At 37.0% G+C, this 288358-nt stretch overlaps 17 protein-coding genes across 27 annotated transcripts in view; 7 read left to right on the forward strand and 10 right to left on the reverse strand.

The window, feature by feature from the left end:
- The window catches only part of c1ql3a (complement component 1, q subcomponent-like 3a), a 6612-nt gene extending 4609 nt beyond the window's left edge, over positions 1-2003 (reverse strand). The window contains exon 1 of the mRNA XM_046846061.1: positions 780-2003. Within this exon, the coding sequence (XP_046702017.1) occupies positions 780-1370 (591 nt within the window). The 5' untranslated portion in view covers positions 1371-2003. The remainder of the gene's footprint in view (positions 1-779) is intronic.
- A 4869-nt stretch (positions 2004-6872) lies between these two features.
- rsu1 (Ras suppressor protein 1) lies at positions 6873-35947 on the reverse strand. Of its 2 annotated transcripts, none has more exons than XM_046847011.1 (9): positions 35729-35947; positions 33284-33395; positions 32926-32976; positions 27932-28052; positions 24721-24839; positions 23735-23817; positions 23193-23307; positions 18678-18810; positions 6873-8155 (listed from the first exon to the last, which is right to left on the reverse strand). In XM_046847011.1, exons 1-9 carry the CDS (start codon positions 35819-35821, stop codon positions 8053-8055), a joined length of 930 nt encoding a protein of 309 aa, XP_046702967.1. In that variant the 5' UTR covers positions 35822-35947; the 3' UTR covers positions 6873-8052. The 2 variants fall into 2 exon arrangements, with proteins under 2 accessions (XP_046702967.1, XP_046702968.1); XM_046847012.1 differs by lacking the exon at positions 35729-35947 and adding an exon at positions 33554-33716.
- Positions 35948-37992: 2045 nt separating this feature from the next.
- On the reverse strand, positions 37993-68054 carry cubn (cubilin (intrinsic factor-cobalamin receptor)). The gene is made up of 66 exons (XM_046848007.1): positions 67769-68054; positions 67298-67427; positions 66958-67086; positions 66741-66842; positions 66557-66660; positions 66352-66478; positions 64628-64796; positions 64302-64433; positions 64005-64100; positions 63573-63697; positions 63254-63440; positions 63052-63170; positions 62719-62953; positions 61099-61280; positions 60829-60991; positions 60119-60309; positions 59829-59985; positions 59392-59570; positions 59063-59228; positions 58756-58981; positions 58538-58668; positions 58219-58405; positions 57979-58139; positions 57364-57545; positions 57116-57272; positions 56052-56242; positions 55229-55388; positions 53690-53871; positions 52359-52533; positions 52031-52212; positions 51544-51700; positions 51304-51420; positions 51099-51212; positions 50857-50985; positions 50618-50750; positions 50303-50508; positions 50005-50186; positions 49416-49608; positions 49091-49288; positions 48846-48992; positions 48534-48724; positions 48168-48336; positions 47855-48026; positions 47579-47757; positions 47269-47478; positions 47043-47183; positions 46768-46949; positions 46423-46594; positions 46116-46313; positions 45888-46037; positions 45644-45765; positions 45323-45548; positions 45050-45237; positions 44780-44936; positions 44540-44689; positions 44209-44397; positions 43263-43392; positions 42662-42879; positions 41436-41635; positions 41121-41283; positions 40603-40811; positions 40351-40495; positions 40065-40246; positions 39471-39636; positions 38698-38933; positions 37993-38592 (listed from the first exon to the last, which is right to left on the reverse strand). Exons 1-66 carry the CDS (start codon positions 67885-67887, stop codon positions 38485-38487), a joined length of 10875 nt encoding a protein of 3624 aa, XP_046703963.1. The 5' UTR covers positions 67888-68054; the 3' UTR covers positions 37993-38484.
- A 285-nt stretch (positions 68055-68339) lies between these two features.
- On the reverse strand, positions 68340-72149 carry trdmt1 (tRNA aspartic acid methyltransferase 1). The gene is made up of 9 exons (XM_046847458.1): positions 72006-72149; positions 70911-70987; positions 70758-70829; positions 70344-70409; positions 69994-70063; positions 69538-69621; positions 69111-69424; positions 68836-69023; positions 68340-68534 (listed from the first exon to the last, which is right to left on the reverse strand). The coding sequence occupies exons 2-9, from the start codon at positions 70982-70984 to the stop codon at positions 68434-68436; spliced, it is 969 nt and encodes a 322-aa protein (XP_046703414.1). The 5' UTR covers positions 70985-70987; positions 72006-72149; the 3' UTR covers positions 68340-68433.
- A 121-nt stretch (positions 72150-72270) lies between these two features.
- Positions 72271-74512, forward strand: vim (vimentin; the record flags this gene model as incomplete). Its single annotated transcript, XM_046846099.1, has 6 exons — positions 72271-72357; positions 73006-73131; positions 73206-73426; positions 73662-73705; positions 73911-73993; positions 74099-74512. Coding segments are annotated over 6 exons (603 nt in total), but the record flags the coding sequence as incomplete, so codon positions are not given.
- Positions 74513-91039: 16527 nt separating this feature from the next.
- On the forward strand, positions 91040-157976 carry pde1ca (phosphodiesterase 1C, calmodulin-dependent a). The gene is given in 19 exon segments (XM_046847366.1): positions 91040-91371; positions 95553-95603; positions 96362-96527; positions 141080-141193; positions 141652-141834; positions 142029-142095; positions 143653-143769; positions 144004-144144; positions 145432-145532; positions 145626-145754; positions 145876-145977; positions 146061-146181; positions 149861-149942; positions 150036-150092; positions 150095-150155; positions 152757-152929; positions 153067-153462; positions 153754-153807; positions 154242-157976. Coding segments are annotated over 19 exon segments (2289 nt in total). The 5' UTR covers positions 91040-91286; the 3' UTR covers positions 154331-157976.
- A 284-nt stretch (positions 157977-158260) lies between these two features.
- On the reverse strand, positions 158261-160259 carry ppp1r17 (protein phosphatase 1 regulatory subunit 17). Of its 3 annotated transcripts, XM_046847369.1 has the most exons (4): positions 159527-160259; positions 159105-159183; positions 158666-158791; positions 158261-158562 (listed from the first exon to the last, which is right to left on the reverse strand). In XM_046847369.1, exons 2-4 carry the CDS (start codon positions 159172-159174, stop codon positions 158492-158494), a joined length of 267 nt encoding a protein of 88 aa, XP_046703325.1. In that variant the 5' UTR covers positions 159175-159183; positions 159527-160259; the 3' UTR covers positions 158261-158491. The 3 variants fall into 3 exon arrangements, with proteins under 3 accessions (XP_046703325.1, XP_046703324.1, XP_046703323.1); XM_046847368.1 differs by having other exon boundaries at positions 159105-160259; XM_046847367.1 differs by having other exon boundaries at positions 158666-160259.
- Positions 160260-160436: 177 nt separating this feature from the next.
- Positions 160437-165770, reverse strand: LOC124383778. The gene is made up of 9 exons (XM_046846081.1): positions 165292-165770; positions 164792-164852; positions 164432-164550; positions 163224-164300; positions 162634-162761; positions 161614-161725; positions 160908-161138; positions 160779-160821; positions 160437-160632 (listed from the first exon to the last, which is right to left on the reverse strand). Exons 1-8 carry the CDS (start codon positions 165634-165636, stop codon positions 160783-160785), a joined length of 2112 nt encoding a protein of 703 aa, XP_046702037.1. The 5' UTR covers positions 165637-165770; the 3' UTR covers positions 160437-160632; positions 160779-160782.
- On the reverse strand, positions 165638-171901 carry LOC124383779 (protein ITPRID1-like). Of its 2 annotated transcripts, XM_046846082.1 has the most exons (10): positions 171765-171901; positions 170539-170573; positions 170267-170380; positions 169943-169991; positions 169748-169785; positions 169116-169172; positions 167588-167636; positions 166277-166357; positions 165995-166196; positions 165638-165776 (listed from the first exon to the last, which is right to left on the reverse strand). In XM_046846082.1, exons 3-9 carry the CDS (start codon positions 170376-170378, stop codon positions 166019-166021), a joined length of 564 nt encoding a protein of 187 aa, XP_046702038.1. In that variant the 5' UTR covers positions 170379-170380; positions 170539-170573; positions 171765-171901; the 3' UTR covers positions 165638-165776; positions 165995-166018. The 2 variants fall into 2 exon arrangements, with proteins under 2 accessions (XP_046702038.1, XP_046702039.1); XM_046846083.1 differs by lacking the exons at positions 170539-170573; positions 171765-171901 and having other exon boundaries at positions 170263-170345.
- A 7868-nt stretch (positions 171902-179769) lies between these two features.
- On the forward strand, positions 179770-183114 carry neurod6a (neuronal differentiation 6a). Of its 2 annotated transcripts, none has more exons than XM_046846282.1 (2): positions 179770-180083; positions 180567-183114. In XM_046846282.1, the coding sequence occupies exon 2, from the start codon at positions 180574-180576 to the stop codon at positions 181588-181590; it is 1017 nt and encodes a 338-aa protein (XP_046702238.1). In that variant the 5' UTR covers positions 179770-180083; positions 180567-180573; the 3' UTR covers positions 181591-183114. The 2 variants fall into 2 exon arrangements, with proteins under 2 accessions (XP_046702238.1, XP_046702236.1); XM_046846280.1 differs by having other exon boundaries at positions 179771-180083; positions 180564-183114.
- Positions 183115-205364: 22250 nt separating this feature from the next.
- On the reverse strand, positions 205365-213793 carry irgq1 (immunity-related GTPase family, q1). Of its 4 annotated transcripts, none has more exons than XM_046846847.1 (6): positions 213529-213793; positions 211725-212459; positions 209705-211577; positions 206337-206437; positions 205676-205750; positions 205365-205584 (listed from the first exon to the last, which is right to left on the reverse strand). In XM_046846847.1, exons 1-3 carry the CDS (start codon positions 213540-213542, stop codon positions 210836-210838), a joined length of 1491 nt encoding a protein of 496 aa, XP_046702803.1. In that variant the 5' UTR covers positions 213543-213793; the 3' UTR covers positions 205365-205584; positions 205676-205750; positions 206337-206437; positions 209705-210835. The 4 variants fall into 4 exon arrangements, with proteins under 4 accessions (XP_046702803.1, XP_046702802.1, XP_046702805.1 ...); XM_046846846.1 differs by having other exon boundaries at positions 205901-206437; XM_046846849.1 differs by lacking the exon at positions 206337-206437 and having other exon boundaries at positions 209912-211577.
- Positions 213794-219404: 5611 nt separating this feature from the next.
- On the reverse strand, positions 219405-221341 carry LOC124384190 (trypsin-2-like). The gene is made up of 5 exons (XM_046846851.1): positions 221242-221341; positions 220891-221044; positions 220539-220798; positions 219749-219885; positions 219405-219637 (listed from the first exon to the last, which is right to left on the reverse strand). Exons 1-5 carry the CDS (start codon positions 221276-221278, stop codon positions 219488-219490), a joined length of 738 nt encoding a protein of 245 aa, XP_046702807.1. The 5' UTR covers positions 221279-221341; the 3' UTR covers positions 219405-219487.
- Positions 221342-222149: 808 nt separating this feature from the next.
- Positions 222150-224542, forward strand: LOC124384189 (trypsin-like). The gene is made up of 6 exons (XM_046846850.1): positions 222150-222268; positions 222607-222763; positions 223317-223415; positions 223512-223672; positions 223889-224025; positions 224195-224542. Exons 1-6 carry the CDS (start codon positions 222196-222198, stop codon positions 224345-224347), a joined length of 780 nt encoding a protein of 259 aa, XP_046702806.1. The 5' UTR covers positions 222150-222195; the 3' UTR covers positions 224348-224542.
- Positions 224543-226561: 2019 nt separating this feature from the next.
- cblc (Cbl proto-oncogene C, E3 ubiquitin protein ligase) lies at positions 226562-238844 on the reverse strand. 2 transcript variants are annotated; one of them, XM_046848223.1, is made up of 13 exons: positions 238550-238842; positions 237472-237916; positions 234025-234171; positions 233660-233816; positions 232446-232567; positions 231903-232040; positions 231672-231759; positions 230836-230967; positions 230187-230387; positions 229355-229507; positions 227742-227809; positions 227524-227582; positions 226562-227158 (listed from the first exon to the last, which is right to left on the reverse strand). In XM_046848223.1, the coding sequence occupies exons 2-13, from the start codon at positions 237846-237848 to the stop codon at positions 226959-226961; spliced, it is 1842 nt and encodes a 613-aa protein (XP_046704179.1). In that variant the 5' UTR covers positions 237849-237916; positions 238550-238842; the 3' UTR covers positions 226562-226958. The 2 variants fall into 2 exon arrangements, with proteins under 2 accessions (XP_046704179.1, XP_046704180.1); XM_046848224.1 differs by having other exon boundaries at positions 227742-227806; positions 237472-238844.
- A 13999-nt stretch (positions 238845-252843) lies between these two features.
- On the forward strand, positions 252844-274753 carry bcl3 (BCL3 transcription coactivator). The gene is made up of 9 exons (XM_046847870.1): positions 252844-253750; positions 254632-254746; positions 266788-266896; positions 269217-269433; positions 270910-270998; positions 271184-271261; positions 271536-271703; positions 272050-272116; positions 272954-274753. The coding sequence occupies exons 1-9, from the start codon at positions 253225-253227 to the stop codon at positions 273385-273387; spliced, it is 1803 nt and encodes a 600-aa protein (XP_046703826.1). The 5' UTR covers positions 252844-253224; the 3' UTR covers positions 273388-274753.
- A 1823-nt stretch (positions 274754-276576) lies between these two features.
- On the forward strand, positions 276577-283611 carry ddx61 (DEAD (Asp-Glu-Ala-Asp) box helicase 61). The gene is made up of 14 exons (XM_046848256.1): positions 276577-276732; positions 278155-279020; positions 279105-279168; positions 279364-279468; positions 280013-280142; positions 280567-280713; positions 280852-280946; positions 281130-281252; positions 281362-281490; positions 281602-281718; positions 281828-281891; positions 281970-282071; positions 282313-282515; positions 282679-283611. Exons 2-13 carry the CDS (start codon positions 278860-278862, stop codon positions 282510-282512), a joined length of 1437 nt encoding a protein of 478 aa, XP_046704212.1. The 5' UTR covers positions 276577-276732; positions 278155-278859; the 3' UTR covers positions 282513-282515; positions 282679-283611.
- A 1606-nt stretch (positions 283612-285217) lies between these two features.
- rdh12l (retinol dehydrogenase 12, like) overlaps positions 285218-288358 on the forward strand; it is a 3185-nt gene continuing 44 nt past the window's right edge. The window contains exons 1-7 of one of the 2 annotated variants that reach the window (XM_046848513.1): positions 285218-285375; positions 285626-285738; positions 285934-286089; positions 287347-287451; positions 287580-287789; positions 287913-288099; positions 288220-288358. The exon at positions 288220-288358 is cut by the window's right edge and continues 44 nt beyond it. In XM_046848513.1, coding sequence (XP_046704469.1) covers positions 285362-285375; positions 285626-285738; positions 285934-286089; positions 287347-287451; positions 287580-287789; positions 287913-288099; positions 288220-288322 — 888 coding nt within the window. In that variant the 5' untranslated portion in view covers positions 285218-285361 and the 3' untranslated portion in view covers positions 288323-288358. Of the gene's footprint in view, positions 285376-285625; positions 285739-285933; positions 286090-287346; positions 287452-287579; positions 287790-287906; positions 288100-288219 lie in introns of both variants that reach the window. The other variant, XM_046848512.1, reaches the window with a different exon arrangement.

Raw genomic sequence — 288358 nt, forward strand, 5'->3', positions numbered from 1 at the left:
TCTGTATAAATATATTGTTATATCAGTGTATCACTGTATTAATATATCACTATGTAATTGTATCGCTGCATCAGCACCATTCAGATTTTTTTTCACAAACAAGATGCACAATCTATTCTGATGAAAATCAACATACAAAAATGATCCACACCACCCTATAAATCGTATAAATCTTTCTTAATTTAGAAAAACAACCGCATAAATAAATAAAATAAAAAAAATCACACCACTGTCAGTAATTTAAGGGTGTAATTAGCTCTAATAGAAATAGGCCTTTAATTACCCTAAGGAAAATTTGAAAATGCCTCATTATTAATTTATTCGTATAAATTTTCATAGATCAAGGTTTATTTTTTTTTTATTCATCATAGAGGTCCAAGTACCACACTGAAGATGGGAAAAACTGTGTCTTCTACACAACAACAAAAAAAAAAAGCCTAAAGACTTGGTTGATACATTACATAGTGTCTCTATCCCATGTCATGGTGGCATTTTTAATAATAATAATTTACAATAATAATAATAATAATAATAATAATAATAATAATAATTGCAGAAAAAAAGTATGATGGGGGGATTTTAGGTCTGTATGTGGCAATACTTTTGTCACTGTAAGTAAAAAGAAAAGAGGAAAAATAGCAGGAAAGGGCATATGAAAACTGGTAAAAAAAAATACTGACCATTGAAAATCTGATCTTATTATAATAAACATGAATACTTTTAGAACACGGGTTAAACAAATAATAAATTATAAGAAAAAACACAGTTTGAACTCACACCTGGGTATTTTTGCAGAGGTCTGCCCACATGCTGGTACCGTCTCCACCCCGCATCAGCACATGGTAGGTAAAGAAATAGATCCCCGGTATTGAGCAGGTAAACTTCCCTGTGGTCGGGTCATAGTGATTCCCCAGATTAGTGACCACGTCGTCGAACTTAAGCACCTCGTAGCCCTCATGCTGCTTCTTAAGGCCCGCGTAAAAGGCGATTTTTGGCACGGTGCTGTATGTAGCAGCACTGATTGCGCCAGCGCTGTTCGGCCCCGGTGGTCCTGGTAAACCTGGCCGTCCCGGGTCTCCACGCTCTCCAGGCGGGCCTGCGGGTCCTGGTGGACCCGGCTCTCCAGGCGGGCCCCGCGGTCCCGTCTTCCCGGGCCGTCCCGGCTCTCCTTTTGGCCCTTGGATAAAGGTGGGCAATGACTGCACGAGACCGGTGTCGCGCGCCGCCGTGTCTGCCGTGGCCGTGCTGCTCGGGGATTTGGTGCCGTACGGATCGCACACCATCCTGCACGTGCCGAGCATCTCGTAATGTGCCGAAGTGCCGGCCGAGTTCACCAGCACCGGGATGAGCACGACCAGCACGAGCACCATGACCACTCCGAGCACCCCGGCCGCGATCAACCGCTTCCTGCCGACCAGTCTCGTCAGCGCGGGACGCTCCTCCTGTCTGCTTTTGGGCGAAATCTTGCTGGTTGGTGAGGGAGCCCCTTAAGAAAAAAAACAACAACCTATTGGCTTTGTTGTTAATGTTAATGAACCTGCTTGGGCTGGGCCCAAACAGCTCTTTTCCTTCTCCCTCTTAACTTTTTTTGTGCTGATGTTTGCTTATTTAAGTCTCCTTAGAAAGTTTCTCAGGCTTCCCCAGGCCTATCTCTCTCTACCCGGTGTTAGTTTAGAAAATACTTCCTTCACCATCTCAAACAGCCTGTAACGCATGTAAATCTCCACCGCCACGTGGGGGGAAAAGTCACACGATGCTTCTGTATCCTAAAAAACGCGCAGGTATCCTCCTTTTTAAAGTCTTCTCCCGTGCGTAAAGGCAGGATGAGGAGGCATGGGCACGGCGCGGAGCGCACACTTGGCTTTCAGAGCGATGTAGAGATGCTGTGAGCGCGGAGAGCTGAGAGCGCAGCATAAAGATTGAGAGCGAAGGAGGGAGGGAGAACCCGAGAGCACTCTACTAACAAGCTAGAAAAAGAAAACACTGGCCGCCACCCTTCCCATTCTTCCTTGGCTCGAAATACGCAACGAAAGGAACTATAACACATAATTATAACTTATCCTTAATTATATGCACAGCAAGGAAAAAACAACAATAGCTTGAATAAACATATTCATTGGCTCTCTCTCTCTCTCTCTCTCTCTCTCTCTCTCTCTCTCTCCAGTTTATATATATATATATATATATATATATATATATATAATTATTGATGCTAATTCAACACTAACTTTATTTAACTGTCTGTGAATTAATTATTTAATTATTGAATTCATTAATACCTTATTGTATGTTAAAGTTCACTAAGCTAATGTGTATTGCATTACTGTATTATTGTACACTGCTATGTGGGGAAAAAAATGCACAAATCAGGAGTTTGTACTTATGGCTTGTTCTCTGAGCATTCTCTGAGAAGGTAACAGAGCGATCATGAACATGACACCTTTGCCAATAGTGGACTGGCAAGTGATGTATTGCACCTCCAAAACACAAGGAGAAATCATTTCCTGAGGATCGACTCTTACTCACAAACAATCACTTGCTGCAGTAATTTTGTTTCTTCTGATTGTCCTCCAAATTTGTCATCTTGTTTATTTAAAATAACGAGGCAGACATGATAAAAAGTGGTCCAAATACATCACACCATTTACAGCCATCACAAATTTGGTAATTATATTCCGATTGTTTAAATATTATGTGTATGAAACTGTATTGGGTGACATTGCACTAGGTTCTATACAGCTTGGGTTGTATTCTGTAAATGTATTTAGCACCAAATACAAAAGAGATACAAGCACATTATAAACTGTCCTGTACTGTCCAGTGACGTGTGAGGGCAGAGGGTTTGGGGAGGGTGCAGTGCATCATGCCTGTTTGTATACTTTTGGCAATCAGACATGCTGTCCTGAAGTAAATGCCTATTCCTTTGGGTTATAATGCTTGCTGTATAGGGCTTTGCGGATTGCACAGACCTCGCCTGCTTGGTAAGATTGCTCTGTGGACACAAGTTCTGTGGCAATATCCGATTGAGTTGTTCTCAGGAGGTTATGTTCAAGTGTCACTGCCAAAACCACACAGTGACACCTCAGCGTTAATATATATTTTCTAATCTTGGTTAGAAAAAATTGAATGCACACTGGTTCATAAGATTTTACATTTGGCTTTTAATATTTGGATTCACACACTTTACACAGTAAATCTTGAAATGTACACGGATAAAACATTAATTGGCATCTGACTTGACAGTGAAAGCGAGACCCGGCTTTTAAAAGCCCTGGAAAACTTGTCTGTCTCCATGAAACCAGTTCAGTATCATGTAATTGTCAGTCAGTCAGCAATGGTGCTGGATTAAGAATAAAAACATATCTCACACACACACACACACACACCACTGAACCCTGGAGATTAAACAAAAAGTGTAAAAGGACATTTATTTTACTTTTTAACAATAATATCCATACATTTCCATTATTTAGTTATAAAGTTTATCCAATAATAACTGATTATAGATACATGACTGGTTAGACCAAAGTGTGATTAATGCATTTAATGAATTATAAGTGAACTCTTTTGACTCTGACCTTAGATTGTATTCTGAACAGGACCGGTTATTGTCTACTGACCTGCCTTCCTTCGATGGCATGGAGCATATTCTCTAGCAGTACAGCTTTCCCTCACCTCCATAAATCAACGGGTAAAAATCAATGGGTTTGGTTAACCTGGCAGCCACTGTGTCTGTGGGACTGTGGGATGCATAGACAAAAAGTTTGTATCCCTTTATATACGAGGCTGCAAGCGAAACTATACCAAACCATACAAACAGAAAAGTCATCACATCGACCAAAATCTACACGGCTTCTTGCAATAGCTTTGACTTTGGGTGGGGAAAAGTACACAAAATGATTACTTTGAAAGGTCAGTGAGTAATTGGTGTCAGAGTCAGATATGTGGCATGCATAATGATCCATTGCCACCAAGTCATTTTTAAACCTCAATATCCCATTTGCTGTTGACACTGACAGAAGGATTGGACAGACCAAGATAAGAAGCCAGAGAGGCGGGTTTTTTTTTTTTGGGCAGCCAAAGAGATTGATTGTGTGAAGGTCCAGTTTTGTAATGAATAGTCCAGAGTTTGGTGCTACCCTAACTTTCAAATCACAAGTTTATTTCTTCCAACTGCTAAACAAAGAAAGTTAAGCGTGTGTGTGTGTGTGTGTGTGTGAGGGGTGTGATGCGTTTCCAGGATGGTGCCGACAAAGTTTAAAAAAGAAAAGAGATATTTTCTAAGAGCTGAAGAGATGAAGGGTGGTGATAGATGATAGAGCAGTGATAGAAAGTGTGTGCGCGCCATGGACAGATGTGCCTGCTGAGCGCGCGAGTGTACGGAGAGTGTGAATGAGGAGGACAGGAGGACACACACAGCACCTGAGACAGGATAATAATAATGAGAGAGTAATAACAGATAAAGGTGTGTGACAGGACCTCTCTAGAGCCATAGCAAACGCACACACAAACACACACAGCTTTGTTAGGCACACTGCAGTGAAAGGTCAACACTTTCTCCTTATCTCCTGTCATTACAGTGGGCTGGGTTATGACACCCCCCCATTGCGAGATCAGTTTTCAGATGTGTGATGATCCTCAATCGCAGTTTAAAATCACACTGATTTACCCAGAGCTGTATAAACTCATTAGTTTAAAATTTACTTTATCAAACATTTTAGAGGCCCAAAGTACTTCAAGTACTTTTTTACTTGTCAAAAAATTTAAAAAGTTTGTCCTTCTTACTAGAAAGATACATAAAATATCCATTCACTGGACAATAAAATACAAATAATTTAAATGTAATAACTTGTAATGCAGATGCAGGTAAAAAGCTTTAATTACTGTTAGGAGCAAATTTCATAATAGGAAGAAGTAAATTCTCAGTGACTTCAAAAGTTGAATGATTGTTAGTGCCAGATAGGTTGGTTCAATTAATTCAGAAGCTGCTGCTCTCTTGAGATGTTCCTACAGAGCAGTTTGTATAGTTTAATTGATGGGGAAAAAATAAACATCCAGTCATAAATAAAGTACACCATTATATATGTACCCTGCCTAAATATTACTCCAATAAAACTACTTTTACATTTCCACTTAAATAAAAGTACACAATATGGACAAAAATATTGCAACACCCGGGTTCTAACACCCTAGATTCATGAAGTGGAGAGTATTTTTATGATGTAAATGAAGTAAGGTTTTTCTTGAATAATTTCTGTTAAATTATTAAGTGGAGTGTATTTAGTGTTTTTAATAATGTGAGTGAAATAATGTTTCCATGTATGATACTGTATATATTTCATGACCTTTTGTAAATGCAACATCTCTCTAGGGACTGCAGGTGGAAATTAGCATTTTTTTGCTATAACCTGGCACATGACATCTCTACTTTCTTAGACTAATGTTCTCTATGCATTATCCCTGATTAAGTACAAATAAACTCATTCATTCATTCATTCATTCATTCATTCACTCATACATAGTTCTTCCCTAAACAGTTACCAGTAAGTTCGATTCACACAATTGTTTCGAATGTCTTTGGATGCAGTAACATTACATTTCCCTGTCACTTGAACTAGGAGACCCAAACCTGTTCCAGCATGATAATGCCACTGCACACAAAGGGAGCTCCATGAAGATATGGTTTACACAGGATGTTTTTTGCTCAAAATCTTGAGGGGCCTCCTATAGATCCCTGGCTGCAACACTATTGAAAACCTTGGATTCATTGAAATGCTGACTGCACCCCATGCCTTCCCACCCTAAATCAGTACTACATGACTTTTACTAATGCCCTTGTAGGTGAATGAGCACAAATCTCCATAAGCACACAAACATCTAGTGAACAAATCCCTGAAAAAAGTGAAGGGTATTATAACAGCAAATGGGCACTAAATGTGGAATGGGATGCTCAAAAAGCATATATGAGTCTAAGAATCAGGTGTCCACTTCTGTTCATAGAATGTACTTGCTTTTGAAACTATTAATGAGTCTGTGAGAACTTCATCTTTATAATTCATGTATTTCTATGTTCGTCTCTGCTGCACATTATAGCTTTGTGAGAAGAGCATTTTCTTTTGTTGAAATTACACAGTGAGAGAACCCTTACTCCACACAAACCCTAACCAAAACTGTATAGGGCTACTAGTGTAGTCTTTTTACAGGTTCTCAATGATCACAATTTTTTTCTTTTCTTCAAAGTAATAAGAAATGGCATGTTTTACTAAAAGGTAAAGCAGTAAAATCTAGGGTTAGGGTTAGGGTTAACTTTAATAAAATACAGAAATGTAAAAAAATTCATTAAAGTATAGCAACCAATACTTTTTTAATGTCCACAAATGCAAACAGTAAGTCAGTCAGAAACAGGACTGCAATACTGACAAACAGGATACAGTAACTGTGGTGAGCAGAAAAGCATCTAAGAATTTCACACAGGTGTCTACAGTAGCAACCACAGAAAATTGTACTTCTGTAATCCAAAATCTAAGGCTACATTTCATATATATATATATATATATATATATATATATATATATATATATATATATATATATATATATTTTTTTTTTTTTCTTCAGATGAATGGACCATTAGAAAGAAACAAGGAGAAGGTTTAATAATATTTTTCTTGGAGATGCCCTGTCAGCTCCAGCAATCTTCAACACTTTCTCATAAACAAAGCATTGTCAATCAAAAACCTGCCAATCTATGGATTGTGTGTGTGAAAATCCCCAGAGATCATCTTCTGTAGTGGTCAGTGTGTAATAATCATGATCAATGCTTCAAACGTAAGAATTTCTAGTCAAATGAATCAATAAGTGACCCAAACAATCTGACAGTCAAACAGAATATTTTATTCAAAACAGTTCAAAATGAAGAAACATAACTTATGGTGAAATAAAACTGCTCTCTAGTGACAAAAAGAATTAAACACTGACAGATATGTAATAAAACAATGGCGTGACTTGTGACAATACTATTGCATAGATCAACAATAAAGCTCATGGTGTCGATTCATTTAGAGTTACAGTAGGAGTTGAAACAATTTGAAATAGAAGAGACCACTTTTGAATGTACATCCAAACAATGCTGAAAGGAAAACCAATACCATGGATTATATAAGCGTTCTATTGTTTGAAACTGTGGAGTTGTTTTGTAACTAGTCTTATTTGTTAAACATTCGATACTTCGGTTTGTAGACCATTCATACGAGTCATTAAGAGCAAGAGGTGAGGCAGAAGTAGCAGACTGATACATGTCCTCTGAGGCAGGACACAATCCTGCACATACTCGGCTCAGACCACTAAACCCCTCTAAAAATCCCTCACCAGTTATGCAACAGACCCGCTGCCAAGCCCGGCGCTGAGGGTACAAACTGCTGTTGTGGAAAGCTGTGTGCCTTGTTTAGATGTCTCAAATCAGACAGTGGAGTATGATCTTTTTTTTTCCTTCACTGCACCGTATTTGAACAGGAGACTGTATAAACAACATGAGGAAACATAGTAGGTATATGCATATTACAATGCATATTATAGGTCTAATAACTAAAAATGTTTTACTAAAAATAATGTTTTACATGCCTAAGCAGTACTTTCTCAAATATCTTTGCACTATTACATTACTTTGAAAACTGTGTCTTGGTCAAAATTTTTTGACAATATCTTACAAACTTTTCATGATTGTCTACATTTAATGCTGCAGTAACATTTAAGAGACACCATGCAATTATGAGATACAGGCAAAAACTATTATAGCAAATTAATCAAGCCTAGTGTAATGTAGATAATGTAGGGATGGAAAGAGGAAAAAGAGAGAAAACTAATAGCTGTTTTTTTATATCAGTGCAACTGTTACGCCACACAACATGTATGTATAATACAACACTATACAGAAACCATACAAAATGTGTTATTTTTTTTAGTAAATAAATAGAAAAGTGGAGGGAAGGCACATGCAGTGAGGTCCAGCTCGGACAGGCAGAAGGGGGGGGCTCTTCATCCATCCTTCTCATCTTCACTTGTTCTTGGCAGCCAGGGGCTTGCGGCTAATCTTCTTGGATTTGTCGTTGTTCTTTTTCGGTGGCTCGGGATTTGCCTGCATGTGTCGTCCATAAAGACTGAAAAGCACAACACATGTTTTGGGTTATCATGTTGGACTATTCAGAAACCAAAAAAGACTAAATAATACTGGGTTAAAAAAAAAAAAAAAAAAAAAGTAGATTTAATATGGAAAGTAATGACAGGGAGAAGTGGAGCATTTCGGGGGGCTACTATGGTGAAAAAGGGCATAATTGAGAATGGCACACACTGATGAGTCCCCTACCGAGACAGCAGGCTCATTGTGCTGTTTAAGGCTGTCCGGCCACAGCTGTGTGCTGCATAAGAAAACTACACAGAGAGACAATTATCTAAAAGCAGGCTGCTGAAGGAATAGAGATAAGGAAACCGCAACAGAGGAAAAGAGAGTTAGGGGGCGGAGGAGAAAAAAAAAAGAGGGGGAAGAGCCATTTCCAGTCCACTGCCTTTCTCTGTGTAAAAGGCACTCAAAGGCTGAGCCAAGTGACACAAGAAAAGAGAGAAGGAGCAATGGACAGGAGAGAGTGAGAACATATGTGGGTGGTTGCAGGGGCCAGGCTAATTGATGCTGTGCTCAAGTCATTGCCACACTAATAAGAGTCTCTGATTGATTGTTGACAAAGTGGCTGATGATGGTGGTGGTGTCTGAGCCTTGCACTAAACTTCTGAACAGCTTTAGAGTGTAATTAAAGAATGCAACTTGAGAAATACTTCTAATTGCAGAGGAGCAAAATGTCAAGCGAGAGTACCGCTTCAAGGCTAGAGTTCATATTTAATATTTGCTGATGACTACAAACTGCCTCGGAGTACTGTGTGGTTAATCAGGAAAGTCTCGCTCACAAACACACATGCACACAAACACTAAATAAGCACAGGTTTACATATTAATGATGGCATTAATATTATAAAACTTTTGAAGCACAATGCGCCAGCCTATGACTACCGTCTTTGATTACATGACAAAGTGTTCTTAACTACCATCCAAAGCTGGTCACTTTCGCTCTATATCGCTCCCTCTCCTGTTGCAAGTTCCTGTCTCTCGTCTCTCCCCTGAGAATCGGAGGCTTCCGTTCCAACACAGCTGCCCAGTGAGGCGAGTAGGAAAGTGTCCAATGGGAGTGCTCTATTATTGCTCCTATAGAACCATAGCCTGCAAATACCAGTGAATCAGAGAAAGAGACACTACACTAGCATTATGTAGAGAAACACCTAATTATTACAGTCGTAAACTAAGTGCAGAAATGGTATGAAGTAAAGCGTAAGTGTTTTATTAAGGAATACTGGAATGTCCAGGCGTTTTTTTTGGAATTGATGTTTGCATGTATTAAACTTATGTAAATGTGGACAGGGATTGTGAACCGATTGGGTTGGGACAGTCAGAGGGATCAGAGCTGACAGATGCACGTAGATACTGGTGCTGAGGCGCTGGCTAAATTGGTCTGTTTTACATCAGGCTAATATGTGCAGGGTGCGTGGGGATCACTGGAGCGTTCTCTCTCTCTGTCAGCATCCAACACCACTGACAAGCCAACCGGCATGGGAAGGAATACTGAGAAAGCAGACCAAGAGACATGAACGAGACATGAACGAGACCTACAGAACCATCCACAAAGTCCACCCCGGGAGAGTTACAGGACCACATTGGCATTATAAGCGCAGACTCAGAAGTCAGTCACAGAAGACGACATGACAAGCTTCAAGTCAGGACGAAAGAGTCAGCGAGCACGTCGTCTTTTATTCTGTGAAAAGGACGTATTCCCGGAATTGTTTAAACAGTACACAAAGGCACCATAAAACAAAGCTTAAACAGATTTCTATCTTACTTGTCTGCTATTTATCTGGATGCCCAATTTCTGCTCTCTTTCACACTAGAACCATGAATGTTTGTGTGCACAACCGTGGCAACAGTTTTCTTAAAAACAGCCACAGTGTCTCGATCTCTGATCCCAAATCAATGAACAGTGTGCTTATTGCTACAGAAGTGTTGCTCTGCTGCCCTGCCTCAATGCAAACACAAAGATTTCCCATTCAACTGCCCCAGCGAACATTTAGAGCCAATTAAAGCCAAGAGCTGAAGCTGCCCAGTTAACGGAATCTGATTTCTGAGCTTGCTATGTGATTCCTAAAGGCTCCTCAAATCCAGTCAGGTTAATTAATCTCAGTTACTGCCCAATACATACAGCACACTTTATCACAAGTGTGTATTTCTGGGTAATGACTGCTCATTGCATATGCATGTGTTTCTGAAGTGAGTATTGTCTCCACGTGTGGGATTCGGCACACACACTAAATCTGCCTAATCCATTAATAAATGTACTCCAACCTATGTACTCATTGATTAGTAATTGGGACTGGTAGAAATTTCTACAGTTTTGTTCTGCCTCATGTGGAGTTAAACATGCAGGAAAAAAATTCCCTTCTTAAAGATGGGGCTCAGTGGAAAAAATAGTGGCAAAATCACATCAATATTACAAATCCGAAACCCTATTTATTATTTTAAACAACTGAAAGATTTTTGATTTTATAATACTTAAAATCTACACATATATTGTCAATAATGCACAGCATTTAAATAATGTGGCAATATCGGTACAATATTTTTCTTTTTAACCCATTGGTCGGAAACTCTTCATCCATTATTCCAAATTTCAGTGAGACACAAATATCATAGAAATAAAAAGATGAATGAATAAAATTATGAATATTATGGTACACGCAATTTGGATGAGACAAAAGTATGCTGCCCTTCATAAATCAGGCAACGGCACAAGAAACATTTTATTTTATTTATTTATTTATTTATTGAGTCCATGACGAACCTGGCGATTTTAAATTAAATCTGACTGTCTGTTCCAAAAAGCTACAGCTGGCCTGTGTTTGGATTTTCCAGCATGACTATGATCCAAAGACACACGTTCAAATCCACACAAAAGTCCAACAAATCAATTTTCTGACATGATCCCAGATCTCTGCTCTAACCCCACTGAAAACCTGTGTGCTGAGCTGAAAAGGAGAATCCACAGGAGAGAACCTCAGGGATAGGGATTCATAAATTTGTCTCTGATTTTCTGTTCTAAATTCTCTAGTCTCAAACCAGGGATGCCAATCCACACGACACACAGGGTTTTATTTCATTGCTTGGAATAAATGTCATTTTTTATAATTCAAGTTTAAACTGTTTCATGTAGTCATTGATATAGTTAAGTTTAAACTTAAAATAGTTTAAACTTTCTTCTGTAATTTTTTCCGTTCTTTTTTGGGATTTCAAACTGACGTGTGAAAAAGAATCACACTTGAAAATATTTAACGTGCACATGAACATAAACCTTTTGATAGTACTCAAAAATGTAGAATTGTAAAAAGAAACTTCATTAAATACAGTAGCTTAGTGCTGATGTTGCCTCTTTCACTGTATCCTCTAGAACCCCTGTAATTGGTTCATGAGTAGCTGGGTTTAGTATGTTCTAAGGAATATATATTTAGTGTAATAAAGCTATTCATAACATACACACGCACGCAGATAAATGGCATGGCAAAGAGAAGCAAGTACATGTATCCAATGAAAGCGTAAAGTTAAAAACTAAAGAAAGATGTGAAGAAGAAAACTAGAGCACTTCCCATCATTAACAGTGGCAGATTACTTATACTTTCAGTCCCCAGCATCAGACACAATACATCAAATAGTGTATCCAAATAGCAGAGCTGTGACACTCTACTCAGTCTACAGCACAATCTACAGTGACACAGCCAATGGAAATCCATGCTTGAGCTCAATGAGACTAAATGACAATAATGAAGACGCATGACAAACAGCCCAGAGAGCAATTCAGAACTGATAGCTCCCCAGAGACTACCATTATTACCTATAAATCTGTCAGTGATAACGAAATGTGATGTTTTGCTGACCTGTACTATTCGTTGACATGACTTGCCATGAACCTAGAGCAGAAATTAAGATATTTTCTGCCAATAATAACAATAACAAATAACAACAATCGTGCAAGCCAGATTTTTCCGCTGATTTTTTTTCCTCCACCAGCCAACAAAACAAGATGCATCATCAAAATAACCTAAAGACAGTTTGCTGTGAGTTAATGTGTAATGCTATTATGTCGTGTTACATGCTTTGCTATGGGTTTTGTAATGAATAATTAATTCTGTGGTAAAGAACGCCTGGTTTTCTTAGTTTTCCCTGTATAGAGCCATCGCAAGGAGGCATAGGGTTTGTGTTTTAGAAGTAAGGCCTGTTAATGAGGACTGTGACTGATGGCATATAAAACACCATAGAGGTGTAGAAGTAGGCCTGTGAGAGCTGCCTATGAGCCCAAGCTAATGAGAAACAATGAGGTACCCCTCACCTTTCTAACCTCCTCAACCAATACTCAGTAATCATAAAAACAAAGAGGCCTTTACATATAAGTGCATAATTAAAAGCCTTCGATTGAGCTTCTCTATACAACACAGATAGAACCAAGAAACCAAATACTTTTTTTTTTTTAAAGAAACTAAAATCCCATAACTGAGTTATTATATTATCTCGCTTACTATATTCTTATATTTTGTGCTAACCTACATGGATCCAACATTTCAGTCCTGGTATAATCTCCTGTCTGTCTGCAGTTTTAGACAACACACCAGACAGAAATTTTAACCTCTGGACCCAGCAATGTCTGGATGATGGATCTCATGTCTCTGGCCACTCAGGGATTAGAATAAAGTCTCTATTGGGACCATCAAGCTCCAAAAGTTTTGACATGTTTTTTAAAATACTTCTAGACTTCTACAATGAACAGTGAAGATAAAAGTAACAGGTCCATACAAGCTAAACATTCACCAAGTAGCATTTGTGTGGCCAATATACAAACACAGTGTCCCTTCAATTGTGATGGTCTTTCCAACAAAATATTTGGTTGGAACTAGTTTTCAAAACATAAAAAAAAAATGTGACAGAGAGGCAGATGCTGTATGCAGAAGGACAATCTTAATTACAACTTTTTTCCTCCAATCAGCCGGAGAAAACTGTGATGTTTGCTGTACACAGGACATGGCTATGCTGCTTGATATCTACAAGTGCTTAGAGAGGCGGATGAATAAAAGATGGTGTTGAGGCAGGCTTTACCATATGTTAATGCATTACGAGCATGCGGTTGCTCTCTCACACCGTCAGTCAGCCCCAAGATCCCTTTGTCAGGTTAACAAGCCACTGCATGAAATATGCATGCAAGCCCCCCCCTCCCCTCACCCAACACAATCCCTTTACCATGAGACAGACTCCCAAAACCTTCCCAGCTGAGAAAAAGAGAAGAAAAAGAGGCGTAGGAGACAATTCAGTGAAGTGTGTGTTTATTTAATTTATTTTTTTAATTCCTGGATGGATGGCTTTACAAGCCTGCATTCTCGCATGGGTAACCATGACGCAAGTCCAGTAGGATCCCTTATCAAGTATAATTATACAGTGCATTAGCTGTGTACAATGTATCCAGAGCATCGTATTTCAAAACAATCCAGTTAAAATGGACCAAGAATTAAAAACCTAAACCAATGGTCATCCTTCCTTTTATTTTAAAACATAGCACTATTGTTTGAGTGTTGCACCAATATCTGCTTATGCAAAATAGTCAGTGGATGTGAGAAACGGGCAGATTACAGAGTGAGAATGAATATCTAAAAGAGAGCAAAGACAGGCAGAGACAGGAAGAGAGGGAGAGGGAGAAAATAGACCTTGGAAAGGTGAGGGTCCAATGCGATCAGAGTTGAAAGACATTTAGGCAGGTGTGAATGAAACTGCTGAGCCATGGACATATCCAGAGTCTAAACTTTACACCCTGTTAACGCCTGTCTAATGGGATAAACCAACCTCACACGTGCACGTACAATGTTCTCTTACGCCCACACACTTTGTCCCATTCCCACACACATTCACACGCATCTCAACCTCAGACTCTTGGCTCTGTCAGGGCAGAAATAAGCTCCCTTCAGCAGCAATGTTAGGAGACCCTATAGCAGCTGAGTGCAGCGCTACATTAGCACACAGTTAAGCAGAGCAGAACTAAACAGCTAGCATTGGATAAGCCAAATGCCCTCTGAGCTCTTCTGGGGCTCTAACACATAAGGTGAGGACTGAGTTTAAATTATCATTTGAGTAGAAATTGTGTGATGTATCCCAGCAATATATACTATATTCTTAATAAATCTTTTAACTTTGGGCCAACCATGCTGGCATTTTTTTTTAAGTGTAGAAATGTAAATTCCCTCCCTTAGGGAGAGGTTATTTAGCAAATAATAGCACTCTTCTCTTGATTGCTTGCTCCAAAATATAATTGGTTAAATATTTGCACATCTTTGGCAAATATTCTAACACAAGGCCAGTTTTTGGCACCCAACCAAAAATCTCTGTCAACTGTTCATTTCACACTCATCGTACTCAAAGCAAAAATCAAGACTAAGCTGTAAAAGCTGGACAAATAGACATACACTCACAGGCCGTGTGCTTCTTCTCATTCATTTAATTATAACACCAACCATTCATAAGGCAGGCAGTCGTGCAAGTAAAAAGTAATGCAAATGTACATCAAAAACCTTAGAATAGAGAAAGAATGCGTTCTCTGTGACTTTGACTGTGGGACACTTGATGAGCTGAGTATTTTAGAAAATGGTGGTCTCCTAATGGTTTTAAGCACAACACTATTTACAGTTTACATAGAATCTTCTTCTTTTGGCTGCTCCCATTAGGGGTCGCCACAGCGGATCATCCGTCTCCATACCACCCTGTCCTCTACATTTGCCTCTTTTACACCAATTACCTGCATGTCTTCCCTCACCACATCCATAAACCTCCTCCTTAGTCTTCCTCTTTTCCTCCTACCTGGTGGCTCCATCCTCAGCATTCTCCTACCAATATAACTCATGTCCCTCCTCTGCACATGTCCAAACAATCTTAATCTCACCTCCCTCACTTTGTCACCAAAACATCCTACATGGGCTGTCCCTGTAATAAACTCATTTCTAATCTTGTCCATCCTCGTCACTCCCAAAGAAAACCTCAACATCTTCAGCTCTGCTACCTACAGTTCCGCCTCCTGTCTTTTGCTCAATGCCATATCTCTAAACCATAGAACAACAGTTTACATAGAATGCTAGCACTAATGCCTTGTTGAACTGTGAGATCAGATGAGAATGGCCACACTGGTTCAAGCTGACAGGAAAGCTATACAACTCAACAATTTTGGTGAGCGGTAAAGTATCTCAGGATGTACAACACATACTTGAACCTTGAAGTGGAATGGCTACAACAGAATAGGAAGCTGCAGGGACACCTACTTCATAATACTGGGCAGGGGAATGGTGGTCTGGTGATTTTGATTTCTGCTCATTCACACAGAAGACCGGGTAAGAATTTGACTTTGACTTAATGAATCCATGGCCCCTAACTCTGACTACTGTCAATTGATCAAGCTGTTGCTGGTGGTATAGTGGTATATAAGCGATTTGAATGCCTATTTAAGCACTGTTGCTGCTTTATGGCCATAGTTTACCATAGTTTACTTTCATTATGTCACAAAACACAAGAGCACAAAATACATTGATTTCCTTTTGTCAGTATTTCCATTTGCTGGCTCACATCAATCTCATGACACAGAGCACACGGACTATGCAAAAACCTACAACATTATAGGCAGATTTGGGGATTTTTACAATAACACTAAAAAGAAGAAGTCCTGTGTCTAGAGAAAAGATCAGTTCCAGTATGTGAGTTGTGAGGATGAGCTCAGCACACAGCTAAATGATCAAATAGAAGGATTTGTCTTCTCCTGTTATGGGGGATTGAGAAGTTGCAAAGTATTGTCAATGACATGCTGCATAGAATACAGAAGCTTTGTTAGTGTGAGAGAGAAGGGGAAAAAAACATCTCTATTGGCAATTGCACAAACATTGTTTAAAGGTGCTGTTGGTATTTAGGTGTGCCATATTGTTCCTGATGGTGTGTGTGAATGTATGTGTGCAAGAATAAGTATTTTCTATGGAAGGAATGGATGGGATAGCCATTAGACCTGCTTTATACATAGAATTAAGTGATTTATTTGGAATAGTCAAATATATAACATGTTCCAAAACACTTTAGTCCTAATCTGCTGGTGAGACATAGAGAGGTGATGTGGGCAGTTTAACAACACAATAATACGATCCATTACATACCCAAAAAATAAGCTCACCAGTTATTTTAATAGAATCTCTGATCATAATGCAAGTGGCCTACAACAGCCAATGACCACATGACACTGTCTCACGCATACTCACCTGGCCTTTATTACACATCAACTGTACTGTTTAAATGTTTGATGTGAGCTAAAGCTCTGGATTTGTCTCTGCATAATGTTATGCATTGTCGGCTTCCACATGGGATATGCATTGAATTATTGCATGAATAAATGCGTGTCCAAGTTTTACTATTAAAGTGACCAGTGCATGTACATTACATACCTTTATTGTTGCATATTTGTAGGATGGATTTATCTTGACAACTGACATTGGCACAATATAAATGTGTGTATTATGCCAGTATTGCTTTTCACTTCAGAACCACTGGAGGCAAGAGCTGTGTAATATATTAAATAGCCAAAAGGATAAAAGCTAGTCACTGATGTAGATATCACTGAGCCAAGAGATTTACACTGCCACATTTAGAGGAATGCCTCTAGGTCTGACTTTAATTTGTATGGCTCTGTGGTAAATTGACAGAACTCTTAATAAAAATGACTGCTCATTGTGCTTGATCCAGAAATATGTTCAGAAATAAATCTGGCCTGTATAGTGAGTCTATATTTAGAGTGAATATTCAATAAAAGGAAGACATCATCAGAAAGATGTCTTTCACTTAAAGGGCAAAATAAGAAGACAGAGCGATGGTGGAATGAGGGGTACATTTGTAGGAAATGTGTTTTATCTAATCCGATTACACTGTGGGTGCAGTGTATACTGTTAGGCTTTATAAGTTGTATTAGTCAATCCATCATACACGTGTCATAGGGCGAAAAGAAAACACTTGGGCTCATGCAAGGGCGCAAAAAAAGTATTATAGACAGAATGAAAACAAAGAGGCAAAAAAAAAAAAAAAAAAAAAAAGTAGTATTTTAAACAGGGTCAACATTCTGTGTACTATAGCAGTGATTTCAGTCTTCAAATACTTTCAAATTTTACAATACTTTCAATACTGTGCAAAATGAATAAACACTGACATTGTTTTGCCTACACATCTCATTTTGTATTTAGTTGAGAACTTTTGTATCAGATCAATATTTCTATAAATAAATAAATAAGTATTTTTTTTATATTGTATATCTGTATATCAATAAAGATGGTAACTCTACAAAATAGAGCAAACTTCTCAAACTAAGACTACTGGTGCATTTTTAAAAAGCAATGTCTTGCCACACCAAATCTTGACTTTCTTTAGTATTAACATTTTTTTTTATTGTAGATCTTTTTACATAGAAACTTTATTATACTTAAAGGTTTAAGACTTTCTCTCATTACTGTACATATTCAGAGAAACTAACACTGAATTGCATATTCATCTTGTATAAGTCTTTTAAAGTTTTTTTTAGACTCTAAGGGCACATCTAGCTAACAACAGAAAATTAAACCCCTGTGCTTCAGACATGCCACCCAGAGACACACCGGTGAAAGCCAGCCAATTTAATTGTTCTATTCGAATACACAGCTTTTGTTGCGCTACATATGATTAAAGAGTCTGAATGCATCATGAAACACTGTCATTAATAATCAATAATTGGAGTTTTATAATCATTAAAAAATATAAACATTAAATACACTTATTCAAGCAGGTCTTATTTGTGTAATCACACTGAATCATACAGAATTAGATTTTTGTGTGTATTTACACCTCTGTGGAGTACCATATCCAGATGGTTCTCTCTTCCCTTGAAGTTAAGGAGGATTGAAATGGAATGTTATAGAATGCTGAATAAAGTAGACTGCTGAAATATATAACTGTGGTTTAATCAACCCCAGACATCCACCAGGGTTCCTTACCATTTGAAACCCGTACCAACCTGACAAGAACACTGTTTTAGAGCTTTATTTATTGCAAATACTCTACTACTTCATGACTTGCATGCACATGTGCACAAGAGGTTATCCAGGTGATTCTTATCACTCTAGGTGGTTATCTAGGGTTATCAAAAAAATAAAAAAAAACTGCTACAGAAGTATTTTGAATCTCATATGGGAAATGAAAAATGTAGCTAAACATCAGTATAGAGAAAACACTACTTTATGATGCTTCTTTTACCTCCTGTGGTTAATGTGATACTATTACGCAGCATATCTCTGCTGCAATTGCTCACACGTTTTGTAGCGGTCTAATGTTATAAGATACAAAAGACTAACATTGATGTATCTAATTTTCCTTACACTGACGCCATCATTTCTAATGTACTGCCTGCCTTCAGAGTTATGCAAACGCTGGGTCTGATATTCAACAATACATGCACAGAACTCAATTGCTCATTTAGTGTAAAGAATGTTGACAGGGTAACTTACTACTTGTAGGTCTCAGAACGGACATATTCAAAGACATGGGAGACACCCAACTGGAACTGATCTGCTATAGGAGTTACCCATGGGTTGCTCTCTGCCTTAAACACCTGCTTTGGGCCAGTCAGGTCCAGATTACCTACAGGAAAGAGACAATGAAATCAGATAGAATGGGTGTAAACATGTAAAGATGGTAGGGAGCGAGGCAGAGTTTTAAAATAAACAAATAAATAAATAAATAAATAGAGGAAATAACAATACAGGTCACAGTGCTGATGTGACACATAGTAGCACACAAGGGGCCTAATTAAATTGTTTCTGATTAGAAAGTGTTGAAAACGCTGTCAGAGGAGCAGCTAAATTAAACTTGGACCTTGGCGTACAGCGTCATGCCTCATAAAACCAGTCAGACAGCACCATTAGTGTAATTTAGATGTTAATCTGTTGCCTCACTTTCGACTCCATAGTTATCACATTGTCGTGTTAAGATCCTGCTTCAGAGATCAAGCTCTTGCTAACAAGCTTATGCTAAGATGAAACCTCTCTCTAAATGAGAATTGCTTTAAAAAAAATAATTAACATGGATACCAAAAAATAAACCACGTAGGACATAATTAAACCTTATCATAACCTCAACTGAAGTAAACAAATGTTTACAAAAAGTATCTTTACAACTTTTTCCAGCACCTCCTATTATGACTTACTGTTCTTTACTGACAGAGACTGAAGAAGCATCAAAGTGAATACCGTTTGGAGTCCTAAAGTGCTTGTACCATCTTACTCTCCCTTTGTCCCTCCTCTTTCATGGTGTTCTATTCACTCCTGATAGTGTACCCTTTCTGCCTTTCCCTCATCTGTGCGCTTGGCTGCTCCTTGTTAGTTGGGCTCTGCTCTTCATTTCCCATCTTTCTCCCACACACACACACACACACACACACACACACACACACACACACACACACACACACACACACACACAGAGAGGCAGCTCTAACAAGACTGGGCTTTGAGGGGAAAAAAAAAAGATTAAGGAGACATAACATTAGGGTCTTAATAAGCTCCATATGCACAGACTTTCCTACAGGGGTCCAGAAGAGGCAGGGAGGTTTTTGCTTAAAAAAAAAACATCAAACCGGTGACCCATTGAAATCACCAAACCAGTGCATCATTTCACTTGTTTGTTTTGGGGGGGTTTCTACCATCAGGTTTTTTTTTCTTTTCTCGAAGGTGCATTGCATTGACTGGATGGGCCTGTTTATAACCGACCACCTTTTTCCTCTGATGAAGTCCCCTGCTTTGGCTTTGGCTTCGGTGTTTCAGGTTAATTGTTCTGCTGCATGATTTGGTTCCTCCCAATTAAATTCAATACATTTCTCTGTAAACTGAGAGACAGTATGTTTCTTTAAATTTCTATATTTATTCTGCTGATACCACAATGGGTTATATCATCAATAAAAATGAGCAATTGGTTTATTGTTTATGCCCAAAGCTTATGCAACTGCTCTGATTGATTTTCCCTTTTTAATCACAGCTTTAAAAAGGATTGCTTTTCCCGCATAGACGTCTCTCTGGTCTTCAAGTTGGTTTGTCTTTTTAGTTTAACAACAAATACAGTTTTTTACAGGTAAAACCCAAAGCTCAGACCAACAGATAACATCCAGAGTCATTCATTGTTCAAACAATCTATCTAACAGGTACATCTGGGCACCAAGAAAAACCTGTCAGTGACCTGTTCCAATATCTCTGATAATAAAAAAAAGGTGGGTTTAAACAAAATGTGTTTTGCATTGTTTAACACATTTTAATCAAATCTCAGGAAATAAAAGCTTATATTCTGCTCTATTGTCTCATTTACATTTTCGATTGTAAAACAAACATATATAATTTGTACTTTTTAATGGAATTTATTATAATGTTTACTATTCACATAGGGGAAAAGAGTTATTAGCACACAAGCATGCCCTGTCAGGCGTATTCCTTATATTTAAAATATTATATACAGAATTAGTTTTACTGTTAAGTTCGGCCATTTTACACATCAGTTTACACATTTCAAGCCAATTTGTGTGAACAGATTTTGGCCCCTTTACACAATTTTTTTTTCAAGTAATAAGGGACGAACAGAATAAAGTGTCTCTACAGGGGTAAACAACAAGCACCAAAAGTGCTTTACCTAGAAGAATATGAACTGCAATGGTAGCTTTAACATAATAGTATTTACACAGAAAATATAATAAGACGGATGCACTACTGCAGCATTTGTAGCAGAATTTCTTCGACTTTCTGACTGAGCCACATTGGCTAATAATTCTGTTAGACAGAGTGTGGGCGATTTTAGCTGTTTAAGGGCAATTATCACTCAGGCCGGCTCTGTGTGTGTGTGCATGTGCGAGGAAAGAACGGCTACCACAGGGTAGTGGGCATGTGCACCAGCCCACACTCAGAATAGCCGTATCAGACTCGATTTAAAAAGAACCTTTCACCCGGTGTGATTGCATAAGCCCCAAACAAGACTTTGGGAACACAATAACATGGCTCTTGTGATAAATGAAAGAAGCAAACCTTATATCCGTTTGTTGCACATAGTAAGAATGATAGGGGGAAAAAAATGAGTCTATAGTTTGCAGAAAAGACAATTAGTCTGCTTATATGTATATTGTTTGTAATGGTATTCTGAGATATTCCCACAGTTGTGGGCATGACCAAATGCAATTTTAAAATTAACACAAATTAGCAGATTGTGTCATAGGATTATTGTTATACCCATGTATTTAATATGGCTGCAGCTCATTAAGTAGACTGTGCTTTTAACGATTTTGTACTATTAAGTTCAAGTCATGGTTTACAAGCTGTAATAATTTGGTAACAACATAAACCATAATTAAACCAATTAAAGAAAACAAGTTTTCTACAAGAGTTTGTATGGTTTATGTTTAAAGTGAAGACCTGTGGAAGAGCAAGTGAATAGTGTATTAGTATTGCTTCATTTGTTCTCTAATAAAAAAGTTAATTAGTGCTCAGAATGAGCTAGCTCAAAAAATAAATAAAGTAATTAATAAAAATGAGAACAAAATAACCTGTTTGAAACTCCTGTGAGCATCAGACACTAGAGACGGTCTCTCTGCTGAGGGGGGAAACTAAACCGACAGTGTGATAACGATATATTTATTTATTTCTGTCTACACATCATGTCACCTGACAAATAGCTGTTTTGAGAACAGATCAGGCTCTAGATTTAGAGCTAGTGCTGTCTGGATACATGTTATAGACAGAGAGACTGACAGAGAATGTCAGGGTAAAACAATGGTTTAGAGTGAAAGCAAAGCTAGATGTGGATTTGAGACTCTTCAGTGAAAGCTGTTGTCCTGAGCTCTGACTACTCCTTATCATGTCCCTCAACCACTTCATGTTTAGCTTCATATTCATCTACACTGTGATTTCGGTAAAAATCATATTACTTAAAAGATTTACAGATGCTTTTGAATATGTAATGAGTATTTTTTTTTTTTTTCATCGACAGGATGTTTAAGGGAAAGTAGAGCAATACTATGTGTCAAAATCCTTACAAAACCTACATAAACGATTAATCATTTAATACAGACAATAAGCAGGTGTTTACATACTCTTAATTAGTCAAGGGTCCACAAAAAAAAAAATCAAACCCTTCTTCACACAAATAACTCAATTATGCACAACTCTGTTCTAACTATGTAGAAACTGAGAGTTCTGCATTAGACACAGTCAGTTTATTTTCATACAGTTATTTAATCGGTCAGTGATGTTGCAGCAGTAAGATGCAGAAGAATCATGCACATACAGATAAAAAGCTTTAGGTTATGTTCATATTAAATACTAGAACAAAAAAGTTCATGGTAACTGTGACTCTGACTGTAGCATGGAGGCTGTTAACAGAAGGTGTTTGAGTATTTCAGAAACAGCTGAAAGCAAACAAGAGCACACACATAAACAGGGCAATTTAACATGGCCAATCAACCTCCACATTAACAGAAATCAAACCAGGAAGGCAAGTGTTATGTCAAACTTGCATTAACAGTAGATTTCGAAAAAACATGGATTATTTGGGTTAGTATAAATCTTTTTTTTTTGTTTTTTTTACAGGATTTTTAAATAATATTTAAACAGTAGCCAAAGATAAAGTATGCACTATGAATAAACTACTGTGTATGGAATACTTTTGGTATGAATAGAATTAAACATGGTAGCTCTTAGTAAACATACAATCAATGATTTTGGATTGATTTGGAAGGATATATTATACAAGACTTGTCTTGACATAGGATAGTATAGGATACATTTTGGGCTCTTCTAGTTTTTCAAATAGTAATTGTAGATATGTTTAAAAATATATATATTTTTTTTGTGAGAACCAGGTAAGTATGAGAATATTTTTACAATACTCTGTTCTTGTGATAACATTTCTCATCTCATTTTGTATTTTACCCTTTCACCAAACAAGCATGCATGGAGAAAAAAATAAAAATAAAAAAATAAAAATCTCACCAAGTTCGGGAGGTAGCACCGTTAGCCGATTGCCCTGGATATGCAGTTCCTTCAGCTGCACAAGGTCTCCTATCTCTTTTGGTAGAGAGATCAGGTCATTATCCCTCAGACTCAGCTATACAGAGGGAGACAAGTTGAACAATAGGGTTTGAGGCTATTGAGATCATGGCATCATGGTTACTTATGCTCATTTTGCACTTTGTTAACAATAGCAAGCCTGAATATACTGAACAGAAAAAGCGTAAACGTTGTTCTTTATGATACTTTGTTATTATAACAATTTTGCCGTTGGACACAAAAGGTCTAAAAACTGATCTACTCAAAATAAGATGATCCTTTTTAAACTTGAATTTATAAACCTGTTTCATCACTTGTTCATGTAAGCAGTGAGATAGCAGTGGGCATGCAAGACCTCAGAGACAGCACATAAACCATGCATGAGCTTGTGACAAAGGACAACACACATTCTAAAGAATAAATCCAACTAACAGCACGCTAAAAAAGGGGATTGATTTCGAGGTAAATTTAGATAAATTACTCACTATCTGTAGCTTGGCCAGCTTGCCGATGTCTGGGGGCAGGATTTCAAAGTCGTTGTCACTGAGATAGAGTGCGCGCAGCGTGGCTGAAATGAGAGAGAAGGTGAGTGCGAGGCAGGCCGTGGTGCTGCAGGCCCGAGCGTTGTCTGATCAATAGAGATATTCAGAGTTGATTAATACTACATGCCCAGACTCTGTGTCTGTCTGATGAACGACACACACAGACACACACACTGAGCAGAGCGTGATCAAACAGTACACAGGTCTACAGCATGTGCTTTAGAATATATTACACAGACACACAGACTCAAACACGCATATATGCACAATGCTAAACATAAGAGCTGTTCAAAGAGTTAAAAGTTTACATGGAATCCAATTTAATCCACACTATAGACATGAAGCACAGAACTTCAAAGCATGGCTTCTCTATTCTACAAATTTTTCTGTGATTTCAGCAGCTCGGAGCTGTTCTTACTTTCTCCCTCTTCCTCCTCCTCCTCCTGCTCCTCTTCCTCCAGTGTGCACTGGTGTCTCTGATTGTCCTTAATCACCTGAATCTCATTCATTAATCAGATCCATTTTAATTTGCTTGTGGAATCAGAGGTAATATCAGAGGCTGAACATCAGCAGTGATAAATAGAGCAGGGTGGGTGATGTGGAGGGTGAGGAGGGGGATAAAGGACTGATTGCTGTGCGGTGCGTGCTTTCATCATGTCATCAGTATTAAAATAACAGCCCATTAATGAACGTACAGCGCACTAGAGACGGTCAGCGATCATCACTGGGCCGCTAATGTGGTATGGGTTGATTGGAATGATGATGAAGTTTAGTCAGTTAACTGCTATTCTGTTTGCCCTGTGTTAGTGAGATCCACTGTGCATAGTGAAAGGAGAAGCACGCTTAAGGGAAAAGTAAGTAATGTACTGTGAGTGAGAGAGAAAAAAGGAAAAGATAAAAAGAAAAAAAAAAAGGATAGAGAGACTTACTAAGATAGAAGAAATTTCCTGGCAATGAGGTCTCATTCAGGTTGTTGTAAGTCAAATCCAGGACCTCCAGAGCTGGAAGAGAACCAAAGCCTCTGGGCAAGGTACTCAGTCTGTTCATCCTAAACACACACACAAAACAAAACAAAAAAAAACATGCAGTGGTTAAACATTGAGAAATTCTCAACAATACACATAGAAATCAGCCTCCTATTACCTCCTATAAAACTTATATGCATACCTCATATGTACATGATCACACACACACACACACACACACACACACACACACACACACACACACACACACACACACACACACACACCATTTCACATTTATTCTCCACTTGCTGTTATAATCTCCACTCTTCTGAGATGTTTAACTAGATTTTGGAATGTAGTTGTGGAGATTTGTGATCAGTCTGCCACAAGGGTGTTAGTAAATCAGATACTGATGAAGCCTGGGGTGCAGTCAGTGTTCGATTCACTGGGTTAACTTCAGAGCTCCGTACCAGGCCACTCAAGATCTTTCACTCCAACTAATTTAAACCATATCTTCATGGCGCTAATTTTGTGCGCAAGTGCACTGTTATACACGGTTCCAAAATAAACACACACTAAAAAAAAACAACAACATTTCGCTAAATACAAAATGCTCGAGACATCAATTCCTTAAATGTGCTATAGGGGTAATACTTCCAGTCATTTGAAGGACATAAAAAAAAAAAAAAAAAAAAAGTAAGAATACTTTTCCACCACAACACAAACCAAGTTACAGTTGAACTTCAGTAAAGGAGTGCTAGTGTGAGAAGTATTGACGGAGCCTGACAATGTGCTACAGAGAGTTGAGGAGTGCATGTGCATAATACAGTGAGATCAAAGGCTGATTAACTCTGGTCATTTAAGCCTCTCCTCTCCTCTTCACGTCCTCCCCAATTTCATCCTGTGCCCTTTTATCCCACGGCACAGTGACAGCAAGCTGTCGCACAAGATACACACAGCTTTGTGAAAGACTTAAAAGACACAAACAAACTGATACCTCTCGGTGTTTGTGAAGCAATTACAAGAGGTGGGGAATTGTTTTGACAAATGAGCTCGGGTAGGCTGTCACACACACGCTCGGGCCAGGACTTGCCACCACGAATACAGTGCCCCGGCTTATGTCCTTAAGATTATGCTAGGAAATGACGCGTCTGACACCAAATCAATAAAAAAAATGTGGGGCGTCGGATGCAGGGGGAGATTGTGCAACTCCTTAATCCTGCGTGACATTGAAGAGGTCTCTTGCTCTTTCCATCCCACAGGGCAAAAAAAAAAAAAGGACTTGGGTCCCACTGAACTACTATGGGCCAGTATAACATCAGCCCGAAACTCTGTTTTGAAGCCAGATAAAAACCTTTTTTTTAATACTTGTTAGACATTGCTTTGGTTAATGCATTGGTACACTATATGCTCAAAAATATTGGGACGCTTAATTTTTCCAGCCATATGTGTTTCTTTTAAAAAAAAAAAAAGTGGAGGCACATAATTATGTCTTTAGATGCTGTAGCACATTTTTCATTCACTTGAACTAGGAGACTTAAACCTGTTCTAGCATGACAATGCCCCTGTGCACAAAGCAAGCTCAATAAAGATTGCATGGGTTGCAGTGGAAGATGGTGAGTTTCCTGCTGAAGAGCTCTCACCTCAACCCTTTTGAACACCTTTGAGGCCCCTTTACCCTACATCGGTACCTGACTTTATTAACACCCTTGGGCCTGAATTAATATAAATCTCACAATTACACTGGAAAATCTAGTGGAATGTTTTCCTAGAAGAACAGAGGTTACTTTAACAGCAAATGGAGACTGAATATGAAATGGCATGTTCAAAAAGCACTTCTGAATCTTATGGTCAGGTGGCCACAAACTTTTGTCCACATAATATACTTTGAGCTCGTTTTTAAATGAAACTTATTTTTTATTTTTTAAATAAAGTGAATACCTATTTTTTTTATTGTCTTGATATCTTCAAGAAGATAAATGATTTTTTTCTTCACATTCGTTTTGAAATGAACGAAAGCAACTCGGCCCGTTTGTGAATTTTAAAAAAGGTTCTTGAAGATCCCTCAAGAAGCTGCTTGCAAAGATGCAAAAAGTGTGACAAGCTTTTCATTTGATTTGTTTAACACTTTTTTTGGTCACTAACTAAAACAGTAAAATACATGTACTGGCCATTTTGTTATCTGTCCTGGGGTGTGTGTGCAATTTATAAAATACTTGAATGAGCCAATCAGGCACTAATTTAGTCTCATTCTATTTGATATGATAATTAACCAGACCTGTATCTGCAGGATTTTGTGTATTACATTGCAGCAACATAAACTGCTAATTATTCAAATGCAGGAGTGCAGGTGTTCCTATTACTCCTAAATGAGTAAACAAAACTGTTTTTAGTAAAATAAATATATAAATAAATTAAAAATAACTTGTTTGTCCAAGGTGCATCCAAACTTTACTTTGGTAGTTCAGTCTTTTAAAGTGTAATAACATTTTTCTCCAGTTTAAACTTTATAAAAAATCCCTGAGTGGAATTTATATATGAAACAGTAATTGAATTTATAATTGTAGTGTGCTATAAATACATTTATACTCCATTATGGTCCTAAGAAAATATTTAATCTCGCATGGTGATCATGGATATTTTCAGATATGGCTGATGCTTTAACACACATACAATACACAAAAGTACTATTTGAAGACCAGGCTTCTATCCCTCAATAATTAAACAGAGTTATTGCAGTTAATGTGGTTCCCTGGTGGTCTAGTGGTTAGGATGCGGCGCGGGTTCGATTCCTGGTTAGGGAACCAATCCCAGCCATTAGGGTTGCACGAGCCACTCTTAGTGCCGGTCCCAAGCCCGGATAAATGGGGAGGGTTGCGTTAGGAAGGGCATCCAGCGTAAAACACGTGCCAAATTAAACATGCGGATCACAAATACGGATGATCTGTGTGGGGACCCCAATGGGAGAAGCCGAAAGAAAGTTTTTATTGCAGTTAATGTCCTGAATGCAAATCTCTGAAAACATGAGTAATGTTTGAATAAAGAATACCCAATAACATTACTCACAAGGGCTTCATTCATACTTTATTTACACGCCAGCACAATATCTGTGGTAAGAACATTTCTAGCTAAAGAACTAAAACATCAGGAAAGCAGGGAAAACAATTCTTACCCCAGATTTAAGTGCTTGAGTTTCTGAAGGCTGCTGATTTGAGTGGGAAGCTCTTCTATCTGATTGTTGAACATGTTTAGCACTTCCAAGTTCTTAAGTTCGGCAATGTTAGCAGGTACAGCTATCGGAGAGGAAAAAGTGCAGAAATATTAAAAAGTACGTTAAAAACACACCTTTGCTGTTCTGTTATGTGTGCAAAAAAAATACTAATAAAATAAAATAAACAATCCAAATTGTAACATTGTGAGTTTGGAATCACATTCAAAACATTACCATCAGAAATTAACATTTTCAAATCCCAATAAGCTTTTACTAAGAGTTCAAATGTATCAGGGGACAGGTTCTGAAGGCTTGCTAGTGACCTGGCAGAGTTTAACAAGCTAATTATAAGAGCCAGGGCATGGACACTCTGTCTTTGACGACTCAATTACGGGTCACTCGGCCAGCAATAGATTTGACATTTTAATGATGGAGGCGTTTAGCATAGCGCTTCTGTTCTCCTCTGCTTCCATTGCTGGCAGGCGCACTGGTGCTCCTGAGACAAAGATAGATGAGGATAACAGGGCACCTATCTGATTACTGGCTGATCAATTGGCCTTCATTATACTGGTGGGTGGGGATTTACACAAACACACTGACATGAATGCCTTCAGAGGAAACAGTTCCACCGAGTGTACGCAGGGCATGCTGAGAAAATAACTAAGCCATTTCAGGCTTCTGGCATGGACCAACAAACTGACACATGTCATTTATCAATACCTTTGAGCTTCTAAACCTTAAGGGTACCAGCTGATGTCTCTGTGAGCATTAATGCACGACCAAACCTTTCAAATTATAGGGAGTGTGAAGTGAAATATTCTGGAGTTTAAAAAAAAAAAAAAAAAAAAAGAAAATCACAGATTTTATTTCTGCATGTACTGAGAGCAAATGCTGCATAATCACAAATTTCAAACCATGTTACCTACATGACACTTGAACGGCAATGTTTATAATATATTTAAAATATGTAATTAATGTACTTACATTTTTTAAAATGCTGAAAAAAAACTCATTGTGATACACTTCAGATAATTAGTTATTAGATTTTAAGTATGTATCCTCACAGTTTATTACATTTCTTATGTTAATCTCAGTAAAACAAAACGATCTATATTTCCATCTTTCAGACTGAGTGTTTATTTATACATCTTACCACTGCATTCAGGGAGTATTCAAACCACAATATATACTCTATACTGTAATAATGGGATAAAGCAAAAAAAAATAAAAAAATACTAAAAAAAATAACAGTGTTAAACTATTCAGACGCTTTGCTATTAAATGGGTTCTTTAAAAATGAGCTCAGGTGCATCCCAGTTCTCTGAATCTGCTTAGACATGTTTCTACACTGTGGTGAGTGTTCACTTATTGCAAATTCAATAAATTGCACGATTTGTGCAGCCATGTCATTAATTCAAAAGAACTGTTTGAAAAGCTCAGAGACAGGATTGTGTAAAGGCTTGTATCGTGCATTACAGGTTCCCAGGAGCATGGTGGCCTCCATGATTCATGGGAGTCTTAGAAATGGAAGAAGCAAACAAGGAAGAAGGGTCTTGGTAACAGACGTAACCGAAAACCTGATGGTCACTCTGGTTGAGCTCCAGAGATCATGTGTGGAGATGCAAGAAATTTGTAGAAAGTCAACCATCGCTGCAATACGCTACTGATATCTGCTTTATGGCAAAGTGGTCAGATAGAAAACTCTCCTCAGTGCAACACACATAAGGCCGCTTGAGATTTGAAAGAAAAAAGAAATCAAAATTTTTTTATGAGTCTTGAACTGAGGAGGCCCATGAGTCCTAATTCAATCTACAAACTCAACCTGTCCCATTTAATCCTTTTTCTATTTTTTTTTTTTTTTTAATCTTTTGAATCTTTTTTTTTTTTTTTTACAATATTAACAGTGAGTTTGCACAAATAAAAATCCAACTCATTCCCTACTGGGAACGAGGACTAGGAACTTGGATCCATTTATTCATGCATGCATTTATACACACAGACATAAATACAGCCAGGCATGACAGACATGTGAGTATACAGATCGGCCAAAATATAGTCTTGTTAACAGAGGTGAACAGAATAAAGGGCTTTAGGTACCAGATTAATGCTGGATCTGGATCAAGCTGTGAAGCAGCCATGCTACCTACTGTGCCACCAGTCAAAACACCAACTGAGATAAGATCCTGTGCAAGAGTGGTGCTCAAATCTAACCATGCAGAATCTACACCAAAGACTATTAAAGCTTTTCTGAGGGCTTACTTGACACATTGTGTTTTTCCTGTTCATTTGTTCTTTCGTATATTACAAACATAAATGCATAAAGATGTGAGCTCACAAAGTCAAACGCCGTAGCTATATCTCTAAGAAACCACAAAGTCCTTAATGACCCACATGATTGATAGTAATAAGTGAAAGCAATGTAAAGACTGGATGGTGGAGAGACGTTTTAAACATTTGCCCTTACTCTCACTCACTCTCTCTCTCTCATTATACTGCCTGTGTCTCACCCATCCCCTGGACCTCGGGTATTTTACTCACCAGTCTCACTAATGAAAGGGTTTCAAATGTCACTGTAATTTCTGACTACCTTGAAAAGTTCAAAAGATAGCACACTGTACATCTCTGCATTTTATGAAGACAGGATTTGACCATGGAATGAGAAGCACGATTTACTGAAGAGAATTAATGGATCATGCTATTTGAAATTCAGAAGACAGAAAAGCTCGAGCTATATTGAAACTGAGTACATAAATGAGGCCAATACACTGAAATCAGTCTTCCTTTTAAGAAAAAAAAAAAAAGTGTCCTAAAAAAATTTGCCTTAGACGTATTACTTGACAAGAAAGCACACGGAGCATCCTAACCTGCAAATGACTTGAAAATGAATTTGTGAATCTCCCCTTCAGGCAAGGAGACATGTTAAGCTAATTAGGGAGCTTCGCTAAAAATAACCATTGACAAACATGAGCAGTATCAAGTTGGGAGATCTTTGGTTTATGGAGATTACCGGGACTTGTTTATTTGATCTGAATCCTTCTGGCAGGAAACGGGATGTGTGTGTGTCAGCTTCATGGCCAGGCTCGCTGAAAAAAATTGCCAAACGAAAACTGCAGGTATTTCCCTCTGACAGCTCCACGGCCGTGGGTCATGATTGCGGTTATGTCTGTGTGGAGTTTAACATGGTCTCCCGACGTTTACATAGGGTTCCTTAGCGCACCCTCAAATATGCAATTAAGTGTATGGTTATGCTAAATTGCCCCTAGGTGTGAATTTAAGCATGCATAACTGTCTGGAAGAGACTGTTGTGTATTCCCATGTAGGGTGCATTCCAATGTAAGGTGTATTCCCAGCCTGCATCTAGTGTTACTGGTATATAAACTAAATTCAATTCAACCTTAACCAAGATAAAGTGTTTACAGAAGATAATTAAATGTTTCGTGTTTAGTCTTACAGTGTAGACCTTCACACATAAAAACTGAAGAGTTTATTCTTAAATCTACAAATTAAACGTGCATCGATTTTCTTTTTACAATAAACAAAATATATTTGAGGCACAGATCACTGCTATGGAGCTGGAATCTGGTTGCGTGTATAACTCTGTTTAACCTTATTAACTCAGAGCACATATCATCTAAATATTTCTTGTGCATATATATATATATATATATATATATATATATATATATATATATATATATATAAATAAAAAGAGAGAGAGTGAGAGAGAGAGAGAGAGAGAGAGAGAGAGAGAGAGAGAGAGAGAGAGAGAGAGAGAGGGGGTTGTTTTTTTCCCGTCTATATACTCTAGCACGATACTGCCATCTAGTGGCTTCTATGAGTACATCAAAAATAGTTCACGAAAGCACTACTTTTGTCATAGGAAGTTTTTGTTTTCCACTTTCTCCACTTCATAGATTCTCCGCAAACTCAAAATAATAATTATTTTTTTTATTTTGTAAAACGTTTCAAAATAAAATCATTTTTATCTTTTAGGTCTAGGAACTTGGATCCATTAATTCATGCATTTATACACAGACAATTAAATATACAGACATAAATACAGTCAGACATGCAAACAAACAGACAATTATACAAAAATATAGTCTTAATATTGTCAAAACACCAAATGAGATATCCTTTGGGAGAGTGGTGCTGAAATCTAAACATGCAGAATCTACACCAAAGAGCATTAAAGCTATTCTGGTTTACCTGGACATTTCTTTTCATTTTTTTTTTTTTTTTTTTTAGTTAAATGTATATTACAAATGTGAGTGCATGAATAACACCATAGCTATATTTCTTAGACAGTATTTTCAAACCTTTTTTCAGGAGACACCTATTTCAGCTTGAAAGTTTTTAACGATTCCAATTCACAATACACTAGCAGACACAGACAGTCAGTTGTAGACGTTTTTAATAAATGAAAAAAAAAAAAAAAAACAGCAGAATAAATAAAATAGAAAAAAAAATAGTTGCAACTTGCAAATATTCATAAAGATGTTTTTCCCAAAAACAGGTTCCACCCCCCCTAACAAACCTAAAGAACAAATAACAGCAGCACATTTTAATCTGCTAATGCAATTATTAAACAAATTGTCAATTTCACTTAAAATGTAAATTAATAAAAAAAATCTAAGTGCACTTGGGGACTCCTCTAAAATCTTTGGCGACCCCTAGTGGAGGTACACCCGGGTACCACTGATCTAAGAAACCACAAAGTCCATGGCCCTTATAGTCCCACATGATTAATAGTAATATGTGAAAGCAATGTAAAGATTGGATGATGGAGAGAGATTGTAAGCCTTGTGTCCTTACTCTCTCTCTCTCACTCTCATAATAACAAGTCTCACCCTCTGCAGCCCAGGTATTTTACTTAGCAGTTTCACTATAATACAGTATAACAGCACAGTATTTCATTCAATAGTAGTTGCAGTGAAATTAAACTCTGTACTTACTCGTCAACTTGTTGTGGCTCAAGACCAGTTGAGTTATGTTGGACAATGTAACTTTAAGACAAAATAAGAAAAGTATGTGAGATGCATTAAAAGCCATATATATAGTCCACGTACCTTCTTGTATTGCATAAGAGAATAGTGTACAGTGCAGGACATAGAAAGTGTGTTTTACATGTTTTCCACGTAACGTGGTGGGCAAAAAAAACATAAGTGGCTTTTCCTTAATTAACTTTAAAACTTGTATTTATAACATATCTGATTAGCTATAAAATAATTGGCTGTATACATCATATTATAGTGATTTGAGTGAAAAATCTTTCGGTTTTAGTGACACAGAGCTCTGATTAAAGATACTCACATACGCCAATAATGTCCTGCATGCTAGATATCCCTCTATCGCACATGTCCACCTCGACAAGATTTTTATCCTTGGCCTCCTCCACGATCTTCTTTAAAGACTTTGACATTTTCTAGAAAATAACAACAAAAGTACAATGTTAAAGCAAACTGTAAAACTGTTGCTGTGATGTAACAAACTATGAAAGTTCACTTGTTCCTGCATTTACACCAAGACCTCTAACATCATTTACATTATAAAAACACATCCAAGTTAAATGCGTTTTTTTACCTCGCTGATACAAGCACACGTTTGCAAATTTAAAAAACAAAACACTATATTTTATAACTGTATCCTCAGGCACAGTTTCCAGCAGCTGCTTCCCACCCAACCGGAAGTTGACACGAAAAATGCTTTACATTCCTTAAAAGGGAACTTCCTTCATTCAGAAGCGAAAAGGATTTTCTGGGAGCGGTCCGGCCCCTCGTCCAATCAGCGTGCTCAAAGGGTTGGCGTCACCCAATAGAACGCTGATGGACAACGATCCCATCCAATAGAAACGCGAGTGTTGCGTTGTGCGTTTGCTCGGCTAAAACATTAAAGGAAGGTGTAACAGAAAAGTGCTCCGCCGGGGAAAGCAAAGAAAACACTCAAGTGCTGTGAATTCTACATTCACTGTGATATAGACATTTTACAGTGTTTAGATAAAACAAATAAATAAATAATTAGTTTAAAAAAACGATATTTCAGATAGTTACAATTGTTTACATCATATTATTTCTTTTTTTTTGTCACGGTCCGGACTGTAATAAAATGTCCTGTTGTTTAAATGACAGGTTTATATTAATGTGATGGATCTGTTATCATTTCTATAATAACAACCAATGACTAATTTATATACAGTCACTTTTAAAGAAGCATTAACCAGGTCTTGTGACTCGTTGTTTGAGCACATGAGTTACACAGAATAGTATGTTCAAATGATTAACCTTCAGGAGTCTGAAAAGTGGTAGTGGGAGGTGGTACAGTAGCTCAGTGATGTTGGACTGATATGTTGGGTTCCTGACCAGAAGGTCATGAGTTTTAATTTCAGCATTACAAACCTGCCACTGCTTGGCCCTTGAGCAAGGCCCTTAACCCTTAACTGTTCAGTTGAGCTAACTGTAAGTTGCTCTGGATATGGGTATCAGCCAAATGCCATAAATTACACCACTGCTATACACTCTAGCCAAAACCCCTAAATAATTAAATATTAAGCTTTAAATATTAAAGTAATTAGTAAGTATTAAGTCATATTTAAGCTTTAAATATTAAGCAAAGGCATCAAATAATTTGTCAAGAAATTAGCAAAAATTAACAAATACATAAAGTAACTTAGTAGTTAATAGGCCTGTCTGGTTTCTTTGAATGTTGAAGACTTTTATATTTATGACAGATGCCCTTGTACAGAGCAGCTTTTATAACATTTATACAACTGAGAGGTTGAGGGTTAAGGGCCTTGCTCAAGGGCCCAGCAGTGGTAGCTTGGTATTGCAGGGATTTGAACTCACAATATTCTGATGAAACAGTGTTTTACAGAAAGAATTAAGGAGTAAACAAATAAATAAATGTTTAATTCAGCATTGAGCTTCAAACAGATGATAAGTAGTTACATTTTGCATCAAACATTAATTACAATTATTATTGTGGTCAAACTTTTGCTTAAAAGAAGGCTATAATTAAATTTACTGTTTTTAGTTTTCCCCAGGTAGCAGAGGACCTCTCAGGAGTGCAGTTTTTCATGCATAATTCATGCATATTTCCTGACCAGTGATTTTATGTTAAACACATGTCTATGCTTCACTGTAGTTTTTGTCTAATGTTACATAGTCTGTAGTACACAGGGTTTACACAGAATGTCATTTGTTTAATTCTTGCAAATTGTCTGTCTAATATTTTGTTGTTAAGGACATGAAAAGATGTTTCCTGTTTTGTTTTTCCAACTATTTTGGCTAGGAGAGTAATGTATAAATAAGTGCAACACAGATAAATATGAGAGAAATGAATAAAATGCAGTTACTAACATTTATTAGTAACAATGTGAAAAAAAACTAATGGAAAATTCTGCATGCATAAATTTCAGAAATAATAAAAAAAACTTTCTTTTTAAGTATGAGTGTCAAAGTATGCGATACATACAGGTAAAAAAAAAAAGGAGAAACATTAAATGGCCATGTCTTAGTAGACAGCATAATGAAGCTTGCCATTACAAGAAGCTATTATATTTTTAAAATGTGGATTAATTATTTAAAAAGGGATAGGAAATCTGAATTTGCCTATTAGAACATCAATTCAAAAATCTATTATCTTTATTAGGTGTAAAAGCTGACAGTTAAACTCTGTTGGAGTGTATTTTGAAGTCCAGCTCTAAGCAGGTGTCTGTCTGCAGGCATTGTTTACCACTACTCTCTGTATCTTAAAGCTTACCTTGAATGGGAGGCACATTCTTTGGCCAGTGTCCTGGTTTTTGTAATGTGGGCCACGGTGAGCTGAGACTCCTCTCTCTTTTCTTTGAGGCATGGGGCAAAAGTAATTCAATACTCTATGTGTCCTTCGTTTTCTAGAGACCCCGTGTGTGAGAGCAACAGATTTAAGTTTCTTCTACTGATCCAGTGTCCTTGTGTTTTGCTTGTCGAGTTGATCATTACAACAGGGACTGAAAAAACAGTGACCTCTATTTTTAGGCCTGAATATATTTAGTAGGAGGAGGGTAAAGTGGTCAGAGAACCCTACATCATTGGTGAACTTTTCTTTAATAAAAAATACTAAATTATATTGTATAGAGTCATTGCATACACTGTAACCAGTAAATAAAAATGAGTCCATAAAATATGCCATGCCAGTATAGTTTTTGTCTGTAGTACAGAGGCCATTCCCTGGATATATCGTCTGTGTCATTTTGAAAATTCTTGAATTGAAAGGAAATTTTTTATTTCTAATTCCACTCTCTTTTTAGGAATTAGTCATGCTGTCATAGATGCTACTCCATATATTGCACTGGAAAGTCTGTTTTTTGCTTGGGCCCAGGTCATTTTGTTGAATGTCAAATAAACATGTACATCTGACATAGTGTAGTTGTCTAAAATTACAGATTTTAGACAACCACTTGTTTTTTTTTAGACAAGATTCTTGTAATTATTGTCTCTTGCGATGATTTGCTTCACAGTTTTGCATCCCATAAATCCTAACCATTGCTATGAGTGGTTAATAATGGTTTTCACACAGTTCCAAGATTGTATTAATTTGTGTACATGTTGTTATGTGATGGACTGGCATCCCATTAAGGGTGTCTTCCTGTGTTACACACATTGAGTTCCCCAGAATATGATCCAGATCCTTAACAGTTTGAGATTACTGAACATGAATAAGCATTTTTAAAGCTCTTCAAGAAGTAGTATTACTCATTCAAAACTTTTCTTCATGAGCTGTTTTTGAAATTATTTTCAAAATCTGTAATATTGTTGTGCTAATGGACCCATCTAAATAGTATGCATGGTTGTCTTTATTTGTATTCATTTACTTGCTTCTGTTTATATGGTATTTTAAATGTGTCCGCTGTAAGAAATGAGCCAAATTGTGGTATGACCAAGCAAATTTGCTTCAAAAAGCAATTAATCAAACACCCAAAAATTCACATTTTAAGATAGGATAGCATTTTGTTTCTTCTTCTTTTACTGTGTTTGTTGTAGATTTCAGATTTCACATTGAAGCATGAAGATGTTTAGGAGAGATGGCAGTGGAGATTTTAACCAGGATGTTCAACAAGATTTTGGAAGGTGACAGGATGTCTGAGGAATAGAGAAGGAGTGTGCTGGTACAGATTTTTAAGAATAAGGGAAATGTGCAGACCTGCAGTAACTACAGGGGAATTAAGTTGATCAGTCACACCATGAAGTTATGGGAAAGAGTAGTGAAAGCCAAGCTGAGAGAAGAGGTGACCATCTGTGAGCAACAGTAAGGTTTCATGCTGAGGAAGAGCACTACAGACGCCTTATTTGCTTTGAGAATGTTGATGAAGAAGTATATTGAAGGTCAGAAGGAGTTGCATTGTGTGTTTGTGTATTTAGAGTAAGCGTAGGACAGGGTGCCTAGAGAGGAGTTGTGGTATTGTATGAGGAAGTCAGGTGTGGCAGAGAAGTATGTGAGGGTGGTGCAGGACATGTATGAGGGCAGTGTGACAGCTGTGAAGTGTGCAGTAGAAACGACAGACTGGTTTAAGGTGGAGGCTGGACTGCATCAAGGATCGGCTCTGAGCCCTTTTCTGTTTGCAGTGGTGATGGACAAGTTGACGGACGAGGTCAGACAGGAGTCTCCCTGTACACTCTCCATTATTTTGCACTGTTGACCCCATGTACCTGAACTACATGGGGTCAACAGTGCAAAATAATGGAGAGTGTGTTAGAGAAGTGAAGAAAAGAGAGTGGTAGGAGTGATTTGTGATAGAAGGCTATCTGCAAAAGTATAAGGGGAAGTTTATAGGACTGTGGTGAGACCTGCGATGTTGTATGGTTTAAAGACAGTGGCATTGAGTAAAATACAGAAGGTGGAGCTGGAGGTAGCAAAGCTGAAGATGTTGAGATTTTCATTGGGATTGACAATAATAGACAGGATTATAAACAAGTTTATTAGAGGAACAGGGCATGTAGGACATTTTGGAGACAAAGTGAGGGAGGCTCGATTGAGATATTTGGACATGTGCAGAGGAGGGACATGGGATATATTGGTAGGAGAATGCTAAGGATGGAGCCACCAGGAAGGAGAAAAAGAGGAAGGCCAGGGAGGAGGTTTAAGGGAAGTGGTGAGGAAAGACATGCAGGTAGTTGGTTTGAAAGAGGCAGATGTAGAGGACAGGGGGGTATGGAGACGGATGATCCGCTGTGGCGTTGCAGATTTCACTTTGTCAATTCTGCGCTTCCAGCTGATATTAAGGGGCCATAGAGCATTACTACACCAAAACAGACGTTATTTCTCCCAAAACTTTTTTTTTTTACATTTTATATACTGTATATTCCTTATTTTTAAACATGTACAAATATCACAAGATGATTAAACAATTATTAATTACATTAGACAGTGAATATTGCACTAAATTGTTTTTACATTATAGAAAATCTGTTTGTAAACGTGTATCTAAGTATTCATATATGCATTTATTAGTATAAGTATATTCTTCCCACTTCTTTTCAGCTACTCCATGTGAGCCTGAATCCAGAAGGCAAAACAACAGACTGTGCATGAAATACAATGAAGACGTGGTGGGAGCTGGCTGTGAAGGGAGCTATATTTGTCTCCTACACAAAAAAAAAAAATGGTGAAATGCAATACAAGAGCACCATGCAAGATTATAAATGCCATAGAACGGTATACAACAATCTACAAAACAAAATGCCTCATACCGTTCCACAGTACGGCCCAACAGGTGGTGTGCTGGCATCTGGACCATCGTAAAGTTTCAGATAGTTGTTCTGGCAGTCTCCAGGGTCATCAATGCTGATCTGGTTAAATGTAACTGTTACAACCCTTCCACTGGGTGCTCTAATACCCCACTCACAGTGAGTGCCATTTGGATAGGTACCAGGATAATCTGGACTGGTAAAGGAGCCATGGTCTCCATACAACCTACCACCACAACCTTGGAGGAAAATGCAGTATGTTAAAACTGATAGATGGAATATATAGGAATTTCAGCCTCTTGGGTAGCAAAATTCTATTGCAAGCTACTTGTGGAAGAACATTTTAAAGTGTCGGATGTGCTGCACCATAAAGATTAATCTCACTGCTGCAAGGGCCAAGTCAATAAACAATCAATGAGAATTCAAGGCCATGTTCCAATTTGCATACTGTGCACTAAACAGCTTGCACAAAACAGCTTGCACAAAATATTCCAGTACACTTGAATACAGTCTGCTCCTTTTGTGTTTTCTGTCAATGCAATTAGATCGTGTTTATATCTAAAGCAGAGACAATGTGCCTGAACCAGTAATCAGGTTTTTGCATGTAATTTTAAACAAATCCAATTATATAAACTGTCATTCTAAAATTGCATACAGCAATTATACTTTGTGGCCATGTTATGGCCAGTGTTTAAAACACTCAATTTTAATAACTCAATTAAAAAAAATCATTTTGACACACTGTGCATTTCATTACTTTATAAGTATGTGCTTACCATGTGGGGAGGAAGTCCAGGTGATCTCAAAGCCATTTCGGGTGGCAGAGAAATCACTTACAAACTTCAGGAAGAGTTCATTGGCCCTGGGAAAGACAGGATTGGGTAGTGTGCTTCCACAGTACTTGCCTAAAAGAGGAGCTGTAGCTGTGCTGCCATTCCTCACCTAAAACACAAGCAGGGTACATGACTGCACATTTGAACTCTAATAATATATAATATGGTGGTCGTGTAGCAGCAGCAGCAGTCGTAGATATGTAAGTTGAATATTATCAAATCTCAAGTCAAAATCACAAACATCAGGCAGAGATCGATAGAACAGTGCAGGACAATTAAACCAATAAACAAATAAAAGTAACCAAAAACTGTAACAAAGCACAGGAAAACCTTGAAAAGATAATGAGTGAAAATACTGGCTTGATAATCAGTCATCTTTAGACCAGAATTGGATGTAAATTTGCAAAACTCCTACAAAAAATGTAAAACTCCTAGATCGACTAAATAATTCTACATAAGTAACGTCACACAAAAGTTATAACTGATTCAAATAATTTGCTTGGTGATATGATCCATTACTTATCCTCCTGTTCTCACCTCTAGATAGTCATAGCTGCAAGACAGGTGAGACTCCACATCAAAGCTGTCAAAGAACAATGAGATGGAGGTGTTCTGAGGTGAGCGAAGGACAATGTCGCAGTTCATATTATGAGGATACACTGCAGGCCACCCAGGGCTCTTGAGGTAACCATCAGACTGCTCATATACTCTGCTACATCCTTGTTAACAAATATACATACAAACACATTCATTTAGCTACAAAAAAATATATAAACGTTAATAAATGTTGCATTATCTGTAAAAGCAATCAATGCTGCCACACCTGCCACTTGGTAGGTCAGACTAAAGCCATTGCCAGTCATAAAGATGTCAGATTGGAAATTGAGGTGCATGGTCCTATCATAGCTGTAGAAGTCAGGAATGTGTGAGTCTGAACCACAGAATTTATGTGACTGCCCATAGTCTCCCTGAAAAGGAGAATTATATTAAATAAAGAAGAAAAACTCACTGTTGTAATACAGGGACAGAAGCTAAAATATGACCAGAGTGCTCACTAAATACATTTAGAGCCTACCAGAGGCCAGTCTTTCATCTCCAGGAAGTTGCCTAAGCAGCTCTGGCTGGGCTGCAGATGGAACTGCTGGACTGTAATTTTCACTGACTCCTGTGGTGGAGCATCAAGAACCCAGCGGCAGAAGGTGAAAGAAGGGTATGCATTGGGGTAGGATGGAGAAGTGATAGTCTGAGCTGTGGTTGTGACATTATATATTCCACCACATAGTCCTGTGCAGATGCAAAAAAAAATATAATAGAAAAAAAATGAAGAAAGAAAGAAAGAAAGAAAGAAAGAAAGAAAGAAAGAAAGAAAGAAAGAAAGAAAGAAAGAAAGAAAAACGAGTGTAGATCAAATAATTATTTAAGTACGCTAAGTTTAAGACATTAGATTATTTATCACTTGCTTATCTCTAAAATGTATTGCACTGCCCCAGCCATGGTAATCACTGTAAAATCTAAGGATTCATGCAGTTATACCGTAGATGTAATTCAGTAACTATAACGGGACGAATCATATGGAACAGGAGTCTGTCTTACTGTCGATTGCACTGTAGGTGGCGTTAAAGCCTCTGAAAGCCACTGAGCCATCAGTGACAAAGTGCACAGTCAAAAAATTACTCGCTGACACAAAGGCAAGGGGAACAATTGTTCCACAGAATTTTCCAACCAGTGGGGAATTAACTGTATCACCATCATAGACCTAAGGAGGTGGATCAAACAAAAAGTTGAAAAAAAAAAAAGACATGGTATAATAATATAGCAAAACATTTTCATATATCATTGAACTGTAGTAAAATGTAATTTTTAAAGCCCAAACTCAATAACATAGATCAGAACTTGTTTTGTTTGTACCTTGATGTAATCATATGGACATGAAGATCCACCCTCCAGTTCAAAAGTGGTGAAAGAGAGGCTGACAGCTTTATTGGGGTCAACAGCGATGTTCCAGAGACAGTTTAAGTATGACTCGTACTTTCCATTCAGGTCAATGTCAGGAGAACCGAACATTCCAGAGGAGGAGGTCAGGTAGCCTCCACAACCCTGCTGAGGTCCTGAATAATCAAGGCAGGGAGAATATGCAAGCTTAAATGAGTGTGCTTTACTAGTTGGCGAACGTGGCATAAAAACACAGCAGGTGGCAGTAGCTGTCCAGTTACGAGAATTTCAGTATTCGTCAGGATTAACAGCACACCTAATAAAAATCTGTGTACACTGAATAACCTGACTATAATCAGCATGATATGAATTAATGAAAGTTTCCTTATTGTACTAAACAGATACATTGTCCAATGTCCCTCATTCATCTTCTAATTTCAGCTAACACTAAGGGATAAAATAAAACTCCTAAACCTTGTAAAAGAAATCAGTGTATGGGAATGACAGAGTCTTATCAAGTATACAGACAAAACAAGCACAAAAAATACAGATTAAGCCTGCTGCAGCATGTTCTAAGCTGGTTAATAGGTATGCATGCATGCAATGGGCTTCAAAAGAATTTGTTAAAATTGAACAGTAAGGAAATTATTTACAGGAAATATACAAATCATTTATTTTGTTGCTACAAATTTTAAAGGGATACATAATAAAATCACTGTAGTTTTGTTTCTGGCCTCTCACAACAGACACTGATAGTGGAACCTTTGCAATGGCATGAATACACTTGATTGTAACACTAAGTAATGCTGAACATGCCTGGAACTGGAAGACAGAGGGCAAGTATAAAGGCAGCTTGTTTCTATTGTTCACTACGACAGTAAAATTGATCTGTCCAGGCAAACTCAGAGCTCTAAGGCTCAATGTTTAATGTGAACTGATTATTCTAAAAATGCTGGCACATAGAAACAATAGCTGTTTTGAAGCAGCAGATGTTTGCACTGTAAGAAGCCCAGCTTGGCCTCTCCATTCTCTAACCATGTTCTAATGCCTCCAGATGATTCACTCTGCAAATATTCTACTGTTCCCTATCTATTATAGAGCAGTTATGTATCTATGCAATACAATAGCTAATTAAAAGTGAAAATAGGGAATGCAGTTCTGAATAAAGATCAGTATACAGTCAGGGTGTCCAAACACTGTACCTAAAGTTTCTCTGTAGGTTGCCCTCCAACCTGCAGCAGCAACTGATGAATCTGTTTTGAACACAAGAAACATCTGATTCGTTGAAGACCTGAGAGCTGGCGGAAGCACACTGCCACAAAACCGTCCAAGGAGTGTGGACAGAGTGTTTGGTCCATCATAGACAGCCACATAGTCAAAGCTACAAGTAGAAGAGGCTTCAAGGTGGAAAGTGTTGAATCTAGGAAATAGGGCATAATACCATTTTTATTAATAGTAGCACTGCATAATTACCCAGAAATATCCCTACGGATACAAAACATTATGTTTGCATTTAGTGCTAGCACGTAACATGGACATTTGGATACAGAATGTAAAGAAAACGGGAAAGGAAACACTTCCTCTCTAAAACATGAGAAACAGTGTCTCAATGCAGTCACACAAAAGGTGTAGCACCTGCAAAGGAAACAGATGTTACAGCATATATTTCTCACTGCACAACCAGGCACCTCAATGGGGAACTGAAGATGGAGGATGGCACAGAGGACAGCAGAGGATACTAGTGAAACAGTAGATAATGTTTTAATAGAGATTCTGGGTCAAGTATATATAACATAGACTTACTTGAGTTCAACAATGCGATTGTCTTGTAAGGAGATGTGATAGGTGCAGTTTATGTTGTGGTGGTAGTAGATGACTGAGTGTGCAGGACTGCCAATTGTTCCAGAAGTGCCATTAAAAACACCTCCACATGCTGTAAACACAAAAGTCATATCAATGACCACTTACATTTTGAAAAACATTGTTTGGTTAGAAATGCCACCTGTTTTTACAACAAAAGACACTTCAATCATACACTACTTACTGAACTAAGGTATGTATGGGCTGTCTCACAATATGTGGGACTAATATAACACATCATACCCCATTTTATAGTATTCCAGACATCAAATAGTTTCATTAAACAAAGAACATTTTAAAGATTGTGTGCTACAAGACATCAGAAGGCAAAATGTCTGACTAGAAGGAAGCCAAAATTGTTTGAATAAATTACATAACCATCCAATGAATGTGAGTGACTGTCTGTGTGTGTGTTTGGGTGCGCTCTCAAATCTCCTTTTTTGTTTAAAAAGTGCTGAGTCCTTTCAATCCAATCATTCCACATTTTTGCACTCAATGGAAGGCTGTGACATTCCTGACATTGGTAAACAACCTCAACCCACAGCCACACTGCCAAAGCTACAGGCATACCAGTACCTAAATTCATAAATGCCCACAGTATGGGCCCATACTTACTTATGTGTACATTTATGTACACGTTTAAAATCTTACAGTGTACTTTGAACTTTGATGCAATGATTAGCTTTACTATAATGAAAAAGTAGTTTGAAATACTGCAATATACAATATGAATGTCCACACATAGCATCTATCTATCTATCTATCTATCTATCTATCTATCTATCTATCTATCTATCTATCTATCTATCTATCTATCTATCTATCTATCTATCTCTCTATCTGATTACCAACAACATAAAATATATTTATATTTTTAAATAATACTCACGAAAGGCCATATATTCAGCCAGAAAGCCATTATCATTAATGATGGAATCGGAGTAGAAGTTGATGAGCATGGGACCGAAAGTGGAGAATGGTCCAGGGATGGTGTCACCACACAGCGTGGCTACAGGATTTTGGCTCTCTGAAGAGCCCTTGTAGATCTTTATTCCATCATAGGAACATGTTGAGTGAGCTAGAACAGTCACCACAAAAGAGTATAGTTTAAGGGCTTGTCTTCCTTGTCATTTACTTTTTAGGTGACAATATTTAGTTGTATGTATTTAAAATTCAGTGGACTGATCTTTGGAAATTCTGTGACTTTACAGATGACCTACCCTCTATCTGGAATGTTTTAAAGGTGACTATAATGACTGTCTGGTCTCCTGCATCTAAAAGGTAATTACAGTTGGAGTTTTCAGGGTAGTGATCTGGATAGTTAGGGGATACAACACGACCTGCAGGGGCAGAAAAGTTTGCACCACACCCTGGAAGATAGAGAAGACCAGCAGAATATGTAACACAAAAATACAATAGATGAAAATGCCACACCTAAAATAAAGGCCCAGTGTACATACGGGTAAAGAAGGAGGCTGAGAAGCCCTTGCCAGGTGTTTCAGTTGATTGAAAACGGGCAGTTATGGTGTTGGAAGGAGCAATAATGGAAGAAGGAGCTGTGGTGCCACAGCTTGTTGTCAATAGAGCATTATCCTGCTGTTTATCTCCAGCCCATACCTGAAAAAGAAGCATAAGTTATACAAATATATGAAACCCAAATACTCATGGAAGGTTATTAGCATTCATTTATGCGAATGTAATAGTTGTATAAATATCCCAAACTTGATCACCTTAATGTAACTGCTCTGGCAATGCCCACTGGAGTCAGGTATCTGGAACTCACTTGCAAAACCCATTTCCAAGTGATTGCCCGCATGACCAATGATGGTCCATGAACATTCAGTATTAGATGGAAAATTTTGGGGGTAATTGGGGGACTTGATGCTACCCAGGTCAGCATGTATGACCCCACCACATCCTGAGAAAAAAAAAGAATCAGTATCAGAAAGAATGCCAGTTATACCGTAATCATGTGTGAACATAGTTTGTTGGTAACTTCATACCTGAGGAATCCACTGACCAAGTAGCTGCAAACCCTCCCTTGGACACAGTATGGTCAGCCAGGAACACCACTACTAGTTTGTTGGAACCTGATTGGATTGTTCCAGGTGATGTATGACCACAGTACTGTCCAATCATTGGAGCACCTGGAGAACCCCCATTGAAGATGGTCACTGAGTCCCAAGAGCATTGGCTGTGTTCTTCCACTTGGAAGTATGTAAACGTCAGCTGGTCAATTGAACCAAACATAATTAGTACACATTAAAAGGAATGTAAAAAAGGAATGGGTAGGAATCACAATTAGTGTGTGAGCATATATTTACAGTAATGGTATGGCCTTGTGGAGCTTCTAAGAGCCAGGCACAGCGACTAGGGCTTGGGTAGTTTTCTGGAAAACCTGGACTGTTAATGGCCCCTGCCTCACCACTCTGCATGCCTCCACAATCTGAATATCAGGACAGGTTGAAAATAATTACAGTAAAAAATCTTAGGAAAAAAAACTTTTTAGAACTTCTTTCATTGTACTTTCACACAAGAGTCTTTGTGTCAGCAACTGCAGATTGTTACCTGCAAAATAGTATGTAGCTTTGAATCCTAAGTCAACCACTGCTTCATCAGACAGAAAATGAACCCAAAGTTCAGGTGTGGACACCACAATAGGGACTGCCGGAATGCTCTGACCACAAAATCGGGCCAGAAGTTCGCTGTTTACATCACCTGAAAAGGTCACTTTTATTAATTTAGAACAAAAAAACAAATAAACAAGCAGAGATTGTATTATGCAGTGTCACTCACCAAGTCTGAACTCAAGGTAATCCCATTCACAGGTCTGATGGTGCTCAAGATGCAGGTCATCTAAGATCACCACAATGGATGAGTTCACATGATGAGGATTTTGGATCAGCCACTCACAGTTCAGATTGTTGCTGTAGTTACCAACACCATAGTCAGGGGAGGTAAAGTTCCCTGGTGTATTGAGGATTCCTCCACACACTTAAAAAAGTAAACAGAGACCAAACACAAAACAACACAATATGAAAATGACCATATTTAGCATGTTAATATTTGAATCAAAATACACAGAGGCTACGAGTTCACTTACCTGCTGCCTCAGCAGAGGAGTAGTCAGCAGTAAACCCACCATTAGACACAGAAGAATCAGTGACAAAAATAACAGTCATGGTATTGCCAGAGGACTTCACCTGTGTGCCTGCAGGTACAGAGCCACAGAATCGCTGCACCCGAGGGGAATTGGGCAACATGCCATTGATAACCTAAAAGAAATCCCCACAATTTCAGATCACAAGTTTAATGCTAATACCATTAATTACAAATACACCAGGGATTTCTACATCAAACAGAAATATCAAGTTAAAAACTGACTTTATTATCAGCCCATAATAATTTTTCAGACTTAATTCTTATCATAGGGAAAAAAAACACTCACCTCCACATAGTCATATGCACAATTGTTGTGGTCCTCCAGTCTTAGGTCATTAAAAGTGAGGGTGACTCTACGACCCTGAGGCACTGTGATCTTCCAGCGACACACCCGGTTATGAGGGTACAAGTTGGGGTAGTTTGGTGATGAGATGGTGCCAGAGGGTGCATTTAGATCCCCACCACATTCTATAATAAATAAGTGGTTAATGATTGGTTGACCCATGATAGCTACTGGTTGAATAATGAGCTTGTTGTGAATCATAAACCACAGCAACATACCTTCTACACTGGCTTCAAATGAAAGGCTAAATCCTGCTGCATTTACACTACCATCGCTGACAAACTTCACATATGCAAAGCTGTCTCCTGTGTCCATGGGTCCAGGCAGACTGTTTCCACAATGCTTTCCTAGAAGGCGGCCTGAAAAAGAGTATATTTCTCATTAATATTTAAGTCAAGTACCTATAGTTATTGTACATGAAGCCTGCTATTAAATGCAACTCACCAGAAGCATTGTACTCTCGTATTTCTACATAATCATTCGTACAGCCAGCAGAGTCCTGCAGGTTGAAAATTGTAAAGCTCAGGGTCAAGTAGTGTCCAGTGGGGCCTTCCATATACCATTCACAGTTAGAATTGTCTGGGTAATTTGAATGTGGGAATCCTGGACTTTTAATGGTACCACTCTGGCCATTGTATGTGCCACCACATGTAGCTGTTCGGTGCGGGTAGAATAGAAACACACACTTGAATGTATGCACAAACACAGATATCTGAAAGTGGTTACATTCCAACAGATACTGATATCTAGTTACCTATAGAATACTTGGCCTTAAAGCCCTTGTGTGTGATACTTTGATCTGTGCGAAAACGGAGGTACATAGCAGAGGCTGTGGAATGTTGGGTAGAGGGTTTTGTATTGCCACAGAGCTTGGCAATGAGGTCAGCATTTGAAGTGACACCATCACGCACTTCTAAATAGTCATATGCACATCTAAGCGAAGAGAATGAACAGAGAGTGTATGACATTCCGAGTAAATAAAGATTGGTAATTGCAATTAATAATGCTGAATGAGAATTGTGTCCTGTACCCAGTGTTTGGCTCAATGTAGAAATCCTCAAAGTCCAACTGCACAGACTCCCCATTAGGAACCATTATAATCCAGGCACAGTCAATGTTCTGAGGGTAGTCTGATGGATAATTGGGTGATGTAATATAACCTGGTGGATCTCCATCTCTTAACTCAATGGATCCTCCACAAGCTGAACAAACACAGTAGTTATTAATCTTTTATCAAATTCAATAACTACACATTGAAGTTACACACTAAGTAAATACGTCATACTATAAACATTATCCTGCATACAATATCCAAATAAGTCATTATATAGGTTTTGCAATACCTGTACTATGGGCTTCAAATAACAGTTTAAATCCAATGCCTTCATTTGAGTTGTCAGAAACAAAATGCACATAAAGATGGTTGTCAGTGGTCTGTGTCAGAGCAGGGGGGGTGGATCCACATAAACGGCCACCTAAAGATGGTGCATTACCGTCCGGCCCATTCTTCAACTAAAAAATATCACATCAGTTAAAAAAAGAAGCACATCTTTCTATTATTTCTATTTTTTAAATAATACAGAAAATGTACCATCCAGCACAAGCAGCACAAGTTTCTATTTAGAAACTCTATTTCTACAGTATATAGAGATTTAAAATACAGGGTCTGCCTTCCAGAAAAGCTCAAATTTTGAACCTCCAGGCCTTACCTCCAGATAATCTCCAGTGCTGCATGCTGTGCCAAAGCCTTGCACCTGGAATGGATTTAGGAAAGTAACAGACACTCTATAGCCAGGAGTGACCATTACATGCCAGCTACAGTCCAGGTGGGGTTTGTAATTTTGAGGGTAGTGAGGGGAGCTGAGAACTCCTCTGTCTGCATGGAGCAGACCTCCACATCCTAATAAACACACACCATAAATGTTACAACTACAACTCAACAGACATACCATTCACCATTCGTTATTATTTAGACACTGTGATGTCTAAGAAATGTGTATTTATATAGTTTTGTAACTTGCCTTTAGAATAGGATGCATTGAAGCCATGGCCATTAAAGATGGCATCTGATGTGAAACGCAGAAACATGGAGTCACCAGTGGAATGAAGAGAACCAGGCAACTCACGGCCACAAAGCCTTGCTAGCTCTGGTGAAAGGTTTGTCTCACCTAAGTTACAAAACATCAAAAGTCCATTTTAGTCTGTTTATCTCTCATTGTAATTCCAGGAAAAAATGGGCGAATTAAGCATAGATGTAGAGTCTCACCATCTCTTATAACTAAACTGTCATACAAACACATGACTTGATCTTCAACGTCCATATACAGCATATTGAGTTCCACAGTGGAGTCTGGTGAACGGATTACCCATGTGCATTCCAGGTTGGGCTCATACTCATTAGGCCAGCCAGGGGAGAAGAGGAACCTGGGTGTGTCTTCAGGCATAAGAACCCCTCCACAAGCACCTTGAAAAACAAGTTTAACATTGCATGCTCTCCACTGGACTAAAAAGCCATATTCCTCTCATATGCCTTGAAAAAGTAAAGGAATAGCTATATCTTCTCTCTTTCCCTTTTCTGGTCTCTATCTCACCTGGTGTGATAGTGGGCAAAGGTCCAGAGCTTTGAATTGCTGTCCACTCCACAAGAAAGCCTCTTCCTCCGGTAACAAAGTCTGATTTGAACTCCAGGGTCATGGTGCTTCCAGTGCTTCTAACAGGTTGAGGGCGAATCAGACCACAGAAAACTCCCAGTGGATATGCATGGACATTAGGTCCATCAAATATCTGATAAGCAGAAAAGTGTATGAATTTACACATATCTATGACATGGTATATCATCCTTGAGGGTATATGATTATTTTATAGTCAGTGGATATTAGGGTCAAATTAAAAATGGTATAAACACCAATCAAAATAAAATTATGATTGATGTGATTCTCTTTTATACTCCTATTCCCCGAAAAAATTCTTAATTTTTAATTGAAAGTCGTAATACATTCAATACCTATTAAAACATCTGCAACTGCTATAATCATCTTTAAAAAATGATAATTTATGTTCATTTATGTAAACCCTTTAACAACAGGTATATTCACTCTCTCTCTTCTTTAAAAAGTAAATATGAATAAATCTAATCCACTAAAAACTAGATAAATCCTGCATTTCAGTAGTGATACAAACCTTGAGCTGGTCATAGAGGCAGTTATATAAATCCTCTATATCAATATCCAGAAACCGGATCTCAATGTAGGAGTCTCCACTGACTGTGATGGTCCAGCGGTAGTCTGCATTGTTGGGATAAGTACGTGGATATAAAGGAGAAGCAATCTGGCCAGAGCTACCTGTGATCTCATTTCCATACACTAAAAAAAATGTAGAACAGAATATGAGCGCTATTTATTAATGTAATTGTTAGTTGTGCAAGGTCCAAAAATGACCTTAATGATTAGATTGAGTAAGAGCAAGAGAATAAAATTACAGTGAGTAAATGTGGCCCTGAAGCCAGCTCCACTGATAGATGAGTCTGAGACAAACTTTATCCACAGCACATGACCGACGAGTGAGGTGTAATTAGAAGGAAGGGCATTTCCACAGAAACGGCCAACAAGACTGCCAGTAGAGTTTCCCTCGCGAATTTCCAGGTAGTCATTATTGCAGCCCGGACTCTGCTGCAGCTCGAACAGACTACATTACATAAAAGGAAAACATGATATACATAGAAAAGCATATCAGTTTCTCAATCACCATGCTATTGTTATGCATATGATACAGGTAATATCAAGAGAATGCTTACATGAAAGAGAGCTGGAGACGGTTACCAGGGGAACTAACAATAGTCCATACACACTCAATGTTGGGTGGGTAGGTGCCTGGATAGTTGGGACTGTTGAAGGCTCCAGACTCCATGTGAAGGTTACCACCACAGCCTGAGAAAGAATAGAACATGTTACTAACTGACACTCATCTGTTTAGAAACTGAATGCATGAATGCAGGATTTTTCATCCTGAACTGATTATTAATTGCATGCTGACCAGAGGTTGAGGCCATGTACATTGCTCTGAAACCTTTCTTAGTCACAGATGAATCAGAGACAAAGTTCACCACTAGTGCATTGCTGAACGAGGTTACTGGATGGGGTATCTCACTTCCACAATAACGACCTGAAAAAGCACAAGAGTTTCTTAAACCACCAACCTTAAATGATACTTAAATGATAATTAGTTTTTATATTTGAACAATTAAAGGTTGATGTTTAGAACAGAAGCTTTTTTACCAACTGTTGGGGCCTCGTTATTGTTGCCATCCAAGATCTCAACAGCATCATGGGAGCAGTTTGTGTTTACTCTCTCCAGCTCAAAGTCAGTGAAGGAGAGTGTTACATGGTTAACTAAATATGGATGAGATAAATGTATAAATGTTATCTTTCAATGCAAATATTAATATATAAAATTAACAAAGGGTTAATGCTTCTCACGCACATGGCTCTTGTGCCTCAATGATCCAGCTGCAGTGCTGATTGTTGGGATATGAGTATGGGTAATTTGGGGAAGCAATGTAACCTCCGACATCATCAGCCATCAAGGTGGACCCACATGCTGTATAGAAAAGAAATAATAACATGAAAAAATAATAATAATACAATATAACCTTTTTGTAGACAATTGATTAAATCAGCTGCAAAGCAACCTAATATGAAATGCTGAACTGATGTTACTAACCCTCAGAGAACACTGCTCTGAAGCCCTTGTGGTTGCTGCTTAAGTCAGATCTAAATCGGACATAGATGACATTTTTTGTGGAGATGATGAGATCGGGTCTAGAAAACCCACATACTTTAGCAAGCTGAGGGAAATGCTCTCCAGGTCCATCATGTATCTAAAGTGTAAAAGAAGAACAGACTAAGTCTATTTTAAACAGCTGTACATAGTGATCTGTGTTTAAGGAACAGTCGAGATGTTTGCAAATTCTTGAAAATAGTGATTAGTCTAATAGGTAAACGTAACCATAAAATGGTCTATAAATGGGCTATAAATGGTCTACAGCCTGCTCATAAATAAATTACTTCTTTTTTTATATGAAATTAACAGCAAATATCTTTAATTCTGAATCTCTGTGGTGATAAGTAATGAAAATAATTAGTAAACTACATTTGGCCACACAAAAGCCTACAAGTCTACATGAGGGCACCAAACACTAGTTACTCACCGCCACATAATCCCAAGCACATGTATTATGACCCTCAATGTCCATGTCAGTAAAGTTGAAGAGAATTCTGTGGCCTGTGTCCACGGTGATAACCCAGGAGCAGTCAACATTGTTGGGGTAGTTGTTTGGAAACTGAGGAGAATGAATTTCTCCTCTAGGAGCTGTGACAGCTCCGCCACAGCCTAAACATATCAGGAAAATAATAATAATAAAGTAGTGCATTTATTTAAAAATTGGTATCAGGTAAAGAACTATAAAGCCAAAAGGGATTTAGTTAGAATCATACGGTCACCATAATGGGAGATTGGAAGTGAAAATCACTGCCTACCTCCATGTGTCTCCTGCCAGCTAGCATTGAAACCCCTGCCGCTGATGTATTCATCACTTTTGAAACGAACAGTGACGGTATTGCCTGTGCTGGACACCTGTAGAGGGTTGTTGGGGGGACGAGTGGTGCAGAGTTGAGCTAGTCTAGGGGAGCTTAAGTCAGGACCACCGTAAACCTGCCGTGAAAAATGCCAAGGTAAACACATGTCTGGATTATAAATGTTTACAATATCATCTGATGATATATTAAGGCATTATAAACCCCATGGGCCTCTTTTAGAACTGAGTTATTCATAAAAAGTGAAAATTAAATATCAGAATTGCACAAAATATTATTTGGGGCTGAGCTGGACATGTTTCCTCCTAGAGGAAAGCACAGTTCAAAATAGGGAAAAACAATAATGTTCTGTTCTGTGCATACATTTTAATTCCATGGCTTCAGTTTAACAGGCAGGGTATAGATTTATAATATACAAATTATTAAAAAAAAATATATTCTTGTTCAAGTACTATTTTATAAACTGGCAGATTATGAGGATGTAAATAATAAAGCCATATTATTAAATGAAACCAAATTTAACCAAATAATAATAATAATGTGTTTATTACATATTCCAAAGATGAATAGGTATAAATAGTTAAGTGAAATTTGGGTAGCAGAACTAGCAAAAAACTATACAGCACCAATACAATTAGCAAACTGGGGCAAATTTATGCATGTGTGAGGGTTTGCTTTAGAGAGAGTTGCAAATAACGCCTGTGTTCTAATCTTTGATTTTTCCTTTTTTTCTTCCACCCTGCTAACTCCATTCACTGCTATTGTGGTGGTCAGCATTCCAAAGGTCTGAGGTACTCACACACACCCCTAACAGTGCCCACTGATCTTGATGTGTGCCAACATGGCACGCACACACATACATACACACACAGTGTGATCTGATCACTGCTATGCAACACTAGGAAAAGTGTTAAATCCTATAACAAATTCATATTCAGGCTAAATTCTAAGATAATATAACAGTGGTTGTTAGCATAAATATATGTATTTTGTAATAATATAAATATCAATAGTGTTTTGTATTAGGTGTATGAGTTGAAATCACTAGACACTTTAGACACTAGCTAAAACAGCATGTTGTGTTATTACACTTAAAAATAGATCTCAGTTTCGCATTCTTTAACTGAGAAACAATTTTTTTTTCTGTACTAAGCATGTGCATATGCTCTTCATAATTTACACTATCATTCTAAAACTGCAGTGTGATTCAATGAAAGCCATGAAGAAGGTTTCACAATAGCAAAAAGATAGGGATGAACAGAACTATGCTTTACCTCTAGCATGTCATAGTTACAGTCAGGATGGTATTCTATATCAAACTCATGAATGGTAATGGTGATGCTGCTGCCTGGGCTAGTCTGGATGTGCCAGACACACTCCCGATTTTCTGGATATCTGTTAGGATAGCCAGGGCTGTTAAAGGAGCCAGCCGGTCCAAAGAGATCTCCACCACAACCTGCAGGAGGAAATTACACTTCTAAATATGAAGCATATGACCTTCTTGCTTTCATGTGTTTATCATGACATCATATTCTTCACAGCATTAAAAACTATGTTTGCAATTAATGGCCTAAAACAAAAAAAAAAGAAGATATGAGTGTTCACATATGATAACACTAGGTAGTCTGTGTGAAAGCATATTAGAGATGTTCAAAAACACATGATGTGACCTTTGGCATTGTTTTCATATATTCTCTAATCATTACCAGCAAAATAATTATAAGCCTGGCAGTCTTAGCACTAAGGTGATAACAGTGTTTGAACACAAGAAAAAGAGCTGCATCTCTAATCTGTGCCACAATTATTTTTTTTATCTTTAATCAATAAAGTCAATCCACATGGGAAATGAAGAGTGGATTGGAGGTTTTTAAATCTTTTATTATACATATTACAATGTTATCCAACCTGGTCTTCAGGTAGAAAAATGAATGCAATACTACTATCCTCTCATATATAAATGCTACTATACTAGGTATTCTTGCTTCTGTGTGAGGGAGCTATATTTGTTCTAGTGCTTTGTACAGTGAGCTGAATGCTGTGCTGACCCTCAGTGTGCTGTTCCAGTAAAAATAAATGTAACCACACCCAATAGCCCAGTGACTCATTATCTCTGGGCATTAGCTCCACACACCAACACACAGAATGTCACGCTCTGGAATGGCAACCACCACTAAAATACAATACACAAAGTACAACCACTGTACACATTACACTTTCTAGTCCTCGTGATTTAATTCTCCTATCATTACTATTATTTTTTTTAATGTTAGCAAAACAATACTCCTCAATAACAGTGACATGTGACTATGAAGGTCCCGGTCAATTCAAGACTCCATGGTTGGGTTGCAATAGTAGTATGATATGTGGTGTAAAATAACTTTTTCTCCCAACACGTACTCTTTAAAGAAGAATGTTGCCTGTTTTTTAACACTACCATTATGGAAAAAATTATGCATGGCAGCCCCATGTACACATTGGCTTACAATGTGCTAATACATACATTTGCATATATGCAGAGCACCTTTAACTTATGAAAATGTCCAAAGAGTGGTGATTGGGATATGAAATAGCATATAAAATATGCTGTATGTATGTATATATGCATAAAAATGTAGATCCCGCTTTCACAATCAAAATCAAAGTGTGAGCTGTGAGCACTATGCTAAATTTCTCACATCTCCAGTAATGTCCTGAGGATCATTCTGAGGCAGAGTGATAGTCACTAACTCACTTTTTCTAAAGGACCAAGGACCTACATTGCATTACTTTAAGCTCATTTTCCAGTATTTAATATTATTTCATTTTATTCCTACCATTTTGGTACCAGAGCATCCGGAAACCAGCTTTGGAAACACTGAAATCAGAGTGGAACATAACATGCAGGCTGCTCCCTGTGGTAGTGTTTGCTGGAGGAGGTACATTATCACAGAATCTACCAATAAGAGGAGCTTGTGCATTTGGACCATCATAAAGCTAGGAAAACACAGAAAAAGATACAGAGATGTAAAAACAAATGTCCTTTTAAGTCTGTGTAAGGGATCATACAGAAACTCAGGGTGCAAAGGTACACTTTAAACAAACATATTTTGACTCTACTTAGGTAAAGCACATTGTTCTTTTTTTGTTTGAATAACACCACCATAACAACAAAAGCAATGTAAAAGATTCAAAAGATTCAAGATTCAAATTACATTCTAGCACATTTTTTTCTTTGCTGACCTCAAATGGCACTAAATGGTCACTGTTGAAAAAACTGGCTGAGAAACGAACTTTTCAATGAGCCTACATTAGAAAATCCCCTATTTCTCCTGTGGGCCCCATGATGTCATGACTGTTTGGATCACCATGGTGATGAAGGAACCAAGTAAATCTCACTCTCTCTAACTGTGAGCTTTCAAATATTTTGCCAGTGAGTAAGTAAGAATAAATAATGACTGCTCTCAGAGATCCCAACTACAGCTACTTCTTAAAGAGAATTAGACAAAGATAATGCCAATGTATAGAAGATTTTGCAATATTATAATTTGACTTTTTATTTGAGTAAAAATGCAAGAAGGCCGTGAGACCGATTATGAATGTCTTACAGACAGCCTCTTAAGAAAAATTATCTGACATTTACCTCCAATTCAAACTTACCTCCAAGTAGTCATAGGCACAGCTAGGTCGGAAACCCTCAATGTTAAAGGAAGTGAAGGTATAGTTGATAGTGTTGCCCATGGTGACCTGGATTGTCCAACTGCAGCGAGCATTAAACGGGTAGTCGTTGGGAAAATTCTCACTCTCAATCACACCATTTGACTGGTTGGTAATTACAATTCCCTGGCAATCTGTGAAGTACAGGACATATCAATTGAACAATAATGACACCTTATGATATGTAATTATATGTTTGTGTGCCATAAAAAAAATATTGTACACATACAGTATATTGAACTACTTTATATGGTAAAAGGTTTGTTGACACCTGACCATTACAACCATGTGTGCTTTTTAAACATTAGATTTACTCCCAAATCTTTTCTGCTTTCGCTGCAAAAGGCTTTCTATTTGATTTTTGAGTTTGGTGCTGGGCATTTGCTCATTCAGCTACAAGATAATTACTGAGGTCAGACACTGATGTCAGACAAGGAAGGGTTCCAATCAGCATTCCGGTTCATTTCAAATGTTTTCATCGAGGTTGGGGTGAAGGCTATGTGCTGGACACTTTTCCATTTGACAAATTGTGTCTTCATTGACCTTATTTTGAGCACAGAGGCCTTATCATATTTTTAACCTGCAACAGTTTGTGGAAGGAGCATATACAGTATGGGTGTGATGGTCGGGTGTTAACCAAACATACAGTTTATATTACAGAGTGATAATACATTGATCTATTTTCCTTGGTCTGCAAAAAAAGAAAGAATGAAAGAAAAGTGCCAGTCAAGTTGGCTACTATCACTGCAGAGTCATAAATATAGGCAGATTTCATTGCACCTGATCACTCATTGTCTAAGTTTAATTTCCACAACTTAACAGGGGACAGGACATTCTTCAGCATAATGTGCTTGCTCCAGCTACCCACAACCGCTGTTCTGTATTATACTGAACAATGGTTGAGAAAATCACAGATGAACTCTTTATAGCCACACTAATCCATGAAATAGAATAAAAAAAAAAGTAAAACTTGACATTTGTATTATCAAGCAAGTCTGTTCACTTACAAGAAATATAGGAGGCTACAAAGCCCCCTGCATTGATGATGGCGTCTGTGCGCAGTTTGACATACAGATGCTCTTTGGTGGAGTTAATGGGGGCAGGAATCTGGTTCCCACATAGTTTGGCCAACTCACGAGCATTTGTGCTGTTTCCATCATACACCTAAGAACACACATATAAATGGAAATCACAAATCGGCTTACAGAATTTTCTGAATGTTTAAGAGTTCAGTGAAATGAGTGCCTCTTCTTACTGCCAGGTAATCATAAGCACAGCCATTGCTGGATTCGAGATGAAAGTCTCCAAAGCTGAGTTGGATTTGATTTCCTCCACTGGTTTTAATGTGCCAATAGCATTCACTATTAGGGTGGTAGGACAGGGGGTAGTTAGGGGAAGTGAAACTGCCAACACTGGTGGTCAGAGTTCCTCCACAACCTATGGAAAGGAGCATTAAGGTGGCAATACATTGAAAAAATAAAATATACTTTTTAAATATTAAGCTCCTGATTTAAATGAGCACAATTAATTTACAGCTAATTTTGGGAGGCTTTTAGACATTTTTTTTACATTTTTGATATTTTGGTCCCAAACAATCATCTGACAAAATACATGTCTATGTTCTCATTATTTATATGATTTATTATCGAGATTTGGATTAAACATATTTAATTTAAGAGTTCAGACAAATTGGGTAATACATAAATACATTTAATTAAAAAAAAATACTTTGGTATTGGGAGGTTGTAATTCCCTTTGTAGCAACAAAATAAAGATCGAGGGATCATAAATACAGGTTGGGAAAACATTGAAATATCCATTTTTTTCTTCTTCATTTTTTTTTTAAGGAAGAAGAGGAAGTTGCAAATACCTGTTTGTGTGCCATCCCAGTGTGCAGAGAAGCCTTTATAAGTTAGTGATGAGTCTGAGCGGAATTTGATCCACAGTCTGTTACTATGTGATAGCACTAAAGGTGGAGCCTGGCTTGAGCAGTATCGACCGATTAGAGGTGATGTTTCGTAGCCTCCATCTCTGCAAGAAATGAAAGTCTATGTCAGAACAGTATTAAGCAAGAGAGTAGATGCAGAACATTAAAAAAAAAGTTCCTTACCTGATTTCCACATAGTCCAATAAGCAGCTACTGCCAGCTTCCAGGCTAAAATCTGTAAAGTTCAACATGATCTGATTGTTGATCTGGACTATAATTCTGAAGATGCACTCGCGGTTGTTGGGGTAGTTGTTGGGGTAGTTGGGTGAGGTGAACACTCCAGATGGAGTTGTGAACACTGCACTGCAGTCTAGAGGCAATGGCAAATGTCAGTCAGTGTCTGATTATAACATTTGTTAATGCCAAAAAATGTTTTATGGTTTATTGTCTGCTGTATTATTTAAACACATTGTGAAGCATTGTACATTTAGATATTTTCTACCTGTAGTTGCATTGATTGAGACGTAATTGGCAGCAAATCCTTCAGTTGCCAGGCTGACGTCTGTGACAAACAAGACTGTCATGAGGTTGTCAGTGCTGGTAAGGGAGGGTGGAACCGACCGCCCACAATACCTAAGTAAATGGGTGTAAAATGTGTAAAATGGTTATGTTGCATTTTTTGCATCATATCAATTGATTTTAATATACTAATACTTTTACCTGCCCAGAAGGTGCCCAGTCTGAACCGTGCCATTGTCATATACCTCCACATAGTCGAAATCACAGTTAGCATGATACTCCAGGTTGAAGGAGGTAAAAGACAGTCTGATGATGTTTCCAGGCGATACAGCAATGTGCCAGGAGCAGTTGGCACCATGAGGGTAAATGGTAGGGTGACCAGGACTAGTAAAGCTACCTGTAGGAGCTGTGAGAGTGTCTCCACAGCCTGTTTATAAAATACAAAAAATTTACTTTTAACCATTTTACAGCAGAAAATTATCCATATTATATTACTATGATACATTACCTTCCATAACAGATGCATACTCTGCAGTAAAGCCATGATTGCTGATTGAAGCATCAGTTCTAAATGCTATATACATGTTTTTCTGTGTAGACTGCAACATACTGGGAACCTGGTTTCCACAATATCGGCCAATCAAGGGAGAGCTGGATGTAGCACCATCTCTTACCTATGAAAGCACGGAAGTTGATGATATTATTTACGCATTATTGCAATTGCATCTTGCATAATGCTATGAGGGCCAGAAATGTACTATTGTGTGTAATGGATTCAATCAATGAGAAATACATTTTTTTTAACTTTGTAAAGCTACATAGTAAAATGTTTCTTACCTCTACATAGTCAAACAGGCATCCTGAAATGTCCTCAACATCAAAGGTGAGAAAGTTGAGTGTCACAACATAGCCATTGGGCTGATTGATGACCCACTCACACATCTTGTTGTGAGGGTAGGGGTCGGGGTGAAGAGGTGTGCGAATCTGGCCTGAACCTGAGAGAATTCCTCCGCAGTCTGATAAAGAGAAATGTCTTTATTTTTCGAATCAGAATATTTACACTGTGCTTACCGGGCATAAGGACTTTTTTTTTTTTACATTCATTAAAACATCTATCTCCAGTCATAAAACTAATACAGTAGTTATTTCTAGGCCCAGCTTTTAAAACATTAATCATCAAAAGTTATATTTCCTCTACAGTGGTGATTGATGCCATGCATAAAAACCAGCCATGTTTGCCTTTACTGTCTTAATAGCATAAAAACAAGACTTACTGATTTCATATACAGCCCTAAATCCAGCACGGCTGACAGAGTTGTCAGATTTAAAGCGGATCCAAAGTGTATTAGCAGATGATAAGATGGGGGCAGGTAGTGTTGTTCCACAGTACTTTCCAAAGAGTGGGGCTGTTTCCCCTGGGCCATCGCGCACCTGAAACAAGAAATACATTCTTCAGTTAAAGAAACATTATTTATTACTAGTTATTCTTATAGCTTCCAAAACACACACAGTCAATCTCATTTTCTCCACTTTGCTCACACAATCACACACAAGCATGAAATACCTCCACATAATCATATTCACAGCCACTGTGAAGTTCCAGGTCCATATGCGTGAAGTTCAATGCCACTCGTTCACTTCGAGGCAGCCGGATCACATAAATGCACTGTTTATTTTCTGCATAGTTATTAGGCCAATTGGGGGAGATGATAATGCCCTGACTTTCTGTGTATGTTCCACCACATCCAGGGTCAGCTACAACACACAGACAATTAGTGTAGTAAAAGTAAAAATTTTGTTAAGTTAGGTAAAAATCTTTCTGGCATAAGTGTCATAAATAATAATAAAGATTGATATATAGAGTAAGAATGTTAAGAGGAAAACTACAAATATAATGAACAAATGAAGGAATACATGAATCCATGCTCATGCAAACAGTTTTTTATGAACTTTGAAATCTCTTTGGCATATCCTCTCATTTACTAGTCATAAAAAATGTTATAGCTACATTATGAGACCATGACATGCCAATAAAATGCAGGATTTATAGCTTAATTCCTATTTGCTCAAGCATAATTAAACAATAATTGAAGATTTAAATTCCAAGCTGTCATATAATTAACACAGCATTTTTCTATGTCAAAATTACACATCAAATCATACATTTGAAAGAAGATATCATATATCATATGTCATATGTACATAAATATTTAATTGACAATTCCATAAATCATAGTGTTGGCATTTGGATCAACACTTACAACCTATACTCACTTTGAGAGGTGGTGTATGTGATATGGAAGCCCTTGTCAGTGATAACATAATCAGAATGGAAGTGGATCCAGGCAGCAGGGCCCGTAGTTTGCAGTGGTGGTGGAGAAGCGCTGCTACAGTATCGGTTGAGAAGTGGGTCCTCAGGAAGCAGGCCATCTCTTATCTAGAGCAGAAAGTGTGAATCACATGAGGTTGTAATTAAATCTACATTTTAAAGACAAACAATTAAAGCATTTGTACATGGCATCTAATGCTTAAATGTCAACCTACTTCAAGATAATCATAGTTGCAGTCAGGATGATGCTCAAGACTCAGTGTTCCGAAAGCAAAAGTAATGATCAGCCCTGGACCCACATCAATTGTCCAATAGCAGTCACGGCTCGGTGGGTAGTTGCCTGGGTAGCCAGGTGATTTGATGTCACCATAAGGATTGGTCAAATGCCCACCACACACTGGATACAAAATATACAAACAAATATCATCATCATCATCATCATCATTATCATCATCATCAACAACTACACTACTACTACTGCTACTGCTACTATTACTACCACTACTACTACTACTACTACTACTACTACTACAACTACTACAACTACAACTACTACTACTACCACTACTACTACCACTACTACTACTACAACTACTACTACTACCATTACTACTACAAATATTACTACAACCACCACCACTACTACCACTACTACTACTACTACCACCACTACTACCACCACTACTACTACTGCCACCACTACTACCACTACTACTGCTACTACCACTACCACTACTACTGCCACTGCTACTACTGCTACTACTACTGCTACTACTGCTACTGCTACTACTACTGCTACTGCTACTACTACTACTACTGCTACTACCACTACTACTACCACTGCTACTACTACTACAACTACTACAACTACTACAACTACTACCACCACTACCACCACTACTACAACTACTACCACTACAACTACTACTACTGCTACTACTACCACTGCTACTACTACTACTACCACCACCACCACTACCACTACTACTACTACCACTACTGCTACTACCACTACTACCACCACTACCACTACTACTACTACAACTACTACTACTACTACTGCTACTACCACTACCACTACTACTGCTACTACTACCACCACCACTACTACTACTACAACCACCACTACAACTACTACAACTACCACTACTACTGCTGCTACTGCTACTACTACCACCACCACCACTGCTACTACTGCTACTGCTACTACTGCTACTGCTACTACTACTGCTACTGCTACTACTGCTACTACCACTACAACTACCACTACTACTGCTACTGCTACTACTACTGCCACTACTACTACTGCTACTACTGCTACTGCTACTACTGCTACTGCTACTACTGCTACTACTGCTACTACCACTACCACCACTACTACTGCTACTACTACTGCCACTGCTACTACTACCACTACTACTACTGCCACTACTACTACAACTACAACTACTACCACTACTGCTACTACTGCTACTGCTACTACCACTACAACTACTACTACTGCCACTACTACTACTACCACTGCTACTACTGCTACTACTGCTACTGCTACTACTACTGCACTACTACTACTGCCACTGCTACTACTACTACTACTACTGCTACTGCTACTACTACCACCACTACTACAACTACTACTACTACTACCACCACTACTACTACTACTACTACCACTACCACTACTACTACCACTACTACTACCACCACTACTACTACTACTACTACTACCACTACTACTACCACTACTACCACTACTACTACCACCACTACCATTACAACTACTACTACTACTACTCTGCCAGACCTCTAATTATTAAAAGGTGTATGTATTGTACCTGGTATTTGGGCCTGCCATGACACAGTGAATCCACCCTTGTTGATTATGTGATCAGAACGGAACCAGAAGTACAAAGAATTGTGGGAACTGAAAAGCTCAGCTGGAGCATTAGTGCCACAGTATTTTCCAAGCATGTAGTCAGATGCACTCTCTCCATCATGAATCTGTAAGAAGTCAAAGCTGCACGTGGAGCTATGCTCTAGGTCAAAAAAAGGGAATGTGATCCGCAGAATCTGGCAGAGAAAAAACAAAGGTACATTTTATCAGTTTTGGAACAAATTCAAGCTGTTAGATGTAGTTTTATTTAACGTTTATAGAGATTCTCTCTGACCTTGTCTGCATCAGTTCTGACCACCCAGGCACAACTGACCATATGGTCATACTGGTCATGTCCAGGAGTGTTGGGATAACTAAATGTGCCAGCCGGACCCTCTAGGACTCCTCCGCACTCTGAACCACACATTAACACAGGTTTAAAGACTATTAATAGAGTATTGTTTAAGTGAATGCGGACACGCCAATAAAGAACAAACCTTGTTGTGGGGTCTGGCACTGTGGGCCTGTCCACTGTGATGTACAGGTACAAATGTAGCCATTAATTCCATCAGTGCAAGTGCCTCCATTCTGGCAGGGGTTGCTTGCACACTCGTTGACATTCTGGTCACAATTCCGGCCTGTCCAGCCTGGGTCACAGTGGCAGATATAACCACTGGCTATGTTCTACGGCATATAGATTTGTTCATCAGACTTCCAAACAAGCTTAGCAATAGATAACACAGAGAACAAAATGTACTGTATATAAAATAGATATGCATATTAAAAATAGATATCTTCAAAGATTTTGTAAGTTACCTCACACTGCCCATTGACACATGGGTGTGTGGTGCCGCAAGTGTCAGTGATTTGAGTACAGCCAGAAGAACCAAATCCATTCCCCACATAGCCAGGGGGACAAGTACATGTAGGGATATTGCTGCCTGAAAAAAAAGTAGTGTTTATGAATGTAATAACATTAGTATGGTTGTAGGAAAAAAAGTATGTACTGTTTATTTAATTTGAAATGTATTCTAAAACCTACAATTCAGATGTTACAAATCAGGAGGCAGATTCATTGTGAGAACTATTGCATTGTGAGCAGTTTTGTTATCAAGTAACATATAGCAATGGTGCACTTACATTGTAAATCCTAACGACTTAGTCTTTTCATAAGTGTCACTGGTCATGTGCTACTGTGCCGAATGCCTATTGTAAAAAAAAGTGTGTACGTGTAAAAGAGAGAGAAACCTGGAACAGAGGAACAAGTGGCCAGTGGATAACATCCTCCATTGTTAGTTGAGCATATGTCAGCCTGGGTGCAAGTCTTTCCATCTCCTTCATAACCTACACAAAAAGTAATTGAGACCCTGACATTATTTCAGCGCTAAATTATGAAAAACAAAAATAATTTTACAGCTTCCTCTGCTTGTCATGTCTACTTAATACAGTATTATTATTTTATAAAGCATTTGGGAAATAGGAACTAATGAAAAGAATTAAAAAAACAAAAAACAGTATAATCAGGTTTAATGGTGAATTGAATACCTGGAGGACACTGTCCACAGTGAAAAGAGCCCATGGTGTTAAGACAGGGCACCATTGGGGAGGTAGAACATCCTCCATTGTTGGTTTCACACTCATTTACATCCTGACAGCTGTAGCCATTGCCCTGCCAGCCTGGATGGGTGACATAGGATTTGGATGCATTACTTTCCCCAGAATAATAATGCTACTTTGTGATTAAGACTTTGGAATTACAACTCGTTCATTAAGACATAATGCAAATTTTTGTAGATGATCCAATAGCATCTAAGATGAGTACTCATAATATTCCCACACATGACTCCAGAGAAACTTGGCTGATATCTCACCTGCTGGACAAGCACCACAAAAGAAGGAGCCTAAAGTGTTGAAGCACTGTACAGGGGGATTAGTGGAGCAAGGCTTGTTGGGGAGGCTACACTCATCCACATCTGCTGTGCAGGCAGCGCTGCCAGGGGGTGACATCCACCCAGCTTCACATATGCACTTGTATTTGGGCTGTTAGGAGAGAAAGCAAAAAGCAAAAGAAAACGTATACATATCGGTCATTTAAAATAACTGACAAGACAGTACACTTGAAAGAGTTAAAATGCTCAAAATGCTCTCAAGTGCAGCTTATTACCCATTGTTAAGGAACAAATTCTCTAAATACAACACTAAATCAAAAAAGGTATTGTGATTCTAGTATTAAATATGCCTTTAAATGGAAAAGGCACCCTGATTCAACCATGTTTACTTTGGTTAGCAGTTTGCTACGTTAACCATAATGTTAACCACAACTACCCACTGACAACATAACACTAATGGGTGCAGTGGAAATTAGCTCTCAGTTTGTCTCAAACTAAAAAGACATATTTAACAGAGCATTGTTACTTCCACCAAATATTTCAATGAACAATTCCTTAAATATAAAATTGAACATCACTGAAATATGCTGAACAGAAATGAGATAACAGCAAAAACCTGACTGTTATCGTAATTTCCGGACTATAAAGCGCACCCATATATAAGCTTAAATTTGGCAAATTTTTATTTTAAACATAAATAAGCCACAGGTGTCTACACTGAAACTAATGCACTTTACACAGGCTTTTACGAAAGACAGTGTCTGTTACACGGTGTATCGGGTGAAATATTTTGCGGCTCCTTTAAGAGCAAAGCGGCATTTGGGAATAGCCTGCCGCTGCATTTTTCCGGTATTACTGCATGTGTGCAAGACCGAGAAATATGTCCTTATTATTTTCTGATGCTCATTTCTAAGTTTCTTTGACTAACCCGTAACGCTGTTGCCAAGAAAAATAAAAAAGCATGAGTTTTGGAAACCTGTCTGTGCTTATATGATTTCTGGTGCAACTGGAGTTTTAGTGAGCTCTCCCTTCACCCAGACTCAACGCGTTACAACGGCTTGTATCTAAACAGTAGCCTACCAAGAAAGACATTGTTCACAGTCTTCCTCCTTCCTTTCACAACTATTTCTCTCGAGAGTTTTTCTTTTGGCATCGTCGTGAGTTAAAAAAAAACTTTTTTTCTCCCGATGCCGTGCAGCTCAGAACACACTTGAGGTGCGTTTTTTCGTTTCCATTCGGAAATGTCATTGGTCTAATGTTATGGCGCTCAGTTTTTTGGCTTGAAGTTTGTGAAACCGGGAAAAACCCAGGAAAAATTCATAAATAAGCCGCTTCGTTGTTTAAGCCGCGGGGTTCAAAATGTGGGGGAAAAAGTAGCGGCTTATAGTCAGAAAAATACGGTAATCACATATCTGAATTTAATGAGGTTTATCTGCCATTAAATACCATTGTAACTGCTGGAGAAAATGTGGTGAGAATCCTGTGACATAAGAGAAGCACACACTCTCACACACAATACTAATCAACAGATTTCCACAAATTATAAATCATCATGTTTCATGTGTCTCAGGCTGAATTTGTCCATGGGGTTAGGGTTAGGATTATATTTGCCATTAATATTAATTAACCAAGAAATAGAGATAAATCTATCACATAGCTCAGCAACCTTATTCTATTTGTACAAGTACTTAATAACAGATTATTACCTGGTTCGGTGTTACTCTGTCTGAATCAATGCAGATCCCATGGACACACAAGTCCTGATTTCCTCCTGCACAGTCATCATAGCGAGAGGTGCAGTGGGGTCCATACCACTCTGGCAGGCAATTACAACTAACATAAAAAAAAATGTAAATAGTCTAAAACGATCTAAAATGCCACAATATTCAGAGTGATCTGGAAATATTTTACCTGTAGGCTCCAGGAGTGTTAATACATGTGGCTCCATTCTGACAACCCTGAGTGGTTCCAGCATATATCTGACACTCGTTCACATCTACAGCACAGGTGGGACCCTAACATGACAACAAGCTCAGGATCAGTGCAGTGCTGTTACTCAAAACAATGTGTTGGAAGTCATTTAAAGCAGTCGTACCTGCCAGGTCTGTGGGCAGAGGCAGTAAAAGGCATCCAAAAGATTTAGGCAACTCCCAGAGTTCTGACATGGGTTGCTGCTGCATGTCTTTCGCTGGATGGTCTGACAGAATCAGGAATATATTATATAAATATATTGTTTTTTTTTGTTTGTTGTTTCACATTGGGTGGTATTAAATAAAAAAAAAACACTTATTTTTATTATTATTTTTATTTACCTCTTCTACTGTTTGGACTTTAGACTCAAGTCTGGTCACTTTTGTGTTCAACTCATTCAGCTTATTTTGGACCTCTTCAGATGGGCCACTGTTCTTTATTGTTTCTATGTCATCTTTATTGGTTTTTATCTAAAAATTCAAATATAACAACTTTATACATCAGAGATCAGTTTTTTAATATATCCACATAAACATATACAATTGCCCAGGGCAACATAACACAATTCATTACAGCCTGTATTTTCGTTCAGTAAAAGAATGCATTAGCAAACCTATTTGTTGCATGAATTTAATCTGAACCTGGAATCAGAATCTGATTTGAAGCTTTTCATTATCTTACCTGCCTTAATTGCTCAGTGAGGTCCTCATTCCCCACTTTCACATGACCTGTACCTGAGGTATCGAAATGGATGTCTTTATTGTTTCCCGGGATAAAAGTAAGATGACCATCCTTAGATATCATACGAGGCCTACAGATAAAGTCATCATTAGAGTCTTGTGCCACAGGACACCAAATTCTGAATCATGAAAAAGAAATCCTCTTTTCATTAAGCAACATAGGTTCCACTTTTACACAATTGCCTTACTAAATAAAAAAAAATTTAATAAAAATTTAATAAATCCCTTAACTGGTTGGAACAAGGTTGCAGTATCATTTATTTCTGTAAACATAATTTAAACAAAACACTCAGATCTCATTTATTTCATTTAAATAATTTACTCTGCTTCTATACACACAAAAAAGTCTGAGAAGTCTAGTGATCAATGCACAGCTGGAAGTACAGGTACTAAAGTAACCTTGTCTACTTACTGGGCATTGCTGCTGTCTCGCTTGCTCCGGATGTGGACATGGTTACCCTGCTCACACTCTAGTCCACTGAGGTAAAGGAGGGCAATTAAGGGCCAGGACAGCTGAAGTGTCCAAGCCATGCTGAGAGAGAGTATGTCTCAGGATGCTCTTCAGACACCACACTGCAGTTGGAACTAAAAAGTGACTTAAAAAGTGCACTTTGCCCCAAACTGTTGGTCTGAGACCATCACACTGTCCAATAAAATAAACTAAACCATCTGAGGATGGAAGACAGGTTGAGCACATATAGAGTGGCAGTTAATTTATTTTACTGCATCATTACCAACCATCATCATGTGATTTTTAGAGATCAGTAACTACAGTTAAGGTGCTGAACGTCTGCACTTCCACCCCCAAAACACACACACACACACACACACACACACACACACACACAAACTGTTTTTCAACAGTTTTCAGTGCAGTACTTTGAACACCTCTGATCTATTATTAAGTAAAGCTTAGCAGTAATTAAGCAGTGTTATTTAGGAATTTTCCAAGATTTTTGTACAACAATAAAGAAACCCAACAGTACAATATATACAACTTTATTGATATTTTCAAATCCAAAAACTGAACATCATAAAAACTTCAAGGACTCCAAATAAACATAAAAAATGTGTTGCTCATGACACCATGAGACTGATGAGTTTGGCCACTACATGAACATTTAGACTGTTCCCCAGAACCCGGTACTGCTGCTTCATTGAGATATTTGATGGAAAGCCTGAGAAAGTAGAAAAAATATATATAAAAACATTTAAAATATGGTTGATAGAAGTTACCAGAAATAATTTGCACTGGAAGACAAACAGCATGATAAGTTACATATTAAATCCTCTACATGAAGTTGTAATTGGTTTTAAAGGGCAATTCTCAACACATTTCTCAGTCCACATGCAAGAGGAAACCCATTAACACTCTGTTTTCACTCTAACCTATAGATTTATCATGATATAAATGTTAAATATATGTTTTTAATCAAAGTCTGGACCTTCATCTTTCCTCTTTATTTACTCAGTTCTTACTGAAATCTGGTGGGAAGCCCATAAGGTTGGCGATCTCTCTGGGTGTGAAGTATCTTAGCTTTAGCCGGGACAGCTGCTGCAGTTTATCTTCCTCAGATAACATGTCCAGTGACTTAAAGATGCTCTCCAGTTCCACATCTGTACACGACTGCAAAACAGAACCGGTTCCTTCCACATAGTGCCCATATCTACAGAACAAAAAGACAATAAAAATTAGACTTGACAGTCAACACACAAAAAAAAGAATGCCTTGAAGAATAATTTTGAAGGCTTACCCTTTAGTGAAGCACACTGATCTCCTGCAGTTTGGATTCACTATGTCCATTAGCAAAGCGTATCTGAGCAAGATCTTCGGAGGAAGCAAATAACTGTCCATGTCTGTTCCTTGTTCATCCTTCTGCAGGAAACCTTCTAGTCTTTTCACTGTCTGTTCATTGTCCTGAGTCCTCTTCCTCTCCAACTCCTGCGCCGTCTCCATTTTATAGATTATAGCCTCGTCTTCTCTAATGGCACCACTACAATGGCTGTCGGGGATCATGGGATTGTCTGTGGCTGAGCTGGTTTCTGACTTCGGAAAGCCGTCTAGAATCTTGAAGAAATAGCGTTTACACAGTGTACTGTCATGAACTGTAAAAATGCTCATTCTTAGCATGGCAATCTTACAGCATGCCACATTTAGATTAGTAAAATGTGTGTGCTTACCTCTGATGTTTTCGGAAATGAGAAGGAATCTTGGTTATCTTTTGCAATAAGAAAGTAACGCAGCCTTGAGTTTGGTATTCCAAGCTGTAAAAATAAGTTATTTTTATTTCAGCATCTCACATCTTATTATTTATGCTAAGGCAAGTTCTTTATTCTGTGTGCATTCTTTGTGTATTATTACAAATCTTAACATCTGAAGATGTTAAAAATTTGCATATAATGATCTAATTATAATTATTTATAATAATTCTATGATAATTCTCATTGTTTATAATAATTAGAACTATCTATAAATATTATATACATGATATTTATTAAATGTATTATATTATCCATTAATATAATACTTATATGATTTTAATGATCCATTTTAAAATAATTATAATCGTTGTTATTAGCGTCATTAATTCTAAAATGATAACTGGGTTAAAATACATAACAAAGGGTGATGCTCACACAAGTGGGTGATATCATGAATTCCTGAAAGTTGTATCTACAGTCCTGCAAAGTCTTTATCAAAGCATTTCTGGGGAAAAAATATGAGTCAGATCACACTGTTAATCTACACAATTCCAATTTAATTTGGCTCTAGCACATTCTTTGTGTTCTTTCATTTAATCTTCAAAATCAGAATGTCCTGTTGTTTTTCTCCTGTTGGTTCCTTTGTACTAATCTTTCACTAAATACTCTAAAAAAATGGCAGCATAATTGGCTGCATTAACAATGACATGGTGAGAACAAATTGCTTAACCCAGAACAGTGTTGAATGGTAGCAGTCTCAAGATCAAGATACAAAAACTTGCTACCTTGCCGAGGACGTCTCAAAGCCTTTCACATTCTCCAGCAGAATGAATCGAGGCGTCTTGTTTAACCTACGAACAGAGCATGAAGATTTTTTTTTTCCACAAAAGAGAGATTTTTTTCTTTCACAAAACAGAATGATATGAAATATCTAAATGAAGAACAAATAGCAATGTGTATAAGGTATATACACATCTGCCTAGAAGGTGTTGTTGAGTGAATGAGTAGATGAAAAGGCCATTGCTGTAAAGACTAAAGTAGTCATGACTAATGTAGTGATTACAGGAAATCTACTGTCCATTTGAAAGCAACTAGATTAATAAAAAAAACGTTGATCAATAAAATCTGAAAAAAGCAGTACTAAGAACAAACAATATTGTATATAAAGCAAGCGTGCTGAGAGCACAGATTGACCTGACCTTGGCAGAATGTCCAAGATGTAGAGAAAGCTTTTTGTTCTGGGGTCGTTTACATCACCCTGTAATCCAATCCTGTATCAATAGAAAAACACATTAATATGTTCTTTTATTAACAACAGCATGAGTGATAAAGTGATGCAAGGTTGAGATTACCTAGTGAAAGGCTGACAAGGAGGACTCATCAGAATCATATCAAAGTCCAGTTTATTGAAATCACTTAATGTCATTCCCTGGATCAAATAAAACAAATATTAATTTGAATCAAAATGCACAGCTTTTCCCATAAGCTTCCAAAATGTGACATTTATCTATCTATCTATATAATAATTATTATTATATATATACTTTGTCTGAGTCATAATCTTTTGTTACATACATGAGCGAACCTTTTATTGAAACAAACTAAGGACAATAAGCCCAGTAGCTGGTGCATCATTACCCATGCTGACAGTGCACACAACCTTTACCCAACATTAAATCCACTAAGTTACTCTTTCACTTAAAATATTGGAGGAACTGCTGGTCATGGGATGAGGTGTGACTAGGTCTGAGTCTAACAAATGAGTAAAAAAACCAAAGAAACAAAATAAAAATAAATGCTCTTTTGTTCCACCTTTTCCAAAATCATTACAAAGCTATTGTTTATAGACTTAATACACATTGTTTGTTTCATGAAATGCTCTTAAGAAATAAACATATGCTGTCTTGAGTTAATCACTTTATGACTCTGTCACTGTCTCATTTTCTTTAAGATGTGATTTCACATTCCTTACATGTATCAGAGTGTCATATGTTTATTCATATAAAACTGTATCATCTATATTACTATGGACTGCAGCAAAGCAAAGTTTGGGATTTTAGTCAAAGGCATCCTGCCCCTAGAGGTGACATGAGAAACCGGCACAGTCATGCTAAAAGCATTTATCCAGGTATTGCATTATTTAGAAGGCAATTCATGCTGGGTACAAGTTACTTCTATACAGGAAATAAGGAAAAATTAGTTATGAGTTTTTTCCTTAAAATAAGTGCAAAGAATGACCACAACAAAGCAATTCTAGCTTATATCCACTCTCTCAAACAAACAACTATAAAAAAAACACTAAAATTATTAAACTAGAGAGCAGTGACTGATGCATGAAGCTCGGGTTTATGTTTTTCTTTACCTTTTTTTGCCTGCTGTCCAATTTAGCATTAATAAGCATGAATTCATTCGAAAACAAAAAATAAAGCTAATTATCTGCTGCTTACTTCAATGGTTTTGGGTAGCAGTGGAGTATTTTGGAAGTTGTGCCTATAAATTTCGTTTGCTGTCGTGTTCACATCCACTGCGGCTACCACTTCAGCGGGGATGGCGCTTTCTAAACAGGAAAAACAAAAGGAATCAGTTCTGCACCAGAATCTTCCTTAGCTGGTTTTAACTGATTTACACACTGTACACTGTGCACATTAAAACTCCTGTTTTGCACATAACCCTCCAAAACGGTTTGAGTTGCACAGGACTCAAAAACACTGATTCTTTGCACTGCGGGATGTCCGCCTTCAATATGAGAGTCTGGCCAACAAGAACATCCATGAGGCTGAGGAATGGTACAAATCCAAGGTCAGGTTCCAGACCTAAGATTATCAGTCGGACCTTTTTTAGTTGAGATTTTCAATAGTTATTAGAGGCGAGATAATAACCAGGTAAACTATAAGGTAAAACAGCATTAGATGAAAAGAAAAAGTAATTTAATGCAGTAAATACTATGTATAATATCATTTGCATCACATGAGTATGCATTACAAGAGTATTGTTCATGATTTTGTAGCGGTCATGTCAGTCGTTTTTAGTAGAAGTTCTTTTCTACACTGTGTGTGTCTTCTCTAAAGCTGCAGGTTACATGCAGTGCTTGCATTCCCTCTGGGTGTCTGTGCACAGCAGATGGTAATGCCTTGGTTTATTGGAGAGATAATACAGATGGCCAATCACCGAAAGCACACCAAACAATGGATTACTGAACTGTTTTTGTGACTGACAAGCACAGTATTGATGAGCTTAATAGATTAGGCTAAAGTTGACCTAAAACCGTGATTAGACTAAACCCATTAGCAAACACAAAAAAGTAGTAATTTAAGTATTGTGAAGCTAAATATGATGGAAAATAAAGCTTTCTCTATCCATTTAGCTTTCTGTTGTGTTACTTTTAGGGAGTAATTTGTGTAGAAATAAAAATGGGATGTAAAACAAAGGGCCTTTTCCTCTCTCCAGTTTGCAGATTTGTCTGAGGCTGCTGCTCGTAACATGGAGGCCATCCGTCATACTAAGCAGGATGCAAATGAATATCGCCGCCAGGTCCAGGCTTTAACATGTGAGGTGGATTCGCTTAAAGGCACTGTAAGTATACATTCAATAGCAATAGTTGTATAGTGTAAAAATGTCCCTACCCATATCTCTATATTTATGTTTAGAATGAGTCTCTAGAGCGTCAAATGGCGGAACTGGAGGACACCTTTGCCATGGAGTCATCTAATTACCAGGACACCATCACCCATCTGGAAGAAGAAATCCGCAACATGAAGGATGAGATGGCTCGTCACTTGCGTGAGTACCAGGACTTGCTGAATGTCAAAATGGCCCTGGACATTGAGATTGCTACCTACAGGAAGCTTCTGGAGGGAGAGGAGAGCAGGTGGGTCTATTGTACAATTTCACTTATGTTTAAGTTAATTGTAGTCTTTTTTCATTAAATGATTTGGAATCTAAATACTGAGTGTGGCCATTTATAATGCTAAAATGTGTATACATACAAAAAATAATTCTAGAGCAGATTTTTCACCACTTCTGTTTTCCTTACATGAATATTAAGTAAGGCTAAGTCTTCTGTGCTTATGTTACACTGTAAAAATCTCTCTGTCCTTCAACAGGATCACCACACCATTACCTAATTTTTCTACATTTAATCTGAGAGGTATAGTATACTTCACTTTAAATTAAGACCCTATTGCATTTATATTGCTGAAAAGCATCATTGTTGGACCAAGTCACTGTTCAGCTCCTTTTACAGGTCTCATAATAGGTCATAACTCACTTCTGAATGACGACTTCATAAACTTTTCTGATTTTTTCCCCCCTCTCAAATTGGCATAAAGCAAGTCCATTCTGTCTCTATGCAGAATCCATGATAGAAACCAAACCACTCATTGAGAACCTGTCCAAGAAAGTGTTGATTAAAACCATAGAGACAAGAGATGGTCATGTATGTAAAAAAATACAAACCATTAACACTGCAAATACAAATACCGATAACCATTAAAAAAAATGCAAATGATCCTCTCCTTTTCTGCTATGTATTTAATTACAGGTGATTAACGAGTCCACTCAGCCTCATGAAGACCTGGAATGAACTGCATGCAAAACCTTTAAAAGAAATGCTCACTGAGAAGGCGAGCGCTGTAGCGGGAGGAGATATATCAGTGTGATATTTCTGTTTCTGTGACACTAAATCAGCTTTAATGTGCCTTTTTGCCACTCGAGACAGATCTTCAGATAGAGATGTGTCTTAAGTAGAATAGGGTTTGTAGGCCAGTGAAAACCAGCTCTATACAGTATTTCTGTTTTCCTAAACTACTATAGTTTACACTCTGCAAGTTGGACCACAGCAATAATCTTAGCAACATTGATTTTTTTTGTTTTCGGTCAGCTTGCAGCTTGACCAACATGAAATGATGTCTTCAAAATCAAACAAACAAATAAAATCAACACACCTTTATGAAAATTATCTTGTGTGCTTTGAATGAAATTAGCTGTTTATAGAGGGTTTGTTTCATAATCATATGAAAAACTAGATAGATAAAATATGGAGATAATGAGAGTGAATGTGTGCTACTTGTAGACTGAGATGAAATAGAGAGTCAAAAGACTTTTATTGTCATTTCTACTATACACAGTGGTACACAGTACACGGTAAAAATGAGACAACTTTCCTCCAGAACCCTGGTGCTACACTAAACATCACAGAGCTACAACACACAGCATAAAGCTACTTAAAGTGCAGAGAGTGTGTGCAAGAATAAAATCCATCAATGTAAATGTATGGTAGTTTAGAGAATGTTTCATAAAGACACAATCCCAGACATGGTCTGTGCTTTGAATTATTTTAGTTGTTGAGTGAATGCAAATCTACCTTCAGTGATCATGCTGCTGGAAGCGAATGTCTGCAGACTGCTCTGACTCTCAAATCTGTATAACAGCCCCTAGTGCACACAACTTTACAAAGCGCAGCTAAAACGTCTTTAAACTGCACCAACCAGGCTCCAAAGTGACCAATGCGTACAAATAAATGGCCAACAAACTTTGGAACCACGTCTTTTACTTCATCCTCTTACTTCAATTTAATCCTTAATCAAAGCTCTGTTCCTAGTCTCGCCCGCCCCCTAGTGGACAGTGCACAGCACTTTACAGCACTACAGACCACTGATCATTTTTACGAGACACACAAGTTGTTTGAGACTTTTTACAACACATATAACAATATGACATAATATAATTAATAACAAGTTTAATTCAGACAACAAAATATCTGATTGGCCTTATTAGATTATTAAAGGTATCTATAAAGATGATGAGGTTTTCATTGGGAGTGAGGAGGATGGGCAGGATTAGAAATGAGTTTATTAGAGGGACAGGGCATGTAGGACGTTTTGGAGACAAAGTGAGAGATGCCCGATTGAGATGTTTGGACATGTGCAGAGGAGGGACATGGGGTATATAAGTAGGAGAATGCTAAGGATGAAGCCGCGTATCGAATCAGCCGGTTCAGAGGGACTCGAGAGTCCAGGGATTTGATGGATTCTTAGGAGTCAGATAGCCCCCTCTAGTGGAAGGATTATGTTAAAAGCAGGCAAAATCCCTATCACTATTGCCCAAACTGCAGCTTTCACATTTCCAAGAACGGATTTAGTGCTCTATAATCTGCTTTATTTAACATTACACCAAAAATATTTGTCACGAGTTAAACTGTTATGTTGTGTCACGTCAGATATTAAATCAATAAATCATAAACATGAATGCGTTGACTCCTTGTGAGTCGGGTTCAGTAACTTCAGTAACTCTTGTGATGGAGCCTTTGGAGGATATTTGTTACGTTGTTATTATCAGGATATATAACAGTGGTGACGTTGTGGAGTGTATCTTTGTGCCGGGTTAGACAACTGACCCACTGACTAAATAATAAATAAATTTCACCCGTTGTTCAAAGTTGTTGTTGTAACTGTAGCAACAAGTAGCTGACTGGATTGTGCAAGAAACTTCCTGTATGGTCAGAAACCCAGACGGATCTGAGGGACTTGTGAGTGCGATTCGTTGAGTGCCCTCTAGTGGAATTCCATGACAAAAGCAGGCGGAACCCCTACTGATTCAAGTGATGGTGAGATTTGGATTCTAATGATTCAGAAGGATTTCTCATCTCTAGTTGGAGCAAGTAACTTAACGCTAATGACCAACGCAAAACAAGGTGCAGCACTTCAAGAGTTGATACCAAACTACAAGACATAAAGGTTCTCAGAGAACTCAGCGGTGATGTCAGTCTCTCTTAAGACAGCGTCTTTCATCCATCCATAGCCTCTGTCAACATTTAGTTCCTGAATATAATCAAATATATGTAGTATTTCTTACTGTGAGATTTCAGCAAACCATTACATGTATTTCTGCACATTTCTACCCATTTCAACATTGTTTTCACATTTATTTGGCAGATCATTTAGTTTCTTTCTTGAAATAAATGGTCAATGTTACCAACATGAACTGCTGAATTAACCAGCCTGAAAATGAGTACAAATAGCTTGGAATAGTTTTAATAATCTTATATTTAGTTAATCATAATCACAAATTGAAATGCTTAGATTAACTCGTCTATAACTAAGTTATTTCCATTTGCTAGAATGCTTTTGTAGTATATTCAGTAGACTAGAGAAGACCCTGACACAGTAATGTTTTATTTGATTTAATTTTTGTTTATATTTTTCAGACACTCAGAAATAAGCACTCAAAATACACGGAAACGTACACTGAGAAAACGACTCATTGACAGTCATTAACTCAATCAACATTTATAAACCAACAAATCAAGCTACTCGCTAGTGCCAGTCATCAACATTATGCTTCCCAAATTACATCTTATTAACCAGGGTGCACAGGGTTAAGCTAAAATTGGCTTCAGGTTTTTGCAAAAGAAACTAGGTTTAAAAAGCAGCTTAACATTTCCAAACCAGATCCTGGGATATTGGAAAGATTTTGCAGAGTAAATAATTTTATAGGGCAGTGCTTCCTTGTTGGGTGGCTTATTTGTGGCAGGAAACTAGAAGTCCAAGTGTCTTAGCCTCTTAGTGAAAATACTTTTAAAGTAATTTTAAACTAAGTTTAACATTGATATTCATTACAAGTGATCATCAGAAATAACTTAATGAAAAAATAGAATATTAGAAATATTTTTCTAGAGTTTCTAGAATTTTAGAGTTTTTAGTACTTGCTATGTTCTCTTTTTGCTGTAATGACTGTGCATACTCAATTAACTGCACAATTTTGTGTAAAAAGTGAACTAATGACTCATGTTAAATAAAATCCATTAGCATGCGATGTGGTTCATTAGAAAGAACGACTCATGTAAAATCTGACATTTTGTACAAAGGACAACATTATAGACTTATCAAAAAGTGTTAATTAAAATTCTGTTTATTAACATTAAACAAAAATTCCTGAATGTTAATGTGGTCTCAGAATTTTAAAAGCTACTGTAACTAAAGCTGCTTAACAACTTCTTAAATGTCGTACATTTTCAGTTGTGTTAAAATACTATCCACTTCTTTAGATGGGCAACAATATTTAAACAACATTCCAATTATTTGCTTACTTTTCTAGATGTTGCACAGTTGTGGAGCATCATGCTCACTTGATTAAGAAAATATATGGGTGTTTTGGGGTGGGAGTTAATTTCACACAATATACTAAAGTTCCAAAATAATAATAACAATAATATAAGGTAATTTCTTTGAATGACATAAGCAGTGTCGGCACCAGGAGCGGGCCCTGGGGGGCATGCCCCCTACTTCTTAAAATTAAATAATAACTTTATAATTTAAAAAAATGTTTTACAAATTGATTTTATTATACTATGAATACTGGTTAAAGAATGAAGAGTATAAGTAAAAAAAAAAAAAAAAAATTACTAACCCATAATGCAGTAACATAGTCAGCCAATTACATACACGCTTCTTGTCCTCAACGTCTTGTTCTTCAAAAATGTAATTCCTCCTCCTCTCGTCGTCTGAGCTCTTCTAAAGGTAAGATGCCCTTTTGCTTTAGTAGCTACATTTGGTTATATGCTGGTGCTTAATTTGCGTGTGTTTTGCACTTTAGATTTATGATAAATTATGGTTTACTGTGAGTGACGTTTAATATTTTATGTTTGTATAATAATAATGTATAATAATTATAATAATAGTAATAGTATGTGAACGAGATAGGCCCCCCGAGTTTAACATGAGGCCCCCTCATTCAATATTCTCTGGCGCCGACACTGGACATAAGGACAACAAAGTTAGGTTCAGCTTCAAAGTCAGTTTGTATAACCCATAGTTACTTTAGGATTTAAGATTTCACAAAATCATATAATGTAACATACATATAACATGTGGCAAAACATATAACGTATATACAGTATCTGGGCGGTTCTTGTAAAACAAAGTGGTATTTGCCTAATGTTAGTTTTTATTATAATTTTTATTCCTAATGGGAGAACCCGAAAAAAAAATTTTTTTTTGAATTCTTACCGAGATGCACTGCAAACAAATTAAATACACTGTAATAAAAATAAACACCTCAGGCCTGTCATATACAATATACAGTACCGAAATTGTGCGGACTGTGTTTAGATAATCTTTTTAGATGATTTTTTTCTGTGAAAAATTGATTTTCAATTATTGTAATGGAATATAAATAAAGATAAATAAAGCTTAAAATATATATTTATATTGGCATGTTTTTTTCTTATACAGTTATTGTACCATTGTTATACAGGTATGCTATAATATGTCTCCACATTAATATTATTGACTTCAGTTAATGTGTCATGTTTTGAGGAAGTAACATACATCTAAATATGATTTTATTTGTGTAAATTTTATATTTTGTATGTTTAACTTAACATAACATGCTTACAGTGTTTTGAACTGTATTCACACAAGATCTATATCTTATGCACACCGTCTGCATAGCAATGAGTGTGTGATGAGGCAGAGTGTGCACAGAATGGAGGAAAATGTGCTTATATTAACATACAGATGAGAGATGAGTTTTACAGGCCTACTTGAAAAACATCTGTGCTCCAATGTCTCTGCAATCTGCCACTTTGCTGAGACAGAGAGAGGGAGGAAGACACCACTATAATTTGTGCAGCAGTACCATAGCATCTCCTCTACTGGATACTGCATAATGGATTGAACTGAAACTGTAAATATTGATGTTTTTACCATAGCATTGCTGGTGTACATGGACATTTTCAGAGAATATAAGGAAATCTTTTTTTCCCCAGTACATATTCATGTAATGTAATATTCTATGTCCTGTCCATACTGTATCAAGTCACCGTGGACTATTTTGTGATAAACTATTTAGAAATTAGCTTTTTTTTATAATCTGTTTTTGTAATATTTTACTTTCCCCAAATGCTCAAAATACTTGCGTTGTCTATGGAAACACACGTAGCCTTGTTAGTTGATGTTCAGTGTGCATCAGCAGTATTTTACTGATACGTTTGCCACTTAGTGGTGTAAATGTGATGATATTCTATTGCCCCAAACATATCTATTTCCCCTTTTCATTTCATATAATCAGTGGTGGATGAAGTACATAAAACAGAAGGCAGAAGCCGGAGTACAGCTCGCTTGGGTTTTAATGCACGTGTGAGGGAGAGAGAGAGAGAGAGAGAGAGAGAGAGAGAGAGAGAGCGCACACACACAGACGTGCATACACGCGCATACACACACACAAGCACAAGCACATGGCAGTCCTACGGTTGAGAAAGTCCGAGGTGCGCTAGCTGACCCGAGATGCACGAGGAGGTGAAGCGCAGCCGGTATGGGATTGTGGCGTCCGGATGGAACGGACAAGTGGAGTCCTGGATGACAACCGGTACGTGAAGACATGCAGCACGGAAAGTCAAACATAAACAATAACGAACGGGGAGTGAATGTGAGTGAGGGGTTTATATGTAGGAGCGGGGTGGCGTGATGATGAGCTCCAGGTGTGCGTGGTTAAACCTGGAGCTCTATGGAGAGTGGAGGCATAGAGAGCCACCAAAGGGGGCGTGGCAGGTGGATCCCTGACAGTACTTGAGTAAAAGTAGAGATACAGTAGGTAAAATATTACTCCAGTAGAAGTATAAGTCCCTTTAAACTGTTACTTGAGTAAAAGTACAAAAATATTTGCCTTCAAATGTACATATGGTATCCAAGTACTATGATTTATTATGGCTATAATGTCCCTATTATCATCATGAGCCAAAAACCTTATTTTCAACAACTTCAAAAAAGAAATCGCACAATTAAGGCTACAGGTGTTTTGGCAAGTTAGAGTCAGAATTTTCTTCCATCATTTATTCTTCTCAAAATGTTCTTCTTGCTGTTGAACTGACATTGAACTGTATGTGTGTGCTACTGTAAGTAGGTACCACCAATTGCCAATGGTGGTTCTAGTTCGAATGAATAACCAACGTATTTCCAACTGATTAGTTTCAGCTTTAAAAAGCTCCTCTGCTTGAGCTACTGTCACTGGATGAGTAAGAAATATTCTCAGAGCAGTCCACAAAATTGGATACATTTCTGCAAGTTCACTTTCATGTAGAAATATCACCCTAAATGCATTTATTGCACAATTTATCAAGCTCTCAGAACCAAGAACAATACAATTCATTGGCTAATTGTAGCCATAAGATACATACAAAATCTATATCCTTGAAATATATATATGTTTTGAATGAGCCTTTTAAGCCGCACTGGAGATTCCCCCTTACTGAACTCAGTTCAGGAGCTTTTCAGTACAATCACAGAAAACCTTTATGACATTGCCTCAATTCAAGGTAACCAAATCAATAAGTGTTTAACTACAATCAATCTAGATTAGTGAGGTTGTAATTTTTTTTCCTGCTACACACATTATGATAAACTACACACTATAAATTAAAATGTTATGCAAACTAAATATTGTTGCTTTATGCATCAAAGCATAGCAGTCAACACAGCATAACAAGTGATATTACTATTTGACTATTTCAATAATTGCATTAGCTTGTATCCTCATAACCAGGTGAGTGAAAAACTGCATACACACCTTTATCTTTTGCACGTTTCCCCCCTACTTCTTTATTTTTAATTGGGCTCCTGAAGGGGTTTAGACCGTTTTTGTAATCAATAATTTTAATTTGGATTCAGCTCTTTTTACTAACGTGACCGTACATGATATAATAATTGATGCGATCGTGCAAATAAGCGGTTACAGAAGAAAACCCGGGAAGATGCCTACAGGGCGGCTGCACATTTTGCTTAAATCCGCCTCTATCATGCGGCATCCACTCATAAATAAAAAGGAACGACTGATTTTGCGAAATGTAGTTAAGTAAAAAGTAAAATATTTGACATTGAAATGTAGTGAAGTGAATGTAAAAGTCTCCCCAAATGGAAACACGTGAGTAAAGTATAGATACACGAATAAACTACTTTACTTTTACATTTACTTCATTACTGTCCACCACTGCATGTCATACAAGATAAGCTGTAGTTTTGGGGATCACTATCATGTATCAGTTTGAGAATCATCTGGTTCGCTGTCAAAAGTGGAATTCTAGTTTAGCAACTCACAGATAAAAGCTTCTATGGCACCCAGTAGTATCAATGAAAGCAAGTAGAGTGACAGATGACAACAGTGAGAAAATCACTGCATGCGTAAATGTAACAACACTTTGATTATGATATTTAAAATGAAATGCCTACTTAATTATCAAGAGCTTTTATGAATCTTGCACGAGTCAAATTTTCCTATGAAATTGCAGCTTTAGCAAGTCAGTATTTAAAATGTATCTTGTTAAAACACTTGTTAAAACACTTACCAGAGATTTTAATTAGCTCCAAAACATTATTCATCTTGGTGTAATTTCACTATAATGTGACAGTAAAATTTAGTAACAAGTAGTATGGAAAGAAACCACTAGTACATTCACAATAGACTTGTCAGGTTTATGTTTATGAGAGAAAAATGCATTCTTTTCTTATGCGTGGGAAGGTAGAGTAACAATAATTTTATTTATACATCTCATTCTCTAGCCTTTTTTAAATCACAAACATGGCCACCACTTCATCTCTGGTGTGGGAGAGCTAATTATTAGGAATTGAGCTTTAATTAACAGACCTCTTGAAGTGTTCTCTCAAATGATTTCTCCACCCCCATGGCCTATAAATTAAGGTAATTAAAGAACCATTGTAAGCACCATATGAGGGAGTGTTCATGTCAGGCTGCCTAACACAAATGACTGCCCTTCTTCAGATGGACTTTAATGTGCATCATTGTTTAATACATGGCTAATTTCATATATGTAGTTTAAAACTGTCCATCCCACAAAATCGAAACAAAATCATACAACACTTGGATTTTAAGCATTATCTTTGCAGCTCAAAGTTAAATCAACTTCAACCCTGTCAAGCACAATTAATGAAAAAAAGAATGAAATTTGTAGAGGAATGAAGGAGGGAAAATGATTCACACTATTTTACAACAACCTAAATTATTCAACAACCTGTTTAACATTACAGTGCCAGTGGAAATATACTGCAATTTTTTCCCACTACATTGTTTAAGACCAAGGTTTTTTTGGCTGATATGTGTGTGTGTTACTTTAGTTTAAATATCTGGATTTGGATTTAAACCATATGGGTGATGCTTAAACTTTCTGAAAATATATATATTTATTAAATATAAAATATATTTTTATATGTTTTTAATAATCGTGATCAGTCAGCTACTAAGGATGAGTAACTAAACCATGTAAATGCATCTTTGTTTTCACTTTAATTGATGTGATTTTTTATGTTTATTTTTTTTATATCAACAGTGGCTACTTGCTTGCAGAATCTGAGTTCCAGTACACACCTCTAGTCTCAGCTGGCATGTCACATGTCAACATTTATGGCTTTATGGTTTTATAAAAAAAAGAAAAAAAGAAAAAAATTCAGAATACATTATCTCAATATATCTTATTCATTTCTATGTTTGTGTATCTTTAAAAACATGATATGTTAATTCTCAATTATAATATTAATTTTTTTTTTTTTATTAAGTCAATTGATTTGGAAAAAAAATTGTGAATGGTAAATATCACAGGAGTGCATGGTATTTACATTTTCTACTTTGTGGGAGCTTTGTATTTGAAACAATTCAAATTGTTTATTTCCTTCATTCCTGTCTGTGGAATTTACAGGCAGGATATCAAGATGCAACTAAGACAATATGGAGAGCTGGAACTAACAGATAATGCTGTAATTTTAACACCATCCAAAGTGGACCTCCAGCATGCACTTAGATTATTTCCTGCTTGTAAGATAAAACCAGACGAGTCTAATATTGTTGAAATATTCAAGATTCTGCATTCTAGGTCTCTATTTAAATATAAGCAAATGTGTGATGTTGGCCAAGTGTTTTGTAAAAAAAAATAAAGGTCAGATTTTCCTCATGCCCAATCTCTTCTATTGAAGCATGTGTTCAGACAAATCTCCAAAATAAAATTGATTTAAAATAGACGATAAACAGAATAAGAAACTAAAGAGAAGAATATTAGAGAAGAATGCAAAAGTGAAGCATTTTTACTTTTGGTCTCAGACTTTTGAACCCCACTGTATATATACACACAATACTGTATGTAATTATATTTATCTTTTACATAAACATGTTTGTAATCAACCAGTTGCATTACATCAGGGGTTATTAGCTGGTGGTGTTGCATATTTACTGCTAATATTTTGTTCTCGATATGTTGCAAAAGTGCAAAGCAGTTTTGAAGGAAAATGCTGAGGGGGTGACTGTTGTAAATATCTCCCCTAATGCCTTACGGACCACAGGCAATCCCTGACAATGATTTTCACTAATGCACTTATTACGAGAGTCTATATGGGACACACTGTGTGGGTGCTGATCCTGACAATTTGCTGCTCTAGAAAATTGCCTGTGCCAGAGAACACTGCTGGTTAGAGAGCATAAATGTGCCATTGTCAGACGAAGGTAGAAAATGGTGTACAGCAATCTCACCCACAGACAGAAACAAACTACTCAACAAAGTTTATTTCTAAAGGCATGTCAAAGTACAACTTTTGAATATACTGTGAAAGACATAAAGAGACTTTCAACCTTTGAAAACCTTATTCTCTCTTGAACAAATCTCTTGATATTTTATGCATATACTGACCCTTTTCCAAAATCACATATTTCTCTATAATACTTTATATCTGTCTGTTTGTGGGTAGGAGAGCGACCATGCAACTTGTGCCATTTCGCATGGTCAATGGAAATTATGAAAAAGACAGGAACTTTATACTTTCTGACTAGTAGTGGAGAAAAATCCATATGGATATGCTACCACTGATACCTCCCACAATAATGCACTCTGGCATTGGTATAAATGGATAAAATGTAACATTTTTATTACATCTAACCATACGATGCAATTCCGGTATCTTTCCCATTCATTTACCAATCATTCTGTTCCTTATCTATAGTTTTAATGAGTGGAAGTCAAACAAACTGAGAGACACATGGAAACAATAGGCTCAAAATTGCCCCGAATGAGATGTGTATTCATACTTTAAACGAGGTGCCATCTTGTCCTTTCTTGAGTTTGCACCTTTTTTTGGGACTGATTGTGACCCTAGCAACACAATGAACAAAAGTAAATGTTGTTGGAGATTAAAGGATGTCATAATAATGTAGAACATTGCACTCAACCTCTAATAGGTGATACTGGCAATTAAGCCAACCCCTCCAAAGACACCCCCTGCATGAAAGACATGTACATAAGTTACACATGACAGTTCTGTTGGGATAGTGCAGAATAATAAAAAATAAACCATGCTGAATATAAACAAAAATCTAGACGAAGAAAGAATAAACAAAACAGGACCATGTGAGTTGTGGCATTAAGATAAAGTTTGCATTGAAACAAAAAGTATATACTGTATACTCTGTTTAAATATATATAAAGTAATGAGACGGAAAATAAAGTGCACCCATGCTGCATTTGTCCAAAGGTAATAAATTTGTCATTTTTGACCATAGACAAAGACAAACCAAAGAGACAAGACAATTGCAATATTCACCCTCAACTCTAAATTCTTACTCAGAAGCTTGCAATGGTCTTCTCATCACTTTAGCAAGGATTCAGCAAATGAAATAAAAATAACATGGATGGTTACAAAATCAAAAATAAACAAAGTAGAACCATATAATTAAGTTATATTATTAAATACAGAATAATGATATAGCAGGAATTGTCTGTCAGCAGACTTTGGTGTGTCTAAGCAAGCTAAGCTCCTCATACTAGATCAACAAACAGTATACCTACACTGATTGATCTGGTGAAGTTATTTAGAGATTTAACTGATTGGTTGAATAATAAAAATCTGTTTGGGAGGCCACATTTTGTCATTGAGGATAACAAATTTAACCAACAGAATGTCCTAGACCAGGGGTGGCCAACCCGTGGCTCGCGAGCCGCATGTGGCTCTTTGGCTGGTTTCATGCGGCTCTTACGTTCCTTTCGAAGTTTGTGTGTGTTCGCTTTTCTTAAGTTCAATACGGTATTTTTAAGACTTAAATGAGCTTACCCCTACTGGGAAACGTTGCGGTATATCAGACCTTGGCATGAGGCCAATCATAAATTACAGGGATGCACCGAGAATTTTCAGAAATATCTCAATCACCGAAACAACACTGCAGAAACACAATTGTAATGACGCAATAAAAAAAGCGCAGCAGCACACGGATATCTGGATAAGAGCAACATGTCTGCGGTGTGCGGATAGAGATTTGCAAAACATGCAATGCTGAAATTTCAAGAGGGGGTGTATCTGCAAAGAGTTTCTCCAAGTCAGGTTTAATTTATCACCTGAAATCCAAACATCCTGATTGCCTTCTAAATATGAGAAGAACGCGGCGCAGAAAAGTAGTCAATCCGAGCATGCGCACTCCGTCTGTAGTGGACGTTTTTGAAAAGGCAGGAAAGTTTTCCAGTGATGGTGCCAAGGCAAAAGGCATAACACAAAAAATTATGGATTTCATTTCCATTTCCATTTGAATTGAATTTTCATTTCGGTGCATCCCTAAAATATTATCGTTGGTGTGGCCCTCTGACACAATTCAGGTTTCTCATGTGGCCCCTTGTAAAAATTATTTGCCCACTCCTGCATTATATTCATCTCACGCACATGCGCATTTGACGAAAATACCGTATTGAACTCAAGCGAAGTGAACACGCACAAAAAAAACACAAACAAAGTCTGTGTTTTCTACCCTGAAACACGTGAAATCAAAGCATCTGTTCTGACTGACACCCATGTGATAGAATTGCTTCGAGTGGCAACAACGGAATACGAGGCAGATTTTAAGGGGATTGTTTAAGGCAAGGAATGCCAAAAGTCCCACTAAGTAACATGCATAGTAAAAGAAAAACGCTATTGTAAATTATTATATTTTTTTTGTGGATTTGGTTAAACAGAGTTTGTGTGTGTGAGACAGTGCACACAATGTTAAAAATGACCTGCCTGTGGTCTTAGAACTGTAGGAGTCAATTTCTGTCATTATGTTGGTGTGTGACATTTACAATAAATCTGGCTGAGCAGCGGTGTGTGTGTGTGTGTGTGTGTGTGTGTGTGTGTGTGTAAGAGGAAGGGATGGGTGATGTTCATGTGTGCCCATGTGTATGATGTGGCTCTTTGCGGTAACACAGTCAAAAATGTGGATCTCGGTCTCTGACTGGTTGGCCACCCCTGTCCTAGACTCAATAGCTATCTACATTACTAGTCATCTGGCCATGCACAAATGTATTAACAGGCAAAAATGACTTTCTTCCTTCAAGGCGTTTTTGTAGGAAATTGTAGGAAACTGTAGGAACAGAAACATTAGCCAAAGTATGTGGATAAAATAAAAGTTTACACTATCCTTAAGTATAAAGTATTTAAGAGTAAGTAGGAAATAATGTCATATTATGGAACATGGTTGTGCATTGAGTAAAGTTAATTCAACTGAATTCAATTTTGAATAGGCAAAATAAATAGACGCAGCTTACTGTCCTAGTAAATGTTTGAAAAGTACAATTCCCAAGAATTGTACTTTTCAAACATTTACTAGGACAGTAAGCTGCGTCTATTTATTTTGCCTATTCAGAGTTGAATTCAGTTGAATTAACTTTACTTTACTTATTTACTACAGCTCCATTTATTTTAGTGTAGTTCTTATACAAATAATTATTGACAAAGCACTGACAAACTATCTAGATGTAGTTCAGATATCGTTTATGAGTATGTCGATCTGCAGGCTACGGTACCTGTAAGCTCAACAGTTAGTTCCTATGGTAACGTCCCTGCAGCATGCTTGGGCCTGAGTTTGGAGTACCATGGCCTTTTCAGTTAACAAGAGCTCCAATGCTGTAGGAAGGTGAGAAAAAAACAGATCAGGCTTTTGTGCTCCCACTCCCCCTCAAGTGAGCAGACCTTGTACTGTGCTTGAATTGGCTTGTCCTTGATTTTTATGTTCTTTTTAGCTATATCAGCATGTAAGTGGAGATTGTCATTTCAAATGTTTGAACCTTGTTTAGGTAGTGTTATTTAAATGTTTTGCAATAACCAATAAAAAATAGCATGTGATTCACAACCAGCACAGTCTCATGGCATTTCGTAATTTCGTCCCAAAATGTAATCTATTGTTTCTTGTTCATTGACACAAAGTTCCCTCTTTTTTTCCGTATAGTTTTTTCTCTTTTGTTATAACAAAAAAAAATTAATCTTCAAGCACTATTATTCAATATTTAAGGAAGAGATTTTATCCTTGTTTTTATTGCTTTATATTTGGTAATCTACTCGCCATTATAAACCATCGTCAGTGGTTCCCTCCTGTCAAAATACAATTAATATATTCTCCCGGTTAATTAGGTAAACTGCGTTAATTAGAGACACACATTTATCACAGTATAACCCTTTAGTAATTAACACTTACCCTAACCCTATATTTTCTGCCTTATCCTCCTTATTCTAAAAATAGGAAAAATAAGATGGCATTTCTGTCAGCAGTACCCATGATCCTCTGCCTGGGTGACACAAAAAAAAAAGGGAAATTTAAAATGCAGTGAGACTTGTCACAACAGGTAGCCCCAGTCAATAACTTGAAAGCATTTACAGTTTATTTTTGCCATAGATTTTAAAATAATTGTGTAAATGCAATAAATGACCTGGATTTATACAATTATTTAAGGTGAAGGTGGGAATATGTGCATCATCGGTGTTTTTAAAAGTGTAAAAAAAATTGTATTTCAAGAGAACCCTTTAGAGTAGCTTTACTACACATCTCTAACAGGGCTTCTTCAAAACAGATGCTAATGCATAATCATGATGTAGTCAGAGCCAGTCATTTGGGTGTAAATACATGGGAGAAGGCTTTTAGAGCATTGTGGACTTTCAAAAATTAGCTAGGTTGAATAAAATTTCAGTGGGAAAACTAAAGTACACTATATTTATAAACTTCAATAAATCAGAATGATTAGAGACATATGTGGGCAGACACACCTTGTTGATAGCCAGATTGGTTTGCTGATTTAGTATTTCTAACCTTAAGGTGGGCAGCAGTAGAAGGGTACATATAGGGTACAGTGGGTACAAGTTCACCAAAATTATATTGTAAAAGATGAAAAAAAAGACTGAGATTTAACGACTCATAGAATCCTGTTTAATATATAAAATACTTAAAAGAGGTGATTTCTCGAATATTTAATCAAGCCTCTCTGTGCAAAAAATCACTGCGCTCAGTTTTCCCCTCACATTATGATCTTTTCTGTGAACATTAAATGAGGTTTTGTACTACAATACTTAATAACTTGTGTTGCTGTCACTTGATTGACTGATTAGATAATTGTATAAATGGGTAGGTGTAAACCTTTTCTTGCTTATTCAGTCAAAGATTGATAGAGCATGACAGTAGAATAAGAAAAGCACCATGTGTCATTTATGCAACATTGAAAGATAATGGTTGTAATGCACAGCTTTTGTTTCATTTTATGCTGATCATCATTGACTGACATGGCTGACTAGATCATTTGTGGAAGCGTTACTTTATTAATAAGTAGTCATTCGAATAGTCATTTCAACACATTTAAAGAAACATGTACTGGCTAATTAGAACAATACAGGACAAACATTTTTTTTTGGTTGAACATCTTGAGGAGGTTAGGGTCAAAACAAAATGGCATTTAAATGTCCTTCTAATCTACTTTTTGTCCTGTAAAATCAACCATGTAATCCTCGACTCCTACACCTTGATTTTAAACGTGCGCTAAGGGTGCACATGTGGTCTGACACTTTCATTTTAGTTGTGGCCCTTACCCTGAGCTTCATTCAAACTGACCTTCATCTGACACCAATCAGAAAAGATTGTGCAATAAGAGTCTCATTCCCCTTTACCCCTTTATTTGCCAATGCCTTACTTCAGTTTACAGAATTACATGTGGATATGAAAGAAAGAGAAAGGGGTTCCCTAGTGATATGTTTCTAGCAAATCATTTCTGCTGCCAGTAGCTTACAGTGGCCTTGGGATTGAATGGATGTGCTTCACTCCTCCACAGCATCAGAAAATTCACTTTGTGTTTACCTGTTGTCCATGGTAACACGGTGTGAGCAGAAAATGTAAGAATTAATTTCCATCGTCAAGAGAAAAGCATGCTGGCTTTTTGGATAATACAGTACAGGAATAAATAGTCATAATAATAATGTTTTTCATTCTTTTGTCCTCACGTAAACACATTTGTTTTTTATCTAGGTTGACTTAATAGCTTTCATTTTTATAGGTTCCTCCAGTGCATTGCCCAAAGTGTGTGTTTCAAACGATACAATTTTGCGCTCGTTAGAGCTTGTCTTTCATCATTTCACTACCAAATCTCACAACTGTCCTTCTCTGAAGAGTGATTTTAACTCTACCCCCCCTTTTTCAAAGGTAATTGGATGGATACTAAGAATGAAAGAGCACTATTTGGCGTTGAAGATGAGACAAGCCACCGCTCTGAAATTACATGGATTTTACTGTTTTGTTCAAAGAAACCAATTGCTACTGAATATGAGCAGAGATACAGAGAGTTCCAGTTTCCATACCATGCCATACCATGCAGTTTCCAGAAGTACAGTGCTGAAAACCTTATGTGTTTGCTTCATTTGACACACACTGACATTCAAATACCCATTGTTCCTAAAATGGCACTGCTGTAATTATGGCTTTGAGGTGTTATTTGTCACTGATACACTATGTACAATTTAAGTGGCTAATCGCATGGATGAGGGGGCTGTAAGGGAACACTGATGAAGCGTCATCTCTGTAATTATGTGCAATAGACTCACACAATTGTGAAGCTACTTCAGAGAATACCAGCTAGCCTAATATCAACACTGTCCGTTTCCCTTTCATTCTTTTTTTTTTTTTTTTTTGCCGCCACTTAAACCCCCTCAAATCCATTAGCCTAATGTGAGCTGTGAGGACAAGTTAATATTTTGGTGAAACATCAGCTAGGGAATCATATTGTAGTCATGTCATTAAAACACATGCATGGATGCACGATGCTCGCATTAGTTTTACTGTTCGTGCATAAACACACTCGTGCACACCCACTCACAGCCTGTTGAACTCACAGAGACTATGTGTAAGACATAAATGAATTTATAAAACAGCACAACAGAGTTAAGTATTAGGCACCAAAGTCAGAATCACAGGTGCTAATGTGTTAACACTCGAGTCAGTGGGTTAACAAACAAGGTGAGTAGAGTGTTTATCATGTGCTGTGAGAGCTGAAAAGTGGGAAGGATCTCAGAAAGAGAGAAACAGAGAGTCAGTGTGAGAGTGTGTGTGTGCGTGTGTGAGAGAGAGAGAGAGAGAGAGAGAGAGAGAGAGAGGAAGCTCTATGTCATTGATTCTCTGTTCACTAGCAAATGAGCAGGCCTGGCATGCGGTACGGACTTTAGAGCTCTCAGAGGGGTATTGCAGAGGGGGCAGCCCACCTGCACCCCAAAACTTCTAATTCTTTATCCTGAGCAACTTGATGCACACACACACACACACACACACACACAAACACACCCACCACATGTTTCTCTGGATCGAGAGATAAGTTGTTGATACTCTCCAAATGTGCACCACGTCTATGTTCAAGGGACACTTGCAGAAGACTTACAGCAACAACTGAAGAACTTAATTATTAAAGGAAGATGACAGAACCCAGCTCCAAAAAACAAGGATTTAAAAAATGCCGGAGTGCCACATTCAGCATCGACGGATTCAGCTTCACGATTGGTAAGCGTGGAAGAAATACTTTTGGGGTTGTGTGTGTGAAACAACTTTTCCTTTCAATCTCATTACTGGTTGTTTGCATAGCATTGTTATGATTTAAATCTTAAAAAAATAAATATTTTATTTATTTAATGAGGGAGATTCATTGAAGTATTCAAAAAGGTATTTTTCTGCTAATATATTTTAAAATGCTGAATAAAGCATTTTATGGAAACCAAACTATGAAAACTATTACAGTGAATGCTTATGAGAGTAACTAAAAATACTTATTTAATAAGTAATGTTATTATTTTTTTTTATTCCGAGCTACATTCAACAACATACTTACAATTCATTGTAAGATTGTTGGATTTTATTGAAGTTTGTATTTGTGTTATACTTTGATCTTTAGAATGTTAGAGCGTTCTCATTCTCCTGCTGAATGGAATAAGATTACATAATAGTGCTTTTTTTTATGTAAAATGACTCACAGTATCTTGCATTTGTATGAAAGCAAGCACAGAACAATACAGGCAATGTTTCAAAATGGCATGACAGTTGTTTTCAGAGAACATGCAATGGTGGTAATTACAGCTTTACAAAAAGGTCAAGTGGCACCTCTTCTGTTACAGTCGACAATCAGTTTTTATAAAGACAGCCAAAAGGGCTAAAATATTTGCACAATTTTACCAAATTTGACACCCAAATAATGCTGCAGCCATCTGTAAGGTTTGGATAGGGTGCATATGTATTCTTCAGCAGATAAGATATTTCCTCTAAGAACCTTCCTGTGCCATCCAGTTACCTTTGTGATTAATGTCTCCATGGCCACCAAAGGGTTGGTGGGGGGATATGTGGTGATGTCATCATTACACAGTGATTTCTGTCGCTTTATAACAAACAAGTCAGGTTTATCTTGTGCTGTATATTTGTGTGTGTGTTGGGAGGGGGTGTTACCCAGCAGAGAGCTCATTAGAGTACCTGTTGGCTAATCAGAATCATGTACAGGAGGTCACTAGAGAGATAGAAAAAAAAATGAACTGTACTGGGGGAGGAGAGTAAGATGTGTGTCTGTCTCTCCATGGGAGACCCTCATTCGTCATGTTATTACTGGAGTAGTCTCAGTAGCCAGGGGGGAATCATTATCACTAATGAAGTAGCCTCTTCCTACTCCTGAGGACACACACATTGAACACAGTACAGGCTCTACCTACTAACTGAGTTAAAAGAGTCCTCTTCTGAAGGCCGCTGATCCCTCTTTATTATTAATTTATTTGCCACAATGGAGTGCATATCCCTACTTACCCATGTGGTTACTTTCTTTATTCTTATTTTTTCTTTTGGTTTCATTCATCTTTCAGCAGGTTGCATTTTATTCTTGCACTCAGCCAAGATCCAATACAAATACTACATATACAAGTCACTGGCCACTGAAATGGGAAAATCTATACCCCTGCTTATTCATGTAATAATCCTATCATCCAATTATAGAGCAGAGGCTCAATGCTTAAAGCACGCAGATAGAAGTCAATAGCTTCAGTAAATTTTCATATCAACTCAGAATGGGGAAATTGAATCTCAGTTCCTGTGATTATAGCTATGTTGTTGGTGCCAGACAGGTTGCTTTGAATCTATAGAGCTTACACAGAGTGGTACATAAAAAAAACCATGACCGGTTTAATCTAATAGAAATGCTATGATAACTTAAATAACCACTGCTTACAAATGTGGCGAGCAGCAAAGCTTTTCATAATGCAAAACTGAGGGGATGATTGTTTTCCATTCTAGTCAGCCCAGAACACAGCTCAAAGGTTTCAGCAGGCCCAGAAATGACGTTTTTCAACCTTCAACTAAAACATTTCCTAGATTCCTGTTCTTGGCTGAAAAGAGTGGAATGGTCTCCTGCTGTTGTGTCCCTTCTGCCTTAAGGTTCAATGTGTGTTCATTCTGATCACGATGCATAAAAGCAGTGCGCTGGCTCTAGGCATTGCACTGCTGCCACCTGGTTAGTCGATTGGATAATTACATGAATATACAGGTGCTTAACAGTTCTATGTGAAAAGTGAGTGCAAATTAAGAACATTATTGTGGCCACCATCCATCTTTGATTTGATTTGACTGTCACATAATGCCACACCTTTCTTTTAAAGATACATCAATACATATGCATGGAAAGTATTCAGACGTGTGCTATACAGGTGCACATTTCCTGGGTGCCCCGTTCAGATTATTGGAATTACCCATGTGTAGTTCATATGTTGTATTTAGCTTTATAGATTTTAACCATGCAGTTCAAATTTCTCTTCCGAGGCTTTTCTCCCAGAGCACTTTGACTTATTATGTTAATTTACGCTTGATGGGCTACATGTCAAACGGTATTGAGGTGCTATATTTGTGTGCACTGATATTTGCCAAAGCAAATTCTCAGACAATTTAAACTCTGAATATCCGAAAACAGATGAAGCAAAGAAATTTTAACAAATCCTGATTGTTGTATATATTTTTTATATTTGTCACATTTAAATGCAGTTTGTTTCAGCTGCATTTTTTTGACCTGAATGACAATCCACTTTCCTTCTGTTTAAATTGTGTCATCATGACTTTGCTCCTCTGTGCACTATTAGGACTCACCCTGAGCCTCTGCATACTGTTTAATCCAATATTATAGAAGACTTGCTCTGCCCAATGCCATAAACAGAAAGACTTGTGTGCAACCCACAGATAAGGCAGGATCTCGAAGAAAAACACACTTTACACACTCACATAGAGCGCATGTCCACTTAACTGTTGACAGCCTGCAGACCTGTGCAGGCTTAAATGATAACTCATCACCTCATCTCAGTGTTCTCTCTCAGAGACAAGCCAGCTCCCTCATCTTAAAATCCATAGAGGCCACTTACTGATGTTCTCTTATTTTCCATCATGACACCCACCCACACACACATGCCTCCCCAGAGGCTGTCTTCAAACCAACCAAACAATAATCTCTCTTCACCTTTACTTTTTAAAAAAGTCCCAAAAGACATGTCGGAAAAATGAGCAAAATCGTACCTGCATCACAGCACTTTCAGTTTATTCCATTCACTACTAACATCTTAAGTGTGAAGCTACTATTAAAATGACATCATTTGAAAGATTGATGTCCTTCATATATAGTTTTGTTCATCACACAGAGGTTAGAGAGTTGAAAGATATCACCAGCCAAAAGTGCTGATGTTAAATAATTTGTTTGTTTTATTAAAATGTGTTTTCAAATGCTTTAAAATAAATCAAGACCTGATTTAGAATAACTTAAGCTTAAAACTAAAGAGGAAGTTAATGTCCAGTCATTACACAAAAATACCTAATGTTTGTAAACATTAAAAATACCACACAGAGAGTAACACGAGGGTCGGTCTGAGGAGACTGTGTTGTTCCTCTGAGGAAAAGTGTATTTAGTCAGAGTGCCTTTTCAGTTACAGCTGCAAAGGAGTGGAACTCTGTACCTCAGAACATGAGAGAACTCACCACATACACTTTGTTTAAAAAGCATTTAAAAAACTGGTTCTTAGTACATCAGATATGTCAGCATTAATAAGAATAGGTGTTTTTCCCTTAACCCAACTTGCTGTTTTATAGTAAACTTGTATATTGTATTTAGCAATAAGATTTGAAGAATTAAATCTGTTTTACTATTTTTATATATTTGTATTGTTCTCTGTAATTCTTTGTTTTAAGGTTGACAATTTTAAGATCTGTCCAGGGACAACAGATGAAAAATAGCCTTTTGGCTAATTCTGGTGCATTTACAGTAATGTTAATTAATGTACACTGTCCCTGTCAAATAAATAAATAAATAAATAAATAAATTCCTTTCTGCATCATGAATCATGCATGAACTGTGATGTTAAGGTTGTGGTCTCATGACAGGTTATCATTTAATGTAATTATGATTAACATCAAAGTAGCTAGAAATGACATGTTTTTGGCATGTTGCAGAGTAAAAAGTAAGATATTATGCAATAAATTGCATTGAAATAAAGGTAAATGCAAAATCCATAACAAGAATTTGAACCATTAGTAACATTACTCAAATATTTAGTAATACAATTCAAACAGTTTGCTAAAGTAGCTTATTATGTATGAATTTGAATGGTACACATAACAAGCATGTTATGCACATCCTTTAGGAATATGCTTATCTTTCTGTCTCTTTTCAATTTCAGTGGCAAATGAAACAGGAGAAAGTCCTCCCAGGCCCCTGGCCCGCTTTGCACGTAAGTATCTCTATTATAACAGTCTGTATATCATATTATTAGAACATTGTACAAATCTAGTAAAACTTTAAACATAGATATATTGAAACATTAAACACAACACTGTTGCTCAGCTGCAATGCAAAGCAGTAATGATGTTCAAATATGTAATATTAGTAATATGTTATATTATGAGCACTTGTATGGTGGATGCTCCACATAATCTAATGCTAATAATAAATAGATTTAAAAATTGTTAATTAACCAAGTAAAACATGTCTGTGAGGAGGCATTATTAACATTTAGAGAAGAAATCTCCAGTGTGAGAGCTTTGTCAAAGCCTAATGATAAAGCTGTTACATCTTTAGGCTCATGGCAAGTATTTTCTTCTTATTATTTTTATTCCTTTTTTTTTTTTTCCGGTTTTCACCATGTATATGTGTAGCAGGTAAGCTAGATGGCAGCATTACTCAGCTTCATGTTTTAAGAAAAGGAGTTCTTGTGTAGCTGCTTCAATTATTTAGACTAGTGGAGCAGTAGGTCTACCAGCAAATACTGAACAGCAGGTGGAGATAGAAATCTACAACTGTCATTTTAATAAAGGTCTACTTGTTTTTGGTAAACAAATAAACAAATAGAGATTTGTCATTTATGGAGCTTTGCAATACTAACATTTACATATGCAATGCATAAAGGTTTCATCTGTATAAAACTTTATTATTTTTAATTAATTGATCTCTATTTTATCTTCTTGACCCTGTACCCTCTGATGATTGCAGGCTCCAAGTCCCAAAATGCCTTGTGGAATGCGATAACAGCCGGCATCGGGATCAGAGACAAAGACAAGAGAGGGATATTAATTGACCCACGCAGTCCTGAGGAGATCCTCGCTGATGAGTTGCCTGCGGTAGACAGTCCTGATGCCATGGAGAAGACTGCAATCAGGTTAAGAAGATGTTACCAGCTTTTATTATTATTATTATTATTATTATTATTATTATTATTATTATTATTATTATTAATTGAAGATCAAGCTTTGCAGTGAAACACAGCTCAAGGAAAGTGACAATTGATTTAAAGGGACCAATGGTGTAACCCTATGTCTATTCATTGCTTAAAATCTCATCTCATTGTTCACGATGATGTAATGTTTTCATAACCTAACACCTGGTGTTTATGAATGCTGAAAAAATTAGGCTGTCCACTCAATGCTGTTGTGGATCAATGGACATGCTACACTGAACATGCTAAGATTATAGCAATCGAAGTGCACTGTTTGTGAACTCACTAAATGTTTGTGTGTGAATGCCTCTTTGTAGGTGCTTAGAGCTTAGTGGAACAGCTGGCAGGTGTTGATTGGAGGGTATTGACTGAACAGATCAATGCGACTTACCAACTCCATATGAGCATGACCTGATTTCTGTGTATGTTCTATGGAAAAAAAAAGTTTTCTCTTGCAGGCTCATTAGATATTCTATGTTGCGTGTGAAACATTGTGAAAGGTGTGTAGGTGTGAAACATTGGCAGAAATTGCAATTTACTAAAACAAATCTTAATCAGACATATCATACATGCTGTGACCATACCATTGCTCATGGTACACGCCACTCCTAAACACACACTTTCCTTAATGCAATTATGCACTCTACAATTGGTATGCAATCTTCCAATCTACCATTGGCTACCATATTGGTTGCCATAACCACAGCCAGTTGTTATACTCTACTCCACCTCTTTCTACTGCAATTCATACATACTGTATATATATATATATATATATATATATATATATATATATATATATATATATATATATATATATATATATAGGTGCATTTCAATAAATGATAATGTCATGGAAAAGTTAATTTATTTCAGTAAAGTACATTCAATGCACACAGACTGAAGTAGTTTAAGTCTTTTTTCTTTTAATTGTAATGATTTTGGCTTACATTTAACAAAAACCGACTAATTCACTATTTAAAAAAATTAGAATATGGTGACATGCCAATCTGCTAAACTTTCTTTCGGCTTCTCCCATTAGGGGTCGCCACAGCGGATCATCCGCAAGTTTTGATTTGGCACATGTTTTTACGCTGGATGCCCTTCCTAACGCAACACTCCACATTTATCCGGGTTAGGGACCGGCACTAAGAGTGGCTGGGGTTGGTTCCCTGACCGCTAATCAACTCAAAACACCTGCGAAGGTTTCCTAAACCTTCAAAATGGTCTCTCATTTTAGTTCACCAGCCTACACAATCATGGGGAAGACTGCTGATCTCACAGTTGTCCAGAAGACAATCAATGACACCTTTCACAAGGAGAGTAAGCTACAAACATTCATTGCCAAAGAAGATATCGGTTCACAGAGTGCTGTATCCAAGCATGTTAACAGAAAGTTGAGTGGATGGAAAAGTGTGGAAGAAAAAGTTACACATCCAACCGAGAGAACCGCAGCCTTGAGAGGCTTGTCATGCAAAATCGATTCAAGAATTTGGGTGAACTTCACAAGGAATGGACTGAGGCTGGGGTAAAGGCATCAAGAGGCAAGAGCCACCACACACAGATGTGTCAAGGAATTTGGCTACAGTTGTCGTATTCCTCTTGTTAAGCCATTCCTGATTTGTTTTGTATTTCATTTGGAAACCAGGGTCCTAGAATTTGGAGGAAGGGTGGAGAAGGTCATAGCCCAAGTTGCTTGAAGTCCAGTGTTACGTTTCCACAGTCTGTAATGATTTGGGGTGCATTGTCATCTGCTGGTGTTGGTCCACTGTGTTTTTTGAAAACCAAAGTCACTGCACCTGTTTACCAAGAAATTTTATCTTAGATACCACCTCAGCAGTGCCACAGACCATCACCATGATATCATCTTCATGCCATGCCGAATGGAGGCAGTAATTAAAACAAAAGGAGCCCCTACCAAGTACTGAGTACATATACAGTAAATTAACATACTTTACAGAAGGCCAACAATTTACAATTTTTTTTTGTTGAGATAGTTAATTGGTGGGTTAAATCTGAGCCAAAATCATCAAAATTAAAAGACTTAAACTACTTCAGTATGTGTGCATTGAATTTGAGTTTCACAGTTAAATTACTGAAATAAATGTATTATATATATATATATATATATATATATATATATATATATATATATATATATATATATATGTGTGTGTGTGTGTGTGTGTGTGTGTGTGTGGTCTTGCTAAGTGTGTATTTAACCCATAGTGTGTCTACAAGTCACGCTAGACCACACACAGAATGTAGTATTTAAACAATGTAGCTACAATGTAGAACATGTAGCTATTTTCATAGTACATCACACGAGGCAACACAGCCATTCCTTTTAATAAATAAATCCATATAAAATACTGTGTAAAAGTTGTACAAACACCAGTTACAGGTTTCATGTGTATAAATATAATTTACAAGAAATATATTATACATATACCCCAGCTAATATACCTATGTGAACAGGAAAAGTATAAGAGAAAGCTGTTAGAATATGCAAACTGACATGCTAGTTTGCTAATTTTAACCAGTGTCAATTCTAAGAGACTAATAATTAACAAATGAATGCATTTTTACATTTGTTTTAGTCAAATCCTCAGTTAACTATGATTCTCTGCTAGCTAATTTGCTGCTGTTACAGCTAGTTCTTCCATATTCCAAAGCTGTTTTATTGTATTTAGAGCCAGCGACTGATCCGGTGTGGTCTTTTGCTGTTGTAGCCCATCCGCCTTTTAGTTTGATATGTTGTGCATTCAGAATTGCTTTTCTGCCCATCACAGTTGCACAGTTGAAGTGATTATATGTTTTTTGCATTTACAGTCATAGTACATGAAAATCTATGTACATAATATGCACCATTAAAAGCCATGCTATTGCGTTAATTCTTATGACAGATGTTGTCTGATAGTGTCTGTGTTTTTAATCTTTGTTTTTTATATATATCTTTTATTTTGGCAAACATTATTACTCTGGCTAATGCATGCAGCAAGCAATTTGGGTGTGTATAGAGTGATGAGAAAGAAACATTTATGAGCAATAACCACTGTTAATGACTGTCTAGATCCAAACTGCTTCATGAAGCAACCTAGAGAACAAGCTGGTTTTCCTCACCATAGGAATGATGTATACAATCATCTGTATGTCCAACCAAGCAAAGATGTTCCATTGTTTCATTATTACAGCCTCTGTAAATGTTTGTAGATGTTATCTCGATCCATTTCTGAGTGCTCAGACCTCAAAGGTATTTGTCTGTATTCCAAACTGTGTCATCATTCCAACTTCAACCCCACATTCTAGTAAGCCAGACAACATTTAATAATTCTCCCTTTGAATATTACTGCCAAAACACCTTCCCTTAGGTAATATTTAACAGGATCTCTGATAGATGGCAGCCAGTGCCTTGACTTATCTTAATGGTCCCAGTTTGCAGAGCTAGTCTGCTATGGTTGAATATATTTTGTTGCCTGTATCAGTCTTTTGATTTCCTTTATTCAGTATCTTTAGTTTATACGTTCTATGAAAAACATTTACATCATACATCGTGTTTCCACTCTGAGAGTTAACTGTAGCACCTGTTTAATGTGTATATGTAAAATCCTGGTCAAGTAATAGAATAGTAAAATGAAAAATACATTTGTTTTAAGTAGAGAGTAATGAAGAGTAGGGCAGTCTCAAAGAGTATGTTTACTAAACAATTTATAGAATCAGACCAAGCAAATGTTTGCTGGCCAAGCAAATGTTAATTTTCCAAGCAGAGGAGCAAAAGGATCTGTGAGCAGGAGCAGTATATTTATTTGATCTGAATAAAAATGAATTGTATTTTTAAAACATTAGACATGGTCACAAAGCAGCTTTTAGAGGTTCATGTTCCCATTTTATGCTAGACAATATAGCCGTGTGTGTGTGTGTGTGTGTGTGTGTGTGTGTGTGTGTGTGCGTGTGTGTGTGTGTGTTGATATTTAAATGTTGCAGATAAAATGGCATTCGGTATTTCTGTGACTAGACATTTTGAAAGCTTAATTATTTTCCATGACCTTTCTGGTGATTAGAAAACACTTTCTGACAAGAAAAAAAAGTCTTCATATACATATGCTCGTGTAGGTGTTGTGTGCACTTGACTATATGTGTAACTTTCTGGCTCTTCTGATTATACATGAATTCATGAATAACAACATACTATACTTACCATAACAGGAATGAGAACAATTGTGCACACCTTTCACAATTTTAGGTTAAGCTTATGTTATCTCAGTTTTTTGATTGGCAGGGATTGCACAATAAAAAGCCTGGAGAGGCTGAATAATGGATGGCACTAAGTGTATAATTCTCTTTGTCATCCATGCTAAAGTGATAGAGAGACAGTAAGAATTATGGCAAGATGTATCATGCACACAGATCATTTTTGTTAAGTGGAAATGTTCTAAGGTCACAGTAATAAAGACTCAAAATGCTGTTTTTTATTATTTTTTATTATTTTTACTTAGTTATTGTACACATTTTAATTTCGGTAGCTATTTACTAAGCAATCCCTTTGTGATAAAACTTACATTTGTCTCCATCATGCATAAAGTATCTGTCGCTCTCTGGAATCTGTTTGCAGTTCAGTCTGCCTAATGCAGTTATTTTTCAGCTGACAGTAGTGGATGATTCAGGGGGTAAGATCATCATCAATCAGTCTAAGTTAGACAGTAAAGGGGTACACACGTGAGACAGGTTTCTGCCTGTCTGCAACACAATGGCACTAGTTCTGACGTCAATGTGCCACTCGGCTTGCTATAAATACCCGGCCATAAACAGCGCTCCAGTGAACTCTATAATGTTCTATTAGCACTTCATTGTGTGTGTGGAGGCACTTGTGAAGGAACGCTGGGGAGCAGGCTTGCCTTACTAAAAAGCAGTACAGTGAACAGGAAAAGAAGAAAAGCAGTTATTTTATATCTGATATGTTTAAGCCATGTAAGCCTGTGGTCATTACCACACTCTCCAATTCAAAGAGAATAATAAACATTGTGATAGATATTCTCTTTTTCATTCCCTGCCCTTTTTTGCATAACCCTGTGGCTCTAAACATGGTTGTAACACTGCTATCCAACCTTAGTCTCGCAGGTTGTAACTTAAGTGCACACATCATTTACACAGTAAAAGCATCTCAGTGAGAACATACACAAATGTCACGTCAACAGGGACCAAACGCTTGTCTTTCAGCAGAATGAAGATGAAGGAAGCCATTGGGGGCTTTGGGATTTTACCCCAACACTTTTGTAAGACTTTAGAGATAGGCAGTTGTAAAGATGAGGACCATATCAGGGGAATGCATTCATGAAGACATTGTCAGGAAGCCAGGCGACCTTTCTCAGAGTATTGGTATAGAAACAGTGATGTCAAACCAAAGACACTGCTATTCAATACAAAAGTGGGAGACACATTATTTCCAAAAATAATGCAAAGGTAAACCTTCAAAAGGGAAAACAGAAACATTTCACTTTAATGCAGATATTCTCTTAATGTTTAATTCAAGTCAACCTTCAAAGACTTGGCATTTACTTTCCACACATGCATACATGCTCTTTCATGTTATGTGTGTGTTGAAACTTAAGACAATATACCTTAGCTTTCAAAAATGTATTACAATGAAATTGCTTCTCTTGCTTCTCTTCTACCGATAGAGGAGGCATTTTTTTTTTGTTCTGAAATGCCAAAATATTAAGATGAGATATTAAGACATTATTGAAATATTCTAAACAGTGTACCCATTATGACCTTTAATAATTGGGTTACTCATCACGTATAATGTAACAATTTGGTGACATTAATGCTGACTGCATAGATAATCTCAACCTTTGAGAAATTACCTCTGATTATACATTGTGCAATGAAGAATTTGATTTCTTCAAAAATCTAATTATTATTAGTTGTAACCTATTCAATCTTTATAATTTCAAATACAATAGAATTCTTTTCTTACCTAGAATTCTTTACTCAGAATGAAACCCCACGTCCTTTTCTCTCAACTTGTGTTGCAGTGGAACTGCGGTTTCTGTATGTAAATTCAGATGTGATGCATTTGGCAGTCTGTGGCTTTTGAATGCTCATCAGAAACAGCACTGTTTGAAGCCGTCTCTCTTACTGTGGATGTATGGCTTATTGCCTTAAGGTTTCGATGGCATGCTTCTTTTGGCGTTTGCACGTCATCTACACCAGAGGGTGTAGCACATCCTGTGACTATTGCAATGTATTGCAATTCATGAAATATGGAAAAAAAAACAATAAATGTAATACACAATATACAACTCTAGCTCTCATATATATAAAAATAATCACAAACGCATTGTGCCAGAATGGAGCCAGAATAGTCTTTCAATACGTTCTGTCAATAATAGGCAGCTAGCTTTCGTTTAGATGGAGATCGCTCTCTTTGCTAACTCGTGGATGATTTGACCTTTGCTTTTACTCCCTATTTCACAATCTGAAAACACTCAAATCTTCAATAGGAGCACATAAACATTCACACAGGTAGGCATTGCATTCTCATTTCACCCAAATGGTTTGCCGTTAATGTGCTTGCTCTCTGCGGCATTTCTCTTGATTATTATCTCTCTCTTAGCGGAACCTTTTGCCAGCTCACTGATAGGACTGTGGCAGGCCAGTCTTATTTTAGTGGAGAAACCTAATTTTCCAGTTGACTGGCACCACCCTGGGGAAAATGAGCAGAGGGAAAGCGGAGTTTTGGATTGAGTGAGCATGTAAAGGCCAGGCCTTCACACAGGGACAGCGCATACATCCAGACTGCGCCACTGTATAGATTAAGCAATATAGTGGACTGGCTAGGCTTTGGGTGTGAATTTGAGCACACTCCAGGCAGATTACAGGGGATTATACTAATAGACCGTCAGTGCTCTTCAGAGTCTGGGAATTGTGATAGAAATTACATAAATCAATGATGTAATACTGGTACCTTAGTACACTGTGCATTTAACACTTCTCTGAAAGTGACACTGCATGATATTTACGCTGTGTTTTGAAACACACTTTGTGCTTCTTTTTGATTGTCAGTTAAGTATTTCATGATCCCAGTGATTGGATTCTGCTAATACTATAATACTGTTTGCTGAGAATGCTAATACAACGTAGGAACTGAGTAATCTTCAGTGCCTTGTTTATGTTTTATTAATTGAAATTAATTATTTTCTATTTCTTATTTAAGTAAATACTTAGTATTGAATATACTCTACTGTATAGCTATTATTTTTTACATTTTTATATATGGTGGGTGATGAAAACATTAGTCATGCCAGACCTAATGTTATTCAGCTCTAATTTGTGACACAATGTCCTTAGATAAACCTTTGTGAGTTGTAACCTGTGAAATTGCACCACTAATGGTCACTGTGTATCCTCTAGTCTCACCAATGACCTTAATTAAAGATTGCTCTGATACTCCTTTTAACTCTAGATCCAGCCACTTTAAGTCTACAATGAGACTAAAATCATTCAGCTGTGTGTGCAAGTGTGTGTGTGTGTGTGTGTGTGTGTGTGTGTGTGTGTGTGTGCATGCACGTGTGTGTGTGTGTGTGTGTGTGTGTGTGTGTGTGTGTGTGTGTGTATGTAAGAACATTCTTTATCCATGATTTAGACAATTGAGCATTCAAAGCTTGTTTATTTACTCACCAGTGGTTGAAAATCAAAAAATCAATTGACTGGGTTTTTGGGGATGTACTCAGAATTGAGTGCATTAAACGATCCACTTGATGCATTAATGATGGTCAATGAAGCATCGTTTATATGCATGATACCTACTTAAATGCAAAGCCCCCATGCATGTGATGAGGACTGGAGTAAATCTCTCCAGGTTAAACGCACACACACACACACACACACACACACACACACACACACACACACACACACACAAATACACACACACACACACATTATAAACATTTCCTCTGACCTGGCACTCAATTACTTTGTTGATACGGTAGATTCCCTGTGAAAACACGGTCTCATTAGCATGACTGCCAAGGTCTTTCAGTTGTGGAGAAAGCTAATTCATGATTAAAATGATCAAGGATAAGGTGTCCTTGTCAACATACACCTCATTTTATTGGACAAACATACTAGCGGGGGGTTATCACAGATCACATTATCTATTGACAGGCACGAGACAGGCAAGGACATTCACATAGCAGCAGCATGAAAGAAACAGCATGGTGGTGAGTGCTACATGTAATGCTGAAGCAGCATGCAATCATTGTGGAGATGAAACTAGAGAGAGTCCATGAGGTCATGCAGAGAGCAAATGGTGGTATACTACAGAAACCACTCTTAGTCTCTGTAAATCACAGGGAATGAGATACATTGTGTTTAGTGTTTGTTGTGATCTAGTCAAATCTGCACAATACATTATAATATGGACCATCATCAGTTAGCAGGTTGACCATTAGATGTGGTATAAGTGGAATAACACATGCCAGGCTGTGTGGATGCAACATTTCATCCCATCCCTGAAAGAATTTTTGTTCCTCTGCCTCTGAGTGGTGGAATATTTAATATTCATTGTGTACAACAGCTCAACTGACATACTTTATGGTATTGATCCAAACAGGGTCAAGGTCTTAGCAAGGTCTAATGTCTGAAACTGTTTTTCTTCACAAGCTTTAAAGCAGACTGTATTGAAGGGTATTTCTGATTTACAAATTAGACCATGGACAAAAGACTACAACTGGTGCTGGCAAAATCATTTACACTGGCCTCGACAAACTTTAATATGTACCACTGTGTGTTTGCTCTTTCATCTGTTCTCCTTCAGTATGCCTGTACTCATCATTGTGGATCCATAAGTTATCCTGAGAACACAGGAGCCAAGGTGGGAAAACACCCTGCATAGTGCAGCAGTCTTTGCCAGGGTAGCATGAATTATTTTTTTTTTTGTGTGCTTAGTGTAGCTTATTGTATCCAATCAACCAACATGCATAAATGTGAACCAGAAAACAAGGAGGTAGCAATACTGTACCAGCATGTCCAGATTGTTTTAATCTCTAAATAGTTTATAACTACAATTACTTGTTAGCAAGTGCTTAAATAAACCGTTTGATACAGTCTGTGTAAAGTTGAGGATAAAACTATATGATATATGAACATTAGTCCTACTGATAACTGGCAGATAATTTTATTGAGAGAGACTTACAATTACAGTATCTCATTTATACAACTGAGCAGTTAAAGGTCTTGCTCAAGGGCCCAGCAGTGGCAGCTTGGTGATGCTAAGATTTGAACTCATGACCTTCTGGTCAGAGGATAGCGAGATACTACTTTTCCTGTGAGCCCTCTAATGAGTGTGAAGCACTTTGTCATTTACTGTAATATGCTTGTGCCTTTTAAACTATATGCAGTGATGGCTGGTTGTGATATCAGATGTAAGAACTGAAATTTAATATATGTCAATAGCTTGACAGGAAACTTAGCAGGACTGTGCAATTAATTATCTTAACAGCTCGTGTTAATGGCATAATATTAATGATGTGACGCAAAACAAACACACACACATAGAGCTGTATTCATGGGATTTATTTTTAAGTGATTTTAAGTAAATTTTTCAATACCCTAAAGAGTTTCCTTTATAAACTGAAAAGTGGCAACCCTCTGTTGAAACAACTTCCAGTATTGTAATGTGTCTATTTGTGAACTTTTATGTTATTTAATAAAACGATGGGTGCTTACTCAATCTCCTTTAATTTTCTTCTCCGAACAGGTTTGATGGAGATACATTACCAGTAGCTGAAAATCAAAAAATCAATTGACTGGATTTTTGGGGTTGTACTCAGTATTGATTGCATTTAAGGATCCACTTGATGCATTTATGATGGTTAAACAAGCATTGTTTATATGCACGATATCTACTTAAATGCAATACCCCATGTTAGTAATGCATGTGATGTAGACTGGAGGAAATCTCTCCCTCTTAAATTTTAATGATCTTATTGGCTCTTATTAATGGAATAGTAATAATGATGTAGAGCCTAAAACACACACACACACACACACACACACACACACACACACACACACACACACACACACACCATAAAAGTTCACAAATAGACAGATGACAATACTGAAAGTGGTTTGAACAAAGGGTTTTACGTAGGGGTGTAATGGTACACAAAATGTATGTTTCGGTTCAATTTTGATACGGTTAGGGGGAAGAAATACAAAACAATAGAATTGCTTATCATTATTTATTAATGCAGTTTATTATTATTAACATTAACATTTATATATGTTATATATGTTGGTTAAATAATAAATAAAAGAATATTTTATAATATTTTCAAAAAATAAAATAGAATTAATCTAATTAATTACAATTGTAATACAATTAATACACCTTTTATTATATTTATTAAATTGAGTAATCAATCGAATTGGCACAAATTAAATTGATTAAATAAAATGAAATTAATGGAAGAACTTTATTAAATAGGTTCCATTTGTTAGACCCTATTTGGGTGTATGTACCTGTGTGTGCGTGTGTATGTGTGTGTGTGTGTGTGTGTGTGTGTGTGTGTGTGTGTGTGTGTGTGTGTATTTTAACGTTAAAGATATGTAATACTTATCCCAGCTTTCCTTCATTCATTCACTTCCTCGATATGTGGGAGTGAATTGTCAGGATTTTCTCTTTTTAAGATAAATTCTTACATTTTTAAAGCTTAAAACATTTTATACCTCTGGCATTGTTGTGTATGTTTTCAAGTTTAATAATAATAAAAATTAATGTGCGAGGCAGAGACTAAACCAACTTGCGGTCCCCCACACCTGTGGGAACTCAGATTGTAATTATGTTCCGCACATAAAAAAGATTGTGTTGGGCACATGTGTGTATGGAATCGAAAGCCCTGTACTGAAACTGTACTGTACTGATTTCGGTACGATTATGTTTACAGTTACAACGCTAGTATTTCACAATCACTACTGATGGCATGTGTCAATGACATGGACTGGACATTATTGCTGCATGAATCTTTTTTTTCCAGGATCCAAGGTATTAAACCAGCATCACTTCTTTTCACAAAATTCTAAAATAATTTATATGTCTAAGATATTTGTTAAGAGCAAATAATTTGATGCTAAAACTGAAACGCTATACTGATGGCTTTTTATTATTGAGAAACAGTAATGCCTCTCCAGTCCATTATAGCAGCCTCCCCTGACTATTTGCATTTGTGTTTTGTTTGGTCTAGCAGGTTGTGGATAAGTCTGATGATTAGCACACACATAACATGACATGACAACTGCATTATCTCATAGACTGCCAGTGGAGTGGAACATTGTTCCAAAAGTGTAATGTTTCTCAAATAACTTTTATTGAATGACTATATTCCATAATTTAGAGAAATGCATATTTATAGCAGGGCCATTAAAACAAATATATGAATCTATTATTTTCCTGTGTTTGCTTTTTAAAGCATTTGCTATAGCCTTATTTATCTCCAGTTAACCTAAATGAGTTTGGCTACGCTCTGCTAAATCTGTCAACAGGGATGTCAGTCATCCATGAAAATTCAAACTCCTGAAAGGCATACAGTGAAATGAGGGCAATTAATCACTTAATCACTTGTTTCATACAGGGGAACCCAGAGAGTATTCAGTTCCCCTGACCTGCACACACAACATTTGTTGGGTTTGTGAACGAGAGAGGGAGTTTGTCACTCAATATGCCCCTGCTCTTTTTTATACATCCAAACTATGCAGCTCTGAGCAGTCTGCTGCTATTTGGATAGGATTAAAAATTCAATAATACATGAGCCTACTGGACGGTAATTAGCTTGTCCAGTTGGGTTTTTACTCTTACCTTCAGATTCTATCATTTCCTCAGGGTGGCATTGGTCAGAGGGAGCAGACCAGGTTTTTGTCAGTATTCAAAATATTAGTACCACATAATATAATCAGCCACTAGTTCCAGGGTCTGGTATCAGGCAGAAAGATTGTTTGTTCCCTTTTAAAATTTCTGTTGACCTTTACAAAATAGAAAAGTCATACTTCGGTAACATTGTTTTTTATTCTTGTTGTTTGTATTTTCTCTAGATCTTTTTACATGTATAGCCTACAGTCATTGTGATCATTTATTCAATGGTTTGAAAGTTTGATATATTCTGTTATGCTGTGCTGTTTTTTTTTTTGCTTGCACTGATAGCATAACAGTTTTGAATTTCCTTACATTATGTTTTGATTGCAGTTAGTGAGTGAAATTAATTATTTTTTAATGATTTCAGAATAGGCATACTGCTAGATTTAATATGCCATTGCTGTTAATTAATAATGCACAAAGGCTGTATTTCTTTTGTCCCCACCCCAGCATATCTATGTGTGTACATCAGTCACCCTTTTTAAAGAGCACAGGGCTAAACATAGATGTGGAGATATCATAGGGCAGCATTCAGCTGAAATTGCCTCTTCAGACTGGATTGATAAGACTATTGGACTGGTCAGCATCTGGCATCCTCTCAGAGGAAGTGCTAGTGCTGATGAGCTTGTATATGTGTTGTGTGTATATGTGTGCGCATATATGTGTTTGCGTGCAGTTAGGTATGTGAACAATTTGAGTGTGTCCCCAGCAGGCCATGAAGAAAGCCACCAGAACATTACTGGTCAAAAGAAATAGGACCACATGCATCCAAATGTTTTTTTTTTCTATTTAATTGATTATATTCTTTATAAAACAGAAATTTAATCAATGCAATAACTGTGTGTTAATGTCCAATAGTCTTAAACGTAAGGCTGTATGATTATTTTACTCTAATAGAGTAAATAGAACTGCACTTTAATGCTCTGAAACGGTTCAAGGTGTAAATTACTTGTAGGAAAAGACATGTAATGACCCTGTGAGGAGGATGAAGGAGCAAAGAACCCATCTCTGAAATGTTTCTCAGTAAGAAGGAAGCAGTATATTTGTCAGATTAACTACAACCCATTTTTAAAATATACCTACTGTTTAGACATGACAGTGGCTTTCCAGTGACAACAAGACATTGACTACATACATTGTGTGTGTTGATCTGATCATGCAAAGATCCTAAATAAAGCACCCAAAGTTAAATAATTAAAACAGCATTATTTTAGCAATACATGTAGTGAGCAGTTTAGAACAAAGGATCTGTTTGCCAATAAATTTAAAAGCTGGTTTATTAATTGAACAGTCAGATGCAGAAGAAGACGGTGAATTTAAATAAAATAAATCCTTACAGAATCCCAGATATACTGATACATTTTAAACACTTCTAGATTTCACTCCAGTTGTCATGTCACAACTGACTTCGGCTGCAAACCTTTGTTCCTATAGTGCATGCTGCAAACCAGCATGGCTGAAAAACAGTCACGTGACACTTTCACCCACTCAGCTTCCCTCGACTTCTGATTGCATTCACTTGTGGCTCACAACACTTACTCCATAAAAAAACACACCATTTCAAAGTCTTGTCCTAGCATTCCTAGTGTGAGTGCCAAGCTCTCTGTCCTGGTCTCGGGTTGTGATCTTAAATTCTGCTAAATCTGTTTCAAGTTAGACATTTGTAGTATATTGTATGCATTCAGTATGCTTTTTATGTACATTTACAGAACTAGTGCACAGCATTATACAGAAAGACTGTTTTCCTGAACAAAAATGTATTTTCATTCTAGTTCAGGATGTCATGGTGTGGGAATAGCACCCAGCCAGTTAAAGAGAAGGTCAGGTGAAGGTCAGAGTAAAGGCATAGCATCTATGCAGTTAAATGGAATTTAGAGGTTAGTACATCATAAAGAGAAATAAAAGGAAGTCAGTGGATTTCTTAATAGATCAGAAATCCACAAGATATAATAATAAATCAGATATTTCACCTGGTTTGTATTTAATGTGATAAGACCTTGATCTGATATTTATGATCATAATTAAGTTGCATTATCTAACATTTGTTTAAATCCAGGCATCCTCAGCTGGACCACCATGTTAATGGATCAGCATGGCCTATTAATGGACCATCCTATTATTGCCTTTGAAACTTACTTGGCTCTCCTATAAAAAAAAGTGCTATATGCAAATCTGTGTGGCATCAAAGGCTGTTGTTGGCTGAGGGTTTCCACTGTACAGATCTACTTCTGAAAAGTGTGTTGGGAACATGGTGAATGCCTTCTGTTGTTAATTGAATTGCTCACAGCTCAAGCCCTCAATCTGAATCTTATTTCAATTGATTTTCCTCAGTCACTTCTTTTACCCCTCAGATAAGCCACAAGGACTACACAGACAAAGAGCATGCACTTATACACACACACACACACACACACACACACACACACACACACACACACACACATTCTCCTTCAGAGATGACAGGGTTTGTGGTGATCTACTGAATAAAAGGGAGGAGGAAATTACATTAGAGGAATTACACATTTTCCATTCGACAGTTAGAAACAGAAAATTACTGTGTAATTAAGATATTTTCCAAAATGTGCTCTCCTGTCCTCTTAAGACATTCCTTCGCCATCATGCTGATCTCTCACGCAGCTCTCTGTACTGGAGATAGATGGAAGGGAAAAGAATGGCTGGGGGAGTAAGGCTAGAGTGGAATGGAGAGAATGATAAAGGAGAAAGAAGTGAGTTGTCTGATGGAAGAGTACTGAGCTCCTGTGACACTTGAAAGAGAATTGCTCTATTTGTTCTTGCTTCATGGTTCTATCTCCCACTTTGCATCTGCTAATTGAAAAGGGACAGGCTGAGTCACTCTGAAAAAGAAAGAAAAAGTAATGGTAATGTGTGTCTGCTTGCAGGAAGGAAGTGGCTGTTTTTTCATGACATGTGACTTTCAGTTCTGATTCTAACTACTGTATATTCAGTTCCCTACTAGAGCCATGGACATAGAGTTCGGGTTTTTATGCTAGACGGTGCAGCAAAAGTGCACTGATTAAGCTGATTTACTAAAAGGGTCTGTGGATGAATAGATCTTTCCCAAGAGCAAGGTTTACAATGAGCAAAATTGCATATATTGTGCCTTATGTGTGTTTGTCTTAACAAATATTAGAAAAAAAATACAGGGCAGCATCAATACAAATTGTTTTAACATTGACAACTTAATTAAATAGATTAGTGCTTTTGGTGTAATATATATATATATATATATATATATATATATATATATATATATATATATATATATATATATATATATAAATAACATGTTAAACCAATTATTTTACTTTCCTTTTTTTATTTTATATAAACCCTGTAGGCTTAGTGTTAATGGGGGCATGAAAGGTGCAGTGATGTCAGCTGGCAGTAGGCAATGGTCAGAGAGGCAGGGTGGCAGGTTAAAAAGCAGGGTGGTAAAGCTACCCAGAGGATTTGGAAGCCAATGGGTCAAAAATAGTGGCAGAAGGGCCAAGTAACCCAGAGGCCATCTGAACAGCAAAGCCAGCTGGAGGCTCAGGTAATGTATACTAAAACAGTGGAACCCGGTTATGTCGATGTCCTAGGGGGGTGCCAAAAAGCATCGAGGTAACTGATGATCGAGATAAACGAAAATCAAAATGGCGGCAATATATTAACGTGCTTGATTTCTTACATAAATTTCTTTATGTACATGATGTGCGGTAATAAATGAGAATGTGCATGCACGTGTTTTTGAAGGGTTTTTTTACACAACAGCGTTGCCGCGATTTGTTTGATGAAGGCATGCTATAAAAATACATACAGTACATGTTTATCTGTCATTAATCCACCTGCCCTCCCTTTGGCTCCCTTCAGCGTGTCAGGTGCTTTCTCGGCCGCTTTCTCTGAAGCTCCCGGCTTCATCGCGCACATATGGTGCTCGTTTAGCATCATCACCAGCTCTATTTAAACTTCCACACTCTCACTGTCCGTTATTGTTGGTATATGTTGGTTCACGGCGGTCGTTGTTATCGCTCATGTGTATCCCGGTACGTGCCTTCCCACCGGCACTCTCTCAACGGCTGCTTTTTTCTTCCCAAAGCCGCGCCGCGCCCCTAATAACACTACGAACACTAGCACTAACTAACAGCAGAGATTCACCAGTATACAATACAACACCTGTAGCAGCTGTAAGACTTGATTTTTCCGACACTTTCGCGAGTTCTTCTGCGGCTGCACCAAGATAACCGACGTTAAATGGCAAATTTTTTTCCCCCCTTGTGCTCGAGATATCAGGGTTCGGCGTCATAAAAAAAGTCGACATAACCGATAAAAAATGCTTAGAAAAAGAGAATTTGGCGGTTCCACTTCAAAAACGTTGACTTAATAGGGTTGTCGAGGTAACTGAGGTCGAGATAAGCGGATTCCACTGTACATATTTCTGCCAATGAATAGAAGCAGATCGTCTGGGATTAGCTCAAACTCTGTAGGAAAATAAGAGTGATGGGAAAAAGTACAGCACCTAGGAAAATAAAAGAAAACATCTTCAACATCTTCATCCTTTAACTCCAAAGTAAACAAGGCACAAAAATAATAATACAAAAATGATGCTATTTCTATTAATATACAAGCACCTTCTTTAAGGGTACAAAGTTACAAACCTGTTGCTTTTTTCGCCATAATTTAGCAATTAATGCTAATAGTTTGTGCAGTCTATTACAAAGACTGCACAAAAAAGTCAAGTTGTCCATTTTCATGCATTTCAAATAAGGACAGTATGGCATTGTGCCCCTGATAAATGGGAAGGTTGCCTGCAATCTGTGCAATAAAAACGATCCGTCTTCATGACTTGCCAATTAATGCTTACTGACCTGTATACATGAAAAAATTCACAAGGCAATTCAGCCTAGATGTGCAAATGACAGCTTAAAGGAATGTTCCACCATTTAAACCATTTTGTTATCCACTGCATCAGTAGCTTATGTGTGATTGCTGAGTATTTTGACCCAAAAATCATTCAAATGGATGTCTAACAGCAGCTGGTGCACTCTGTCCATCGCTATGTACTGTACAATGGTCACCAGAATCAGTGTTACAGAAACCCAAGTGAAAAAACAATTCTGGTTTCTCAAGCCTTCTCTTAAGAGGTTCTGATATTCATGTACCACCAGGAGTCAAAGGCACTTTCATGTTTCCTTTTTAAGCTACCCTGGTAACACATCATCCCAGATTCTTCCCTGTTTCCCTAATAATTATCTTTATAAGGGAAAAATATACAAATATAAAGCTTAAACTGCTAGAACTTACTGATGAATTCATTAAAAAAAAAACATTGTACAAAATAAATTGTACATGAATGTTTATCAGCTTCTCCATCAACTGATTCCATCATCAGTAACTGTAGAGTAAACAGATTTGGTCTTTAAGAGCATTTAAAAAAAGCCTTGCTCTTAGTTGGTTCACTGACCCTACAGATCCAGTTAATAAAGATTAAGTTTAAAAAAACAGCTTGGGTATTCCTTTAAGCATATGATCTCAGCATCCTCCTCTTGTTCCATGGAGTCACTGAGTCAGACAGGTTGCTTTGAAGAGTGCCTTAGTCCAGAGTTGCAAAGATAAACACTCTTGAACCTGGCGACTTGGTAGATTCAAACAGTGCCAGCCTCTTCTTTTAATTGTCTCTTTTAAGGGAAAACAAATTCTTGCTGAGCATTCACTTGGTGGAATGTAATGTGTTTTGATTCCCACCATTAAGATAAAGATATAAGGGTTTTCCGACAGAAGTAAACCGTAACAAAGCGTGCCTCAGAAGTGGGACCTAACACACAACACTAATGGCAGGTCTTTATTTCTGCTAATAATCTTTGTCATCACTTCAATATGTAAGGGGGCTCTATTTGCTGCAATTATTGAGCTCTGTAGAACTGCTCTTCTTGTCTCAACCACTAAGCTGAAAGAGCTGGCTCCCCTATGTAACCGTGTACACTCTTAATAGCATATGTGCTTATGTCTCATGAATATTTTCTTGTTATTGCATTATACCTTTTTTCTCAGTTACACTAAATGAACTATAACCTGACCATGCTTGTTTTGAAGTGTTTCATTTAATCTCTATTAGTCAAGGTTTTATTATTTTATCAAGGTGATGAATAGTTTCATCTTCTTGGGTTATCTATCATTGTTAATAAAGATAATGCAGTAGGTGATGTTACTTGCTCCTGGGGGGAAAAAACAGATTTGTGTTTTAGTCTCACACATCTAAACACATTCACACAATGGCTTCTGCAATTCACACATCTCAACAGAATGATATACTTTTTCACTTCCTCATTTCAACACTCACACTTTCTCTCATTGGCTGACTTGTTTTGCTCATATTGGGTATATATAGAGGAACCTCTCTCTCTCTCTCTCTCTCTCTTTGTCTCTTTCCCATTCTGCCAGGCCAAACAGTATGCTCTGTGGTCAGAATTCATTGATTGCATCCCTGCTCTGACAGAAGGAAGGCTGTGGCACAGGCATGCACTGGTAACTCTTTGATGCCTAGATCGTCAGCATTGCTCTAATCCCCTCCGTATACACATCCCCCCTCCTTCTCTCTCTCTCTCTCTCTCTCTCTCTCTCTCTCTCTCTCTCTCTCTTCCTCTCTCTACATATTTGTTAGAGTTAGTAGTAAGCATGACCCTTCACAGCTCTTTCACTTTCTCACTACAAACCTGACCACAGAGCTGGTGACAAACACTCTCTTCGAGTAGTCTACTGAGAGAGAGAGAGAGAGAGAGAGAGAGAAAGAGAGAGAGAGAATGAGGGACAGGCTCCAGCTGTCACTCTGACAGACTCCGGGCTGTAGCCCGCTCACACTCCCACTTTGGAACAACACTTCAGCTGCTGGCTCTGTTCTGGCCAAAGGATAATCCACTTTCATGTCGTTTTGCCTGGTTGACATTTTTGACATGGAATCACCTACCAAGGAGATTGAGGATTTTGAGAACAATTCGCTGAAGTATCTACAGCCGGAGCAGATAGAGAAGATCTGGCTGAGACTGAGAGGACTGTGAGTAAAGCTTTTGTACTCTTTTCCTATATAAATCTAAATGTGTGTCTGTGTTTGCTCTTTATATGTGATGTTTTTTTTTTTTTTTTAATTGATGGCTTTTTAACTTCAGGCAAAATCATAGTCATCACTTGCAATTTTTCAGAATTTCCTTTGTTTTTCCCAGTCTTGCAGATGTTTTATTTCGTAACATTTTTAAGGGTTCTGGGAATTGATTTTGGCAAGCATCCTCTCAAAAGTATTTATGCTGTTTGAAACACAGTAAATCTGATATCAATTCCATTTAACACTGTACATAGATAATGTGTGTATTCAGTACACTGTAGTACTAAGTTGAGCTAAACAAAAGTGAACTCAAGGCTACCCCAATTTAAACAGGCATATTTTGTTCTTATTCACATAGTCAGAACTACACTGATCGTGATTTAATTCATTATGAATTAGCTACTACAGTACAATAATGCAGTTTAATGTAGTAATGTAGTAGAAAAATGCGAGAGAGAGAGAGAGAGAGAGAGAGAGAGAGAGAGAGAGAGAGAGAGAGACTTGGGTTGGATGCATCATTGGAAGCATAATGTAAAGCATAGAATCTGTAGCTGTCCAAATTACGCCTGCATACTTACCTATATACAAAAGGAATCACAATTTAGCAGATATCAATGAAGAAATTAGAGGAAATGAGTGGGCAGTGATTCACCTTGAAACATAATTTATTTTATATTCATTTATACAGATAAAAGTGCAAATCAAAATTTTTGCAGTGCAAATCCAGTTTCTATGTGATTTTCTATTTTTGTAAAAGTATGTGTGTCTATGTTCTTATGAGAGCTGGCTGTGTTGGTGTATTTGTGTGTCTCTGTGTGTGCATGTGCGCGTATGCGTGCTTCTGTGTCGTGACAGCCTCAAGACTGATCCAAGTGTGTTTCCACATGCTTTTATGGCCACTGGTCTATTTGTAACATTAATAAAAAAAAATAAATACAAGGGCAATGTGTATAGTGGGTTAGTTATCTAGTTAGCATATCTATAAAAACATGTAAAGTAATGCTATCTATCTATCTATCTATCTATCTATCTATCTATCTATCTATCTATCTATCTATCTATCTATCTATCTATCTATCTATCTATCTATCTATCTATCTATCTATTTTTATATTTCCAATGCTGCTTTTAATACCCATTTTTCCTCTTTAAATAATCATTTATATCTAGATAGTGTTTGCTTTGCTTGCTGCATCAATAAACATTGTGATTAAAAGCATGCATGCAGGATGGAAAGCAATTGATTTAATTGTTTTTGGGAATAATTATTTTTATTTTATGATAAATAGTTGAGTAAAGCTTTAACCTGGCTAAAATATGAGGTGGTTTGTAGTCAAGGGAAGGTTTTTTGTTTAATGTTAATGCCTGATCTGCATAGGGGCTTCAAAAAAATAGATAGATAGATAGATAGATAGATAGATAGATAGATAGATAGATAGATAGATAGATAGATAGATAGATAGATAGATAGATAGATGGATGGATGGATGGATGGATGGATGGATGGATGGATGGATGGATGGATGGATGGAGCCCTGGTTATTACTTAAAGCACTCCATTGCCATAGACACAGACAACTGCAAGGCTTACCCCAGCAATTAGTTTGCAGGACCACAGTCTGAATATACAGGTTCTCCAGAGAGCTATCGTTTGTCTGCTCACTATCTTGCCCATCAGCAGTACCATACAGCCAGGCTAATACTGATGGAGTGGCAAAATGTAAGCCATCATCTACTGCTGCACCAAATTGCATTTCTCTCCTTGCATTTGTTGAGGCCAGACATCCGACAACAGATAAGAGTATTAAAAGAAGGCAAAGTCATGTTCTGGCTGCCTTTATTTTATTCCTAAATGCTTTTAGTGGGCTTGTTGGTAATTTATTGCCCCTCTGGTACCTCTGGGAGAATTGGGTTTTCTGACGAACACAGGGTCACAGGCAAAGCCAGACTGTCATAAATGTTTTGGACTTATGATTGTAGTAATGTGAGCGAACAGGAGCAGGAATGCCTATTGGGGTCAATTTAAAAGCTGAGATGTGTTTGTGTATGTGTTTGTGTGTGCTTGTCTTTGTCTTTGTGTGTTTTTCATTTGTATGATAGAGATTAGAAGAGATAAAGAGCTTAGATGGTGGAAAATGTAAAACTGCTTTAAAAGCCATCCTTTCGAAGAAATGACAATGTGATAATGATAGTTTATCACATAGAGGTCATATTTTAGGTTCGCCCTCATTTTAGAGAATTGTGGTACTGGTTGTAGCTAAACAATCCTAATCAGATGCACAGATTAAATGGAGTGTAGCCTTAGCATAAAACCTAATAGTGAAAGATCATGAAGTAGGTAGTTTACTATGAGGCAGACACGGTGTAGCTTCACTTATATTGTTACTGGAAAAGAAAAGAAAAATGTTGAAATTGATTCATTTTTATATATTTTAATACTTATCTGTTTTTTACTGAAAAGTATCTTAAGTATTTACATTTACATCTGTAAACAAAAACACTTAATAACAAGGATTGGACAAACACTCTCTTGTATCTAGGTTATAGTACCATATTTAGACCATATAGTACCATAATTAGAGTACCATATTTAAGCAAATGCACTCCCCACTGTAGTGTTCCAGATATTGGAGTCTAGTTTGGTGAATCTAATGCTTAAAACATATGATCCAACCACCCCAGTTCATTGCCAGTTCTGTTTTTTTATAAGAGAGGAGTAAAGATCACCAAACCAAGCAAAACATGCCCATTTTGGTTTGAAATTGGCCTAAGAATGCTATAAGAGAACATTTTGCAGTATTTCTTTTATAAATCTTTGCATGTTCTTTACTCAAGATGCCTAAACAATCACAGCTAATATTCATGGAACTGGCTATTGATAATTAGCAAATCTATTATTTCAGTCTGAAACCATTAAGTCTGAGAATCCAGGTTTTTATGTGAGCAGTCTTAGTGTGGACTAATTAGAAGTTTTAGTGGGGTCCCAGCAGTAGAACTTGCCTGACCAGTAAAATCCTGTCACCTCATTTCAGCTTATCAGTCCATACAGCTAAGTGAAATATGAATTGTTTCATGATTCTTTTCTCATTATTTTTCAGGAGAAAATATAAGAAGACTTCACAGAGGTAAGTTCTATGTCACTTAGGAAGCGGTGATAATGGCATCACTGAATACCATGCTTACTGTAATAAAACAAACATACAAAATAAACAAAAAACACTGTTGCTTATACTTGCTAAATACAGTTCTTCACAACATATCAATATTTTTGTATTTGTATTTCATTCAAATGCCATTGAAATATGTAATAGGAAAATAATATGTAATCAAAATATTTGGGAAATATTTGTCTTTTTTAATTAATTCTTGTAGTGTTTGTATTTTATTTTAATTGTGTATTTGTTAGAGCAGACAGACCGTTGTTTAATTTATGTTTGTCACCTTAGTGTAAACCTGTTTCATAAGAACTCTTATGTATGTTGATGTACATAAATATATAATATAATAATAATATATTTGTTTGTGTGTGCACTGTATGCTTGTACTAGTGTCTGTGCATTTTATACACTCTGATTTATATACGTTTGTGTGTGTGTGTGTGTGTGTGTGTGTGTGTCTGTGTGTGTCTGTGTGTGTCTGTGGTTTGGGGGGGTCAGCATTAAGTTATGTCACACATTTAGGGGGTGAGGGGCTAATGGTGCCAGCAGGCATACTAGCCTACTTGATATTACTGCTGTGTCATCTCTGACCTTGGTGGAGGCCTGTCATTCTTTTTACAAACAATATACATGTGTACATACATAGCCCTAAACTGAGGTAAACCAAAAATCCTCTTGACATTACCCAGAAACAAAACCAAGGAAGTGTTCGGCCACAGCTGAATGCAGTTCAGTCAGCAACCTGACACGCAGACATAAACAGCCAGCAATAGCTCCTGTGTTTCCAGCCCTTCTTTATGTGTCATGGGTTTTTATGGCTGTGTATGTGTGTCCAGTGATAAGTGTTTGATGAGCTGGCAGGATGTGTAAAAAGAATGTGATGGTGTCTGTCAGTGTGTATGTGTGTGGACCAACAGCAGTGTAGATGCTGATATCTGTAGCCATCAGATTTAAGGACAGAACATCAAACAAATTGAACTATACATGTAAAAACTAAAAATCAGCAAATAGTAATGTCTATAAAATATATTTGCTTTTATAATGTGCATCAAAAAAAAAAATCAACCAAGAACCTAAACGCTTTTTAATCATTTATTTTTTCCCATATGTGCACCAGTACAGAACAGCACTCTACCAAGAGAATAAGTCAGATGAAACACTATCTCCTGCAGGGTGTGTTTGTATGTGACTTTGGTCTCAGAAGGACTGTTTTATTGCACATAATTATCTCTATCGGACAGGTTTGTTTGCATTTCTGTTGTGTTCACACTCAGATATTACCCACCACACCCCCCGTTCAAATCCCAACCTGACCTCTTCCCTCATCAGATTCACATACTCACAAACCCATTGATCTCCTGCCCTGTAAGCTAATAGTCTTGACCAGTGTTGACTGTGCAAGTCCTGGCTAGGTCACTCTAATGCAGTTACACTGATCCAAATGAGATGCTCCATGAACTACAGCAGTGCTCTACTTTATGATGACTCATACTTCCCGATGAATATTATACATTATGGTCCCAGGTTTATATGCAATCGGTATGCTTTGAGAAGGTGAGGATGCTCGGAGACGGAGAGACAGATTCATTTAAATCCCAATCATACAGAAAATGGAATCATGACATCTGTAGCTAAAATGCAGAGCAGAGCTGTCAGGCTCCTACCGCATCTAAAGTAATCAAGTTCTCAGATGTGCATATAAATTCTCATAAATCTCATTTTCAGTTTTTATCAGTAGATGCTTCATTGGATTTTTGCACTCTATAGTCCCATACATGAACTAAACAAGGGAAGTCACTTTTCTAGGTACTGCATTTTAATCATATTTTACTGTTAGTACAGGAATAGTACATGCATCTTAATGACATCCTTAGTGACACACAGCTTTCTGAATAATTGCATTATTCAATGCATAGATAAAGCCTATTCATAGCTAAAATCTATTTTGAAAAACAAAAAAAACAAGCAAATTGTTAAAAAAAGATTTCCATTCGAGAGTGTCTCTCTATGGCTTCTTACTGATTATTTGGCATTGCTTTAAGACCAGACAGATTCATAATAACTGATTGACTGCATGCAAAGGCAGCCTTTTCCCCTGAGGACTTGGCTGAAGTCCTCAAAGCCAGGACCTCCTCATATCCACCCTGCTAATATGATCTTATGCATGCCTGTTTTCATGTTCCAGTCACATTGCTGTCTGGCTGCAACTCTTGTTGTTGAGCTTCTTTTTTGAATATTTGTGAGTATTTTACCAGAACAATTTTTAGCAGGCATTTTAACTCCCATTTGAATATGTTTTCTCTACTAATCAAACAGTAAGCAAACTAATTTATTACATTAAGTGATTTAACATCCCAAAGTATTGGATGTTCTGGTAGTGCTTCAGGTTGGAGTCTCTCAAGACCTATTTGACTTTTTCTGCTTTTCATTCTTATTAGTTCCTTATTCTAAACAATGCTTTGACAAAGCTCTATTGCTCTATTGGGACCTATCTTTACCACATAGATGATATTATTTGATATCCCTAATTTAATCAAGTACTATTTTATGTCTTGGTTTATATATTGCTAAGTATTTATCATTTATAGTTGATTATCAAGTAATTTATCAACTATACCTATTTACATTTAAAACTTCGTTGGCTACCATAGTTTAACTGGCATTGTACAGTTTTTATTTGAACTAGCTATAGTCAGAGTTTCAGCTTTCAGCTCTTTAGCATGGATATTTTTCACCACTTGTCTCTTGACCCAAACTCATTTTCAAGCTATTGAGAAACGGCTCACAGAGTGCACGGTAGATTTAATGGCCATCAGCATGGTCTTTTCTGATAATCTAATTAGGGTTGGCTGCCCAGTTGGAGGCAGCTCATATTCACACAACCATAGCAGACCCTCGAACCCTGTCGTCGGCTCAATCTGTTTTTCACACATGGTGCAATAAATGTGATGCTCGAACAGAATTCCCCCCAGATGGGTTTTGTTTACATGCCCTTGTCGGCTTTTAATTATATTTTTCCCGCCTTTCTTTTTAACCTTTTGCCTCTGCATTTCGGGTTCTCCTAATCCAGAATTAACAGCAGTGATGAATATGTGTTCCACCAATTTGCAGTGATGGTTCTCAATGTTAAGAAGATAAATATTTAATCATTGCTCTGAAAGTGCAAATTTCTTTTACAAATCTGAATGGATTGCAGTGTCTTACCTTTAGACTGTAACATCACAAACATGAGTTAGTCATTGACCTGGCACCTGATATGGTATCATAAGTGCTATTTTCTGTGCTTTAAAAATGCATTCCTTTGAGACTTCTTGCCTTGTCTTGCCTCTCTGCTGTCTGATTTTCACTTCTTAATTGATTACTTCACACCTAGTGAATCACAGACTACACTTCTGATAATTAAATAAAATAATTAGTGAGGCAAACCTGATGTATTTACCCACTGATTTCATCTCTTGACCTTTTCTTTCTAGTGCACCCATGGTTCTGTTGTTTTGTGTGAGATCAACGTAAAGAAGCAGCAAAGAATAGTTTCCTCTCCCTGAAACTATCATTCATGCATTGTTTCTTCCGTTTCCTCATACACCCTAAATTAATGCTTCTGATCTGTTCCACCATCTCCATAGTTTATAGATCATGTGCCCTGCATGCAACCTGTAATTGCCAGGGGCTAGAGGGAATTAAAAATTGTGTCGTTTGTGAAAACAGTTCTTTCTGATCTCTTTCTCCCCTCTCTTTCTGTGCCTGCAGTAACAGCAAGATCATAAATTAAGTTTATCTCATAGTGCAGGAAGCACCCTCAGATTAGCCAAGGCCTCATCATCGTCCCTAGGTGGATTTCATGCTTTAAGCACAAAAACACTAAGTTTACTATTTGTTAAGGTTTTTGTTTACATGGCCACCTGTCTAGTGCATACACTAAACTAAATTTACATAATGTCAAATGACAGAGGTCATATTTGTGGTTCACATAAATAACATACGCAGTTTAAGCTTGACAATACACAACACATAAAACATACAAAAGTAGCACGGATGGTCCCTGAGTACGATGGTTCAACAATACATTTTTGAATCTCACGATTATGATAACTATATAAAAAAAGGTTACAAATATTTTAAGATCCGCGCAGCAGGCAAATGTAGCAACATATGCTCTGTCCTTCATTTGCGATCTGGCAGGAGTCATCAATGTGCCCGTGCCAGCACTCATCCTCGCACCTGCTGCCACATACATATATACTGTACTGTTTGAACAGCATGGTACTATAAATTGCTTGCTAAAGTGCTAAATTATGTACTGTAATTTGTTAAATTTTTAACAAATTACAGTATACTACCCCATACTGATCACTATTTTTTAGGACTACTGTGAAGGCAAAGCCAAGTCTCGAAGATGTGTTGTGGTCATTGGACTACCTGTATATATAATATATTATTTATATATATATATATATATATATATATATATATATATATATATATATATATATATATATATATATATATATATATATATATATATATATATATATATATATATATATATATATATATATATATATATATATATATATATATATATATATATATATATATATATATATATATATATATATATATATATATATGCATGTATCCTTATGTATATATGCATGTATCCTTATATCTAAAGTTAGATTTAGCTTTAATTTAAGAAATGTAAACCATATAACCCATACATTTCTTATTTGCAATAAAATAAAAATAGCTAGACCTTCTTTATAGCTAGGCTTCTTTTTTTGTCCCAAACAGTGCTTTCAAAAGACCTATTGTCTAGGTGTTTCCAACATTTTGACAAGCACTATTGTCTGTATTGTTTTTGAGACAGACTTATTTAAAAGCAAAACAAACCAGGTAAAAAAAAAAACCATACAAAAATTGGAAAGTGACTAACTGGAAGAAAGTTTTATGGACAGATGTGTCCAAATCTTACACTTTTGCTCTAAAAGAAGAACTTATAAAAGACAGAGAACAGGAGAGAAGATCTTACTGTTCTGAGACTGTCTCACACCCAGAGTCAAATATTGAGGTGGAAGCTTAATGGTTTCAGGTTGTTTTGGAGTAGGGAATGTTGGAGACTTCCAATATTCTTGGTGAAAGGAATACTCAACTGCCATACTTCTTCTTCTTCTTTTCTTCTTCTTCTTCTTTTTTACAAGAGGCATGGCAAAGTATTTCAGTTAAATGTTTGTAGAAGTAAACTTTTTAGATTTAAAACATGTGCAAAGCTGTTATTCCTGCTACAAGAGGTATTTTTCAGTAAAAATAAAGTTCAGCATCTGTACATTTATCTAATTTTTAATTAAAGTAAATTTTTTATACCATTAAATTATCTAGTTTGTTGCATATAAACAAAAGGAACATGCATGTCTGTTAAAAAATTATAAAAGACTCCAAACTTTTGACAGACACTCTAGGTGAAAGTATATCCCTTGAAATATCAACATATCAGTCATTGAAGAGAAGAACAGCTTATCACGTAGTTTATCATTCATAAACAGTTGGAGCTGAAAACAAATTTTTGGTCAGTATGGATTATTTTGACTTAATATAAGTTCAGAAACAAAGAAATACCAGTAATCTTCTAATGTATTCAACAGTTGAACTTGTTTATGTGTGACGCAAATGTTTGTGTAAGATAATTGAAACCCTTCAGGATGCTGTATCTCAAACATTCATTTATACCTCGTTTCTGTATCTTCTCTCTCTCTCTCTCTCTCTCTCTCTCTCTCTCTCTCTCTCTCTCTCTCTCTCTCTCTCACTGCAGTGCCTCTTTTCATTGCTTGAATTTAATACTGTCCATGACCCTGATCAACAATGCACATATCTGGAGGAAATGCAAACTTAACCTTCTCTCAGTTTCACATTTTGGTGGGGAAACAGCAGCACGTTTTCTGGGGGAGGTAGGATCTTTTGGCAGCAGAAAGAGCAGCAGCTCGGCAAAACTAACCCAGCTGGGCTGGATTTGGTCACAGCTGACTGATCATACACAATACAGCACATCAAGGGCCCAGGTCGTGGGAGCGCAGCAGGGGCAATGTGAAAATATTTTATTTGTGACACTCAGGCCCCAAAGCCAGAAGCTAGAACATTGCTCACAGGAAGCTATGTCAACTTGTTCTCCACTGAGATTTGCATCCTTAAGCTTGTTAGGCAATATATATGGTTTCTTTGCTGCCTGACATTACAAAATAAAGCTAATTTGTAAGCAATTGCTGTTAAGCCTTTGGTTGATAGAATATTGTGGAGTATTGCACTATATAGTGGCATAAGCATATATATAGCACTGTTTATATGCAAAGTAGACTGATCTCTATACAGTATAGGCGAGCAAAGACACCCAAAAAACTAATATAAGTAAAAGCTAAATGCAAACCAAGAGATGTAAATACTCATATATTATATTTTAAGAGCAACAGTCTAATGTGACTTGGTATCTGGGCAAACCCTTTTTTTTATGAATTGTGAAAATAGTGTAGTCAGCCATCTTCTTTGTGCTAAAGACACACATGTTGGTACCGAATTCATCCCTTAAAGTAAATAAAGATGATTTGGTTTTTACTGGTAATCGATTTGGTTCATATAATAGAGACTTTTTATGAGTGTCAAAGCTTGAGTATACTTGAATTATGTGACACTCTATTGGTTTGCATTGCCAAACACAAAAGCCTTAAAAGCTTTAACTCTTATTCCAATAATCATTTCAGTATAATCTGGTGTTGTTAGGTAATCTAGTTCATTAGTGAGAGCACTAGTAGCTAGCAGTCTGTAGCTGATTTAGAAAAATAAGGTGTGTGAATGTGTTTGTTTGTGAATGGTTGTGCATAAACTTGTAAAATTTAAGACAGACAAAAGTTCTTGTGAACCAGTTGTAGTTCTTAGTTCTTGTGACAGTTTTATTACCTTAGCAATTTCAGTCAATTGCAATCTTCAGGTGTAGCTCATAGCCAGCTTTCTAATTAGCTTGATATATAGTTCACTATGAAATACATGTGCAATTAAGCTCTACAACTAACTAGACAACTAAAATATTGTTATTGCCTTAGATGCTGTTGCATGCCTTCTAACATTGAATGCCTTTGCTAAATTTCTTTTTTTTTTTGAGGGGTGGGGGTGTTGCTAAATTATTAATGTTCAGAGATATTAAATTCATAGAAAAAGCAACAATCAGCCATCTATTGTTTATTTATTAGCCATTTTATTGTTTTATGTTTCTGTTTGTAGATACACTAAATAAGGAATAAAAAAAAAAATAATTATTATATTTTAGCTGGTTGAGTTTTGTAGCCTTTTGGTGGTCTGCTTCAGAATAGGCATGCTTGGTATCATTGTGGTGCTTGTGTTACCATGATAAAAATGACACATTCTTGTTAACGTTCATTTCGTTATATAGAACACAGATGGCACCGTGGCTCGCACTGTCATCTCTCAGCTCCAGAGTCCCCTGTTTGAGTTACTATTACCACCATTACACTATTCAGTCTGTTTTCTCTTTGTCATGTGGGATGCCTCTGGGTTCTTGTGAATAAGTGTGCAAATATATGTATACATGGCACCCTGCTATGTACTGGTCCATTGTGTATCCAAAACAGACTTCTCCACAACTCTAACTATGATACAAAGTGGTTACTGATGAAGAATAAATTAACATTCTGTGCATTTATATACTGTCTTAATGAAAAAGAATCTCCTTAGCAGAAAGGGAAATCTTTCAGAACTACACTGACAGACTCAATTTCAAAAGTCCTGTCAGAATGTTAAGTGTAAAAAAATAGTTAAATCTTTTTGAAATATGGTTGAATTATAGTTTAAAGTCAAAACTTACAGTATTTGCAGCCCACAGGAAGCTACCGTATGTCATATTTTGGCCCTGCACAGTATCATTTTCTTTTCTGTTTGACATTTTTCAAATTGAAGTGCTGCTTCTGTCTAGTGGCATTCTATGTGCTCTATGTTATGATTTGATTAATGCTGCCTATCTGTACTTTTTAGATGTAATGCAAAGAAGATAACATGCTGTAATCTTGTTACTGTTATTTTATCTCCATTTAACCTGTGACGGGTCATGGATACATTTTGTTTCTCAGGCAAGTCCAGCGAATGGCAGTCTTGAAGTTCATCTTATTTCAGAAAATTTCCCAAAAGGGTGTTTTTCTTGATGGAGAATGTTTTGTAACTGCCACTATGCTTGCAAAATATCATGTTGTGTAGCATTAATGAATAAATCGTTCCTATAGCACACAATTTGAACATGTTCAGCCTCAAAGGGTTTCGTTTCCCATCTGTGTGTAGTGCGTGTGCACACACACACACACACACACACACACACACACACACACACACACACACACAGAGAAAAGTCTCTTGCTGACTGATTAGACTTTGCTTCATGATGGAGAGCACTGGGGAGCTTGGCTGATCTATAACCTTCCTCGTTGCCTTGGGTGACTCTAAATTACACAGACTTTAAATTTTATCTTTGAGTATATGGTCATGCACTTCGCTTAATAATTTAAAGCTTCATGGGAAGCTATTGACTGTCACGGACATAATTGTTTAGTATGGCCTCGGCGTGCATTCTAAATATTTAGTGAATATCAAAACTGTGAATGACAAAGTTTTGTCCTGCTTATGCTTTTGCTGTTGTAAAAATTAGAGCCAAGCATGTTGCTTTGAATAATACATACAGACAGCCTTCAGGCTCAGAGCAAAGATCTGATCGAGGACTGAAATACTGAGTAACAGTATAACCATCGATTCGATTTTCAGGCTGTAATCGTATCCGGTGAAAGGATTATGCATTTGAGAATTTTATGAATTTTATCTACCTGAACATATCATGTCATTGATTTAATGACGTCAGTTGACATTAGAATTTTGGTCTGAAGTTATATAATAAAAAAATCATCTGTGCCTTGGCTTGCAGTAATTTGCAACGGAATGAAGAATTCAGTACTATAATTAGCTGCTCCACAGGTTTTGCCGCTGGACACACAAACCTACGCACCACCTTATACATACTAGACAACAAACACAAATGCTCTTATTGACATGTTTCCCACCATTACTATCCCCTCACCATACATTTTAGCATTTATTAGCTTATGTGTGGCCATAATTGGTGTGCCGTTACACTCATTAAACTCTTCAACCACAGTTATTATTACTAGCTGTGCTCCTACGCACTGCAGCTGTTCCCATGTCTGTGGTTACGAAGTACTATCCCCCTAATCCATCCCTCTACCCCCCCTGAAATACACATACACTGACCTCAAAGGTGTCTTCAGTTTTTATCCCTATCACAACAAAGCCATTTCTTAATTCTTATATTTACTGCAGTTTTGCATCTTGATTGACTGACCAATTTCTTTACTATATTTTCTATACAGTATGTATATGGCTGTCTGAATATGTTCACCAAAGCTCATATCTTCGCCATAATTGTAGTGAGTATGTCATCTCATCTGTCAGGTATGATGAAGTCCCTGGACATATTGCACACATACTGAAACTCGAGCTCCAGCTCATTCCGTCTCTCTTGCACATACAATCACACATCATTTATCATTTGTCACATAGCACTTTGTGTGTGTTTGTTTGTGTGTGTGTGTTGGGGAATGCTTATGCATGCATGTATGAGCCTGCATGTATGTCTATGGGCATGCTTCACAGGATAGTGATGATTGGGTGTGACAGCAAGAGTGAGTAAATGCGAGATGGAAAAGAAAAAAAAGATATAAGTACAGTGCTTTTCTGCCTTCTGGCTAAACCTGATCTGTATCTTCTTACACTTCAAAAGTGACCATTGAATGGATTGTTAAGGATTATAAAAATATATTCTCTTTAAATCCCAGTCTCACAGTGAATAAAAAATAATGAACTTGTTTTCTGTCTGAGTGTATTGCCTATGATAACATTTAGAAATGCAGAACAGGGTGGCTACAGGGGTTACGTTTGTGCTGTGGTGAGAAGCGGCTGGCATGCCGGTATGGAATTCTGTTTATGCAGTCCTCACTCTGAATATGGCTAAATTTAATGCATAGGACACAGAGGTCACAGAAAAGCATGGGTCATGCTTCATGCTTCAGAGATATGCCACTGTCTCTCAGGCTATGTTTAGACAACTCACTGTTTTGCTCAGACCATAGTTTGTTTTTATCTTTTTTTTTTCACTCAAAGGGACACCTCAAGGCCAGTTCGACCTCTATCATCTGACCTTTTTTCGGGAAAATGAGAGAGAAAGAAAAGGCATAACATCAATTTGCATAAATTACATGATGGTAAGGATTGAGTGTATGTGCAGCAACTATTGAACCTGAATCAATTAAGAACGATCAATCTAAATTCACGAAGCACCAGTCAGGTGTTACAACACTAAATAGAGAGGTGAATATTTAATGTCCTCCTCTCTCTCTCTCTCTCTCTCTCTCTCTCTCTCTCTCTCTCCTCTCTTTTGCTCTATTTTTTTGTCCAAGAAAGAGACATGTTCATAAATAGGTATAAATAAGAAGTCAAAGTAAACATGTAACCTGTAATCTGATGACCATCACTTGCCCAACAGGGTGCTCATTCCAAATGTCAGCTATGGTTATAAAAAGTCTCTAAAATAATATCCTTTTTGTAATTTATAACATACAGTCAAATAATCTAAAGTTGCTACAGCTTGTTATGCATTAATGTATATATAAATATTGATAGAGTTTGGAATCTTGTCCCTATGAAAATATCAGTTCTAGTCTTAAACCAATAACTGTTTCTCAAAATGTGACAACCAACAACTAAGCTGATGCTTCCTTTATTTCTTCTGAAATGCTGCAATAACCCTTATAGAAGAAAAACATATTGTGATTTATTTGCAATATATTTGGTGTCAAAGTGAGATTTTGGATTTTAGTCCTGCAGGGTAGACAGAAGTAAATGAATAATAATTGAAATCTGCATTAAGAAAAAATAATTTTAGAATAAAGAATTAGAACTGCAGCCTATGCATTTGTACCAGTATATCCCAAACCAATTTTAGTAGAATGTGTTTTGTGATACAGCCTAATCATTTATGTGATTTAACTTGCTCTTAACATAACTGGGTCTACATTCAAAAAGTGCAGAAGAGCACATAAACAGTAGCCACAAGCTAAACATGGTTAGCATGCTCGGCACAAAAAGAAAATAAATTCACATATTTATACACTTAGAGTAAATAAAAGCATTCATAAGTAATCTACTTACTCTTGCCCAATTTAAGCTAATTTTAAATGCAAAAATACAAACATAGCTCATCTAGTGCATTCATTAGCAACTAGCCTAGTATGATGTGATCTCTAGATAAGCAGACAACCTGAACAAATGCTAATTTTGAATAAGAAAAATGTCCTAAATCTATTATATTTATTAGATCTGTCTCTTTAACTGTTCTGCTCCTGATTGGCGGTGGTTCCTGCCAGTCACTGTGTAGTCCGACTTCTTTCATGATTGAGGTTGGGGCATAATGGCATTTGGCACATGAGCTCAGTGAGGTAAATTTATTGTCAGTGACGTGTATAGGGACTATTCTGAGCCAACCTCATGTTAGATTAGATTCAATTTTATTGTCATTACACATGTACAAGTACAAGGCAACTAAATGCGGTAACATGTAACATTCATCTTAGCATTTAGCATTCATCACTAACATTTACCCATTCCAACCTCAATCACCTGGCTGTAGGTCATAATAAATCAAGTCTAATTATGACTTTGAGGTGTAGTTAACCTTTGGCACTAGGTGATAGCTGGGTAAGGTAACCTGGTGATTATAGTGTGAGCAAGGGGATGATGTTAGGGATGTGTTAGGAATGCCAATGGGTAGAGATGCAATTATGGTCTTTCTGCCATCTCTGTACTCAACTTAATGCTGAGGGAAAATGGAAGGAACTGAGGGAGACACAGAGAAACAATCTGCCTGGTGACCAGCCTGATCTTTAGGGTCTTGCTCATCTTTTTTTTTCTTTCAGATAGCAGGTGGTGCTGAGAAAGTCCATCAAAGTGTAGTCTGCACTTCAATCCTCCAATGATGAAAGTAACCCCTGGCTACCTGAATTCACAAAAGGCTTACTGAAAAGCTTCTTAATACCTCTACATTACTCAACAGGAGAGCAATTATTCTATAGCAGCAAATGGTTTTTGTTGCTGAAATGATTTTGCAATGAAATTTCAATAGATAATTTTTGTGGGTTAAATAATGGTGTGAATATGACTTTTAGAAATGGAAAAGATTTAGATTGCCATTTGTTAGCTCTCAATTTTACCCCACGCAGTTCACTAGTTTAATATAGTCATAGAATAGAAATTAAAGAAAGAATAAACTAAGCGACAATGTTAGTGGTAAATGTGGATTTGCTCTTGGAGTTTAAGAGCCATAGTTAATCATAATATGTAAAAAAAAACAATTATTTTATGCAGAAAATATAATGGTTGATGTGAAGGAGCAAATGTGAGGCAACAGAAGTGGTGTTCCATATACACATTTTCTTGGTGTTTTCAGCTGTCTTTATTATATTGATTTAGTTCAGAGTCACAAACATTTTCCCCATGTGTACTCCACTACATAAACTCAGTCTGAACAGACGAGGTTCAAGCTTTAAATCTGAAAGAACTTTAAATCCTGGTAGCTTTCTCTTTATTTTAGGGGATATTTAATCAATACCTGTACATAAATGTATAAAGTTTTTTCTTGGAACCAGATAATTTACAATTAATGTCTGTAATCCCAAAGATGCTGAGAATGTTATTTTGCAATTTTATGACAAGTGTGTCAAGAAATTTTCAATTACTGTTTTGGGGATTTGTGCCCGTTCTGTTATCTTGTACATGAAACACAAGATCATTCGGATTCAGATCAGAAATTGTTATGTATTGGGTCTGAAAACAAGCAAAGATATCTATATGTCCTTTCACCAACATCATTTGGAAGTGTTGCCAACTGGGTCTTGAGCCATGTTGTTGTAGCTGAGTAGTTATAGTGTGTGTGTGTGTGTGTGTGTGTGTGTGTGTGTGTGTGTGTGTGTGTGTGTGTTTAGTTTAGGAACTCGAGCTTCGTCAACAACGCTTTGGGAATGCTTCTGCGTTGTTCATGCTCTATATGACGTATGTAATCCGTCCAATGGAAAGCGCTGCGGTTCTCAAGGGAGCCAACTGGGCACATTGCGCTCACATGTCTTTGCAAATGCTCTGCTCCTGGTGGGCACTCTTCTCGCCCTGCCCTGGCATCACCAGGGTTCTGGTCCGTCAACCCTGCCACAATTGTTGCTTCAAGGCACAGCCAGCTCCAGCAAGCTCCTTGATTTCCGTCTGGTATCGTAGCAGACCTGGAGCTCCCTAATGATACTCAGGTTCAAGATGCTGACCCTCAAGCAGGTTGTGTCTCAAAACAGATCCGAGGACAGGTTTGTCACGATAGATCTGAAGGATGCATATTTTCATGTATCTATCCTTCCTTCTCACAGGAAGTTCCTGAGGTTCGCTTCGGGGCCGAAGCGTACCAATATCGGTTCCTTACGTTTGGTCTTGCCCTCTCACTCCGCAACTTCATGAACTTTGTGGATGTGGTTTTGGTCCCCCTAAGACTTCAGGGCATCTGCATCTTAAACTATATCAACGATTGGTTGATCAACGATTAGCTCAATCAGAGCACTTTGCGGTACAGTATCGAGATGTTGTTCTCGCTCACATTAAGGAACTGGAGTTATGGCTGAATGACAAAAAGAGTGTGCTTTCTCCGTTACAGAGAACCATTTACTAGGCATCGTATGGGATTCGACCCTTATGTTTCCTGCCCGCATTGTGTCCATTCTTACGGCCATTCAGGAGGATCAGAGAAGGACAGTCACACACTCTTACATCTCTTACATTAACCAACAGGGGGGGTCTGCGCTCATGCCTCCTGTACAAGCTGGCACGCCAGATCCTCCTGTGAGCCCAAGGGAAGCTGCTCTCCTTGAGGGCAACGTACATCCCGGGTGATCTAAATAAAGCAACCAACACCCTTTTGAGACAAGGGCTGAGACTGTGGGATTGGCGACTCCACTCTCAGGTGGTGAAGCAGATCCGGGAGAGATTTGGCAGGGCACAGGTAGACTTGCCTCAAACTACCCTGTTTAAACTCAAGAATGTTGCACTGTCCCCTCTGGTTCTCCATTACACCTCCAGAGAGTTCGCCAGGATGGAGTCCGTCTCCTCCTGTTGGCCCTACAGTGGCTGGGCAGACCATGGTTCGTGCACCTGGTAGCCCTTCTCAAACAGCCTCCCTGGGAGATTCCTCTCAGGAGGGATATTTTCTAACAGAAGACTGACACACTCTCACACAATAGTTCACCCCCACTTAGAGTTGTGGAGACTGTGGCTGTAGGCACAGTTTTGAGAGTCTGGTCTCTCCAACAAGGTGGACCATTCTCCAATTCACAGCTTTCTTTACGACGAGGTTGTATGCTGCTGGATGGCACCTGTTCAGTGTATGGTGTGATCAGCACTGTTTGGTTCCAGTTAACTGCCCAGTTGGACCAGTGCTGGAATTCCTTCAGGAACAGTTAGACAAAGGGTTGGCTTTGTCCCTCTCAAAGTGTATGTGTCCGCCATTTCGGCATATCATGCCCCCCTGGCAGGGCAATCACTGGGCAAAGACCCGCTTTTGACACGTTTTTTCCGTGGCACCCGGTGCAACCTAGAGTGCCTGTGTGGGCCCATTGTGTTGAATTCTCTATCTGAGCCCCCCTACGAGCCGTTGGCCGAGGCATCTTGAAGGTTTTGCACAGTTAAGACTGTGTTCCTCCTGGTCTTTTCCTCTCTTAAGAGGCCTTTCTGTCCTTCGACCTAGCTGTGCTTTCACACACTATGCAGGGACTGGTCAGTCTGGCAGTACTGGACTCTTGTTCCCAAAGCATTTTTGAAGCAGCTCGAGTTTCTGAAAAGGAACATCTCCAGGTTACGTATCCAGGTTCATTCCCCCAGGAAACCAGGGTTGCATAAGTAACCTTGAGATGTTATACAGACAAAGTGAAACATATCCAATAGCAGCAAGGCATACCTAGATTACCATCATTTCACTATTTCTCGCCACTTTGTTTTCTCACATAATCTATCCATTGCACTACACATTTTTTGTCTAAGAGCTGGTGTATACTTTTCTTGATTATAGTAGTTGACATTTTTGGACATACAGTATCCTGAATAGTAGTCTTCAAGATTTATTGCATTCTTTGTTTATCTACTTTGGCCTGTTTTGCTATGGGCACTTGTTATTTTCAAAGAACACCAATCTGTTCTTGCTTTAGAGTACTGGTATGTGATCTTGAGAAAGACATTGTGGTATGTTTATATTCTTGAAAAGGATAAACAAGACCAACGAATTCCAGATTCAAATTCTTCTAGTGGAATAATCATTTTAGCCTTCTATAATTAGACATAAATAGTTGCATTTCGAACCCAGACTTCCAATTTACATGATAGTTGTGCATACATTACACTGAAATGTGCAGTGGTCATTTTATAAGTATTAAATTGATGAAGGCCAAAACAAATATAAATATCAATTGTTATTGTTAATTGTGCAATTAAAAGTGAAATGAAAATGTGCACATTAGTTAAAATAAGTATATAAATCTTTTGGTGCATGTGCCTAAGTCTACAATATTCTACAGAAATACAGGTAGTCCTCTACATACAATGGAGATACATTACGACGACCCCATCATAAGTCAAAAATATTGTACGTTGAAGATGGTACTATGACTGTGACAGTCTTTTATCACTAAAATTGCTGTCTGAAACCGTTTGAAACAGGAAAAAAAAATTCACAGGGCGAGAGATACGCTTATCCTAGCTGCGCGTCCGATGTATCGTACATCGTACCCTGCTGCCTGTGCCTGTTGCTCAAATTTTTTTATATTTTTACAATTTTGTCGTATCCATATCATCATCGTAAGATAAAAAATTGTAAGTCCAACCTTTGTAACATTGTAATTTCTTTTGTTTATATTCAAGCCTGAGTAATTTCTCTACACATTAATAACCTATATAATGTAATCTCTTATTGTATATTAAATAGAGATAGATTGTGATAATAAGTTTGATGACACTTAATACATTTATTTATGATTTTACAAAACATTAATAATGGAAAATTAGCTGCTGTAAGTGAAGTTCAACAAGAAACTTAAAATCTTCATAACTAGTGAAGCATGCTGCAGTCAGTGTTTCATCCACAGATAAATCAGTTCTTATGATAAATGGCATTGTATATTGTCAGGTGGCTTGAGTGGATATTTTCTGTATTGACACTCCAATTTCTCTACCCTGAGCTGTTCTCTGTCTGCTTCTGCACTAGCTGCTTAAGTCTCCTGTTCCCTTCTGGCTTTACTTCTTCAAAAAAATAGGATTGTTCATATATAAAACTCATGGGAAAAAGAATATCCACAATCATGAACACCAGCTTGTGGCGCTGTGTGGTTTCATAGACAAGAATTAATTTCCGTGGAAGATGAGGAAATCTAAATATTAGATATCATACAGAGGTAGGAGCTGAGATGGCATAAAGTTGCAATTTAATTATTTAAAGCACAATTTATTCTCAACCAATTGTCATTTTAATAATATTGACATACCTTTATGCAAGTTCCACTGAAAATGATTATAACTAGTAATAGGTGTATAAAATCTGAACAAATTGTTATTTTTGTGGACCACCTGCATTTAATTAGTTATTATTGCTAGGGATATAACCAAATATGAAAGCATTAATCGAAATCAACAAAGTGTTGTAGGGGATTTATTTTTTTTATTATTATTATTATTTTTTTTTTTTTAAGCTTGCCAGAAAGGTTTGCAGATAGTCTGGTTGAGATTAGATGCACTGAAATTGGGAAGAACACAGCAAAATAAAAATGTAACAAGCAGGAGGTATTTACTTTCATGCAGTCATAAGTGAGTGAGTGGCCACATACAAAGCTTGCAGGTCAATGCAAGGCCATGTCCATTAACATAATCATACAGCATCCATTTGTTCATGATTAGTAACTGGCTCTGAACATGCACCATGTTGACAGTGCTGGCATTTTCTACTCTATGATGTAGAGCGTGCCTAATTTGGGTTTGAATTCAAATTACAGATACGGCTATTTGCAAACTGATACAGATGGACTTATTGCATTACACACCTAATGTACATGAGTCACTAAGCATTAATAGTTTATTAAAAGTTTGTAGTGGGCCAATTTGTAGCATAAAATCATCTCTAAGGTATCAGGCACCAAATTAAAAGTGCTCACTCACTAACTTTCATTAATCGCTTTATCCTAGTGAGGGTTGTGTTGGATCCGGAGCCTATTCCCAGAACTGAATACTGGAGCTGAGGGACATGTTAAGCTACCTGCTGCTTCCTCAATTGTAGCAACCATTTCATATAATAATCTACTCTAAGATTCCTGGTTTCCAACACATAATATTTAAAAGAGTCTTATTTTCTCAAACTGTCTCCGTCATCCCTCTGTTTAGTTCATCCAACTCTCTAAAAACAGACAACTCATATAACTAGATATTCTGAACAATAACTGGCAAATCACATTGACATTCAGCCCCGGCATTTACACAATAGCAAGCGCAGTTCTGACAGTGATGAACCCAGACTTTATTGCACACTCTGACATATTCAGCGCCAAGATTAACATATAGTGACACTGTGTAATAATTCAAATTCCATATATATGCTTTCTATAACAGACACAAATGGCAGAATATCATGTTTAAACATCACAGTGAATTAATGAATGGGGCTTTATCAAAATATTTGTGTGTGTGTGTGCATGATGTGATTGCTTATTTGAGTGGATTAGTATACTGTATATTGACAATTCAGGGGCATTACTAAGGTGTCATACAGCACAACAGTTAGTTTTTGCTATTGGATTTGAATCCTACTTATGTACCGGCATGAATTATAGCATTGAAACGAGTACAAAAACTTGATGGCGCTAAATATGAGATTTAGATATAGAGGGGGAAACTAGAACACTGATATTGGATATAGAAAAAGAAAACTATTAATCACTAAGTTGGAAATCGTTCTATAGTACACATGCATGTTTTAAATTCTCTATAATTATCTATTATGAAGTCTGTGTTAAATTTATTTTCTTTCTTTTTTGGCATTAGCAGGCTTTAAGCATCATTACATTAACAAGTTTATTAGCTCTGAAAATACAGATGCTCTAAGAGATTTCATGTTGCTCATTCTCCTCTTCCTCCTCCCCTTTCTCCCCTTCTCTTCCTTTCTGTGTTCTTTTCTTCTCTCAGTATTACTCTGGCTTTCATCAAGCCTTTCCTTTCCTGTGCTCCCCAACCAATCTATCCATCAGCTTGTTATCTCACTAATTGAGTGCTTAAATGAATCAGTCAGCCTAGACTATAGATGAGAGCAGAGAAGGATGGAGGTTCCTCCTTTGCTCTCTGCTTGCTTCTTTTCACTTAACAATCATGTTGTTTAAACAACAGCTACACTGTTAATATCACTGCATAAAATCAAGTACCAAATTGTTTAGTTAGAAAACAATACTTCATTCCTATCAGTAAGTGTCTTCTTAAGTGTGCTGCCGATGTGCATAAACATGCTAATTCGAATGAAAAGAAAGTTTATAATAGTATTTAAGATGCATTTCATTCACACATAGTTCAACAAGGAACACAAACAAAGAAAAAAGTATAGTGTTTAATAAGTTACCAATAAATAAATGCTTATCAGTGGACATGTTGTGAGCATTCCTTTAAACAACTGATGACTTGTTAAATAATCTATATCAAAGGTTAGATTTTTCTTGCATTTTGACCTGTGTTATGGAGGTATTGGTAGATTTTGTACATCACTGATGTATGTTCCTGTCTTTATTTGCACATGAATACTTCTGGCTGAATCCAATCAGGCTGGGGTTAAAGGGGATTATTGCAGCACTTAGGCCGGCTCTCAGGAGCCTGATTAAAGGGTTTAAAGATCTTTTACATGCAGTGTCTGCTACATGGACAGGTTTATATCCAATGAGTTTGTACAGATCTAATGTGGATTTTTCAATCTACATTAATGGGTTTTTTTTGCATCATGCTCTGTAAATTGCCAATTGGAAAATTCCTCCAATATCTCTTGCTATATATCTCCACCCTGCTGCACAATGTTAAAAATAAAAACTATCGATTGCATTTAAAAGGATCAGAAAATATTAACATGGCTTCTCCATTCCTCTAATTCATCTAATGCCATCTGATAAAACTACTTATCTTTCAAAGGAAAAAAAATCTATTAGAGAAAGAGGAAAATTAGCTCTATTAAGATCATGAAGCGTGATCATTCTTTCGGCCAACAGACAATAAAAAGCAAAGAATAGCATCCTAAACGTTCACCAGACAAAACATCCAACTTACTAGGTGATCTAATTTTTAACTCATTTAACAAAATTGCAAATCCAAATGAAAAATTAAAAAGGAGAGGTTGCTGGGTTCAAGACTGAAATAGCACAGCATCATTTCAAGTCCTTCTTTCTTTAGTTCAGCAACATCCGGCTAGAGACTTAAGTCCATATGTCTGAAACCTGGCTTCCCAGCAAGCTCTTGTGTTCCTGATTCCCTTCGGTGAGGCAGGAAAATGGTTTGCTTGTCTCCTATGGTCCGCACATATGTCTCAGGATGTGGGAGATTTATGCAGCCTACCTCACGTGTCACTGTGGCAACAATATTTATAAAGAAAATGTTTGGTGTCTATCATAAAAATGTAAGTCCACTGGCTAAGATCTGTCTGATCGAACACAGCTTTATAGACCCCAGTACACTTCTGCTGCAGAACTGTCATAATACAGAGCACCACCACTTTATAGCAATGCCCACTGACCTTGGATAGCAGTCAATAAATAGGGGGAACATCTGATTGCACTTGGAGAATGAAAAGAGGAGGTAGGCAGGAATGGGAGATTTAAATTAAATTGCTAAACAGTGGGTGAGTGTGATGGGAGATAGGGAGGAACGCAGCAACTGGTGTAGTGGACATGAAAGGATGGATTAAAAGTCACCTTGGAGCAATACAGAGATGAGAGGGAGAGGTGAATCCTGTGCTCTCCCGCAGATGCTGTGTGCGTAGCATGCACGTCAGCCCTCGTCCTTCCAAAAATACTCTACTATGTGCGAATAAATACATAAATAACAAGGTTCTTGCTGATGAAAGCTTACTTTTCAGAATTGTACTTCGTTACATTATTCATATTTTACTTCATAGCATGTAATCATTGTCGGGAATTATTGTTTGAAACCCAGATATGTTCACAATATTGGAAAAAAACTAATGGACTGGCTTTGTCTAATACTTTTGGAAGGAACTGGATTTTACAATATTCTGATTCCATTAAACAATAATGCTACATTTCATTGTGCTTAGCATGACCATTATGGATACAGTTGCTATAGATTACATAGTCATAGACAAGGGCATCACACTTCTACTAAAAACGTTCTTTTGAAGTACTGAGAAGAGACATCAGACCACCATGCACCTGAATTCTCAATTATAATTTTCTTATGGTATTTTAAAACCCACACACACATCTTCTACATACAAGTGTAAAAGCTTAATTATGCAAGGACTTTTTCTTCTCTATACTGAATAAACTGAAAAAATATCTGCCTTATCACAGTCTAGCAACAGAGCAGCTCAAGAGCAGTTCTCAAGAGTAACTAATAAAGCTTTCCTGTTGCTCCAAAAGAAAGGTCATTTATTACATGGTCACGATTTCCTTTCTTATCATTCCTGCTTCAACCAGGTTCTGAGAGTAATAATTCTCTAATGGGATGACATTGATGTATGCTATTGATTGTTTCTTTATCTGTGTAAGGGACCCACACCCTCATTCTCACCCTGCTCTCATCACCTCACTGATTTTGATAACATTGTCCAAGTGCTGCACGTTCACCCCTCTTTCTGACCTTCTGCTATTCAGGCAGACATGAGCACCCAATACATAACAACACATCGGATGAGTAAGCTGGGTGAAACACAGAGCAGATGTGCATGACCTGGAAATATGTTACCCATCAGCCCTAAAAAAAGTACACAAATGGATCCCACTGGACAATCATTCATTCATTCATGCATTCAGAAAACACTGTCCTGTATTGTGAAACTGCATCAAGTTGTGTGTGCAGTCTGATTGCACAGTGAACAGTGATTCTGTGTGGATGAGTGTGGATTTAAACACACACATACACACACACACACACACACACACAAAACGTAAGTGCCACTAGGGCACTTCTCATAATAATAATAATAATAATAAGAAGAAGAAGAAGAAGAAGAAGAAGAAGATGATGATGATGATGATGATTAATATGATGATGATGATGATGATGATGATGATGATGATGATAATGATGAAAAAGAATAAGAAGAAAAAGAAGAATCAAGAATTGGTTGTTAATATTTTTCTTACTTTTGACAAAATATAGTATATTTCTACCTCAGCATTTGATATTCTCTCCTCTCTTCCCACCTTTTCTCGGTTACCAGTAAAGGGTTAAAACACTTTCTCCTCAAATATGCAGTTTGTGATCTCAATCTATAGTGGCATTGAACAGGAACTGGGTCAAACTATGTGTACCACACACAGGCACATTTAACTTTCATCACAAGGGTTTCTACGTCAGCAAAGACGTCAGCTCTGAGTGGCTGAATACAATTCATAAACAAAAGCTCTCTCAGAGACACACTGAGAGAAGAACAACATGCACTTCAGCTGCCACCAGACATAAGCCATTTATCCTGCTATAGCAGAGGCAGCTGTGTTATGTTTATCTACTGGACTGAAACAAATATGAAGCGGTGAAGACATTACTGGAGAAGACATGATTTAGGCATTCAGCCACCACGTCAATTTGAGAGCCAGTGGTATCTGACAGACAACATATCATTGGCTGTGAGAGTGGAGAGGAATTGTCTAGTGGATGAAGTATATATATATCGGTCATGCTGAATGTAAAATGATATCCTCCTGTACAGTATATTTAGAGGATGTGATCCCATGAGGCCAGAATTAGTCCTTATATCTGAAGGGCCCTACAGTAGAAAATTGCTGTGTGTGCATAAAGCATTAAAATTCCTTGCCTGTCTTACAAATGTTTTGCCTCAAATCACTATGGCATTTATAAAGCACGCTTCCTACTGCTTCACTAAATAACTTTAATTGTTATTTTATTTATTGAAATTTGTTGTGTTTTAATGCAGATTAAGATGCCTGGTGAAACAGTTAGAGCGGGGTGAAGCCTCTGTTGTTGACCTAAAGAAGAACTTGGAGTATGCAGCGTCTGTACTGGAGTCAGTGTACATTGAGGAAACACGGTAATATGATCACCACTTACATGTGTGTTGTGTGCATTGTAATGTAAACTAGACACGTAACAAACACCTGTTTCACTTAGTACCTTTGTAGCACTTTCTTTCAGGTTTTTCTGTTTGTGGAAAAGTGCCCAGATTTATACAAGTAGCAGAAGCCTGAGGCCAAATATAAATGTAATTAAGTGCTGTAAATGAGATCATTGCACACACATGCTCCAAGCCTTAATGTTATGAGGTGGAGGAGTGACAAGTGAATTATTGCATGTGTTCAGTGTCGAGATCTAACCATAGATCTTTTGTTGTTTTCCTTTCAGTCTCTGCCACGTGTCCGATTTCTGATGCTTGGAGCTATCTTATTATAAACTGCTGTAGATGTGATAGTGACATAAGTCTGTGTGTGTGTGTGTGTGTGTGTGTGTGTGTGTGTGTGTGTGTGTGTGTGTGTGTGTCCTCTCCTCCAGACGACTGGTGGACACAGAAGATGAGCTCAGTGACATACAATCAGATTCAGTGCCTTCAGAGGTACGGGATTGGCTGGCCTCCACCTTTACGAGACAGATGGGGTTGATGCTCAGGCGGACGGAGGAGAAGCCACGTTTCCGCAGTATTGTTCACGCTGTGCAGGCTGGGATATTTGTAGAAAGGTATATGTTAGACTGGTACATTTGACTTAACATGGTTCTTCTGAATCACAAATTCAACAAAAGCAAAAGAATTAAAAGTTAAACAATGCCTAGTCAAAGAAAGCATGGAAATCTAATTTAACCTTTTGTAAGTAATTGTATTATTTAAAATTTGCTCTTATATTGAATTAGTTTATGTTAACTCATTCCGACAGGATGTACCGGCGGACGTCCAACATGGTGGGATTAAGCTATCCGCCCAGCGTGATCACAGTACTAAAGGTATTAAGAGTTCAAGCCAGTGAGTGAGCAATATGAAAAAAAAGGTCTAGATACCTTGATACTTGAATACATTTCTATGATACATCATATAAATCATGCAGTACTGTACTGTTGAATTAAAAATATGTAATTTAAAGTAATATTTAGGTAATGCAATGGGCCATCCATTAGGGTGAAGCAAAGTCGATGTACAAAAATTGCCCACTCCAATCTATATTAGAAAAACATATGCTAAAATATATAACATAAACATAATGCACACAGAATCCATATTAATTAATTGATGATTGAATGCTATAGTAAGGTTTAGTATAGGTTTAGTATGCTTTACAGTGAACACTCCTATGGAAAAAAGCTGAGATAATGGAATTACAGCAATGCAAACACAATTGTTAATCAGGCAAAGTGCAAAGTTTATCTGAGTTACATGGCAAGTCAAAGGCCTGAAAGGGTTCACTGGTAAAATAAAGAAATATATAGATAGATAATATACAGGTTAAATAAGAATGCATTGTGTATCAGTTGGAGGTGGTAGCTTAGTGGTTAAGGCATTGTACTTCGGATTGGAAGGTCACAAGTTGAAATCCCACCACCACCAAGCTGCCACTGCTGGGCCCTTGAGCAAGGCCCTTAACCCTCCTCTGCTCAGTTGTAAGTTGCTCTGGATAAGGGCATCTGCCAAATGCAGTAAATGAAAATGTATCATCCATTGCCTTGCAATTAATATCTATTAGCATTAGCATTATCTGCATCTGTCAGGGTTATTTACTTTCTGCAGCTTCCCCAGTCTTGCTAGTGAAAACATGTCAGTGTAGTTGACAAATGTAGCTTCAGATTAGATAGAACGTTTTACCCACTGATGTTCTGCTTGGCCCGGGGTGTCTGACTAATGGATCTTGTTCTCTGGGCTTCAGTGATATAGGTGTTGGTGCTGCCGCTGGTCTGGACCCCAGGGTCCCCTAAGCTTCTTGCCTCTGACAGAGACTGAGCACAGGAGGAAACCTTTATATTTTGAAATTTAAATCTTTAATGTGCTATATTTCAGATGTAAGCTGTGCAGCCCTGTCAGATCTATACAGAACTTAATTTCAGACTGAAGGTAAAACAAAGAGGAAAGGAAAGAAGTTAGTTCAATATATTAGCCACAGGCCCTGTTTGGTGCAGTTCGGTTGCTGTGCAATATTATTGGAATTCATTTAATAAGTCCATCAACTCCTACAGGCTTTTATAGAGAATGTTCACTGGTTCACAGAGGTTTGTTCACTCTCTCTGCCTTGTTCCTTTATCTTTTTTGTAATCACCCTATACAAAATTATGCTTTTGAAACATTGTAAAAGTGACGGAACTATAATGAAATACATATTATAAATGTTAACATACATGAAAATACAAAAAAAGGACAATTCCACTCTTTGAAGATTTTCATTTTTGTTACATATTTCAACATAAAATTGTGATATGACTATTCCCAGATTATAGGCAAATCAAAACATCATTTTAAACTGACTGGTATTTATATATTCTAATTATGATTTTCTGATTGTGCTGTTTTTTTAGCATGTGGATACATGGTCATTTGATGTGTTTGCACTGAATGATGCAAGTGGAGATCATGCACTGAAATTTATATTTTATGAGCTCCTCACCAGATATGACCTAATCAATCGCTTCAAGGTATGCTATTTTATTAATTGTCTTTATCTTTTCGGTTTTGCTTTTGTTTAAACAAAATTTTTTTTATCTCTGCATTGTAGTAAATAAGGTCAGTCACAACCATTGTTGGACTTGCTGTATGCTTGAACACAATCATAAATGATTTTGCTGCAAAAATGTAAAACAATAACCATTTACTTTTTTTTACAAACAGAATTTTTTTCATGGGTCTGTGCTGTTTTTACATGTCCTCAGATCCCGATCTCTGCACTGGTGTCATTTGTAGAGGCTGTGGAAGTAGGCTACACTAAACATAAAAACCCCTACCATAATCTTGTCCATGCAGCAGATGTCACTCAGACTGTACACTACTTTTTGCTCAAGACAGGCATGGTGGTATGTAAACATGATGGCTTAGGGAAATACATTTACACTTTATGTGTGTTTGTGTGTATGCGTCTGTGTTTTTATGAGTGTGAAATGCATTAAATCTGACAGTACAGGGTGTATGGTGTATGGAAGAAAGCTTTAGTTGGGTAGATGAAGTAGAACGAATGCTTGACTCACACCACATTGTTGTGCTCAAGCGCCCATCGATTAGAAGTTAATCTCCCCTGACTTCCTTAGAATGAGGCCTGGCACTGTTAGAGTCACGATCATTAACCCCTCAGTCACGTGAGCTGGGATTAAATTGGCATTTAAAAGAATAATAGTCATACAAAATTTAGTGTGATTACTCATTGTTCTGAGGTTTTATATCAGAAACAGATTTATTACATATAAGCAAAGATAATATACTTTAATATTGGAATAATTCTTAAAAATAAAAAAATATATATAATTTTATCAATTCATCTTCACTAGCTGCTTCAGCCAAATCAACATCATGGTGGATCCAAAGTCTATCCCAGAAACACTGGGCACAAATAGTTTTAAAGTTTATTTGTATTAATCACAGGTTATTATAGTTTAGGACTGGTTCTATGGCACTAAACTGACTGTAGTGACACATATTTATTTAGCTTGAGAAATAATCACATTTATATCACTAATAGATCTAGGTATTTTGACTTAAGTTGATTACTTAGTCCATCATCAGTTTATTAAAATAAATGTCTGGTTCAGCCATGAAACACTATCTATGTGCTGATTGGTTAACTAGAAAAAAAAGAAAAAGAAAAATCAGCATCATGGTTCTGTGTAAAGCAGGCTTAACGGATCAGTCTTTTTCCTCATAAAAATACTTAATTCCGAGAGTTTTCATGGCTGAAATAATTGAAATTAATTTTAATTGTAATAATTTAATTATTAGTAGTAGATATTTAAATGAACATTAATATATTTCATGTTGAACCTTAATGTGTAATATCTGATAACTACTCCATTTAAAGGAAACTTTCTAATTTAAAGGAAAAAATTTATTTTATATATTGATAAAAGTACAGCTAAGTTAAATATTTGTCTTTCAGTTTCTCATGGGGCGGTTTACTGCTGCAGTTTTTGCCAGAACAGATTTTCACATATTTTCCTCAAGTAAACTGTAACATTACAAAAAAAAAAAACAGTAATATAAGTCAAAGCTTAATGATTGCATACTGTATGACATTATGACTTTGGGGATATTGCTGACTATAGTAGCATACTCTCTGTACTTCTGTGCTCCTTTTCTTTTTTTTCTTGCAGCACTGGATGACAGAGTTAGAAATCTTTGCAATGATATTTGCAGCAACAATACATGATTATGAACACACTGGGACCACTAACAACTTCCACATACAAACAAGGTATCAAGTATTTTTATTTATTTTTTACTTCTGGAAAGATCTCGCCAAATTGTGATTTGTCCAGTCCATGTTATGTTTTATGTATTTCATTAGATCAGACACTGCAATATTGTACAATGACCGTGCAGTGCAGGAGAACCATCACGTCAGTTCTGCTTATCGACTTTTACAGGAGGATGATGAAATGAATATACTCTATAACTTATCAAAAGATGACTGGAGGTAAGAGAAAAGAAACTAAATAAAAATCCTACAAAAGTGTATATATTAATATATGTATTTGGTATATATGTGTTTAAAAACTTCATTTTTCAATTTTAATTTACTGTCTCTCTGCCTTTAGAGAGTTCCGAACACTGGTAGTCGAGATGGTTTTGGCCACTGATATGTCCTGTCACTTTCAGCAGGTCAAAGCCATGAAAAACTTCCTGCAGCAGCCAGAGGCGTGAGTTTGTCACAGAACTTATAATAATGCACTCCATGCTAAATGTTAAAAGAATGTTAAGAGATTTTGGCTGTGATCTGTAGGATTGACAAACCAAAGGCTTTATCACTGTTGCTGCACACTGCAGACATCAGCCACCCTGCCAAAAAGTGGGATTTGCATCACCGCTGGACCACATCTCTGCTGGAGGAGTTCTTTCGACAGGTTTGGCTCTCTTTTATGTCACATATAAATGAATCTTCATTAAGGTTTGTCAGAAATCAACTATTTCAGCCATATAATGCAAGTAATACTTTTATAGCTGTTAGTTATTCTCTATATTATTTTTGAGTTCAATACACATGAATTTTATATACGCAATGCTAATGATTGGCCTCCAATGTGGATTTCTGTATTCTCTAGATCATTTGAAGCAAAAACTGTAATACATTGTTTTTCCTTGCTGTTCTAGTGTCTCCCTCTGCATTCTGTCTAGCATTTTCTGCCAACTAGCTGGCCACAGTTAATAACATAGTACAGTGGTGTTCCCTTGGCACACAATGTGCTATTTATTACTAACCTAAGACTATTCACAATTTCACAGTATTACTGCAGCATTAGTGCTTATTTTCTCCTGCTGAGTCAATTCTTCCCTCTGCTTTTTCTCCCTATTGAGGTTTCCGCCAGTTCACTGGCTTGAAGATTTTGTAGCAAATATTGATAATGTAAGAGAGTGGTGCTCCCTTAGCATACTACGTGCTATTTATTGCTGATAGTGTTAATTCTTTTCAGTTAGCAGCTCTTTTATCCTGCTTAGTCATCTCAAAACTTAGCATTTTTTCTGCATTCTTCACTTAATGGCTGGTGGAGCTTATGGCATGGTTGGAGATGTACTACCAAAAAATGTTTTTGGAGGGAGATAACCTTGTGCACCCTTGTGTATGCTTGCACAAGGACATCACAGACTTGGATTTGTTACATAATGACCTATTATTCAGTGCCTAAAAGTCACCTGCTTGGCTTTTTGGGCATAGGGCAATGTTGGTCATAGATTCCATAAAATAGCAGTTCTGTCAACTACAGGCTTTTGATGGTTTCTGAAAAATCTTTGTCATCAGATGCAGGCTCAAGCCATCCAGTTACAGAATTGATTTAAATCCATGAACTTGTGTGACACTTTGTGTTTTGTTATGTATGCTATTATAACCCCATTGTCCCAATGTTTAACAATATTATTACATTTACCAATTACTCTTGGACAGTCTGCCTTATATGATATCAGAAGATGTTCAGACTGGTGCCAGTTGATGCATCACTTAACACTAATTGAAACAGTGGTCTTTTATAGTCTTCAAGTGGGTCTTCATCCTTAAACTGAACCCAAACACACAACAGGCAGTTATATGTCCTACATCACAAGTCCAACATTTAGGTTGTTCATAGCAGATTTAGTCCACCTGGGATTAGTGTTACACTAGATAGATTAGAATTACTACAGATATTTTTTTCTCAGATTAGGGAATTCTGTCATGCCACAGTAATATCTAATACATGTGTGTTCAGAGTACAGGGTGGTCTGTCTGACCCTGAAACTTTTTTGTTAGTTCTCAGATGACATCATATGCTGGTTCGCTCAAAGCTGTAAGATATATCATCCATCAGGGTCAAGGAGTGCTCTCCACTGTCCCTTCACAGGGCTCACTCTCCACTACCAATTCGCCCAGATCAGCCCAATAGTGCACTGGGTACACTGTGGAGACAATTTAATATGTGCAGGGATGTAGCATTTGCGCCCATAGATGAACATTTTGCCAGTGCTCATTGGTAAAAGACACACTAATGTAATAATAACCTGACCCATTAATAGTCTCACCCCTTGTTATATGCTTTTCCTTATTTTTTTTTTATGAATTTTAACAAATTTCTGCAGCTGTATCACAGCCCCATGTGTAGTTTCAAGATTTTGCCAGGCTACCTGTGTCTGCAGTACAGGTTGCTCAGAATGGTTTTCCAATGGGGATGCATTCCAAAAGTTCCGAAAGCATTTGAGCCCTTAGTACACAGATTTAGTATTTCCTTAAGTTTAAACTATTCTATGAGTGCCATTTATTTTATAGGCTAGTATTTTGTCTTTCTTAACAAGGCTGCAAAAATGTCCCCATCCACCCTAATTGTTTCTACTTTTCTGGGGGAATAAGACACCTCCACCCATTACATTTCCCTGGAAACACAGTTGTAATTAAAATAGTAGTTCAAAATACAAACCAGACTTTAAATCTTGCACTGGACCTCTATCCAAATCTTCAATATTCCCAAATGCCAATGTAAACGATGCATTAATCCAATTCAGAGAGCACATACATCCTCATTTTCATTCAGCAATTTTAATTCCTTTCCCCTGTGGTATAATTCTTCTTAATTCATATTCAGCAGCTACTCACTTCTAAGGAACATTACCTTAATTGGATCTATCCTTGCACACTATTGCTGCATTGGACTCTTAATACATTAGGCCAAAATTAATAATTATATATCTTATAGTGAAGTTTTTAAACAGCCTTTTTTAAAATATATATATAATTACCATTGACATCCTTTCAGTTCTCCAGGCTTTTGATTTAACTGTCTTCAGGATGTAGCAGTGTAAGATGGAAAGTTGTAAGAGAGAATTATTAGTCATAAGGAAACGAGAAGAAAGTATTACTTGACTATTCATTACTGTTTCTTTTGAAACTACTATATTTCAGCATGGTTAAAATGTTATATTCAAATGATTAAATTAAAATACTTGTTTCTTACAATTCTTAAATAAATTTGACTATCTACTTCTGTGTACCAAACTCAGTCACAAACAATTTCCCACATTATTCTCACAGCAGAATAATTACTGTTTTATGTATAGGTTCTCCTGAGATGTGTGTATTATATGCATGCTAATGAGGTAAAGTAAATTGTCTGAAATGCTGCTCACTAAAACAAACTTGTTGATTTACTAAGGTAATATCTAATATGTATTTTATTTGATATGGCACCACTAATCAAATTAATTGAAATGCCAGGAGCAAAAAATATAAAGCCTTAACAAGTCATTTGCAGTATATTTGTTCTCTCAAAACGTCACACCATTTGCCTAAAGGTAAATGACAATGTTAAGTGGGGGGGTTCTGTCAACAAAATCCTTTATAAGTAGTTAGGGCATTTGTTAAAAATGTATTTCTTTTTGAGCTTTCAAATATATTGCAGCCTTACATATATAAAGCAACAAATCCCAAAAATGATAATTGGGGTTACTGGAAAACTGTAGCCAAAATTCGAAACATATACACTATACAATACAAACCAGGAACTTATATCAGATTTGTGCGATACAAGACTAGTGTGGTGTGAAGGATAAATACACCAGGTAAATTGTTGATGTAGTCAAGATTATTCCAGATTGAAAAAGAAGGTCTCTTGTACTCTTGACTTTACCTTTTTTAGTTCAGAATGTATTTTTCCAGAAGAAATGCCATTTTCATTCAGGTATAGTTTGACATTTAGGTACAAGTCCACACCTTAGAAATTTGCACACTTTTGCTGGGTTATTTTGTTTCATCAATGTGCAGATTAGTTCATTTGGACAGCATATATTATGTTTGTCTGCTTGTGTTTTTATGCCTTAAGTCTTTGCTGTTTTTTTTCTGCTGGGAATAGCAAATTTACTGTCTTTCAGGTGTTTTTTTATCTTTATTTTAATCTCTTAATAATTATTTATACATTTTTTTTATTATTTTATATATTTTTTTTGTTATTTCAAATACTGCTTATTTTCATAGAATTTCTTCATTTGTCTAAACGTGTAATTTGTTTAAAAAAATGTCTAAAAATCACTTTGTAGTGACAAAATCAACGCTGTATATTCCAGGGGGATAAAGAGGCAGAGTTGGGCCTTGCGTTCTCACCTCTTTGTGACCGTAAATCCACCATGGTGGCCCAGTCTCAGATTGGTGAGTATGGATTGTGTGTCCATTTCTATCTCCAATGTGACAGAGTAACAGCTGGAATCAGGACCATGTATTTGTTTTTTTCTCAACCTCCAGGTTTTATTGACTTCATTGTGGAGCCCACATTCACTGTGCTCTCAGACATGGCAGAAAAGTAATGACTCCACTCATTGATGAGGCATCACGCTCAGGCCTGCCCAGCTTTAGACGCTCCAGGTGAGCTAGTTTAGTTGTACATAAAACTAAATCATTTGCCCATTACATACACTTTGACACATGATAATAAAGACTTCTGTGTGGTCACTAGTGCTGGGTTAAAATGTGGTAAATGTTTAAGTGCATATATACAGGAGGACAGCAGCTGCACTTGTGCATCAGTGGACTAGGAAGCTGAATGTTGATGCATAATTAAGGATGTTACACTTCTTTTTATGAGTTAATCCAGAGCAGTTAATTATCACACATATACCATTGCTAAGTACAAGTACATTTTTCCTTCACTTTCATGTGCACATATAGGCACATAGCTCATGAAAGCTTCCAGTATAAAATATTAGACACAGTGCTATATGTAAATGGTCATTAAGCTATATAAGGTATGTACTTATAATGTATTGAATTAAGGCATTCAATACTGGAAATATAACAGCTTATCATCTTAGCTTTCAATGTTCAGAGTACAAATTCACTAGGATGCATTTACTGTACTAGCAAAATAATAATATTTGCTTGGCAATAAAACCTTATGGTTTTATGAAGGAGCAAAGCAGGTTCATGAACACAGGTAAAATCCTGAGGTACACAAGTACAATTTTTGTTACCTGTATCTGGTGACCAATAGGAGCACTCGACAAGGAATATATCTTTTTAATTACAGATGCCATATACAGTATATATCTAATAATGGCTATGAAAAAGAATGTATTCTAATTTTTTTCTAGTTAATTTTCTGTAAATTCCTATATCTTTTTTTTCTCCCCTACAACAGCATTCACATTTACATTCACATTTTTCCACTTGCCCTGGAAAGATGAGGAGATTTCAACATTTAACATTGACATTTTTTCTGTTTGAAATCCCATACACCATGCTCTCTAAGCATGCCAGCTCAGATGCATTTGCTCACTTCATTGCTCCAGTACTGCTTTTCCTGAATTCCCAATTTAACCACCAGTGAAAGTTTAAATAGTAGTGGATTTCTACCATCCAAAGGCTGTAAAAGTTTAACTTTACCTCACATCTGTGAAAAGTAAATAACACTAGGCCTCTATCAGCATGTATCAGCAAGATGATGTCACCATACCAGCAGGCCCACTGTGAGACAGTTTTACTACATTGATCCACCCACAGCCATGTCCACCGTATCACTATTTTGGAAGGGTGTCTTGCTTGGTTCAGTTGCATGTTCAGTTAACTAAGATTTAATGTAGGAAAACAGTCCGCCTTGCAAAATTTGGATAGAATAACCACCAACATTTTAACAGAGGACAAGGCATCATTTTTCACAGCAGAATTACATGGCCTACCTGACAAGGTCACAGCATGCTGAGGTCTCTAGGTTTTGAACAGCCCTTATTATCCTGCCTGCACTCATTTTCCTAAGCATTCTAGCTTTCTCTACTATTTTTCTCCCACTTGACACATTTCCAGAATTCTTTTTTAGCTTCTAATTCTCCATGACTTCATCTCCAATTTTGCTACTCAGACTCAAAAAATTAAAATAAAAAAAATCACATTCTTGATTTGGGCAAGTCTTAAACCATTGTGAGCAACATGTAGGCAAAGCTATTCTAATATACTGCTTATTAGTTGATCATTCATAAAAAACAAACACCCCACTTTGTGATCCTAACTCCATTCTTCACTCCCACACCAATATTTAGCTTTTGAACATCCATCCTACAAATCTACCTATCATCAATTATTTGCTTCAAGCTGATATTTTCTTAAATCACTTCACCTCTCCGGCAAATACCTTAGGTTACAGATTGAGATCATTTTACCCGAAAATCATCCAGGCACACATCCAGACCAAGATACAGCACCCCTATAAGATGCATGATACAGCATGCATTGTGTGCCTGACTTCTTAACTCGTTTATGGCTCTGGAAATGTAGCACAAATCAAAAACTGCCCAAAAATCCAGTCCAGTTCCTCTACTTTGACTGTTACACAAATAATCCTCAAATACTATAAAGCTTATTTATCATTTCATCTTTGTGTCAGCATGCCTCTGTTTTCTTAATTGTATGTGACTTGTGTGACAGGGATACTTTAGCTGGATAAATAAGCTTAAATCCCACATGGATATTTGAAGTGCAAGAGGCTTATCATCCTCATCCCATGCCTAATTGTATGGTGATAGATACACACAAACCTCTGCAGGCTTCTGCTTTGTTTCTCATTATTATTGATTGTTTCCATTCAGTTTATAGTTTTGGATGTTCACTGCCTGCAAAGCAATTTCCAAATACAATGAAAACATCAGACAAGCTTCTTCTATACCCCACATGACCCCACCTCCTTAGTTTCCTTTAATAGAAAAGTTAATTTATTCAATCACAGATATATATTTTTTTAATTATATACATATTACAGGGCTAGAAAGACTTTTAAACAGACAGTTTACAGCGTTTTTTCTTATTGCATATAACATTGGGTTGGGTGAAAGTATATGTAAGTAATAGTGGCATCATAGAGGATACTCCTAGTGTCAAGTTGAAATAGGAGCTATGATTTTGGTACAATGGTTGAAAACAAAATGCAGTAAAACAAACAAAGGTTTCCTTTTGTCTGGTCCTTTTTTATATTCACAGCCTGAATAACATCCCATCTGATGGCAAGCGGGCCAATGTAAAGAGCACTGGCTCGGAGGGCAGCACCTCTCACAACTGCTCCCTGCTCAGTGTTGACATCAAGAGTTTCAAGAGTACCTGGAATGATGAGGTGCATCAGAACAGAGAGAAGTGGAAAGCTCAAGCAGCCAAAGGTGCCCACATCTGCCAGGTTTAACTTGCCAAAAGCCTTTTGATATATGTTTGAATTTGGAGATCGAGACAGTATAACATTGTTCTCAACAAGAAATAAGATTCTAGGTTCACATGTTTTGTTTGCTTATACATACAGAGGAGATCACCAGTAAGGAGGAAGAAGAGAAAGCCAATGAGATGGATGATGACAGGAATCAGGACATGAGTGAACAAAAAACGGACACAGAGCATGACAAAGACACGACTGAGAAAGACCCAAAAGACAAATCCCCCAAAAAAGACACAAAAGATTCATCATTTACAGGACGTATCAAAGTCAACAGAGAGAGGAGCACAAAACCAGAGCCTGTAGACTCGACCAAGGCCAAAGTGGAGAAGAAAGAGCCCACGGAGCAGCAACCAAAAGAAGTGGAGGGCAATAAGGACCCAGGGGGAGTGAATGGAACTAAACCAGAGCCTGCTAATGAGCAGGTCGATGCAAAAGATCCGGACAGCAGCAGTGATACAGAAAATAGCCAGCAAGTTCAAAACGGTACGTGTAGAAATGTTCAGATTAGATCTGAATTCATATTATATCTGCATTAGAATTATTGAATGTATTTCTCCAGTTTAGACTGAAAAACATACTAAAACACATCATTGACTGATGGCACACATCCATTTGAGGTTCACTTTTCGAACCATGAAAGAATACAGGATTCAGGTGGATCTAATGGTACATGGGTGACATGGTTAGAGGTGTTCTCTGCTTATAACATGCAACTCACCAAAGGTGGTATACATTGTACATAATCAAGTAACACAGTTTTTATGTGAATGTCAGGGGAAGAGCTGGACTTACCCGACAGTGACGACAATGACACAAAGAGCTTGGATGGTAAATCTAGCATTTCTTTAACCCATGAATCTCACAATCACTCAGATTCTTCATAACCATTGATGTAGCCACTATTCAAGGCAAGTCTCATCTAAACACATGAAAGAATGTGTTTGCTAGAAAATATATAAAATACCATTTTTAGATGGTCTGTTCATAGCGATTCCATAATGTAGTCCAACATCATCATCATCATCGTCATCTACAGATGAGCAGGATTCATTTTTTTTAGGTGATCATAAGTGCAAGCTCACAATAAAATAAAATGCAATCATGGTGAATTTGTGTGGGTTTTTACCATCATGTCTTAGATCTGTACTATAATTACAGCTGCTTAATAACTATCCTGTCATTCCATCCCATTTCTTCACCCAGCAGCTCAGGAGAAGGCCCCCATGCCATTAAATGTGCCATATATCTCCTCTTTTCTACAGATGCAGACGAGGATCACAGCACTCATGAAAGTTCAGCCACCTCGCTAGTAGCCAGTGCTGCAGCTGCCTCCACGCCTGATGCACACTAACCACTCTTTCATTTCTCAACAAGGACTTCATCTGCTGGGCAATGCTCTCATTCCTGCACAATAGCACCATCTGGTGTTCGTGTTGATATGTAGAGAATTGTGTTTCTTTTTTTTTTTTAGTTTCCTGTTGCTTAGATTTGTTTTTGTTTTTGTTTTTTGTTTTTTTTTGCAAATAGCAAATTTCCTTTTTTCCTTTTATAATTTTCTTTTTGTTGCCTAATTCTCTCCTGATTTTACTAATGGCTTAACTCTCAGGCTGGGTGTTCCAATGATACCCAAAAAATGGGTGTGCAGCACGCAGACCTTGGCCTAGAGTTAACCCAACACAGGGTCATATTAGCCTGTTGGATGTTGCCATACAGGCACAGAGAGTCTATAAGCAGTGAAGCCAGAAGGGAGCATATGGCAGTATGTCCATTGTGGTATCCTCCCAGCTGAGCTCTCCCTAGAGATGATGTACGCACATCACCCACACACACACACACACACACACACACACACACAATTACATATAGCCGACTGCCGAGGATCTAAAGCTTCACATGTTACAGAATTGTTCAGACATTGCCAGAGACAGGCACAGACACACAAATCTTAGAACTGACACTCAGCCGGCTGAACTGGGCTTTGTTTTCCATTGGAATGCTCTTCCTCTAAAAGAACCCAGATCTGAATTCAGATTTGTATGAAAAAAAAGATGTGCACTTATACATGTTTTGTTGTAATTCTCTGTACGTAACTACCTGGTTGATAGGCATTGTGTCCTGTAAAATATGCTGGTCAGGACTAGCTCTCAGTCGGAAAAAGCAGTATTACATTAACATGCGTTCTTGTTAACGCTTTAATTTACAGCACATGTTTTGCTGATTGATGTGACATCTGTTTGTCTCTGATGAAACATGCGATTTTGCTTGTATAATGTCGCTTGGGTTATAGAACGGGGTTTTTTTTTGTTTGTTTATTGTTTGTGTTATTTGCCTGTAAATCAGTTCTAAGTGCTTCAGTTGTAATAAGCTAAAAATGTGTAAATCTGATAGATGCCATTTGGTATTTCTATTTTGCCAAAATACTATAGAGTTATGTTGTACAATATATTCATGTGAACATAAAAATATTTTAATACATAGAGCAGGACAGTTTAACCTCCTAATCTAATGACCGTACCTGTGGCCAGGTTTCCATTTCTCCAGTATGGTAAGCTGCATTTGTTACTCTATAGACACTGTACAAGCTGCAAAGCCATCTTTCGTACAGTTTTGCTTGACGCCTCATTGTTAAAAGTTTCAGTCTATCAGAACCTGTAATATAGTACATGTACTTTCTAACCTGAACAGTCAGTTGGATTTCTCAAGCATTCTGTATGTATTTATTGTATATAAATAAGAAAATATTATTTATAACCAGTTGTGTACAGGTACAGTCAGTAGACTGATCGCTGCAATCAGCAGTAAACTTTAGACATATTAAGAAGTGGAAGGTCAGCAGCATTGTAAGTTATCCGAGTTATTTTGATTGAAGTGTATTATAGAGGGGATAACATTTTTATTTTTCATGGAGACTGGATTTGTTCTTCTCCAGCTTTTTCGCAGACTGTTTCATCTTTCAAACGATGAGGAAAAACAAATCGTACCACTTCCTTTGATGCACTTAATTAGAATTCTTCAGTAAATGAGCCGCCACAACTTATTCTAGATCGTTATTCCCAAGCCATAATGATTTCTGTGCATTCATGTTTTTTGTATTTGAAACTGAAATTCCAACATTTGCTACTAACCATTTTTTTAAAAATAGACATTATATGGAGGCTATTAGGAACAAACTGCAAGTGATAAAGCTGAATGTAATTGAAAGCACATACTCACTGTGCATCAAGATTTGTGTACAATTTTGCAAGGTTTTTTTTTCTTTGGTGATATATGTTAAATAGTCAAACAAACTCACTGTGTAAAATATTATTGCTGCCTTTACCAAAGAGATAAAGATTTATTTTGTAGATGAAATTCTTATCTTTTCCCATAGCACAACCCGGTTGAGAAGAAAAAGTGTCATGAGATACTGTGCAAGTTGTTTTTATGAAGTTTATTACATTTAACAATAATTGCTGCCTTAAATTAATTTTATTGTACCACTGATGTGTGATTTCTCAAAACCTCAATGTAGTATCAGCTGTTTATTTTTTGTTCCTTGAGGAAAGCTGTTTTTTTTTTCTTCACAAGAATGTAAGTTCATTGTCAGTCCCTGTGTGCCAATCATTTTTTTCAGTTGTGTGTTATGAGAAAAATATTTAGTCTAATTTCTATTCGTGTAGTGTTCAGTGAAAAGCAGGCAATCATGCAAACAGTCACCAGTGTCCTCCTTTTCAGTCTCTAACCATCTGTAAATTCACTGTTTTAAGCGATGTAGTAAGCCTACATCACACTGTTATGGTTCTGCTGATAATAAATGTGAGTGAATTGATTTTTCCTCATTTCCTGTCACCAGCAAGCTCAGTAGGCTGATATAGAGCTGGGCATAGAATTATAACCTGTTGACAACAGTACTGTACAAAAGTCTTAGGCACATGTTAAGAAAGTATGTAATGCAAATATGCTTTAAATATATTAACATTTATAAAAAAAAAAAAAAGATTATATCGGAAAAAAAGACATATTTGGGCAATGATCAAACTTTAACTTTAAGATGTTATCAAATCTCTTAGGGGTGCCATTTTTATGAGGAAAATGGTTGGTTGGTAATCTTGCAATGGCCCTTCTTTAGACTTTGCTCATTATGTTCTGGCACAAAAGCCTTGTTTTCTGAAAAGTGGTCTGCAACATTCAATGTTCTGGGAAACCCATGAAAGAATGCCTTCAAGACTTTTGCACAATACCCGAAAAACATGCCTAGTGTTGCTAATACAATCCAAATGGCTGTTATATTTTCTTTTGGCATTAAAGGTCACTTTGAGAGCATTGTTGCCCTCAGGGGTGATATGACTGATAGACCTGTTATCTGCAAAGCATGCGAATTACATTTCTGTTTGCTTACTAACCGCTCACCTCATCAGGAATCTGCTGTGAAATGCAGTGTGCAGTGAAATAGTCTCAGTAGAAAAGTACAGTGAAATATTGCCTTAATGAATTTGTTTTTAATTCTGCTTTTATAATGACAACGGTGTTTAGATCAGTTTTAAGATAACGTACCATCACTTTTAAAAGTTTTTATGGGCAAATGTGTATAGGTGTGATAATAATAATAATTAAAAAAAATAATAAAATACCTGAACTTCTAGTGAAAAATAAAATGTGAACTCTGGTTATTAGGATCAGACTTCGTTAATAAAGACAACTTAGTGCCACCCTCTGTAGGTCATCTTATGAACTGCATGAGAAACCATGAAAATCTGTTTTCGTTTTGTTTGTTTGTTTTAAATGCTCAGTTTTGTGCACTTTTCCCAAACATAAGCCATATAAATAACCGAATTATGTGTATTCTTTGCGAGTTTGCCATATTTAGACTCCACACTTATGTCCTGTTTAAACCCTTTTATCCCCAAATAAGGGCAACATTCATAAACCAGGAGAAACACATATTGGTGCAATCCTGTTTGTTTCACATGCTACATTATTGCACTGCTGTGCCAATAAATCCAAACTCAAAGGGCTCAGATGATGACTCTGTGTTTTTATTTAACCTCGTTCTGCAGCTTTATTTTGTATCTTAACAGTAAAAAGACAGAAAAGCCTATTTAATTTTACAACCTTCAACTGTTGGCTCTTTTGTCTTGCAGGTGAGAGAATGGGGTACCTGATCCGCTTTAATAAGAAGCCCAGCTACTGTGCCAGTTCCTACCCACTGTCCCAAGAAAAAGGAGCAGAGAGCAAGCTCACTGATGCCCGGAGCAAAGCCATGCATCTGCAGTGTATCTCTCTTAGACGGGGGAGGTGACAAACCAAGCACCATGCAGCAATACAGTCTTTATAATATTCCCACATTCACAAAACCGTAATATTTAATGTACAAACCAGACACATATCATATTTATGCCATCAAATATGCTTTTGTTACAATATTTAGAATAAAACAAAACTGTTCAATAAAAATGTTTAAACATGAAATATCAAATTAACCACAGAAAAGTCCCAGTTTAACACAGTTTCTAAAAGAATGAAAAAAACACAGCTATTTCTTTGTCTCCTTTTCTTCATCTTCAAAGTGAATCAGACGTGTTTCGCCTTTCATTAACCTTACCCCTGGTGAACAAAGAATCATCAAAAAACAACCTTTACAACAACTGACTGATGAAAATGATGTTTTTTAGCCAAATGGAATAATGAAAACAAGTTAACCATCTACCTGGTATGAGCGGAGGGGAATTGAGCACAGGCGTGTCTTTCCTGCGTGGTTTCTTTTGTCCCAGTTCGTCTTGCTGGTTGTCTTCTGAGCTTCTGAGCTTCTGACTGTCCATCTCGGTGTCCTCATCTGTAGAGACACAGTGAGGGTGCTTTAGACTTTGGACAGTAGACTGAAACTCGACAAACACTCCCTCCACACCCAAAGACAAGGGCTTGTGTGTGAGTAGCAGCACACCATCTGTCACATCCTTTGTTGTTTCTGATTGATGCATCCAATGTTTTAGCATCGACCCCACAATGCTCAGTTTTCTCCTAAAATCTGTGTCATAAAGACAGAAAAAGGCATACACACACACACACACACACACACACACACACACACACACACAAAGATATTCACACACAGAACGAAAGTGAGAGAGACATTGAAGGATACTCACAGGGATGCTCCTGCTTGTTGAGTCTGTGCTCGGCTGTCTTTGAGCGTGACCTCACACAGCCTGTAGACATGCTGGCAGTCTGTTCACATATCAGATAACAGCTTACTCTCTCACTGCACCCACATCCATTATTTACACAATCAGTACCATGGATTCACACATACAACACTTTAGATGCACTTCTGATAATAAAATAAAAAAATAAAAATAACAAAAAACATTGGTATAATTCTCACTCAGTGCAGTTCCTTAAGTGAAAACATCCCATTTCTTCATCATGTAAAAAATAATGAGTTCTATTATCACATCACTATGCCATTGAACTACAAAACAACAGATTTAACTAAAGATGTCATTTTTTCACATCATAGTATTTTTAAAAAATATATGCGAATTGAATAGTGAATAAATGTGACACTTACCCCAGTAGTGCAGAGAGGTTGAGAGGGAAAGAGTGGAAGGTCACATCGAAGCAAAAATGGTTTATGTACAGAAGAGGAGGGGCACACTATATCCCCGACTCTATTAGGGCTAGTTGTCACGACAACTGAAGAGCTTATGATGTGCCATGTATAAATATCAAAGGGTCTCTAATGAACTCATTTCAACAGTTTGAATTGTTTTTGTCACCATGGTAAGCAGAGTGGACCTTTCAAGGACAAGGGTTCATGGGGAAGGGTACCATAAATGGAGAAGGGTGGGCCTGGAGTGACGTCAGAGGGAAAAACAGGGGTGAAATATGGGGAGAGGGGTATAACAGATTTTACTTCTTCCAGCAAAATCTGCTGTGTAAAATCCCACTTAGTCAATTGGTGCATCTGGAATTTGAACAAAATGCTTCATGCTAAATTATTATTATTATTTTTTTTTATTGTAGAAATGATCTAATAGAATTTTATATTATGATAATAAGAGCTTACAAAATATATGTATACTCAGTGTACTAATGGTGGTGCACTTGTGGAGTTTGAAACAGGGCAAGAGCTTTGATGTCACTGCTATTGAATTGTATTTACTCCACTTCAGCACTTCACTGAAGTGTGTGTCTGTGCCTGTTTGAAGGGGCTTTGAATATCATCTTATAACAAATGAGAAGTTTTGGAATACACTGGCAATCACAGAATTACCCTGATAATACTCCTTGCAAAATAACAAATAATAAAATAATAATTATTGCTTAACATTAACTTTGTAGTGTTTTTAAAATATATATCATAAATATCTCCTTTTAAACATGTTAATTTTCTTTACAATTTATGTGTTTTACTTCAGTATTCATGGGTCTGTGCTTCCAGGTTATTAAGAACAATACCACAACACTGTAGGCAGCGGTACATTTATATACACTGAGTGTTGTTTATTGGTCTTGGATTCAAGACATACATGATATTTCATTGCTTTTGGCAAAAAAAATATATATATATTTTGCTTATAAAATATTTTACATTCAAAAAATATATTATTACAATAACACATCGAAATACTACACCAAGGTTCAGTTATCTTTCTCATTCTTGATGTTGAAGAACTAAAAAACAAACAAAAAAAAGCTTTTATAGTATGTCATTTAAAAAAACAGACTTTATATTATCCTTATTAAAATAAATCTAAAATGATTTTGTTAAAATGAAATCAAACAATTTACTGAACACAAAAAACTAAGCTGACACTTACTTTTTCATTCCAGTGAATCATTGTTGATTGATCCGTCCTTTAACTGAGAGGAAACAGACCAATGAAACAGTATTCATGATGTTTAATAATCATAACTATTGTGGCTTGAAAAGGAAATTCAATACATACACTTTTGATAAATCCTACAAAGTCCAGCTTGTCCGATTTGCTGCCTGGACTCCATTCTTTGTGAATCAGCCTCATGTCGTCTGTGAGTTGTGTAGTGAGATGTGACTCTGGGCTGTCTGTCAGCAAGGTGCACTGAATACCCACACTTTTTTTGGAGATGTGTCCCGGTTGGGGTGTAAACTTCAGTTGAGTGCACAGGTGGGCCTGCTCATCCATAAGTCTGTTCATCTTCTACAAAACATTGTCCAAATAAGTACAATACAATATTGCATATACTACAATTTTTAATTTGCAGAGGTGTATTTTCAGTTATGCTCTTATGACCTTGATGTTCAAAATCCCTTTTCTGCCAGACTTGTTAAAACCTTGAGCAGGTTAGGATATTAAGCTGGCATGTGATATATCAAGAAATTACCCCTTGAGACTAACTACACAGTGATGTGTATTTCACACTTTTCCAGTTTATACAATATTGTTAACAGAGCTCTGAATATCCCAGAATAATTGTATTCTCTTAGTAAACAAAAAAACTGACTCTTTGCAAGCTTCTGTTGCCCAGTGATGTGAGACAGCATGTGTTAAGACAATCTGTGTTCTATAATTGCGAACAATATGTGTATAATGTCTTTGAAAGACAGGATAAAATGCATTGGCAAATGTTAGCCATTAGATCTGCTACAAATCCAAGAAAAAAGCAGCTGAATACCATTGCCATGTTGTCGTCATAGGCCTGAACCAGATCGTTGAGCTGTTGTTCCAACATTTCAGATTCCTTTTTGACAGCTGTTCTCAGCTTTAGAATGTCCTGTACCTCTGCCCTGTAGGACACAGACAACGTCAACACTTAAAGATAATCTTGGATTAAGAAGCTAAACAACTTCTTCCTTTTTTTTTTTTTACAAGTAGATCTGTAGAATGTCAATGTCCATGGGGATGCTTCCACTGCTTTCAATTCCAGAACAGGAATGAATAAGTAACACTCTTTGTAAGAAACAGGAAGGAAGCCATTTTTACCTATTTGACTTTGCTGTAACTTTTTCAATAACGACAATTTTAATGTTGTTATTAATAATAATTATAGTTCATTTCCTGATTTCACAGATAATTCCTTATAAACATTCACCTACTATTCTTGAGATAGCGATCTCATGAGAATAGCAGTCGGACAGATGGAAGATGAAACTCAAAAACAAAACAAAAGAATTGTTGAGGGGGATTAAATCATGCATTCGGAATCAACATTTTCAATCGGTGGCAGTATAGAAGACCAACAACTAATTAATAAACTGAGGAACAAGGGCTCCAACATATTCCACTTATTGCAGCCTGATTATTTTTGCCTGGTTAGTGATTCTTGCACACATGCCAAAATTAGTAACAGTAGATGAATATCCAAGGAATTGGAAATAATGTGGGGAAATGATGCCTTTTCTGCCATAATTATAATTTTTTCCAATAAACAGGACATCCGTTCTTATCTTCCTATTATTTACATGCCACATAATAATGTTATACTTTCATGAAGTGCATTTCAGATTATAAAACAAAACCATAAAACAAATATTAAAAACATGACTTATCATACAGTATGTGCATATATCTCCCTCGTCTCACCCTATATTATACATCATCAAAAAATATATGAGCTTGTATGTCAATAGTGCACAATGTACACAATAAAAGAGTACTGATAAATTACTATAAGGCAAAAAGCATGAAGACCAACCTGTGTTCATCTGAGAAAGAACTATTTACAGTCTCCTGCTCCTCCTCTACCCTCTCCTCGATCTCAGCCACCATCTTACGAAACTTCCACATACATCTCATCATGCCTAACAATTCCTCCATGGAATACTGCAAAAAGAAAGATGAAGCAGACAATGTACCAGCCACTTGAAGCCTCAGCTCTTTGTGTGATGTGTTATGCGTTTGAATGTGTTTATCAGTGAAGCTGTAGCCTCTGGAGTCTATGCAAGTGCTGTAGGGAGCGCTGAAGTGGTCAGCAATCTCCACTCCCTTGCATCACACATGCAAATAAGCTATTCAAATGAAAATCTGCTCCATTTATGAAAGCCAGCCCTCAACCCTTTTAATAAACACTTCTCTTTATAAAAATGGTCTGGCAAATTTACACTGGATATATACCATAGCATATAATTTAACAGTGTGTTTATTTTCAGACTATGGTTAAGGCTCAGAACTAGCATAGATAAATAACAGGAGATCTAAAATTCATCCTGAGAGGGTCTAAAAAGTGGAAAAATGAATTGAATCAAATTTGCTGTTTGGCATCTGATTGAGTTTTGAGTGACTCACAGGCAGGCTGTAGGCTGGGTTTAGATGTTCTGGGCTGCTAGGGTACTGTTTCTCGCTGTTCACATTCTGGCAGCAGCATCGCCATTTGTGCCCACATGGGCCACAGTTCTGAGCTCCTGACCAAAGCACTGCCTCCCACCGCGTGTCCTCCTCATAAGACCGGCTCTTGTCGAGTGATATCGAGTGTGGTCCTTTAAAACTCTCCTGAGAGTGCCAAGGGTCAGGTAAAGTGTGTTTCGTTGTTGTGGGAGTGTTTGTACTTCGGGCATTGTCTGAGATATCGGCCACATCTGAGTTTAACTGTTCCCTGCACTCTCTTCTGTGATGAACATCACTGGTTGGATTGTGCCCTACTGATGAGCTGTGGCTGATGCTGCCTCGCAGAGAACTCTGAGAGGCCAATCCTGAGCACATCTGCACTGAGACAGAACGTCCATAGTAACATTCTGTGGAGGATTGGACTTTGTGTTCGGCACCTGCTTTTGGGTCAGTGGAAGTAGAGTCTGTTTTAAACAACGAAACATCAGATTTCTGTATCTCCATCTGGGAATTACCTCCCACAACCACATCATGAGATGGATTTAGTGAATTCTTTTGAAATTGGATACTTTCTTCAATTCTTCCATCATAGTCATGTAGAACCGGTGAGTCCTTTTGTAATGTGCTGCTTTGTATGGTATTGGTGTCAAAGCCACCAAGTCCTGTCGAGTTTGTTCTTATTGTACTTTGTATGGTACTGGCCCCGTAGTCAGAGAGACCCAGTGAGACTTTCTGTAATGTACTACATTCTTCAACACATTCACCAATAATGTCCTTCTGCACAACTTCCTTATTTACCAAAGAATCTGTTCCATCAGTGTCCTGTAAGTGCCTCTTTGTAGTGTCCCCTCTGCTTATTTTCCTCACACTATGTGCTTGGTCCTTTGCTTTGTCAATATTTGAGTCTGTTCTAAAGGATTCTGTCTGTTCAAGCAGCTTATCAGAATCCTGGGAATATGGAGAGAGTAATGCTGATTCCTGCAGGTCTCCACTCTTCTGTGGGCTTTCTGTACTCTCCCCTGACATGGCATTCAGCACCTGCATCACACACATTTCCATATAGAACATAACTGCTTATTTAATTATAAGAACACTTGAACAGAGCAAAAATGTATTATTCCTGGAACACATTTCTTTTTTTCCAGACCTGCTCCAGAGCTCAGTCTTACCTTCCTAAGCTCAGGTCCAGGGTTGGGGTGAGCAGGAACGAATGGTTCCTCTAAAAATCCACTGCTATCAGACTGACAGCTAATGGTCCTCAGTTGTGAGAGGCGTGCCCGCTCATTATCTACACAAACAGAACAACTGTCTAATGACATAGCATAAATACATTTAATGAACACTTTATCAGCACATTAAACTTAAAAAAAGACATACTATAAGTTTCTGGATTGTATTAATACTTTAATATTGGAAAAGCTTTTCTATTTAATACCGTTCTCAAATAAACTTCTGAAAAATAAAACATCTGAAACCCCACATAATAGTTACTGGATATTAAAAAGACAAAACAAATCAGACACACATACCTGGCTGATCAGGTGTGCCAGTGCAGGGTCCTCCTATGCTTCCGTCATCAAAGCTCTGGATCTGTGAACAGACAACAACTTAAACTAATTAAGACAATTCTTAATTGTTCTTATTTCTTAAGATTCTTAATTTTAACATTCTGTCAGATAAATATTTCATGACCCTTAAATAATTTTCCCAATGATGTGTTACAGTCTGGCACTTCAATAATCCTGTTAATAAGCTAATTTCAGTGTTTTTAGTAGTTAAATACAACCTCATCAAGGGCTTGTTAATTAGCTCAGAATGTCGTGATAAAAATCTAATTCATCTAATTCAGTTCCAGGATTGGAAAACACTGCATGAAATTCATTGATGCTTTCATAAACAAGAACTAAGTTTGTATATTTAAATGAATTGGAGGAGGATAATTAGAAAACTAATTCTAATTGAAACCAATACAGGAACAAAATACAAATCATACAAATAGTAAAAAGTGAAAATACATATACAGCATTACCTCTTCAAGCTCAAAAGACTCTGCTGGCACTCCTGTAACCCCTTTTGCAGAGGCTATAGCTGTGTCATTTTTCAGTTCTTTACCTCCCTTTGCTGCTGGACTGCTGCTCTTAACCTGAGGAAGGGTTGTGTTCTCAGTGGATTCATCTTCTTCTGATACTAAGGTCTGCTCCTCTACCAGAGGGCTTAGACTGGCACGTTTCAGCGGGATACGTTTGTCAAGAGGAAGATCTCCAGGCAGCTCTGGGCTGGAGAACTGGCCTGCCAATGAAGGGGAGAGCGGCCGCTGGTCTCTGGAATAGGCCAGTTGGCTAAGCGACTTCTTGGAGGCATTTCGAAAGAGCATGCCAACCCTTTTCCTCCTCACCCTGGCTTCTTCGGAGAGTTGAGATTCCACAGAGTTTTGTGCACTGGGGGTGACACCGCCAACCAAAGAATTGAAGGCTGTAGTAATTTGCTGGAGCACCTCTATCTGCCTAAACCGATCTGCATATAGAACATGGTAAAGAGAGCGAGGTAAGAAATAGAGATTGATGTCTATTTGATCAAAAAAAGCACTCAAAGAGGCAACAGTTATCAGGACTTCACCAACGTGTAAATGAAAAGATAATATTTATCTCTGTTGCAGAACAACAAACAAGTGTTTTTTTTTACATTTGTAAAATGAGCATGGTTGATTAAAATTGAAATTATGTAGTGCTTACTTTTGACGTCTGGATTCTCAATATCTATGCGGTTCTGCTGGGCCTCAAGAAGACCTGGATGTTGATACCGCGGGCTTTTGACTGGTGGTTGATAAATCTCGCTGGGATCTTCACTGAGATGTCAGGTTCCTCAACACCAAAGCCCAGGTCCAGTAGTAACTCCTCTGGATCATCCTGCCAAAGGGCCAGGACATCCATGGCACTAGAAAAGTCATTACTGAGAGTTAAAATTCAGCATGAAGCACAGTCAAGAAACATGAAAAGTAAATAAAGGAAATGTACCTTGGTGGTCCAGAATGACCTGAAATTCCTAATGCCAAACTGTTCCAGGCAGAGGTCAGAGGAGGTCTTTCTGGATATGAACTGAAGTATAAACCGACCAAGATAGCACATTAGAAATTGAATACCTCTTAGTCAGTGGTCTCCAAACTTTTTTGCACCACGGACCAAATTAATGTCGGACAATATTTTCACGGACCGGCCTTGAAGGTGTGGCAGATAAATACAACAAAATAAAATGATATGACCGGCATAAAAACTGGTATTTTCTAAATATAATAATAAACATTAATTTACTGTGTTGTTTTTTGTTTATTTTGCTAGCTTGGTGGTTTGAATTTAGCGGTAATGTATTATGTGTTAGCGGCCAGAGCAGCCCCTTTAAGAAGGTAGCAGATGTAGGTCAGACATGTGACCGAAGCATCTTGACATGCATCAAGAGTGAGCCATAGACAGATTTGGTGGAGAGAATCCGGTAATTTTAGAAAAATAAAACATTGTTCAGAATCAGTTAATAAATAAAACGGAAATAATGTAAGTTATGTATTCTTTCTGTGCGGCCCGGTACCTATTAACCCACCGACTGGTGCCGGTCCACAGCCCAGGGGTTGGGGACTACTGCTCTAAGTGATTGGCTAAAGCCACTACACATTACAACACTAAATTCGGTTTCCAATCTCACCCTGTTTTCCACATCTCATATCATTCCTAGCAAACCTCATGCAAACGAGGTGCCGTCTGTACATTTGCATGGTAAATATTAGGCATTGTCCCATTTCATGTCAGCGTCACAAACATCACATGACACTCAGGCACATCCCTTCATACTAATGTGTCACATTCTGGAACAACACTACAGCGGTAACTCCCAATTCTGCTTAAAGGGCATCCCGGCAGTACTAATTTTAGGTCTTATAATGAATCACACGTAACCATATTTAGACAGGTGACATACCATCTAAACACTACAGCACATCTGCTAGATTGAGAAACATTCTAAATAAACTAAATGTTGTAACATGATCGGAGTAAAGCTAAACATGAGGAGTGTTCATTTTATATATTAAGGGCTTTCTATAAGTAACCAAAAAGTTTGAATCAATGCCAACATGCAATTTTTATCTGAGCATCAAACAACAAAAGTATTATAAAAAACTAGACAGGAATAAAACACATACACATTTGTGCCATAAATAAATAATTCAATAAGTAGAATGGAATTGTGTACTATTTTTTTTTATGGAATTGTCAATTATACTCAATGATCATGTTACTATTTATTTTACTGAAAAAGAAAGAAAGAGAGGGTCTTACCTAAGAAATTCTTGCACGGTGTTAAAAGATGTTTTACCATATAAAGATGCTGTTTTGGGAAAAGGCAAAAAAGAGAGAACATCTTCAACTGCAATAAAAATAAAACTTGAAGTCCAGTGTCTGTTTGGTGTCAATGACGTTAAGGCAGTACAGTAGCTATATTAGGAGAGCATTGCTCTCGTTGTTGCTTTCATTTGGCTGTGCTCTCACATTGTACCATCAAGATCTTTCCTACAGTTTGCTCCTTTTGGCATGATGTCAGGGATAAAGTGAGCCTCAGTGTCTTGTCTCAATGTCTCATAAGAGAATCCCTAATGCAGGCCTATCCTATTATGTCGCCTCTTCTTCTGCCAAAGCATTAGCTGTGTTTGATTCTGTGAAGCACTGGCAATCTGTTCCTTTCAGGGGCTGCTTTCCCTTTCTAAGACTTATGATCTTCTTGGCTGGCATTTTAAAACCACTGCTCCAGATACATTAAAAATAACAAAGCAGTGACAAATCTGAACAGAGAAAGTTATTATTATAGTTATATATATCGATCGATAGATAACTTGTCATTGCATAGTGCAATTACACAGCAACGACATGCAGACATGGAGTTTTTTCTCCTGAACAAGAAGCAGCAACACAACATTTTACCCCACGGAAACTGTCAAGTCGCATTAATCAGTGGCAATTCTGCATTACTTTCCTATTCCTTTTATTGTAGTTCTGAATAATTTACAGAAACTACTGCAATAAATAGCACGATAATAACACAAATGATATTTGCAGCTAAGCAGCAAAGCCATCACAAAAGTTGTGCTTTTACTGTTTGCTGTTACAAAATCTCCATGGTGTTGGTATACTTGCAGATATGTAAGGATTTGTAGCTGTTCTGCCCGTGTGACTTGTCCATTATAGATAAACACACATTCAAATCTCCTTGATGTCTTTAGGCTCAAAAACATGCTGTTGAATCCTTCTTACCTTATTATGTTCATTACTTGTGCCATTTTATGTCGAGCTCCCAGAGTAGACATGGCAATTCTTTACTTGTAGAGGTGCACAGAGGCTAATGCTTGACTCAGACAGAGGTGACAGACACCAGCGTACTGGTGTGTCTCACACCATGATGGTGTTTGGACAAGAGCAGCGTGATAGTTCTTGCCAAACCAAAGCTCCTCTGAATGGTTAAACATCCAGTCAGGGAAAAGAGTCTTAAGAGTATCCCTGAACCTTTCCTCCTGCTTGTCCTCTCTCACAGGCAACTGACTCAACATGAACTTATTCCACATGCCTCAGAGTTGTGCCAATACATTTCACTCTAATCTAAATAAGCCAGCATCGGAATAGGTCTCATTCTGTGTGTGTGTGTGTGTGTGTGTGTGTGTGTGTGCCGGAGCTTGAAAGCTAAAATAATTTTTATACTTCGCATTTTGCATTTCAAACTTAGAGCACCTTACAGATAAATCAACATTATGTTTAAGACCAAAAGTCCTGTTTTAGCCCCGTTTTGTCCTCACAGCCTGAAAATTCAAAGGTTTACCTTTCAAAAGGAGTGCTAAGTCATCTTCCGACATGCCAGTCTCCCTCAGATGCTGTGCTATAAACCAAAAGTGACACCGTTTATTTTAGAGCATAAACAAAATCAATTACAGTGTAAACTAACAGTCAGGGAATACCCAAGTCATTAATTTATTTACAACACAAGCTTAGCTTAGGTTCTCAACAGCAACAGTTAAAAGAAAATCAATAAACTTACCTCCTTAACTGCATAGTTTTTCTTATCGCTTATGTGATGGTTGGAGCACTATATGATAAACTACACTAAGCTAAATTGATCGTATATTCCATAATGACTGAGTGTGAACCTTGTGTTTAGTGCTATTAACGCTGAATAGCTAGAATTACAGTGTAAACTTTCCAGCTGAGATTTGCTCCAGCCCAGGACTACTTTGCATGTTGTTTGACTGGATCAGGCAGGCAGAGCCACTGCCCATCTTAAAATGGCTAGAATTAGTTCCCCAAGAAATAATCTGAACATGTGTCATTTATAAAAAAAAATGTAACCAATTACCAAAATATTACATTTCAATATCACAAACTGAACTAATTAAACTGGCAGGTGTTAAAGAGTTCCATTGATGTACTGTAAAGTGAGGTCTGGGGAGGTCTTACCTGTAATTTCCTGGACATTCCCTTGTTTAGCATCTTTACTAAAATAGGAAGTCAAAATGATAAAAGATTTGAACATACTCTAGGTCTATGGCTTATCTCACAAACTAACTCAGCATCAGCTTACACAGCCCTGATGCATTGTAAATTATTTCAAACAGCTAGTCAATCAAAACACCTCAGTGAATTAATACTTACTCCATAACATGAATATGCCACTGATCAATGCTGTCTTGATTACAGTTTTCTGTTAAAAAAACAAAAAGAAAATGAGCTAAATATCAGTGCTCAATGCTCACTTAGTCTGTTTTTACATTACATTTGGAGTAAAATTAACCCTCGTCTGTTTTATGTTAAACCTCTTGTATCTCTGTGACAGCTAAACTGTACATGACCACTACCATCATTTATCATTCACAAAGGTAATGGATCAAGCATAATACTGGTTACGCTACAGACGTATGCAGGAGTTTAACTCTGGCAAGGCAAGATTATTCCTAAAGGCTCATCCAACCTACCAACCTGTATCTGCCCTGATCAGTGGCTGAGTAGCAGTTGCATCACTCATCTCACTCCATCTGCTTTTCGATGCCAGTAGCCTTGCTCTTTTATCACTCATATTATCAGCATCCATTTCTGCACACATTAAAGTCATCACAAGTCAAAGACTTCCATAGAACAGCAGCAGTTTGTAATCCAGCAAGCAACTTGCAACCGACTCAATTAGACTTGAGTTAATCAGATACCATTCAGGTGACAAACAAGCCTTTCCTTCCGTTACAGTTTGTAGTTACCTGTTGCAATGTAGATTGAGGATTCAGCAGCGTAGCTGGATAAAAAAAAAAAAAAACAAGCCATGATGTCAGTGTAGTTTAATACAAAGTATTTAGAATTATTTCCCACTTATTTGTAATTTACAATTGATATTTTAAGGATTCTACTTAGAATTAAATAAGAACCAATTTCAGAATTATAATTGGACTATTTCCTGTTTAACGTGAGAAAAGGTCTGGGGTGGGGAGGTATTTTGCTGCCATGGCTACACCCTGTCCTGCACATTTCAATGTTTTTTTTCCTAATCCCAACACACCAAATTTAGCTAATCAGCGAAGTAACAGAACTTCCTGGTTTGAAGTAGGTGTTTCAGCACAAGAAAAACACTAAATATGCAAGATAGACGAGCGTCCAACACCAGGGTTGGGCACCTGTTTCAATGTCACGTAAATCAATCAGACTGATCCGTTTTTTTGTTCCTGTGATAAAACATTTCTATTCTAATGGGAGTAATCTCTTTCAGGAGGCAATTTTCCGATCTATCAGGCACAGAATACGTTTTTTATGTTAGGAAAATAAAATAAAATGTAGATAAACAGACAGACAGACAGACAGACAGACAGACAGACAGACAGACAGACAGACAGATAGATAGATAGATAGATAGATAGATAGATAGATAGATAGATAGATACTCCAGTGATCCCGATAGAAATTGAAGTGTTACAGCTGTGGTAAAACGAACGTTTACAGATAATCATAAGCTTTATATTAGTCTATAAAATACCATACAGGAACCACCAGTCCATCAAATCTCCTCCCTCTCATACCAATGTGACAATGCTTTGAAATAATAATAATAATAATAATAATAATAATAATAAAGGGAAATCAGCAGGCCAGGTAAGCAAGAATAGTATATATCGCTGTATTACATTAGCACTGTGTCAGTCACACATTAGGGTCTGATGGAGTCTATATGCTGGTAATTTTTATTTTTATTTTTTTAAGAAAAAACTTCCCTATGAAATTCACACTTTAATAGATTTCTTTGATCAGTTAATAGAAGCACACTGAGGTTAAGGACTTGCACAGAAGAGTTATAGGAAATCATTTCCCACGAATAAAACGCCGACGCACTCATTTCTCTTTTCAGACCTTAGAATAGACAAAACCCAACCATAATTAAAAAATTGTCCAAGTATAAAAAGTCAAAGGAGGAAGACAACCATTTAACAGTACTCACGGTAAAGATTTCAGCAGCTTGAAAGAACATTTCTCACTTTAACTCGTATACATATGTCGCCTGGCAAAGTCTCCGTTAAAACCTATAGCTCTATTTTACGGTTTTTCCCACTTCCGGCTTTAGACTGTCTAATTTGGGCTCGTGCCCGCAGCTCAGAACTTTATTCAAATAACTAACCAAAGACGTCACGAGACTCGCCGAGTTCGCGCGCGCTCATTCCAGGGAAAAAAGAAAATCGCTCAAGGTCAGAACTTTTGCCAGCATTCAGAATTATTATTGGTCTGCCATAATTTACACCTAATGAGCAAAAATGTTAGGTAATGTATTTACCTTTGTCAGAATCTATAAAAAAATGTATTTCAGGATGAGCATGTTGTTGCATGTTTGTAACAGCAGATGGCAATAAAAGACCATTGGGAAATTTCTGGACCTCGATCAAAGCATAGCCTGTAATAAAATCTCATTGTAAAATGTATATATGAAGTGAATTAAGTGACAATGTATTGTATATTAATTGTGTACAATGTTGTAAATTATATATATTCATTATATTATACAATGTGTAAGAATATATATAAAATAGATTGGACTTATAAATTATATAACTATATATATATTATATAACTGCATGTACAGAGCCAATGAAATGCACTTAGCATCTAAGCAGAAGTGCATAAGTGGCCTATTTACAATAAGTAACAGTAGATAAATAAGGTATGAGGTCCATATAAACAGGGATTATGGTGAATAATACACAGAAGGTGCAGTAGGTAATAATATATGGTATATATAATAATATACAATAAACAATATATAGTGCACAGATTATGCATAGACAGACATGTCCGAGGATAAAATATTTAAATGACATGATATAGTTATTTACATTTAAATATGGATGGAATGTATAGTAGTGCAAATGTGCGTTAAGGATTGTATGAAAAGAAATGTGTAGTGTATAAGGAGTGCAAAATACAACAAAAGTGACAATGCAGTAGTGAATCAGTTGTTCAGTACAGTAAAAGCCACAGGATATATATATATATATATATATATATATATATATATATATATATATATATATATATATATATATATATGCGTGTGTCTGTGTGTACAGTTGATAACCTCAACGATGGTGGATATTCAGTGTCACCCATATGAGGATAGGTTACCTTTTAAATGTAATTCCTCTGTTACATTATTGATTGTTTTTTCCTAATATAATTACAGAAAAAAAAGTATTTTTCGTAGGGAAAAAACATATATGGATTAATTTATATTTTTTACCTATTTCTTTTTGTATAGCCATTTTGTGACAATGTGCACACTTTAAAATCAATGTACAAATCAAATTTGATTGTAATGTTTAGAGTACAACCCCAGCAAAAATAAAGATAGTACTGTTCCATGTTTGTAAGTGTGACTGTGAAATTTGGACAAGGTTACAGCAAGACATTTTTTGCCTATGAGAGAAGGATATCCTGCCCACTCCAATCAGTTTTAGGTCACATTTTATGTAAAGGTTTCCAGATAAGCTCACATTTTATGCATGTTTAAAAATTTAATACATTTTGTATGTTACGGGTTAATGTACATTGTTTTCTAAGCACGAACAAGTCCTACATCCAGATCTTAAAAAAATGAAATAAAATCCACTGTCAGTTTAATGTAATCTCAGACCAGGTGTAAGATCTGTTCATAAATCAGTTTTCACACATAAAATATATTACACTAGTGTCTAACACAAAGTACCCTCTCCCTCCAAACCATATGTGAAGAAAACAAAAGCACAGAATAATTAAGCAGCATTGGCTGGAATTTGTTTATAATGGTACACATTCTTGACGCGACATGAATATTTGAACAGCCAGCAACTGCTAATTTAATCATTCAACATCTGTTATGGTTACTCCAGCTACCACACCAAGCTTTGTCTAAAGGCATTAAGCTATGGGAGAGAGTGCATTACTGTGTACAGCAAATAAAGGCCCACAACCATGGGATTTAATCTTTAACATTTTCTGTTCTTTCATCTAATAAAAATAAATAAAATACACAAATATACATTTATTTTATTTGGTGAAATAATATTTTTGTCACAATTTTAATTTCACTCTGCATTTTACTTTTGCAGTGAAATTATTTAATGCCTATTATATATCTTGTGTCCATATCATGTGCAAGTATGTGTGGGAATGAAGCCCATTTGTGGCCAATTGTCAAGGATCTGTGCAACAAGAAGGTGGTGGCAGTTTTGAGCGTGCTGTTGTGTTCTCGCTAGTTTTGGACAGGACTGGCTACAGCCTGTCTGTGGGTGGCACACACAGAGCCTGGCGAGGCTGTCGGGTGGTCACAGGGTCCAGACCATGACTAATCCAGACCCCAACCAGGCTGACCAGATGGGGCCATCAGATTGGCTGCGAAGACAAGCGGTCCAACATTTCTGTAGAGGCAATAACAAATACACAGCAATGGCAATGTGACTATTATGTAACTTTTTTGTCTTATATTGTAGGTACTATACACATGTCACAACAGGTATGACCACAAGCAAGCCACTAGCATCTTAAAAATAATTTCCTATAATTGATAATTTCAGCTACATTCAACAATAGTTGTGATCAATGTCTCTACAGACACCTTGTATATAACTGTCTATCAAAACGTGTCAAAGATGTACATGTACTGTATCTGAGCATTTTACTAGAGTGTGCTGTGGGTGGTTAGATTAACCAAGCTATCAGTAGGAGCTATGTTGCCAGAGCCTTGTTTTCTACTGAATTCACAGGACCCACAGAGGGAAGGAAAGTGGAGATGAAATTAGGGCTTAAGTGGGGACAGCTGCCTGCTGAAACCAAGGACATTTAGGCCTGTTCCTGAGGGTCCAGCAGTGGCCATGCGTTCCAATACCTCTCCAGCACAAATCTCCAAGCAGTGGTACCAGCAGAGGTTAAATTAGTTACATCAAGAAAGAGATTACTACAGCCAGATGGTTTGGTACACAAGTGGAACAATGTATGAGCAACGCTAAATAGAACAAATGGGAATAAAACCGGCTGTGTGTGTATGTGTGTGTGAATCTGCATGCCTGATCAACTGTGGACTGACTACAAAATTATATATATATATATATATATATATATATATATATATATATATATATATATATATATATATAGAGAGAGAGAGAGAGAGAGAGAGAGAGAGAGAGAAGAAAGTTTATTTAGATGAAAACACGCAGATTTGTGTTTAAATTTGAGTGCTGCATCATTTGCATTTGATCCCCTTTCTTTCTCAAAACTACTCTATTTCCACATGGATCATTAGCAAACACAATTAGACAGCAAGACTATTAGCTGCCAAAGGCTTAATATAATACCTCCATCGAAAGAGGACAGCTGTCACTAAGATAAGGATGTAAGAGTCAAGTGAAGAGTAAGGCAGGTAGATGGGCATCCAGAGGTGATTTTCTCACCTACAAAGAGTCAGCCTCAACCGTTTACCTCGTTCCCTCTTTCCTTTAGGAGTGTGTAATAAGTCACAGAGAAAGGGTAAAATAGGATTGCTTCCAAAGTAATATTTGTTGTGTGTGTCTCTGTGCAATGGGGTGCCTTTCCAGTTTAGACAATTAGATAAGCTTGGGAAAGCGTCTGATGGCAAATGATGAAATGACATTCAAAGAACCAGCTGGGGCCACACCAAGTCATAATATTCTCACATTACTGAAACAGAACACAGCATCTAGGACATCAGAGTTGCTACCCAACAAATGTCATACTGTACAATATAACTATGTTTATAAAAAAATTATAGTAATTGTAATTTTCCCTGACAATTTAAGCAGTGGCATGCTGCTTCTAATGTTTGTTTCCTCTGTCACTTATGGTCACCAAATAAATTTTAATATTACAAACCCCCTGAAATTTCTAGTTTATGTTTATTGTTTACATTCAGAATATATATGATGTGCAATCATCAAACTGACTACTATTTAGAGCAACATGTAACCACTTGAAGTCACATGACAGCAGTACAGGAACTACACTGCACTCTTCTATATAAACACTCCTGCAGGACTGCAGGTTAGCCAGCAGCCAAAGGACAGAAAGAAAGGGATTCCTGATGGACATATCTGGCACAGTCCTGATTTCAGCAACACTCAATTCAACATTCCTGGCACTATGTAACACTTCCTTGCTCCCTTACGCCCACACAAACACATTTTCACATATCTCTCCACTATTATTGTCATATAAAACGATGCTATAAAATTGGTAGGATAACATGTTTACATGTTTGATAGTGTTTTCTTAGTTCTGAATTACAAATGTATTAAAATGTAACCTTTATAAAATTTTAATACATCGTTTGAAAAAGCAGGTTATGAACACCATAAATAAAAATTAAATCAAATTAATAAAAAAAAAAAACTTATAAATAAAAAAAAATAATTATAAGCACACATTTTATATAAATTACTTTAAACATAAACCATTTAAATATTGCCAGAAGGAAGTTTGGTCTAGAGTGGCCAAACATCCTTAGACTTGATATCTTCCATTTTGACTCCATTCAAATCTACTCTAATTTTTGATTAGTTTGAAAAACGAAATGCTGAATCTGATCACATGCAAAGTGTCCAGTTTTTTTTTTTTTTTTTATCATAGTTGTTTCACCTTTGCATACAATCTTTATTTCTAATTAATGTTTAAGAATTTCTATTTTTTTAATCCTAAAATCATCACCTACTTTATTAAATTATAGGTTTTTAAGCAAATCTTAAAACTAAGCAAGTTAAAAATAAATAAAATTAAAAAAACAGACAAATAATATACATTAATTAAATACACTTAATTTATTTCTTTGATTTATTGTGCTATGTTCACAATTCAAATATACAAAATTTATATTCAAATTTTTTTTTTTGTTTCCCACCCCTCCCAAAATACGGCCGGTTTAATCAGCTGTAGTTGAGGACATGCCAGGACCCTTTTGTACACTATGACAAGTCTTGAGTGACACATTTACATATTAATATTAATTTTTATTGTGTTTATACAATGTATTGCATAGACTTTAAATAGTCTCTGTAATACATTGGCTAATTAAATCTAACTTATAAATTGTCAAAACAGTTTCAGGGTGAATGTTGTGACTTTTGGGTTTTCACCTCATCTGCATGATTCATTTATGTTCCCTGGTGTCAAGGAAGCCAACTTCAAATAATTGAATACAATATATCTTATTATATTATAATTATGCCTCAGATCAGAATGATGAAAACAATGCATCACATTTTCAAGAAGAATGATTTATTTCTGATTTCAAAGAATCCCTAGCTGATTCAGTGAGATGACATTTTAAAGCAACAGTTTCCACTGCCTGCATGCACCTCTGAGATATTAACATTATGCATTTTTAAAGACATACATTATTCATGTGACACACTGTCTAACCATTAACACAGTGCCAACCTTAGAACTCTGTACCTGTCTGTGTTGACACATTTGATTTTGTTTAATCATATTTTAGCACTGGAACAACATCATGCTGGAGCTGAATCATAAAAATTGTGATTTGCAAATGCATAAACTAGTGCACCTCTCTAATACAAGAATTTTATTTCAAATTCTAGAAATAGAACAAATATTCATATTTATTCGATTAAAAATGCAAATATATTTTCTACATGCATGTGGAATATAATATGATACATGTCCCAGAGACACATGCAGATAAAATCCTTCCTCTGCAGTAGATCCCCTTACTATCCAGTTGGTGTCATGGCTAAGCAGGCAGCTGAGATTATCAAAAGGCCATCCTTAGCAGAGCTGATCTCAATGAGCGTCTGCTTTGCATGTGTATATGTACGTGTGTGTGTGTGTGTGTGTGTGTGTGTGTGCATGCCACTTGACGTGTGAACATCACTGCCTTCATTTGCATCCTGGGCCTGGCATCCCTCTGTCTTTAAAAGTTGATAATGTGTTAATTAAATCATTGGCAGACAGCATGTCTGATACATGTGCTCTCCCTGTGAAAGCCCCATTTCTCCTCATTTTGTCTGCTGGGTCTGAGGCCTGTGCTGCTGGGGAGCAGGCATCAATGCCACACACCACTTTTTAGGGAGCGTTTCTCTATTCTTTTTTTGGCATGTGGCAGAGTCTATTTCTAAGTGTGCTTGCTAAATTTTTTATGCGAAATGGGCCGGGTCTTCACTCTCCTTTCTCCTGCACGATGATTTATTGCCCAAAAAGACCAGAGAACTAATTAACAGAGTAATTAATTAATATGAATTTGCATATTTGCATTTGCAATTAGTGCAGTCAAGTGATTAGTCTGAAATGGGAAGTTTGACTCATCAGATGTTGGTGTGTGTACTGGACCAGAAAGCCCGTCAACAGCTGAGGCAAGAGAGGGTGGAGGGCAAGGATTTATGTTGTTGTTATTGTTGTTGTGGTTGTAGTAGTAGTTGTTGCACACACACACACACACACACACACACACACACACACACACACACACACACACACACGTGCATGTATGTGTGTGTCTGCCTTTGTCTCTCTCCGTGTGCATCTGCGATGTGACTACATAACCTGAACATTGTAAAGAAACTTACTAGTCTAGCATAAACTGCTATAGGTTATGGTTTATTATGAATGCAATATAACCCATAATATAGCTGTATTAATATAGCTGAATTTTATGTACAGAAATTAAGAAGTTAATAATGTGGTTTAAATTGGTTTAACTGCCCCATGTATTAACACTCTAGTTTATCCTTCACAATACCAAACAAAAACAACCTAGCAAAATTCATTACAACCTGAGTGACAATAATTGCACAATACAGTATAGTATGTCTAATGAATTATTATTTTAAGTCTTTGTTGACATAGTATTGTAACATCAGGTTAAACAACAAAATAATCACAAACAATTATATTGTGTGTGTTTTTGTTTGCCATGTATGCATGGTTTGACCGCCTATAAAATCTGTGCGAGGTAGCACCTGGGGCATTTTCACAAACTCTGTCTCTGATGTGAATAATAAATGAGCAAGGTTTTGTGTGTGTGTGTGTGTGTGTGTGTGTGTGTGTGTGTGTGTGTGTGTGTGTGTGTGTCTGCAGGAGCTTTCACTGATAATGGAATGTATGGGTGTCATGTCTCAGCATGGAAAGAGTCACAGCGCAGGCCAATTACTGCTACAAGGAACGGCCAGATGCACAAGTCACCAAGGCCATCAGACCAAAATCTGTCTCTCTTTCACCATTAGTATATTTGTCTGTGTGTGTGTGTGTGAGGGAAAGAGAGAGAGAGAGAGAGAGAGAGAGAGAGAGAGAGAGAGAGAGAGAGGATTCTGGGAATACGGACACAGATTTTGCTTAGTGGGACTCAGGGGGTCTGGATGAGATTCAGACCTTTTCCACCAAATGCTTGGAACAGCAAGGACAAAACGATTATACTCTGCATCACGTGCAAGGCACAGTGGGCACAGATTTACTTCTCACTAAATTTAAAATCAAAAGGCCAAGAAATCTACTTGCTCTCTCTGTCATGGGTATCCTTCAAGAATTATTTTCCCCACTGATTTTTCTATGTCTAATCAGCTTGTCTTCATATGGACATTCAGCTGAAAGACAACTCTAGATGGCCTTGATGGTGAGAATTAGCACAGGCTCAGCCAGTTGGCAAATGCCCTTGATGGGATTGACCCAGCAGACAACAGCTATCAATCATCCAGTACTTGCTGTCATGAGGTTTTTTTTTTGTTGTTGTTTTTTTTTTTATCAAAAACAACAAAAAGATAAAATTTTCTATATTAATGCAAACACATAAATCCTTCCTTGTTTTAAAAACATTTATTAAAAAATCATCATATTTTGCTTTTGTATTATGTGTATTGTGCATTTATAGAAATATAAAAAATATATATATATATTTTTTGGTATCTCCCTGTTACCTTATAATAATTTTTATATGCATATTTTTTTACTAAACCCATCGGATTTTGATGTGTGATATTTCTCTGTTGTCGTTTTTAGTCTGGTTTTACCAGTGCTACCCAGCTACAGGCATGCCAGATGATCAGGGAGAAATAATGTCTCCAGGGACCAAATCACGTGACGACCACTGCCACGTGACGTCAGCAGCAGATGGCATGGGTACCAGCTCTGGCAGTTGGCATCGATGTCATTTCTCTAAGAGCGACGGAGAGGTGAGAGAATCGCGTTTGGCCGGGCGCGCCTACAGCAGGCAGGAGAAGTTCTTACACTGAGGAAAAATGGACATCGCCTGTTGACCCAGAAGATCCAGGTAGGCTGAACGTGAAGGCGCTTTCAGCGTGCTGGCGTGCGCGCGTGTGTGTGTGTTGTGTCATGTTTCTTGTGCCATTTAGAATCGCGTCTTCTGAAGAACAATTGACCAAACACGTTTAGCAAAACAATGCCAAAAAGAAAAGACGGGTGTTTTGACATTGGTCTCTGTGGACAGTTCTGTCTCTCTATGGGCTTTTAAGATTTTTATAATTGCCAGAAATTATTTAAAGCCCATATGAGAAGTTTATCTGTGTATTTCTTAGTCTTATACAGTTATGATCATTCTCATATTCTTCACTGGTTTAGATGAATTTGGGTGATTTTTTTTTATTTTGTATTTTTATATTTTTTTGCATTTTTAAAAGAATATAAAATGCCGAGTGGTTACTTTGCCCAGGAGCCTGATGCTTTCAGATACGGATAAAATGTCGTGCATTGCATGGCTATTCAGTAGCTGTTATTTCTCCACCATGTCTAGCAGGACTACAATGCTGACTTTACCGTTTGAAGAGCCGGTGATGATGGACACTCAGTTCGTGGCAAACTTTCCGCGGGACTGCGTGGGAGAGGCGAAGGTCACCAAACATGACGCCTTCAAAAAAGAAGAGGCGCTCTCTCACACGGATCTCAGGCTGATGGACGATGACGATTCGGAGAAAGACGAGGACGAGCGGGACGAGGGCCCAGACGAGCACGACGCGCCACGGCGGCGAGGGCCACGCAAGAAGAAGCTGACCAAAGAGCGGATCGACCGTGTGAAGCTGCGCCGCATGGAGGCCAACGCGCGCGAGCGGAACCGCATGCACGGCCTCAACAACGCGCTGGACAGCCTGCGCAAAGTGGTGCCGTGTTATTCAAAAACCCAGAAGCTGTCCAAGATCGAGACGCTGCGTTTAGCCAAGAACTACATCTGGGCCCTTTCGGAGATCCTCAGCACTGGTAAGAGGCCTGACCTTTTAAGCTTCGTACAGACGTTGTGCAAGGGCCTTTCACAGCCCACTACCAACCTGGTGGCGGGATGCCTGCAGCTCAACGCCCGCAGCTTCATCACCGATCACGGTGCTGAGGCGTCCTTCTCGGCTAGATCACCGTACGACGCCGTGTACCCGGCCTACCACGACGACCTGGCAGCAAGCGGGCACGGTGGGAGTGGCGGCAGCGGCGGAGCGGACGCTGTCAAACCCTTCAGGCCGTACGGCTACTGTGGTGCTTACGAGTCGTTCTACGAGTCGGCGTCTCCTGAGTGTGCGAGCCCGCAGTTTGACTGCCCGCTCAGCCCGCCGCTGAACTTCAATGGGATTTTCTCGCTCAAACACGAGGAGCCGAGTGACTATGGGAAGAGCTGCCATTACGGCATGCGCTACTGCGCAGTACCCGGTCGCTCCTCCATCAGTCAGAGCGCGGTGGCGCGCGGCTCCTCCGACCTGCACTTCCCTTACGACCTTCACCTGCGCGGTCAGTTCTACCCTGCCCAAGACGAACTGAACGCCACGTTTCAGAATTAAAAAGGGAAAGCAAACTTTGCCCCCCCCACCATTCAAATCCTTCCCTTCCTTCACCTTTTCGGGGTAATTGCTGAAAACAACGAACTTAAACCCGCACCATGTATTATTTACATCGCGCTCCATTAGGAGCTCTTTGGTCGTAGGCCAACTGATGTTTTATGTATTCAAGTTAACTGGATGAAGTGATTTGCTTAGGGCGGCGTGGGATGTCCTTGAAAAACAGAACCACAAATGATGCTCTTGTTTCTTGTTTCATTTAATATCACAATAAAAAAACATGACGGTGATACAAAAAAAAAAAATCCGACACGTTGGATACCATCTTTATAAAATCTATGTAGTCTTTATGTAGGCCTACTGTATGTTTATCTCCACTTGTGTATTCTGCAATAATTGTTCACTTTTTATTACGTTCATGAAAATTTACAGTAAGGTAAAACTCAAACGCCCAATGCTATCAAAATACAAACGATTCTCCTAATTTTACAAGTTTGGAATAAATGAATACAAAAGGAAGAGAGCAATAAATGCACAGGCATCTATGCAACACACGGGCTTTTTCATGGCAAAACCAGTGATCACGCCATCAAGACCCTGCGTTTCTCCAGTACAATACTTTTATTCGTACTTTTATTCGTATCAATTGAAAAGTGGGATACTGCTGCCAGTTTTCGTTTGTGTACGTACATCTATTTATTTACATTCCAAGAGTTTATTTTACTTTCGTATCTTATTACTACGAGCTGAAAATAAGACGTGTTCGTTGTGTTTGACATGTGAAATGTGTGAATGATTTGAATGTCTGGATTGATTAGTTGGCGTGTAGCCTATTTTATATCTTCACTGAATAACGAAAATAAATATATAGAGAAATATAATATCCCTAAAAAGAAGCAAAACCTATTACCTTACTATCTTGTTTTTATATTTTTTCATTTCGTTGACCTTGAAAATTTGGGACCTGGACAATCTAATTTATAGGAGCAACAAATTCACACTTTTTTTCCTAAAGAGGCGCAAAAAAAGTAACAAGCGTCATGTTCATAAATTAATATTACAGTACATTTAATAATCACTGGATCCCAGATGTAATGCTTGTTAATGTAAGTACATTATGCAACAGTTTGTTCGACATTTCCTTTGTTTGTATATCTTTTTTATGTACAGTCAGTCAATGATATGAAGTTGGAGATGTTGCGCACAGGCTCGAAACAATCACGTCTACAAATCTATACCAATTTATTCGCATTTTTTTATTGAAGCATGTACAAATGTTTTGATTGAACGGTTTGTGTCATAGTGAAATCATGTCATGGAAATTCCTTGCCTTAATGATTATAGTTGCCCATCAGTTATGCAATGTAATGGATGTTTTCAGTGGTGGAATCTTGTACATCTTTCTCACAACACTATACGACGAGAGGTTTTGTGCAAACGCTAAGAAATGCACTAAAGCTGTTCTTGTGCAGATTTGTACACTGTCACTGAGTTGTTTTGTAAAAATAAAAGTTAATATAAATCGAATATAAACAGTAAGTTCGTCTTATTATCTGCTACCACAGAGATATGTGATCATATAAAGTTTAAATTGAATTGGAGGTATAGTAGCAATAATAATATTAATAATAATAATAACAATAAAGATAATACGATTATGATGATGATGATGATGATGATGATGATGATATTAATAGTATTATTAGTATTTTGCTGTTATAATTGCATAAGGTTTTTGTAGCTATATTTATTTTATATGCATATATAAATTCTATTTTATATATATATATATATATATATATATATATATATATATATATATATATATATATATATATATATATATGTATATTTTGTTCCATAGTTTATACATCATTTCTGTCAAACCTTTCTTTCTATAAACATCAGGAACAGGCGTTCCTGGAGTTATTACTTAATAGGAAAAATTGGAAACAACGTAGATAAGCTATTACTAGACAACTGGGGAGTAAACAGAAAGAAAAATCGGATGGTGTGTGGCCAGTTCAATTATAAAGCAATGGCGTTTGATGGATATCTGTCCATCAGAGGAAAACTTATGGGTTTTTTTTGACCCGCGAGTTTGGCGCATCAGCTGGAGAACAGCCACACTGCGGATAAGATCCTTCCGCCAAGCAGTCAGGGTGCTGCTACAGGTTCCGCTAATCCATAGAAATTAGTCCCACTGCGTGCTAATGCGCCACATTTGGACAAGTTTCAGTTTAATAGTTGCCTGAGGATGAACGCGCAAAATACTCACGGCCTGATTCGAGCCTAACGGGACCGGATTTTGGAAAGTTAGTTGGTTCGGGTCAGAAAAGTATATGGGCTTAAACTTAAATCTGTTATATATATATATATATATATATATATATATATATATATATATATATATATATATATAGAGAGAGAGAGAGAGAGAGAGAGAGAGAGAGAGAGAGAGAGAGAGAGAGCATGGATTATATGTAGATTACTCACTATAGCCTAATTGTTACGTTACAACAAAACTTAATTAAAGTTTCCAACTGTTAGAATATTGTTTGTAAAAAATGGTTGACAATTAGACAACAAAAATAGATAAAATGTAAAAATAAATACGGTACTCGGAAAAGAGAGATATCACGGTCAAAAACGATATATATACAGGTATATATATATATATATATATATATATATATATATATATATATATATATATATATATATATATATATGTATACGTGTACGTAACAGTTAAAATTAAATAATTTAATAGATTTTTCTAATAGATTAGATATATATTTTAGATCAAACATTATGATAAAGAGATGATTAAAGAGACAAATTTTTACTTAATATAATAATTATTATTATTATTATTTAATATATAATATACATAATATATTGTTAAAAAGAGACAATAAGGCAAAAATGTAAATAATTATTATTAAGTTATTTCTTATATATTGCATTGAACAGACAGGATATAACCATTTTTACTGCAAGATAATAATTGCGGTGTTCAAGTGAGATTTGTTTTTTTGTCGGCTAAGGGGAATAAAATGTGCCGAGGAAAGTTGCATAAGGCGTCTCTCTGTGTGAGTGACAATAGCGCGCGCCTTCTTCTCCTGCTCATGAGCACAGCGGCAGATGGTGCGGGTTAGAGCTGAGATGTGGAGGTAGACTTGCACCGTTCATTGCGAGCTAGATACACTATGAAGAGTGACATGAAACGATCAGCAACCATACATTGCTCTTCCATTTTCACATTTACACAATCTATTCTGCAGTTTCCCAAAACAATTTATCTTCAATGTATGTATGTATGTATGTATGCATGTATGTATGAGGCAACATAGTAAAATTACAGATGTGTGAAAAATTAAAGGAAAAACATTAACTATCTCTGAAAGGTGTTGGGTCACTACAAGCTGCCAGAAGAGCTGTAATTTGCCTCTGGATGTATGTTTATCAAAAAATCCTTTCAGTTTGTGTTTTGAGGATGGTGGTGCAGAGCGCTGTCACACTCAGTTCAATTAGATTGAGCTCTGACTGGCCAGACCACAGCATATGATTTACATCATTTCCACACTTAACACACCATTCAGTGAACCCTCATGCCCTGTGGATGGTGATATTTTATCTTGGAAGAGAGTACTGGCATCAGGAGAAAGGATAAAGTTAGGCAATCAGTTACTTCGTACTGATTGTCAGTGTAAGGTGACAAATGGATTCAAATCTATTTCTGTATGTTTACCATTTATTTGTGTCCATTTACAATAAAATACCTCGTCGAAACTTTTTTGGCATGTCATCAAAATGTTTAAAATATGTGGCGTGAACAGCATTATTGTATGTGGACACTGTTAATGGTGTGATCGAACATATGGTATAGCAGTGTGTGTGGGTGTGTATGTGTGGGTGGCTGGTTGTAGGTGAGTTGCTTGGGTATGTGAATCATTTGTGCTATTGCTCAGCATTTATTGCTTATCCTTGTCTGCATCTCATCTTTTGCCCTTCTCCTACTTCTGCATATGAGAAACGGACATATATTGTCATATACTGTATGTGCCTATTGCAAATGCATGATGCAGATATTCCATGTGTAAATTGCAGTGATGTTCATCAGAGTGAATTAAATAGCAATTTTCCTTGCTAATGAATAGTAGAATTTGGACTTTGTGGGTTTAGAGCCTCGCATACAGTATGTGCATGTAATAAAAGGCTCTTGTGTGTTCACTGTCACTACCAAGCACTCACTCAGTAGCCCTGGGTAATAGACACCTGAGTGCCTGTGAGACAAGGCTCAGAATGAATAGCCTGTTAATAATAATGTCTGGGTAATTAAAAGTGAAAAATGTTGTGCTCACGTAATGTTGATTTATCTGTGTGGGGCTATGGCCTCCTCTTCACACCTTCACCTCCACTTGGCTGAGAGAGAGCTGTCACTCTTTCCATCTCTCTCTTTCTCTCTCTTTAGCTCTCTCTCTCTCTCACCCACACACACACACACACACACACACACACACACACACACACACACACACACACACACACACACATTCTCCCTCTTTCTCATCTTTTCTGTCATCGTTCCCAAAATTCTCCACAAGTCCCGGGTCGCAGATGGTGTGGGACACAGAATTTTCCCCATTAAATTCCTAATAATCTTTTTTGCAGTGCTGGTGGCAGAGGGGGGTGAGGCAGAGGGATTTCTCATTTTAATTAGAAGGTTTAAGGAGCTAAGCCCCTTTGAAAAGCATGTCCTCTGAGAGGTGGGTGCAGGTGATCCTCCAAACAGAAGTTGCAACCACATCGTCAGCCAGCAACTCGTTTACATATTAGATTGGTGTCAGGTTGGCACTCATCCTGGTTAAAAGAACGCCCCTATTTCTGAACTTGGCACATTCTCCCATTATCTTGGCATGGTGCAAGTGTTTTACTATCAGGAGTTATGAGCTTCCCAGTGTATATGCCGACACTATAATCAATATGTACTCCATAACGCAGAAGTGATAGGAATTTCCCTAACACATATTTGTTTGAAAATTCCTTGTTTGAGTAAAAATAATTGATTTATTTAAGACATAGTCCTGTTTAAACACTATATTAGGGCTCTTTTTAATTTCACACTACTTACATTGTAGTACTGCATTGTAAAGTTAAACCACTATGATCCAATTAATCAGAGCATTGATCTCATCAACCCACTGGGCTCTTAATGTGAATTTAAAAGCCTGATATTAAATATGTAAGACCTATTCCCATTTGGACAAATTGCATTGAGTTTGTCTGCACTTGACAACGGCTAATCAGAAGCACATTTAATGGCTATTTAAAAAGGAAATCGGACAAAAGGGTCATTTGTATTCCACGTTTAAACCAAATGGGGAAAAATGACTAAAGGCTTCTTAAAAATATCTTGTGAAGAAAAAAGGTCTGTTGTGAGATTTCTAGATTTCAGTGTGCAGTAGGGTCCAGCTATTACTAAAACACGTGTCTGACCTGAGGTCCTTGGCTCAATACCCTGGAAAAAGTCCAGACAATTCAGCTACTGTGAAGTTCAGAGAAGCATTTAACCTTGTCAGATCAACAGTTTATCAAATATCCATAGCATGCCAAAGAGCTCTAACTGGATCCAAAACATGCTATAATGGCTATAATGTATGGGAATTGTAATCAGTAAGATGCATATGCAGAGTTTCTTTATTTGAAACTTTTTCAAGACAACTGGTCATAAATGCAAGCAAGCTATCAAATCAAATATGTAATAGTAAAACATGAGCTGGAAAAAACAAGCTTATAAAATATTTATTAAATAGGAAAATCCTGGTAAGTATAAGCCTGCAGGACTGCAAAATACTACAGGAAAGAGGAGTGTATACATGTGTGTTAATGAGCACTTGAGCTGAGAACAAGTGCAGGTAATTAGGAGAAGCAGTGTCAGGGTACAGGGAGTTCAGTAGGGGAGCCTATAAGGAGTTGAAAAGCCAGTGTTGTATTTTTAAAAGGGGAGCCTGTGACAATGACATTTGACTTTTAATGTCACCTCCTCACCTTTGAAAGAATTTGTAAAAATTGCTTATCCACCTGGTGCATTGCTGGTTATGTTACAGTGCTAATTTATTACAACCGGTTATTGTATTATATCGTGGCTAGAAAAAAAATGTCTAGGAAAGTGTTTTCAAATCCTACGCACCCAAAAAGATGGTTCAGTTGATGTATTAATTAACAATTAATTTAAAATAAAAAGGAGAGAGGTATGGACAGGAAATGAGCGGCCTAAGCAGGATTCTTTGATCTGCATCATGTCTGCTAAAGTACATGAACTGAATTTAAAATGTTTTCACACAATTTGCCTATTAATTTAAAGAGAGAATTATTAATGTGGGCTTTTATTATGCTATTAGATTGTTCTAGAACAATGATCTTCTTAATGATTGTAGAATAGGTAACATATTTAAAAAATAAAACAAAGTGAAACTGTGAGGTATTCATACTGACCAAAGAATGAATGTGAAAAAGATAAATAATAATTGCGTGCGTGTGTGTGTGTGTGTGTGTGTGTGTGTGTGTGTGTGTGTGTGTGTGTGTGTGTGTGTGTGTGTGTGTGTGAAAGAGTGAAAGAGATGGGGGGAGATAGGGAGATAGAAAGTGTAGAGGCACAGACACAAGGACCAAATGGTCTCTTGGCATCAAATTGAAAGCTGTACATTTTTGTCACAGTATACAGTGCAGATCATTTCTGAACGCTTAACCAATGTACATGGCTGCTGTAAGGTTACTGTATACAAAATTATTTTCTGAATAGAAATGTTAACCAGTTTAATATTATATAACTGTGGCTGAATTCCATTGTTTAAAATTCATTTGACATTTCATGTATTGATGGCAAATTGATGCAATATTGTTATTTGCTGTTTTGTCTGCATGAAGTAAAATGATCTTGACCTTGCATGAAATAAAATGAGCATGGGAGTCCATTTCCACAGGTTTACTGAAAGTAATCAATGACATATCAAAGAAGGAAAAATAGGAAATGATGAAAAAAATCCGCTTCATAATGCAGAAGGTACTGCAGATAATAATTCTATACATATATTTATTTAATTAAAGTAGATATGTGTACGCATATGTGGCAGATTTTCTGCATGTAGATGTGTGTTCATGTGTGTGTATGTATGGTGTGGATTTCAGGGGGAAGAGTTGTGTATAGGAGGGAGGCAGCAAATGCCTGAATCCTGCTGCATCAACAACAGAAGGAGAAATGTTCAAGCTTTAAAGTAACTCAACCAGTATCACGGTCCAAAATACACATCTGTTAAAGACATACCACAACAAAGAAATCCAATGGAACAACATTATTTTAAATTTCTCCTTCTCTAAACAAAATTAGTCTTATCATCTTTCAACTCATTGCTGTAAAACATTTAACCTGCATAACCAGTGAACCTCATCTTTCCTGCATAGTAGCTCTTCTGTCGCATGTACCCTCTATGCTGGGAGCTTATTTTCCAGGATGTGTTCTCTGGATGGTAAGCATTCCAGAGAATGCTACTCTCTATGCACTAGACTGGATGTTTTTGTTTGTTTGTTTGTTTGTTTGTTTGTTTGTTTGTTTGCAGGGTTTTTTGCAGGTACTTACGGAGCAATTTGGCTGAACTTTGCAGGTTTTATGTTGTAGTAAAAGTGGTTCAAGACAGGAGTGGGAGTGGTTTTTGTTCTTGGGCCCACTCCAAAAAAGTGTCATGGTCGAGCATGTATCACCAGCTGGAGCCACAGCCCAACCCCTCAGTCTCTGTAGTGTCAGACGCCACCTGGAGAGGAGGAGAAGAGAGAGAGAGTGATGTGCATACACACACACACACACACACACACACACACACACACACACACACACACACACACACAATCACATATATACACACACAAAGAAATAGCAGGAGTGGCCACAGCTAAGGTTTGCTCTTATTAGTTAGTCCCTGCTATTTTATACTATTCCACAATGGAAATACACAAACCATTATGTAGCTCTGTTCTGAAATAAAGCTGATTTAAACATATTTCATGCTTCCAGTGTCAAAGAAATATCTGTCAAGTGTGAAAGCTTCTCAATTTCAGTTAGTCATATTGGTAAAAATCAAACAAATAGATCAAATGATTAACTTATGCAGAGCTGAACTGAAAGATGTTTTTCAGAGCTCAAGTGTATTCATTTGTCTTTTAACAACAATTTTTAGATTCTATCAAAGCCCTAAAAAAGTGTGAGAGGGTTATGAAAATGGTGAGCAATAAACAGGCAGGCAGGTGTTGATGATGCAAATGAAACAGATGACAGATGGTTAGTGGCTCCATCACTCACTGTGCGGATAATGGATAGAGGTAATCAAATTCCTCTGTGAATTTGGGACTTTCTTCAGAACTTTCCCCATACCACCATCAAACATTCTCTGCATGGTACCAGTCGAACGATGCACAGCATGGTCCGGGTTCTGTAAGGCTACACCATGTTTTGCTTTGAATTACTGGGGATGTGCCACCTTCAAAGGAGCCTTCAAGTTTCTCAAACCCTGTGGCATTTTACTTTTCAAATCATAGTGGATGATAAGTTAAAACGCTGGTGCTGATGTTGCTGTTGGGTCTCAACCCCTTTGACAAGTTAGAAGAAATGATAATGGGGCCATATTGCTCTAAGCAGAATGTTTTAAATTCAATTCCGTTCATCAAGGGGGGAAAAGCATTCATAACCATACCCATAAAAACAAATTAACACACAACACAAAGTACAATGAAATGGTTCATATGAAACCCTGCTGTACATTTTAACAATATATATATTTTTTATGATTAATAATTTTTTAATCACAAATAAGAGCATGAGCAAAAGTGAAATAAATATCCACACAATAAATGTAGTACCCAGTCTAACTGGAATTTAAATTAAGACACAGATGAATTGCAATAGACTCTGAGATGCTTTTTTTCACAGAGATATAAGATTTCAGTAGTTCTGTATTACTGTATTTAGTTTTTATCCCAGAAAGTCTTTAGCCTATTATTTATACATTTCATAATAATGTTTAGGATAAATTAAACCACTTACATTACTAAATTCTTGCCCATGTCACAAAACACCGCTTTCAAATGCTGATGACTGCATATGTGTGTGTACATATATATATATATATATATATATATATATATATATATATATATATATATATATATATATATATATATATATAAAAGAAATAACTTTTCAGCTGCTATACTAACCACTTCCTCTGTGAATATCATGAATGAATCTACAGCAAGCTGTGATGCTTTGTAAAACATAGCACTCCAGAATATGTCGAGCATATGTTGTGTTCGGCTTAAATTATCACACGTATACACAGTCAGAATTAACTCAGGTTAGGCCTAATGCTGATTTCTTTATTCCAAAACAATTTTACTGAACTTCTCCTACGTTTATGAAAATAACCATCGCCTCTTAATTGTTCCATATACAAAGAAACACTCTCGTAAATTTGAGCTGACAAGAAATTATAAATCTTTTTTTTCACCCTTTCTCAATTCCATAGCTGCCTTTATGCACAGGTTAATAATCATATACCAAATGGAAAACATACAAAAAGTCTGAACTCTGCAACATATTAAAAACAAATAGAACAAATACTAAGCATAGATTTGTGTGCAAACACATGCTGCGCCAAAGAGCACACTTAAATGCCTGCACAGACAAATGTGTGTATTGGTGTGTGTGAAGGGGTGGGGCTGTACGGCTTGATTGTCAGTAATGCTGGTATCCTCAGGCGCTGTGTGCCAGGCTGCCAGTCTGTGCCGTTACACCTTGCTGCCTTTTAAGATTGCCCTGCGGAGACAGTGAGAGAGTGGAGAGAGCAGCAATTTCTACACGCCACAGTCTGCCGGCCCCGGAGAGCCGTGAGTCAGGGACCACTGCCAACTCTATACCCAAGAGAGCATGGAGGGGGTAGGGGCTTGAAGCACAGGCACAGCCCATGAGCAAGCAACACAGAGCGGGCACACCATGAGGAGGCCAAAGAAGAATCTCTGGAGCTCCTTACACCAATATCTTTTTGTGATAAATGCATTTTCTCTGTGTAGTGCCACATATAGAGATAGACTAAAGGAGAGGCAGAGGTCTATTTCGGATGATACATGAAGATAAGCACATGCATATGTGCGTGCTCTATTTTCTTTATTTTTCATTTTCATCTACAAAAGGCAGTGGATGGCAGAATGTAAATGAGATGGTTATTACACCAACGTTCATCAAGCTGAGCTGGAGAGACTTGAATAGCTTGATGAATATGCATGCAAATTTGTTAATTAAGTTAATTATTCTGCTGAAAATTCATTTGTCTTCCAAGGACTTTCTTGCAATGATTTTAACATGTTTCCATCATTAGTCATACTCCATGCTATTTAAAATCACTCTGGTCCACTTCCTAAAAGTTTGCTTCCAAGTAGAATGTAGTGTAAAGTAAAAGAAAAAAGAAAAGAAATCGAAAGAAGAAAGGAAAGAAAAAAAGAAATTTGTCTTGTGCAGCATGTAGGAAAATGTAAAATTTTAAATAGTAAAAGTATTAAATTATCTAACAGAGTTTAACATTTGTCTTCTTAGTTTAGCATAATTTATGTCACTCATAAGATGACAGTTGAAAAAGAAGCGTTGGACATCCACGTCGATGCCAATTAAATGAATGCAGGTACATGCATTGAGATCCTTTACTCCATGTGTATAAAACTAAAGGGCAGCAGGAATTGTTTTCATATGATGTAAATCATTAAAGCAAATAGTACAAAAAATTGTTTAGAGTGAGACATGGCATCATGCAAGAAAGTTTTCATTGCAGTCATATATTTTTCTATTTGATTTAAAGTCAGATATTTGCACGACTTTTAGTCCTTTTTAAGTTGAATAAAAGATATGGTGGTATATGTTGATATAAGTTTGTTCGAAGAACAGTATTTGCTTAGCAACTTACCATATTGTATATACAATCATTCTTGTTTGACTGATTATTTGCTTGTTAAGTTTAATCATTCACTTCTTAAAGATGTAACCTCTGCAAAGGATGATAGTTTGTGCTACTGCAGATTTGCACAGCTGGGTATTAAGCACATCTGTTTTCCAGAGAACATTTAAAGAGCAATTAATGGGTGAGATAAAAAAATATATATATTCTACTGTTACCAAATTACAGTGGTCAGCTCATACATAATGAACCACATACTCACAGCACAAACACAACATTTAAATGCATGCAAACAATTATAAAATACAAATGCACTTTAAAAAGCATTTACACAAATTAGTCTAACATAAGGGAGACCATAGGAACAGATATGCCTGTTAATCAAGTTAATGCTAATTTAATCACAGTGGACTTCATACTGAATGTGTTTGCTATAAAGACAAAGCAAAGATAGTGGCAAAAGAGTATAATTTAAATTCAACATTCATGAACTAAAACTCCTTAAACTTCTTAAATCATCTTTAGTAACTGCTTAATTATGATCCAGTCATGGTGGATCTGGAGGTAATACCAGGATTAGTGCACATGAGGTGGGAAAACACATTGAATTGAGTGTCAGTCGATCCTGTGTCTAGAAAATTTAGAGCAGTGGAGAATTCTGAGAAAACCCATACAGACACAGTGTGTACATGTAAAAATACATACAGCCAGGAACCAAGTTTAGGATCAACTGTTAGAACTGGTGAGGAGACATGTTACCATTTGCCACTGTACTGCTGCATTATAACTTATAAACATAATTATAACTTATAAACAACACTGATACTGTTACAAAACAAGGTGTGCAGGGTATAATTCATGAACAGGTTTTGGATGCATCCATAAATTGCTTTTTGGAATCAAACAATCAACAGGTCAAGTTATCTGTAAAGGATTTCCAAATGGTTTATATTTCTGGGTGCCCCTTGAAGGTCACTATAATTACTCAGTACAATGGTGCACAGAAATGTGTCATTCTTCTCACTGAGCTCTGTTTACTTATTATAGCTGTGCATACTTAACACAAACAATATGCCAGAATTATCTAACCAGTGTAATAATGGTTTCAAGTTATTCAATACACAAAACCCTTCTGTAACAGTAGTTCATTTTATCAATTAGAATCAGAATACTTCATTGTTCCCACAGGGAAATTGTTTACATGTGAACAGAAATAAAAACTCCCTTTGGCATCTTTTTATATTTTCATTTGAAATAATATTTAAGTTTTTTGTTAATACATTTGTTAGTGTCTGTGCAACATTTGTACATTATCCTGTATTATTTTATTGAACTGAATGTGGAAATGGTATAGATAATTGATAGAGGGCCAGCTGTGGCTGTCTCAGCCAGTTATATCCCTGAGGTTTTGAAATGCTTGATTTTACAACATAGAGATCTAACACTTCTTGCTTTTCACACAGTCATGAGTGTTACGCCAAGAGGGGGTGACCTTTTCTCTAGAGTAAGCTTTAATTGGACTCTGAAGTCTTCAATTTACAATTTTTCAAATGGTATTCCAATTCACCAGGTGCAAAGTGCAAAATGCAGATGAGCCTGAATCATTTTCACTTTTAATGTTTGGCTTATTGGTATAACTTAATGGTGTAATGCATAATGTTTGACTGCTTGCACAGCATTACTCTACTATCTAGGCTCATTTGCATGACTAGCACTTCCATAATCTTCTTTTATGACTCTGACCTTGGAGATTATTTGTTTAAGTTGACCAGAAAATTCCTCAAATTCAGTTGAGTGCTAAACTGTACATAGCAAGTTGAACTTAATGTGAGACTTGATCCTGAAGATGTCTCTATTACCTCTAATACTCCTTTCTGCTCATTTGCATGCCAGCAAAACTGTTAAAATATACTTCAGAGCTATCAAAGAAAAACTTTGTGACCTTGAGCATGTTTTGATCAGTTCCAAAATGTAATCAGTTCATCTGTTGGTTACAGTGATATTTCCATATAAATCCTATACAAATATTTAGGCATTTGTTCTTGATATATCACACTAAAAAGATTCTAAGATGGATGCATGGGACATGTTTAAGAGGCTGATATGATGGACATGATGGATTTGAATAGTTTCCTTGAATGTTTCTAGCAACTTCAAATTAAATCAAAATAGTTCACAGTCATACAAAATTCCATTCACAAGCCATTTTCATGCATTGAGAAAAAAAAGAGTTTGCAGATATTATAACATTCACTAAGAAGCATTTGGAGAAATATATAAAATCACTTAACATGCTATTGGAACTCAATGTCAAACCCTCAAACACTTCGACCTTACTGGTTGTAGACTTATTTGACTCTGCGCCTGTATACTTTGTTTTTCAATGTCACTTCTATTACCTAATGCATATTTCATTACAGCATAATGGCTGTATTGCAAAACACACAAGCGTTTTTGAGATTGATAGATATACATGTACCTCAGTAAAATGTCCATAGGGCATAAGGATATGCAAACTAAATGCATCCAAAGTAGCAATATAATAGGTAATATTATTTCATCTATATTCTAAGGTTGATGTCTGTTGTGTTCCTTATATGACAATAAATGTCCAGGAAAACATACTTTATAAAAAATGGACCTTCTGTCTGCTTTTAATAGTCACTCTGCTTCATTGGTACAGTGCCATCTGCTGGGGATAAAACAGGATTTTTTTTAAATTCACCTGCCAATGATACTTTCATGTCAATCAGTCTAAGAAAGCAGTGACAGATTATCTGTATAAATGTTAATAAGCTAGTCCCAGAAAAACAATTACATTACAATGTTTTTTTGAAAAATGTCTTGCTTGCAATGGTCCTGAAAACTATTCAGCATTATTGAAGCCGAATTAAAGTCAAGCTACCAATTCTCTTTGACAATGAAGTAGGCATTTGTATTGTTTAAAGAGGACAGAATTTAAAATATAACAAACTAAACAAAAACATTGTCCCGACATGTGTAAATTATCAATATTCATGCATGCGCCATACACCATATAATAACTGTCACAGCTTATAACACAAAAGAGTTCTGCTTTTAGGACACCCTATGTAAAACAACAGCAATTGTCTAGAAACTGCAGAAAGTGGGGAAAAGGCAGAAACCTTTAGGGTGGTCAAGAAAACTTTTCCACACTTATGTGTAATAATAGTACTTTTTATTTCACAATAATTATTCATAAATAATTGTTTGGATAGTCTGCACATGAAATATTGGCAAAATTAAGAAAGCTCACTTATGTTTTGTGCTATTTGTACCAATATTATTATTTTTTAACAGTATCTTCGTCTTTATTAGGTTGAGCAAATCATTACTCTTTATCCCACTGTTTTAGTTAGCTGTAAGCAGAAAATTCCACAGAAGGCCTGGTACACAGTTCCTATTTAAATTAATTCCAAATAATAAAATAATTCCAAGAATGATGTTAAGGTCAGGGCTGGAAACTAAATTCATCCACACCAACCTTGGTAACCTTGGTCTTTATACTGGAATAGGTTTAAGCCTCTTAGTTCTAGTAAAGCAATATCATATCATATGATATAATTTCTTCTTCTTCTTCTTTATCTTCTTCATCTTTTGACTGCTCCCATTAGGGGTCGCCACAGCAGATCATCCGTCTCCATACTACTCTGTCCTCTACATCTGCCTCTTTCAAACCTTCCTCTTTCCTTCCTTCCTGGCAGCTCCATACTTGGGATTTTTTCTTCCAATATACCCAATGTCCCTCTTCTGTACATATCCATACCATCTCAATCTATCATCCCTCTAAAACGTCCTACATGCACAGTCTCTCTAATAAACTCATTTCTAATCCAGTCCATGTTCATGCACATGTACTCTGTCTTACTCCTACTGACTTTCATTCCCCTTCTCTCCAGCATGTACCTCCACCTTTCCAGGCTCTTCTCAACCTGCTCCCTACTCTCAGCACAAATCACAATATCAACCGCAAATATCGTAGTCCATGGAGACTCCTGTCTGACCTCGTCCGTCAACCTGTCTATCACCACTGTAAACAGAAAAGGACTCAGAGCCGATCCTTGATACAATTCAACCCCCCACTTTGAACATGTCAGTGGTTTGTACTGCACACTTCACTGCTGTCACACTGTCCTTATATAGGTCCTTCACCACCATCACATACTTCTCTGATACACCTAACTTCCTAATACAATACCACAACTCCTCCCTCAGCACCCTGTCGTACGCTTTCTCTAAATCCACAAACACACAACTCCTTCTGACCTTCTCTGTTCTTCTCCATTAACATTCTCAAAGCAAGTATTGTGTCCGTAGTGCTTTTCCTCGGCATAAATCCATACTGTTGCTCACAGATGATTACCTCTTCTCTCAGCCTGGCTTCCACTACTCTTTCTCAGAACTTCATTGTGTGACTGATCAACTTTATTCCCCTGTAGGTACTGCAGGTCTGCACATCTCCCTTATTCTTAAAGATCGGTACCAGCACACTTGTCCATTCCTCAGGCATCCTCTCATCTTCCAGAATCTTGTTGAACAATCTGGTTAAAAACTCCACTGCCATCTCATCAACATCTCCATGCTTCTACCGGTATGTCATCTGGTCCAACCAACTTTTTACTCTTTATCCTCCTAATTGCTGTTCTCAGATTGTCCTTACAAATCCTATCCACTTCCTGCTTTACTATCTCCACATCATCCCCCTTTCTCTCTCTCTCTCTCTCTCTCTCTCTCTCTCTCTCTCTTTCTAATTTTCCTCATTCATCAGCTGCTTAAAATACTACCTCCATATTCTCAACACACTTTCCTCACTAGTCAATCATATCATATCATATCATATCATATCATATCATATCATATCATATCATATCATATCATTTATCCACACATATTATAAAAAGACTAAAAAAATTGGCAAAAGAAACCTACAGTAAATGTACAAAATAAAATCAGACCACATGACAATTTCAGTGCTCTATAAGAATCTCAGAAAAGTGAGTTTTCTTTTTCTGGAACCATCCTGGAGGAGTGCTTGTGACTTTAAATTGTTTTAATCCAAGTCATTTCCTACAGAAAGACCAGTCATCAATTCTATGGGAATCTCTTCAAATTAAGAAAGCCAAGACAGTTTGTCCATGCCCACCTCCTCATGCAGAATGTTTTTCTAATGTCACCTGCTCCTACAGAACTCAATTCAAACTCACTCCCACAAGTTTGACTGCACCTCATACTGAAGGAATTTTACTATTACTAATAATCTGTATTTTATATTGTGCCTTGAAAAGTAGCATCTCAAAACGCTTTCCAAGCATTGCAGAAAAAAATAAATAAGGATAAAGATAATAATAAATAATAGTAATAATAAAACTAATAAGGAAAATAATAATGAGAAAAGTAAAAGAAGTAATTAAACATCACAGAATAAATCACAAAAATAAAAAAATCTCAAAAAGCTATCCTGGAAATATGAGTTTTAAGAGCAGATTTAAAAACAGTACAAAACCACCAATCTAATCTCAGTAGGGAGAGAAATCCACAGTTTTGGTGCATGTGAGAAAAAAAGCTGATCACCCATAGAGAATAAACTGTTAGGAGGAACAACCAAAAGACCGGAATCATAGGAACGGAGATCACGCCTTGGAGTGTAGACAGTTAAAAGCTGTGTCAAATAATGAGGTGCCATACCATGTAGGGCCTTGAAGGTCAGCATTTAATTTTAAAATCAATCCGGAATCTGATTGGGGAGCCAATGCAATGACTCCAAAACTGGAGAATTATGCTCACTAGACTTAGTCAGAATCCTGGCAGCTGAATTTTGGACAACCTGTAATTTGTTTAATGTAGGTTTCGAAACACCGACAATCAAAGCATTACAGTCATTGATTTAATTGATGTAATCGATGTGTGAAAAAACAAAATTAATTCATTTTTCAGCAGCCGAAAAAGATAACATGTTGCATGAGAGTCATGAGAGTCAAATTTTGACCAATCCTGCCCACTTTCCCCCTTTTCAGAGTTTTTTCTTTTTTGAACAATCCTGCCTCTTTTTTTTTTTTTTACAGAAAATCAATTCATACTCTCTCTCACAAAGTTTAAACAATCACCCACATATATCCACAAGCCACTTTTTTTTAGCAACACTTGCTCATTCATGCATTCATCCAACCAATCAATCATGTGGCAGCAGTGCAATGCATAAAATCAGGCAGATACAGGTCAAGAGTTATAGCTAATGTTCACATCAAACTTCAGAATGGAGTGAAAAATATGATCTCGGTGACTTTGTCTGTGGAGTGGTTGTTAGTGCCAGATGGGCTGGTTTTGCGTTTTTCAGAAACTGCATGATCTCCTGGGAGTTCACACCGACTGGTGTGGGGGTGGGGAGTGCCAGTTCTGTGGGAAGAAATACCTTATTGATAAAAGAGGTCCGAGGAGAATGGGAGGGACCCAACCTGCCTTGTGTCAAGATTTCAGTTTGGTTATGATGTAATGTGTGGAATGTATCTTTTCAAGTATAAATAGATCATTTAGATAATAAATAAATCTAAACTACTAAATAAATATCACAAATATTTTTCATAATATAACTTCAATATAAATATAAGGAATATAATTTCTTTACTGAATTAATATTAAAATAAGGGAACCAAATAGTTGAATGTTTAAGGACATACAGACAGACTGTGCTGTCCACGCTTCAGGGCAGGTGCATGATGCAGGACTCACAAGGGTCTCATTGACTGCTGTCTGTCTGTCTGAGCGGAAGCGCATGGCTGTAAATCACTCTCGGTCTTTCTGAAGCACCTGTCAGTGTAGTGAAGTTGCTCAGCAGGGGGGCCCTTCCACTCACTCCACACACACACATGCGCACACACACACACACACACACACACACCTTGTAAGATACTGGATTCAATATACACTGATGCAAATGCACTGAATACAGCATGCACTCATGTATGGAGCGTATTAAATTCAAGACAGTTTTATGAGTGATGGTGAATAACACTGTCAGATTATAACAGTGCAAGATCTTACATCCATTTATTATGGGCATAGCAGCCTGTGTTAGAAACTTACCAGTTTATTTATATATATATATATATATATATTGTAGGGAGGATACATTTAGTTCATGGTGCTGTATAGAGAATGTACAAGGATTTTGATAACGTTTCTGAAAATAATTTATTTAGGGAGACGGCATGAAGATGAATAAAGACTTACTAAAATATCCTACTGAAGTCATCAATCTATTAGTCATGAATGCTCATTACATTTCAAGCAATTACATTCTCTTCACTGTGCAGTGCTAATCAGCTAACAGAAATACCCTGTGTGCCCAATAAATACACAAGCTTGTGGGGGCCCCAGCATAAAACTGTGAGAAATAATTACACATGTTTGTCATGTCTTAGCAATTAACCCAATATAAGTATGAGCTGCACAAAAACCTGGAGTACATGGCTGTGTGTCAACTTTTACATGCATATGGTACAAAGACACTTGAAGGATCCTTTTCTCCACCTCTCATCTCTAAAAACAGAACGCTCAAAGGAACATATTGCAATAGAACCAGACCCTGCCTTTCTCTGGCAGCGGCCAACACTCTGAGAATGGGCCAATGAAAACACATAGTCCCCCGTCTCCACTTTTAATTGGGATATTTTAGGGCTATTAGCAGTGGAGGCTGTGTGCCTACACACAGTTCCCTAGGAAACACTATTAACCCACTGCTCCATCCTGTTGCTGCACCAGGTACTGCTGGTTAATTTAAAATTATTTTCTTTAACCAGACAAACAAGGTAAGAGAAGAAGGGTTTGACATTTTCAGCAGATGAAGAGGTTGAACTAAGACTATTGCTTCAGAACTGGAACGATGCCACCTCTAGTAAAGCTGCTGTTTTTAAGTGTGAGTTTGGAGAAGGGAACAAGCTATTTGTCTCCATGGAATAGACTATAAGCCTACACCATATGTTATGACAGCATTGATTACAGTTTCATAAAAGCCCACCTTGTTTGGCAAACAAAGATTATCTGAAAATTTGAGGATATGCTTTGAACATTTCAATGTCCTGTCACACACCTAGTAAAGAATAACATTAAATATTTGATGAATCATATCAGAAACTACAAATTGTCAAGGTAGGATTACTGGTATCAATTACATATTGCCATCTGGTGGATGCAAAAGTAATGACGGGCAAATTAATTTATACAGACAGCAGCATTTTGACACTAAGCCAAATGTAAACTAGAGAAATCTGAAGACTCTCATTTAAAATAAGAATCAGTGCATGTATTACTGAAGATCAGGAAATGCACAATGGGTCAATAGATTAGTTGCTGTCCATTCTGAAACTGTACTTCAGATTTACATGGTGGGAGTTTAAATCTGCCACTGCTTGACCCTTAACCCTCAAATATAGAGTTTTAAAAATTTAATAAATGTGCTTACTATGGATTAGGGCATATGCTGTAAATGTATCTTTTGATCCAATTTTGCATGAATGTAACTGTCTAAATGCATCCATTGTAACAGGACAGATTTGATTTTCAATGAAAGCATGACTATGGAGTAATCTGACAACCCAATTTTTAGTACAGGTTGGTGAATGAACATAAGCCATTCAACTATGCAAATCTTTTTTTGTAGGAGTGCATTTGAAATTTTCGATCAGCCTTTTTCATCAGTAGATGAAGATTAAATAGCAAAACACTGATCAGTCAACCAATTCATTTTTAGTGAATTTGGAAGTGTGTTATAAATCATGGGTTTGATGGATGATCCGGGCCTCCTGGCAGACCAGGGGTTTGGCCAAAATATTTTTTTAAAAATGATGATGCATGACTCATGAGTCTTAGGACCACTGACTTCTAAGTTGCCACTGTATTTAACAGTAGATCTGGTGCTCTTTTGATATATGAGCCCTTTTTTCTTCCTTTTTTTTTTTTTTTAACACATAGCAGATATCTGTGATGTCTGCCGACTAAAAGTTCTGTGTTGGCCTCATCTGACCACAGTACCCAATCCCAGTCAATGTGCCAACAGCATTTGGCAAACCCCAGGCGCTTCAATTTATTCCTCTGAAACAGTAGGGGCTTTCTTATGGCACTCCTTCCAAATAGCTTTTTGGCATGGAGGTTTTGACAATTTTTTTTTTTTTCGAGCTGGCAAGACCTTCATAATGCAACTAATATTTTAACTGTGTACTTTATGTCCTTCCTACCAAATTAGCGTTACTCATAAGGTGTTACATGCATTTTTCATTTGTGAAGATTTACAATTATTACTTTTTTTTTTTAATCGGTTATGATATAAGAAGGTGGACAGTCAGAACTGCCTGCCATACAGTTTCAATAAAGCTGGTTGTGGAAGCGTGACTAAAAACATTCCTATCCAGCAAGCTGTGCTGATCAAAAGGTCAAACAAGCACACACTCCAGATGTGTGAATCTCAATTAAGTCCACACCTGCGATGGATAAGTGCAATAATTAATACATGTAATATTATTCTATCAAAATGTGAGCATAATCTTTGCGGGGAAAAAGCGCCATCATTCTCTTCACTATTAACAGACACTGTAATTAACTAATTTCAGAAATTCTAAGAACTAATGCAGACTTCCCCTACCTATTTATTTATATATTTTAATACCGGCTTTGTGATGCACATCTGTAACGATCGTCTGGATTCTGCTAAATCCAAACACAATTAGAACATAATGAAGGAGCGTCTGATCTTTATTACAGATGTAATTTGACAGACACAGGATTCGGGATGGAACAACACTTTTTGTCCTTTAGTAATATGGTGTGGATTAATATTGGCCAAAATCTCATTTGAACATGACACGTGTTGAATGTCCCTTTCAAAATCAACTACATGGTAGTCTTTTTTTTCTAAATTGTGTTTTAGAAAAAAACAATTTCTCTCTCTCTCTCTCTCTCTCTCACACACACACACACACACACACACACACACGCCAAAGCTATCTAAAATGTAGCAAAATATAAAGAAAAAAATATAGAGAGAGCATACGATTAACAATAAATAAAAAAAACCTAATCAAGTGAATTATACATCATTTCAGGTTAAATTTCATTAAGCATTTTTTCCCAATTAAAAAAGAAAGTGATACATATAGCATAGGTATTGACATCACTCACTGTTTGCTTGTAATACTATTTGCATTGATATATAATATCTTAATATATATAATGTTTGGTAGACTTTTCTGGAAATAATCCACGCTTTTATTTCATTGTCATGCTTGGTGTAGGTTCACAGCTCCATCTGCTGGTCATGTGAAAAATGACAGTTTATATTTCAGGAAACAAAAGATCGCAGTCACTGACCTGCTAGATTGAGGAGCAGTCATTAATGTCCCATCTGAAGCAAATATGTTGGCAGGAATATAGAGAGGTAGGCCAAATGAAAATGGAGGGGTGTGACCGGGTACATAGCAATCAAGACAAAAACAATAACAGCTGGCTGGCCTCTAGCAAAGCCACACAAAAACAACACAGTCTGCCTACTGCAGCAGCCAGGACTGAATAATCCTGAGCAATGGGGTGTCAAGCTCACAAGTAGAACGTGTATGCCTGTCCGTATTCATAGGTAATTAGAGATATCAAACTTCAAACCAGTGCATGGTATAAATGGTTTCCAAATGGTTTCTTAAAAAGCCACCAGGCACTTTCAGCAGCTTGAGAGTATCCATTCATTCAACATGGCCTTTAAAGATCCGAAGAAACAAACAAAGATATAAAAGATGAAAATGGCTGGTGACTAATATGAAGCATCCATCATTAACTTTGTGCATCTTTCCTGCATCGTCTTGCAGAAATTAATTGAGTGGCACAGAGAGGCCGGTGGACAGCCCGAGGCTAGACTGCCTCCACCGTCTGTTCCTTGTGTCTCACACAGACATGAGCCCACTAAACTGCTGATGCCAAAAACTCACTAAGCTACTCTGTGCAAGTCCACTTCTCACTAAACAAAAGACTGGAACCTCCTTGCATTTACATTTCCATAGCAAATTGAACATTAATGTATACATCACCAACAGACCAGACCACCATTAGTACACTATATGGAAAGAGGGAGAAAATCAGCACTCACATAGAAACATGTCAAATCTAATGATTTGTTTATTCATGCAGAAATGTGCCAAGTATCCCATTTTTCTTGGTTTAACCAAGTATTTTCATACTATTTGAGGATAGGCAGGCTATAGATAATCCAGTTTCTTATCCACTACAAAAGAAAAACGTACATAGTATGTAGTAAGCCACAAAAAAAAAAATGCAGGCATTTTGGGAATTTTGTTTTATATACTTTAATAAAATATATACACCAGACTTCAGTTTTATTTATCAAGACCAAAATAGTAAATGGGTAGTCCTCACGAACATCTATAAACAAATACCCTTAGGTGACAAAAGCAGATTTTAATATGCAGACTTTTATTTATGTACTCTTTTTAATATAAAAAATAAGAAGAATTTAAATAAAAGGGAAATAAACACAGTTGGGAAAATAAGTACACCCTTCCTACCTCCACAACCATTAGGAGAGAAATCAGCAGACAGGTGTTACATATGGAGTAAACAAGATTAGCTAATCATCAATGTGTGACTCACTGCAGAGATAGCAATTGCTGCTGTTCATCAACCTAGGAATGTTTATAAAGCCCAGCAGTTAAAACTGATCATTTTACAGTGTCCCAAGTCTGTCTGTCTATATATATATAGGTTTTTTTTTTTTACCAGACAGCCTATAAGAATGCATTTAGCATGCAACACCGATGCGAAACTTAAAAAAAAAAAAAAAGACTGGAGGTGTTGAAGAGCAACTAAGAAGTGGTCTTCCACAAACATGCACTGATAAAGGAACAATTGAAATTGTGCTGATATACATAGGTCACTATAGAGACGTTTGGGACACCCTGGACAGTAGGAAGGACTATTTACAAGTGAAGAGCATTCAAGACAGTTATCAGTCTTTCCACCTTCTTCCACTTTTCCAAAGTCAATGACACTCTGACTGGTCTGTCTCTACGCAGCCCCATACGCAGCAAGCTACGATGCACTGTGTGTTCTGACACCTTTCTATCATAATCAGCATTAATTTTTTCAGCAATTTGTGCTAAAGTAGCTCTTCTGTGGGACTGGACCAGATGGGCTAGTTTTCGCTCCCCACATGCATCGATAAGCCTTGGACGTCCATGACCATGTCGTCGGTTCACTGGTTGTCCTTCCCTGGACCACTTTTGGTAAGTACTCACCACTACAGACCGGGAACACCCCACAAGAGCTGCTGTTCTGGAAATACTCTGACCCAGTCGTCTAGCCATCACAATCTGGCCTTTGTCAAAGTCACTCAGGTCTTTACGCTTGCCCATTTTTCCTGCTTTCAACACTCTGGTTTTGAGAATTATTTTTTTTTTTTTTCAAATTTGGAATTTTGCTTTTGAGAATTTGCTGTCTAATAATCACACTCTTTGACAGTTGCCACTTTCATAATCAATGTTATTTAGATTCACTTGTCAGTGGTTATTATTGCGGAGTAGTGTAGATCATGCTTTCATATGGCCAAATAGTAATCATACAATTCAAATCAGTGATCTTAGAAAACACTGTGGCCTCAATCCAATGGAAAGCCAAAGGTTTTAAATGCCATGGACCTTCATTTGAATGTTAATCTGTTTGGAAATGGAGACAATAAAAAAGAGGAACATTAATACACTTGTGTAAACATACAATACATTTATTCTATTATAGTTTGCAGCTATTGCTTTTCCTTTATTTTTTAAACAATCACAAATGGAAATAAATGTTCACTTCAAGGAAAATATGGCAAATGTCTCTTTGGTCTCCTTGAAACTTTATCACCTCACCATATTCACAGGGCACAAGCACAGTACTATTGGAGGCACATTTCTGCCAAAACATTTAGTAGTAGTGCAGATAGCTAGATAAACAATTTAAGAGGACAAATTACAGAGATTAATCCCTCAAAAGAAAGAAAAAAAAAAAAACGTTCCATCTTCTTTTATAGTTACCTCTTTTGTCCTCAGTCATCTGTTTTCCTGCTGCTTTCAGCTGGTACACAAGGATTTTAGTCTGTAAAGGGGAGTCTGAGAAAAGAGTGCTTAATTCAGAAATTAAATTAATTTTTTTACTCAGAATTCTACAAAGAAATCCCCATAATGACAACGTGAAAGGAGTTTGTTTGAAATCTTTGCGTTTACATATTAGAAAAAAAGAAAGCAAGAAAAACTAATTACTTGTTCAGTTTAGGAGACCGTCTTATTTTCCCTCTCTTATTTAGTATTGCTTTTTAATAAATTAAAAGTACTTCTCATCCGATTACTCAACAAAAGTCAAGTCTGTACAGTCATGGGGAAGAAATGCAAAACATAAAACAAAACTCTTCTATTGTTCACAGTCCACTATTACTCTCCACAACAGATGTCTATGGAGCATTTAGCAAAGTGGATCCATGCAAAGCAGCTGGTCCAGATGGCATATCGGGACGTGTGCTCAGAGAATGCGCTAGACAACCAACACAGGTCTTTCACTGACATTTTCTGTCAATGGCCCAAGCCATGGCTCCTACATGCCTGAAGACTACAACCATCATACCAGAGCCTAAGCACTCAGCTGCAGAATTCAGCTGCCCTTGTTTTATGAAGTGCTTTGATTAACTGATTCTGAAATCACCTCACAGTGGGCCTGCCACCTACACTGGACCCACACCAGTTTGCCTAAACAGGTCGACAGAGGATGCAGTTTCCACAGCTCTTCATTCAGCCTTCAGCCACCTGGATAAAAACAACACCTACATCAGAATGCTGCATTTATGCATTTTTTTTGTTAAAATGTTATGCGATGAACGGGAGCGCGGCGCTCCCGGCTTCAACTCCTTACCGAGCGCGTGGGTAAGGAAGGAACACGGCTCTCTCGGTAAGAAGCGACGCGCGCGCCCGGTAAGGAGCACGGCTCTCTCGGTAAGGAGTTAAAGCCGGGAGCTTCAGAGAAAGCGGCCGAGAAAGCACCTGCCACGCCCCCTTCGGCCGTTCACGCTTGAGACTTTTCTGTCCCTCGTTTTTAGTTTCGGGTTCGGTTTTGGATCTTCCGGGTTTTTTTTCCGGCTTCGCGCCGTGCCGCCGGTCGCGGTATTTTTTTATTTCCCTATTTTTCCATTTACAAACTCTCTCTCTCTCTCTCTCTCTCTCGCTCGGCTTATCTCCCCCTCGGCATCGCGGACGTAAGTTTTTTCGGACACTTTGCTTTGTGTGTTTGTGCGGATTACTTCAGCCTGATGGTCATAAGTTTTCAGAAACTTAGTTACTGTTTTTTTTTCTTCTTTTCTTTCCACATGTGGACTGAATGTGAGACGACACGGTGCAGCCGCTGTTTTTTTTTTTTTTTTTGACCGATCTGTGTGTTTATAATGTTGGAGAATATAATAAAGGTTTGTATGGAGAATGGACGGTGGTTTGTATTGTATACTGGTGAATCTCTGCTGTTAGTAGGTGCACTTATGCCTTTTGTTGTTAACAAACGTATGTACATTTTTATAGCATGCCTTCATCAAAACAAATCGCGGCAACGCTGTTGTGTAAAAAACCCTCCAAAAACACGTGCATGCACATTCTCATTTATTAACCCACATCATGTACATAAAGGAATTTCAAGCACGTTAATATACTGCCGCCATTTTGTTTTCGTTTATCTCGATCATCGGTTACCTCGATGCTTTTTGGCCACCCCCTACGACATCGACATGTCGACATGTACGACATGTGTGTGTGTATATATATATATATATATATATACACACACACACACACACACACACACACACACACACACACACACACACATACATACATACATGCATACATACATACAGTGGAACCCGGTTATCTCGCCCTCGGTTACCTCGACAACCCTATTAAGTTGACGTTTTTGAAGTGGAACCGCCAAATTCTCGCTTTTTCTAAGCATTTTTTATCGGTTATGTCGACTTTTTTTATGTCGCCGAACCCTAATATCTCGAGCACGAAAAATTTGCCTTCAAAAATCAAGTCTTACAGCTGCTACAGGTGTTGTATTGTATACTGGTGAATCTCTGCTGTTAGTGCACATATGCCTTTTGTTGTTAAATGTTATGCGATGAACGGGAGGCGAACGCGAACGTGGGATGAGCAAAAGCATAGAATGAACACCGGCAGGATCGGGGGGAATCCGCGGTGCGCTTTGGGAAGAAAAGAGCAGCCGTTGAGAGAGTGCCGGTGGGAAGACACGTACCGGGATACGCATGCGCGATAACAACGACCGCCGTGAACCAACATATACCAACAATAACGGACGGTGAGAGTGTGGAAGTTTAAATAGGAGCTGGTGATGATGCTAAACGAGCGCCATATGTGCGCGATTGAAGCCGAGAGCTTCAGAGAAAGCGGCCGAGAAAGAACCTGACACGCTGAAGGGGGCCGAAGGGGGCGTGGCAGGTGGATTCCTGACAGTTAACAAACATGTATGTACATTTTTATAGCATGACTTCATCAAACTAATCGCAGCAACGCTGTTGTGTAAAAAATCCCTTCAAAAACACGTGCATGCACATTCTCATTTGTTAACGCACATCGTGTACATAAAGAAATTTCAAGCACGTTAATATATTGCCGCCATTTTGATTTTCGTTTATCTCGATCATCGGTTACCTCGGACATCGACATAACGGGTTCCACTGTGTATATATATATATATATATATATATATATATATATATATATATATACACACACATACATACAGTATATACACACACACACACACACACACACACACACATACATTATATATATATATATATACACACACACACACACACACACACACACACACACACACACACACACACACTAGGGGTGGCACGGTTCACAAAACCCACAGTTCAGTGTCCTGTCCGACTGATCACTGAGAGGTTGCTTAAATGCTGCGGACAGTAGAAGTTGTTTCCTAACCGGCTCTCTCCTGTTTGTGCTTATCGACACAATGGCGTGATGTCTTCTCAAATGAACTGTCTTATTAGAAGTGTTGCCATTAGCATATTGAATGCATTTTGCTCAATGCTTGCACACAGTCACAGTTCTATCTACTGTTTTATTTCCATTGTCATCATAAGTAACATGAAATCCAAGATGTTCCCACACACCGGATTTAAACGACGGCGGGCGCATCCGCCAACTCCGGGCAGCCTTCATTATCTCCTCTACTTGCAGCACTCCTTACTCAAATTTTACTGTCTATATGTATGTTCACGCGAAATTGTCTGAGGTGAAACTGAGCATAGGGCTACATTGCGCATGCGTCGAACCGTGCGACGCACACACGAACCGAATCGAGACAAGCGAACCGAACGGTTTGGGTGTTTTTCCATGTACCGTGCCACCCCTAATATACACACAGACACACACAGTTAAAGATGTGTTTGGTTACAAAGTAAGACAAACAAAATGTTCAAAACTAAAATAAATAAGAATTGGTTTCTATAAAAGTTACAAAAGTACAATACAATAAATAAAACAATCAATATGGTATTCAGGGACAGCAAATAATAATAAATTAATAATAATAATAATAATAATAATAATAATAATAATAATAATAAATCTAGTGGCCTTTACACCCCTGAAAATTAAACTTGGGCAGTTGCACATATTCAGCCCACATTCATCATTCAAATGATCACTGAACTGTTATCGCATTAGTTTTGAAACACAATTATTAGATTTGAAACACAATTGATTGCACCCAAATCCAAGTAACAAGTAACAACTTTTACAATACTTGCATAAATGTACAAAATACAAATGTATACTTCAATATAAATATAATATAAATATAATATAAATTCAATAAATCCCCCTCTTAAAGAGGGCCTACTGTTTTATTTCTCCCCTCTGAATTTAACAGGAAAAAGCATTACTGTAATATTACACAACAAATACTTTCCCCACTGTTTAAACAATATGATTTTCATAACATTATATAATGAAGTAGGCAAATACAACACTTACTCTCTGTAATTATCAGTAAACTTGAGACACGAACAAACTCTAAATCAATCCTCATCAATCGCTGCAACTCACAAACACTAGCCTCTGTATACTACTCCCCTATAGAATACTGCTCTAATACAAGTGAATATTTATCCGATTTTTGGCGTTTAATGGAGTTTATATCACTTATAGCTCCCAAATACACAAACTATATAGTACCCTCACCTAAGCGAGACTTCCCCGGTGCTCTCGCGAGATTTCCTCTCCGCCGCGATCTTGACTCACTGAAACCTTAAAGCGCCAGTGTTATAATGCGATTACATGGAGTGAGTTGTCAGTTTACATACATTGTAAAAGTATTCCTCATAATGTATGATGTTCGTTTTTATTAGCCATTAATATTAGCTATAATAATTTTTATTAATAAGACATTGTCATATTATTAATTTTGAAATAACTTGCTGTTATTACTTGCTGGTTAATAACATTAATATTGTTGCTGCAACCAGGGCTCAGGATTGAACTGGAAACACTGGAATCATACCCACTGACAGATATTTATTTAATAAAAATAAGTATCTAATTATATTTACAATGATAATCACAATAATCATTATCATCAAGATCAGCGACAACAAAAGAAACAACAGTAGGCAGACACTGCTTGCATTGTATTGTACACTTTGGTGGAATAAAAACCTTGAACAAATCAAACAATCAAAGTGATAAAAGGTGCTTCATGAAAACAACAACACAATAATTGTGGACATGTGGTCATGGATATGCAACTACAGCAGGACAACCTGGAAATGGTAAGCAGCACTTCCTTTAATGACTTATTAGTCTCTATTTTTCTAAGAGATATGTCTGATTATAAGTGTAACTTGCAAACCCAGTTACTGTGATATGAGATAGTTTGTAGTGTCACAGATGTAGGTTGTAAGAAGTTCAAAACTACAGGATAAGTTACAGTTTATGATCAATTAACAGTGGTATTGTAATTGAAGAGACATTCTGTTGCTATGCTGCATTTTAGCATATGCTTTTAAGTATTTAAGTGATAGTCATAAGCGTTTCTCCCTCACTTCACATTTTTCTTTTATCAAAAGGTCCACAGTCATTTAAAACAAATCTGAGGCATTCAAGCAGCTAGAGTATCTGACAACTACTCTGTGCTTGCTTTCTGTTTCTCACAATTTTATCAACATAATATGCAAAAGCACTTCTCCTTATAGTGTCCAGGTTACAGCCCAATACACTCTCAAGACCGACAAAGTCTAATTTTTTTCTATCTAAGCAGTTTACGAGGAACAATTGTGAACTGTCGACTTCTGCCCTCTGAAGTTCCTCAGCACATTGGGCTCGAAGCCCATCCAGAATTTCAGTCTCAGAACAGCACAAATCTTTTTGAGCTTGCAAATGACAGTCAGTCTTTGTCTGGACAAAGGTGTACTGCTTTCGTAACTTTTGAACAACTCTTGCAAGGTCTATGTGGTGTGCCTTCTTCCACTCTGTCACAATAAGCACATAGAAATCAAAATGGTCCAAAGTTTCTGTCATACTCTCCAATGAGTTTAGTATAATGTTCTCGATACCAGACACAGCCCAAAATCTGACATTTGGGTACTGAGGACTTGTTGCTGGCATTTCAGTAAGTACTGAACAAAAGGTATCATCCTGTTGTCTTATTAGACAATTCAGAAGAGTAGTTACTCCAGATCCTGTCTCCCCTAAAATAGCCACATCAAGCTGAAAGTGATCTAGAGCCTCCAATGAAGTTGTCAGTGTGTCAGTTACATTTGAAACATCAAAACATCTGCAGAAATCTTTTAGGTCCAATACCTCCTTATCATTGATTTTTCCACTCTGCAGGGCATGTAGCTTCATGGTCCTGATGTGTGCAGGTGTGTGTGAGAGAGACAAAAAGAAATGAATTAGTTGTCTAGATTTTGCATGTGCCGTATAATTTTTAAATCTTTAAGTGGGTTTTTTGTTTCTTAAATGCAATAAAATAAATAAATAAATAAAAAATACTCACCTTTGTTTTCTTCTATCTCCACTGAACAAATTCACCAGGAAAAGAGCAAAAACTTTTTTTTTTAGTTCTGGAACCTCTTTCTTAAAGGTGTCCATAAGTTTCTGCATTTCATAGTTGAGTGTGTTATGGGCTGATACTAAGAAGATATGGGGGTGCAGGTTTTTCTCTTCTAAATATTTTAAGCATTCATCCCTCATTTCACTTAAAACGCCAGTTTCTGTAAAGTTATGTTTTCTACTTTGTGCACGCAGATCACTGTCTACTTTTGTTCTAATAACATAAAAAGGCTTGTTTTGTTTATGTATTTCATCAATCAGAAGCATGTTGTTTTCTCTAAATCGTTCAGATATCACTACAAAAAACATGTCATAGAGGTTGAAGTTCATTGTCTCTACATAACTCTTAGATGTAAAAGAGGGTGTACCCATTCCTGGTAGATCCCACAGTCTCACTTGGGAACAATTTGGATGTTGATACACTGCAGGTTTCATTGTGGTCTCCACAACTCCTGTTGGTGCAGCACCTTTAGCATCAGCTTCCAGTCCAAGCAGAGCATTGATGAGTGTAGATTTTCCTGAGCCGGAATCTCCTGTCACAGCAACATCCAGCTTGAATTGATCATACACTTTCAGCAAAGTCATAAACTGTTGAGGGATATTCTCTAGTTTTGTAGACTGGATTGCCTCAGTGATTTTGTTGATGTATTCCTCTGGGATCTTTTGTGGTACTGTAAATCTTTTTGGGAATAAAATGAAGAGCGTTTCATTAGAATCTGAATTCCATAAACGATAATGATTGATTCATCCTTTAATTGACTGATAGTTGGTTCACAGTGATGAGGATGGACAAGATTAGAAATTAGTTTATTAGAGGGACAGTGCATGTAGGACATGTTGGGGAACAAAGAGAGGCCTGATTAAGATGGTTGGAACATGTGCAGAGGAGGGACATGGGGTATATTGGTAGGAGAATTCTGAGGATGGAGCCACCAGGAAGGAGGAAAAAAGGAAGGCCAAAGAGAAAGTTCATGGATGTGGTGAGGGAAGAAATGAAGGTAATTGGTTTGAAAGGGGCAGATGTAGAGGACATGGTGGTATGGAGACGAATGATGCGTTGTGTCAACTAGGGATGCACCGAAATAAAAAGTCTTGGCCAAAACCGAAAACCGAAAAAGAGGAAAGAAATTATGCCAAATATTACCATTGCATTTATGGCTATGACTGTGTACTAACCTTACCAAAATCAAGGCATTTCAATTGCATACATTAATATCAAAGTTTCAAAGAATAAATCAATTGCAAATTATGAAAATATTTATTTATAGCACATTGCAACAATGCACAGGATAAAATAAATTTAAGTTCAAACTTTAATGTTTAACTTAAATGCACTCATGTGTACATTAAATAATAATGTAAAGGCCCTCTGGCCTGCTGAAAGGTTGTAAAATTAAATATGTTCTTTCATAAAAACAAAGTGCATTCAGAACATATGCAACTGAAATTTTGAAAATACAACAATACAACAATATCACTGGGAAACTTCTTGCCTTTTCAAAAACGGAGTGTGCATGCTCGGAGGGGGTTTGTTTGTATTTGTAAACAATTGTTTTATTCAAAAAATAATGCAGAGGTCATTCATACAAATTACACTACAGTCAGCAGTATAATTTTAGTCGTTATATAAACAAATAATCGCTGGTTTTTACAGCAAAAAGGAAGAAAAAAAACTACCTCAAAACCCAATGTAAATAATTGAATAAAGAAAATTGGATAATATAAGCACAAAGAAAAGTGCTACTCACCCAATGTTTTCCATTTTGCCGGAGATCGAAAGTGAAACCAAACACTGGTCGTTTTAGTGGCTCATTAAGGGAGAAGCCTTTTAATATACTATTAGAACCATTATTTTATTGAGAAAGTGTTACTTTTATCATAAAAACCTATAGTCGTTTGCCGAACAATATGTAAACCTACTGAATCCCCTTTGGACTTCGACTGAGTGACGCTTTTGTGACTCCCGACGTAAAAATGTGAAAACACCCTTCTGCTCCTCCCCTTGTTCACTCTCACGTCACGTAAACACCGAAAACTATTCCGACGGCGTATTAGGGCCACTATGGGGAGAAAAAAAAAGAAAGAAAGAAAAAGAAAGAAAACAAATAAACAACCAAACAAAAAAATACTGAAATGGGAGAGACAGGAAATTTCCGAGTTTCGAACTCGAAATTTTCGAGAAAACAAAAAAGAAATCGAAACATCGCTGCTCCTGCAGCATATCAAGCATATCAAGATATTCAGCATATAACAGCATATCAAGATATACGATACAACTATGTGCTTCCAACTTGGTGACGACAATTTGGGCAAGGCACACACGTGGGTGTGATGGTTAGGTGTTTGGTACATACTATGTTTATTAGCCTGGTGTGCCATACATGGAAAAACGGTGACATTTAAATATAAATGTTTAATACAAATATCAGATATAACTGTCCGAATGCATGTGGTGTCAACCAAAATGAACAGTATTTCAAATAACATGAAAGGAGAGCCTTCTAAATTATAGAACATCTCGTAGTACTGCTATATCAGCAGATTTCTCCACCCTCATAGAAAATCTTCTCCCATTAGGGGTCGCCACAGCGGATCATCTGTCTCCATACCACCCTGTCCTCTACATCTGCCTCTTTCACACCAACTACCTGCATGTCTTTCTCTCACCACATCCATGAACCTCCTCCTTGGCCTTCCTCTTTTCCTCCTTTCTGGTGGCTCCATCCTCAGCATTCTTCTACCAATATAATTCATGTCCCTCCTCTGCACATGTCCAAACCATCTCAATCTCGCCTCCCTCACCTCCGTCACCAAAACATCCTACATGCGCTGTCCCTCTAATAAACTCATTTCTAATCTTGTCCATCCTCGTCACTCCCAACGAAAACCTTAACATCTTCAGCTCTGCTACCTCCAGCTCCACCTCTTGTCTTTTACTCAATGCCACTGTCTCTAATCCATACAACATCGCAGGTCTCACCACAGTCCACCACTTTCCCTTTGATTCTTGCAGATACCATTCTATCACAAATCACTCCTGCCACTCTTCTCCACCCACTCCACCCTGCCTGCACTCTTTTCTTTACTTCTCTAACACACTCTCCATTACTTTGCACTGTTGACCCCAGGTACCTGAACTCCTCCACATTCTCCACCTCTTCTCCCTGTAACCGCACCACTCCACTGCCCTCCCTCTCATTCACACACATGTACTCTGTCTTACTCCTACTGACTTTCATTCCCATTCTCTCCAGCGTGTACTTCCACCCCTCCAGGCTCTTCTCAACCTGTTCACTACTCTCACCACAAATCACAATATCATCCGCAAACATCATAGTCCAGGGAGACACCTGTCTGACCTCGTCCGTCAACCTGTCCATCACCACTACAAACAGGAAAGAGCCCAGGGCCAATCCTTGATGCAGTCCAACCTTCACGATGAACCAGTCTGTCGTTCCTACTGCACACTTCACTGCTGTCACACTGTCCTCATACATGTCCTGCACCACCCTCACATACTTCTCTGACACACCTGACTTCCTCATACAATACCACAACTCCTCTCTTGGCACTCTGTCGTACCAGGGGCGTAGCCATCATTTTAAAAGTGGGGCGACGAAATGTGTAGTGTTACCTGTTTTTTTTTTCATCCACTAAAAAAGTGAGGGGGACGAATTAACTTTTTATAAAAAGTGGTCCCCCGCGTAATCTACGCCCCTGTGTCGTTCGCTTTCTTTAAATCCACAAATACACAATGCAGCTCCTTCTGACCTTCTCTATACTTCCCCATCAACATCCTCAAAGCAAATAAGGCATCTGTGGTGCTCTTTTTTTCCTCAGCATGAAACCATACTGTTGCTTACAGATGGTCACCTTTTCTCTCAGCCTGGCTTCCACTACTCTTTCCCATAACTTCATGGTGTGACTGATCAACTTAATTTCCCTGTAGTTACTTGCAGTACATCCTTCCCTGCTTGGTCCCTCTGTCTGGCCAATCGGTACAAATCCTTTTCTCCTTCCATAGTGTCCAACCTCTCATACAGCTCCTTATATGCCTTTTCCTTGGCTTTCACCACATCCTTCTTTACCTGCTGCCGCATCTCTTGTACTGCATACGCATCCTGCTTACTTTTCTCATCACCCTGTCTATCCCACTTCTGTTCTGCCAACCTCTTTCTCCTTATGCTCTCCTGCACTTCCTCATTCCACCACCACGTCTCCTTGTCTTCCTTTCTATTTCCAGATGTCACACTAAGTACTTTTCTAGCTGCCTCGCTCATCATTCCTGCAGTAGTTTTCCAATCACCCAACACCTCTTCACCACCACCAAGCCCCTGTCTGACCTCTTCCCTGAACCTCACGCTACACTCTTCCTCCTCCTTCAGTTTCCACCATCTTTTTCTTCTTTCAGTCCTCACTCTCCTCCTCTTTTTCTTCGCCTCCAAAACCATCCTACAGACCACCATCCAATGCTGTCTAGCTACAATGTCCCCTGCCAACACCTTACAGTCTTCAATCTCCTTCAGGTTGCATCTCCTGCATCGAACATAGTCCACCTATGTGCACCTGCCTCCACTCTTATACGTCACCCTATGCTCTTCCTTCTTCTTAAAATAAGTGTTCACCACTGCCATTTCCATCCTTTTAGCAAAATCTACTACCATCTGCCCTTCCACATTCCTCTCCTTAAGGCCATACCTACCCATCACCTCCTCATCACCTCTGTTCCCTTCACCTACATGCCCATTAAAGTCTGCCCCAATCACCAATCGTTCTTTCCTAGGTACACCATCTACCACTTTATCTAAGTCACTCAAGAATCTTTTCTTTTCCTCCATTTCACAGCCAAATTGTGGAGCATAGGCACTGATAACATTTATCATCATCCTTTCAACTTCCAGCTTCACGTTCATCACCCTATCAGAAACTCTCTTCACCTCCACTACACTCTTACTGTACTCTTCCTTCAGGATCACCCCTACACCATTTTTCTTTCCATCCACACCATGATAGAACAGTTTAAACCACCTCCAATGTTCCTGGCCTTACTCCCTTTCCACTTGGTCTCCTGAACACACAACTTATCTACCTTTCTCCTCTCCATCATATCAGCTATCTCTCTCCCTTTACCCGTCATAGTACCAACATTTAAAGTACCAACCCCGAACCTCCACTCTCCCACACTGCTCTTTTCCCTGCCGTCTACAGTCGACGGTTATTTATAAAATAGTATGGCTTTATATAAATCATCTAGATTTCTTGCCTGATGTTTTCAACTTTATTATTAAAAAAGTTCATAAAATCATTGCTACCCGTTGATGGTGTTGGTGCAGTGCTTTTATTTCCCGTTAGTGCAGTGCATTTATTTCCTGTTAATTTTGCTACCGTGCAAAATAAAAATCTAGGATTATGCTTCCATGCTATTTGAAATACTGACAATTTGGTTTGATGCCATTTACATTCTAATTTCCGAGTGGTCTGTTTTAAGGTGCGCATATGTCCATAATACCACTGTGCAAATTTTTTCTCTCTGATCGTTTTGGTTTTAGGGGGAGCTACATAATCTAGAGTGTAATGGAACGTTGATTCTAGGCTTTCAGTGGCCCAGTCAAACTCTGCTGGGACAGACGGGGTTCTAATTAATATCGACAGTTCCGGAAGATTATTGATAAAACTTGCTGCTGTAGTTGACGTGAATGTACACTTAACACAGTAATGAAATAGCTTCAGAGTGCGGAATTATGACTATATTTTTTATATTGAATCTAAATGTTAATATTAAATCAAGACAGTGTCCACCACTATAAATGGGCCCTATAACATTCTGACTAATTCCAATTAAATCTAGAATTGACACAACTGCTGCTCTTAAGGAGCCTTCCTGATTATCAAAATTAATATTAAAATCACCAACAATTAATGCTTTGTCTAAAGAAGTAGCAAAATTTGTGATGAAATCTGTAAAATCTATGAGAAAATCAGAGTAGGGCCCTGGGGGTCTATAAATAATCATTAGTGGAAATAACTGACTAGATGCTTTCAGACAATAAATATTTTATATTGGTGTAAAGAACTTAAAATGTTTTAGATTTGTGTTTAGTTTTTTGTGTGATGCTTAGATTATTATTATAAATAGATGTGAACCTGCCTCCTCAGCCATTTAGACGGATCTGGTGTAGGTAACTATACCCAGGAGGACTCGCTTCATTTAATGCTACATATTCATTCGGTCGGTTTAGCCTGTCTGTCTGCTCCCTGGCCTTGGCTCTTGACAGTCATTGGTTAACTAGTGCTGTTCTGAGACTATGACCTATACTACAAGAAATGAGAGTAGCACCTTCCCGAGTGGGATGGATATCATTAATTAATTCCTTCTGCTTCTGTATTAGAAGCCTGGGGACGAACTTGGCAGCAACACTACGCAGTGTACAAATTACATGTGTGGGTTGCCTGGACTATTCTGTATGACACAATGACAATCAGAGCAATGTTGTGGATTGTTCTCCCACAATCAAGCACTAGTTGCCAAATGGTTTTGACATTTCCAGAGGTTAAGCTTCTTGAAGTTCTTTCTGATCTCTCATTGTCTTCCAGTGATATTCTTGCACTCTTGATACGCACAATTCTGTCGAAACACCTTGAAAGACTCTATCGCTGAAAGTGCACCATCGCTGTAAACTTGTCGAATCTTGTCAAATGTCTCTGTGGCAGATTAACCCAGTATAATGAAGAATTTCACTTATGCTTTTTGTTCTCCGTTGCTGTCCATGATGAAATCGCCAAATACAGTAATGCACATTCGAGAATACCACTAGTTGCACAGCTCCCAATGTACACAGGACAACGTATTTTGGCACACTGATTTATGGAGGTTGGTTCTCCCTTTGACTGTGCGTACAGCCTTATGCTGCCATCTGTTGGTGTGTTGCAAAACTAGTCTCCAAACCTTTTAAAACCACCTTGTATGTTCTCCATTATTTCCATTCCTTTTAAGTTCTTTGGTTTTGCTATTTAAAAAAAAAAAAAACATTAATGTTGGTGTATTAGCTAAGCTATTGCCTCGAAGTGTGAGTGTAAGTGAGTGTGTATGTATAGACTGGCATTTCATCATGAGTAAATGATCTCATCTTGCCCCATTTTTCTTTTCTTTTTTTTTTTTTGAGGACAAAGTGCTTAGTAAACAAGATTCAACTTTTTTTTACTTTAGGTTAGCAAAACTTTGCATATGTAATTGTATATTTGAATATCATGGTCAATGTTTAAAGAGATTATTTGTTAACTCCATTCATAAGTGAAAGCATTGTGTTATTATGGTTACATATATTAATCCATATTAAACCATTACTAATTTGACAATTAACCTAGCAAAAACTCCATATGATTTAAACCATTTAAATAATAAATATAACAAAAATAACCCCATTTTACATGCTTAAGACTCATGTATTAGATGTGTAGAAATTGACAATGTTTGTTTATGAAAATACATTTACAATTTTGTGGGCATGCACAAAAATATATTGTAATATATTACTTTATGAAAAGCAAGTATATTATTTCATACTTTTATATGCAAATTTATTTGTTCTTATACATTTTCTACTATTTATTTAGTACAGGAGCGTAAGACAAATATTATTTTTTATTTTGCAGTCTTAACTGAGGTGACAAGTTCTCAGTAACTACAATTAGCCCTAGACTGGAGGACTAATAGTTGCTAAGAATCTCATTGATCCATGGTAGAAGAGAACACACTTTAGTGTAGACACCAGGATAATCAGGTTGAGCACAGCCATAACCCCAGGACACAATGCCATGTAGGACACGGTTGCACACCAGAGGACCTCCAGAATCACCCTGAGAGAAACATGCAGAGTCTGACTAGTGCTAATCATTGACAAATGATAAACATTTATAAGACTTTATATTGTATAGAAATAAAATAAAATATAAGAATATGCCACACACCTGACAGGCATCCTTGCCTCCTTCAAGATATCCAGCACACACCATGTGGTTTGTGATTTGTCCTGGATATGATTTCTCACACACTTCTTGAGAAAGGATAGGAACCTCTACACACTGGAGGTTGAATGGGTTGAACACTTAAAAAAAAACAGCAAAATAGAAGTGTTAAAGTGACTTAGGACTGTGATATTCTTTAACAAACATCATAATTTCTTATCAACATAATATCTGTGTATACGGAATATGACTATAATGTATTAATGCATTAAGGTGAAAGGACAACAGGATGGATTATCAGTTAAGATATTTGTGAATCATTGTTATTTTAATATTGTGCTTGGCCCATTTAAGCAAATATAAATAGTAGGGCTGTCAATCAATTAAAATATTTAACCGCATGATTGTCATGAATTAATTCATGATTGATCACAATTAATCACACATTTTTATCTGTTTTGAATGTACCTTAAATTTAAAACTTTTTAAGCTTTTAATACTCTAATCTAAATGGGTAGGGACAAATATTGATGCTTTATGCAAATTAATGTTTATTATTAGTGAAACCAAACTCAACATAGCGCATGAAGACAAAATATTCTTGTAAATGTTTACAAGTATTTATGGTGTTTCAATTATGTAACTCATGACACCAAACAGATCTCTTGCTATGTTTGCATAATGTGTGTTGCATTGAAGGTTTTAATCTAAAAATATGAAAATAATTATGAAAATAATATTACAAAAAATTAATTGATCAGTGCCATGAGTGCCATGAGTGCCATGGACTGACCTGAGTCTGTGTAGATGTTGCCCCAACCAGACACCGTACACATCTCCCCTGGAGTGGGGCATGTAGTGGGCAGAGCAACAGGCTTCACAAAGTCATTTATTGTTACAGGGTGGGCTAACTTTAGCAGCATGATGTCGTAGTCCAACGTCTGGTAGTCATAGCTCTGGTGCCAGTAGATGGCATTCACAGCCATGTACTGCTCTGTGCCTTCATACTTCCAAATGTGATGGTCACCCAGAATCACTATCTGACTATAGGGACTGAGGTGACAGACGTAAAGCATATATGTAAATATAGAACAGAAGGGATCTGTACAGATCTGTGAAAATGGGTAGAAACCTTTAATACTTACTCCATCCAGCAGTGAGCAGCAGAGACGACCCACTGGTCATTGATGAGGGAACCACCACAGAAATGATAGCCAATGTTCAAAGAGACCTGCCAGGGCTGAGAGTGAGCCTGACACTCATAACCACCAACTATCTTATCATCCAATGGTGCTGCAGCTGAGACACGCACATACAAAAATGTTTGAAGTAGAAACACTTAACCAGTTGTACTAAAAGGCGTAAAAAAAGATTAAATAAATATATAATATATTAGACCAGAGTCAGGCAGGAAATTGTTTTACCAGTGTAGCATAAAATATCTAATACAAAATGTCTCTGCATGTGTTTAAGCAAGTTTTTTTTTGTTCCCTTACCTGCAGCACCCAGAAGAGCTACCAGTAAAATCAACATGCTGTTCACTGTGTTCACCTGTCCAGACACAATAGTCTCGAGTCTGCTGCATTTATAGCAGTGTGTTTATCTCCTTGTAGCACATGTGCAGAAAAACATTATCTCTCGCCCTCTCTTTTTTCTCTCCTTCTTTCCTTTCTGTCATTCCTTCCCTGTATATCGCTAATGTATTCATATAATTTCATATACTGCTAATTTAATTGAGAGATACTCTAACTGTTAAAGAATTTTTTTTTCTTTAAATTCTGTACAAATGCATACAAAGTTTGACCAAAAAACAAAAAACAAAAAAGCCAGTTATCTAGTATGGTTTATTTGTGTATTTCAATGTTATCTACCAAGGTTTCTGCAGTTCTCTGCCAAATGAGTCTTGCTCCAACTTTTGCTTTCAACTCATGATTTGGATATCTTTGGTAAAAAGAGATTAATAGGTATAGCAGCTTAGATAAACATGTCTGTTCACATTCTAATTTCACCATTCTCATGAAAGCCATATCGCTATTTAAGAGAGAAAGGTGATTAAAGCTTGTTTGCTAATCTTACTCAATCATGTATTGCTCATTTGAAGTGTCATGGTCATAACAGCATGTGGTTGTTTTCACACAGCCCCTGGCATTAAGCCTATAGCAGATACTAATATGCAAGAGACATCAGTGAAATAAAATTAAGATGCTCAATGTTTTCCCCAAGTGTTCCTGTGGTCCAGTATAGGCAGAGAATGTAAATTGGGTAAGATCTTTTTTTTTCAATCAATTTCATTTATATTGCATATAACTATATATAGAAAACCATTTTTATGCCAAGCCTTCAGAGAAGTTAACCATTGAACGATTTTGGTAGCTTCGAGCCAGGTGTGTGTGTGTGTGTGTATGTGTGTGTGTACCTGGGCTATAGCTGGTCTATATATATGAAGTTACATGACACCCAATTTGGCTGCTGAAGCAATCAACATGAGCTTGATCATTCTGCTGGCATTAGTAGGAGCTGCTGGTAAAGAACTTTGACTCTATTGTGTTTTTAACAGACATTTAGAAGTAAACATTGAATATTTTTAGCTTCACTGCATGTGACGGACATTTCTCTTTTAATACTCAATGCTATGTAGATTTTAAAACGTGTGGTTCTGTTTTGAACATTAAGAATATTTTCTGTAGATATAATGTCTATTGTTTCAGGAGAAAGTCAGAAACACATGATATAAACATAAGTCGTTAAAAAGTCATCATAAAAACGTGCTTGAAATGAGAATTATTATCTATTGTGGAACTTCATTATGTGCATGTGTTTTGCTATGTGCATGTGTATGTGTGCGCTTTATATAATTTCAGTGGCAGCACCCAGTGGCGAACAAAGAATTGTTGGAGGCTCCGAGTGTCTTGCTCATTCACAGCCATGGATGGTGTCTCTGCACTATGGCTATCACTTCTGTGGAGGAGTGCTCATTAATGAGCAGTGGGTGCTCTCTACTGCCCAGTGCTGGTACAAGTAAGTATTACACAAATGAAATACTGTACAGTACACTGTTTTTTTTTAAATCAGTTACAGCTGATCTGTTCAAAATACCTTGTATATATATATATATATATTTTTTTTTAATATGACTGTAAAATAAGTGAATTATGAATAAGTGAATAATCCAAAAGTGAGTTTGTAATGGTACACATCATCATTATTTTAGATAATCAGGTGTTCGCCCGTTCAGGCAAGCCAGCTATGGCTGATCAGATTCCAGCTTGTATCACAGCAGCATTTAGCTGCGTATTAGGCGTCCTTATGCAAAGCCATCTAGAAGATCTGGCAGTTGTTTTAAGGTCTTTGATAGATTTAATGCCAGGCTTATCATGAGTTATTGGCAGTTTTTGTAAATGCCAAGGACTATCTGACCTATACTAGAACTCCAGTGCTTATATAATTTTAAATATATATTTAATGTTATAAGCCCTTCATCAATTTTAAGTGTTACTTGCTTAAATATTTTATTTTGTGGCTTCGGGATCTTATTCTGATATATTCTGAATGCATCTTTATCTTTTCCAAGTCCCTATGGCATGCAGTTCATTTTGGGAGATCATGATGTGCGTGTGTTTGAGGGAACTGAGCAGCTTCTAAAGACAGAAAATATTATCTGGCACCCCAAGCAAGTACTTTTTTCCACTGCAGAAAATTCTATTACCTTTTATTACTTAGTGTCTAAAATTGTCTAAAATTGTCTCCTATACTGTCTTGTCAATAGATATGACTACAAGACTCTGGACTATGATATAATGCTAATTAAGCTGTTCCACCCAGTAAAAGTGACTAATGCTGTGCAGCCAATATCTCTGCCATCTGGCTGTCCCTATGACGGAATGTCCTGTACTGTATCTGGATGGGGGTCTCTTTATGCTGATAGCTGTAAGATCATTTGCATTCATACATAACTGTAAATTCAACTACAAGTAGTTCTAAAAATGAAACTGTTTTGAAACAGTGATGTTGAAATGCTGCATAAAGCAAATATATGTTTCTAATTATTCAGCAATTTTTGCCTTTTTAATCACAATTTTTTGCCTTAAATTGTCTGCACATATGATTAAAATGTCTGCATTTTTTCTCTTTGTCTACCAACAGTATTCATGCCATTTCGTCTTCAGTGTGCTGATGTTCCAGTTGTGGGTGAGCGGGAGTGTGAGAGGTCATATCCTGGTATGCTGACTCCTAGAATGCTGTGTGCTGGCCACAAGGAAGGTGGCAAGGACGCATGCTTTGTATGTATTTACAGTTTTTCTTTATTATAGAAATGCACCTGCCTAAAGCTAAATCTAATATTAGAATTTATATGATGAATATATATAATTTTTAAACTCATGCAATTAACTTCATGGATCATGATTGATTAAGAATAAAACTGAATGTGATCTTGGCTATCTTTATCAGAGGGATGCAGGCAGTCCACTGGTGTGTAATGGAGCGGTGCATGGACTGGTGTCTTGGGGTCAAGGCTGTGGCCTGCCAGGCTACCCCGGAGTCTACGTCAAAGTGTGCGAGTTCCTCTATTGGATCAAAGATGTCATGGCCGCAAACCCTTAGAGCTTTTTTCTGTATTCCGGTCTTCATTACACTCTTTTATTTCATTTTCAACCTCTCACTCCTTTATACCCATGTGTCATCCTGGATGATTTTGGGAATTCTCTGCTGTTCTGTTCATTTCTGTTCCCACCCATCTCTCAGAGAAAAGTAATGAAATAGTATTGGTATACATGAATAAAAACACCTCTGCCATGACAGTTATTACATTTTTTTAACACGTCATACTTCTACTTATAAGTACAGTAAGCTATATGCCATCAAACCAGAGAAAAACTAATACATGGTCCAGTGAGATTTCAAGCAAAACCTTAACGTCTGCAAGTAGAATAATTAGCTGTTTCTTATTAACCAGTTTTATTAGGAATTTTTGAAGGCTTGTCTTTTTTTTAGTTTACTCATTACACTTAATAATCTAAATGCCTTATATATAATGCCTCTTACATGCCAGTATGTACACACTTATAATCAGTGGTAGGCCGTCGTGGCCAGCAAGGCCTTCTCTGCTGGTCTAAAATAGAATTAGAATCAGTGACTAACCTATAATTTAATATATTAGTCAATGAATATATATATTCAATTATTAACAATAGTATATTTTATTCATTTAATCGCTTTTCTCATGGTTGCAATGCTTTCAGTTATGTATGTTTAGAGTTTCTATCCAATAAAATCTTAGCCATCATTGGTCACCAGAGGCAAAGAAATCTCAATTGTGGGCTTCATAATCCACAGTCTTGTGGGCTTCATAATCAACCCGTAGCTTCAAATACATAGAATGAAGCTGTTGCACTAACCGATCAGATTTCGAGATGAAATCTCGTGAAATTATGGACTTTAAAGAAGTAGATGCCGAACTCGCAAACATCCTGACCCATCTAGAGATGTACCAGTGCCAATTGGATCCCACTACATGTGTGGAGTTTTGACATTGTACCTCCTGGAGTGTTTAAAGGCTCTGGCATGGAGAAGCTGTTAGCTGGATCTGTGATGATCACAAATGTTGAGCTCAGTAGTTCCTACTTTTATACCAAAGACTGTAGAAAGAACATTTACTTATAATCTTATACTCCAGTACTCATGTTAGTTCTCACTCTCCAGTGTTCTGTATTGTTGAAAGATTTATGATCAAACTCTTGATGTCACCCAAATGAGGATGGGTTCCCCTTTTGCGTCTGGTTCCTCTCACGGTTTCTTCCTCATAACATCTAATGGAGTTTTTCCTTGCCACAGTCGCCATGGCTGCTCATCAGGGATAAATTCACACCATTCACCTTAACTGTTGATTTCTGTAAAGCTGCTTTGAGACAATGTCTGTTGTGAAAAGCGCTATAGAAATAAACTTGACTTGACGTGACTTGACTTGACAATACAGAAATACAATACACGTTATTACCATATAAAATAACTATATAATTAACAAAAACTATAACAATACTGTGTTTCTGTATAATAGCGATGGTTTCTATAGCCGTAGTGTCAATAGCTGTGTCATCATAACGATGGTATTAAGAAGTGGAGTGATTCAGGTAGGACACCAATGAAGGCCTAGGTGAGAAATGCATGGCTTCTAATTCAGGTATAAAATAGGGTATAAAGTCTAATATTTTTGTTTCTACATCCATTTTATGAAATTGAGTCTAATCACATTGATCAATTGTTTGCTCCAAGTGCACTTAAACATTTTTACATCTGCCAGCAATGGTTGCTAGAACCTAAATAAATGGTAAAATATATGGCAATAACCTTTATTGTCAAACACTTACAAAGTTCTATGCCTGTCAATTTCATGGTAAAAGTCTGTTGGTTATAAACAGTATTTTAAAATCAGTAATGTAAAAAAATTGTAATGTTTAATAATAATTAATAATTAAAAATATATGATACATCTTTTTGTTAATGGTCAACAATAGCATACATCCAATTAAATATGCGATATTTAAAAACAGAATTTAAATGTACAGTGTGTCAATATACCAGAATTTTTCTACAACTGTAACCTCTCTCTCTCTCTCTCTCTCTCTCTCTCTCTCTCTCGTTCTTTCTCTTGGTCTCTCTCTCTCTCTCTCACTATCTATCTATCTATCTATCTATCTATCTATCTATCTATCTATCTATCTATCTATCTATCTATCTTTATTTTTAGACATGCACACACACTTTTGCACTTACTTTTAAAAATAATCAAACATTAAAAGACATTAAGAAAAACAACCAGTTTTACTGATTACAATACATTTTATTGTAATTAAATATTATAGAATTATTATGTAACTATTTCTGGACACATTAGAGGTATATAGTTGTTTTGTTATTGAAGTTATTTGTTCATGAAAAGCCCACTGACTTAGTCTGTATATGTCTGTATAACAGTCTGGATATATAAAATAGAAGGTAAAAATCTGTTAAATACATGATTGTATTTTAAGATTAGTTTTAGAGTAAGGCCATATTTTGCGGAGCAAAACGAGTTTTGGTTTACAAATTATTACAGTTTAAATAACAAAACAATATAATTGGTTTGTAATGAAAAATGACAATATTTTCATGCGTGTTTAATGTTGTTATATACTCATATTTCACTATACATTTTTTTTTTTACCATGCAGATAATTCAGTTTTTTGTCATATTTGTTTCCATGGTGAAATCCTGAAGGAATGACAAGGATGAAAGCTTTCTCTGACCCTGAGAGCTTTTATGACTTTGTCTTCCTGCTAGCAACTCTGTTTCCAAATCGCCCCTGTCTTCTGCCTCCTCCCTTCTTTTTTCTTTCTTTTTTCCTGAATGAGCAGGGCCTGACCATGGGACTACACCTGGAAAAGAAAATAGTATATCCAAGAGATATGAGGGTAAAGCAATTGTTTTAGCCAATACTAGCCACAAGATGTCAGTCTACAAGTACATGTAAATATAATCTACAAATATTTATGAAAATGTTTCACACAATAAAGAGTGGGGTTTCTTAAACATGTAGGAATAGTTTATTTAATTGATTAATTAATCTGTGAGTTAATCTAATCTGAGTGTAATCTAAAGCCACCAGAAACACTTCTAACACTTATAGAATATGAATTATTTTGTGTACAAAAATACAGTATTTTAATTACATATCATTAACTTAGGAACTATGGGAGTGTAAACTCTTCCAATGCTACTGTAAAGACAAAGAGATGGAAACCTTTTCGGCCTGTCTGGGAAAGTGATGTATAGCTCTGTTCATCAACACACTGCAGCTGTCTTCAGAGGAAGAGAACAAAATAAAAAAAATTATGAATGCGTAAGATATTTAGCAATATAATAACTCCTTAAATTACAGATAAGAATGAAGTATATTAAAATATTGCAAATATATAATAAAAATATTATTAATACTAATAATAAGCTTTGCATTTTTACCTGTCTGAGGTTTCCTCCATCAGATTTAGATGGCTTGCTGAATATGTCACATTGCTACAGGTAGACTGCTAAAAACAGAGTTTATATCTATAGAATTAGAATCTATAGAAATTATATTAAAGCTGTTTTACTCATTGATAGATATTAAATCAGGTCACATGTACTGATTCAGTTAGAGAATCTCACAAAAGTGAGTACACCCATCACATTTATGCAACCATTTTAATATCTTCTCAAGGAACAATACTATAGAAATGAAACTTGGATATATTTTAGAGTACCGTATTTTCCGGACTATAAGCCGCTACTTTTTTCCCATGCTTTGAACCCAGCGGCTTAAAAACACACTTCACCTGTTCTGAGCTGCACGGCATCGGGAGAAAAGCTTCACCAATGGTGATTTTTAAACGAATGACAATGCCAAAAGAAAAACTCCTGAGTAGTTGTGAAAGGAAGGAGGAAGACAGTGAACAATGACTTTCTTGGTAGGCTACTGTTTAGATACAAGCCGTGTAACAGACACTGTCTTTCGTTATAGCCTGTGTAAAGTTCATTAGTTTCAGTGTAGACACCTGCAGCTTATAGACAGGTGCGAGTGGTTTATGTTCAAAATAAAAATCTTTGTCAAATTCAGTGGTTCAGTGGTTCATGGCTTATATTTGGGTGCGCTTAATAGTCCGAAAATTAAGGTAGTCAATGTGCAGCTTTTATAGCAATATAGATGTACTGTCTTCTGAACATAACTCAACATACAGCCATTATTGTCAGAATAGCTGGCAACAAAAGTGAGTACACCCTAAATGATAACAGCTGTACATCGTCTAACCGTGCAAAGCCACAAAGTCCTAATCATAATGTTCATGTTTTTGTCTGTTTGACAGGACAAATACAAATTTGTGCATCTTGTATTAGAGCAGTTAAAATGTGGTACTTTGAGTACAATTCTCTCATACAGACCACTGGATGTTTAACACGGCACCTCATAGCAAAGAACTCTGAGAATTCGAGAATTAAAATTATTGCTCTTCACAAAGATGGCCTAGGCTATAAGAAGATCAGTAACACCCTGAAACTGAGTTACAGTACAGTGGACAGGGTCATACAGAGGTTTTCCAAGACGGGTTCCACTCGGAGCAGGACTCTACTCAAGCTGGCCAAGTATGTTTCAAGTCCTGAACCCTATTGAGCACCTGTGGGGCATCCTCAAGCAGAAAGTGGAAGAAGCAACATGTGTCTAATTTTCAGCAGCTCTGTGATGTCATTATGGAGGAGTGAAAGAGGATCCCAGCAATAACCTGTGCAGCGCTGGTGAATTCCATGCCCAGGAGGATTAAGACAGTGTAAGATATCACTGGTGCTCACACAAAATATTGACACTTAGGTGTGTTCACTTTAGTTGCCAGCTATTTTGACAATGGCTGTATGTTGAGTTATTTTCAGAGAACAGAAAATCTGTCCTGCTATACAAGCTGCACATTGACTACTCTAAAATACATCCAAGTTTCATTTTTATAGTATTGTCCTTTGAGAACATAATAAAATGGCTTCTAAAAGTTAAATAGGCAACTGTTACAACATCTATATATTCGATTGACAGCAATAAAGACACTCACTGAGTTACAGTGACCTTTAGACAGCCTGTCTCTGAGGAACGGACGGTTTGGTGGTTTGGGAGATGGGCAAGGGGAGGACATAGTGTTCTGTTTTGGTGGAAGTGGAGGTGGTGATAAACTGGAACTAGGAACCTGATACTCCTCTTGTGATGCCTGTAATGGCAGATGGGAAGCGTAAAGAAAAAACATGGGCTTTATTAGAGTTCAACTTAAGTGTTTAAATTATATAATAATATAGATGGAAAGGTCCCTAACATGTAAATTTGATCACTCAGACCATTTCAAGTCAGATACATTTTAGCCAGATGTCATATAAATGTAAAGGATTAGATTTAACTTTACAAGTGCAAATGTATTATCTAGATGCTTTTCCAAATATATCACAATGCATCACACAAATCAGTGACTTCCAAAAATACTACCTTTTTGTCATGTAAAAATCACTTAACTTTTGCATAAGTGGTAACTGGAAAAAAAAAAAGTGCACAGGAAGTTTGTGCCAAGTAATAGCCTCTCATTTGCATAATATGTGTGGTATGTCTGCTATTGTTAACCACACACATTTATTTGCAAGAGAAAATGTATGTGGTCAAAATATTTTTGGCACATAAGTCATAACTAAGATGCATTAAAGAAGTAGCAGCATCTGAAGGACAACAATCCAGTAATGTTCAAAACATGTCTGAGTAATCTTATATAGTGTTTCCTAAAACATTTACCAAATGTGTAGGAAATATACATATTCTTCAAATTTTCAAAAGACTTGTTTATAAACTATGCAGGTACAAATGCAGAAAATTTCTGATTATGCATGCAAGGAACCAACTCTCACCCTTTTCATGGCAGCCAGTTCTTTCATGACAAGCTCCACATCTTCATGATCTTCATCATCACTGTCATCATCGTCATCGTCTTCCTCGTCTTCTCTTCTTCGGTATGTGTTGTCACTTGTGGGGCGATAGGGTTCGATAAGGATGGACTCTGTCCCTTTAATGTCACAGCGGCAGTAAGGGCAGGTGTGTGCGTCTGACTTCTGTGTGTGGTGATAATATAGCACACATACAAACTACTTACATCAACTGGACAAAAGAAATGAGATTAAAACATAACCGCTTCCTTCCTGTAACAGACGGTATCAGTGAGCTGCACAATTCTTACGAGGGATGTTAATTTGGACATTGTAGCCAAGAGCATGCATGCACATAACTTGCTGTCAAGCCTGAAAATGAAAATGCTAGTTTGTTGGGTGTGACTAAGAAGATAAAAACACCCACCCACACACACACACACACACACACACACACACACACACACACACACAAACACAAAGAGCTAAAAAAATATATTTTATTTATTTACTGTTTTTTATGAGCTTAGATATGAAATCATTTTTATGCTGGTTTTTTTTAAATACAGTCTCAACTATCAGAAATAATTTTGTTTTCATGGATAATTAGATAAATCAGAATGAGACTGAATACCTGCCAGCCAGCGAGACAAGGCCGACAAAGCAGATGTCCGCAGGGCTGAATGCGAGTGTCCTTTTCTCTCTCTGTACAAATCTTACACAGCTGAAATGTGCTTCCCATTTCACAATATAACTCATATTGCTCCTGCATAGAGACAAACATAAAAAGAGAGAATCACACAAAAGCACACACTGGATTATTACTATAGAAGCAATTATTTTAAAATGCAGAAATAAAATATTGGTTCTTCCCTCAAGTTCACATACATGGATACATTTTGATATTTAATTGCACATGTAAATAAATGACTTTTTAAAATCTCCCATTGAATTTCAATTATGTTAGTTAATATAGCAAATCTTTAACAAGAGTTAATTCAGTAAAAATACTGCATTATTCTTACATAATTTCGATACATATTTCACCAAGTTGAGCCATTCTACTACGAGACAGATAAGGGTCATTTCTTTTTAAACCTCATAAGTGGAATTGAAAAACAAGTGGTGAGACGGGGGTGGGGGTGACGCCGGGAAATAGGGTTTGATATGCTTGATATATCAAGCAAATAAAACCCTGCTGCTTGTGGAGAAGGACGTAGGTGAGGGATTCATTTTAAGACATATAGGCAAATAAACTACAGCTGATTTTAACTGCTTAGAACTAAGTAAAAAGAGGAATTGACAAGATTTATACCACTAGCTGTAGTCTTACTCATAATGTAGCATATCATCTGTTCTAAATATGCCTACATATTTAAACATGTCCAAACAATACTTCTTTTTTGTTGTTGTTGTTGTTTTATGTATCAATATAATATTTACTGTCATTCTTCAACTTGTAATTGTTACCTCTGTAACTGCAATGCGACCCTTCTGAAATGGCATACACAGGGCACTGAGATCAGGGTTTACATCACGCCCGTCTGGGTATAAGTAACTGCAAACGCACACATTCAAAATGACCATATTATACTAATATTTAAATTTGTGCTTTTTTTTAATAACAGTGAAATAAGCACACACCAGTAATACAGTAACCAGTAATACAGTAATACCAGTAAGACAGTAATAAGCACACACCATCCCTGTTTGAAGCCTTGTATTAGAGCCTGGTACAGAGGTGTACTCTCTGGAATAGTTTGCACAATGCTGCAATCGGGAGTCACATAACCGATTGCCCACTGGCCCATTCTGGTGCAGCTGAGGCGAAAGATGTAACTGAAAACACAGATAAGAATATTAAAAAAATTATAATAAAATAAATGTCTAAGTACAGACCGTTATGGCTAAATAGTTACTGAAAAATATTTGGCTTAAATTCTTATTCTTGTTTCGCATGTTGATTTGGCACATGTTTTACGCTGGATGCCCTTCCTAACGCAACCCGCCCCATTTATCCGGGCTTGGGACCGGCACTAAGAGTGCACTGGCTTGTGCAACCCTAATGGCTGGGTAATATTTTACTTAAATTAAATTATTTTAAATAAGGCCACTAAAAAGTTGTGTGGAGTTTATAGTTTATTTGTTATCATGAATTGGATGTAGATTTGATTGCATTTTTGAGGCATTCTTGAATAAATTCAGATAAGTACAAATGGTTTTCTTTGTGAAACTATAACAAACCTTCCGGGATGATTTCTATGGTGTTCCAGTCTGGCTTGTACTTGGTCATAAGTGAGGAAGGCCATGTAACCTGGATGAGTCACTGCTAAATGATTCCAGTTCCTCAGCAGTGTCGACCATGGCTGTGACAAAATAATGCATTTAAGATGATTATGATCTTGCTAGGAAATATTTCAGTCACACTGAAAAAAGATACTAAACAAAAATAAATGTGAAAAAAAAACATCCAGACACATCAACACTATATTTTCTTTAAATGTGTACAGTACATCGTATTCTTACACTGCAATTGTGTTGATGTATAATGTTTAGGCAAAATTACATCAACATGCAGGTTGGCCAAACTAAGTTTTTTTGTATTATTTTGCCAGTAATATACTATTACATTATCTTTGAGGAAACCATAAATATATTTTACTAAGTCAGTGTGGAAATATTAGTATATTTACTTTATGGAATCTTTATTTTTATTTTGGGCTACTTTCTAACTCCACTTGCTTGTATTTGGTTGGTACAGTAATTGCAGTCAGTCTGCCTACAGTCCAAAGCCTCGCTAAATAGCTTTTCTCACAATTTGATTTCAATTTACATTTAGATAATGACATCATAGTGAAACAAATACAAGTCAAATAATTCAGATCCAATACTAGCAGTCAAATTGACTGAAAAAAGAGCAGTTACACTGTAACTAATATATATATATATATATATATATATATATATATATATATATATATATATATATATATATATATATATATATATTAGATGCTCCTATGAAATCACATTAAACAACAAATGGTATGGTCAGAACCTTTTATGAGTGTTAAGATAAAAAGTTAATCCATATTAGCCAAGTAAAGAGATGTTTTAATGTAATAAGTGATCTCAGCTGATAAGAAGAAGACTGATGGATGTGAATGAAATACACTCATTTTGATAAACTCAAATCTCATAGAAAACTTATTTCCAATTCCTAATTTTTAATTCTTTAAAATTAGCCAGTAATGTTTTGCCTTAAATAGATTAGTTATAAAAGTAGAGCCTGGTGGTGCCTCTTAATTTTGGTAGTAACCAGGATTTTATTATATATATATATATATATATATATATATAAAATTTATATATATATCATTTCATATAATATATAATTTGAGCATATGAAGTTCTTTCTTAGTCAAGGGTTCTCAAATGTTATCATCTAATGAAGGTACCTGAAAAAGTCTGGTAAAGATGTCAAACTCGAAGATAGAAACGTGATCATTACAAGTGAGGTCAACTGTTGACTTTAGAGCCATGGCCTCCATTCCTTCTTCAAAGTTGTGAACATTTTTCAAATGCTGCTTAAAGATACTCCACTTAATTATGCACCTAAATGTGAAAGAGAAAATCTAATCGTTTGCATATAAAAAGCATACAAATGTATATGATTTGATTTGAATGCATAACACATGAAGATGCAGAAATGAACACATGCATGAAAATATGATCATAAATATGTTTAATAAATAGTAATTGTTTTTTTAAAGAAACATTTAAATATACATGTAATCTATACTGGATGGTTACAGTCACCCACTTGTGCCCAAAAGACTTTCTCCAGAACTCTCTTGCCTCCGTCTTGGTCAGGTTGTAGGTATCACCGTAAAATTGACCACCTGGAAATATAGCTCGTAGTTCCCACAGCATATGACTGAATAACAAAGACAGCTTTGTCAAGTTTCTCCTGAAAGAGCAGCAAAAAAAAAAAAGATTTTAGATCTACCAATTAATTTTAGAGTCTTACTGCAACTTTACATTCATTAGTAAAGCAAAAGTGGAGGTTTCTTTGTCAAATGAATCTTTCTACATAGTTATGATTATGATTCTACATAGTAATGATTATAAATGTTAACAGGTTAAAAAGCTGTTGCACTGCATACTCACCTTTAATTACAGTTTAAACACACATCTTGTTGACAGAAACACAAACTGTAAAAAAATGTCTGCATGCAAGCTACTAAAACAGGAAGTCACAGTTTGACATTTCCTGTCCTAAGTCTTTGTAGTTCACCGACGGAATTTTCCATTGGCAACTGACCATAGACTTGTCTCACGGCAACATCAGCATCACTTGTGGTACAAATAGATCTATATGTTGCAATCACTCAACCCTATGCACTTCTCTTTGTAAATTTTAAATTAACTTTAAGGTTTGTGTTTGTGCATTTATGCAAACTACAGCTACAACAAAAGAACATTCCATATATTTGCATTTAATTTGGCAGCTGTCCTTAATGTCACTAAAATGAAATTACATTTTTGCATTATATGAGATATTCATTTAACTGCACTTACATGCAATGCACATGCTTTTTGCTTAAAACTGCTTAGATTAAATGCCTCTTTCATAATCATTTATGGGTCAGTAAAACATTAGGGAATAAAGATTTTTGAGAGACAGTTTTGCTGGCCTAAAAAGATTTTGACAAGCAAAACATGTCAGTCAGTTAATCAACACTGCTGAGGCCTGAGGATTTTTTTTTCCACTCTGACAGGATGAGCACATGTTTACCTCTTTCTCTAGGCTACTTTTTCAAAGACCTAATTTTCCATTAGTCATTGTAATCAGTCTAATCTTTGCTTTCCACTCCATCTGTACACAGTTGAAATGTGGTTAATTCTTCAAAGAAAGACACGTCGATTATATTAGCAAATACTTTAGACAAAGTTTTAATTTTTAATAAGACTAAATAAAATGTAATTGTCATTATTACTTTAGTATGTGCCTATAATGTGTATTATATTTATTAATATTAAATAAAAGTGCATTACCAAATTTACACAGCACTTCAAAAAAACTCTGTTATTTTACTTTGATATTTACTAATTTCAATTATACGGAACAGCATAGTTCACTTTGTGTGTTGAAATACTATATTTATTTACTCAATATTCATTATTTGATTAGACTGAATGGCACTAGCTTTTCTGTCTGTGTGGTGTCACAAGAGTCCTCAGTGATGATGCATTTATTTGGATGAATTTTTCAGCTTGATAAAATAGATTGATAGCTAATAATAACTACTTACTTTGCATAAAGTTAGATAGATATCTGAACTTTATTACAGTTCATATTAGAAGTCAAATTTTAGTACTGACGTTTTACAAATTTACTTTATGTCCAACTGGCATACAGTAACTCATGTTATAACTCGCCGAAGTTAGCATAAAAAAATACCATAAAATAAAATTATTAGGTATACTACTTATATACATATATAGGTTATACTACTAGTCTAAAAACAAGTCAATTGATTATTGCTTCAATTGCTCAGTAATTATATTTTCGGCGACAGATTTTTCAGAACAAATTGAACATTTTGTGGAAAATTTTATGGTGAGCTGTAGTACGTTGGAAAGATTATGAATTTTGTTGATATGGAATGCGGCTATGCTGTTGAAGTAAAGAAAGCTCTGGTGTCTCTCTTTATGTGAAAGCTATAGTACACTATTAGAACAAAGGTTTTTGTACAGGCACAGTTCTGGTTTCCAAAATACAAACAATGAAACCTGACCTTCAAAAGTACAACGGCTATCTTTAATTATGTGTCATACATTTCTTTTACTCAGGTTAATAATGGCACAAAAGATATACGCTAAAAGGTACCACCCGAGAGGCATTGATGAATATAGTTCAAGCTTGTCTATATAGAAATTATTCACTTCTAAACTCCACTAAACTGGTTACTGTACTAAATTATGCCATTTCTTTTTGACGGGAAGGTACAACTTTTGTTTCTTTAATATGTATTGATTACATCGACAGGTGCGTGTTATACCTTCAAAGCTTTACCCAAAGATTTATGTATCTTTAAAGTTACAGCATATTTCACACAGAATAAAGGCACAATAGGTACTCTTAACAATACCACTGCATCAACAAGTAAAGCTATAGCTTAGTTAGAGTGAACATGGCCAGTGAGTGATGTGTTTCTCTCCTTGTAAGACCTGCTATACACTATTACTATGAAATATCTATGGAACTGCTATTTGAAATTATTGCTGGATAATTAAACATTGTCTATGATTCGCCTGGAAAATATTATTTTTACACAGACAGAATAGTAAAAGTAATAAAAATAGCAATAACAGACAAGCGATAGATGAGTTATAGATCAAAGGAAATACAAAGCATATTATTATTGTGTTTCATATTAATCCTTTAGATTTTATTTCTTTATCATTATTTTTATATTTTATGCAATATTAATAACATTCTATTAAATAATTATGTATTTTTGCATATGGTTTATTGCACATTAGGCGCATATACATTTTTTCAATTTTATATATTATTTATTTCTTAGAAAGCTATTTGATCTTTCCCTTAAGATGGTAGCTGTACAGTGCATGTACCAACATTTGCTGTATTAAGTTCAAAATATTTGTTATTTCTGGCTTTGGATTATCATTAGATTTTTGTTTTTTTCTAAACTTTCAATGTTAAAAAAACATTTGTAAGTTACATTCCTGTATGAAACTGCAAATGGAAGTTTCCCTGTTAGCACAATAAAGGCCTTTGGTTTGCAGTATTCATTCACACAGACCATTAGTATTCAGAGCAGATGAGCAACTTGGCCCCCTCTTAGTGCTGAAAACAAAAATATACGTTAACTTTCATGTAGCAGGCATTTAATTCAAACTAAAATACCACATTTCTATCCTATAAATCCTATTCAATCCTATAAAATAACAATCTAGACAGTTGAAGCCATTTTTGCAGGTAAATATAGCAAGAAATATAATCTCTGTGTCTCACCTTTACAGGATGCATAACATTTTTACATGTGCAATAGCTTGTCATCTACATATTATCTCTATGTATATATTTTAGTGTTAGTCTTTAAATGAAATGGTTATACATTATGCAAACATTTATTTGGATTTGTACATTTTTGGTCTTCATATTACTATATTGTATTATTCATATTGTATGTACGTTTCTGATTCTAAGCATAATCATGTTGTCAGTGTAAGACCTTACCTGTATGTAGACTTTTCCTCAAACATTTTTTCTTTGCCTTCTTTAAACAGCAGGATGGCCCTGTCCGTCTTATCCAGCAAGTGTTGGACATGGATCCTTAGGTACTCTCCCTCATCCCCACGTGGCATGGCTGAACCTGAAGCTCTATAAAGAGCCCATATGTCCTTTGTGAGGTTTACAGTCTCCCTGACCAATTCAGGGAGGTAAGGTGGGCTGTTCTTTAGACATAATCGCGGCTCAGTGCACAGCCTGTGCAGTTTATGTAGTCGTTTTATTGCCTTGTCAAGGAGTTTATAGTCTGCGCTTGTTGGTGGCTGAGATGCAGAGTTAGAATCTGTATCGAAGCTTCGAACAAATCCCATCAGACTTCCAGCCATTGCCAAAAGTTCTTTGACTTGCTGTCTGTCTCTATGTTCTTGTCAGCCGAGTAGATTTACAAATGAAAAAACAACCCTCATCTGGTCAGGACTCACAATGTGTCTAGATCTGCAATGTTCCTTGTCAATTACTTCCGCTACACAATAGCTTCAAAGCTGCTCCCTGTCATTCAGAGCCAACCAAAAAGTAATGAGATGAAGCCTCCTACTGCTCGTCAAACCATTAGGTACCCCTAACAAATCTCTTGCACTGCCTTTAAGCTTAAGTCATTTCCTTTTAAGCCACCGTTTATGTTTCTGTTCTGAAACCACTAGTGACAATACATATAGAGTACATGACACAACACACAATAAGTGAATCGTTGTCTTGCCACACTAATACTTTTTTCAATTATACATTTCACAGTGGTAATGTTGCATAATGTAACAGCACACATGTCATAGCCTGACAAGTCTGTGTGAATGTCATTCTAGGGGTGGAGGAAAGTCAATAAGCAACGTTAAAAATGCTGAAAGATCCTTAAAAGTTCTTTGCTCCAACGAAACTAGCCCAAAAGGTATATACTTCTACATTAAGCCAAGCTTCCTTCTTCACATCATTATAATGAAAACCACATACATTTCTAGGGGAAATAAAGCAGAGTGCTGATTGTTGTCTATTTTGTCCTTTACCCACTTTACTGACCCTGTCGTTTACTCACAGTTATGCTCTTTGTACTTGGCATCCATGTGGTGGTCTCATTTCCCATGTTCTGATTTTGTCCAGATCTCAAAATAGGTTGTAAAAATGTTCCGTTTAGGTCTCTGCACAGGATCTTATTCATATGTAGACCCTTGTCCCTGTTTGTGTCTCTCACACATATGCTTAAACACAGACACACACACACAAGCACACTCTCTCACTCACTCTCTGCCTTTCCCCACACACACTTTGATCAGTTTCCGGGTAGGAAATAGCCTGACAAACAGGTCGGTTTACTTAAGCCTCAAGCGGGCAGACAGAGTGTGTCTAGTATCGTAATAGGAATATGTATCTAAAAGCAAAAGGGAAGTATCAGTGTTTGTGAGTGTGTGTGTGTGTGTGTGTGTGTGTGTGTGTGTGTGTGTGTGTGTGTGTGTGTATGTGTGTGTTCCCTTGCACTACAAACACCCTAACTTTTTTTTATACCACATTTACAATTTAGAATTTGTTTTAAATACTGTATATATTTAATTAGTTGAATTAGTTGACTAAGTTATTTCCAATGGTTGCCATTCATTAAAATAATCCTTCTTAACCACTCCTTGATATCTGTACACACACAATAATAAATAGTGTTATTGATTTAAGGGATAACAGCTGTCTTTCGGTTTTAAAAAGTTGTATTCATTTTATTTTGTATTCATCGTATTTCAGTTCAGACTGAAAAGATGGATAGCCAAAAATGTTTATGCAAAAAAAAAAGGCAATAATACACTAATTGTGTTTTTGGCCAGTTATGCACAGGTTAGAGGGACATTGAAGAAAGAAAAAAATTTTTTAGAATTATGCCCAACATTTGTCTCGTTAATCCCTAACACAGTCTGGCACATAGTTTTGGGTAATTTAAGTGGGCTTGAATTATTTTAGAGATTCTGTTAGTGGGAAAGGACTGGACATCTTACCCTATAGCCCAGATGTGAGAAATGACTGGAGTAATGTTGGAGTAACCAGCACTTGCCAGATATTGTTGTTTCTTTGCCTGCTTAAAAAACATTTATACTTGTACTTTTGTCAAATTTGGAAGGACATCCATTTGTTTATGATGTTGAATACTGTGTTCTATTGTACATCTGTTGATTTGGAAATTCTTTTCCACCAACTCTCAACATTGTTAAACATCTAGTAGCTTTTGGTTGGCTAGCCTATTACAAAAAAAGCCGTTTGTTCTTTTCATGAAACTAGTGATCAGGTATGAGAAAAAGAAATGGTAAAGCAGACAGATGAAGGGAAGTACCATGTTACACTTTGATGGCCCACCCTTTCAGTCTACTGTTTACATTCCTATCTTATCTGTATTTGTTTGTTTGTTTGATTTTAATCTGGTTGGTTTAAGTATCTCTGATTACATATATTGCAACATCAGGATTTGTTGTTTTTAAATTCTATGCTGCAGTCTGAGCCAATCATTTTGTATATATGTTTCTATTAAAGAAAGAGAAACTTTGCTATCTGACTTCTGAGTCTTTGTGTGTCACTTAGCAACTCTTCCTTATGCATCGAGCAGGAAGCATGCAACAAAGTGAAGGGGCCTCTTCTATATTCAACATTGTATAATACCACTGAGGCCACTGAGGTGCTTATTTAGTCCCTCATCATCTCAAGACTAGACTAAGACTGGCTCCCGGTAGGTTTGCCTCTGAAAGATACTCGACTTCTGCAACTGATTCAGAATGCATCTGTATGACGTTCTCAAAGTTTTCCCACGCTATCAATTTGCTACACTATTCTTCACTGGCTACCTACAGTATAGCTGTCCACATCACATTTTAAAACCTTGATGCTATATATTTCTTCACAACAAACATTGTCTCAAAGCAGCTTTACAGAATTTTAAGAGTTAAGGTGAATGGTATGTATTTATCCCTGATGAGTAGCCATGGTTACTGTGGCAAGGAAAAACTCTCTTAGATGTTATGAGGAAGAAACCTTGAGAGGAACCAGACTCAAAATGGGAACCCATCCTCATTTGGGTGATATCAAGAGTGTGATTATAAATCATTAAACAATACAGAACACTAAAAGTGAGAACTAACATGAGCAATGAAATGTAAGATTATGTGTAATGTTCTTTCTACAGTCTTTTACAGTCATTTGTGGTTATAGAACCAGGAGCTACTAAACAACTTATAAAATAGCTCAACATTTGAGTCATCATAGATCCAACACCAGCTTCTAAATGCCAGAGCCTTTAAACACTCAAAGAGGTCCAATGTCCAAACTCCACATGAAGTGGAATCCAAATGGTACCTCTCTAGATGGTTCAGGATGTTTGCGGGGTCGACGTCTACTTCTTTAAAGGTCCACAATCTTCATTAATGGTGGGACGTGACTGGGGCTGGCACAACCTCAGCACGCCTCAGGATGGGCAGAGAAAAAGAAGCAGTGGGGAGGAATTAGTGTTGTTGCTGTTCATGATATTAACAAGCACAAGTTAATAATAATAATAATAGGTTATGATATGTGATGTGTGTTATGTGTAGGCTTTGCTAAAAAGATTTTTAATCTGCACTTAAACTGGGAAAGTGTGTCTGAGACACGAACACTCTCAGGAAGACGATTCCAAAGTTTAGGAGCTAATTGTAGTGGACTTTGCTATTCTAGGAACTACAAGAAGTACAGAGTTTTGAGATCTCAGGGAGCGTGACAGATTGTAACGTGTTAGAAGACTGGAAAGAGACATGGAAGCTAAACCATTTATTGCTTTGTAAGTAAGAAGCAGTAGTTTGTGGTAAATTCGAAACTTAACAGGTAGTGTAGGAAGTGTAGGAAGGTAGTGTTATCAGTGTAGGAATGATAAGATTGGGGTTATATGATCAAATTTTCTCGACCTTGTGAGAACTCTGGCTGCTGCATTCTGGGCTAACTGTAGCTTGTATATTAATGATGCAGGACAACTAGTAGTTACAGAACATCCTTCTAAATGCAGGTTGAAATGCTGGAGCTTCTGTGTACCAGTTTTTGAATAACTGAATAATAGAAAGATATGAGTCATCCAATCTTTTAATTCTTTGACACACTCAGTTATCCGAGCCAATTGAGCTGTATCATCTGGTTTCGATTAGATATATAGCTGGGTATCATCAGCATAACATTGGAAGCTATTCCCATGCCTTCTAATAGTATTTTCCAAGGGAAGCATGTATATTGTGAAAAGCAGGTGTCCTAGAACTGAACCTTGTGGCACCCCATAATTTACTTGCATTAACCTGGATAGCTCTCAATTTAAGTAACGATCAGACAGGTAGGATTTAAACCAGCTTAATGCCTGCGATGTAATTTTGTAAGCAATCTAGGAGAAGATCATGATCTATAGTGTTGAATGCAGCGCTTAGATCTAGTAAAACTAACAGAGAGATGTAGCCTAGGTCTGAAGCTAAAAACAGGTCATTAGTGATTTTAACTAGAGCAGTTTCTCTGCTATAATGGGGCCCAAAACCTGACTGAAACTCTTAAAATATATTGTTCTCTTGTAAGTAGGAACATAACTGGGCAGACACAATCTTTTCTAAAATCGTAGACATAAATAAAAGATTTTAAACGGGTCTGTAATTTGAGTGTTTGGATCCAAATTAGGTATTTTAATGAGGGGATTAATAACTGCTAACTTGAGGGTTTAGGGACGTGACCTAACGACAGTGAGGAGTTAATAATATTTAAAAGAGGCTCACCATCTGCATGTAACCGTTCTTTCAGTAGTTTAGTTGGAATGGGATCTAACAGACATGTAGTTGATTTGGCTTTGGTAATAACATCAAACAGCTATTCCTGTCCTCTATGTGTAAAGTAGTGTAGAGTTTTAGGTACGATTGGATCAGGAGACGCTGTCAGAGGATGGACCTCCACAAATGTTTTTCTAATACTATCAATTAGTAGTGGTCCTCACTACTAAACTGTGATGGAACAGGTTTTTCGCATACCTGATATGTTGTTTATTTAGCTACTGTACTGAAAAGGAACCTGGGATTGTTTTTGTTGTTTTCTATGAGTTTGCTCAGGTGTTTAGATCTAGCAGCATTTAGCGCCTGTCTGTAGCTGAGCATACTGTCTTTATACAATTCTAAATACCTCAAATTTAGTTTTCCTCCATTTTCTCTCCAGATTACGTAAATGCATATAACTATTATACCATGGGTTTTTTTCTCTAACATTTTTTAACTGGATGGGGCAACGGTGTCTAATGTGCTAGTGAGGACAAGGACTATGTTGTTAGCCATTTGATCAAGATTGTTAGCATTTATGGGTTTAGTGAGAAATTGAGATAAATCAGGCAGGTTATTTCTGAATCTGCCCTTAGTGGTCGTAACAATAGTCCTACCATTTCGATAACGTGGTAAAACACGGCTAATCTGCTCTACTGTACAATATGAGGTAATGGTCTGTGATGTCATCACTCTGAGGTAAAATATCTATATCAGTGACGTCTGTGCCGTGGGATATTATTAAGTCTAGTGTGTGATTAAAACGATGAGTTCATCTGGTGATGTTTTGTTTAACCCCAATAGAGTTTAAAAAGTCCACAAATGATAGTCCAGGGGGCATCGTTTGCATCACATACATAAATATTAAAATCTCCTACAAGCAGCACTTTATCAAAATAGATTAAGAGGTCTGAAAGAAAACGAGCAAACTCTTGTAGAAAATCACCGTAGGGCCCTGGGAGTCTGTACACGGTGGCCAGAGCGAGAGATAGTAGGGTTTTTTTTTTTCAATGTTTAAAAGACCAAACTATAGAACTTGTGTTTGCTTATTTGGCATTTTTCAGTTTTAACTGCAATAAGATTATTTCTGGATCTTGTGTATTTATTCTTGGTTTTACTAAACGAGGAAGAGACACTTTCTACAATTGGGCTGTGTGTGTACTTGTAACTATTTGGTTTGTTGTATAAATGTTGTCATAGTTGTAAATATTATGATGTCTTACTTTCAGTCAGTTGGTGTGCAGCATCCTAGAGATGTTGTCTGATAGCAACATCAAAAGTCTACTAAACTTCTCAATCCCTTGCTGGTAAGTGGGAAGAGGTCCTGACACTATGATCCTCGTTGTGGGTGATGTGCTGCGTACCGTCTCCACCAGGATCCTGAAATCCCTCTTTAAGATATCCATTTGTCTTAGCCTGGTGTCGTTCGCTCCGGCATGGAGAACAACAGCTCGGAAGTTCTCATTCTCATTGAGACGTGGAGACGCCCTCGACCGAGGCTTGGCTCATGTCGAGTTTGAGGTGCTGGGAGCATTAGGTTCAACCAGAGAATTTACCTGGGACGAGTGAGCATCCGCCCGGGATTTTTCACTTATCTCAACCAACAGTGCACCACACACCTACCGATCTTCATCTACTGCTTGCCAACACCCACTATTTCTCAGAAAACAGGAAAGGCCTTCTTTGAGACTCTTCTCTGTTCTTTTGTAAGTTGCTCTGTTTAAAGGGGCATCTACCAAATGCAATAAACATAAATGGAATGTATAGAATTAAACCAGAATCAGACAAAAGAAATCTTAACAGAGAGAGGGGAGTGAGTTAGAGTTAGAGATGACTGAAGAAAAAGGGAGGAGATTAAGGAGAGTTTTAAACAAAGATAACCAAATAGATGCTATAGCTCACACATTATTGTTTTATGGTACAGTATATAGTTAGTTACATACTAAAACATTTAAATTAATTTATAAATTCTTTTGGCATGCTTGATTAAAGAAAAAATTCTCCAATAAGACTTTGATGCAGAGCATCTCCACAGCACTATACTACTACCATCATGGTTTTATTGTTGAATAACACATGCTTTATCCCAAACAGTTTAGCTTTTGTATCATCAAATCAAAACCTTTTACATCTTGGTTTTCGTATCCTTGACATTCTGCCATATGTTTTTATTCAGGAGTGACCTTTATCTATTTGGCTTAGTTTTCCATAATGACTGATTAAGTATTTTTACTTGGATGACTGTCTTCAAAAACTCTGTTATATAAGAAGCCATTGGTTTCTTAGCCACTTCTCCTGTTGCTTCCAAACTTATTCTACAACCCCGAATCCCAAAAAAGTTGTGACACCATGTATAATATAAATAAAAACAGAAAGAAATTTTTGCCCATTTCATAAAACCATTTTATTCACAATAGAACATAGATAAATAAACATATTAACTGTTTAAAGTGAAGGAATTTCATATTTTAAGGAAAAAATAAGATAATTTTAAATTTGATGGCTGAAACATGTCTCTGTGCACAACAGACAAGGGAAAAAATCAATACTGGATGCTTGTGATCTTCAGGCCCTCAGGTAGCACTGCATTTAAAACAGTCATGATTCTGTAAATCACTGCATGGGCTCATTAACACCTTCAGAAATCATTGACTGTGAACAAGGTTTGCCATGTCTTCCACAAATGCAGGTTAAATCTCTATTATGCAAAGAAAAAGGGATGATCCAGAAATGCCGCCATCTTCTCTGGGCCAAAGTGGAAAACTGTTCTGTGGTCAGAGCAATCTAAATGAATTACTTTTTTAAAAAACCATGGACACCACATCATCTGGCTTGTTATCAACTCTCTGTTCAAAAAGCCACATCTCTGATGGTATGAGAGTCCATTAGTGCTTGTGGAATGGGCAGCTTGCTGTCAGGGATCCAGCAGCCACACCCACACCAACCCCTCCAATCACTCCAAGCAGCTCACCTACTTACTAATCATCCACACCTGGTCCATATCAGTCACCACACTATAAAGACCCTGTTTTTCCACATTCCCACCGTCCGTTCTACAGCTTAGGCTTATGAACCTACCGGACTGCCCAAAACTACTCAGTTATAGTTGTGTTCCAGCTTACTTGCTTCAGTGTGTGTCGTCTGTGTTTTCTGCCTTGCCCATTTTGCTTTTTTCATTAAAGAAAAGCCCTTTTTGGAATTCAATCGGTCTCAGAACATTCTTTGCGCCTGACACTTGCACATTTAAAAAGGCTCGATGCTGAAGGTAACTGTATATACAGGTTTTAGAGAAACAAATGCTTCCACCTTGTATATTTGAGCAAGAAAATTGCATGCTGCATCTTTTACAATAGCAAGACTTCAAGAGTCTGGGTGCTGAACTGGCCTGCCTGCAGTCTAGACCTTTCACCATTTGAAAACATTTGGTGAATCATGAAGTGATTAAAACAACAAAGAACACTCAGAACTTTTGAGTAGCTAGAATCCTGTATTAGACCAATATAGGAGCCATTCAAATAAAAGTTTAACCATTTTTGTGTTTTTTTGTTGTTGTTTGGTTTTATTATAAATAGAATATGGATTTATGAAATTTCCAAGTCATTCCATTCTGTTTTATTTACATTTTACACAGTGTCTGAACTTTTTTGGAAATGTGGTTTCATACTGAGCTTGTTATGCCATGTTATACCATGGCTTGTATCTCAACACAATCAGTTTTATAGGGAGGTTTTTTTTTTTGCTTGTTTTTTTGGTCTAGCATGCACTGTGAATTGTGGGACCTTATACACATGTGTACACCTTTCTAAATTAAGTCCAATCCACTGCATTAACCACAGGTGGACTCGTCAATCTCAAACCATTTCAAAATAATCATAGCAAACAGGATGCACATGAGCTCAGTTTGTATTTGAGTGCCTTACCAAGGGTCTCAAAACTTTTGACTTTTTATAACTCAAAATATGTTTTTTTTCTTAATATTATGTATTTCTTTCCCTCTATAACATTATTTTTTATAAAAAAAACGAGAAAAAGTATTTCTGTTAATAATGCTTAGTTGCTAACAATAGGAGTAAAAAAAATTGTTACAAAAATTAACTTTAAAAAAATCGCTGCAATTTGCTGAGTTAAAGAATAAATACGGCCACAATTTGACAATTTTAGCTTTGATAATTTGTGAACTTTATAAATAAAATAAATATTTTTAAAAAAAATTTTTTAAAGATTTTGGTTGATTTCTATTCAGTAATTTACATAGAAATTATGTACACAGTCAAGTAACAAGATGTACCAGTCAAAAGTTTGGACACACCTTCTCCTTTTTTTTTTCATTAATACTGAAGACATTTAAACTATGAAAGAGAATGTGTTTAATTGGTATTGTATGAGGAAGTCAGGTGTGTCAGAGAAGTATGTGAGGGTGGTGCAAGACATGTATGAGGACAGTAAAACAGCAATGAAGTGTGCAGTAATAACGACAGTCTGGTTCAAGGTGGAGGTGGAATTGCATCAAGGATTGGCTCTGAGCCCTTTCCTGTTTGCAGTGGTGATAGACAGATTGACAGACGAGGTCAGACAGGAGTCTCCATAGACTATGATGTTTGCGGATGATATTCTGATTTGTGGTGAGAGTAGGGAGCGGGTTGAGAAGATCCTGGAGAGGTGGAGATATGTGCTGGAGATAAAATGAAAGTCAGGGAAATGAAAGTCAGTAGGAGTAAGACAAAGTACATGTATGTGAATGAGAGGGAGGGCAGTGGAGTGGTGCAGATGCAGGGAGAAGAGGTGGTAAACGTGGATGAGTTTAAGTCCCTGGGGTCAACAGTGCAAAGTAATGGAGAGTGTGTTAGAGAAGTAAAGGGGAATGAAAGTCAGTAGGAGTAAGACAGAGTACATGTGTGTAAATGAGAGTGGAGGCAGGATGGAGTGGGTGGAGAAGAGTGGCAGGAGTGATTTGTGATAGAAGGGTATCTGCAAGAGTGAAAGGGAAAGTTTATAGGACTGTGGTGAGACCTGTGATGTTGTATGGTTTAGAGACAGTGACATTGATTAAAAGACAGGAAGCGGAGCTAGAGGTAGCAGAGCTGAAGATGTTAAGATTTTCATAAAGAGTGACATGGATGGACAGGATTAGAATCGAGTTTATTAAAGAACCAACGGATGTGGAATGTTTTGGAGACATGGCCAGACATGGACAGAGAAGGGACATGGGGTATATTGGTAGAAGAATGCTGAGGATGGAGCCGCCAGGCAAGAGAAAATGAGGAAGGCCAAGCAAGAGGTTGATGGATGTGGTGAGGGAAGACATGCAGGTGCTAATTTGAAAGAGGCAGATGTAGAGGACAGAGTAGTATGGAGGGAAATGATCCACTATGGCGACCGATATTGGGAGCAGCCGAAAAAAGAAGATATTCTAATTAAAATTACTGCATTACCACATGTTTTTCACAGTTTGGATGTCTTCAGTATTAATGTACATCACTGAAGGAGAAGGTGTGTCCAACCTTTAGACTGGTATGATATATACTTTGACCCTGCCTGAAAAGACAAATCAATGTTAAATCATTGAGTTGTTGTCGCCCCCTAGAGGATATTTTTTATTTGTTTAATGTGTCAGCGTGACACCCTGTCTCTAAAATATAGAATAAAGAAATCAACGTTGTTTAGGATGTAGACAGATGTTTATTGCCTTGAAGCTAGCTGGTTTTATTTATATATATATATATATATATATATATATATATATATATATATATATATATATATATATATATATATATATGCCAACTGATTTTGTTGTATTACTCACATTATGAAAAGAACCCAGCCATTAGGGAGGCACCAAGCCAGTGCACTCTTAGTGCCGGTCTCAAGCCCGGATAAATAGGGAGGGTTGCGTTAGGAAGGGCATCCAGCGTAAAATGTGCCAAATCGAATATGCGGATCACAAATAAGAATTTCATACCGGATCGGTCGAGGCCCTGGTTACCAACGACAGCCACAGGTATCGTTGGCCAAAAGGGTACCGGTGGAAATTGGGCTACTGATGGCCAAAGAAGGAGAAGGAGAGGAGAAAGACGTCTACAGAAATGGCAGGGAAAGGAGAAGTGTAGGAGAGTGGAGGTTTGGTTGGTACTTTAAATGTTGGTACTATGACTGGTAAAGGGAGAGAGGTAGCTGATATGATGGAGAGTAGAAAGGTAGATATGTTGTGTGTTCGGGAGACCAAGAGGAAAGGGAGTAAGTCCAGGAACATTGGAGGTGGTTTAAACTGTTGTATCATGGTGTGGATGAAAAGAGAATTGGTGTAGGGGTGATTCTGATGGAAGAGTACAGTAAGAGTGTAGTGGAGGTGAAGAGAGTTTCTGATGTGGGTAATGAACGTGAAGCTGGAAGTTAAAGGGGTGATGATAAATGTCATCAGTGCTTATGCTCCACAAGTGGGCTGTGAGATGGAGGAGAAGGAAAGATTCTGGTGTGAATTAGATGAAGTGGTAGATAGTGTACCTAGGAATGAACGATTGGTGATTGGGGCAGACTTTAATAGGCATAGATATATGTGAAGGTGGTGCAGGACATGTATGAGGACAGTGTGACAGCAGTGAAGTGTGCAGTAGTAATGACAGACTGGTTCAAGGTGAAGGTTGGACTGCATCAAGGATCGGCCCTGAGCTCTTTCCTGTTTGCAGTGGTGATGGACAGGTTGACAGACGAGGTCAGACAGGAGTCTCCCTGAACTATGATGTTTGCAGGTGAGAAGAGCCTGGAGAGGTGGAGGTATGCACTGGAGAGAAGGGGAATGAAAGTCAGTAGGAGTAAGACAGAGTACATGTGTGTGAATGAGAGGGAGGGCAGTGGAGTGGTGCGGTTACAGGGAGAAGAGGTGGAGAATGTGGAGGAGTTCAGGTACCTGGGGTCAACAGTGCAAAGTAATGGAGAGTGTGTTAGGGAAGTAAAGAAAAGAGTGCAGACAGGGTGAAGTGGGTGAGAAAGAGTGACAGGAGAGATTTGTGATAGTAGGGTATCTGCAAGAATGAAAGGAAAAGTTTATAGGACTGTGGTGAGACCTGCGATGTTGTATGGTTTAGAGACAGTGGCATTGAGTAAAAGGCAGGAGGCGGAGCTAGAGGTAGCAGAGCTGAAGTTGTTAAGGTTTTTTGGACAAGATTAGAAATTAGTTTATTAGAGGGACAGCACATGTAGGACATTTTGGTGACAAGGTGAGGGAGGAGAGATTGAGATGGTTTGGAAATGTGCATAGGAGGGACATGAGTTATATTGGTAGGAGAATGCTGAGGATGGAGCCACCAGAAAGGAGGAAAAGAGGAAGGCCAAGGAGGAGGTTTATGGATGTGGTGAGGGAAGACATGCAGGTAGTTGGTGTAAAAGAGACAGATGTAGAGGACAGGTGGGTATGGAGACGGATGATCCGCTGTGATGACCCCTAATGGGAGAAGCCGAAATAAGAAGAAAAAGACTCACTTTATGAAAAGGTGATTTTTAAGTCTCTGAAATTCTACATTCTTTCAAATATATTTCTTAATCCTGCTCACATATTTATAAATATATATATATATATATATATATATATATATATATATATATATATATATATATATATAATTGGATGATTTGGGTGTGAGTATGTCACTTCTGGCACCTTTGGCTAAACTTAACCTAGACCAAAATGTGGTTGTCTAAACCTGACTAAATAGTATTTTTTAATTCAATTCAATTCAGTTTTATTTCATATAGCACTTTAACACTGGACATGTTCCCAAAGCAGCATTACAGATATAAAGGCTATACAATTCCTTGAAATGGTATGAAGAACAAACCTTGAGAGAAACCAGACCCCAAAGGAAACCCATCCTCATCTGGGTGGCACCTAATGTACATTCATTACAGTTTTATCATTGCTGAGGTGTGCTGTTCAGTGAACTGTTCACTGATTAAATGCAGAAATGCAGAAAATATTTTTCTCTCTTCATTCATGCTCTTTACTTCTAGGATATGTGCATCATAACAATTATGTATAAGTAAATCCCTGTTACTCCACTGAATCATCAAAAACCTTACACAGTGTACGTGAGCAAGGTGGTTATAAGCCTGGATAGGATTCTAGCTCATAGCAGGCTACCATGCACACACATTTATACACATCTGGGGGAATTTGCCTGTGCACCTACTGGCACGTTTTTTTGGAAAGTGGGGGGAAATCATAGAACTTGTAAAGAACAAGAACATTATAAAGACATAAAAAAACATAAAGAACCCATAGAGAGAAAAAATAATGTTGGAAAAAAAGGAAAATACTTTACAAGCATGTTACATATTCAACTGTAGTTTTCTGGATCAATCAGGATTGCATGTACATGCCAAGTGCAGTATGACAAATGATGCTGTATTTTACGGTATATAATGCTGTTCTTTCAGATACTTTCCAGATATGGGACAGCACTATCACCAGAGCTCCTAGTACCAGAGTTTTATATTCAATTAGTATTTTTTTTCACCTCATAATATAAGCCACATTGTAATAAAGATCTGAAAAATCACAAAGAATGGGATATGTGAAGAAAATAACTTTATTGTGATGTATATGTGACAAAGGCTTCAGCTTTTGCTCTACTTACTAGCCAGCCACATCTAATAATAATAATAAACAAATAATAATAAAAAAAATAGCTTTTTTGCACACTTTATTTAAAAAATTTTAGCCCTAAGTGACCCCTTATACCTGGCAACATTATATAAGTCTAAGCCAGCTTTCTGGGATTCCTCATTGCACACATGGAACTTAATTATATTGCAATGTATTTGTATATTTTGTGGTGATATCCACAAGTACTTTTCCCTGTATCAAGAGTATAAAATATATATAGTTTTAAAACTAGCCAATCTGCCACCAGTTTAAAATTTAGCAGCTAATCCTAAAATGCATTGTGCACTAGCAGCAATAGCAGAGAGCAAATGTTTGATCCTGGACAGTTTCCAAGTTGGCTTTAAAAGCTGATTACAAAGAGAACATCCTAATATATCATTCGACATTACCAACAATAAAAAGAAATGCAGCATGCTTGAATATCCAGTACACTGTCAAATATCTAAAATGATGTTTGTCTTAATGTCTCTAGTCAGCAGAGGGCTCTCTTTATTGTCACAATCCACCTTTAATTGATATATATTCATAGTTTGAGACATGTGCTTATATTATGCCCAAGCTACAGCTTTGGTAAACAGAACTGTTTAATACATGGACATCATTAAAATAAACATTGAGAATTTAAGTGTGACTTAACTATGAGTAAAGCTTGAACATCTGGACAATGTCTATTAAGGGGTATTGCTTTTGGCTGTTGCTGGCCAGTGCCTGCTTTAATTCTTCTACTGTCCTTTAGGAAACTACCTACTTCTCTTTGTGCAGTTATGCAAATAATAATTGCTAAGGTCCGAAAAGATTTTCACTTCTGTTTGCAGCCTGGATTCCCATGAGTGTAGGTTTCTCGGCGGTATGCTATCATGGTACAGAGATAATATTACAGTTCACAAACTGCCAATTTACACCAAAGCTACTTTATGGAGTTTTAGGGACTTTAAGGTTTGTGAAGCCTTTCCGTTTGACAGTCTACTCGCCTGTAATGTTCAGGAAAGTCCCAAATTGGCCCAGGTAGAAAGTTAATGCTATAGTGAAGACTTTAAGATAGATTGGAATGAGGGAGAAAAAAAAACAGAGAGGTGGTTCATTGGTCTGAAAAAAATATTGTCATAGTGAGTTCTGGTAACTATTATAAAAAAAAAAAAAAAAAAGTGAATATGATGAAAGCATTGTTATTAGACAGACAGAAACACTGGCAATTGTGTTCAGTTTACCAAATGAATAAATGCACCTTAAGTATTACTGAGAAAATGACATTCTGCAAGAACCGAACTGTCATTATTACAGAAATAAGAGACCGCGTTCTAACCCGCTGAGGGCTGTACAGGAAGAAGTTGAGAAGAGCAGGCTTCCCGATAAGAGGCGGAGGAGGGAGATCCCCATGGGCTGCCCACTTCCTTCTGCGGCGAGGGCGCAAATGGTGAATCCATGCAATAAGATTACCGCTAAATGCGTCCATGCAGTCATGCGCTGTTTTTCAAAATGTATAGGAATAGATTTTACAGACATAAACAACGCTACTACCGGTATAACCCATAACACGAACTCAGCGTTTCAGATATGCTCAGTACACAGACTTCTCCACAACAGACAACTTGTATGCCATGCAAATGACTATAGTGTCGTTCTGTGCCTGGACATAGTAGAACGGATATGTGTCCTGGTGGATCATACAAGTAATAAAATGCGGTGGTTTCGTTTGGCAGGTGAAGAATCGTGTGAAAGGGTAAAGCCCGTGTGTGTTTGTGTGATTGATTGAGAGAGAGAGAGAGAGAGAGAGAGCGAGAGAGTGTGTGCGCGTGTGTGATTGAGAGAGAGAGAGAGAGAGCGCGTTTGTGTGTGTGTGTGTGTGTGTGTGTGTGTGTGTGTCGGTGTGTGTGTGTGTGAGAGAGAGAGAGAGAGAGAGCGCGCTTCAGATCATCAGACTAATCCAGTTCGCGACAGTGCAGTGTTTAACCCTTGAGGACGGCAGGTTACGCGCTGCGCACACGCCATTCTATAGTGATTCATCAACTGCGTGTAGGATATTTACTGAGAATGAAGCAACGGTTTAAGTAGCAGTAGTTACCTCGCTATTGTAATGTCGAGGTTTTGTGGCTTTAAGAAACTACAGTAGGCTTGTTTATAGTCATTATTACCATTCAGGATCTACAGCGCGAGTTGATCGGCTTCTTTAAATCCTGACTTGTGCATTATCCACCTGTAACACCATTTAAGATGTCACCGGGCTGATTTTTTTGTTTAAGGTTTTCTAAGGCAGCTTATTTACGATTCCTAACAATGACCATGAGCGGTGTAAACACTGAAGCATCTACGCCGCTCGACCTGAGGACCACAACAAGAGACATCACAGACCGAACTACAGGACCAACCAGAACACAAGTAGAGGATCGGACGCCAAAGAGCGAGGAAGTGGAGTGCACTTCCAGAGGATCTCCTTCCCTTTCGCCTGCGATTAAACCGGACAGCAAAGCATGCAAGGACAGCCCGGCTATCGTGCCATCTAAGGTGAAGTGTGAGGGGCTGGCTGCCAGTGTTGCCAAGTCACCGGAGAGCTCTACCTCAAAACTTCCGATAAGAAAACGTCCTGTCCGTCCGGAACACAAACCTCCGGAGCAGACAGAAAGCACGGCGGTAGAGCCACCGGTCAAGATTTTAAAGACAGATTTAAGTCCTAGTCCTGCGATAGAGTCCAAGTGCATCAGTGTTTGCAGGGAATTGAACGCAGAATCGCAGCAGTTGGTTCCTAACCCGGTTCCCGGAGCAGTACATAGCGACTTTCAGACATCTCCAAGCGCTCCACCATGTGAGTGATATATATTATTGTCTTTGTTTATTAAATGCATGTCTTAAAAGAATGGTGAGAATTTTATAAACTGCTGTTTTTTCCCAAAACCAGACACTATTACAGAGCTGATATTTATTCACGTATAGGGAAAGGTTTTCAAAAACTATGCATATAGTAGCCATTATGATGTAGGCTGTAACATTGTAACATACATAAGTGTATGTAATGTTTTTTTGTTTGTTTGTTTTATCATTTTATCATTGCTTTTTCGTAACCCGTGTGTTATTCACTCGTGGCAAAAAGTGGATAGCTCAAAGTGAAGATACACCACCCCTGAACTCCAATATAGCGCACGTCCTCCTCTGCTTCTGCGGGTATGTGTGCGTGTGCTTGTATGGGTGCCAATGCGTAAGTGTGTGCGCGCGCGCGTGTGTGTGTGAGAGAGAGAGAAAGAGTTTCGCAAAAAAGATTGCGCAGTCATGGTCAGTCCAACAAGTATATGTTGTCATTGTGAAACTTGTGTAATCAACAGGAAGTTTTCAGTTTGCTTAGTAGCCCCTTGCAGAACATGTCAGTAGGTCAGCAGCTGATTGTGAGTGAAATCCCAACTGTTTCTGGGGGAAACAGCCATGTCAGCGTTTTAGATCAGCCTCCAGTGCTTCTGTAGCTCAGATATCTAACCACACAAATGACAGAAAAAAGTTATCTTGAAGCTAAAACTTACCAATGTACCAGTTTCAAACTGCAACCATCAACTTTCATGATAGATTCTGGTTAACTGCAGTATTTGATCTATTTAAGGAGCGAGTTGAGTTATATGATGGCATAGTTAACCTATCTGCATTCTCTATGGCATGGTTGTGGATTTTTATTTGTCTTTTGCTTATTCATCATTATAGACTGCACATACGGTCACCATCCCCTGCTTACATTTCCCACCCTTAACCAATTCGAAGATGGTCGCCTGCGGTACGAGGTAGATTTGGCAACACACCAGGATGAAGATGGAGATACGTAAGTGATTTCTTTTTCAGGACAATACATTTCATAATTTTCATGTGTACCACCTTTTGTGCTTCAGGGATAATTTTTAATATAATATTACATTAACAAAATGTCCATGGGTGACAGGTGCTTTAAAAATAAATAAATAAATAAATAAATAAATAAATAAATAAATAAATATTAAAGTATTTACCTTCCTTCGCCTTGCCGCCCCTTTAAGCCACCACAGGTAGCTTTATAAGAAATTAAACATTCCCCCAATTTGGTTAACTGGCATTTCCCACACACCAGCTAGCTTTTCTCTATCACATGACAGCTACCATGATTCCTCCAAGAAGGTGAAGCAAACTGAAACATCTTTTAATTCTGCTGTTCCTTTTACAGAGCAGTGTAACAAATTCAGAGGAAAGCAATAACTGCCTACTTCCACATGCATGAGCTTACAGATACCTATGACTGGTTAAAGTTGTTTTGGTTTACAAAGAGAAGAAAGAAAATGTCCAACCAGCCAAGTCCAAGACCAACCATGACTTCTATATAGCGTTTATTTTTTTCTCTACACCACCAACAAGTTGTTATATACATTAGCACCCAACTGTCCTTTGATGCATATTAACTAAAAGTCTCTTCAACCAGTCATGCAATAGAGGTTAAGCAGCTTAAGTTCAGCCAACCAAGCTACTACAGGGTAGTAAACAGGCAAAGTAAAGTTGATCTACAAACAGTGTGAACTAGGCAAGGCAACAGAAGAACAGTAATCAAGTCAACAACACTAAAACCGTGGCAGAGAATAAGAGAATAAACAGGATTAAAATCATCAGAAATGCAGGGAATAATGGAAGTAAGTGTGTGTGTGTGTGAGGGAAACCGGTGGTTATAGCTAAAATCTGAAGGAAATGTGAAATAAGTGTGAGCTATGAGAAGTTGAGTCTAGTGTGGCCATGTTTGTAGGCTGCTGGTTGACCTGATATAAGCTACCCTGGTTTGCTAATTGGTGTTGTTAGTTTATTCACAAGATCCATGTTGTTATAAAAAAAAAAAAAACTATTCAACACTTTGTGACCAGAGAGATCGGTTTAATGTTGTTAATTTTGTAGATCTGTCTGTCTGCTTTAAGACTGTCTGCCAGGAATGATCTTTCCTAGAAGTAAGTTCGCTATTTTGTTGTGGTTTTGAAATGGTATTAGTCTATCTCTGCCCACCACATTCTTCATGCAGTTTCTTTCCTTTGGGGAGGATACACTGCAACTCCTTTCTCCTGTGATTCATCACACTGACTCTCTTTGGCATTGATTCAGTGGGGGGAAATGAGTGGATAAGGTTAAAAGTCCAGAGGCATTTTTTCATTAGACTCTGTGGTGGCGTAGTACTGGAGGCAAACAATGCCCGGTATTTCACATTATTTTGTGAGAAGCAGAGTTGCACAGTCAGGTTTGAATGAAAGGGTGACAATGTGTTACTAGAGTAAAAATGTTTTGAGGGAGCCTACAAAGCACTTCTGTAAGTACAATAGCATATGCCAAATGTTGCAAATGTGTACAGACAGCTGAGAAAAGCCAGGCCACAGATGAATACATCAAATGCTCGGTCATGCATGGACAAACACACCCTTACTGTAAGATCTAAACAACCACCCACATAGTGCCAGCTATGAAAATTTAAATGTCACTCTCAACTCATGTGAGTGAAACTTGGCTTTTCAAAAATGACACCTGCTTAATTGACACCAAAGTGTAGTCAACTAAAGAAAAACTTTTCATATCAAGTAAGCAAATCATATTGAAAGAGTGTACAATCTCAAAAAGAGAGATGGCTGAGAAAGGCTGATTTTGACCATAGAAATCTGTTGTGTGCTTAGATTTCAATTTGGCCTCCACACAGTCGTTGGAGGTTTTTCATTACACAGCCTTTATTGTTGTTTGTTTTTGCTCTTTTCACTGTAAAGCTTACCTTATCTCATATGCTAATGAATTAAGCTGGTAAACTGTGGTTTCTGGTATAACACAATTTCCTGGCTTGTCTTGTTACATCAGTAGCTTCAGCACACAAAACAACATAAAGCACACAAACACACACACACACACACACACACACACACACACACACACACACACACACAAACACACTCCCCTTTCTCTCTGCAGTTTTAAAGCTCTTACGTCAATGGGTGTTTCATCCTCTCACCTTGTTTTTTTCTCAGCGCCTTTTAGACCCTCATTTTCGGGAAAGCCAGTGTGTGCGCGAGTCTGCGGTTTACTCAGGTGTCTTTCTCTCTCTCTCTCTCTATCTCTCTTTTTTTCTCTCTCTCTGCCCTCTCTTCTCTTTTTTTATTCTTTTTAAATGAATGGGCTCAAAAACCCAAACATCCGCTCCCCGCTTCCGCTTTCACTGTTTTCTCTCTCTCTCTCTCTCTCTCTCTCTCTCTCTCTCTCTCTCTCTCTCTCTGTCTGTCTCCTTTTCTAATTCTACTTTCTAGCTCATTAACTCTTTCTGGTCCTTATATTCTTAAAAAATAAATATATAAATCATGATTATTTTCAGCTGTATTTTGAGATGGTATGCGTGATGTGAGAAGTGTTTTATAGAACGGTCCCTGCATGGACCCCACATGTGTTGTTGGCACAAGGTTTTGGGTTCGTAATTGTCTGAAAGGAAATAGTGTTTAGGATAATGTTTAGGTGGTGTCAACGAATAATTAACCAAAGATCAAACATTCTGTTTCTGCTCACTGTCACTGTATCTTGAAACAGGATATTTAAGCCAAATGTTGCTTATTTACAGTTGTATCAGTTGGGGCGGTGGTAGTTCAGTGGTTAAGGCTCTGGGTTACTGAACGGAAGGTCAGGGTTTAAGCCCCGGTATTGGCAAGCTGCTACTCTTGGGGCCCCTGTGCAAGGCCCTTAACCCTTAATGCTCCAAGGGTGCTGTATCATGTCTGACCCCAGCTCCTAACATTGCTGGGACATGTGAAAAAGGAATTTCACTGTACTGTAAAATACATGTGACAAGTATAAAGCACTTTTCCTTTCTTTCTACCTTCTCACCACACACATGCATCAACACATCAGCTCTTAGGTGTGTTAGACGTCAGTAATGAAATAAGGTATACTCAGCCCTTGGCTCTGTACTAACAGGAAGCAGAACAGGATGTCAGATTTTATTTTTCAAGTATGGTTCCAACAAAAAGTTAAATTTAGTGTCACAAATTATATTATAATCAAGGCCAAGAATGAAAAAACAACATTGGTAAAACTAATGCAGTTAGTGTGAAGTTGTTTATCCAGCACTTATAGCAATCAATAATGGGCTTGTTGGTGTTTTAGACCATAGTCCATAGAATTCTACATAATTGAAATCCAGTGATAAAAATCCAAATACTGAACATAATACATCAATCGTTTACTGTGGCTATACTGATGTGGAAAGGTGTGAGTGACATGGTTACATGATTACATGCACACAAACCATTGAGCAACTCTGCTGTGCTATAATTATAATACACAACACCCAACATTTATGAGTGTTAAAATAAGGGAAAAGCCAAGTTCCAAAGGAGAAATATTTAGAACCACAGTGTAGTGAGTATACTGTCATTCAGTGCTATTGCTTTAATGTAAGACATGGTACCTTTTAGTTGTACATTTTTGTGCACTATGGCTGCATTAAGCACAAACAGCAAAGCATTCAAGTAAGTCAAATAAAACAACTTCATTTACATGCAGCAGGTTGCAACATTTATTGGATGTACATTCATTAAAATGCAATTGTATGTTTGATGTGAATGGTTCAGGAGAGTTCTATCTTATTAAAAGGGAACTTTTTATTCAGATAGTAGCCAGACACACCTTACTTTAAGGGTGGGTTTTAATTGCACTTTTTTGTTTGCTTCCTGTTTTGTGTTTTTTTTCTGCATGCTAACTCGTCTCAGGCAAGAATAGTTTCATTTCTTTGCATACAGGGAGTGACATTTGTATTATCTGTGTTCATATTTTTAAGTGTAATCTGATACCAAAAAAGTGTCATAGAGCTCTGCAAAGAAAATTTAATCTATGTTTGCAATTTGTATTTATTTTGCTTGTTGGCTATCTATTATAGCTATCCATTATGGCTGCATGCCACACAAAAAAAAAATCAAAGACTCCTTATGATAACATTGTGTTCTTCTCGGTCTACTGTAATGTTGCTAAAACTCAGCTCTCTACCTGATTTCTGGTAAACAGTTCCACACAGTGCTTGGTGAAGAGCTTTTGTGCCATATACAGCTTCCCTTCTGTCTTTGTTTACTGCCAGAGCAGGCCATGCCACAGGGGATGTGAGGTTTGTGTGTCTTTGGCCTGCACAGGATGCCACACATACGCAGCAATGGGCTTTATCTGGGCTGCGGTCTAACTAACTCTCACTCACTTCCAGGAACCTAAAGTTTCATCTGTAGAGTAGCAGAGTCAGAGAGAACATTAGATTGTGAGAATGAGTGGATCAGCAATGAAGAGTAAAGACAAAACAGTTCTCTGAGTATAGTCAAGCTACTTCTAATGTACTTAATGCAAATTCAAAACAACAAATGTTATTGCAGCTGTTATCATAATTCCATAGAACCTTATATTAGGGTACAATGGGTGTATAAATTCCAAATGTGTCCAATTTTAAACACTATTTTAGGTGTATGCACATGGAATATGCTGCTATGACAACTATAATTTAGATACTAATCTAATCTAAAATACATACACTATATGAAAATAAGGTTTTAGATACCTGACCATGATTCGTGTGTGCTTTTTGAACATCCCATTCCACGTTAAGTCCCCAATTGCTGTTATAATAACCTCCATTAGATTCTGGAGTGTGGCTAAGGAGATTTGATGCAGCCACAAGGGTCAGGTACTGATGTAGGGTGAGACGGCCTGCAGTGTAGTCAGCTTTCCAATTCATCCCAAAGGTTTTAAAAAGTCCAACAAAATGCACTTATCTATTTAGATTAAAGTGTTACAAACTATGCACAGTGGGATTGTAATAATAATCCTTTTTTGTTACTCTGTAGATAACGCATAAATTGGGAATGTTCTGAGTTAAAATCTCAGCTCTGCCAAGCTGCCACTAGTGGGGCCCTTGAGCAAGATCATTAATCCTCAACTCAGTTGTATATGATATATATTATCTAACACCTGCAATACATTTCAATCTATTTTTCAATTACTGACCAATGATCATTGCACCTGCAGTTTCAGTGTCTTCAAAAGACACTGTACTCACCTTATCTTGGACCAAGCAATTTCCATAAATTTAGACCATTAAAAGAGAAGAAAGACATTGTGGTTGGCTCAAGATAGTCATTAAATGGTAGATCAGTTAATGCATATGCAACCAGAAGATTTATTTTTCTAAAGTAAACCAGATGCTCATTAAGTTTTGTAACATTGAATGACGAAGAATTTGCAGAAACATTATACACTTTACATGCATTATGTTGTCATTTGACTGTAATATCATCACTGGACACCATTATATGGCAATAGCATTGGAGGGATGGCTACATACTCTTATTGTCAGAGGTTGTATGTTACCATTTGGGTATTTGACAGTATCAGGTAGGGCCAAAACATGGAGAAAATAACTTATTAAAAGTTCTCCTTGCTCTCTGTCTGGCTGCAGCCGTTGCTCTATGCAGACTGTCTGTCTGTCTGGCGACATGGCATCTAGCATCTGTAACTTGGTAAGTGGTGAGTAAGTAAATAAAAACAATCCACTTGCTTGATCATATTGTCATACTAACACCGGAGGCGGGCTACTCTTCCGTGACCCTGTGTATAGCAACTATTACTAAAGATATTATATTACTCATAATATGTCTCTGCCATGCTAATTTTACATAACACTACTGGCATAATTTCTCAGCCCACTCAAGGACGCCTACAAAACTCTGAGACAAGAATGTATAATTTGCCAGAGCACAATAAAAAGTTTATTAAAATGCTCTTTTGCAGATTGCAAGGCTGCAACTAAAGATTATTTGATAATCAAATAATCAGACTTTTTGTTTGTTTGTTTTCGGTTAGTCGATTAATCAGTTATGGGTTTTTTTTGTAAATTAATGTTTTGCTTATTATAACTTATAAACCCTAATTCAGGGTTTTAAAAATAAAAAACTATTAACTATCTTTAGTTTTGACATTTTATAAAGCTTATAGTGGCTGCTAGTTGAAGAGCACATGGGGGATTTCTCCTTGAACAAATTCACTCCTGCTGGTTTGTTTCTTTCTGTAAAAAAAAACAAAAATGCATTTGAGAATGCAAGGTGAAGCAATTTGTGTCAATCAACATTTATATTGTTATGAATGATAATTGCAGATGGCAGATTATGCAGATTATATAAAATATAATACAACATTGTTTTGACAATTTTTGTAAAAGAAAAATACACAGACATTTTGTTTATTTGCGAAGATATAAGCATATAAAATATATATTTAATTACATTTTGTATAATAATTAAATGTTTGCATAAATTTAATATACAGACATTGAAAACAAGCATTTGAAATATAGCGCTCCAGAGTTTAGCGGCTTTTGCATCAGTTATATGGTCTGTGGGAAACACAGTGTTTAGTTAAATGGACTAAACAAACAATTAAGACAAATTAATTTGCCTTGATGAATTTTGGTAAGCGAATGACTTGCATTTCTTGAGGAATCGTTACAGCCCTACGTGGGACGCACACTTTTTCCTGCTACCGGTTTACATTTACATTTACATTTGCGACATTTAAGCTGGTGAGCACTCATCCACGAAGATATGTCTGTCAAGCATGCCGAGGTCCGAGTGGAAGCTGTGGAATCTGATGGAGGGAAAGAAAAGATAGTTGAGTGTCATCTGCATAGCAGTGGTAAGAAAACCCATGTGAGGATATGACTTCACCAATGGAGTGGGTATAGAGGGAGAAAAGGAGGGGACCAAGTACCAAGCCTGGTGGGACACCAGTGGTGAGTCTGCACCGGGCAGATGTGGATCCCCTCCATGTTACCTGGTATGAGCGACCTTCCAGGTAGGAAGCAAACCATTCCCATGCTGTTTCATGGATACTTAAGGGGTTGACAAAAGAGTCTTGTGGTTGACCATGTCAAATGTTGCTAAAAGGTCCAGGAAGATAAGTACAGATGACAGCTTGGCTGATCGAGCAGCATGCAGTTTCTCAGAAACAGCCAAAAGGGCCATCTTTGTGGAATGTGCCACTTTGAAGCCAGACTGGTTTGGATAATGGAGGTTGTTCTGTGAGAGATAGACAAACAGTTGGTTAAAAACAGTGCGTTCCAGAGATTTAGAAAGAAAGGAGAGAAGTGATACCGGTCTCTAGTTGTTGATGTCTGATGGATCCAGAGCAGGTTTCTTCAAGATGGGAATGAACCTTGGTTGTTTGAAGGTAGTTGGTACATAGCCAGATGTTAATGACTCGTTGATGATTGTGGAGATGAAGGGCAGAAGATCTTGTGTGAAGCATAGTTGAAGGGATTGGATCCAGAGGACAGGTGGTGGGATTGCAAGATTGGATGACTTGCAGTATCTCATCTTCTGTTAAGGTTGAGAAGCTTGACAAAGAGATGTAGTGGATTGCTGGCTGTGTTGTGTAGACCTGTAATCTCCGCCATTTTGCAAGCTGTGTATCTTCCCGTCACGCTAAACCGTAACTTGAGCAGCCCAACTAATCGATAACGGCATTCGTTGTTTCATTATAACGAATTACATTATCAATTATTATCAATCGATTAGTTGTTGTAGCCCTAGCAGATTGCATATATCACTTTTGAAAATGCCTTCATAGTGAGAACAAAAGTATTAATCTGTATCATATTTGATGAAAAGAATATTATAAAAAGAAAACAAAAAGTGTCTCTATGATAAATACAACTGTGACTTGAAATGCATGATGTGCTGTAGCAACTTGCCAAGCATGGTGAAGTAATTTATGGGAAAGATAGTAAGTCAGAAGAAAGCCAACACCTTTTTTGGCCTCTTCTGCTTTTTGAACTGAGAACCAGGGAACAGAGAATGTGTGACATAGCATTTTTCTTAACTGGCTACGTCTGTATGTCTGAGTCATGGCTAACTAAAACAGTCATTTAGTCCAGCTTCCCCTTTCAGTTTGATCCCTGCTGTGGCATTTGGATTTTATAGTGGCTGTTTTCGCCTAATAAATGATGGGAAAATATATTTCAGGAACATAAATGGTATGGTTATGTGTAAGGCCTCTGAAGTAACTACATCACAGAGACTAACTGGAACTTCAGTATGACTGGTGACTGGCTAGTTGTTTGTATAATCTTGAAAATCAGTTGTATTGTATGTGTGCAATAGAAGGAAAAAAAAGAGGCAAATAAAAGGAAAAATATGTGAGTATAATTTCTGGAAGTGGTGTGTTATTCCCTTTATTGTGATAGTATGTCACTGCTATTCGTCCTTGTTTTGTACTTTGTATGGAATGGCCTACATGAAGCAATCATGCCACTATGCTTTCCGTTTTCCATTTCAAGAAATAGTTGTGACTCAGCTGAGCTTATCTCCATGTCTGTGTGCTCATTCAGTTTTTAATCTTGCACAAATATAAAATGAAAGGGTTTTGTCATTGAAAAGCATTGATAGATGAGGGTAAAATAAAATTTTGTTTTCCTTCATTTATTTGCACATTTACATTAAGGAAGTGTGGTTTAAAAAATCCTGCTCTTTGTATATTTTTCCTGGTGAGGCACCATAAGTCACTAAACCACCATGGACCTTTTAAATTTGTTTCTTATACAGAATATTTAATTTAATACCAAAACAAATTTCTGCATGAAATTTTAGGATAGTAAGGACTGAATTTACAAAGACAAGTGTTATCTTTTTCAAGGTGTTCTGTAAGCATTATTACACAGGGACAGTACATGTACATGGGGAAAGTTGGTTGTCACTGAAAGGTCTTATAAATTATTATTCAAAACAGAAAGAACAGTGCCATTGTCCCAGATGTCAGGAAATGGCCTCAAACCAAAGTAGCTGTTACTGGAAGCCTCTCAAAAAAAAAAGCACACAGATCAGAAAAAAAAATGTTGACATCCTTCCAACATTTTCACACAGATCTACCTCTTACTGTTTTGCACATAGAGAGGTGGAGCTTTTTTCTGTGAGATGATGGGAGATAAAGATTTCCCTGCATTTACTGAAGTTGGTTGCATATGTGGACACTATGTGCAGAATGACTCATGTAGGTTTATGATTTTCACAAGCCATGAGTCACACATTCAGGTGATGGATCACCTAATATGATAATATGTCCATCATTTTTCCAGCTGTGTTTTGGGTGGATATTACAACTTCTGTTTGTGTGACAAAGACGAAATATCCCCATAATGGAAAAAAAACATCTGACTATTCCTATCAGGTGGAATATTCTGATGATAATTTAATGAAGTTCTTTCACAAAAATGTTAGCTTTTATTTTAAAAGGTTTTTTTTTTATCTTTTTGATTTGCTTAAAATTAAGGTTGAGTCAGATTTATGGGTACACATAGTGTATATTATCCATATTAATAAGTATGGCAACTAAAAGTCCTTATAAGGATATTAAAACACGTGTTTGTAGGCATGCAATGCATAGAATTGATTTGTATTGCGGAGACTGGAGTTTCATATGATGTTATCTCAGACACATTCAGGAATTGGTTAACATCTAACTTGTTGAAGAGAATGTGTGGTTTTGATTTATTATGAGTGATTAGTACAGTGATTAGTGATTAATTCCCATTTAAATACCAAATAAAGGTTTAATGAAAAAATAAGGTAATTTTGAATTTGATGTCTGCAACATGTCTCATAAAATTTGGGACAGGCAACAAAAGGCTGAAAAAGTAAGTGTTACTAAAAGAACAGCTGGAGGAACATTTTGCAACTGATTAGGTTAAAAGGCAACATGTCAGTATCATCTTAGAGAGGCAGAGACTCTCAGAAGTGAAAGATGGGCAGAGGTTCACTAATCTACGATAAATTGCATTGACACATTGTGAAACAATTTCGAAATGATGTTCCTCACTACAAAATAGAAAAAGACTCTATATATCTCATAATCTACTCTACATGATATCATTAAAAGATTCAGATAATCTAGAGAAATCTCTTTGCACAAAGGACAAGAGCAAATTCAACATTGGATGCTTGCTATTTTTGGGCCCTCCTAATAAAATCATGATTCTGTAATGGAAATCATTGCCTGTGTTCAGAAACACCTTACAGAATTCACTGAACACAGTTCGCCTTGTCCTCCACAAATACACGTTAAATCTTTATCTTGCAAAGAAGAAGCCATGTGTGAACATAGGCCAATGATCTTTGATATGCAAACACCTTTTATGCATTTAAAACATTTGGCACATCGTGAAATGAAAAATATAACAAAAAAGAGCCTTGACTGTTAAGCAGCCAGATTCCTATAAGACAAAAATAAAAAAAACGGGACACATTCCTCTGACAAAACTTCAGCAATGGGCTTCCTAAATTCTCAAATGTATATGGACTGTTAAAAGCAGAGGATACGCTACAAAATTTCTTAAGATGCATTTCAGCCATCAAATTTAAAGTTACCTAATTTTATTTTCAATGGTATATTTCCCCAGATTATAGTTTTGTTTTTGTTTTTTTTTGTCTAAGAATTTTTATTGCAAAATTGCACTTTTACATTTTATAACAAGACCATCCCACCCACCCCAATAATTCCAAGCCAGAACAAAGGGACATATGAAGAAGTTTCTACTACACAATTAAAAGAGGTTTTAAAAAAAAGAAAATACATGATTTAAACAAATAATAATACAAAAACTACCCCTCAGTGTAGTAAAGAAGAAAAAAGACTTATACGTCCCCTCAGTCTACCTCCAGGATACGTACATCATTGAAGTAGGTCTGCTCATATTATAGTTTTGACATGTGTCTATGTTCTATTGTGAATATAATATGGGATTATGAATTTTATTTTGTTTTTATTTACATTTTCACAGTGTTTTTCACATTTTTTACAACTTTTTTGGGGGGAAAAAAACCTAATACATTTACTATGTATTCAGGTAAAATAATTTGCCATGTCAATTGTAAATCTTGCCAAATGTGTTCTTCAATAGTTGGACTTTCTGGCCTTCTCTTCCCAGAGTTCATCTCTCAATAGTTCAATAGGATTTAGCTTCAGTGACTGGGCAGGTGATTCCATGATAGATAACACTATAGCCAACTGTTTGCCCTGTAATTTATGCTTACATATGTTTTGGGCCATTTTGTTGTATGGCTAAGTGGTTTCCAATTAGGTGCAGTCTAGATGTAGCATTGTTGGTTTAGTATTTCTTTAACCTGGAATAAGTTTCCAAACTTTCTTGCTAAAAAACAACCCCAAACCATTAAGCCTCCACCTCCACATCTGTTGATGTTAGGCAGTCTGCTAACATATTTTACCGTGTTCTGTTAGTTATTCTGTTCAAAACTATCCCAAAATATCAAATTTGTACTAATTTGTTCACAGACTGTTTTTTTTTATCCAGTCATTCACTGTCTAATTCTTGTGTGTTTTTGCCCTTTACCTAGTTTGTTGCATATGAACAATAGGAGCACGCATGTGTCTCAGAAACAATTAAAGACTTGATGTTTTCAAACTGTTGACAGGCATTGTATGTACCTTTAAAGCTTTATTCTATAAGCTGATTTGAACTACACATACACTTTCTCAGGTAAAGGATGCATAGTTTATATACAAGATAGGTACCCCTCATGGTATCATTCCAGAGACATAGAAAGATACAGTTTGAAACTCATAGCATGATAGTGTATAAAAACAAGTTATAAAACTTGAGAAAAACCTGAAACTGTTAAGAACAGAAACTCTTTGATTTAAAATTAGATGTATGATCAAATGCCTCCAAAACGTTTGACATATTATAAGTTCATTGTATGGATGATACATCTGTGTGTGTGTGTGTGTGTGTGTGTGTGTGTGTGTGTGTGTGTGTGTGTGTGTGTGTGTGTGTGTGTGTTATTGCAGGGCTCTACACATTGCTGTGGCACAGGAAAAAGAGCCTGTAGTTCACTGTCTGATCCACATTTTGTGTCAAGCACGCAAAGACCTGGACTTATATAATAACCTAAGACAGGTAGGATACATACACTTAGACACCTATACTTAACAATAAAGAATATAGTAACACCTACAGAAAATATTACACTATGTAGTAGAAAAAAAAAGAGGAAGTACATAATTTCCTGGTAAGTAAATGTTTTTAAATGAACATCTTCATGAGCATGGTGCATACTGTACACCAGGCTTCCTGTGACTGGGAACTGCCTTTCCAACTTCCCACATTACTTTTACGGCTTATACTTACTGGAGTGTCCCCAAGCTTCCACATTCTGTTTTGTTCTGCACTCTCTCTCTTTCTCACTCTCTATCTTATTTTTTCTCTTTCATTAAAGAACCATTTCCATCATTCTCATCATCTGAGCTAGCCACTGCATGTTTACTCAAACCTCAGAAATCACCATACTTTATGCTGAGGTTTCATGCTGCAAGCCAATTACCAGAAGCTGCGCCTCAGTTAAGTCTGTGAACTGTCAATATGTCTTGTGTGATATCCTGTCTTCATTCACATCAGTTCCCCAAAACCGAACAACCGTACATTCCATTTAAGAGCATGTATTCATGTTTGCATGCACCAATGTGTGAATGCAACAGATTTTTTAAAAGACCTTTTTTTCATTTACCAAAAGACAATTTTCCAAACCATCAATCTGGGATAAAGAACAAATTGTGTTTCACAACTGTGTATAGACTTCCCCTATATGACCTTTTATACTATATATATATATATATATATATATATATATATATATATATATATATATATATATATATACACCTTGCATGAAAAGGAAGTGCCATTTTAATAAAAAAATAAAAGTTTTAAATTTTTTCTAGCTCTGCTGCATTTTTATTTTATTTTGAACCTGAGCTAAAGTGTGTTGCAGTGCGAGCAAGGGTGCTTGGTAAAGCAGCTGCTGTGTGTGCGTGTGAGTGTGTGCGCACAAACTTAAGTATCCTCATTCCGAGAAGTCACATGATGGCTTTCACATTCTGCCTGTTTCTCAACATACCTTCTTTGAATCACAGGGTAGATTCAGGGACTTCCCCTAGTACACGCTCGCTCGCTCTCGCTCTCTCTCTCTCGCTCTCTCTCTCTCTCTCTCTCTCTCTCTCTATCTATCTATCTATCTTTTCTGTCTGTCTTTATCTGCTATTGAACACCTGTTTTTTATTATTATTATAATGCAATCATATGCAAAAAAATTATAATACTAAATAAATAATAATAAAAATGTATATATATATATATATATATATATATATATATATATATATGTGTGTGTGTGTGTGTGTGTGTGTGTGTGTGTGTGTGTGTGTGTGCATTCTACAAATATATCAATACAGACTTAAGATCTAAATTAATGTAAAGGATTACTTTAGACCTTTATAAGATTTATGTTATGTAACTATTTTTCCCCAGCTTGCACATCCACTCACCCCTTTCTTTTTTTAAACTTCATTTCAGCCAGAAATGTGATTCTAAAGATACACTGCAGGGGAAAGGAAAGGGATTTTCCCTCTTTAATCCAATTGTTCCACTCTCCCTCCTCTTCCACTCATTTGTTTCTGGCATTTGTTTCTGGCCATCCCTTCTCCATTTTTCTTTCTGTTTCTATATAATATTTAAAGCTGCATTTTTTTTTATTTGTTGGGCCTGTTCTGCACCTTTTTTGCTTAAGTAATGATAAGTAATGATAATCTTTACATTTATGTTCACAGTAACTCCAGATACAAATAAAACACTGAACAAATATGATTGATCTCTTATGCTTTTACTATTTTACTGCATTTGTGTAACACACATACACAGCCCAGTGTAGGATTATGTGACATCTGATGACTCAGACCTGATTCTCAGATATTGGATCATTTCCACAGGAAGGGAGAGCCACGGGCATTGTGACACCAAAGGAATTTCTATTTTATCACTGTACTTTTCTCTGTCTGTCCTTTTTCCCTTTTTTTGCTTGAGGTGAGCCAGTCCAGTGCCAACACATCGACTAGCATATACTAGAAAACCAGTGAAGAATATCCAAGTGAAAATTCAGTAGAAGGGTTTCTGGTAGTGTGTGTGTGGAAATTCAATAGAAGGGTTTCTGGTAGTGTGTGTGTGTGTGTGTGTGTGTGTGTGTGTGTGTGGTTAAGCAAGGCTGTGTCTGAATTGTTGTCTGGATTGAAAGTGAGAGGTTGTACTAGTACCAGAATATAATTCACAATTACAGTTTAAATCTATTTTTCTTCTGTCTACTGTTGTGAAAATGTATATGAAATATAAGTGAGGATGGAAATACAAGTGATTTTCTTTTTTTTTTTTTTATCTTTCTGGTCTTCAGACTCCTCTACACTTAGCAGTCATTACTCATCAGCCTAGAGTGGTGAAGGCTCTTCTTCAGGGAGGAGCAGACCCTGGAGCACTGGACCGTAATGGACAGACAGCATTGCATCTTTGCTGTGAGCACCAACAGGATGTTTGTCTACATATAATACTCTCCCACCTCTCCCAATTATCAAGCTTCCATTCAGCCTGCCTAAACAGCAGGAACTTTGAAGGTGAGTGCTAAGTTTCACTAAATCAGGTCAAATGCAATGCTATAGAAAGCACTTTTAGAGGTTTCTTGTCCCTTGATTAAAGAGTGTTTAGATATAATAGAAATAATAAAACCTAGCTTCTGAATGTCCACAAAATAGCACTTTTTTCTAAACATGTTACACTGCCATATAATGCAGCATAAACAGGAATTAGAAGAAATGTTAGCCTTTACCCTTCTCCTAATAAGGGAGAAGATTTGAGCGGAAAATATGTATATTTAAGGATATATTTAACACATACTATTTCAAAACTCTGGGTATTATTAAAGACTTGGAAATCACTTTCCCTGCATTCAAGGTCACTTTTTGACAAGATTTTAAACCATGGCTTTGCCCAGCCATGCATAAAAGCATTTGTAAGGTCAGGCCCTGATGTCAGGTGAGAAGGTCTGGGGTGAGGTCTCGTTTCCAATTAATCCTAAAGGTGTTTGTTTTGAGGTCAGGGTTCTTTGTAGGCCATTCTATACCTTTTTCAGTTTAATAAACCATGGACTTATTGACCTCACAGGCAGTCTACTCCTGGAATATGTTCGGACCCCTTGGTTTCATTACAGCAGTTTGGAGAGGACATACATTCTTTTGGATTTTATTTAAAAAAAAAAAAAAGGTTTACTGACATTATGAAGCACAATATTATTAATAATTTGTTTCTAAATGTGTATAGCTGCTAAAGCATAATCTATAAGCTAACATGCAGGCCTAAATTTCAGGAAATTACTAATTGTATATTGTATGTAGTTTCATTTATTCGCTGGTGAGTTTTGCAAGACAGCGGAAGCTTTTCCATTCTCTCCTTAAATGTGCATAATCTGATAAAATACAGCCAACATTACTGAAGAAAATATGCTAGGTTTTTTCGAATGCAGCTAGTCAGTCTCTGCATCTCTCTGTAGCATATCTATCATTTGGATGTGATTGTCACAGATATAGACCAGGCGTCAGAAACCGGAAATAAACTACAATGTCTTTATTGAAACTCAACATTCAAACACAAACTTATCTTGAGCACTTCATCCAAAGCGTAGCCAGGTGCATGGCAGTCCGGTGAATCTATTGTAGCAACAAGTAAATCCAACAGTAAGAGAGGGTGAATCAGGACCTTATAAAGGGGAAAGTTACTGGGGAACAGGTGAAGGTGATTAGAGCAGGAGGGGCTGAGTGAGAGTTTGAGCCTTGGAGGGAGGCTTGGCTGGTGGTTCCCTGCCAGTGATCTTGTGTGAGAAGAAAAGTAAAGGAGGACATCTTAATTTAGGTACAGAAAGCCCCTGAAATCACTGAAAGAGCTTATACTGTCAATCATATTTATTTTTTTGTTTTGGTATTTTGCCCAACTATGCTATTTGAAGCTTAAATAGATTCTGGAAATCATGTTTGTTTTTAGAAAACTGATTACAATATAAATAAAAGGCTAACATTTTACCATGTATTTAACTTTAGGCTTAACACCACTCCACCTAACTGTTCAGGATGGAAATAAAAAGTTGGCAAAAATGTTACTGGACAGTGGAGCTGACATCAATGCTGTAGTAAGTAAAATCTATATCATCTACCATCACACCAAAAACTTTCTCATAGTCATTGACCTATTATGTAGGTGCATTGTATCAGTATCCTTATCTCAAAAGCAGTGCTCCAATGTACATGTAATGATCTGTTTTACCGTAATTGCAGAAAGAAATGTAATGTCAGCTCTGTTGTCTTTCCACCACAGGATATTAAGAGTGGTCGTAGTCCACTCATACATGCTGTGGAGAAGAGCTGTATGGAGATGATCAACTTCCTCCTTGAGGTGTGGTTTTATTTCTGTTTGTTTTCTGTTGTATTTGTGTTGTGTGTTTTCAGTTATATTTCCTCAACAGCTTATGACTCAGCTACTATCTAGGCCTTCCACTGAAGTTACACAGTCACTTTATTCTATCTTTTGTATATCTGGAACTTATGTGTGCATACACACACACACACACACACACACACACACACCTTTTATACACATTCACACATTTAATTAATATTTTGATTTGTTAAACGATACTTACTTTTTCCTCTATTGCTATTTCTCTTAGAATGGATGCAATGTGAACTCCCAGTCATACAGTGGAAACACAGCTCTCCATATTGCTTGTGGCCGGGGAGAGGTTGAGGCTGTCAGAGTCTTACTGAAAAATGGAGCTGACAGCAGTCTAAAGAATTACCACAATGATACTGCTGTCATGGTGGCCAAGAACAAGAAGGTACAACAGGGAAAAATAAAGAATGAGTAAAATTAATGTTAACAATTAGTTACAATTACATTAATTTTTTAATGATACAGAGTTAATTTGTTTTTCCTCAATTTCTTTTTACTATTGTACATACATTTATATGTGTGTTGACAAATTAGAAAATAAACTGATTATTTTCTGGCATGTCATTAAAATGTTAATGCTGCCCATTAGTGGTGAATACCAGTATATACATGTTACTGTCTTTGAGGTTTAGGAAAATCCAATTTATTGTATATAAAACAGCATTATTTATTTATGAAATATTCAGGTGAACAATAAAGATTATTTCTGCATTTCTGCATTTTCTGGTCAGGTCTCTGATGTTTTACGTGGAAAGCCTTCACGAGGTCACAATCTGAAAACACAAACCAGCTTCAATGGTAAGATACTTATGCAATGCAAAACTCATGCAATACATGCTATAGATGTAGCAGGATGTAACCCGAATTAATATACACTATTAGAGTTGAACAGACAATATGTTCTAAAGGAATACAAATACAGATTATAAACAACTGGCAAAGTATTCCTACCCAAAAAACCATTTTAGAAACTGCCCACTTTGGGTTTTTTATTCAAATATGAAAAATACATTTAATAAAATAAAAAAATACAAATACATTTGATAGCCACATTACACCCTTAATGTTAAAAATGTGCCACAATTAAATGTGATATAAGAATGAAAATAGGGATCATATTTGCTACATGTATATATTCATACATAGTTTAAACTGCAAATTTGATTCTATATTGAATGTATTGATGCTTAGAAATTATTATGTTATGATGTCATTAAGCAAGTTTTGAACTGAGTTTATGTTTTGCCAGAACTGCATCTGAGATCTGAACCTAAATGTATTTCTAAAGCCCCAAGCTTTTATAGTCTTTCAGAAACAGTAGTTGTCTGTCAAACAAGAGGAACAATGGGCTTCATAGTAATCAGCAATTATTAATTTGTAAAAGAGTATGTTTTATTGATGGCTGCTCAGAAAGGAACTTTACCTGAGATTAAAATTTAACTTTTATTTCCACATAATTACATATTTTTACCTGCTAGTAGCTGCTTACTTTAGAAGGAACAATGCTTCTGCCTTGCTGTGAAACAGTAGTTAATCTGATACAATACAACAACACTTTCTAGTCTTTTAAACTGATTCTTTAAATTTTTGAGTACATATTCGACAACTGGCTAACATATTCTCTAATAATTTCAGGTACCCCATCTCCAAACCACTTAAGCCTTTCCCCGCTGGCCACTCCCAATCCCCATCGCAGTGCATCTCTCTCTCCAACAGCTCCACACACCTATTCACCACAGAGTCAATCAGGAGACAGCAGATCAGGGAACCTGTCACCAGCGGAAATGCAAGAATACGAATATGTGCTTCCTATATATCCCTTTATCCAAGCACCCTGTTTTGACCCACATATACATTTAATGACAGGTCACTCTACTTACCATCCCAATTTTGTACAAAGACAACCCTATCCCTCAGATACAAAATTCATCCTTATTCCACCCAGGAATATGCCTGTCTCTCTTCAGTCACTATCCCAGTCCACTGGCATACAGTCACGGCCCTCCAGTCATAACAGTGATCAATCTGACATATCTAACCTTAGTACAAGCACTGGGGAAAAAACATAAGCAGATGGAGAAATGTCTATATACTTGCACATGTTTTTACTGAACATTTAATAAGGAGTCTGGATAGATGTGGCGGGCCCATCTTAAAAGATTTTTTTCATGTAGCCTATAATTTATGCTCAGATGGAATATTGTCTTAATTGCTTTGATTTGTTATGGTTCTATTTTAAAACAATCTCATTCTATCTGAGATGAGAAATATTGTTTTATAAAAAGTATATATATATATATATATATATATATATATATATATATATATATATATATATACACGCTCTGTCAAGTTAATAGAGGTTAAAACAACTATTATTTATACATGTTTTATACATACAGTAAAGATGAAAGTCTTAAAGATGAGTATATCCTTCACATTTCAACTATTTTAGTATCTTCTCAAGGGACTTTACTATAGAAATGAAACATACATAGAAATGTATTCTGCTTGGCAGGACCATACAAATTTGTGTATCTTGTATTAAAGCAGCTAAAATGTGGTGCTTTGAGTACAATTTTCTCACACTGACCACTGGATGTTCGACATGGCACCTCATAGCAAAGAACTCTTTGAGGATTTGGGAATTAGAATTGTTGCTCTCCACAAAGAGGCCTAGACTATAAAGAAGATCAGTAACACCCTGAGTTACAGTGCCGTGTACAGGGTCATACAGAGGTTTTCCAAGATGGGTTCCACTTGAAACAGGCCTCAAAAAGGTCCATTACATAATTTGAGTCCTTGTGCTGTGTGTCAGATGCAGAAGCAGGCTTTAAAAAAAAGATGCATGAGTGCTGCCAGCATTGCTTTAGAGGTTGCAGAAGCAGAAAGTTACGCTTATCGTCACTCAGACCATATGCCACACACTGCAATAAGTCGTTTTGCATGGCCATCATCCACGAAGCAAGCCTCTTTTTAAGCTGGCTCACAAGAAAGCCTGAAAGTTTGCTGAGGACAACCTGTCCAAAAGCATTTTCTGGAACCATGTCCTGTGGTCTGATGTTGAGTTTTCAGAGGACAGTAAATCTGTACTGCTATACAAACTGCACATTGACTTCTGTAAAATATATCCAAGTTTTATTTCTGTAGTATTGTCCCTTGAAAAGATACTAAAATGATTGCTGCATGTGTGCGCATATATATATATATATATATATATATATATATATATATATATATATATATATATATATATATATATATATATGCGCACACATACATATTTGGGTCAAAAAGTCTGAGACTGCATTTTTCATTGTTGTAATGTTAAAAGATTTCTGCAACATAGTACCATGGAAAAGTATTTTTACCCTTCCGGATTTATTTTTTTATTTTTTTGCATATTTGTCACAATTAAATTATTCAGATCATTAAGCAATCTTGCTTTTTCTTTGCTGCTGTAACAAAGTAATTTCCCCACTGTGGGACAAATAAAGGTATATTTTATCTTATCTTAGCTTACCTTATCTTACCTTATTTTATCTTATCTTAAGCAATGTTTTATATTATACAAAGATAACCAGAAGAAATACAAAATGCATTTTTTTAAGTGATTTCATTTATTAAAGGAAGGAAACTTACCTGGACCCATGTAAAAAAAAAAAAAAAAAAAAGGAAAAGAGCCCAGAACAACATCTAAAGAAGGCCTCACTTACATCTACAGGCCTCACATACCTCATTTAAGGTCAATGTTCAGAAATCAACAATAAGAAAGAGACTGTGCAAAAATGGCATTATTGGGAGAGTTCCTAGGCAACAGCAGCTGTGACCAAAAAGAATACAAAGGCTCATCTCACATTTGCCATCTTAAAAAACATCTATTTCCAAAACATTTGGGCAAATATTCTGTGGACTGATGTTTTGGAAGGTGTGCATCCCATTATATCTGGCATAAAATTAACACACCATTTCATAAAAACATCATACAAAGTCAAACACTGTGATGGGTTGGGCTTCAGAACCTGGATAGATTGTCATAATTGATAGAACCATGAATTCTGCACTCTACCAGAAAATCTTGAAGACAATGTCCAGCCATCAGTTATTGACCTCAAACTTAAGAGCATTTAGGTTATGCAGCAGGACAATGATCCGTATGACAAATATGCAAAAAATAAAAATACAAATAAAAATAAAAATCAAGATTTTTATTTTATTATTGATTTTTATTTTTTTATTTTTTTTTTTGGGGGGGGCTATTTTTGTCACAGTTAAATGATTCAGATTCTTATATCTATTTGAATGTAAGCAAATAACCCTCATGCCTAATCTAATCTTGTTTAAACTATACTCTGTTTATTTGATCTTATTTTGTACTTAACTTGATCTGGTTTGTACAAACCTGTGGAGTTTATGCCAGCTCAAGATTACAGTTAAAACTAAAATACCAAACATAAAAAAAACCTTCATTAATTCATGTAAATATTTTTAAGATTGTATTTTGCACTCAAGATGATGTAAATTGTTGCATTAAACTTGAAAACAATGCTACATTTAAAGATTTTTATTAGTGGCCTCAGACTTTTAAACCCAAAAAATGTTATATAGCTGTAAAGTTTACTGAGTCTATAACAGTTATATTAACTAAAGTGGAATGTCCCTCCATTTCATGTGCCCTATTTTTGTGTATTTCAATGTGAAGTGAAATGTGTGTGTGTGTGTGTGTGTGTGTGTGTGTGTGTGTGTGTGTGTGTGTGTGTGAGTAATAATAAACTAGACTGTTTTTGTGTTTTCTGTTTCTCAGTTGTACTTTCCTTCACCTGATTTCTCCTATGTTACATTGGTTAAAAAAAAACCGGACCAACGAGACTGATCAGAATCAGATATTTACAGTTCTGGGTTTATTTACTGGAGTATGTGGAGTTTCCCACATTACTGTAGAGGAAGTACTCATAGAAAGCACACATATATAGGGATATTTTCTTTAAACATAACACTGAATTGTATACACAGGGCAAAATGAAAAGGTGCTGAATCCCCCAAACAGGTTGCTATATTACAACATATATACATTGCTAAATACAACACACCACAACATGACCAAAATAAAAAAAATACATTATTTTATCTCATAAAGGGGAAACCTGGGGATAGAGTTCCGAATGCACACACCTGCAGCAAGCCAGTGTGGAGGCCCCGCCCTCAAAATTCAAACCTCGCTCTGTGATTGGCCTCGCGAGGCGCTGCGTAATTAGTGCAAGGACTTGTGCACGCGCGGCCATATTGGCTGAAAGTCTGAAGAGACAAAGGGACAGTGTTAATGTGAGCTACAGCAGCAGGAGTTTCTCAACCCGGGAGCGGATTTACTTATATTTAAGAAACCAGCGAAGATTTAAATCTTTGAGGTTTAAAAGGTACATTTACACTTGAATTACATACTTAAACTTGGTCGAAATTTTAAGAAGTCTTCAACCCACCCACAGTATGGTTCTCGCGTTAGCTAGTTAAGGAACTTATCACCCGGTTTTTAAATAAAAAAAGTTGACCTAACTTTTTAAGTATAACTTGATCGGTGATCGAAAAAAAGACCTACTCGTCTACAATACAACTGTTGGCTGTCGTTAGTTACCTGCATTCTGACCGCTGTGTAGCTAACTTAGCAATATTAGGGGGACTAACTTGTTACTTCTGTACTACTAGCTTTGAGGTAGCTAAAAAAATAATGCTATCGGCGTTAGTTAGCAGTTAGCTAGTCAATGCTAACAGTTAGCGAGCCCGAGCCATGTAGCGAGTTTAGACATTTATACTACAGCTTAAAAGGGAAGTCGATTTGTTGCATGCGAAACATTAGAAGTTGGTCATTACGAGCCCTGAACCTTTATCTGGGCTCAAATATTTAATATCTGGTGCTATTGAATGGTGATGTATCATTGGACTAATAACGCTTCATTTTTTCATATTCACTAGCAGCAAAATTGAGTTGTTAGGCACGTTTTCTTCGCCCTAAACAAATCTCTCAGTAACCAGTTTTATTATCCTTTCATCGGTGCTGAATCAAATACCAGCACTTTTATATGTGAACAAGTTTGTAGGGTTAGGGTCTCTCCCCCCACACACACACACACACACACACACACACACAGCGTTTCTTACATGCTTGCGATCACATCCTATTCCTTAACTCTTTGTCAATGTCTTCTTTCTGATAGAGAACCTGCTTTCTGATGAATGGTAGAGATGTGTATTCTGATAATTTTTTTACAGCAAGAGCAATTCATGTAGAAAATTAGTAAGATTGGGGACTCTCGGGATTTATGTCATCAGGGAAATCGTTCCCAAAGCAGAATGGTTATGCAAGACAATTTTTCCCCCTATTCTCTCCCTAGTGCTTGACAGAAGAGAATAAATATCCGATCTTTGTCCTGTATTGATCATTGCTGCCCTCAATACATCACATTACAATAATGCAGCATGCCCTGACATCTGTACATGTCTTTACTGTACATATTTGTCCATCCTCTTATCCCCTGCGTTCATTTTTTCTTCCGACGAATGTAAGATTATATTTCAACAACCTTTCTTTTATTTTATATACTGAAAAGTATTATGCACTAAACTCCAACTGGATGCTGTACACCTCTTATACAAGTACTCAAAGAAAACATGATTAAGACAGAATAATAAATCCCTGAATTTGTAAATAATTAATTGTCTAAAATGTCCCAATTTTATCTTTATTGGACTCTCACCTGGCTAGTTGGCCTACTTTATCTAGTTGAAACGTCTAATAATTTCTGTATTTCTTTTTTGTTTTTCTGTATTTCTTTGTTTTAAAGGTGGCACCCTGCAGAATCCAGATTTTTCTTCACTGAGGTGTTCAAAGAGACAACAAGCCATAGTGAAAAGAAACCGCCAATGATTGCAGAATTGAAAGAATTCTGTATTTACTTTCCAAATTGAATATCGTGCCATTAGTTTTACTAGAGACATATTTGTTTCACATTTCTCATTAAGAAACACCAAAAATCTTTAGGTCATAAGCTGAAATTAACATTTTTGAATTGCATATACTCTTCAGCACTTGGATCCAAAAAAAAGTATAAAAGTCAGTGTACACCAGAGTAAAGTAATACTGGAAGTGGTTTAAAAGTAGTTATTTACGCAACCTTCAGGGATAAAAGTGGCAGACAAAAAATTGCATATGTGTGCTTTAACATACACAATTCTGAAGGTTAGAGTTGAATGATTGATTAAAAAATACGTGCTTGCCAATTTTTGTGTTTTAATAGTGGCAACAGGTTATTTATTCTTATAAATACAATTTTCTCCTCTTTTGGGAGAGTTTTCTTAAACTATTTTCATACGTCAACACCTCTTCTTTTCAAGAGGTCTGCACGTGAGAGTGAGAGTAGTACAAAACAGCTGTTTACACAGTAGGGCATTGGGTTTGACAGAAGCAGTTAAAGAACAGGAGATTAGCATAAACATTCTGGAAGAGAAGTCTCCAGCAAACCAACAAGAGCGAAGTTAATCCAATAGCAATGGCCACTGCAAGAACACAGATCCCTGCCTCAGTCATTGGCATTACCAAGCAGAATGGACAGACCAGGCCTGCAGGTCTCCGGTCAGGATTGCAACCAGAAATGGTGTTCAGTGCATCCCAGAAAGAAAGCAGCATACCACATACCAGTGGTGGCATTAGGTAAACCTCAAGTTGTGTAAATATTGTGTACACTTCAGTCTTTGTCACTGGTTTGTAATAGTATCTATTTAATCTTGTGTTAAGATTTGGAGATGACTGGAAAAAGGCCCTACATCTCCCACAAAAAGATACGAGAGTGCGAACCTCAGTAAGTTAGAAAATGCATATTTTTTTCTAACGTGACTGTGAAAATGAGACCCTACACTTTGCTAAAAATTGTGCAATTATTCTTCTTTTATTTCAGTTGCTTAGTATTTGCATTCTTTTTGTACATTTATACAATAAACTTTCATGTGTACTTGAGCAAATACCATCCTGAAACCCAAATTAATTTCTTTTTCAGGATGTGACTGCGACAAAGGGCAATGAGTTTGAAGACTATTGCCTTAAACGTGAATTGTTAATGGGCATCTTTGAAATGGGTTGGGAAAAGCCGTCTCCAATTCAGGTACTGTGACCTTATCTGAGTTAAGCAACACAGGTCAGCTTCAGGGTTTCCCAGATGTGTTTTTTAATCATATTCAAGGCTATGCCGTAGTGAAATAATGAAATAATATTAGCATTGTCTCTAGTAGCACCAAAGTGAGCTTTGCAAGCCTTGTATATTATTATGATGAATGCTATTGATGTGTATTTTTGGCACTTTTGCACACATTAGGGGGAAAATACACCATTGCCATTATCAAGGGTGAACTACAAGCAGAAGTGCCATTTGGTTTCTGAGTGGAAGTGCCAAATGCCACAAATTTGAATAGGCCATTAAAATATGTTTGGTTTTTTTTTTTTTTATTGGCTATTTGGAATTTCTGGCTTATATATTTTAATGGTATTTCAGGCATGCAAATAATAAGTAAAATGTACTTTTATTATTATTATTATTATTATTATAGAAAATTAAGTCAAATGGTTCTTGTTTTGGATCATTCTCATTATCAGCTTGCAGTATAAAATGTTTTCAATCAACCTTTTTTTTCCCTGCCTTTATTTTGAAGGAGGAGAGTATTCCCATTGCCCTATCAGGAAGGGACATTCTGGCCCGGGCCAAAAATGGTACAGGGAAGAGCGGCGCCTACCTCATCCCTCTCCTGGAGAGGATTGACCTAAAAAAGGATCATATTCAAGGTAAAATTGCTTGGGGAAACTAAGCAAAATGTTGTATGCTGCTTAAAATTTACCTAAAAATTGGACTATGTATAAAGACTTTTTACCTATTTTAGTCCAAGTAATTATATGATGTATGTATGTTTACTAAAATCTATAATCTTTTTTTATTATTTAATGTATTTGTTACCTGTGGTGCGCAAATGGGACAAATTGAGACATTTTTATACACACAATTGCTTCTGACATTATTTTTACATCATTTGTATATATGAAATGCCAGATTGCTTTTGTCATAGCTCTTACTTATGGTCAGTCTGTGGTTAAAATAAGAAGTTCCAGTATACTAGATTTTCACTTGGCATGTGTCTAGTTCCACTGTTTCTATTGCTACTGTGTTTAAACATTATGCACAAGAATAATACTTTTTCTTGTGTTCTCTCAGCCATAGTAATGGTGCCAACTCGTGAATTGGCTCTGCAGGTGAGCCAAATCTGTATTAACATGAGTAGGCACATGGGGGGAGTGAAGGTCATGGCCACTACTGGTGGAACAAATCTAAAGGATGACATCATGCGGCTGGATGAGACAGGTAAGCCTGCATGGGTAACAACTGTTTGAGATGGCTGACACAAATGAGCGTTTCAGAATTTTATTAAAAAATTTTCAATGTATTCTGGTGAGCCACTCAAAATTTGTCATTATTGTCCTTGTCGTCCCCCTTCTTTAGTGCATGTGGTGATAGCCACTCCAGGCAGGCTGCTGGACCTTATGAAGAAAGGTGTCGCCAAAGCTGACAAAGTCCACATGATGGTGATGGATGAGGTAGGACTGTTTACCTCACAAAGATGAGGTTGGAGATGTTCAACAATCAGACTGATTGAGGAATACAAAGTAAAAGAACAGAGCAAACAGTTTCAGTGGTCTTTACTGTGGTTTGTGTTACATAATTTAATCCATACATAGATTTGTTATTTAAGTTTCTTTATCTCTTTTGTCTTTTCATAGGCAGACAAGTTGCTATCTCAAGACTTTGTTGTCATTATTGAGGAAATAATAGGATTTCTGGACAAGAATCGTCAGATTTTGCTTTATTCTGCCACTTTTCCCATCACTGTACAAAAATTCATGGTGAGTGGCACAACAAGAGAACAATAGAGGGGGTTTACAGCAACTTGTGTAAATAGTTTCCTTACGTTTGTTTTAACTCGTGTCGTGTTATAAATTTTCTTATGTACAGTCAAAACATCTGAAAAAGCCCTACGAGATTAACCTGATGGATGAGCTGACTCTGAAGGGCATTACTCAGTACTATGCATATGTAACAGAGAGACAGAAAGTGCACTGCCTCAACACTCTTTTCTCCAGGGTAGGACAGCAAACATAGATTTTACTTTCATTTCCTATTATACATAATGTATGAGTTACTGTTCATTTGTAAATTTACCCTTTATAATTTATTCTTGTTCTTTCTTTTAAGCTTCAGATTAACCAGTCTATAATCTTCTGTAACTCGACGCAGAGGGTGGAACTTTTGGCTAAGAAGATCACACAATTGGGCTACTCTTGTTTTTATATCCATGCAAAGATGATGCAGGTAATTGTTAAGTACATGATAGTCATTACAATAATCATTTTTTTGCTATAATGCATATAGATTGACTCCTAAATGAGATTTTCATCAAATATAAATGTATATATTGCAGGAATACAGAAACCGTGTGTTCCATGATTTCAGAAATGGTCTGTGCAGAAACCTGGTTTGCACAGGTCAGTATATTTTGCTTTTCAGACTTGCCTTGTCAACAGTGGTGCTTAATTTAATGACATTATAATGACTTTTTGCAGATCTTTTCACAAGAGGAATTGACATTCAGGCTGTCAATGTGGTCATCAACTTTGACTTTCCCAAAAACGCAGAGACTTACCTACACCGCATTGGAAGATCAGGTGAAAAAGATCTGCTGTGCATGTATAAAATTGTTTAGCAGCTAACCTTGAGCTTGGTGTTACACTTCTTGTTGGATGCTGTATGTGCAAATCTTTTTAAAAAGGTTTTCCTTGTCTTTTCTTAATCAAGCAAAACATTTCCTTTTCATTATTTTAATGCCATTCAAGCTTAATTGGTTATTAATCCAAGAAATTAATATTTTTTGACTAATTGACTATTTAATTTTCTGTATTGTACCAGGCAGGTTTGGGCACCTGGGTCTGGCGATTAATTTAATCACATCAGATGATCGTTTCAATCTGAAAGCCATCGAGGACCAGCTTGTGACTGACATTAAGCCCATTCCTGGTAGCATTGATAAGAGCCTGTATGTGGCAGAGTTCCACTCCATCAACCACGAGGAAGAGGATGAGAAGGAGGCTTTATTCGGTGCACCTTAATTGGTGAGCCTGTACACTATATTCCACAGGATATATGTTAACTTGTACTACTTGCCAATAGTAATTATTGTGGATGTATATACAATCTTTATATAGAGATATTGGATATTGACATCAATCTATATCAGTGTAGAAATGTTTATTTTATAGTTTTTTCCCCCTACAGGTTCACTACTGGAGAATAGATGGATGTTGCCTGGCATACTGCACATCTTCTGTTGAACTTGGGCATAAGGGTGATGTCCCCTTTACATCATTTCACCATTATATTTCCTACAAGTGGGTCATTTTCACTGGCTTTTCTAAGCTGTCAGACTATCAACTGTCAAACACGTTATTAGCACTGCTCTAAAATATGTTTGTTTTTTTTTTACTTCCCTCCATGGTCTTCCCAATAGGTTAAATTGGTAGGGCAATAAATATATATTTTTGAAAGGTACTTCAGTTCAGTATGGTCATGTATAAACCTACCTCTGCAGCCTGCACCTTAAAACAGTGCTGGTATTGCTGAAAGTGATTTGTATACTTCCCAGTGATCTTACATAAGCACTTTCTTACACAGTTATGCATAACCTAAGTGCCTTTAGTGCTTTATGAACACTCAGTGGGAGCCCTGGTTCAAGATTAAGTGGCCTGAATGTATTTTAAAAAAAAAACCCACAAAATTAATCAGGTTTTTCACATTTGTTCTATTTGCAAATTTGATTTTTTTAACATGACATGCATTCCTATAAGACTTTTTGTATGTCTGAGCCAGCTCATATTTTACCAGTTTATCCAATGGAGGATTCTTTGTTCTGTGTTTTGATGTAATAATTCAGACCGGCGAGTGTTATTGTTATGAAAGCGCTTGTCTGTGTGTGTGTGTGTGTGTGTGTGTGTGTGTGTGTAGTTCTCAAATCTGTTTGATGCCAATCTGAGCCAATTCAAGCCCACTTTTTTCTTGTTTGTTTAAATTTTATCTTTGATGCATTGTGAGTAGAAGTTGTGCTTTTACTTACCTGTATAAGGGAGACTATCCAAAGCTTTTGTTCCAGATGCCAGTGCCAGCATCTACAATGTCTCATTTCTTTTGAAGACAAATAAAGTATCCAGCATATTTTCATTGTTTATTTGTTTCATTGCTTTATGGAAATTAAGTTATGTTTATGTACTTAATAATACATGAAGCTGACAGTAACAGTGTAAATATCATATATTGAACATGAAAGTTCTTAAGTGACCAGTGAATAGATACAATTATTTACAAATAATATAAACATGAATAATGTATGGTCTTGATTAAGGTATTGTTTTCTGCCATTTGCTTTTTTTTGTTTTTTGTTTTTCCCGTGTCATTATTGAGGATAACTCTAGTAAGCTTAAACTTTCCATACTTTTTTTTTTTTTTTTCCCAAAGCTATTTTCATTGTAACTTTCAGGCATATAGTTTTTTTTTTATTGTATTAATGGTAGGTAAATTGGAAATTTACAGGTTAAAAAAAAAAAGGTAAAAGAATGCAGGCCTGGTTAATTTTTCACAGAAATGAGCAGTTATGTGAGCAATATCCTGCTGAAGTGCATAACTCAATCGTAAATATTGGTTTTACGCTTTTCATTTCTTACATTCGTTACACAGTATTATCTGTCCACACTGCATAGCATTTATTTGCATATTTTTCTAGTAATACTGAACACTATATTAAGACAAAACAAGTACCAGTTTTCTTCACATGGTCTATAAATATATATATATATATACGTATATAAGTATTATAAACGCCAGACTCATATTTGAATAACACAGGCATTAATAATTTATAATTGAGTACAGATTAAATGTCTGTAGCATATTGTTCAGTTGTAATACAAAATTGCTTCATTCTCTCTTCAGCTGGGGAGGGGATGGTCAGTTCATGTAGCTCATGCTTCAACCAAGGGTTTCAGGTAGATAGCAAAGCACTTTGCAATTTAACTTTATCCTGGGAACACTGGATAAAGCCCGCAAAATAAAAGAATCCTCTACTGGCCTCTAGTGGCGAACAGGTAAAGTACCCCGATCATTTCTATGTAAGTTGTCAGTAAAAGTGAGACTTGTGCCTGTATTACTAACCTTTTAAAGGCACTGCCTACTAATAATTATAATAATATGTCTATGATTATCTGTCTGTCGCTCGATCTATAAAAAGTTCCACATTGAGTGAATTAAATAAAAGAAACTTCGACAAAATATTACTCCTGTGTCTTGTTTTAAAACAATCGGCCCACAATTTTCGTGTGTCGTTCCTCAGGTTTTTGCCTGGAGCGTCGACACGTGGAGCACTGATGTGTAGTATGAGTCGACTCGATGAATCAAAGCTTTTAGGTGAACACTGAGCCGAATCACGTATATGAACTGTTTGTTATACGTGTGAACGGTGAAAATCCATGTGCACGTGTGTGTAATCAGTCTGATCATTGTTTCTCTTTTTAAATAAGTCATTTGTCGAATTCAAATCTTTAAATCAGTCAATCTCCTCACAACATTGCACCTTCTTCCTCTGGTGGTGAGCAATCCACCATTCTGGGGCACATTTTTAGCGGCACCACACAAATATTTTAGTTATATATTTACATAAATGTTGACACAGATGCCAGAAAGTGTATACATTTATATAAAAAAAATTGGTATGCAAAAAAGTATGAGAAAATATTCACCCCCGAAGCTCAGTAGCCAATCAGAGTGCAGGAATCTTTTCGTTTCCTGTTTACGTCTGAGATTCCTCTCCATTCAAGAAAAGTCACTTTACTGTTCGCTGTCTTTTTTGTTTTTGGTTTTTTTTTCCTTCACATTTTTTTACATTGATTTCTACGTCCTCTTCACCGTGATCATGCAAGCCTTAAGGTATGGCAAAGAATTTGTTCTGCTTCCGTCTGAAAACTATTAAAACTTATTGGAAGTTCAGATATTTCACAAGAAATGCTCTTAAATCAGGAAGAGAGAGGTTAATACAATGCTTATTTCATAGCTGTTCATCAGAGACAACGAATTAATATACTTTTTAATCGAGTTATAAAAGATAATCAAGACAAATGTAGAGAAAATCTTTTTCCAAAATGACTTATTTTTAATTTATGACCAATTACCTTCACAGAAACTACTTTAGACCATGGTCCTCTGAGGTCAAGTTGGTTGGCAAAACTGTACTGATTACTGGAGCAAATACTGGGATTGGCAAAGAGACTGCCATTGATTTGGCTAAAAGAGGTATGCCCAGGTGTACAATTTACTGGAATGATTTTCCACCATGTTAATGCTTTCCTGCAACTGTTGTTTACTGAAATGTATTACTACTCATAATACATGAATGAATAAATAACCATATAAGATTATATTCTCTTAAAGTTTTACCAATAATTTGTGGAAATAGTTATTAAAAGTCAGTTCTGTCTCTGATTTCAGGTATGCGGGTCATCATTGCCTGCAGAGATATGGAGAAAGGTGATGCAGCTCTGAAAGAGGTCATCGAAACATCTGGGAATCAGAATGTTGTTTGCAAAAAACTCGACCTTGCTGACTGCAACTCTATCAAAGAATTTGCCCAGAGTATCAATAGTGGTATGAAACTACATATTTAGGTTTATATTTAGTTGCACTCAGAGCACATGCATGTTAAAACACTTTCATACAATTATCTCCCAGTGAAATTGAATTTAACTCTAACCCTGAACACCACCATGGTTTAGATGTTTATATTTCTCATTTAATAGCAGAATTTTTTTTTTTTTGCTGGTTTCCTGTTTTTTGTGTAACTCTTTTCGTAATAGCTGACTCATGCAAAGCATTTCTGTGGAAACTGGGTCTTTTTACATTCAAGATATAATCGTGGGGATTCTACTGTACTGTTTAGCTGTTACTTTCCTTTCAAATATGCGTATTGCTTTTAACAGCAGTCAAACATTCACGTAAATCTGAGAAAAGACACCTGATGAGCAAACTGAAGGCAGCAAATGGTCCTTAATAACATTAGAAAGAAAACTTTAAGAGGAACTGGTACTCAGAAAAGAGAAACAGGTCTTCTTGTGATTGATTTTGGATAGCAGGATCACATTAGGAAGAGTGCAAGTGTGGATAATTACAGAAAGGCCATGGCTGTGTATGTAATTGGGCAGAGAAAAAAAGAAGCAAATATCTAAAATAATTTTAAACAAGGACAATAATTAGCATATTGTGCATATGATAATTCTAGCTTATTAACAAATACACTTACCAATGAATAACACATTAAAGGAAAATCTAAATTGCTTCCAACATGTTCCAAATGGTACACTTTGTAGTTTTTGGGGGGAGATGTACGTTTTTCCCTAACCGAGCTGTACATAAGGGATTTTCTAGTAACACTTTTACTTTTTCACATTTTTTTTATTTTTATTTCTACATAACTTCTTAATGACCCAATATGCTGTCAGGTATATTTATTCAGCATGTGAAGGGATCTTACTAATTTTACATACCTGAAGTGTGGCAATTTTCTTACACAAACTACCAAGTATTACTTACATTTGGGAAGTGTCATTTAAGTGCATTAAAATCGAATCTATGCTAGTAAAATACCTTTTACCATGAAAATATTTATAAAAACATTGCTAATGAAAGGGGCTCAGACTATCAGCATTATTGTTGATAATAAGTGCTGATCCTCTACTGCTTCTGTTATGGATGTGGGCTTTAAGACCTGGGCTGTTTCTATTTCATGTGCCTATCATTATTCTTGGAAAAAGTTAATTACATAAAGATAGTTAGATAAAAAAAAAAAATAAACAAATATATTTAAATTATTGTCCATATCTCACGACTTACTGTTTTTTTCTCAAGAGGAGAAACAACTCAATATCTTGATTAACAATGCTGGAGTGATGGCATGTCCATATGGTAAAACAACAGATGGTTTTGAGATGCAAATCGGTGTCAACCACATGGGTAAGAGTAATATATATATATATATATATATATATATATATATATATATATATATATAGTAAAGACTGTCTGTTTGGCTTAATGTGAGCATATATGTGACATTAATGATCCACATACTTTTTTTGTAGGTCACTTCCTTCTGACGTTCCTATTACATGACCTGCTTAAAAAATCAGCTCCAGCTCGAATCATCACTGTATCATCCATGGCGCATAGGTGGGGGACCATCAATCTGGATGACATTAACAGTGAAAAGAGCTATGATAAAACAAAAGCTTATAGCCAGAGCAAACTGGCCAATATTCTCTTCACTCGCTGCTTAGCCAAAAAACTAAAGGGTGAGTGGCAAGACAATGTCATCTGGCAGTTTTCTGATAAGGGCCAGAAAATGCATTTGTGTTAGTTTTGGAGCACATGCTAATTTGCGCTTCTCATTTCTGTGTTGTGTCTGTCAGGGACAGGAGTGACGGCATATGCCCTTCACCCGGGTGTTGTACAGACAGAACTGTGGAGGCACCTGAATCGACCCCAACAGGCAGTCACATGGTTGATTAAGCCTTTCACCAAAACATCAGTGCAGGGAGCTCAAACTACTATCTTCTGTGCAGTAGCTCCTGAGCTGGAGACAGAGAGTGGCAACTATTACAGGTCAGGATAACTCTGGTACATCTTACTTTTTTGTTTTGTTTTGTTTGTAATGTAGATAACTGCAAGGTCATATTTTCATCCTGAGACTGAAAAATGCATTCTCTCTTGCCACTGTTGCAGTGACTGTGCACCTGCAAGTTGCTCTAATGCTGCTATGGATGATGAAATGGCGCAGCGACTCTGGGACCTTAGCTGCCAGATGCTCAAGATAACATGGGACTAAAATCTGCTGATTCATTTTGTAGCAGCCAAATACAGT

Source organism: Silurus meridionalis, chromosome 4 (assembly GCF_014805685.1).
Source record: "Silurus meridionalis isolate SWU-2019-XX chromosome 4, ASM1480568v1, whole genome shotgun sequence".
In the NCBI taxonomy this organism is placed as follows: Eukaryota; Metazoa; Chordata; class Actinopteri; order Siluriformes; family Siluridae; genus Silurus; species Silurus meridionalis.

What these genes read in the sequence shown, in the direction of transcription:
- ddx61 (XM_046848256.1), top strand. Translation starts at nt 278,860, where the DNA reads ATGGCCACTGCAAGAACACAGATCCCTGCCTCAGTCATTGGCATTACC. An exon ending in CATGCGGCTGGATGAGACAG is followed by an intron (nt 280,714 to 280,851) that starts GTAAGCCTGCAT and finishes CCCCTTCTTTAG; the next exon opens with TGCATGTGGTGATAGCCACT. An exon ending in TCCATGCAAAGATGATGCAG is followed by an intron (nt 281,719 to 281,827) that starts GTAATTGTTAAG and finishes TATATATTGCAG; the next exon opens with GAATACAGAAACCGTGTGTT.
- trdmt1 (XM_046847458.1), bottom strand. Translation starts at nt 70,984, where the DNA reads ATGACATTAAGTGATTTCAATAAACTGGACTTTGATATGATTCTGATG. An exon ending in ATCTTGGACATTCTGCCAAG is followed by an intron (nt 70,410 to 70,757) that starts GTCAGGTCAATC and finishes CTCTGTTCGTAG; the next exon opens with GTTAAACAAGACGCCTCGAT. An exon ending in GGGCTTCCCACCAGATTTCA is followed by an intron (nt 68,535 to 68,835) that starts GTAAGAACTGAG and finishes CTACTTTCTCAG; the next exon opens with GCTTTCCATCAAATATCTCA.
- LOC124383779 (XM_046846082.1), bottom strand. Translation starts at nt 170,378, where the DNA reads ATGGATGCTGATAATATGAGTGATAAAAGAGCAAGGCTACTGGCATCG. An exon ending in TGGCATATTCATGTTATGGA is followed by an intron (nt 169,786 to 169,942) that starts GTAAGTATTAAT and finishes TTCCTATTTTAG; the next exon opens with TAAAGATGCTAAACAAGGGA. An exon ending in ACCGTGCAAGAATTTCTTAG is followed by an intron (nt 166,358 to 167,587) that starts GTAAGACCCTCT and finishes TTTATACTTCAG; the next exon opens with TTCATATCCAGAAAGACCTC.
- rsu1 (XM_046847011.1), bottom strand. Translation starts at nt 35,821, where the DNA reads ATGCCTCAAAGAAAAGAGAGAGGAGTCTCAGCTCACCGTGGCCCACAT. An exon ending in GCAGGACATTATTGGCGTAT is followed by an intron (nt 32,977 to 33,283) that starts GTGAGTATCTTT and finishes TTTGTCTTAAAG; the next exon opens with TTACATTGTCCAACATAACT. An exon ending in GAGCCACAACAAGTTGACGA is followed by an intron (nt 28,053 to 32,925) that starts GTAAGTACAGAG and finishes CCTCTCCGATAG; the next exon opens with CTGTACCTGCTAACATTGCC.
- cblc (XM_046848223.1), bottom strand. Translation starts at nt 237,848, where the DNA reads ATGGCTGGAAGTCTGATGGGATTTGTTCGAAGCTTCGATACAGATTCT. An exon ending in GAGGAAAAGTCTACATACAG is followed by an intron (nt 234,172 to 237,471) that starts GTAAGGTCTTAC and finishes CTGCTCTTTCAG; the next exon opens with GAGAAACTTGACAAAGCTGT. An exon ending in TTCCCAGACAGGCCGAAAAG is followed by an intron (nt 227,159 to 227,523) that starts GTTTCCATCTCT and finishes TTTCTTTTCCAG; the next exon opens with GTGTAGTCCCATGGTCAGGC.
- neurod6a (XM_046846282.1), top strand. Translation starts at nt 180,574, where the DNA reads ATGCTGACTTTACCGTTTGAAGAGCCGGTGATGATGGACACTCAGTTC.
- bcl3 (XM_046847870.1), top strand. Translation starts at nt 253,225, where the DNA reads ATGACCATGAGCGGTGTAAACACTGAAGCATCTACGCCGCTCGACCTG. An exon ending in GAGCTGACATCAATGCTGTA is followed by an intron (nt 270,999 to 271,183) that starts GTAAGTAAAATC and finishes TTTCCACCACAG; the next exon opens with GATATTAAGAGTGGTCGTAG. An exon ending in TGGTGGCCAAGAACAAGAAG is followed by an intron (nt 271,704 to 272,049) that starts GTACAACAGGGA and finishes TTTTCTGGTCAG; the next exon opens with GTCTCTGATGTTTTACGTGG.
- ppp1r17 (XM_046847367.1), bottom strand. Translation starts at nt 158,951, where the DNA reads ATGCTAAAACATTGGATGCATCAATCAGAAACAACAAAGGATGTGACA. An exon ending in TTCCCCTCCGCTCATACCAG is followed by an intron (nt 158,563 to 158,665) that starts GTAGATGGTTAA and finishes TTTGTTCACCAG; the next exon opens with GGGTAAGGTTAATGAAAGGC.
- irgq1 (XM_046846849.1), bottom strand. An exon ending in GGAGATAGAAGAAAACAAAG is followed by an intron (nt 211,578 to 211,724) that starts GTGAGTATTTTT and finishes TGCACACATCAG; the next exon opens with GACCATGAAGCTACATGCCC.
- cubn (XM_046848007.1), bottom strand. Translation starts at nt 67,887, where the DNA reads ATGGCTTGGACACTTCAGCTGTCCTGGCCCTTAATTGCCCTCCTTTAC. An exon ending in CACATACACCACCTCTCAAA is followed by an intron (nt 60,310 to 60,828) that starts GTGAGTATAGGT and finishes TGTGTGTTGTAG; the next exon opens with CTGACCCTGGATGTGGTGGA. An exon ending in GCCTGTTTGACTATGTAGAG is followed by an intron (nt 59,229 to 59,391) that starts GTAAGAAACATT and finishes GTGCTTTCATAG; the next exon opens with GTAAGAGATGGTGCTACATC.
- LOC124384189 (XM_046846850.1), top strand. Translation starts at nt 222,196, where the DNA reads ATGACACCCAATTTGGCTGCTGAAGCAATCAACATGAGCTTGATCATT. An exon ending in GTCTCTTTATGCTGATAGCT is followed by an intron (nt 223,673 to 223,888) that starts GTAAGATCATTT and finishes GTCTACCAACAG; the next exon opens with TATTCATGCCATTTCGTCTT. An exon ending in GTGGCAAGGACGCATGCTTT is followed by an intron (nt 224,026 to 224,194) that starts GTATGTATTTAC and finishes TATCTTTATCAG; the next exon opens with AGGGATGCAGGCAGTCCACT.
- LOC124383778 (XM_046846081.1), bottom strand. Translation starts at nt 165,636, where the DNA reads ATGCTCTTTCGAAATGCCTCCAAGAAGTCGCTTAGCCAACTGGCCTAT. An exon ending in TGGCACACCTGATCAGCCAG is followed by an intron (nt 164,551 to 164,791) that starts GTATGTGTGTCT and finishes CTGTTTGTGTAG; the next exon opens with ATAATGAGCGGGCACGCCTC. An exon ending in TTGTAGGATTTATCAAAAGT is followed by an intron (nt 160,822 to 160,907) that starts GTATGTATTGAA and finishes GTTTCCTCTCAG; the next exon opens with TTAAAGGACGGATCAATCAA.
- LOC124384190 (XM_046846851.1), bottom strand. Translation starts at nt 221,278, where the DNA reads ATGTTGATTTTACTGGTAGCTCTTCTGGGTGCTGCAG. An exon ending in AGCTCTTCTGGGTGCTGCAG is followed by an intron (nt 221,045 to 221,241) that starts GTAAGGGAACAA and finishes TGCGTGTCTCAG; the next exon opens with CTGCAGCACCATTGGATGAT. An exon ending in CAACATCTACACAGACTCAG is followed by an intron (nt 219,886 to 220,538) that starts GTCAGTCCATGG and finishes TTTTTTTTTAAG; the next exon opens with TGTTCAACCCATTCAACCTC.